Here is a 273,686-nt window from a genome sequence, read left to right on the forward strand (position 1 = left end):
CAACCTCTCCTCCCTTCATACCACTCCTGCTTCCCAAGTTTAGAAGTAAATGAGTAATTTAAAACAACCTCCCTGGCATGATGCTTCAACATTAGGCCAGGGCATTGCAAAAAACATGCTCCAAGTAATTTTCAAAAGCAGAGTCTGTTCAAAAGCACACTCTGCTCCTCCCTCAGACAACTAAACAGGGTGCAGATTGGTTTACAACCTGATTCCCTGCAAATGGAATAAAAATGGAGTAGCATCCCTTAAAACAGAATTCTGGAGAAAGCCACATGAAAATATTGAACCCACTTTAAATGCCCAAGGGGAGAACAAGATTCCCACGAAGGCAAACACTATGAACAATTTCTAACCAGCAAACAAAGAGGCACTTCATTGCTGAGCCCGTCCCAAGCAAAGCAGCCAGGAGCCACCCTGGTTCTTTTGGTGGCGGTAGGCAAAGGTCCAGGTTCCCTTAGTTTATCCAAAGTGGTTCATCATCCACTTAAATATGCAGAGTTTGTTTTCAAAAGTCATTGCCAAAGGCTTCTCTCACAGTCTGACTGACTCAATAGATCCATGGAGTGAACCAGGGCTGCTTAGTAAGTTTGGTGGTCAGAAGCTGAAGAATTTCCATCTGACAGCTTCTATTTTCTCTATGAAAATAATGACAAGTTTATTTCCTGTAAATTCAGTTCAAGTGGTGTGAGTTTGTGTGGGTGGTGGTGGTGGTGGTGGTGATGGTGGTGGTGGAATGTCTAGGAAAATGAAGAGGGCTAGAAATAACCCCTGCAGAAAATGGGAGAAGGGAAGCTAAGGACATAAAAGATAGCTGTTTCAAAAACACCACAGAACTGACCCAATAAAGGTTGTTAATTTTGTTCATCTTTTCGAATACTCAGATGTTTGTTTCATTGATATTTCTCTATTGTTTTTATATTTTCTATTTCATTAATTTCCATTCTAATCTGTGTTCTTTCCTTTCTTCTGCTTTCTTTGGGTTTTAATTTTCTGTCGTTTTTTCTAATTTTCTAAAGGTGGAAAATTAGGTTATTGACTGGGGATCTTTCTTCTTTTTAATATAGGTATGTACAGCTATAGATTTATCTGTAAGCCCTGCTTTAGCTGCATTTCATAAGTATTGTCTATTTCTTGCTTCAATTCTGACAGCTTTTGCTTCATGTATTTTAGGACTCTGTTGTTAGGTGAACATATGTTTATGATTGTTATATCTTCCTGATGAATTGACTCTTTTATCATCATAAAATGTCCTTCTTTGTCACCAGTAACAATTTCTGTCTTAAAGTCTATTTTGTCTGATATTAGAATAGCCATTCTATCTCTTTTTGATTACTGTTTCATGATATATCTTTTTCTGTCCTTTTGCTTTCAACTTATTTGTGTCTTTGAATCTAAAGTATATATCTTGTAGACTATGTATTATTGGATCATGCTTTCTGTAATCTATTCTGTCAATCTCTGCCTTTTGATCGGAGTGTTTAACTCATTTATACTTAATGTAATTATTAATACTGTGAGATCTACATCTACCATTTTGCTATATTTTTGAGTCATTTTCTTAGTGATTGCCCTGGGTATTGGAACTTACATTTTAACATATAAAATTTGTATCTTAACATATAAAAAATCTAGTTTCACAACTTATTTTCAATAATATACAATAACTTTTCTCCTACATAGTTCCATTCCTTCCTGCCTCTTTTGTGCTGTTATTTTTCTATAAATTACATCTTTATACATTATATGTTCATCAACAGATTTATAATTATTGGTTTATGTAGTTGTCTTATAAATCAGAGAGAAGAAAAGAAAGAGTTACAAAGAAATATACTGTTTTTTATCTTTACCTATGTAGTTACCTTTACTGGTGTTCTTTATTTCTTGATGTGGAGTCAACTTACTATCTAGTGTTCTTTCATTTCAGTATTTAGTATGTCTTGTAGGACAGGTCTGCTTGTGACAAATTCTTTCCATTTTTGTTTATTTGAGAATGACTTCATTTCTAAAGAACAGTTTTGCTGAACATCAAATTCTCGGTTGATAATTGTTCTTTCAGCACTTTGAATATGTCATCCCACTATTTTCTGGCTTCAGTGGTTTCTGGTGAAAAATCAGCTCTTAATCTTATAGAGGATCCCTTGTATGTGATGAGTTGCTTCTTTTTTGCTACTTTCAAGATTCTTTCTTTACCTTTGATTTTCAACAGTTTGATTACAAGATGTCTTAGTGTGATGCTCTGAGTTTTTCCAACTTGGAGTTCACTGAGCTTCTTGGATTTGTAGATTCATGTTTGTCATCAAATTTGGGAAGGTTTCATCCATTATTTCTGCCCCTTTATCTGTCTTCTCTCTTTCTGGGACTCCCACTATACAACTAATGATATGCTTGACAGTGTCCCACAGGCCTCTGAGGCTCTGTTCATTTTTCTTCATTTTTTAATTTCTTTCCTAAGATTGAACAATCTCAATTCACCTATCTTCAAGTTCACTGATTCTTTCTTCAGCCTAAAGAAATTTGCTGTTTTTCCCCTCTAGTACTTTTCAACCCTGAATTTTTATTTGTCTGCTTTTATAATTTCTATCTCTTCATTGGTATTCTCTATTTGGTGAGACAACATTCTCATGCTTTCCTTTAGTTTTTAAGATACCGTTTCCCTCCACTGTTGAATCTACTTAAAATAACTAATTTAAATTATGTATTTGTCTAATAAGCCCAGATCTGGGCCTCCTCAAGAACAGTTTCTATTGATTGCTTTTACTCCCATATTTGGGGCATATTTTCTTGTTTCTTTTTATGTCCTATAATTTGTCATTACAAACTGGACATTTTGTATAATGTGATGTGGCAACTCTGAAAATCAGATCATTCCTCCTCCCCATGGTTTGTGGTTGTTACTGTTTGGTGTTGTTGCTCTTTGTTCAGTGACATTTCTGAACTAATTCTGTAAAATCTGTATTCTTTGTCTCTACTCAGCTTAGTAGTTAATAATTGTACTGTCATTTCCTTAAATGCCTTGAACCAATAAATCTGAGTCTTTGCTGAGGGACTCTGTGCATGTTAGGACACACCTTTAACACTCAGCCAGTATGAATGGTCTTACAGTTCTTGTCTAGATTCAGCCATTTTCTTTAATTGTTATAAGCCATTGGTTAATTTACAGAACTAGTTTAGAACTCTGTCTTAGCCTTCCCTTTCTGCTTATGCAGAAGCCTAAGGTCAGTCAGAAGTGAGGACTTAGGACCTTCTCAGTTATTTCTTGAGCATGTATGCAGCCCTGAGTATGCACACAAACCTGTACATGTGAACATGTGTGTAGTCTTCTAAATTTCCAAGAATATGTGACAGCTTTTCAAGGCCATCTATGAACATCTCATTCCCTAGTTTTTCCATTTATGTTTTTTAGTTAGCTTGTTATTTGACTCAACTTTTACCACTGCCTCCAGCAGCCATAATATTAAACAATTGTTGCCGATTATTTTTGACAAATGCCCTTGAGAAGGCAGTTCACACTGAATGAGCTCCGAGTCAGGTCAAATACAGACAAGCATTGTGGGTGAGCTTTTCCAGGGAACTATAAAATAGGTCAAATTATGACAGTTCTCTAAGAATGGGGCTTTGAAAGAGCTCCAACTCTCTTCTGACTCACCCAGTGGCTACCAGGTTGCTGGTTCTCACTGCAGTTGCATAGATCAAGCACACCCAAGCCAGTCTTTACTTCTGCAGGCTATTAGCTTTCAAGGCTATTGCAGAACTGAGGAGAAGAAGATGGGAACTAAACAAGTTAAAATACCAGAAAACTCACTGTTCTTACTGAGGGACACCCTATTTAAAAATTTAAATGCTTCCCAGATTGCTACAAGCTTTGGGTTAATTTCCAGAGTTCTGAAAAAGTTGATTTTGACCTCATTTGCCAGTGTTCTTGTTACTTTTATGCAGCAGAGGATTTTCAGAGGTCCCTGCTCCAACACTCCCAGTAAAATTATTCCCAGGCAGTTCGCTTTTAAAGAATGCCTATGGTCTTGGGCAGGAGTAAGATGGATTAGCTAAAAGTGTGGAAGTAAAGACGGCTGTTGCTTCTTCTCAGTAGGTATTGCATTATTGTTTCCAATTATCCACCCTTCCCTGTATCCATGCCCTTTGCTCTGTGATGTTGCATTTCTTTGATCTACAGGTGGAGTATATTTCTCTTCTCCATTAATGATGTTTCTTGGCCACGTGGAACACAGACAAAAGTGAGCAAGTCAGTTCTGAGCTTACACCTTAAAGCACTTGATGTTCCCCCTTACCCCTTTTATGCTTCTGCCATTGCTACAAGAACATATTCAACTAAAACATTCTGGTCAAGAAGGAAGAGAGACACCTGGAGCTAGTCTGGACCCAACCTTCAACTTGCAGCCAAGTTTAGCCAAGCTCAGTCTATATCATCCAAATGCCAGTCAACTCACAGGTGCATGAGCAAGAACAAATTATTTAAGCCACTGAGATTTAGAATGGCTTTTAATGCAGCATTATTGTGGTGATAGCTGAGTTACTGTGGTGATAGCTGAGTGATACAAAACATATTTTTTGGTTACACCCTTAGACTCTGCCTATTCTAAGAGCTGGATCTCAAATGTATCTGTCAGTTATTTGTGCCACCACCACTTTCCCTTTTTCCCTCTAAACAAATGGAAGAGTTTGCTCCTCCTTCTCTGGACTAAGATAAGGAGCCATTGAAAATTTTTGTCAGTTATAGAATGAACATCTGATATAAAAGGCAACAAGTATAACAGATCCAGCACACCCAAGCCAGTCTTTACGTCTCAGGAAAGCAACCAGCAAATCACTCTCCAGATAGCAGAAACCCAAAGTCAAAAGATCAGGTATTTTTCCAAAAGAGAAATGGTCAGTTCTTCCCTGAGGAACGGTTTGCAACATGGAAAGCTATAATGGAAACTCCAGTTTTCATTCCAGGCATTTTTTTTTCCTCCAGAAAACTAGGTATTTGCTTTAAAGCAGTTTGAGATCATTCTTTTGTGATTGCATGACATCATTTGTAGGGAAAAATGTTTTTTGCCTCAGTACCTTTCTGGTCAAAATTTGCCCTGAGAAATGGTAGGCCGTGTGGAAGATATATGAGAAAATGGGTGGGAAGGTACATGGTAAACTTTATAGGTGTTTTTAAAAGTATTCGTACTTTCTCTATTGACTACTGTCTTTTGCTCAGTTAAGTTTTTAGTCTTTAATAGGTAAGCAAGTGCTAACTTACCAATGATAATGTTAATCATGAATGATGATCAGTTATCATTAGAATAATATTAGAGATTGAAGTAAATATGTAAGAATTGGTTAATCCTTTTCTGGATATAGGAAAGAGTGTGTTGGTGAATAAATATACATGGGTGAAAGTTGAAGCCCAGTAGTTCACTGTTTGATGCCTCTGTCCTCAATCTTAAGACATGTTTTATTTAAGTAACCCCCTTTCAAAAGGGGCCTGTGCACATCAAAGAAGTGTTGATTTTCTAAATGAAAGAGAAACATATTTCCTTGAGAACCAAAAAGTAAACCAAGCACAACTGCTTGTTTAGGGATTTACAATATATGGTAGATTCACATTTTTCTTGAGTTTGTGATAGCCACTCTTTTTTGCCTATCATGACTCTCATCATACTCTTCTTTTAAGTAATGGAACCCTAATTTTATTCAATATAACTATAGTATAGCTTAAAGGTTACATTTTCCCAGTCTCTTGTAATTAGATGTAATCGAATGACTAAACATTGGTCAATGAAATGTAAAAGAATATATACACACCCACACACACATACACACATATATGTATACGTATATATAGTACATATATGTATATAGTATATATGTATATGTGTGTGTATATATATATATATATGCAGTTTACAGAAAGTCTCTTTGAAAGGGTGGTAATTCCCTCCTCCTTCCTACTGTCTGAATATGGATGTGATGGCTGCAGATCCAAGCTAACCATATTGGACCACGATGTAACTTAGAGGAAAAAAACCCCATATGCTAAGGATTATAAAGCAAAATGATACTCAACAGGCTTCCTGACACAACATGAAGCCACCATACTGGCCCTGGCCTATTACCTCCAGATTTCTTTTACCTTAGATAAAAATAAAATTCTGCCCCTTAAAATCAGGTCCACTGTATAATGTACATGTGGTAAAATTCCACCTATTTTAGCTATACAGTTTGATGAATTTTGACAAGTTTACCCAGTCATGTAACCACCACCACATTCAAGATGTAGAACATTTCCATCCTACCCCCAAAAATTCTCTCATGTTCCCTTGCATTCAGTCCCTTCCCTCATCCCAGCCCCTAGCAATCTCTGATTTGATTTGTCCAATTTACTTTGTCCAGAATGTCACATAATCGGAAACATACTATGTAGCCTTTTGTATCTAGCTTTTCTCACTTAGCATAATGCTTTTGAGATCTGTTTATGTCATTGCATGTATGAATAGTTTGTGCCTTTTGTGGCTCAGTCACCCCAATTTGTTTATCCATTTATCAGTTAATGGATATTTAGGTTGTGTCCAGCTGCTATCACTATTTGTGTACAAGATCTTGTGTGGACATTGTTGTTCCTTTTTTTTTTTTTTTTTTTTTTGAGACAGGGTCTCACTCTGTCATCCAGGCTGGAGTGCAGTGGTGCGATCATGGCTCACTGCAGCCTCCATCTCCTAGGCTCAAGCAATCCTCCCACCTCAGCCTTCCAAGCAGCTGGGACTACAGGCATGGCCACTGATATGGTTTGTCACTGTGTCCCCACCCAAATCTCATCTTCAATTGTAATCCCCACGTGTCGAGGGAGGGACCTGTAATCCCCACATGTTGATGGAGGGAAGTGATTGGATCATGGGGGCCATTTCCCCCATGCTGTTCTTGTGACAGTGAAATCTCATGTGATCTGATGGTTTTATAAGTGTTTGACAGTTCCTCCTTCACACTCTTTCTTGTCACCTTGTGAAGAAGGTCCCTACTTCCCCTTCCACCATGACTGTAATTTCCTGAGGCCTCCCCAGCCATGCAGAACTGTGAGTCAATTAAACCTCTTTCCTTTATAAATTACCCAGTATCAGGTATTTCTTTACAGCAGTGGGAAAATGGACTAACACAGCCACAATGCCTGGCAGGTTTTTTTTTTTTTTTTTTTTAGTAGAGATGAGGTCTCACTATGTTGCCCAGGCTGGTGTCAAACTCCTGGTCTCAAGCAATCCTACCTGCCTTGGCCTCCCACAGTGCTGGGATTACAGGCATGAGCCACTACATCTAACCTGTTCAGTTCTCTTTAATGGGATTGATGAGTAGTATGATAGGTATATGTTTAATTTTATAAGAATTTGCTAAATCTGTTTCACTCACCACCAATGTATAAGAGTTCCAATTGCTCTACATTTTTGTCAGCACTTTACAGTGTCAGAATTTTTCATTTTACCTATTTTAGTAGACATGCAGTGGTACCTCTTTGTGATTTTAATCTGCATTTCTCTTAATGATTAATAATGTTGAGCATCTTTTAAGGGGTTTATATGCCATCCATATTTCTTCTTTTATGAAATGTGTTCAAATCTTTTGCCCATATTTTTAATTGTCTTATTAGTGAGTTGTATTTAGAATATAAATCCTCATAATACAGTGTATTTTGTAAATACTTTCTTCCAGAGTGCAACTGATCCTTTCATTTTCTTAAAATTGTCTTCAAAGAGCAGAAGTTTTCATTTTGATGACGTCTAATTAACCAATTCTTTCTTTTATGGTTTGTGCTTTTTGTGCTCTTTTAAAGAATACTTTGCCGACCCAAGACCCTAAAGATTTCCCCTTACGTTTTTTTCCAGATTTTTTCCAGTTTTAGGTAAGGGTTGAAATTCACTTTATTTGCATATGGTTATGGTTGTTTCAGCACCATTTGTTGAAAGACTATCCTTTCTACATTGAATGATCTTAGCACTTTGTCAAAAAAAAAATAGTTAACCATGTATATAGTGAACTATTTATGGACTTTTATTTTGTCCCACTGATGTTATGTCTGTCCTTATGCCAATGCCATCCTGTCTTGATTATTATAGCTTTATAGTAAGTCTTCTAATCAGATAGTGAAAGCCCACTGACTTTGTCTTTGTTGTTGTTTTTTTTTTTTTTTTAATTTTCTTGGGTGTTTTAGTTCCTTGAATTTTCCATACAAATTTTAGAGTCAGCCTGCCAGTTTCTACCAAAAAAATAATTCTTGGATTTTTGACTGGATGGCTTGGAATCTATAATTTGGAAAGAACTGACAATCTGACAATATTGAGTATTCTAATTTATGAACATGATATATCAAAAGAGAAAAAGGCTGGGCATGGTGGTTCATGCTTATAATCCCAGCACTTAGGGAAGCCAAGGTGGGAGGATTGCATGAACCAAGAAGTTCCAAGACCAGCCTAGGCAACATAGCAAGACCTCTTCTCTATAAAAAAAAATTTTAAATTAACCAGGCATGGTGGTGCACACCTGCATTTCCAGTGACGTGGGAGGCTGAGGTGGGAGGATCACTTGAGCCTGGAAATTAAGGCTGCAATGAGCAATGATCACACCACTGCACCCCAGCCTGAGTGACAGAGCGAGATCCTGTCTCAAACAAAAAGAGAGAGAGAGAGAGAAAAAGAAATAAAATGCAATCTTGTTTCAAACACTATTACCTAAAGTTTTTTGCTACATGCAGCCAAACCTAATGCTAACCAATGTAGAAGTAGTCAAAACTCTTCATGAATGCAGCAGACACTGTATTAAAATATAGAGATGCTTAAAAAAGGGGTGGAGCATGTCAAAAGGACACAGGAGCCAACCTGAAAGAGCTTCTGATTGGCAAAGGTGAAACAATTTTAGCAACAAACTAAATAACTCGAAGTATTACAATATATTAGATTAGATTAGATTAGATTATGAGATTACAACTCAAAGATTACAATAAATAGTTATGAATCCACATGATGTAAATAAATAATTGAATGAATAAATGGGAAAGAAGAGACAATATTCCTTACAGAATTCCAATTAACACATGTAGAAAGAATGAGGGAAATCGAAAAGTCACTCTGAGAACACTGCAGCAAAAATTGCTTCAGGCAAGATTCACTGAAGTGTATGCATATGTCAAAATTAATCCAAATGTACACTTTACATATGTACAGTTTGTTGTACATCGATTATGTCCTAATACAGCTGAAAAGTGTATAAATTTTATTGCATTTTATTCTCCAGTGAAAAGTTAACAATTTGGTGCTTCACTCAAATAGGGCAGGTGAACTTTCTGTAGACTGAAAAACTGTTCTAATACCTATACTTAAGGTCTCAAAGCATATCCAAGGGAATCCTAGCAGGCTCTGTTGGTGGTCTGCTCTTACACCCTCTCCCTTACTACTTCAGATGCTGGCCTGACTTCCTATAGCCAGCACTGCATTGGCCTGAGGGATTTCTGTGGCTACTGAAGCCCACTTTGCCTGCCCACTTGTCAGGCCAGAAGTGCCAGGGAATTGATGCCCCCAGAGGAACTGCCCTCAACCAGTGAGTGCTAGGAGTTGACTGATGTTCAAATACTCCAGCTTCCTCATGTCTTAGGTGGAGTAACTATGAAATGCATGTTCTACGTGGTTTCCCAGAGTACCACAACAGAATTGTGCTCTCCGGTTACCCACAGAGCTAAATCATTGACTGCCTTCCCATCCTTATCCCACTTCCTTACTGGTATTTCCTTTACTTCCATATAAACTACTTGAACTTGAATCCTTCACTGAGGTCTAGCTTCTGGGGAACCTTAACAAAGACAAATACATAGTGGGCATCTTTGCTGAATAGATGAGCATCTCTTAGAAAAATTGCTAAGGAACATACTCCCCCCAAATAGAAAAACTACCAAGAATTTAAAGAATGTAAACACTTGGTTTTTTAATTCTACAAATAGGCTACAAATTACATTATAGATAATATAATTATCTATAAAACCAGTACAATTAAAAATAAGCAATAATATTTGCAACTGGCTTACAGTTGATCTGCTTCTGTTTCTGATGAATAACTCATGCAACTGCAGCCATGACTCAGTTTATTCTTAGCCTAGCAGTATGTATTTGTCTATTTGTCACTTTTCAGCAACTCTTCGCCCCTGGAGTTTTTGTTTTTGCTACCCTTTACTTGTTTGTTTTCTTATCTGAGAAGAAAAGGGGAGGGCAAGCTCATTGAACAAAGCTGCACTTTTATAAGGCAATTATTTATCCCAATGAGAGGGGGTGCTGAGCTCAAGACTTGAACACAATGGGCTGACAATGAACAATTTGTGTCACACATTAACATGACAATTTAAAAACCATAAGAAATAAATATTGGAAATGAAATCATTCTGAAAATAGCAGCAACTGACATGATTACTTGTTACCTCTGTGAAGACAGTGTTGCTAAGTATGATAGATTGCAAAAACTGCCCCATATTCTTTACTTTTCCCTTTAACCACGTCCCCTTTGCCATGTAACTTTGCAGTGTCCTTCTCCTGTGCCTCTCTAGGCTGTCATGTGGCTTGCTTTAGGATAACAGGATGTAGGGGAACATAACATAAGCAGAGGCTTGAAAGGAGCTTCCATGACTGGACTGGCCTGCTCTTGCCCTCTGCCATCACCATGAGGACATGCTCAGGATGGCCTGCTGGAGGGTGAGACAGGCTTGTGGAGCACAGTGAAGCCACCCTACTCATTTTAGCCAAGGCTATCTTGGACCAGCTGACAGTCAATCACCAGATATGTGAGTGATCCCAGGCAAGACCAGATGTGATGCCCAGCTGAGCCCAGCTTAAATCACTAACCCACAGACACATTAGCTACATTTGTACTTAATATTTTAAGCCACTGAGTTTTGCAGTGGTTTGTTACATAGCATTTTGGTGGAGATAAATAATCAAATACAGTAAAGTTGGAGTTTAAAAAATATAGCCTTTCTTGGGGCAATGTGGCCCAAAATTCACATGAAAATAAATAAATTCAGCAAGTCATCTGAGTACTTATAAATATCTAGATTAGTGATGGATTCTAAAACACCAAGATCAGAGTTTGCAAGCTGTTGGCCCACCACTCACATCCAGTCTAGGGATGTGCCCCTACAGAATGGTGAAAGCACAATTTATTGTCTTTTTTAAGTCAGAAAGAGTACATGAGTCCATATTAGACAGCTTATCTCTATTCATTTAAACTTCTTTCCCTACTATAAATTGGATGTAAAATCTAAAGCTAAGCCCTAGGTTCAGGAAAACTTGACTCTATATATAGCAGCCAGGGTTCAGAGAAACAAAACTACTAGGAGCTATGCAGAATAGGAATTTATTATAGGGATTTGACCTGTATTAATCCATTCTCACACTGCCATAAATAACTGCCTGAGACTGGGTGATATATAAAGAAAATAGGTTTAATTGACTCATAGTTCCACATGGCTGGGAGGCCTCAGGAAACATACAATCATGGTGGAAGACAAAGGGGAAGCAAGGCATGTTTTACATGGTGGCAGGAGAGAGAGACAGTGAAGGGGGAAGTGCCTTTTTTAAACCATCAGATCTCCTGAGAACTCACTCACTCTCATGAGAACAGCATGGGGGAAACTGCCCCCATGATCCAATCACCTCCCACCAGGTCCCTCCCTCAACATGTGGGGATTACAACTGGATATGAAATTTGGGTGGGGACACAGGGCCAAATCATATCATGACTTAAGCAATTATGGGAACTGGTAAAACAGCTTCAGTTTGGTTGTTTCATCTGTGTCCAGTGCTGAGCCTGAAGTTGGGTACACATGAAGTAGGTGAGAAGGAGGGCAACTGAGACCTGTGAGAAACTAGCTGAAACTTATGTTAGCCTTTCTCCATCTCCAAGCCTCCACCTTTACTGCCTTGGGTGACCTGCAGGAGACATTGGCACTCTTGCCATAAAGCCACTCTCATACCTGGCCTGGGATATGGAGACACTGAAGGAAGAGATCCTCTGAGAACTGAAACTGCAAACCTGGCTGCTGACTTACCAACAAGATGTCCCAGCTGATCCATGAAAATGTGCACAAGCTGCAACAGGGCCTGACCTACTCCTGAGAGCAAACTGGCTATTTCCACCTTCCAAATTTCCTGCAAACTTATCCTGTGGCTGACCCTAACTAGAAATATGCAGGGAAAGGAACTCTGGGAAATGTAGTACCAGCTTAATCAAGCTGACACATTATAGAGCCACCACATATTGACACTTATTTGAACAACTGAAAACTTGGGTGGACATCAGAAGTCAGCTATTATATCCTAAGCTTTAAGTTTCTGGATGAAAACTAGAGATGAGCCATCAAGTTCCTGCCGTGTGTCTCAGAAAGCTTTTGACTGCGAGTCAGACTGACTTAATATAGGGAAACTTTATTGTCTCACATAATAAGACGTTCAAAGGTAGTATGGTTTCAGAGAAGAGTAATTAATGGCTGAAGAACTCCATATAGGATCCACGTTCTTTCTATCTTTTTGCCCATCATCCTTAGCATGTTAGATTTGTCCTTAGGCTTATCTCTTCCTGGTCACAGGGTGACTGAAGCAGTTCCAATCATCACACCGTAACATCCAAAGCTGTCTAGCAGTGAAGCATGACGAAGCTTTTTCCAGAAGTCTCCCTAGCAGATCTCTCTTGACACTCCATTGGCCAGAACTGATCACATGTCCACCCTAAACCAATCATTGGCCAGGAAAATGGGATTACAAAAATTTTGCTTCATAAGCTATGTTCTCCACACAACATATAACATATGCTCCAAAGTGCAGCTATTAGGTCAAAAGGCATGAATAGCACTTTTTTTTTAAATGTTAAACTAAACTGGTCCTGTCATTGACATCACTTTTCCCTTCTGTCACTAGAGTCTATCACTGGAATGTTTATATACTGATAACCAGTGTATGAATGGTGTGGGCTGCCCTGAATCACCTGGTTACCCATCACCTGGATCAAACCAGGTTTCTATCAGCAAGGAATAACAGGACAGAGGGATGGGCAGTGGCTTTTTTGTGTGTCTATGCATTCACCTGGCATTTACTTTGCACCTGCGACCATATCAAGAGCACAAGATATGAAAGCCTCACAAATAACATGTATGGAGTGGGGAAGAATTTCTCCTTGGCCCAGAGAAATAAAATGTGACCATCTTGTGAATTCAATAGGGAAGCTTAAAAATAGATGTATAAAATGGCCAACAAGCATGTAAGAAGATGTCCAACATCATTAGTCATTAGGGAAATGCAAATCAAAACCCAATGAGGTACTACTTCACACCCACCAGGATTTTCCAAAAACATGGAAAATAACCAGTGTTGGTGAGGATGCAGAGCAATCAGAACCCTTGTGCAGTACTGGTGGGAATGTAAAATGATGCAGCTGCTGTGGAAAACAGTTTGGCCATTCCTCAAAAAGCTAAATGTGGAGTTGCCATATGACTCAGTAATTCCACTGCTAGGTATATACCCAAGAAAAAATACAAACGTTTGTCCATATAAAAATCTGCATACAAATGTTCATATCAGCAGTATTTATAATAGCCAAAAGGTGGGCAGAATACAAATGTCCATCAATGAAAGATTAAACAAGTTATGGTATATACATATAATGAGATATTATGCAGCCATAAAAAGAAATGAGGCACTGATACGTGCTACAATACAGATGGACCTTGAAATATTATGCTAAGTAAAAGAAGTCTAATATAAAAGGTCACAAATTGTATGATTTCAGTTATATGAAATGGCCAGAAAAGACAAATGTATAGAGACAGAAAGCAGATTCATGGTTCCCAGGGACTAGGGGAAACTAAATGGAAAGTTACTGCTCAGTGGGTATGTGGTTTCCTTTGGGGGTGATGGAAATGTGGCAGTTGCACAACACTGCAAATGAACTAAATGCCACTGAATTGTTCCCTTTAAAACACAGTTAATTTTATGTTAGGTGACTTTCACTGCAATAAAAAAAAATCATTTTAAAAAATAGAAACATGAGAAAAAACAGCTTTTCCCACCTTTAAATGTCATTGTTAAGACTAAAATGGTTGAAACTGCTACAGCCACCTTGTGATCATGAGAAAACAAGTCTGCTAGGATGGCAGAGCAAAAAGATGGAAGGAACCTGGGTTCTAGATGGGTTGCCAAGTCATTTAATTAAACCTGCCACAGATCACTCTTCCTTAGGACTTTTTATTTTGTGAGATAATAAATTCCCTTGTCAAGTAGTCCTAGGGATTAGCTGTTTTGCCAAATGTTTTTACTTTTTTCCCTTTTACTATATTTGCTTCTTGGAAGCTGCTAGATTTCTGGAAACTTAATGATTCCAGGTACTCCCATGATCATTTTCAGGCACCACAGCTTTTGAAAACGCCCCTATTTACCTGAAGAAAACAGACATGCACCATTCCTGCTGTTATGAAAGCCACCCCTGTGAACCTAACCATTCCAGGCCTTCCAGAAATGGGGACTGAAACAGGATAGCTCCCTTCTGTTCAGATTTTACCTACAGTCCATAGGCACTTGAGGTTCTACAGTCAGAAGGAACCTGATCTGCAACAGGATGAACCTCCTTCTTTCAGTCCCAATCTTTCTTCGATTAATTTTAATGTTTCCATATATGCTATTGGGGCCTCTTTCCATTCCCACCACCACATATAGGTGCATGTGAACATATGTGTACACACTTGCACAAGCCCCACAGTATACTCCCAGATAAAATACTTTTTATAATCTTGAAAATCACTCAGAAATCACAATACCACAAATCCCCCAATATAATTCTACCTCAGCCTTCCCAACCTCATCTCCAAAGGAAGCCACCTTGGTGGAAAGAGAAAGGCACCTTGCCACCTCCTGCCCCATCCTCTGGGATACTTGAGCCATGGTTGTGGAGTCCATGTTGGAAGCCACACCTGCCATTCATCAGGAGCCCAGGCAGGGTCTCCTTTGTATTATCCAGGATATTTTGTATGAAGCACTCAATCAATGTCTATTAAGTTTGATGTCAGGTATAACAAATCCCAACTATGACTTTGTGACACTGAATAGCTCACAAAATGCTTCTACATGCATCATGTTATTTTATTTGGACTCCAGTTCCTCAAGGTGGGTCTTCTTCTTATCCATACTTTATGAAGGGAAGCCAAGAAGTTAGGAGGGGTGATTTTCACAGACCCATGGCCTGAAAAGACCATCTAGGACTCTAGCCTAGATCTTCTCACCCCAGATGTCTTGCTCTTTTTCTTTCTGTTCTCTGTTGTGGACATCTGAGAACCAGCTGCCAGTACCGAGTACTCAGGATCCTCCTCTAGAAGACTCAAGAGTCTCCAGGGACTCCCTACCATCCTACCCTCACCCCCACCCCTATCCCCACCATCCAGGCTGTCGGATGCTCCTTTTCCTAACCTCATTGTTACAGCATTTATCTGCAACTGTGCTAAGAAAAGGCTGCTTTCATGGTCAGGTTCATGAACTGGGGAGGAAATAGTAGCACTGCAGGAGTGATGTAGACAAAAACAGAATCACCTCTAGAAATCCACCAGCAGCAGCCACTAAGCCACTATACCTCTAGGATCTTTTTCATTTTCCAAAAGACAGTCTTTCATAAAAACCATGAATGCTTGGCGAGATCAGAAAGGGCCTTTTATCTTTTGGTCTCCCCCAGTCCCATCCTACTCCAACTCCAAGGAATACCTGGTGGACACCATAATGTTGGAAACTGAATACAGACTTTGTGTTAGTTTCCTATTGATGCTGTAGCAAATTGTCATAAACTTAGTGGCTTAACACAATACTGATTATCTTAGGTCAAAAACCTGAGTACAGTGTGGCTCAGCTGAATCCTCTGCTTAGAGTTTCTCAAAAAAGAAAAAGACAGGAGATCAGCAGGTTATGATACTTTCTGGAGGCTCTGGGGATGAATCTGCTTCCACGCACATTCAAGTTGTTGGCAGAACTCAGTTCCTTGTGACTATAGGGTTAAGGTCCCTGTCTCCTCACTTGTTGCTAGCTAGTTCCTTATGGTTGCCTTGCATTCCTCATTACATTGCCACTCCATCCACAAATCTTTTTCATGCTTCAAATTTCTCTGACTTCCTCTTCTGCATTTAAGGGCTACTGTGATTACATTGAGTCTGCTGGATAATCCCAGATAATCTCCCTATTTTAAGGTCAACTGATTAGTAACCTTAACTGCATGTGTGAAATCCCCTTTGCCAGGTAACATACTATAACCACAGGAGTGGCATCAGAGGGTGGAGATCATGACAGCCAAAATTCTGCTTATCACAGTCTGCCCTCTGGTGGCCCCTATAATTCCCATCCATTCCATGTGCAAACCCATCCCAAGGTCCCCAAAGGTCTCATTCCATTACAGCATCAACTCAAAGTCCAAAAATCTCATCTGAATCTCACTAGTTCAAAAGTTCCACATCTTGTCATTTACATCATCTAAACTAAGTACAGATACAGCTCTGGGTATAATCCCTACAACTTCTGGGGCACAATTCCTCTCCATCTGTGGATGTATGAAACTAAAGAAACAAGTTATCTGCTCTCAACATACAATGGTGGGACAGGCATAAGGTAACAGTTACAGATATTATGTTTTAAAAAAAGAGGAAATGGAAGGTAAAAAGGAATCATTGACCCAAGGCAATTTTTAACTCCAGCCAAACTCCATTAGGTTTCCAGGACTAGAAATAATCCTCTATTTCTCAACTTTACCTTCTGGGTTCTCAGCTTCACCCTCTGGACTCTTGGTCCCACCCTTTGAGTCATCCTCCCTTTTTATGAAAGCTGGTATTTGTTTGTACCTAAGTATTTATATCAGCTTGCTGCCTGCCAGTAGAGTTTGGGGGCTATAACAGCCTTCTTCCATTTAACATACTCTCTGTTCCTTTTGGTGCAAGCCAACAGTGTTTCTAGTGGTATACAATTCTTAAGAATTTTGGGAATCTCCCATGGATGTCATGGAATGAAAGCCAGGTCCACAAAATTTTTGAAATAACTTCCATCTGTTTTGGACTTCTGCTAAGATGGCTGAGGGATAATGCTCTTAACCTTTCTAAAGACCCCCTGATTTGATTGTGAGAATCTGTGAGTCACACATTTAACCTCTTTAGAGAGGCTTTGCGTGACTGAATACTTTGACCTTTGCAATTCCAACAGACTAAAGATTTCCCAAATCATCAAGTACTGGTTCCCTTTTGTTTAATGGTTCTTCCCTCAACTTACCTCTTTCCTCTCATGTTTAGCTAAAAAGAAAAAGAACAAACCAATGTGCACCTTCAACATTTTGCTTGGAAATCTCAGTGAAATTAATAAGTTCATCATTCACAAGTTCTGCTTTCCACATTATTGCAGGACACAATTCTGGTAAGCTCTCTGCCACCATAACAAGGATCCTGGGTAAGTCACTTCACTTCTCAAGGTTAAAGTTTTCCTCATCTGCATAATAATTGTAGTTTCAATTTTTAGGAGAGAGAATTCCACAGAATGATCTAAACCATCTTCTGAGTAGCTTTGGATTTTAGACATTACTGGATTTCACAAAAAGAAGGATGTCATCAAATCATTCAGTGGTCACATTTTGACCAGTTTAAGGAAAGGAGGAGGGTCAATTTGGCCAAGTTGTTTGCCCATCTTTAAATCAAGAGTGGGCTGGTGGTCTCTGAGATACTCTCTGGGACATGGGTCACATCTTCTATTTCCCAATGTTCATCACAATGCTAAGGCCTCATAGGTAACCAGGCAATGGTCAATTTTTATTTAACAAACACATGTCTAGCACGTACTAGGCACTATTTTAAGTGATGTGCATGGGGGTGGCACTATTATCAGTAATGTGTAGATGACGGAGTGAGGCACAGAGAAGCAAATAACTTGCCCAAGATTACAAAGTTATTAAGGAATAGAGCCAGGATTTGAATCCAGGCAGTCTAACTCCAGACCCCATGCTTTTATCAACTATGTTATGCTTCCAGAGTGCCACCCTTCAGGCCACCTACTCTTATTCATCCTAACAGTGGGATTACAAGAGGTAACAAGAGGAAATTTTCTCCAACCTCACCCTATTGCCTCCAACTTAAGTAAGAGTGGTGCTTGGAAGAAGGAAACAGACTAGAACCAGAGTTTGGGAAGGCAGTAGAAAGTAAGGAAGTTGGATATTAATGAGCTTGAAACGTAAAAAGTTCAACCTCAGTCTGTTTCTGCATGACTTCTGCCTCACTGAAGCTTGAAGCTGACTTCCCAGGTCTCTAAAGTATCATCGGAGGAGGCTGAGAAATTCTAGAGTCAGAGAGCAAACAAAGTGAAAAGGGGATCAGTTGTAGTCTTCACAGAGTCAAGCCAAGCTGAATACACAGTGGGAACCAATGAAAAAAATGTGATGGAATCATATTTTGAAACATTCTTTACTTATTGCATCTATCAGAGAGGAAGAAACTGTTATTTAAGACTTAAACTCACTATAACCAGCCGTTCTGCCATCTAAGGGAAATTATTATTATTTGGAAACAAATGTCTACATGTTGCTTCCCCTCACTGAGGCTGGTCAAGTAAAGAATGAGAAAATATGGAAATGTTAAAGCCTCTTTCATTCTTCTGTGCTGCTAAAGGTGAGGTCACAAACAGGCAATGCGTGGGCCCAACCTGGCTTGCAGACCTGTTTTGTTTGGCCTGTGTATTGTCAGCCTGCACAGTGGTTTCTTTCCCCTCAGTGTTTTAAATGAGAAATAGCTGATAGCTGCCAACATAGAAAAATCATGCAAGTATCCTTGACAGATGTATTGCAAATAAGTTCTACTGTTCTTCAGCTTGCCAAAACTCTCTTAAGTCCTGAATTCTGATAAAAAGTTCTTAACTTTAATGAAATTCAATGTATCAATTTTTTTTCTAAAGTTAGTGCTTTATATGCCCTGTTTAAAAAACTTTTTACGAGACACATGAATATATTATCCTACGCATTCTTCTAGAAGCTTTATTGTTTTATCTTTCACATTCAGATCTATGATACATATTGAATTAATTTTTCTGCAAGGTAGGTATTCCAGGTTCATTCTTTTTTCCATGTGGATATCCAATTACTCCAGCATCATTCATTGGAAAGACCATCTTTTCCACCACTGAATTATGATGGCTTTTAAAAAAATGTTAAGTCAAGGGATCACATATGTGTGGCTATGTGTCTGGGCTCTCTATTCTATACCATTAACCTATCATTTGCAACAATATTACACTGTCTTAATTACTGTAGCTGTATGAGTCTTGGAACCTGGTAGTCTAAATCCAAGTTCGTTCTTCAAGATTATCTTGATGATTCATTGTGCTGCACACTTAAATTTGGTGCATGTGTGTATGTAACAACCCAACTAAAAAAATAAATAACACAAAAGGGGGTTACTGTGGGGTGAGGGAGACGAGATACTGAGTCTCTGTCAAGGAATCTGACATTTATCAACACAGGTGCTTGCATGGCAATAATTTAGGGCTGCCTTTATACAAAGGGTATGCAGTCTCCAATTTGCCACAATCCCCTCCATTCCCCCATTGTTCCCTACCACTGAAGCAGATGGGCCAGTGCTCACTTCTCATGTTACTCCTGACTCACTTCCCTCAATTTATATTGCTGCCTGAATCCTGGTGATATTTGAATTAATGGACTAATTTAGCAGAGCCTGTTGATATAGCTTCGACCATGTGAAGGGTTACTCCTGATAACAGTAAGAAAGCTAAATTGCTCTGGGTAATTGAGAGAAATGGAGAGAAGGCTGAGAGGCTCTTCTGTAACAGTTTCTCAGTCTTAGCACTATTGACATTTAGGGCCAGATCATTCTTTGTTGTGGGGGATTGTCCTGTGCATTGTAGGATGTTTGGCAACATCCTTGGCCTCCACCCACGAGATGCCAATAGCATCCTCCAGTTGTGACAACCAAACCTATCTCTAGGCATTGCCAAGTTGCAGACATTGCCAGACACTGCAGAGGCAGAATTGCACTCAGTTGAGAACAACTGGCCTAAACCCATCGTGGAAGCAGTAAGGGTAGAAGAGATCTGATGTGGGGATAGAATAACTGGATTAGAAATGGTTACAGGACCCCTAAAGTTCCCACCTCCCCACCTTCCTTCAGCCAGCAGAAGCAGAACAATAGATCTATAAAAAGCAAAAGGAGGAACACTTTGAGAGAGAGTGGCCTACGCAACATGGAGCCGTAAAGAGCACAGCTGCATCACAAACTCCAAGGGGTGTCTTCTCATATAAAATACAAGGTCATGTCCTTGCCATGGTCAGAAATTTAAAAAATAATAAATTTTAAAATATAACATGAACAATGTCCCCTGGAGCTGTGCAATGTGATGGTTCTGGATACAAACTATTTAAAAGCTCTCATCTCTCTAAATATTCTACAAATTCTGCCCCATATCCATTCCACCCCATCCTCCATACACATACACACAAATGCCTCATGTAAATGATATTTTGGGGGAAAATAGATGGCCAATCTATCAAACTAATTCCTAGGAAGCATACCAGAGCCAGAAGTGACTAGGATAAAAACATCAGTCCCTCCACCATTACCTCTGCCTCTCAGAACTTACAGAAAGATTGGGATGCAGGCTCCCAGCACACATGGGTTGAAGTTCAAGCCAATTTCATTTGAATTTCAAAGGACCTGCATCACAATTCTCTGTATCTGTGTTTGTTTTGGTTTCCTTTATTCTGTTCCCTATGTATTATCTTTCTTCCCCCTGGCTTTCCTTCAGCCTTGTAGATTTTATTAACTCTAACACAGGGATAGAGGCACTCGCTTTTTTCTGTAGTGCTATGCCCAGAATAGAAATGGTCCACCCCAGGTACAAGAATAAGGGGTGTATTCTCTGTAGAAAATGTTAAAACAATAAAATTGACTAAAAGTTACTTGGCTTTTATCATCACCATGAACCCATTAAGTCTAAACAATGTCAATGATAAAATACTCATCCTCCTAAAAATATTCTGTGCACTCTAACATCACAATTAAAAGAACTAGAGAGGCAAGAGCAAACACATTCAAAAGCTAGCAGAAGGCAAGAAGTAACTAAGATCAGAGCAGAACTGAAGGAGATAGAGACACAAAAAACCCTCCAAAAAATCAATGAATACAGGAGTTGGTTTTTTGAAAAGATCAACAAAATTGACAGACCGCTAGCAAGACTAATAAAGAAGAAAAGAGAGAGGAATCAAATAGACGCAATAAAAATGATAAAGGGGATATCACCACCGACCCCACAGAAATACAAACTACCATCAGAGAATACTATAAACACCTCTACACAAATCAACTAGAAAATCTAGAAGAAATGGATAATTTCCTGGACACTTACACTCTTCCAAGACTAAACCAGGAAGAAGCTGAATCCCTGAATAGACCAATAGCAGGCTGAAATTGAGGCAATAATAATAGCCTACCCACCAAAAGAAGTCCAGGACCAGATGGATTCACAGCTGAATTCTACCAGAGGTACAAGGAGAGCTGGTACCATTCCTTCGGAAACGATTCCAATCAATAAAAAAGAGGGAATCCTCCCTAACTCATTTTATGAGGCCAACATCATCCTGATACCAAAGCCTGGCAGAGACACAACAAAAAAAGAGAATTTTAGACCAATATCCCTGATGAACATCGATGCAAAAATTCTCAATAAAATACTGGCAAACCGGATTCAGCAGCACATCAAAAAGCTTATCCACCATGATCAAGTGGGCTTCATCCCTGGGATGCAAGGCTGGTTCAACATATGCAAATCAATAAACGTAATCCAGCATATAAACAGAACCAAAGACAAGAACCACATGATTATCTCAATAGATGCAGAAAAGGCTTTTGACAAAATTCAACAGCCCTTCATGCTAAAAACGCTCAATAAATTCGGTATTGATGGAACATACCTCAAAATAATAAGAGCTATTTATGACAAACCCATAGCTAATATCATACTGAATGGGCAAAAACTGCAAAAATTCCCTTTGAAAACTGGCACAAGACAGGGATGCCCTCTCTCACCACTCCTATTCAACACAGTGTTGGAAGTTCTGGCCAGGGCAATCAGGCAAGAGAAAGAAATCAAGGGTATTCAGTTGGGAAAAGAAGAAGTCAAATTGTCCCTGTTTGGAGATGACATGATTGTATATTTAGAAAACCCCATCGTCTCAGCCTCAAATCTCCTTAAGCGGATAAGCAACTTCAGCAAAGTCTCAGGATACAAAATCAATGTGCAAAAATCACAAGCATTCTTATACACCAGTAACAGACAAACAGAGAGCCAAATCAGGAATGAACTTCCATTCACAATTGCTTCAAAGAGAATAAAATACCTAGGAATCCAACTTACAAGGGATGTAAAGGACCTCTTCAAGGAGAATTACAAACCTCTGCTCAGTGAAATAAAAGAGGACACAAACAAATGGAAAAACATACCATGCTCATGGATAGGAAGAATCAATATCGTGAAAATGGCCATACTGCCCAGGTCATTTATAGATTCAATGCCATCCCCATCAAGCTACCAATGAGTTTCTTCACAGAATTGGAAAAAACGGCTTTAAAGTTCATATGGAACCAAAAAAGAGCCCGCATTGCCAAGACAATCCTAAGTCAAAAGGACAAAGCTGGAGGCGTCACGCTACCTGACTTCAAACTATACTACAAGGCTACAGTAACCAAAACAGCATGCTACTGGTACCAAAACAGAGATATAGACCAATGGAACAGAACAGAGTCCTCAGAAATAATACCACACATCTACAGCCATCTGATCTTTGACAAACCTGAGAGAAACAAGAAATGGGGAAAGGATTCCCTATTTAATAAGTGGTGCTGGGAAAATTGGCTAGCCATAAGTAGAAAGCTGAGACTGGATCCTTTCCTTACTCCTTATACGAAGATTAATTCAAGGTGGATTAGAGACTTAAATGTTAGACCTAATACCATAAAAACCCTAGAAGAAAATCTAGGTAGTACCATTCAGGACATAGGCATGGGCAAGGACTTCATGTCTAAAACACCAAAAGCAACGGCAGCAAAAGCAAAAATTGACACATGGGATCTAATTAAACTAAAGAGCTTCTGCACAGCAAAAGAAACTACCACAGAGTGAACAGGCAACCTACAGAATGGGAGAAAATTTTTGCAATCTACTCATCTGACAAAGGCTAATATCCAGAATCTACAAAGAACTCAAACAAATATACAAGAAAAAAACAAACAACCCCATCAGAAAGTGGGCAAAGGATATGAACAGACATTTCTCAAAAGAAGACATTCATACAGCCAACAGACACATGAAAAAATGCTCATCATCACTGGCCATCAGAGAAATGCAAATCAAAACCACAATGAGATACCATCTCACACCAGTTAGAATGGCAATCATTCAAAAGTCAGGAAACAACAGGTGTTGGAGAGGATGTGGAGAAATAGGAACACTTTTACACTGTTGGTGGGATTGTAAACTAGTTCAACCATTATGGAAAACAGTATGGCGATTCCTCAAGGATCTAGAACTAGAAGTACCATATGACCAGCCATCCCACTACTGGGTATATACCCAAAGGATTATAAATTATTCTACTACAAAGACACATGCACACGTATGTTTATTGCGGCACTATTCACAATAGCAAAGACTTGGAATCAACCAAATGTCCATCTGTGACAGACTGGATTAAGAAAATGTGGCACATATACACCATGGAATACTATGCAGCCATCAAAAAGGATGAGTTTGCGTCCTTTGTAGGGACATGGATGCAGCTGGAAACCATCATTCTTAGCAAACTATCACAAGAAGAGAAAACCAAACACTGCATGTTCTCACTCATAGGTGGGAACTGAACAATGAGATCTCTTGGACTCGGGAAGGGGAACATCACACACTGGGGCCTATCATGGGGAGGGGGGAGGGGGGAGGGATTGCATTGGGAGTTATATACATGATATAAATGATGAATTGATGGGTGCTGATGAGTTGATGGGTGCAGCACACCAACATGGCACAAGTATACATATGTAATAAACCTGCACGTTATGCACATGTACCCTAGAACTTAAATAAAAAAAAAAAAAAAATTTTGTGGTCTACATTCTAAACAATTACTGTGGCTATTGTTGAGTTTAAAATACACACACACACACATATATATATGCATATGGGTGTATCTATATATATATACACACACACACACATATGTGTATATGGGTATATACACAGACACATGTGTATATATACACATATATGTGTATATGGGTATATACACACATATACACACGTGTGTATATATATACACACACACACATATATAATGTCTTCTGCTGATGATGCTAGAGGATTTTCACAGGTGAATCTTGAAATTTTTACAGTTTCTGTGTCAATTCCTTCTTTCTGCCAAATCTGCTAAGAGGATTTCAGGGCAAATAAAGGAAAATATATCTGGGTTATAATTTAATACCCAAAGATAAAGATCCTTTTCCCTCTGTTTGAAAGAAAAATGCAATGAGGTAAACACCACTCAGAGCCTGGAAATACTTTTGTTCATACTTCCAGAACACTTCACATTTGAAAAACAATACAGCAGAGTTCTTTGAAGTTACAGTTTGCCATGGAGATGCTTTACTTGAAGCATTTTCTCCTGCAGGCTTGGTAATTTTTCAAAAGTGTTAAATAAACTCATAGAGCACTCTTGTTCAAAAGGAATTGTATATTTCAGCTTCATTTCCACACTCTATTTCTGCCCTTTGATAGACTGCTTGATAAAAAGGGAGTCCTGCACCCCTCAGTCATCTCAGGGCCCCTGACATCTCCCCCAAAAAGAGCTGAAGACGGAAAAAGTCTCACATCATTCACTAGGACTCCTGCTTACCAGGGCTTAGTCACTTGTGTTCTGGGCTTTGGTCCTTTGCCCAAACACATGCCAGAAGATACATAACAAATTAAACTAGCAGGTTTGGTCCATGTTAAAACATTAGTTTACAGTCTTCCAGTAAAGCATTTTCTTTCTAGGGAGTAGGAAAATTTGGGGAGAACACACATCATTCCTTGAATACTCATGAAGTAGGCAACTTCATGCACTTCTTAAATCTTGAAAAGAGCTGTAATCTCAGGGTGGTTTATGCCTTCTCATGCAAGGCCTTCCCATTTGGCCTTGTGCCCTACCTTTGCATCCTTCTCTGCTCCATATTCCATATCCATCTGCTGTAATTTGAATGTTTGTCCCCAGCAAAACTCAACAGTGAAACTTAATCCCCAAAGTGGCAGTGTTGAGAGGTGGGGCCTTTGAGAGTTAATTAGGTCATGATGGCTGCCCTTATGAATGAATTAATCCATTCATGAATTAATGGGTTATCATGGGATTGGGACTGTGGCTTTATAAGCAGCAGCAGCTGAGAGACCTGAGCTAGCATACTCAGCCCCCTCACCATGTGATATCACCCACTACCTTGAGACTCTACAGAGAGTCCCATCAGCAAGAATGCCCTCACCAGATATGACCCCTCCACCTTGGACTTCTTAATCTCTATAATTGTAAGAAATAAATTGCATTTCTTTATAATTATCCAGTTTTGGGTATTCTGTTATAAGCAACAGAAAACAAATTAAGACACCATCTATTCCATCCACAGGAGAATTTCTTTGCAGTTCCAGAATATATCATGTTCTTATCCTATCCCACCTTAGCACATGCAGCTCTCTCTGCCTGGAATATCCTCTTCCTAGTAAACGCCTATCCCTCTTTTAAGACTTTTCCATGAAGCCTTCCTGAATCCTCATAATCTGAGTTAAATATCCCTCCTGTGTGTTTTCAGAGCAACCTGGTCTTGTGTCTTCTGGTACATACTGTGTTCACCGAAACTTTTTCCTCTGGAGCTCGCAGCTAGACTAAATTTCCTGGTCTCCCTTGTGGTTAACTTTTGTCAGATGACTGAATTCCAGGAAATGAAGAAAAGTGATGTGTGTTACTTCTGTGAAAGGTAATTGTATGTTCTCCACCATCTCTCTTTTCTCAAACTATTGGCTAATGGGAGGAAACTCCCCAGCCCTAGGGAACCATGGCGCCACACATGTAAGGAGTCTGGGTCCCTGAACAACCACAAGGAAAACAGGACAACTGTAAGCATCCACCCTGGATGGTGAGGTGAATGAGATTCATTGAATTCCCAGGGTTGTCACAGCAGTTGATCCTACCCTTATACAACATAGCACCTATCCCACTCTGCACTGCAATTCATTTGTAGGTCTCTGTCCCACCGGACTGTGGGCTCCTTGGGGAAGGAGGTGTGTCTTGTTAGTCTCATCTCCAGCCCCTAATGTAGTGCTCAGTTAAACAGGAGGAACACATAAAATAAATATCGATGGAAGGAGGGTCATGGGAAGGAACAAACTCATGGATAGAAAATGTAGCACAGCGAAAACTATGCCCTGGAAACACAATTAGCCTTTGCTCTGAATCAGCTGAGACTCTGGATGAGTCAGTTTTGCCTTTCTGCACCACAGTTTCTTTGACTGTAAAATCAGATTGGCTAGTCAGTAGTTCAAGCTTTAGCGTACATCAGCATTGCCCAGAGGGCTTATTAACACACGGATTGCTGGGTTCCACTACCAGAGTTCCTGATTTAGTTGGTGCAGGGGAGGGGTGGCAAGAATTTGCATTTCTAATAAGTCCCTGATGATGCTGATATTGCTGGCCTGGGGACCACACTTTGAGAACTGCTTGCATAGATTATCTCAGATCCCTTTTATCTCTAAAGTAAATGACCCAGTCATCCACATCAATGCTTAGGAATGGTCAGAGCCTGGTGACCTCCAGCATCCTAGCTTATGGGCCAAATGATAGATGATTCTTCCAGAGTCAGTTTGTCCTTTGGGACTAGTAGATTGGAAATATCCTATGTGTAGCCCACCATTTGCATTCACAATATGGAATAAAACCCCTCACCCAATAGGAGAGGTGCCTCCCCAAATTATTCAAATTTTAAAAGTAAGAAACTATAACTAGGGTGCCAGATTACTTGGTTGAGATTTCAAGCGAACTCTTCCTGATCCTTCCCCATCACCTCAACTCCAGCTAAGGACATCATGATGGGAATATTTTTGAACAAAAGAACACTGATTTTGAACAAAAGATAAAGCAAATAACCTGGCCACACATTAAGCCAAGTTTTCAATTTAGCAGATCTTTAAAATGCACTGTGAGTCAGCCATGATATCCCATGACTGCCAAGTATTTACTGTGTGCAGGTATTTAAGAACCTGTCTCAGATCACCAGGAGGTAAAAATAACCAAATCTCAGACTTTGACTTAACTGGAAAGATTCCCAACTCCTTTTCCCATTACTTTCATTAAATGCATGAGACCAAATGCAAACCACAATATACTGACACCAAGACTTCATAAAACCCACACTTAGTTATCATACATTTATTTTTAACACAGCACCCCAGTTTCACATCATGTATATTTTCCAAAGTTGGAGATCTTTACGTTCTTCACAGACTTTTCAACAAGTGTGAAAAAGAGGCAGTAAGGTTAGCTTGAGTCTACAAGTCACAATCCAAATATAGGACACCTATGTTTAAGGTCAATATACATAATGTTCCCAAATGCTTAGCAAATGAATGAGACTCTGGCTGAGTAAAATATTAACACGACTTGTTAGCACATTATCATGAAAAGACAGAAGGCATCAAATATATACTTTGCTGTTACACTTTTTACTGTTCAATGTACCTGTAGTGAAAAAATATACATTTTTCTTTCAAGGTTAAAATAGACCATCAGCTCATTATCTCTCTTAGCCAACAGATATGAAGACTAAAATGGCTCTTCTTGCTTCTGGCTCACTTGAACATCTTATTTGTGCTAAAGACAAAAAGGATGGCAGTGCTAAAGAAAAGGGTATACTTGGTTCCCAAGATAGGTGCAGTTGAGGTTCTCGCACAAGGTGACTTAAAACAAAAATAACACAACTCAGTTGATCCAATCTCCACACAATGGGGTTGTTGCATCAACTGTTCCAGCCCCAGGGAAGAGTTCCCTGAAAGAGCTTTAGGACCTAGCCCTGTTGTTCAACAGAGTGCTTCAGGATGGAACTGGTACCTGAAGGTTTCTTCACTGTAGTTCCCAAATTCCAACTTAAGCCCTTTTAAAGTCTGGTGTCTTCTGGTCTTCAGAGTCATAAACCACTTCTCTAATCTCCCACAGCCATGACATTAGCTTACAGCAAGACCAGAGTATTCACAAAACATGAAAAAATAAGCATTCCCCAATTGTTGACAGCAGAGCAAGGCTTCTATAACTAGAACATGTCCTGTGTATTGAAACCCTGCAATGCCTCCTAGAAAAGGTCCCTTTATCATCATGTGTGTTAGCATGTATAGAAAATAACTATACAAGCCTAAAAGCAACTGTGTACTTCGGATATCTTGCTCATACTAACAGACTGACTGCTTTAGGGCATGCATGTAAGGCAGCCTCCAAAAGCCTCTTTTAGGGGAGGGCAACAGCTCTTTGAATCTGCTTGCATTGCTTTTAAAGTCTGGCCCTCCATGTCTGCTGCTCTTGGGAAATTCACATAACCAGATGCATTTCTCCTTACAAACAAGCGAAGCAGGGTATCACAGAGTAATACCCACATTCAAATTGCCATCAATGACTGATCTATCGGTGTGGGTGGGATCTCCCTTAGCTTGTGCTGAAGGAGGAGTGAGATACGTGAGCTGAGGTGAGGACTCCAAAAACACAAATCCCCACTTCTTACTAGGAAACTGAACCATACTGAGTCATGATACAAAAAAAAAGTAACAAAATACCCATAACTAAAGTATAAATTCAACTGATCCTTGAAATCAGAGTTTTAAAAGAATACACTTGAAACAGTAAAGCAGTTAGAAAGAAAAACCAAAATTACTAGTGTTCTCTTTAAATAGAGGGGGAAAACACCTCTTAACTACTACATTTTGTTCACATTCAGAATGTTCAAACCAGAATCTAATGATCCCTACTTGTCAATAATATGGGAAGATCTGGTTGCTATGATATGTTATATTCTTTTCTTTTTATTTTTAAAACCACATTCCCTTGGTGATATCTAGTGAGAAGGTGTGATTCTAGTTTGTGTTGAACAAATGTTTTTAGCTCTAAGGTGTTATACTGTAATTGAGATCTTTCCAACTACTGCTTAAAAGAAGATATTGGCAAATGGCTGCCTTAACTGCAAAAAACACGTGAATTCCAATATTACCTTATTGATCTTCTGAGTACACATCTATTATTACCATGGCTGTGAGATCATTTAAGAAACAGACAAATGTCATTTAGAAACAGACTATAGAATCAAATCACAACTAAAGAGAATGCTTTATGATAGCTCAGACAGTGGTAAGAAATCAAGGCAAATTCACATTTTTGATTACTCACCCTAAAATATGCTGAAATTGAACATTTGTGACCCAAGTAACTAAAAATACACTGAAGAAAACTGTAACTTAACTACATATTGAGTTCATTTCAATCACAGTAGTCTATTTTAAAAACAAACTCCCATAAGGAATATAGGAATGGAATCCACTGAAAGCAACAGCTGTCAAAAACTCTGCCAAGAAACTCAGAGTACCTTATTGCATCATAAAAGGTGAGGTGTTCAGGAAAACAAATAGCTCAATCATATTCTTTTCTTTCAGATTTTGTCACTTCAATCCAAGAGAAATTTCCAGAACTAAACTCCCTAAAACATGTTTTCAAATTTAAAGACTAACTAAGTCAATGAAATTCAACATGATAAACAGAAAAAAAACCCTCCTAATCTATTTTTAGTATTGGTAGAGGGTAGAGAATCTAACTCAAAATCCATAAAATCAGGTTGGCATCCCAAATCTGCCACTAGTTACCTCTTTCTATGGATTTTTTGAGCCAGGTACTGTTGTTTCTTAGGGCTTTGGTTTCCCCACAGGCAAACTGCAAGTGATGGGTACCAGTCCTGCCCAGCTCTGACATCCTATTCTCCAGTGACAGTAAGATGGGCACAGCTTCCAGCTAAGCTGCCTCCTCTCCCAATCATGCCCAAGCACTTGTTTAATATTTGCAAAGCAGTTAGATCCTTCCAATTAAGGTAAATATCTGCCCAATTACAACATATACATTCATTCCAGATATCTACTTTTAGTTTTGCTTTGATGTCTGCCGGATAGGAAAGTGGCGAAAGCAATATGCCACATACGAGAGATGCCGAGGGACCCAATAAACCAGCTGTCAGCTACTACTGTGCTTTCATCTGTGGGACTGTAGGATCCCAATGGGGGAAGACCACTTAACAGCAAGGTGATTCAACCCCTATAGATGGGGGCAACATTGACCTTCTGTCTATAGAATTCTCCCCAATAGGCAGGTCTAATTTTGGAGTCGTTTTATAGAAGATGTATAATGGTGATTTCAGTAACTCAGCCATCCTATAAATCACATTAAAGGCTCACAGAAATATTTATCAGGTGTTATAATCCTAAATTAAAGTACACATCCTAAGAAAACACAGAGAGGATGAGCACTACTTAGGTAATAGTAAAAGTAGTGTGTCATTACTTGTGTGTTATGTACATTTAACTGTTTTTTTTAAAAAAATCCACTTCTAAGCAACTAATAAACTGTGGTTACAATTAAGTCCACCCAAGAAGGTAGGCATACATATTATTAGTGTGTGCTTGCCTATCTTAAAATAATGATGACATTACAAAACTTGGAGGAATTTGATTGTCCAATGCAAGTTTTTTCCCTTAATGAAAACCAAGCCAACCAGACAAAACCCCAACCTCCTAATTTGGCTCACTCTGGCACTGCCATCATGGAGGGAAGGGGAAAAGCATGTCAATATTTTTAAAATGAATACTGCAGACTAACATTCCTTAGTTTATACGTCTGCCTAATAGAAATGAAGTGCTATCCCAAGTGAGAGCATATGTACTGGAAGCTTATGAGATAAAGTGCACATGCTAGTCTTTCCTGGATTGAATTTACCAAAAGCCAAACATGCTGTGAAATGTCTGCAATAAGAACAGTGCCGATAGCCGGGCGGGTGGCTCACACCTGTAATCCCAGCACTTTGAGAGGCCAAGACGGGCAGATCACTTGAGGTCAGGAGTTTGATAACAGCCTGGCCAACATGGCAAAACCCCATCTCTACTAAAAATACAAAAATTAGCCAGGCGTGGTGGTGGGCATCTGTAATCCCAGCTACTCAGGAGGCTGAGGCACAAGAATTGCTTGAACCCGGGAGGTGGAGGTTGCAGTGAGCCGAGATTGCACCACTCTGCTCCAGCCTGGGCGACAGAGCAAGTCTCCATCTCAAAAAAAAAAAAAAAAAAAAAAAAAAAAAGAACACTGTTGATAAAATCTGTTGTAGCCCCTAGATCTCAGAACATGGAAAAAGCAGTTGCCTAAAATTTACGCTGACCCATTCATAATCTTCGGAAGAGTTTAAACTTACTCCCCATCCTTCCCCCATAAAAACAAAAAAGGCAGCAAATGGGGAAGAAAAAAAGGGAATAGAGAAATAGTTCAAGTTTCCTGATTTTCAAAATCAATTCAAAAATCCTTAAATATGCACGGACTAGATTCAACAATTTGTTTTTCTGTGGAAAAACATCATCTGTTTGAGCCTTTATCCTCTGCCATTAAGCTATTGATAAAGCTTGCCAATGGACTAAGGAAACATTAAATAAATGCCTACTTGTTCTAAAAGCTCTCAGCTCTATTGAAATCAAAGGCTGAATCCCATATATTGCATACCTATCCAAAACTGCTTCAAAAAGACCCTGTACATTCCCACCCTGCTACCCTAAGAATGGGGAAATTAGTAAAATGCACAGGAGACAGCATTTCTTGCCATTAGTCTCTCAAAGTGGTGTTAATGCTGGCATGCCCTGTGAGGGTCAGTAGCCCTGTGCCCCTGTAGTCCCATTTTCAACTTGGGCTTTCAGGAGAAGCAGCAGCTACTTAAATTTCTGTAGGATACTTGCTTCTGCAATTTGAGCTTACTGTTTTACTTCACCTACACTGGAGTTACTGGGCTCCTCTGAATCTGATATAAACCAATCACTTCCCAAGAATACACTTTACAGAGAACAAAACAGTCATACATCTAGCATGAGGACCACTTTCTTTCATTATCTGTTCATACGCAATACATTTGCAATCCAGGTTAAAATAAAGAATAAAATAACTACTAGAGATTGTTGGTAACAACCATTTCCCCTTCTTCCCCAGTTTGGATACCTGGGTTCAAACAACAAATGTTTATCAATCCTAACAGTCTCATCAGCCTTTCGTATTGATGGGTGGTTTCCAAACTCATGCATTTACAGATATATTATCCCATGCAGGATAAAAGTAGAGATCTGGTAACTATTTATTTAATTTGGTCAGGCAAGGCAGTCAAAGCAGACTTCTCTTGCCCAAAAATTTACATGAAAGGACTGAGTTGTCTGGGTTGACAGCCTAGCTTGGCCAAGTTAAATAGCTCATTGCCAAAACTTCCACTTTACAGAGGTGTAAAGACCCAGTAAGTCTTTGACAGTCAATAGAAAACAATAGTCATGTATTATTTATAGCTAGATATAATATCAAAATGGCACTAGAGAAGCAATTTTTTTTGGCATATAGTGGTAGAGGGCACAGCGCCAGTCTAAATCTGATGCTTTTATTGTTGTTTTTATTATGGTCACACCAATGACTATCTAGTTGGAATTCCCAATTACTCAGGAAACCAACCTACTGTATGTGATATACATACAAAAAGCATCCTGAAAGTACTTGGTTACAAGCATCCTGAAGGTACTTGGTTATAAGGTTTTATAGAAAACATAAATTCTTTAAATAAATAATTCTCTAAGTTATTTTTATTTGCTAGAAGACTGATTTTTGGTAAGGAGCAGCATCTAATACCTTGCAGAAGTACTTAAGAATAGGAGACAAATTCCACTGATAATTACCATTTCAAGTGTGATAATCAGTTGAAGTATTTTTTCCACCACAGTAAAACATACAAGTGAAGTGCAAGAGAAAAGGTCATATGGATTATATTTTGCTGCTCACAGCTTTTCACACAGTCAAACATCTATGAAAAGTAGTTGGGTTCAAAACATTCAAAAGAAAGATCTTGGCAGACAAGGTCACCCACTGTCACTTGAACCATGGGGGGTCACAACACAGTGACTGGACGAAGTTGTTCCAATTGGTTTTCCAATGCAATTCGTTCTTGATGAACCTCCTGAGTTGTACAAAACAGAAGAAAAACAAAAAAGCAAAGGGGTCATTTCTTGAATTCATTCCTACTTCATCAGATATTAAAAGGAAACTTATAACTGGACCCACAAATACAAGTGCTGTATAACTCAAGAACAGGAAGACTGGGAGGTACCAGATTTAATGCTGGTGACCAGACAAAAGGGGCTTCACAATTTGTAATCTCTCAACTCCTTTCTGAAGACAATGAAATGAAACTGACCTACTCCCCTCTACCACCCTGCCCTAGTTTTAGCTTGTTTTAACAAGATCAGTAGCTGGTAGAGAGTGTCATTAAAAATTAAAAGACTAGGAGAGAGCAGAAAGCAAAAACAGACTCCTAATACTGAGCAGTGAGCCAACAGGACTTAAATTTCTAGTTGCAATCTCTGGCTTATAATTCAGCACCATACTCAGTCAGGTCTGAGGGCCAAAAAGGTATGCTAGTGGCCCCTCCACCAAAGTCTCATCCAGGTCTCTGCACAACGTATGGTGTAAGGTACGACATCTGGGTGAAAGGCAGAAAAGAGCTGAGCAATCTGCTATTTTGGAATTCAAACTTTCGGGCCTAAAAGGGATATTCTGGCAGGAAGAGAGGGGACACACAAAAGTATTCAAGTAGAATTAGTCAAGGTGGGAAAGAATTCTGTATAAAGGCTGAATTGTGAGATTCAGAAGAATCAGCATACTAATAGTCAGTATACAACTTCACAAGTATTTATTCACATGCTCTCGTAGCCACCCAGTCAGAAGTCTTTTGGTTTCTATCTCCTACAGGTGAGGTAATGCTCTAGCTGTGATGGTATCAGCAAAGAATATGCCAGATCAAAGCAATAGGGCTTACATTCAAATGACTTGAGAAAGATAATAAAGTTAACGAACAAGATACTCCCAGAAGGAAATAAGATAACATAATAGAGAGTAACAGAGGGGGATCTGGGAAAAAGGAGAGAGAGTGGCCTGGGAAGCCTTCTCAGAGTTAGCACTACTTGAGCAAAGACTTGAATGAAATGAGGAGTGAGCCATATGAAGATATGGGGGGAAGGATATTTACAGACAAAATGGCAACTGCAAAGGCCCTGAGGAACGAGTGAGTTTGGTGAATTTGATGAACAAAAAGCCTGTGTGACCAGAGTAGAGGGAACAAGGAAGACATTGGCAGGAAATGAAGTCAGAGACTTAAGCAAGGAGTCAGATCATACAGGGCCTTGTGGGCAGAGGAAAGAGTATGGAAGTGTAGGCGGGGTGGTATGAGGGTTTCTAATCAGGGAAGGAACACGACCCAACTTAAAATTCAAAATTTTCATTCTGGCTACTGTGTAGACAGTGGATTACAGCAGGGTGAGAATGGAAGCAGGGGAGCAACTGGGAGGTTACTGCAGGGACCCAGGTGAGAAATGAAAATGGCTTCCATCAGGGTAGAAGCCATAAAGATGAGGAGAAGTGGATGAATTCTAGATAAATCTTGAATCTAGAACTGGTAGGACTTGCTGATGAAGTTGATGGAGGAGAGAAGGAAAATCTGAGGATGACTCCTGGGAATTTTGTATGATAAAGTAGCTGGCTGGTAGTCATATTGAGAACGAGAAGATTAGATAAGAAATGAGTATTTCAAGGATAGGGTTGACAATTAATTATCTGAGATGTGTATTGAATATCTAAGGAGAAAACATTGAGTAAGAAGTTATATATGCAAGTCTAGAGCACAGAGGAAAAGAGAAGTAGGGCTTGAGACATAAATTAGGTTTCACTAGTTTATGGATGGTCTTCAAAGCCATGAGACCATACAACATCATCCAGCAAAACAGTATAGATAGCGGTTTCAGGTAAAGATGGAAGACTGACCAGGGGTACCATACTGTCTCCCTCCTGGAGCACCACTAAAACAATAAAGTACTTTTCAAAGTCACGGACCCACAAGACAGGGAAAACAAAAGGGACAAGATGATAGCAATAAATTTTGAAAGCTGAGTGGCAAACTGGTGAATGGTAAATGACTTAGGAAACCCAGGAAAACAAATGTGTGCATTCTGCCAGCTTCTGAGTATGTCTATTCCAAGCATGCATTCCAGAGCTAGGGAAATAACCACAGGGTGAGTTTGGGAGTCCACTGGGTCCACTGTGAGATGAACGTAAGCTAAAACTCCATTGATCACCTGATCTCCCTAAGCCCCAACTCTGATGGGCCACAGTGACACTTTGCATCTCCTGGAATTAGTGTCAGTTCAGAGCCAGGGTCTAGTAATTCCCCAAAAGTCTAATTATTTCCCTTCCTCTAATGCACAGTCACCCTGGTAAATGGCAGCAGGGTCCCTTTGGGAAAGGCTAGGAGAAAGATTTACAGTATAAATTTTTGGCTGCACAGTGGGGTCCTTCCTTAAGGAGACATAGATGCCCCTTCATCATTCAAGAGGCTCTGGATCTATAAACTGGCTTAGCCTGGGAATTAATTGAGGGGCTATGACTATAGTTCTGTTTCAATGATTCTTCAGACTTCTGTTCACTAGACTGAACTTTTCCATTCATACAGATCAAGTAAAGAAAGCTGAGTCCCATGCTAACATGAAGAAAAATAAGAACCAATTTGATATTACATAGGAGAATTCCTGAAAGACTCAAATTGGCAACACCAGATACCTATGAAAGTGGGAGTACATAAGGGAGATGGGGGCTGGCAAAAACAAGCGCTGGCTGAAAATCTGTTTCAGAAGCAATTAGGTCCCCAGACCATTCCTGCCACCAGGGCAGAATGCTGAAGGTTTATTTCTTGAAAAGGTACAACAGAGAGCATCTGAATTAGCAAGAAACAAGCACAGTTGAGGACAAGATACTGGGTCAGAAATAGGGAGAGTGAATGAATATCCTGGAATGCTGAGACCTACAGCCCTCTTGCTCCACTGAACCAACTCTTTCCCTACATGCAGGTGACCAAAACAGTCTCCACTCTGGAGACTTCAACCAGACCAAGAGGAAAGAGCTAATCATACTCCCTTTAGGGGTTCCCCAACTATAGAGCCGAGCCAAACTGCCAGACAGTGAAGCTCAAAGTTGACAAGCCTCACAACATGCAATGAACTTCCAATCAGTGTTTTCGTCTTCCTTTTAAATATGAGCAAAGAAGGGTCATCAGATATCGAAGGAAAGCATCTAAGATAAAGTACATACAACACAACCCAACACAACACAACACACACAAACAAACTATTCAGGAAGAAGAAAGAAAAATGACCATAAAAAAAAGATCACAACGAGTTCTGCACATGTATCCCAGAACTTAAAGTATAATTAAAAAAAAAAAAAGATCACGACAATGAAACAAGAATAGGATATCATCAAAAATAAACAGAAAACAAAAAATTATTGATTATTAAACAACAGAAGATTTAGAATATATAATTAAGTTTCCGGAAATAGACAAAAATCAAGAAGAAAAGGTAGGAAGAAAGAGAAACAGAAAACAGAAAAGAAATATGAGAAAATTCGAGAACTAAGCTAAGAAGTCCAATGTCTGAATATCAGTAAGGAGAATGAGAAAAAATGGGAGTGAAGGCAGGGGGGAGGAAATAATCAACGACAAGAAAAATAAAAATAAAAAACCCTCCAGAACTGGAGAATATTGGTTTCCAAATTAAAAGGGCCCACCAAATATAGAGAACAATGGATGAAACTGGCCTACCCCAAAGCAGAGGGAGAGAGGAGAAAACCCAAAACCAAACAAAATGCAAAACAAAACAAGTTCACATACAAAGCTTTATAAAACAGAATGAACTTTGACATTTAAAAAACAATTTTTTAAAATTATCATAGGGTAAAACAATTTTTTTCTTTTAGTGTACAGATTTGTGTAACCACCACCACAAAGAAGATACATTACAGTTCTACCAAACCCAAAAGTTCCCTGGGACTACTCATACAAACTCTCATCTCATGATAGCCACTGATTTGTTTCACATCACTATAGTTTTACCTTTTCAAGAATGTCAAATAAAAGGAATCATACAGTACATAACCTCTTGATACTGGCTTGTCCACTCTGCATAATGTCTGAGTTTCATCCAAGTTGTATATCATTTCTTTCCTCTGTTGAGTACTATTCCATTGTATGAATGTATCCCAATTTATTCATTCATCTTTTGAAGAACATTTGTGTTGTTTCCAGGTTTGGGCTATCATGAATAAAACTGCTATGTACATTCATATATAGATCTTTGAGTGAACATAAATTTTCATTTCACTAAGGTAGAGAGACTGCTGGGTCACACGGTGAGTGTATGTATAACTTCATAGGAAACTGAATGATTTTTCAGAGTGGAGGTACCATTCTGGATTCCCACCACCAGTAAATGAGAGTTCTAATTGCCAGTACTTGGTGATGCCACATTTTTTTGTTTTAGCAATTCTAGTATGTGTATAGTGGTATGTAATTGTGGTTTAAATTTGCATTTCTCGAATGGCTAATGATGTTGAATATCTTCTCGTGTACTTATTTGCCATCTTTATATATTATTTAGTGAAGTGTCTGTTCAAATCCTTTGCCCATTTTTAAACTGAGATGTTTTGGAGAGTTCTTATTATTGAATTTTAAGAGCTCTTTATATAATTGAGACATAAGTCTTTTATCAAATATGTGGTTTGCAAATACTTTCTCCCACCCAGCAGCTTGTCTCTTAACTTTCTTAACTATGCTTGGCAAAATAAAAGGTTTTAATTTGATGAAGTCCAATTTTTTTAGTTTTTCTCTGTTATAGATCGTGCTTTTGGTGTTATTTCTAACTCAGATCATGAAGATTTTTCTGTTTTCTTCTAAAAATTTTATAGCTTTATGTTTTACATTTATATCTATGACTCATTTCAAGTTAATCTCTGTATAGATGTGAAGCTTAGATCAAGGCTCTTTTTTTAAATGCAAATGACAAATTGTTATAAAACAATTGTTGAAAACTATTCTTTCTCACTGAATTGATTTTGCACCTTTGTCAAAGATCAAATGGCTGTTTTCATGTGGTCTATTTCAGGACTCTGTATCCGATTCCATTGATCTATGCATCAGCATATTGATTACTGGAGCTTGATAGTAAAGTTATTCCTCCAACTTTGTTCTTCCTTTTCAAATTTGTTTAGGCAATTCCAGCTCCTTGGTCCTTACATATAAGTTTTGGGATTAGCTTGTCTAATCACAAAAAATCCTGCTGGGATTTTTATTGGTTTTATAATAAATCTATAGACTACTTTGGAGAAAAATAACATCTGAAAAGATATTTCATAAAGTAACATATGAAAGGTAAATAATCACAAAGAAAAGCGGTCAACATAATTAGTCAGCAAGGAGAAGATAAAAACTATATCACTACAGGGCTGGCTAAAATTAATAATCATAACACCAATGTTGGCAAAGATGTGGAACAACTGGAACTCTCATACATTAGTGTAGGAGTACAAATTGCTACAACCACTTTGGAAAACAATCTAGCAGTTTCTCAGAAACTACCCACATACACTTACCATGTTACCTATGAATCCCAATCCTAGGTATTTATCCAAGAGAAATGAGAACATATGTCCATACAGAGATTATTCAAAAATGCAGTTTTATTCCAAATTGCCAAAAACTGGAAACAGCTCAGGTGTCTGTCAACAGAACTGATAACCAAACTGTAACATATTCAACCAATGGAATACTACTCATCAATAAAAATGGATGAATTACTGATACACACAACAATATAAATGAATCTCAAAAACATAATACTAAGTGAAAGAAGCTTTATATGAAAGTATAAGTTGCAAGACATCGCTTATATAAAGTTATAGAGCAGGCAAAACTATGGTATAAAAATTAGAATACTGATTGCCTCTGTGTGGGTAGGGCAGGAATTGACTAGGAAAGAGCATGAGGGAGCTTCCTGGGGTGATGCTAATACTCTCTATCTTTATGGGTGTTTGGATTCAGTAAGTACATGTACTTGTTACAAACTCAGCAAATGTACACTTAGGATTTGTGCGTGTGCTGAGCGCGGTGGCTCACACCTGTGATCCCAGCACTTTGGGAGGCCAAGGCAGGCAGATCAGGAGGTCAGGAGATCGAGACCATCCTGGCTAGCACGGTGAAACTCCGTCTCTACTAAAAATACAAAAAATTGGCCGGGCGTGGTGGCAGGCGCCTGTAGTCCCAGCTACTCGGGAGGCTGAGGCGGGAGAATGGTGTGAACCCGGGAGACGGAGCTTGCAGCGAGCTGAGATCACGCCACTGCACTCCAGCCTGGGTGACAGAGCAAGGCTCCGTCTCAAAAATAATAATAATAACAATAATAATAATAATATTTGTGCATGCATTTTGTGTAAACATTTTACATCATAAGAAAAAACTGTAAAAATATATTGAACTCCAGCTAATTATACATATGCTAAAATATTTAGGGGAAGTATATAGATATTTGCAATTTACTTGAAAATATGTCAAAAATAAGATGAACTGATGGACACAAGGATAAATGGGTAGGTATGTGATTAAAAACAACTATAGCAAAATGTTATTGTAGAACTGAAGTGATGTCTACACAAGCACTCACTTATTATTCTTTCAACTTTCCTGTACGTTTGAAAATTTTCATACTAAAGTATTGGGGCAAATGGGGTTGGGGTATAAAAGTGAGGTCAGGGAAGGAAGAGACAGCAGAAAATGAAAACGGGAAGCACCAGTGAAGCATAAGGAAAACCAGGAGAGTATGGTATATCAAAAACCAGTTATAAAAGCAATTTCAGAGGAGGAAATGATCAATTGTGTAGAATTCTTCTGAAAAAATTAATAATATTGGCTGGGCGTGGTGGCTCAAGTCTGTAATCCCAGCACTTGGGGAGGCCAAGACGGGCGGATCATGAGGTCAGGAGATCGAGACCATCCTGGCTAACACAGTGAAACCCCATCTCTACTAAAAAATACAAAAAACTAGCCGGGCGAGGTGGCGGGCGCCTGTAGTCCCAGCCACTCGGGAGGCTGAGGCAGGAGAATGGCGTGAACCCGGGAGGCGGAGCTTGCAGTGAGCTGAGATCTGGCCACTGCACTCCAGCCTGGGTGACAGAGCGAGACTCCGTCTCAAAAAAAAAAAAAAAAAATTAATAATATTAAAGCAGCCCCATTGGATTTAGCCCCAAGACGGGTGTGAGTGGAGGAGGACAAAGCCAACTGAAATGGAAGGAGGAGAAAATCACTGGTTCGAAAGTAAAGACAATGAATAAAAACCACTCCTAAGAAACTTTGCTGTAAAGGGAACCAAAGAAATGGGACAGTAATTGGCCAAGTGTAATGGACAATACTGGAGCACATTTACGTGTGGATGGTGAATGATCCAGTAGAGAACTGGGGGATATAGTGGGTAGAATCATGTCCCCTCAAAATATATGTTCAAGTCCTAACCCCAGTACCTGTAAATGTGACTTTATATGCAAATAGGTTCTTTGCAGATGTAATCAAATTAAGATGAGGTCATGCTAGATTAGGGTGGGTCCTAATCCAATGATTGGTGTCCTTATAAGAAGATACAATAGAAGAGAAATTTGGACACAGACACAGAGAGATACAGGAAGAAGGCCATGTGACAACAGAGGCAGAGATTGGAGTGATGCAGCTATAAGCCAAGGAACACCCAGGACTGCCAGCAACACCAGAAGCTGGGAAGAGGTAAGGAAGGATTATCTTCTAGAGCCTTTGAAGAGAGCATGGCTCTGCCAATATCTTGATTTCAGAGTTCTAGCCTCCAGAGCTGTGAGAGAATCATTTTTGGTTATCTTAAGCCACCGTATTTGTAGTATTTTGTTATAGCAGCCCTGAGAAACTAATACAGGGGAGAGTAATGATGAAGAGAAACAGGGGTGATGTCCTTGAGAAGGTGAAATAGAACCATTTGCAAGGTACCAGAGGAGGAGCCAGCCTTTGATAGTACCAGGGCCACTTCCTTCTACTGAAATAAGAATTTACGTCCTCTCTCTCAGAGAGGATGTAAATAATTAAGGGCTTATCCAGAAGCTTTGGATAACAGAGAATGCTTCAAACAGCCTTCGTAACAGATTGTCTTTCCTTTTAACTCACACACAATATGAAGCCTACATACTAAAGTCACTAGTCTTCCTCTGGCTATGCAAGAACCAACCCGTGAAACTTAAATATAGTAATTCTCTACCTTCCAAAAAGGGTTTGAGAACAAAGAGGCAAGTCTTATCAACAGGGATGGAATTAAATGGTCAGCCAATTGTCACATCAGATCACTGTACACGATAGATATGGAGACATCACTACGCACCCCACCCCATAAATATGTACAATTATTATATGTCTATTAAATAAAAAAAAACTTTTTAAAAGCCAGGGAAAAGCCTGGTCATCCAAATCTGGGACTCATTCCTTACCTTGAGCTGCTGCTGGAGCTCACTGTTCAGCCGAGCCAGCACTGCATTTGCCTCTTTATTTTTGCGGATAGCAGTTTGAATGGCCTTCTTCTGTTTGGAAGACTGCCTACAGAAAAGCACAAACACTTCAGTGAAAAAGGACTTAGAGGTCTGAACCCTTGAGGGTCAGAATCTGGTTCATGAGAGGTGTTAAACTAACAAGTGGTTAACAACACAGGGCTCCAAAAATAAAATCTCATATTCACAGGCGGTCAGGCAGATAGATAGCAAATGAAACAAATTTGTTGGGATGAATTATTTACACCTGAAGTAATTCCCATTTTATAACTTGAATAAAAGCTGTGAAGTGGGCCTTTTCAAACATTTGTGTTCCATTTATTCCAAGACATTTTAATAAGTATTTCTTCCTGACAAACCATATTAACTGGAATGCCCTTTTTGTGTAAGAATTAATAGCACTTAAAAGACCTGCAGGTGTCCCCTGTGGACAAGTCTGAAGGAAAATAATAGAAGAACATTCTTTTTCCCAAAAATTCTACATTAACTTAGCCAGACTACTACCTCTACCTTATTTATTATTAGGCATGAATGCCTAAGTATAAGTGTGTGTGTGCATAAATGTGCACTCATGTGTATGTGCATAGACCAGCATATATCTGTGGCACTTGAGAAAAATACAGAACGTTTTAATACCAGTATGTCCCAATTAACAGCAAATTCACAGAACAGGCATAACTAGAGTGACCACGCATCCTACTATGCCCATTACAATCTCCATTTGAACTGTCTGTTCAGTATAAGTACCTTAACACTCTCTTTACTTTTCAAAACCGTTCATGGTTGGGATGATAAATCAGTGTAGTTACCACAGGGATAATCTACAACCTTTCATCCCACAGCAAGAAACACCGAATTCTTAGAGCAAAAGAGCAACTGATGTTCTCCTAGAAAAACAGCCATATGTGCCATCACTGGGAGATGGGTTCTAGACAAGGGCAACTGAACTAGAATGGACTGTGACCACTTTACAGATCTGATTGGCATTGACAATTGGCTGAGTGCAGTGGCTCAGGCCTGTAATCCCAGCACTCTGAGAGGTCGAGGCAGGATGGTCCCTTGAGGCCAGGAGTTTGAGACCAGACTGGGCAACATAGTAAGACTCCATCACTACAAAAAATAAAATGAAATTGGCTGGGTATGGTGGCTCATGCCTGCAGTTCCAGCTACTCAGGAGGCTGAGGCGGAAAGGATCACTTGAGCCAGGAATTCGAGGCTTCAATGAGCCATGATCATGCTACTGCACCCCAGCCTGGGTGAGAAAGAGAGAGTGAGACTTTGTCTCTAAAAATAAAAATAAAAATAAATAGACATTGAAAAGACAACCCACAGAATGAGAGAAAATATTTACAAAGATGGCTCAATTTTCTCATATATCTGACAAGGGAGTTGTATCCAGAATATATAAAGAACTCATAACTCAAAAATAAAAAGATTAATAATCCAATTAAAAGTGGGCAAAGGGTGTGAATAGACATTTCTATGTCTATTCACATAGAAGATAAACAAATGGCCAATAGGCACATGAAAAGATGATCAATGTCATTAGCCACGAAAGAAATGCAAATCAAACCATGAGATAACACTTCACACTCACTAGGATGGCTGTAATAAAAAAAAAAAAAAAAGGTAAGTGTTGACAAAATGGAGAAATTGGAACTCGCATACATTGCCAACAGGAACATACAATGGTACAGCCACTATGAAAAAGTGTGGTAGTTCTCTGAAATATTAAAGATGGAGTTACCACATGACCTAGCAATTTCACTTCCAGGTACAGACCCAAGAGAAATGAAAACGTAAGTCCACACAAAAACATGTACACAAATAGTGGCACTACTCTTAAGAGCCAAAAGCAGAAATAACCAAAATGTCCATCAACTGATGAATGGATGAATAAAATGTGGTCTATCAATACAGTGGAATATTATTCAGCCATAAAAAAAAGTCCAGATTTATGCTACAACTTGGATGAACCTTGAAAACATTATGCTAAGTGAAAGAAGCCAGTCACAAAAGACCACCTTTCATTATTCCATTTATGTGAAATGACAAGAATATGCAAAGCCATGGAGACAGAAAGGAGATTCGTGGTTGCCAGGGGCTGAGGGGGAAGGAGAGAATGGGGAGGGATTGCTAATGGGCATTGATACTATTTTAGGCATGACAAAAGTTAGATTGTGGTGATGGTTGCATGACTTTGTGAATAAACTAAGAACTACTGAATTGTACATTTAAAAACATGAACTGTATGCTATGTGAATTACATTGCAATAAAGCTGTTATAAAAAAGAGAAAAAGAAAAGATCTCTGTATGAACTCCACCAGATGCCCTGACAACTACTCTGGAGAATGTTAAGCCACTGATGACTAAAATTAACATGAAGCTGAAATTAAAGTGGAGTGCTGGGGTAGAACATGGAAGAAAACTGAGCCATCTCTGTTCCTGATAGGGATTCACCTTCCAGGCTTAACAGGGGCTAGAAGATGGTCAAAGCTCTCGGTGAATGTGATGAACAAAATATACTTCCTCTATGGACTTATACCACCAGGGACCTGTCCATTTGAAAAAAAAGAAAATCGCCTGAAGGAGAGGCTGCAGAGATTCAGAACGGGACTTTGGCTTCAAAGACAAGTTGCTAACATCTCCACAGAACCTGCTGCTTTTTGTTCTACAACAGTGTAAGCAGAAGAAAATCTGCAGCAGCATCTGAGACCTGCAAGACCCCAAGAGCAGGGTCATGATGGGTCTTGAGCATTTATGTTAGTGACCAGTCAGGCTCACTTGCAGTCAAGTGACAGGAGCAGGTTTCTGTCCTCAACACCTACCTCAATTTCACTACAAAGAAATTGAAGCAAGTGATGGCTCTTCTCAAAGCCAAAGTTTTACAGAGAATAGTTTGTCCAGAGCATCATTGTCTCAGTCCCTGGCCATGTCCACAGATGACTCCACCCTCCCTCCAATACCTGTTCCAGCTGGTTAGATAAATATAATGGAAGTTCTGTATGTATCCATTCTGTGCTGAGGCGACCAACAACAGAAACCATCACATACCACACCTACTGAAAGTGTGTCTGTGGGTGAAGGAGCTAGCCATTTGCCCTGAGGGAAAAGGAGATAACATGGGCAGAGGGGCAAAACTGCCATTTACAATACTGTCGTCTTGCCAGGAAAGTCTGGGCCCTCACAAGGAAGAGGGGTAGGAAACAACAGAAGGTGAGAGGAAGGGAAAGAAATCAAACCAAAGCAAACACCACAGCCTAGGACTCGCCTGCCCCTTTAGGTCAGGTTAAGTCCTACAGCTCATAAAGCCTTCTGTGTGACTGGGAGGCTTGAATCCCATCACAGAGATGAGCAAGATAAAATCTAGAACCATGAAAAAAAAAAAAAAAAAAACTTAAAACCATGAAATCCTTCTGTTGGTGTGCATGTAAATGTCAACACATTTACATATCTGTGTACATCTCAGAGAGAGATTCCTACCTTGCTCTTGTTTATGTGGTCTACTTACTTTTGGACTGTTGGGTGCGGTTTCATGGTTGCTGCAGAAGCTGGCCCACTTGCAGCGGTGGAAGGCTCTTGGTTTTCTGTAGCTTGATTTTCTGGTCTGAATTTCCTACGAATGGGCTTTGATGGTGGCTGAGAATACGGTACATCCTGCGGATTTAAAACAAAATAAAAATTAAAAGTTAAACATTTAAATATTCCCTCCACTCTTCCTGCCAGTGTCCCACATTCCTTTAGCCCCAGCCCCAAGATCAGGAGGGTACTCTATTTACTGACCCATGGCTCAGCAAGAACTGGGGGGACACAGGCATCAGAGTCCAGTGGTCTTCCCTTTTTTTTTTTATTTTTAAATGTTTCAAGAAGGCTATTACTTCTTGTCACCTGAAACTCACACAGACCCTGTGTGCATCTCACACCATGGGGCCTTATCTAACTGAAGACAAGATAGGCTCCTGCCTCACTCTGAAGCCTTTTAAAACCTAAGCTTTGGAAGTTTTTAAAGGTCTTAATCATATGTTCATCATTCTCCTATCCCCAATTCCTACATAAAGTCAAGAAAAAGAGCCACAGTGTATTATGGAAGGACACAGTTGGCCTGCTTCCTTGGAGGACTCTACCTCACCTGTGCTCCTGAGTCCAAGGCCCACGCTCTCTGAAGGGAGAAGAGCCTTGGAGGACAAGAAGAGGGTGAGGAGATGAATGGAGAGCATGATGAGTGAGGGGACTTACTGAGTAAATGACAGGTGACCCAATGGCATGGCTGGGCAGATGCCAGCTGAAAATGCCACGATGCAAGAGGAAACCATGGTACAAAGACCAAGAAGGAGAGAATACCCCACTCCAAGAGGCACTCATAGAGGCTTAGCAGGTGGATGGGGTTTTGTTCGAGACATCTGTCCCCCTCCACAGCCCTTTTTGCTCTTGCCATAAAGAAGGCCACCATGTTTAGCTGCGGGGCTAAGGAGGTTGAGTATGTACTGTCATGTACAAAATGACATCAAGGGTCAAGCCCAGGAATCTTCAGGACCCCAATCTTCACAAAGAACCCACAGTCTAGGAAATCTGGATCACTGACATTCATTTCAGGACAGAGAAACCTTAAAACAATAGATTAGCTAATAAAGATAAGAAGCTCATGGGTGGGACTCGCAATGCCATCTGACAGCATCCTCAGGCTGACCTTACCTTCTTGCTGGACTACTTTCTGCAGCCTGGGATGGGGCTCTGCTCAGCTGTGGGAGTAACTCGGCCTCTGACACTTGTTCAGACTGTAGAAAAAGATCAGAGAGAGGACAGAAATGCAAAAACACAATCACCTAATATATAATAAAGAGCACTTAGGAAGATAGTCACCAAGGGAAAACTGATTTAGGCCAAGTTGCAGCCAAGAATGCTTACGTCTGCTGATCCTTGGGAAAAACCTCCTATAGATGCTGCTATTAACTAACCCTCCTTCTCAGATTGTTCAACCTTAGGAAAAGGAATCATGGGAATTTCTTCTGTAATTGAACGTATGTATTGCTAAAAAACTAATGCTTTGCAACAACAAACTCTAAAAATAACAAGGCTTATCAGAAAAACAGGGTTGAAAAAAAGATTTTAACTTGAGCACCAACAAAAACAATCATCATCATTAAAAACTCTGATTTTTTTAAATGTTAAATTTCTAATAAAGAAATACTCTATGAGCAGTGTGAAGAAGAAGTAAGAACTATCCCCCAGGCCGACCAAAGCCCACGTGCTGTTGCATCCCCGGATCCAGCAACTACATTCCACTGCAGCGGCCGCCACCATGCCCAAGACAAAGGCTGAAGGGGACGCTAACGGAGACAAAACCAAAGTGAGGACAAACCACAGAGAAGATCTGCAAGGTTGTCTGCCAAACCTGCTCCTCCAAAGCCCAAGCCTAAAGAGGCCCCTGCGAAGAAGGGAAAGAAGGTAAAGGGGGAAAAGGGAAAAGCCCATGCTGGCAAGGAGGGGAATAACTCTGCAGAAAATGCAGAGGCCAAAACAGAGCAGGCACAGAAAGCTGAAGGCGCCGGGGATGCCAAGGGAAGTGTGTGCATTTTGGTAACTGTGTATTTGTGGTGACTGTGCAGTCTGAAGTATTATTTTTTATTAAGTTTTATAAAAATGCAGAAATTTTTTTTTAAGCCATGTTGTTAGCACACCGAACACATCATTGTTGTTTTATGGAGAAGGGGCATACGTCACTAATAGAATGTCTCTGAGGCCAGGCATGGTGGCTCACGCCTCTAATCCCAGCACTTTGGGAGGCCAAGGCGGGTGGATCACCTGAGGTCAGGAGTTCGAGACCAGCCTGGCCAACATGGCGAAACTCCGTCTCTAATAAAAGTACAAAAATTAGCTAGGCGTGATGGTGGGTTCCTGTAATCCCAGCTACTCAGGAGGCTGAGACAGGAGACTCACTTGAACCTGGGAGGCGGAGGTTGCAGTGAGCCGAGATGGTGCCACTGCACTCCAGCCTGGGCGACAAGAGCAAGACTTCATCTCGGGAAAGAAAAAAAAAAAAATGTCTCTGAAGCTGGACTGATGTGGAGAAAACACCTTTCCCTTTTAGTTTTGAAAGACATCTTCTTGGCTCCCAGAAAGAGGGACTGTCTGACGGTGACACACACAGTCACCTTGGCACAAAGGCCTTGCGGTGTGGAGAAACAAATTCCTTTTTATGTCCCCCTCTCCCTCTCTGCCTTCAATATACACTTAACTCCCTCAAACCCAGATACCTGTTGGGGCCTGGCCCCCAATAACTGGTTACCAGTCAGGCTGGCAATCTGGACTTCCCAGTGAGAACCCTTGAAAGACCCGTGCTCTGTTTCTAGATTGTGGATCTTCAGATAAATTCTGCCATTTTCATTTCATTTCCTGAAAGTCAGGGTCAGCTCATGAAAAGTTGTTAAACAGCACGTTGAATGTGAAACGTCAACCCTCACTCTGAACTTTCCCTCTTCGGGGCACCAAATGAAGACTTCATTGGCTTTTACCACGGCTTTCTGATTTTGGAAGTCCATTGAAGGAGGGAATCTTAAAGTTGTATACTGTTAATGATTTTCGCTCATGTCCTGCCTGAAATACCATGATTGTTCACAAAAAGTATCTTTAATAAAGCTGGACACAGTTTGGGGAAAAAAACCACTCTAGCAATTATGGCCCTTTACCTTAAAAAAGGAAGGGGGCTGTAGTAGAAGGAGTTATCAGAAGGGTCGAAGGTGCTGAGTGGGATGGAATCAGTGACTAAACTCACCAAGATTGGCAAGGAATGTCCCCAAAGCACTTCAAGACAGAGTGGATGTGAATCCGTCAAGTGGAAGAACACAGGGTGACTGGGCCTCATGAGCAGCTCTCTATGTTCCCCATTTCCCCCAGTCTTCTGCCTTCAGCTATGTTAGTCTGCTTTCAGCCACTAGTAGCCAGTGATGCCAAAACATTCATGTGCTGAGAACGAACCCTACATATGAACCAATGTGACTTCTACATCATACTGACAACAGTCATCTATTGACCCACAGATAATACTCATTACAGAAACACTGTAGCACAACAAACTGACTTCATCCCTAACCTGGCCTTCTCCAACCTCCTTCAGAGCATGGCTTCTTCCTCTGACTCCACTGAAATGGCTAGTTCCCAAGGGCGCTAACATACTCCCGTTTAACACGTTATGGCTGCCTCTTCTCGTCTTCTCCTCATTGATCTTCTGCCCAGTATAGCGCCTCTGACTATCTTTTTTAAACTCCTGACCCTCGCATCTGAGAAGCTGCAATCTCCTAATTGTAGTCATCTGCTCTTTTTCCTGTTTTGACTCCTTTTATCCCTCAAACGTAGGATTTCTTAAGGTTCTGTCTTTAGTTCCTCCACCCATTTTTCCCTCCCTGTTCATTCTCTCCCAGGGTAATCCCATCTGTTCCTACATTTTATCCCAAGCAATTCCCCATCTCCTCTAAATCCACTATGCAAGCACTCAACGTTCCTGATTTCTAGTTCCAACTAGTTCTTATAGCTTTCTCTCTTCCATTAAAGATAACTATATTGTTGTTGTTGTTGCCAATAGGTACTATGATGCACACAACACTTACTATGTGTCATACATTGATCAAAGGGCTTTGCATGTATCATTGCAATTCATCATCACAGCCCTAGGAAGTAGTTATTATCCCCATCTTATTGGTGAAGAAACTGAAGATCAAGAAGTTAAGGAACTCACCCAAAATCACACAAATAGCAGAGTCCGAACACAGGCCTTGATTTCCAAAGCTGAGCTTATAACCACTATGCTATACAATCTCAGGTACTCTCAGGCCTGAGTGTTACTCATTCAAGACATATTTATTAAGCAGTCACTACAGGCAGGCCCTGTGCTAGCACTGGCACTCAAGGATGAACAAGATACAGATCCTGCTTAAGAGAAGCTTAAAGCCTAGTGGGAGCAACAGGGAAGTAATAAAGCCAACTTGCTTCAGTGGACTGTGGAGGGCAAGTATGGGGACTACGGAAGTACCCAGTTCCATGGGTCGGCAAAGACTCAGGAGCAGGTGATGTCTCAGCTGAGGCCTGGGCTAAAAGAGCAATGTGTGGGAATGGTGAGAAAGACCCAAAAGTAAGCTCACAAAGGGCCTCTCATGCTCCAACATCCATAATTTCAGCTGGAGCTACCACAAGAACACTAAGGTCAATCCCCAAGATGGGAAACACAGGAGAAACAGAAGTGAGGGGGAACTCATCTTTAGGCAGACTGAGTTAGAAGTACCTGGGAAACAACCAAGCAAAGCTGTCCAGGAGTCATTCACTGTCAGGAGTCCAGGGAACACAAGCCCTCACCCTGCTTTCCCTGGAGGTTCATACAAATGGAGGCATACTCCAAGCTCTATGAGCCAAAAGTCAGCTTTATTAACAGCTGAGTGAGGGCCCAGTAACCACCTGAATGCAGGGCCTCCTGTGAACCACGCTGAAGAATGCAACTGAACCTGAGGCCCCTGCTTGCCTTTTATCTAGAAATCTACTGCTTGGAAGATAATATATGTTCTGGCCCAAGTCTACACATGCAGCCTCCTGCAGGGACCACAGGTATGCAGCAATATCTTGCAGCAGGCAGGCAGAGAGACGATAATAGTTTCAGGCTCTCTGCCCTTCAGTTAGTTGGTTCTCCTCCATCATCAGGTGGACAGAGAAGTGTTTGCTCTACCACTCCATTCCCTGGTGAGATGAGCAAAGTCTCCTCATGGAAATATTGAAGGAGATGATAAATGAACCCTTTTTCAACATAAATGAGGATTCCAAAGCACAGCACAGTGTCATTGTTATTGCCTCTTTTTCTCTTAAACATCTCTAAAAACACAAACAATGGGGTGGGGGATGAGGAAGCAGCTGTGGGATGTGTCTTAAAATGTTTTCCATTTGCAAATTTACCTTCCTGAACTTGTATGCCATGGCCTGGGTTTTCCAGGTCTATGTCTGGTAACAGACCACTGCATGGTGTTACGTCAGGCTAAATCTGACCATCAATCCCCTAAATTGATCCATCTATCAAGCATTCGGAGGAGCAAATCTCGGGAGGGACCTGGAACACAGGCATCAGGAAGGTTCCAGAATAAGGCACAGCCTTGACAGAGTCAGACATTATCTCAGGAAAAGAGATGGGCAAAGATAACCAGCTTTGTGATAAGAAAAACTAAAGATGAGATTTAGGCACGCAAAAGACCTTCTTCACAATAAGCTTTCCTTCATAAAAGTAGTTTGAGGCTTATGTTAAGCTTGGGATGTGGAAAGCAGAATAAGGTGGGGAGATTTCTTTGCTATTTCTTGAGACTTTTCTAAGTTACCAACTTTGGAAGAATGATAATCCAAGAAAACAGGGGGCCTCAGTGGTTCTCTTCCTCCTCTGTGTATTTGGGGTCGGGGAACAACTCTGCCAACACGATAATATGGCTTTGTCCAAAAGTTTTGGTTTTCTGAACTGAAATCCAGTGACTGATTCTTGTGGGAAAAAACCAGATATATGGATTACAATTAATATTACAAATGGCAGTTCTGCCCTCATGGTTCCATGTGTAACAACATGTACCCAGTCAGGATGTGACAAACCAGAAAAATGTACTTTTAGCAAAGAGCTCACTGAAATGTGAGCTAAAGCTCCTTTTAAAAATATATATCTAATATTGTAATATTAATACTTCCTTATTTACAAATGGCAAATATACTTTCATTCTAATTTTGCAGTGAAACTCCTGGACTTAGACAGTGCTGCCACTCACGATGTGGCAAACTGTCCTGGGTCTTTGACCATTCCCATGGTTGATGGGACAATATGATTCCTGCTGAGCTGGCTTCCCAGAAATGGACACAGGTTCAGAGAGGCTAAGCATTTCTATGCATTCATTTATTCAATTACATAGATATTTCTTTTGTACCTATGCATTCATTTATTCAATTACATAGATATTTCTTTTGTACCTCTGCTATGTCAGGGACCATGGTAGGTGCTTGGGACATGGGTAGGGGGAGGCCCACTGTAGTAGGTGCTGTGTTGGCCCCACCTGGGTCACCTTTCCCTGGCTGGCACACCATCCCCCAGTTGCTCTGTTAGCTATTGAGGACTCACAGCTGCTCTCTTCTCTAGAGACTTATTCTCAACCAATGGGAGCCTACCTCCCACCCCAACTTCCAGCAGCCTATAACGACTGACTTAGAGAAGGATATAAAAGGCCAGTCCCCTGTCTCAAACAGGGTTAACTCTATTATGCAACTATGTACCAGAATCCTGCCCGTGTGGATGAGGTCAAGGTCAGATTTTATCTGAGACTACATCATTGCTTGGCTCCTTCCCCTTCCCTACTTTTCTTCCTTCTCCTCCTCCTAGGTTTTTTCCTAAAGCGCACTCCTTCAATAAATCACTTTTCAAGAATCCTCATCTCAGGTTCTGCTTCTAGGGAAGCTGACCTGAGATACTATGCAACATACTCCCAGGAGAGGGGACTGAAAGCACTCTAGTATGCTCCTCCTTGTTGTCTCTGTTTCTATCTCTATCTCTCACTCTCATCGCTTGTTCTGGAGACAGTCAGCTGCCACACTGTGAGGACACCCAAGCAGTCCTAGCAAGGGGTCCATACAGCAAAGAAGTGAGGCCTCCTGCCAACAGCCTTATGAGTGAGCCATCTTAGAAGTGGATCATCAGCTCCAGTAAAGCCTTCAGATGACTGCAGCCCTGGAAGACATCTTGACAGAAGCCTCATGAGAGAATGTGACCCAGAACCACCCAGCTAAGTCACTCCCAAGTTCCTGACCCAAAGAGACTGTGAGCTCGTAAATGTCAGTTGTTTTAAGTTTCTAGGGGGACAAAAAGGCATCCTGATGTATCTAGAATTTGGGGACTTGCAGGGTGGAGGAAGGGTGAGGAGTCAGGAGAAAAATGGGACAGCTGAAGCTGGAGAAGGACAGCAGCGGGTAACACATGGTCTCCCAGACCTGGTTTGTTCCGGGTCATTTGCTAGACACTCAACACCACCCCTCATTTCCATGCCCTTCTCTACGCTGCAGCAGGCAGAAGCCTGGAAATATTTACTCCTTTTCTTAGTTTCTTAAGTTTCTTAGTTTCTTAAGTAACTAATTCCTTAAATTAAATCTCTTCCAGCAGGAAATACCAAGAGTGGTTTCTGTTTGCCCAACCAGACTGACACACATCCATCCTAAGGATCAGAGCTTATCCTGAGGGCCAGAGGGTCCACTGAAGGATTTTAAGTAAGGAATCAATCTGACTAGATTTGTATTTTATAAAGGTTATTCTAGATCCAGGACTAGAGGCAACTCGTACCTGGGTAAAAGGAACCCAATTCGAATGCTGAAAAAGAAAAGATTATGGTTATCTAGGCCAGGTTGGTAGGAATGGGTTCGGGCTGACTTAAGAGCTACTCAGACTGGAAACTGAAGACACCCTTGGCCATTTTTGGAACGTTGTAAGTAAAGAAAAGATAAGGACACATGGAACCCAGGTTTGGATCCTGGATAATGGGTAAATGGTTGAGAGATAAAGTAGTTTAAAGCAAGAGGCAGGAATGATGGCAGTATGGAAATGGAATAAAATTAGGCAGATTTATCATAAAGCAGTGCTGGAATAACAACTAGAAGAATGTATATCTTCTAGTAACATCTCTGAAAGGGGGTACCAGGAAGCACCAGTTCCATGAATTGTCTAGAGCAGGGATTAGCAAACCTTTCTGTAATGGGCAGACAGTAAATATCTTAGGGTTTGAGGGCCAGACTACCTCTGTAGCCACTCTGCAACTCTGCTGTTGTGCTAAAGCAGCTACAGACAATATGATGAATGGGCACAACTGTGTTCCAATAAACTTTATTTACAAAAAAAAAGTGATGGGATAGATGAGGCCTATGAGCCATAATTTGTCAGCCCCTGGCCTAGGGGGAAGAAGAATCTACAGATAAGCTTAGGAAACACTGCCTGGTCTATCTCCCCCTTGGAGATTCACTGAGCACATAGCACATTACACACTCTGAAATTCTGAAAGGAAGTCACTTGCCTTTGCATAGCCCATCAGTTCCCAAAGTTATTTGGTTTCATCTCCTTATTCTCATGTAACTCCTATTAACATCCTGAAGAACTAATGTTCTGTGGAACATATTTTCAGAAACACTGACTACAGACTGGATTTTAGAGGAACAAAAGGAAGAACATTCTATTTGACTTGAATGTCAAATGCCATGTTCCACACCTAACCCTTGGGGAGGTGCATTCTCCACTGTAGTTGGCAGATCCAACAGTTGGCCCCTGTTGCACTCCTCTCCCTTCTTGCTTTGGCTTAAGAATACGATGAAGGTAGGGTTAGAATGAGGTTGCTGCCTCGCCAGAAGGGGGTCCCTTCTCCCTGCAGTAGCAGCTGTTGCTGCTGCCAACTACTTCTCTGCATGAATTTATTTACAGGGCTCCTTTAAAACCTTCTGGACAAAAACACAATAAAAATAGTTAATTATAATAGTTTAGGCAGATGAACATGACATTAATAAATTATGCATTTTTAAGGAGTTTAAAACAGTATGTCTCAGATTCCAGTTCCACTGAGGCAGGTTAGCTTTACAAAGGTCCCACTGGTACCATCTGAGTCCACGCACTCGTCACACTTGTCACCTGGGCCACTGCAAAGACTTCAATGGGTCTTTTTCCAGCCTTCAGTTCTAGCCCAGTCTGATCCACCCTGCACACCACTGAGAAATTAATCTTGTAAAGCACCATCTAATCAAAATGCTTTTTCTCAGTCTTTCACTGGCTCCCCAAGGCCTATGGCACACAACACAATCCCTTGGCCAGTTAAAGCTCTTCCATCCTCTGGCTCCAATTTACCTCTGCATCATAACTGGGTTAGTTTGTCCATATGGAACCTGCTCCAGGCATATAGTTATTCCCCAAATCTTCAAGCACATTGGAAGTTTCTCCCCAACTCAATTATGTTTGTTCTAGACCCTCTAGCCCAGTGGCTCCCAAATATAACTGGAGCAGGATAATTATCTGGGGAACTTTTTATAAATTCAGACTTGTAGATGCTATTCCAGACTTCTCTCATCAGAATCCCTTAGGGATGGGGCATTAGAAACTCATATTTTAACAAGCTCCCTAGGTGATTTTTATGTAGCCAGCCCAGATCAACCGGGAACCACTGATGGCGCAAACTCTTCATTTAAGAGATGAGAAAACCTAGTCTCCAAGGCCCTAGTCTGGGCAAGGCCACAGGTGCTCTTGCAATACTAACTAGGCTTCTTAATTGTTTTCTCATCCATTCATCATGGAGGGAATGGGGGCATATGCCACATGGTTCTATAGATAAATATTTGCAGCTGGGCAAAATCTTTAGCAGTAAAATTTTGTTTAAAAGTCAAATTTGCAACAACAAAAAAAAGTCAAATCCCACTTAAAAAATAAATAGTCTGGCTGGGCATGGTGGCTCACGCCTGTAATCCCAGCACTTTGGGAGGTGGATCACTTGACACCAGGAGTTTCAGACCAACCTGGCCAACATGACAAAACCCCGTCTCTACTAAAGATACAAAAATTAGCTGGGTGTGGTGACGCACTCCTGTAATCCCAGCTACTCAGGAGGCTGAGGCATGAGAATTACTCGAACCCGGGAGGCGGAGGTTGTAGTGAACCGAAATCTCGCTACTGCACTCCCACGTTCCAGCCTGGGTGACAGAGCAAGACTCTGTCTCAAAAAAAAAAAAAAAAAAAGTCTATCTGTAGAACTTTGCCAAGGTGTGGATAATACAGGTAACTTCTTTTTTAGGTTTGCAATACTGGCAGGTCAGAACAAGAAACTCAGGCTTTATCATCCACGGATCCAGGTGGATTCCAAGAATGGGGATCACAAGGGCAGCAGCTAAATTTTAGGCAGATGAGAAGACAATCCTGCTCCTGCCTCCAGGGCCTTTCCAGCATCCTGTCAGTATTCTAAATGTCATTTGGTGCCTAGTTTTCACCTGTCCACCATCTCTGCTGGGCAAGAACACAACAGAAAGCCATTTGCTAAACCCAGTCATAGAAGATGTAGAACCAATGGCCTAGCACACCACTGTTCCACCCTATCATTCCCCAACCAGGCTCAGAGAGAGGGGTAAACAGAGCCTCAAGAAGGTCCAAAAGACTGAATTCTCAGCAAGAATGATTACCAAAAATCCATGACTCAAGTCACCTGTGAGAGACAGAACATGATAAATGAATGGTAAGCACCTGGAGGGCAGGATCTGCCTTGTTTCCCTATCATTTTCCTGATACCTAAGCTGAATGCCCACAAACAACAGGTCCTCTAATCAATGTGTGGAATAACCCAGCAATGAACCCAATACTGTTTCGTGTTCCACTGGAGAAGAAGTCAGTAATTCATCCCTTGGTAACTGCACCCACAGAGCACAGAACAGTTACAGGGTATAGGCTCTGGAGTCAAACCCAGGTTTTGCACTTGCTCATTGTGTGAGCTGGTCACATGCTTAGTCTCTCTGAGCTGCAATTTCTTCATCTGCAAAGTGGAATAATTCACCTAACTCACAATATTGTGAAGATTAAGCAAAATGTCTGTCTAGTGTGCTAAGCACAATTACATAGTAACTGTTCGACAATAGCAGCTACTATCATCATTAGGATTAAAATTATGATGGGTTTCCCAGGCATAGTTCCTCCTATTGCAAGCAGCAGCCAATCCAACATAAGGGCATTTTCCTCCTTGCCAAACAGATGAAAACCTAGGCTGATAAAATGCTGGCTCCAATTTAGAATATAAGCAGATCCCACAAAGCAGGCTATCCACAGTCTAAATCTGTGCGATTGGATATTACTGCTACTAATATTGGAGGGGAGAAAAATTTAAAAATAAAATCCCTTTCAGACTTTCATGTTTCACTGCTGCTTTAGCATAGATATCTCAGGCAGTGTGCAGTGAACATCTCTGGTGGGCACCCCCCTCAGTAGACCAATCCAACATTGGAGACACTCACTGACAGAGGGGCTCAGGAACAACTTTGTTGAGAGTGGGTACCAGTGACTATAATGGGCAACTAGTTGCTGGATTCAGCAGTCACATGGCAGAATGTCTTGGGGATTCCTGGAACCCATTAGATTATGGACAACATCCATGAGACAGACTTACTGTTACAACTAAAGGACTATGAGCACTTTATTTTGGTCTAAAGACAAATATTTTGACCATGACCTGGGTTTTGTTCTATCTATGTCCAATTTCTAGTAGTGGAACAGAAATCTGAGTCAAGTCTGAACTGCACTCTCTATATCACATACCTAAAGCCATATTAAAACACCATCTGCAGAGACAACAACATGAGCCTCACAGGTAAGGTGATCTAAAGCAGGATTCTCTAGGGACTCACGCTCCTCAGGGATGAGGTTGAAGAAAGATGCCCCATGCATGCCTCTTGCCAACCAAAGAGACCCTTACTAAACAGGCACCCACCAGCAGCACAATTGAAAGGCACCTCATTATGAGGCCTTTAGAAATCCTTTCTGTTGGGCCCCAATCCCTGACATATATAGGCCTGGCAATAATAACAAATGTATATACAAACTTCAAAATGCCTCAGAGCCCCGGCCTATGAACTGATATTTTATCACACTTACAATCTGAATTACTTTCCTGGTTCCTTTGCTCTGTGTATTGGTGTGATGGAGTGTTAGAGTAACACCCTTTCTGATTTACTGATAGTTCACACTTAGGCTGTGATAAATGTCCCCTTTTGGGTTGACATAGCCCTTCCTGCATGAGCCATGTCCATCAGAATAATGTGGCTTTAAAAAATTTCAATTAGAAATAGCTGGCCAGAAAGGGAGCTATAAAAATTATGTTAAGAGTTAGGAACCAGCCATAAAATAAATTCAGCATTGATAAGGACGTGGAACTGGAGTGGGAACACCATTAATGGAGTGTAAATCAGTACAAACGTTTCGTAAAACTGTTTGGCAGTACCTATTAAAGCTGAACATATGCCTACACTATGACCCAGAAATCCTACTCTTAGGTATATATCCAAGAGAAATGAAAACACTCATCCACTCAACAACTTGGATACGAGTGTTCACAGCAGCACTATTCATAATTTCCCAAATCTGAAAAGTACAAAAATGTGCATCAATAGTAGAAAACAGTGTTATATTTGCACATACAATGGAATACTATACAGCAATGATCTCAATTACACACAACAGTATGAATAAATCACACAAACATCATTTAATAAAAAGCCAGACACAGAGTATACACCGCATGATTCCACTTACATAAAGTAGAACACAGGTCAAACTAATTTATGCTGTTAGAAGTCAGAATAGTGGTAACCCTAAGAATAAGAGATAGCAACTGGAAAACAGCACAAGGAGGGCTTCTGGGGTACTAGTAATATCCTGTTTCTTGATTTGGATGCTGATTATATGCATGTGCTCTGCTTGCGAAAATTGAGTTGCACATTAAATGTGCAACTTGCTTTTCTACATGCATATTATACTTCAATAAAAAGTGTTTTGGGCCGGGCACGGTGGCTCATGCCTGTAATCCTCACACTTTGGGAGGCCGAGGTGGGCAGATCAACTCAGGTCACGGGTTTGAGACCAGCCTGGCCAACATGGCAAAACCCCATCTTTACTAAAAATATAAAAATTATCTGGGTGTGGTGGCACATGCCTATAGTCCCAGCTACTCGGGAGACTGAGGCAGGAAAATTGCTTGAACCCGGGAGGCGGAGGTTGCAGTGAGCTGAGATCGCGCCACTGCACTCCAGCCTGGGCGACAGAGTGAGACTCCGTCTCAAAAAAAAAAAAAAAGTTTTAAAAATCCAGTAGAGCCAATTTCCTGTAATGTCCTTAAAGTGCCACCTAGTGGCACAAGTTAAACATAAACAAGAGGGAAGTTTTGCCTCTAGCAATTTCAAAAATATGGCCCCATTTTTAATAGCACATTCTGGGATTGGGCTGAAACAGTGCCCTAGACTAAAATCACTGGCATGATACATAAAGAAAAGAAGCTCTTGTTGCCTGGCATGTAGAATCCTGACACAAGGATTCAGGGGCAAGGGAAGCTGTCTACCACAGAGCATGCTAGTGTTAGTGAGCCAATGATACACATCTCTTCCCAGCTCCACTTGCAGTCAGCATGGTGGGAGCATTCACAACACAGACAGCAACAATGGCTGCAAACTGGGGCTTTCCCCCAACCCTTGGGGGAGAAGGTTTACCAATATATCACTGGGTGACACCTACAAAATTTGCTGGGCAGAGAAGGGTATTTAGGAGGAAGGTAGGAAGAAAAATTCCTTTACCCTGTTTTCTCTGGACAGGCTTGTTTCCTTCTTCCTCTCCTTCAAGATACTATACTGTGATGAGGCCTGGTCTGCCTTCTTTTAATTATGCTTGTGAAACAGAGTTAGGGAGTCCTATCCACTGCAAGCTTTTGAAGCTGCCAGTTGTATCAAAGATACTGCTCAGAGTTTTGTGAGTAAAGTCCGAAAGACAGATCATCTCGGTCAAACGTCCTCAAAGAAAAATCAGAAACTATAAACACAGGCATGTGATCCTTGAGATAAGAGCAGGAGGGTTAAAGGCTGATGGGGAGGCCTATCCATCTGTCCACCGGTTCTTCTCATTGCCATTCTTTTGATCTATGGCAGGATTCTCGAGACTCATGTTTCCCAATGGAAAAGGTTGAAGATGCCCTATGCGTGCCTCTTGCCAACTGATTCTCCTTCATATTTCCATTATTTACAGAAACAGGTGACCATGTGGATTTGGCCTGTAGGCTATAGTTTGCCAACCCCTGACGTAGGCAGAGAGACAGCCCCTGAAAGGTCACAGATGAGGGTAACAACGTGCTTCGACTACAAGTGCTTTAGCGAGCCAGTTCAGCACTCATTCTGGGCTGGTGGCAACTAATTTCTAGCTATCTGGAATCTGTTCTGTGTCTGCCAACTAGACCCCACCTCTGTTTCACTAGGCCTGTGGTGATAATTATAACAGCTAAATGTTGTTGAGGGTTGACCATGGCACCAGGCATCATTCTAAGTGCTTTAGAGATCTTCACTCATTTAATCATCAGACCCCTGTGAAAATGGTATCATGATCCCCATTTTACAGATGATGAAATTGAGGCACAGAGAGATGAACTTGCCCAAGTCACAAAGCCAGTAAGAGGCAGAGACAGGATTTGAAACCCCAAGCCCATGCTCTTAAATCCTCTGTCAGGCTGCCTCCCTGAGCCCAACCCCTGGTTGTCCTCCACTGTCCTTTCCCACGAGCATGGTAGCACATTCGGGCATCCTCCCAATCCACATCTGCTCCTCCTCTGACCCCCTCAGGAGTGCTTCCTTAAAGTCACAGTGTAGGCCACGTACAGTGGCTCACGCCTGAAATCCCAGCACTTTGGGAGGCTGAGGCAGGGGGATCACAAGGTCAGGAGTTCGAGACTGGCCTGGCCAACATGGTGAAACCCCATCTCTACTAAAAATACAAAAATTAGCCAGATGTGGTGGTATGTGCCTGTAATCCCAGCTACTCAGGAAGCTGAGGCAGGAGAATTGCTTGAACCCGGGAGGCAGAGGTTGCAGTGAGCCAAGATCATGCCACTGCACTCCAGCCTGGGAGACAGAGCAAGACTCTCTCTCAAAAAAAAAAAAAAAAAAAAAAAAAAAAGTCACAGTGCGATAGGGGGCAGCAGAGAAGAGAAATGAGGATTCCATTGCTCAGAAACCCAGAAAACAACCATAACTGAGCCCCCGCCAGGGGAAAACTGGGCTATATTGTTAGTTATTAGAAACACGGTGACCAGTTTATTGTCTACAACCTACGTCAATAAAGCATGAAGAAATGGGTTTAAATGAGACACACAGAAAATGACTCAGTTGTAAGAACCATGAGAGACTATAGAATAGATAGTGTTGGGCACGACTGCTGTGAGAGGGTGACGCAGGATAAAGGAGCTACAGGATAAAGATCACATCACAATCTTTGTGCTCCCATAGTTCTCAGCAAAGTGTGGGCCTACAGTGAGCATATTCCATTAACATCTGATGAAATGATTAGATGAACTTATGGCATCTTCCAGAAGAATGATAACCAGCAAAGTGAGCTTTATATAATACAACAATATCATGGGCATAATATAATGAGGAAGAACCTAAGAAAGAAACAAGTCACCAGAAGTGAAGTAAAGCTAATTTTTAACTAGTTCCATAAAATAAAATGTATCCCTGACAAATATAGTGTGTCAGTTTGATTGTTAAGAAAGTAATTGTGGGAGGGCGGAGCAAGATGGCCGAATAGGAACAGCTCCAGTCTCCAACTCCCAGCGCGAGTAACACAGAAGACCGGTGATTTCTGCATTTTCAACTGAGGTACTGGGGTCATCTCTCTAGGGAGTGCCGGACAATCGGTGCTGGTCAGCTGCTGCAGCCTGACCAGCGTGAGCTGAAGCAGGGCGAGGCATCGCCTCACCTGGAAGCGCAAGGGGGAAGGAAATCCGTTTTCCTAGCCAGGGGAACTGAGACACATAACACCTGGAAAATCGGTAACTCCCACCCCAATACTGCGCTTTAAGGAAACAGGCACACCAGGAGAATATATCCCACACCTGGCCGGGAGGGTCCCACGGCCACGGAGCCTCCCTCACTGCTAACACAGCCGTCTGCGGCGATCTATCCGCAAGGCAGCAGCGAGGCTGGGGGAGGGGCGCCCGCCATTGCTGAGGCTTAAGTAGGTAAACAAAGCTGCTGGGAAGCTCGAACTGGGTGGAGCTCACAGCAGCTCAAGGAAACCTGCCTGTCTCTGTAGACTCCACCTCTGGGGACAGCCCACAGCCGAGGTCCAATAGGGAAAGCAGCGGGGGCGGTGCAGAGGCGAACGACTCTGTCTGACAGCTTTGGGGAGAGCCGTGGATCTCCCAACGCGGAGGTTGAGATCGAGAACGGACAGACTGCCTGCTCAGGTGGGTCCCTGACCCCTGAGTAGCCTAGCTGGGAGACATCCCCCACTAGGGGCAGTCTGACACCCCACACCTCACAGGGTGGAGTCATCCCTGAGAGGAAACTTCCAAAGGAAGAATCAGACAGGTACACTCGCTGCTCAGCAATATTCTATCTTCGGCAACCTCTGCTGCTGATACCCAGGCAAACAGGGTCTGGAGTGGACCTCAAGCAATCTCCAACAGACCAACAGACAGTCCTTCTGACTGTCAGACGGAAAACTATCAAACAGAAGGACACCTATACCAAAACCCCATCAGTACGTCACCATCATCAAAGACCAGAGACAGATAAAACCACAAAGATGGGGAAAAAGCAGGGCAGAAAAGCTGGAAATTCAAAAAATAAGAGCGCATCTCCCCCTGCAAAGGAGCGCAGCCCATCGCCAGCAACGGATCAAAGCTGGTCAGAGAATGACTTTGACGAGATGAGAGAAGAAGGCTTCAGTCCATCAAACTCTCAGAGCTAAAGGAGGAATTACGTACCCAGCGCAAAGAAACTAAAAATCTTGAAAAAAAAGTGGAAGAATTGACAGCTAGACTAATTAATGCAGAGAAGATCATAAACGAAATGACAGAGATGAAAACCATGACACGAGAAATACATGACAAATGCACAAGCTTCAGTAACCGACTCGATCAACTGGAAGAAAGAGTATCAGCGATTGAGGATCAAATGAATGAAATGAAGCGAGAAGAGAAACCAAAAGAAAAAAGAAGAAAAAGAAATGAACAAAGCCTGCAAGAAGTATGGGATTATGTAAAAAGACCAAATCTACGTCTGATTGGGGTGCCTGAAAGTGAGGGGGAAAATGGAACCAAGTTGGAAAACACTCTTCAGGATATCATCCAGGAGAACTTCCCCAACCTAGTAGGGCAGGCCAACATTCAAATTCAGGAAATACAGAGAACGCCACAAAGATACTCCTCCAGAAGAGCAACTCCAAGACACATAATTGCCAGATTCACCAAAGTTGAAATGAAGGAAAAAATCTTAAGGGCAGCCAGAGAGAAAGGTCGGGTTACCCACAAAGGGAAGCCCATCAGACTAACAGCAGATCTCTCGGCAGAAACTCTACAAGCCAGAAGAGAGTGGGGGCCAATATTCAACGTTCTTAAAGAAAAGAATTTTCAACCTAGAATTTCATATCCAGCCAACTAAGTTTCATCAGTGAAGGAGAAATAAAATCCTTTACAGATAAGCAAATGCTTAGAGATTTTGTCACCACCAGGCCTGCCTTACAAGAGACCCTGAAGGAAGCCCTAAACATGGAAAGGAACAACCGGTACCAGCCATTGCAAAAACATGCCAAAATGTAAAGACCATCGAGGCTAGGAAGAAACTGCATCAACTAATGAGCAAAATAACCAGTTAATATCATAATGACAGGATCAAGTTCACACATAACAATATTAACCTTAAATGTCAATGGACTAAATGCTCCAATTAAAAGACACAGACTGGCAAACTGGATCAAGAGTCAAGACCCATCAGTCTGCTGTATTCAGGAGACCCATCTCACATGCAGAGACATACATAGGCTCAAAATAAAGGGATGGAGGAAGATCTACCAAGCAAATGGAGAACAAAAAAAAGCAGGGGTTGCAATCCTAGTCTCTGATAAAACAGACTTTAAACCATCAAAGATCAAAAGAGACAAAGAAGGCCATTACATAATGGTAAAGGGATCAATTCAACAGGAAGAGCTAACTCTCCTAAATATATATGCACCCAATACAGGAGCACCCAGATTCATAAAGCAAGTCCTTAGAGACCTACAAAGAGACTTAGACTCCCATACAATAATAATGGGAGATTTCAACACTCCACTGTCAACATTAGACAGATCAACGAGACAGAAAGTTAACAAGGATATCCAGGAATTGAACTCATCTCTGCACCAAGCGGACCTAATAGACATCTATAGAACTCTCCACCCCAAATCAACAGAATATACATTCTTCTCAGCACCACATCGCACTTATTCCAAAATTGACCACATAATTGGAAGTAAAGCACTCCTCAGCAAATGTACAAGAACAGAAATTATAACAAACTGTCTCTCAGACCACAGTGCAATCAAACTAGAACTCAGGACTAAGAAACTCAATCAAAACGCTCAACTACATGGAAACTGAATAACCTGCTCCTGAATGACTACTGGGTACATAACGAAATGAAAGCAGAAATAAAGATGTTCTTTGAAACCAATGAGAACAAAGATACAACATACCAGAATCTCTGGGACACATTTAAAGCAGTGTGTAGAGGGAAATTTATAGCACTAAATGCCCACAAGAGAAAGCAGGAAAGATCTAAAATTGACACTTTAACATCACAATTAAAAGAACTAGAGAGGCAAGAGCAAACACATTCAAAAGCTAGCAGAAGGCAAGAAATAACTAAGATCAGAGCAGAACTGAAGGAGATAGAGTCACAAAAAACCCTCCAAAAAATCAATGAATCCAGGAGTTGGTTTTTTGAAAAGATCAACAAAATTGACAGACCGCTAGCAAGACTAATAAAGAAGAAAAGAGAGAGGAATCAAATAGACGCAATAAAAAATGATAAAGGGGATATCACCACCGACCACACAGAAATACAAACAACCATCAGAGAATACTATAAATGCCTCTACGCAAATCGACTAGAAAATCTAGAAGAATGGATAATTTCCTGGACACTTACACTCTCCCAAGACTGAACCAGGAAGAAGTTGAATCCCTGAATAGACCAATAACAGGCTCTGAAATTGAGGCAACAATTAATAGCCTACCCACGAAAAAAAGTCCAGGACCAGATGGATTCACAGCTGAATTCTACCAGAGGTACAAGGAGGAGCTGGTACCATTCCTTCTGAAACTATTCCAATCAATAGAAAAAGAGGGAATCCTCCCTAACTCATTTTATGAGGCCAACATCATCCTGATACCAAAGCCTGGCAGAGACACAACAAAAAAAGAGAATTTTAGACCAATATCCCTGATGAACATCGATGCAAAAATCTCAATAAAATACTGGCAAACCGGATTCAGCAGCACATCAAAAAGCTTATCCACCATGATCAAGTGGGCTTCATCCCTGGGATGCAAGGCTGGTTCAACATTCGCAAATCAATAAACGTAATCCAGCATATAAACACAACCAAAGACAAGAACCACATGATTATCTCAATAGATGCAGAAAAGGCTTTTGACAAAATTCAACAGCCCTTTATGCTAAAAACGCTCAATAAATTCGGTATTGATGGAACGTACCTCAAAATAATAAGAGCTATTTACGACAAACCCACAGCTAATATCATACTGAATGGGCAAAAACTGGAAAAATTCCCTTTGAAAACTGGCACAAGACAGGGATGCCCTCTCTCACCACTCCTATTCAACATAGTGTTGGAAGTTCTGGCTAGGGCAATCAGGCAAGAGAAAGAAATCAAGGGTATCCAGTTAGGAAAAGAAGAAGTCAAATTGTCCCTGTTTGCAGATGACATGATTGTATATTTAGAAAAACCCATCGTCTCAGCCCAAAATCTCCTTAAGCTGATAAGCAACTTCAGCAAAGTCTCAGGATACAAAATTAATGTGCAAAAATCACAAGCATTCTTATACACCAGTAACAGACAAGCAGAGAGCCAAGTCAGGAATGAACTTCCATTCACAATTGCTTCAAAGAGAATAAAATACCTAGGAATCCAGCTTACAAGGGATGTAAAGGACCTCTTCAAGGAGAACTACAAGCCACTGCTCAGTGAAATCAAAGAGGACACAAACAAATGGAAGAACATACCATGCTCATGGATAGGAAGAATCAATATCGTGAAAATGGCCATACTGCCCAAGGTTATTTATAGATTCAATGCCATCCCCATCAAGCTACCAATGAGTTTCTTCACAGAATTGGAAAAAACGGCTTTAAAGTTCATATGGAACCAAAAAAGAGCCCGCATTGCCAAGACAATCCTAGGTCAAAAGGACAAAGCTGGAGGCGTCACGCTACCTGACTTCAAACTATACTACAAGGCTACAGTAACCAAAACAGCATGGTACTGGTACCACAACAGAGAATAGACCAGTGGAACAGAACAGAGTCCTCAGAAATAATACCACACATCTACAGCCATCTGATCTTTGACAAACCTGACAAAAACAAGAAATGGGGAAAGGATTCCCTATTTAATAAATGGTGCTGGGAAAATTGGCTAGCCACAAGTAGAAAGCTGAAACTGGATCCTTTCCTTACCCCTTATACGAAAATTAATTCAAGATGGATTAGAGACTTAAATGTTAGACCTAATACCATAAAAACCCTAGAAGAAAATCTAGGTAGTACCATTCAGGACATAGGCATGGGCAAGGACTTCATGTCTAAAACACCAAAAGCAACGGCAGCAAAAGCCAAAATGACAAATGGGATCTCATTAAACTAAAGAGCTTTTGCACAGCTAAAGAAACTACCATCAGAGTGAACAGGCAACCTACAGAATGGGAGAACATTTTTGCAACCTACTCATCTGACAAAGGGCTAATATCCAGAATCTACAAGAACTCAAACAAATATACAAGAAAAAAACAAACAACCCCATCAAAAAGTGGGGAAAGGATATGAACAGACATTTCTCAAAAGAAGACATCCATACAGCCAACAGACACATGAAAAAATGCTCGTCATCACTCGCCATCAGAGAAATGCAAATCAAAACCACAATGAGATACCATCTCACACCAGTTAGAATGGCAATCATTAAGAAGTCAGGAAACAATAGATGTTGGAGAGGGTGTGGAGAAATAGGAACACTTTTACACTGTTGGTGGGATTGTAAACTAGTTCAACCATTATGGAAAACAGTATGGCGATTCCTCAAGGATCTAGAACTAGATGTACCATATGACCCAGCCATCCCACTACTGGGTATATACCCAAAGGATTATAAATTACTCTACTACAAAGACACATGCACACGTATGTTTATTGCGGCACTATTCACAATAGCAAAGACTTGGAATCAACCCAAATGTCCATCTGTGACAGACTGGATTAAGAAAATGTGGCACATATACACCATGGAATACTATGCAGCCATCAAAAAGGATGAGTTTGCGTCCTTTGTAGGGACATGGATGCAGCTGGAAACCATCATTCTTAGCAAACTATCACAAGAAGAGAAACCAAACACCGCATGTTCTCACTCATAGGTGGGAACTGAACAATGAGATCACTTGGACTCGGGAAGGGGAACATCACACACTGGGGCCTATCATGGGGAGGGGGAGGAGGGAGGGATTGCATTGGGGAGTTATACATGATATAAACGTTATGCACATGTACCCTAGAACTAAAGTATAATAAAAAAAAAAAAAAAAAAGAAAAAAAAAAAAAAAAAAAGAAAGTAATTGTGAGACTTGGTTTCACAGCACAGCATAGTAGTATAGTAGGAGCTGGCACACTGGGGCTAAATAGCCAAGGTAGGAATCATAGCCTTAACTCTTTCTTGCTGTCAGTGATCTCGAGCAAGTTGCTGAGGTTCTCTGTGCCTTGTTTACTTATCTGCAATGTGAGGATAGCAACAGAACCCACTGTACATGGTTGCTGTGAGGCTTAAATGAGTTAATATTTGTAAAGCATCTAGAAGAGCATCGGGCACTCTGTTGAAGTGCTTGATAAATTAATAAAATACATGACGAATCGGAAAGCCTCTATGGTTTGTGTACTCTTAAAATCAATTTTGAAATGCATAAATAATTATTTATTATGCAAAAGTTCTCTTTCTGTTCCCTTTTAGGGGGCAGAATAAGGGTTACCCTTGGCCTTTTGCTACATCAAATATGGCCCACACACCAATGTGAAGGCCATTTTGGTTAAGATGAATGTAAGTCTGCACTGGGGAAGGCACTTTAAAAATAAGCATTCGAGATTAATGTAGGAAAGAGTTCACATTTAGAAAATTATTGGTAGGCACAGAGTGTAGAAATTTAATCAACTTTTACTTAGCAGATCTACAGTTAATTTTTGTGATGTACAGTGAATGATTTTTCTCTCTCTCTACATGCTTATTAAATTTCTAGCACTTCCCCAGAAACCTTTTCCAGCCCTTTCCTTCTACAGCAGGCAGGCTTACTTACCAAATGCGAGGTCCAAGTAGTTAACTTCTGCTCTTTGAATCTCAACTCCCCCTTCCATAAAATGATATGCAATGACAGATATGAGAGTGTCAGCATGAAGAGTTAAAATTTAAAAGACTCAGTCCCACTCAGAAGCAAGATACAGATCCCTGTGGGGCCAAATCACAAAGTGGTAGGTCAGGCAGAGGGTGCAGAAGCAGACAGAGGCAGCTGAGAGCTCCTAATAACAGGGATTTAAATGTCCCACATGAGGCAGGGGACTGGTACCAAGCTCATTCCCTGATGCCAGAGGCTAAAGTATCACTTTGCTACCTGTGAAGCTGCAAAATCAAGATGAAACCTGTGGAGACGCTCTGGGTTGCCTACTTAGGAAAGGAACTGAAGCAGATATAATACTGAAGCCTGGTTCTGGGCTAAGCACCATTGGGTGCCATCTATAAGACCCCTGACACCTGCACCAGATGGAAGTGCTGTATTTCAAGTATAAGAATCAGCTCTTGACTGGAGGCCATGGATGCCAGGAGTAGTTGGTAGAGACAGCCACTGAACTGGTAGAAAGGGAGGAGCTCAGAGAACTGAGAATGAGATTGAACTCCAACTCAAAATAAGCCTACAAAACAAAATTCCAAAAAGCATGGTAGAACAGCCAAATAAAAAAGGCAAATTTGCTCCTGACAAAAATGAAAATAGAACAAGTTAAAAATAAAATAAGTATTTAGAATCCTCAAAGTTAAAAGTGGAGAATAGATCTTAAAAAAGAATAGATGGGTATAAAACAAAAATAGGGAAAAGTAAAACAAGAACAGGTTGTTATAAAAAAGAAGGATTATAAAACCTAGAATCAAAGAATAGTGATAGAGGCTTAATAACAGAATAGGAAAAATTCTAGGCTATATAGTTATGCACAGGATTTTTAATTTGGAAGATGAAGATTTCATCCAGAGCAAACCCAGAAAGATCACAACATAAATAGATGAAAGTGACAAGGTGCAGTGCTCACATCTGTACATCCCAGCACTTTGGGAGGTCGAAATGGGAAGACTGCCTGAGCCCAGGAGTTTAAGACCAGCTTGGGCAACATGAAAAAACCCCATCTCTACAAAAAATACAAAAAACTAGCCAGGTGTGGTGGCATGCACCTGTAATCCCAGCTACTTGGGAGGCTGAAATGGGAGGACGGCGTCAGTCCCGGAGGTTGAGGCTGCAGTGAGCCATGGATTGTCCCATCACACAGCCTGGGTGACAGAGCAAGACCCTGTCTCAAAAAAGAAAAAAAAAAAAAGATGAAAGACTCATTACTAGAATTTTTTTTAAAATGTGTTGACAGAAATATAGTTAGTTTGAGTTCAAGAAGAAAACAGAAGAAATAAGTAGAGAAGCAAAACCCACAGAGATATCACTAAATGTTCTAAAATTAAAGATGATTTTCCAGAAGGAACATGCATGCCAAGTGTCACCTGGAATAAACAAATTTAAATCTATGCTTAGACCCATCACAGCGCCATCAAAACAGAACACTGGAAGTAAAAATAAACTTTTAAAAGCCACCCCAGAGGAAAGACAAAGCTGCACCAAAGGAATAAAAAATAGATTGACAGTACAATCCGGAGCAGTGGCAGCAATAAATGGTAGACGAGGAGGTAATGCATTCAAAATACTGAGGAAAAATTACTTTCAGTCTAAAATTCGGTACACAGCAAAATTACTATTTAAGAGTGAGGGCAATAAGAGTTTACTATCCAAAGAACATAGATTTAAAAAATGACTAGATGATAATACCTCAGTACACTATTTCTTTGAACCTCACAATTGCTAGAGTCATCATAACACTATAATTATGCAATATGTCTTATCACTATTTCTGACAGCTGGTCTCTAAAAGTAGTTTCCAAAGGTCATTTTATTCTGGTAAATCTTCAAATGATGTTTTATTCTAGTTGTCATGTCAGAGGACTTTTTTTTTCTTTTCCCCAATCCTTAATTGTAAGACAAAATTTTTAAAAGAAAAACTGCATAACTTCCCCACCAAAACAGCCATTTAAACTTCTACCACTTACTCAGCAGTCTTCTCCAAGTATTTTAGCATTAGGCACTTGACATTTAGTATTGAACTGTCTGGAGACCTTCACAGATACCCCAATTCAAATAAAAACTACACATACAGAATCTCGCAAAATACAGAAACTTATAAAAACAAGTTACAAGACAAAATAGGTAAATTATAAATGAGTTATCTAAGCGATCCCTTTAGACCCCTAAAAAAGAGTTAGTAGAAACTCACTAAGGAGCTAAGAATCTCAAAACCCTACTGGGAAGGGAATAGTGGCTAATCTAAAAGTAATTCGAAATCTGACCGCTGGAAAGGGGCCAATTACCATGCACCATGGACCTTCAAGGTCACCCCTCAGAGATGAGAAAAACTTACCATCAAAGGTGTACCATATACTTATGTGGTACAATCAGAAAACACTTCTGTATTCAGTTGTTACCCCTCTTTTCTACTGTTTGTCATGTAATCATTTTAATAGATGCCTAATATTCAAATTAGGCAGATATACATTACCCTTGACCAGTGCCTTCTTCCTAGACATTAAGGTTGTCTGTATTGTTCTTATTTTTATTTATAATACTAAAATAAAGGTCATCATAGAACTTTTCCTTTCTTGTGAATTAGTTACTAGGATTAATTCTAAAGACATGTGTTGATAAAGAACAAAATGCTGAGTGCTTCTTTCAAAAAGAAGGAAGGGGGACAGGCTTATGCCTTTCTCCTCTATTCCAATGCTGGTATTTCATTACTAATTCTCACCCTCTCTTCTCCTTGCACTTATCACTATGGCCATTTCCCTTGCCTTTTGAATTTGTCATTCAGTGCCAACTGTTTGAGAATAGTTTTCAAATTTAAGAAATCCTCGGCCAGGCGCGGTGGCTCAAGCCTGTAATCCAGCACTTTGGGAGGCCGAGACGGACGGATCACGAGGTCAGGAGATCGAGACCATCCTGGCTAACACGGTGAAACCCCGTCTCTACTAAAAAATACAAAAAACTAGCCGGGCGAGGTGGCGGGTGCCTGTAGTCCCAGCTACTCAGGAGGCTGAGGCAGGAGAATGGCGTAAACCCAGGAGGCGGAGCTTGCAGTGAGCTGAGATCCGGCCACTGCACTCCAGCCCGGGCGACAGAGCGAGACTCTGTCTCAAAAAAAAAAAAAAAAGAAATCCTCATAAGAGAACTTCCAAAACTCTTGAGATTCAATCAACACAGGTTGGTCTGAAACAGAATTGTTTCTTCATGATACATAAATCCAGAGATATGAGTAGCTCTGAGCAATCTATGAACCAATTCTACAACTAGGGAACATATAGTAAAAGGTACTGCCAAAGTTAACAAAGGAAAAATACATTACACAAAGCAAGCATTCTACTTGAATATTCAACCTTGATAAATTTAAAACAATGTTATCGAGGGCAAATGACAAATTTATCAGAACCTGATTTGACTTTAAAACAGAGCCCTTTATTTTGACCAGAGGTTAACACATGCTTAATTATACTCTTGGTCAGTCTAGCTAAAGGTTTGCCAGTTTCATTGATCTTTGCAAAAAATCAACTTTTCAACTATTTTCTCTGTTGTTTATCTGTTCTCTATTTTGTTTATCTCCACTCTACTCTTTATTATTTCTGTCCTGCTAGCTTTGGATTTAGTGTGCTCTTTTTCTTCCAGTTTCTTAAGGTGTAAAGTTAACTGTTGATTTTGGATCTCTTCTTTTTTAATGTTAAGGTTTATAGCTAAAACTTTCCCTCCAAGTACTGCTCTCACTGCATCCCATAGGTTTTGGTATGATTTTGTTTTCACTCATCTCAAGGTATTTTCTAATTTCACTTATAATTTCTTCTTTGTGTTTTTAAGAGTATGTTAATTTCTACATATTAGTGAATCTTCCATTTTACTTCTATTATTGATTTCTAGTTTCATTCCATTGACATCAGAGAAGATGTTTAATATAATTTCAATCTTTTTAATTTTTTGAGACTTGTTTTTGTGGCCTAACACATGGTCTATCCTGAAGAATATTCCAAGTGCACTTGAGAAAAATGTCTATTGTGCTCATGCTGGGTGTTCTATAGTTACCTGTTACATCAAGTTGAAGCATGGTATTGTTCAAGCTTTCTATTTCCTTATTGGTCTTCCGTCTACTTGAAGTCTCTAGTTCACTGTCACGCCAGTCCTCTTTCCTCTTTAAACCTTTCAAAGTCTTTGTTCTGGCCAGGCATGGTGGCTCACACCTGTAATCCCAAGACTTTGGGAGGCTGAGGTGGGAGGATTGCTTGAGGTCAGGAATTTGAGACCAGCCTAGGCAATACAGGAAGACCGTGTTTCTACAAAAAATAAAAACATTAGCTTGGTGTGGTGGCATGGACCTGTAGTCCCAGCTACTCAGGAGGCTGAATCCCTTCAGCCCAGGAGGTCGAGGGTGCAGTGGGCTATGATCGCACCACTGCACTCCAGCCTGGATAACAGAGCAAAACCCTGTCTCAAAAAAAAAAAAAAAAAAAATCCTCTTTCCATTATAGTATGTCTGGGGGTTGTACTCAGTAGGGAGGAGCAGGGAAAATTAGTCCAACCTATCTTGTCCCTCAACTGTGTTTCATGATGTTTTATCTATATTACAAAAAAAATTCTTGAACAGAGAATACAAAATAGAATCAGACATCTTAGCACTAGTAGGATCCCTCTAGTCCAATCTTATTTTATAGAAGGGGCAATAGGTCCATGAGACTAACTTAATTAATTCCCACAAAGCCATAGAGCTACACAGTAGCAGGGCTAAGGACAAGACCACAGACAGACACATTCATATTACTACATTCAGCACAGTGTAGTACAGCTTTCTGTATGTTCTTTCATCATCACAGATGAAGGTACATTCTTGGTTTATATCTTCTTTCCTTAATCACTGAAATACTCATTAACATGTTGTGATTTTCAGCTAATCTACAGCATAGGACAGAACAAAGTAACACTTTGGAAGAAAATGAAGGTGGCATCTTAGGTGACATATGTTTATAAATTCACTTGGAATAATTTCTGATTTTCTAATACATGCATAAATAGAAACTATCTTGATACATATTAAATTCATATTTTGATGAGTAAAAATTAGGATGTTGCATATACCTTTGGAAGTTCATAAATATGCTTTAACAGGCAGTATATTAAGGTGATTCAATAACTTATACATTACATGAGGTCATTTGAATATATTATAGCAAGAGATTTACTGATGTTTGGTGTTTATTCACGGAATTTTAATTTGATAAAGAAAAAACAAACATGCAGTTTTAAAAGCAGTGACATTTTTCTATTGTTTACATTAATGTTTCTTGCTATTTTCTTATAGATATTTGAAAGTTGACAATACAACACAGGTTAAGTATCCAAAATTCAAAAATGCAAAATCCAAAATGATCCAAAACCCAAAACTTTTGTTATTGCTGTTGTTGAGACAGAGTCTCGCTATGTCACCCAGGCTGGAGTGCAGTGGCTCGATCTCGGCTCACTACAACCTCCACCTCCTGGGTTCAAGCAATTCTCCTGCCTCAGCCTCCCGAGTAGCTGGGCACGTACCATCACGCCAGGCATGTACCATCATGCCAGGCTAATTTTTGTATTTTTAGTAGAGATGGGGTTTCACCATGTTGGTCAGGCTGGTCTTGAACTTCTGACCTTAGGTGATCTGCCCGCTTCAGCCTCCCAAAGTACTGGGATTAGAGGCATGAGCCACTGAAAGTGGCCTCCTTCTTTTTTTTTTTTTTGAGACAGAGTTTTGCTCTTGTTGCCCAGGCTGGAGTGCAATGTTGCGGTCTCGGCTCACTGCAACCTCCGCCTTGCAGGTTCAAGAGATTCTCCCGCCTCAGCCTCCTGAGTAGCTGAGACTACAGGCACCTGCCACCCTGCCTGGCTAATTTTTGTATTTTTTTTTTTTTTAGTAGAGACAGGGTTTCACCATGTTGGCCAGGCTGGTCTCAAACTCCTGACTTCAGGTGATCCACCTGCCTCAGCCTCCCAAAACTTTTTGAATACCAACATGACACTCAAAGGAAACGCTCACTGGAGCATTTAGGATTTTGGATTTTCAGATCTGAGATGGTCAACTAGGTAAGTGTAATGCAGATATTCCAAAATAAAAAAAAAAATCTGAAATCTAAGCCACTTCTGGTCCCAAGCATTTCAGACAAGGAGTACTCAACCTGTACTTCACTTTACTATCTTAAAAATTTATTTAGTATGTGTTAAAATAGATTCAGTATATATGTTATGCTTTAATAACACTTACATTTAAAAATGGATTAGATAGCCCTGTAAGAGACTTACATAATCAGCAGAAATTCCCCCGCCCCACCAAAAAGAGTGTGTGTGGTCTAAAACTCTTAATTTCTCCCAGAAGAATTTACTATTTCAAATCATCAACTGTGTATTAACTTGCGGAAAGAATAATTTAAATGACAGGATATTAATTAAAAGGATAGAGTATTAAAAATGGTATTGAATATTTCACAAATTCAGGGCCTACCAACTGCCATTTGAGTTTAAGTGAGCTGCAGTTTTTACTTCCAAATAAAACAAATGTAGTATTTTACAAAAAGTTGTATCTTAAAAATTTGTCTTTGAAAAAAGTAGCATGATTGCCATATTCCTATTTGGTTCGATATCACTTTCAGGACCTGATTCTAGCCAGATGACGAAGTTAGATGAGGAATTAACTGAATGGACCACAGTTGTTCTGGTTTCCTCTCGAGGCCATCTGTGTTCATGGCTAGCCTCTTACAGCAGTATACACAGTACCTGAGGCACACAGTGACTAGTTCTTCCAGCAGGACCTTCCTGTCACATCCTCTAGCCCTGTTCACAACAGTCACCACAAGAATCCCTTGACTCCCAGGCCATCCCATGATCTGAGTTCTTGTCCCCATAGGGTCTGAGTACATCCCCTAAGCTGATCTCATGCCTCCCCAACTCCAGAACCCCTTTCATTGTGCCCTATAAGAACTCATCAATAAAATTCCCTACATTCTCAACCTCTTCTCTATTCCTTCCTCTTGCCCTAATTCAGTGCTTCTCAACTCTGGCTGCACTTCAGAATCACCTGGGGAGGTTTTTAAAACTCCCAGTGGCCGGACCTCAGCACTCCATACCAAAATCTCTGGGAGGGGCTCCAGGCCTCAGCAGGTTTAAAGCTCCCCCAGATGATTCCACTGTGCAGCCACAGGTGAGAACCACTGGGCTAACTAAAACCCTGTCCTCTCTTCAGTTTCTGTTCCCCAGACAGAACTCCGTTGGAAGGGGCTGTTTCTCTCCCACAGCCCTACCGGAAATGGAACTAGAGGTGAGTAGGAGGCTTGCTCCCCGTGGCCACTTCCAGAACACTACAGCCATTTTCCCTACAATCTGACTTTCTAAATCTCAGGCAGCTTCTCAAACATGCCAGGACCTCTTGCATGCCTGTTTCTCTGCATTTGGGTTTTTTTTTTGTTTGTTTTGTTTTGTTTTTTTCCTGCAGTAAAGCTCTGTATCTTTTAGCCAGCTAAAAAAAAAAAGTTCTCGTTTCTTTAAAACTAATTTTATTGGTCATCTCACCCCTTCCATGAGTCTTCTTGGTCTCTCTAAGCTTAAAGGTATTCATCAAATGCTTCTCCCACAGCGCTTTCACCTTCCAGTGCTATTTTTAGTACTCATTACATTGCTAGTGAGGAATACTTTGTTACATACAAGGTGAGAAATTAGTGGCAGAAATAGGAAAATTCTGAGCACGTTAGTCTGCAGGGAACCCCAGTTCATCAAATGTGGTGCTAATAGAAAACTTAAAAGATAATGTTTTACACCCCCAAAATCTTTTCTTTTTTTTTTTATTTTTTTATTTATTTATTTATTTATTTATTTTTTTTATTATACTTTAAGTTCTAGGGTACATGTGCATAACGTTTATATCATGTATAACTCCCCAATGCAATCCCTCCCTCCTCCCCCCCCCATGATAGGCCCCAGTGTGTGATGTTCCCCTTCCCAAGTCCAAGTGATCTCATTGTTCAGTTCCCACCTATGAGTGAGAACATGCGGTGTTTGGTTTTCTCTTCTTGTGATAGTTTGCTAAGAATGATGGTTTCCAGCTGCATCCATGTCCCTACAAAGGATGCAAACTCATCCTTTTTGATGGCTGCATAGTATTCCATGGTGTATATGTGCCACATTTTCTTAATCCAGTCTGTCACAGATGGACATTTGGGTTGATTCCAAGTCTTTGCTATTGTGAATAGTGCCGCAATAAACATACGTGTGCATGTGTCTTTGTAGTAGAGTAATTTATAATCCTTTGGGTATATACCCAGTAGTGGGATGGCTGGGTCATATGGTACATCTAGTTCTAGATCCTTGAGGAATCGCCATACTGTTTTCCATAATGGTTGAACTAGTTTACAATCCCACCAACAGTGTAAAAGTGTTCCTATTTCTCCACATCCTCTCCAACATCTATTGTTTCCTGACTTCTTAATGATTGCCATTCTAACTGGTGTGAGATGGTATCTCATTGTGGTTTTGATTTGCATTTCTCTGATGGCCAGTGATGACGAGCATTTTTTCATGTGTCTGTTGGCTGTATGGATGTCTTCTTTTGAGAAATGTCTGTTCATATCCTTTCCCCACTTTTTGATGGGGTTGTTTTTTTCTTGTATATTTGTTTGAGTTCTTTGTAGATTCTGGATATTAGCCCTTTGTCAGATGAGTAGATTGCAAAAAGTTTCTCCCATTCTGTAGGTTGCCTGTTCACTCTGATGGTAGTTTCTTTTGCTGTGCAAAAGCTCTTTAGTTTAATGAGATCCCATTTGTCAATTTTGGCTTTTGTTGCCGTTGCTTTTGGTGTTTTAGACATGAAGTCCTTGCCCATGCCTATGTCCTGAATGGTACTACCTAGATTTTCTTCTAGGGTTTTTATGGTATTAGGTCTAACATTTAAGTCTCTAATCCATCTTGAATTAATTTTCGTATAAGGGGTAAGGAAAGGATCCAGTTTCAGCTTTCTACTTATGGCTAGCCAATTTTCCCAGCACCATTTATTAAATAGGGAATCCTTTCCCCATTTCTTGTTTTTGTCAGGTTTGTCAAACATCAGATGGCTGTAGATGTGTGGTATTATTTCTGAGGACTCTGTTCTATTCCATTGGTCTATTTCTCTGTTGTGGTACCAGTACCATGCTGTTTTGGTTACTGTAGCCTTGTAGTATAGTTTGAAGTCAGGTAGCGTGACGCCTCCAGCTTTGTCCTTTTGACCTAGGATTGTCTTGGCAATGCGGGCTCTTTTTTGGTTCCATATGAACTTTAAAGCAGTTTTTTCCAATTCTGTGAAAAAAGTCATTGGTAGCTTGATGGGGATGGCATTGAATCTATAAATAACCTTGGGCAGTATGGCCATTTTCACGATATTGATTCTTCCTATCCATGAGCATGGTATGTTCTTCCATTTGTTAGTGTCCTCTTTGATTTCACTGAGCAGTGGTTTGTAGTTCTCCTTGAAGAGGTCCTTTACATCCCTTGTAAGCTGGATTCCTAGGTATTTTATTCTCTTTGAAGCAATTGTGAATGGAAGTTCATTCCTGATTTGGCTCTCTGCTTGTCTGTTACTGGTGTATAAGAATGCTTGTGATTTTTGCACATTAATTTTGTATCCTGAGACTTTGCTGAAGTTGCTTATCAGCTTAAGGAGATTTTGGGCTGAGACAATGGGGTTTTCTAAAATACAATCATGTCATCTGCAAACAGGGACAATTGACTTCTTCTTTTCCTAACTGGATACCCTTGATTTCTTTCTCTTGCCTGATTGCCCTAGCCAGAACTTCCAACACTATGTTGAATAGGAGTGGTGAGAGAGGGCATCCCTGTCTTGTGCCAGTTTTCAAAGGGAATTTTTGCAGTTTTTGCCCATTCAGTATGATATTAGCTGTGGGTTTGTCGTAAATAGCTCTTATTATTTTGAGGTACGTTCCATCAATACCGAATTTATTGAGCGTTTTTAGCATAAATGGCTGTTGAATTTTGTCAAAAGCCTTTTCTGCATCTATTGAGATAATCATGTGGTTCTTGTCTTTGGTTCTGTTTATATGCTGGATTACGTTTATTGATTTGCGAATGTTGAACCAGCCTTGCATCCCAGGGATGAAGCCCACTTGATCATGGTGGATAAGCTTTTTGATGTGCTGCTGAATCCGGTTTGCCAGTATTTTATTGAGAATTTTTGCATCGATGTTCATCAGGGATATTGGTCTAAAATTCTCTTTTTTTGTTGTGTCTCTGCCAGGCTTTGGTATCAGGATGATGTTGGCCTCATAAAAGAGTTAGGGAGGATTCCCTCTTTTTCTATTGATTGGAATAGTTTCAGAAGGAATGGTACCAGCTCCTCCTTGTACCTCTGGTAGAATTCAGCTGTGAATCCATCTGGTCCTGGACTTTTTTTCGTGGGTAGGCTATTAATTGTTGCCTCAATTTCAGAGCCTGTTATTGGTCTATTCAGGGATTCAACTTCTTCCTGGTTCAGTCTTGGGAGAGTGTAAGTGTCCAGGAAATTATCCATTTCTTCTAGATTTTCTAGTTGATTTGCATAGAGGCATTTATAGTATTCTCTGATGGTTGTTTGTATTTCTGTGGGGTCGGTGGTGATATCCCCTTTATCATTTTTTATTGCGTCTATTTGATTCCTCTCTCTTTTCTTCTTTATTAGTCTTGCTAGCGGTCTGTCAATTTTGTTGATCTTTTCAAAAAACCAACTCCTGGATTCATTGATTTTTTGGAGGGTTTTTTGTGACTCTATCTCCTTCAGTTCTGCTCTGATCTTAGTTATTTCTTGCCTTCTGCTAGCTTTTGAATGTGTTTGCTCTTGCCTCTCTAGTTCTTTTAATTGTGATGTTAGAGTGTCCATTTTAGATCTTTCCTGCTTTCTCTTGTGGGCATTTAGTGCTATACATTTCCCTCTACACACTGCTTTAAATGTGTCCCAGAGATTCTGGTATGTTGTATCTTTGTTCTCATTGGTTTCAAAGAACATCTTTATTTCTGCTTTCATTTCGTTATGTACCCAGTAGTCATTCAGGAGCAGGTTGTTCAGTTTCCATGTAGTTGAGCGGTTTTGATTGAGTTTCTTAGTCCTGAGTTCTAGTTTGATTGCACTGTGGTCTGAGAGACAGTTTGTTATAATTTCTGTTCTTGTACATTTGCTGAGGAGTGCTTTACTTCCAATTATGTGGTCAATTTTGGAATAAGTGCGATGTGGTGCTGAGAAGAATGTATATTCTGTTGATTTGGGGTGGAGAGTTCTATAGATGTCTATTAGGTCCGCTTGGTGCAGAGATGAGTTCAATTCCTGGATATCCTTGTTAACTTTCTGTCTCGTTGATCTGTCTAATGTTGACAGTGGAGTGTTGAAATCTCCCATTATTATTGTATGGGAGTCTAAGTCTCTTTGTAGGTCTCTAAGGACTTGCTTTATGAATCTGGGTGCTCCTGTATTGGGTGCATATATATTTAGGAGAGTTAGCTCTTCCTGTTGAATTGATCCCTTTACCATTATGTAATGGCCTTCTTGTCTCTTTTGATCTTTGATGGTTTAAAGTCTGTTTTATCAGAGACTAGGATTGCAACCCCTGCTTTTTTTTGTTCTCCATTTGCTTGGTAGATCTTCCTCCATCCCTTTATTTTGAGCCTCTGTATGTCTCTGCATGTGAGATGGGTCTCCTGAATACAGCAGACTGATGGGTCTTGACTCTTTATCCCGTTTGCCAGTCTGTGTCTTTTAATTGGAGCATTTAGTCCATTTACATTTAAGGTTAATATTGTTATGTGTGAACTTGATCCTGTCATTATGATATTAACTGGTTATTTTGCTCATAGTTGATGCAGTTTCTTCCTAGCCTCGATGGTCTTTACATTTTGGCATGTTTTTGCAATGGCTGGTACCGGTTGTTCCTTTCCATGTTTAGGGCTTCCTTCAGGGTCTCTTGTAAGGCAGGCCTGGTGGTGACAAAATCTCTAAGCATTTGCTTATCTGTAAAGGATTTTATTTCTCCTTCACTGATGAAACTTAGTTTGGCTGGATATGAAATTCTGGGTTGAAAATTCTTTTCTTTAAGAACGTTGAATATTGGCCCCCACTCTCTTCTGGCTTGTAGAGTTTCTGCCGAGAGATCTGCTGTTAGTCTGATGGGCTTCCCTTTGTGGGTAACCCGACCTTTCTGTCTGGCTGCCCTTAAGATTTTTTCCTTCATTTCAACTTTGGTGAATCTGGCAATTATGTGTCTTGGAGTTGCTCTTCTGGAGGAGTATCTTTGTGGCGTTCTCTGTATTTCCTGAATTTGAATGTTGGCCTGCCCTACTAGGTTGGGGAAGTTCTCCTGGATGATATCCTGAAGAGTGTTTTCCAACTTGGTTCCATTTTCCCCCTCACTTTCAGGCACCCCAATCAGACGTAGATTTGGTGTTTTTACATAATCCCATACTTCTTGCAGGCTTTGTTCATTTCTTTTTCTTCTTTTTCTTTTGGTTTCTCTCTCGCTTCATTTCATTCATTTGATCCTCAATCGCTGATACTCTTTCTTCCAGTTGATCGAGTCGGTTACTGAAGCTTGTGCATTTGTCACGTATTTCTCGTGTCATGGTTTTCATCTCTGTCATTTCGTTTATGATCTTCTCTGCATTAATTAGTCTAGCTGTCAATTCTTCCACTCTTTTTTCAAGATTTTTAGTTTCTTTGCGCTGGGTACGTAATTCCTCCTTTAGCTCTGAGAAGTTTGATGGGCTGAAGCCTTCTTCTCTCATCTCGTCAAAGTCATTCTCTGACCAGCTTTGATCCGTTGCTGGCGATGGGCTGCGCTCCTTTGCAGGGGGAGATGCGCTCTTATTTTTGAATTTCCAGCTTTTCTGCCCTGCTTCTTCCCCATCTTTGTGGTTTTATCTGTCTCTGGTCTTTGATGACGGTGACGTACTGATGGGGTTTTGGTGTAGGTGTCCTTCCTGTTTGATAGTTTTCCGTCTGACAGAAGGACTGTCTGTTGGTCTGTTGGAGATTGCTTGAGGTCCACTCCAGACCCTGTTTGCCTGGGTATCAGCAGCAGAGGTTGCCGAAGATAGAATATTGCTGAACAGCGAGTGTACCTGTCTGATTCTTCCTTTGGAAGTTTCCTCTCAGGGATGACTCCACCCTGTGAGGTGTGGGGTGTCAGACTGCCCCTAGTGGGGGATGTCTCCAGCTAGGCTACTCAGGGGTCAGGGACCCACCTGAGCAGGCAGTCTGTCCGTTCTCCGATCTCAACCTCCGCGTTGGGAGATCCACGGCTCTCCCCAAAGCTGTCAGACAGAGTCGTTCGCCTCTGCACCGGCCCCCGCTGTTTTCCCTATTGGACCTCAGCTGTGGGCTGTCCCCAGAGGTGGAGTCTACAGAGACAGGCAAGTTTCCTTGAGCTGCTGTGAGCTCCACCCAGTTCGAGCTTCCCAGCGGCTTTGTTTACCTACTTAAGCCTCAGCAATGGCGGGCGCCCCTCCCCCAGCCTCGCTGCTACCTTGCGGATAGATCGCCGCAGACGGCTGTGTTAGCAGTGAGGGAGGCTCCGCGGGCGTGGGACCCTCCCGGCCAGGTGTGGGATATATTCTCCTGGTGTGCCTGTTTCCTTAAAGCGCAGTATTGGGGTGGGAGTTACCCGATTTTCCAGGTGTTATGTGTCTCAGTTCCCCTGGCTAGGAAAACGAATTTCCTTCCCCCTTGTGCTTCCAGGTGAGGCGATGCCTCGCCCTGCTTCAGCTCACGCTGGTCAGGCTGCAGCAGCTGACCAGCACCGATTGTCCGGCACTCCCTAGAGAGATGACCCCAGTACCTCAGTTGAAAATGCAGAAATCACCGGTCTTCTGTGTCACTCGCGCTGGGAGTTGGAGACTGGAGCTGTTCCTATTCGGCCATCTTGCTCCGCCCCTCCCAAAATCTTTTCTTTATTAAAGATAGTTACACTGTAGCTGTGGCTCTATCACAATTGCCATAAGAAAACTGTCATGAGATCAACACTATTAAAAGGACTTAGCTACTGAAGTACCAAATAGTCCCTTAGCAGATAACGGACCTACAGAATAAACACAAACTCGTGGGGCACAGTGGCTCATGCCAGTATCCCAGCACTTTGAGAGGCTGAAGTGAGCAGATCATAAGATCAGGAGTTCGAGGCCAGCCTGGCCAACATGGTGAAACCCCCATCTCTACTAAAAATACAGAATTAGGCTGGGCATAGTGGCTCACACCTGTAATCCCAGCACTTTAGGAGGCCAAGGCGGGGGGGGCGAGGATCACAAGGTCAGGAGTTCGAGACCAGCCTGGCTAACATGGTGAAACCCCATCTCTACTAAACAAAATACAAAAAATTAGCCAGGTGTGGTGCCGGGCGCCTGTAGTCCCAGCTACTCGGGAGGCTGAAGCAGGAGAATGGCGTGAACCCAGGAGGCGGAGCTTGCAGTAAGCCGAGATCATGCCACTGCACTCCAGCCTGGGCGACAGAGCGAAACTCCATCTCAAAAAAAAAAAAAAAGAAGAATAAACACAAACTCTACATATGGCAATTTACTGGATTTATTAAAATGACACAAACAGTGGGCTAATACATTTAACTCTAACTTTAACATTGCTCTAGGCTGGGCACAGTAGCATATGCCTGTAATCCCCAATACTTTAGGCTGAGGTGGGAAGAGCACTTGAGCCTGGGAGGTCAAGGCTGCAGTAAGCCCTGAACACGCCACTGCACTCCAGCCTGGGTGACACAGCGAGACCCGTCTTAAGAAAACAAAAACAAACAAACAAAAACACAAAAGAACACACTGCTCTATATGAAATAGTTTACTTTAATTGGTTTTTGGTTATTTATGCTATAAATAAGTCTTTTTTAAGAAAAAAATGTCACCTCTTCAGAGCTGAGCCAAAAGACCATGCCCTAGTCTCTAGTCTCGCCACAGGAAAATGTGAAACACAAACTACTTAATTGTGTATATAGTCACTAGGTTCTTCTTGATCTTACCTATAGTATGAAAAATAAAAAGATGTTTCTTTTAACTTATTCCTTTTCCTAACTCCAGGGCCCCATCTGTATAACTTAATCCAGATGTTCATATCACTGGCTTGGATAAGTATGAGCCAGCTAAACTGCATGTTATGCTGAAAACCTATACTTCATCTCTCTCACTTGATAAAAGAATAATATGCTTTTGGTGTACGTAGAAACGATCTTTATATATCTCTGTATGCATATTGCAAATATACAAATTCATTTTTCTTACCTACTTAAAACCTGGAAAGCCAGGTTTGGTAGTGTCTGCCTATGATCCCTAACTACTTGAGAATAGTAGTTTTCAAATTTAAGAAATCCTCATAAAAGAACTTCCAAAACTCTTGAGATTCAACCAACACAAGTTGGTCTGAAACAGAATTGTTTCTTCATGACACATGAATCCAGAGATATGAGTAGCTCTGAGCAATTTATGAACCAATTCTACAACTAGGGAACATATAGTAAAAGGTACTGCCAAAGCTAACAAAGGAAAAATATATTACACAAAACAAGCATTCCACTTGAATATTCAACCTTGATAAATTTAAAACAGTGTTATCTAGGCCAAATGATAAATTTATCAGAACCTGATTTTACTTTAAAATAGAGCCCTTTATTTTGACCTTTGATCCTTTCCCCATTGCTTGTTTTTGTCAGGTTTGTCAAAGATCAAATGGTTGTAGATGTGTGGTGTTATTTCTGAGGTCTCTGTTCTGCTCCACTGGTCTATATGTCTGTTTTGATACCAGTACCATGCTCTTTTGGTTACTGTAGCCTTGTAGTATAGTTTGAAGTCAGGTAGCATGATGCCTCTAGCTTTGTTCTTTTTGCTTAGGATTGTCTTGGCTATATGGGGTCTTCTTTGATTCCATATGAAATGTCAAATAGTTTTTTCTAACTCTGTGAAGAGTGTCAATGGTAGTTTGATGGGAATATCATTGAATCTATAAAGTACTTTGGGCAGCCAGGCATAGTGGCTCACGCCTGTAATCTCAGCACTTTGGGAGGCTGAGGTGGGTGGATCACGAGGTCAGGAGATCGAGATCATCCTGGCTAACACAGTTAAATCCTGTCTCTACTAAAAAATACAAAAAATTAGCTGGGCGTGGTGGCGGGCACCTGTAATCCCAGCTATTTGGGAGGCTGAGGCAGGAGAATGGCGTGAACCCAGGAGGCGGAGCTTGCGGTGAGCCGAGATCACACCACTGCACTCGGGGGTGACAGTGCGAGACTCCGTCTCAAAAAAAAAAAATTACTTCCGGCAATAAGGCCATTTTCACGATATTGATTCTTCCTATCCATAAGGATGGAATGTTTTTCCGTTTGTGTCCTCTCTAATTTTCTTGAGCAGTGGTTTGTAGTTCTCCCTGAAGAGGTCCTTCACATCCCTTGTTGGCTGTATTCCTAGGTATTTTAATCTCTTTGTAGTGATTGTGAATGGGAGTTCATTCATAATTTGGCTCTCTGCTTGCCTGTTCTTGGTGTAAAGGAATGCTTGTGCTTTTTGCACAATGATTTTGTATCCTAACAGGTATTTTATAAATAAAGATATCAATGGTCAAAGAAGCTAGGAAATTGCTGGCTTTAACAAAATTTACCAGCTTTACTTAACTGTGGGCCTCCAAAGCCTTTAGTGAGCTCACTTGCACAGCGACTCTCCCAGAGGGGTAGAGGGGCAGCAGTCTGCAAATCTGTACCACAGAGCCCTATTAATATCTCCCAGAGACTGTTTTATGACAAGCAGTTAGGGAAAGACTAGAATATATAGGTATCCCATACAAGTGGTTAGTAACACTCTCCTAGGGTCAATATCAACTTGACATGGCACAAAAACTAGATATAACCATGTGTTTATTGCCCAGGACTTCATATATTTGAATATGTGTGTCCCACTTACAGTGGGTGAAAGGAGGGAATAGGGGAGAGAAATAGAATGTGAATCTTCTGCCTCCGTTTCTTACACAACTGTTCCTAAAATCTGAAATCTCCATAGTTAGGCAGCTGAGCCGGAGACTTAGGCTGAGTACTGGGCTCACTGTTTATACTGTGATGGGAAATCTAGTAGACAAAGAAGCAGACTCATTCATTAACAGTGACTAGAGAATTCCCAGTTCCCCTACTCAGATCTTTGGTGACTAAGCTCCAAAAGCAGGCAAGAAGCTGACCTCAAGCAGCTCAGATGAAGACTGCCGATAGCAGCAGCATATTTTGGGACCAGGAAGTAACTACTGGCATTTGTACAGCAAGAGAAAGCTAGGAGGTTGGTTACAAAAGCCCTTTCAGACAGGTCTTCCACGCATTCAACCAGGTGACTCTCAAGCCCCAGGCGTGAACTAGCAGCTAGCAAATGCCTGCTCATTTTGTAGTGACAAAGTCCAGGTTTGCTGTTGGTGTGGAGCAGGAGCCTCATCTCATCAAGGTCCTCCTTAGGGGCCTGTGATGAAAGCCTCCATTGCAAGTGCAATGGATCTGCCGTCTGGCTATATACATAGACACTTAGACTCCAGTGGTGGTAACAGGAGGGGCCTTTAGGAGACAGACAGCAATTTGGGAGCTGGCTCTACTATTTACTAGCTATGCCACCTTGGTAACTTGCTTAGCCCCCGTATACTTCAACTTCCTTATCTGTAAAAAAGGGATAGTATTAGTACTGTATCTACCTCAGAGGGCTTTTGTGAGGATTAAACAGTGCACTGAAAGCACTTAGCACAAAGCCTGAATTATTGGAGATGCTCAGCAGACATAGCTAATAATTTGAATGAGAAGAAATTACAGCCAAGGAAAGGCTTAGGGCAAAACTAAGGTTTGGCATTAGATATACAGCAGGGACTCAATAAATACTTGTTGACGGTTCAACCAATATCTCTTAAGGCCAATGTTAGATCCTGGAAAGGAGTTCTCGCTGGTTTATATGCAGATCAGGAAGAAATGGGCTTTTTATTACCCTTCACACTAAAGCAGGAAGCCATACCTCATAGTATTTGCATCTCAAGTTGAGTGGATGCTAAAAACCATTTCATTCACTGAAAGAAGGACAAGCATGTGTTAAAAGTGGTTTCAGTGACTCATGAGTCCTGAGATGTCCCCATATGGCAGAATAGCTCTGAACCACCCAGAACAATGAAGTAGAAACAGGGACTGTCTACTGAGAAATTTCCCAACATTTTCTGCCAAAGATCAGAAAGGGTCTTAAAGATAGAAAGTTTCTTCAGCAGCAATTAACAAAAGGAAAGATCTGTAGCACCATATACCACACTCCATGGATTTACTGTTTCCTTCTCATTTTCAGCTCTGCAAAGTATTGATGAGTAAGGCCATAGTGGCACATGTAAATAAGGCAGAATTAATTTAGGGGTAAAACAGATCTTGGTGACATGCTCTCCCACTCCTGCTATTTCAGCTTTTTGTTCTGAGGAAAAGTACCATCCTAAAGAAAGTACCATAGTCCAAAACCATGGCACTAACCCCATGTTGATAACCATTTATTTTTCATTTATGTAGAATTAACACAGCTCCTGAAGTGCTGATGAAAATATAGGCACTCAGATTGCACATACTATACAGAAAAACCATGTCCTACCTCCAATCAGAGAGAGGCCCCTTCTTCTACTCTTCTCTGGGGATGAAAACAGATGTACCCCTGGACAACCAGAGTGAACTAGTATATGTATGCTTGGTGGCTTATTGAGAAAACTTCTTTTTCCACGTGAGGCTGGGGAGCTGGCTGGATGAGAATAATTAAACCACTCTCTGCTCTCTTCACAGGGTATCAGCTTGGGAATCTCATGAACCTGATCTGTGGCGATCAAACCCTTGCAAAGAAGCACAGCGATAGGACAACTTCCCTATCACCGAACAGTTTACATAAATCAAATATGTCTCCTACCTGTGATGGACAAGGTCTCGGAGGGAGCGCAGGTGGTGGGGGTAACAATCCTGACTTGGTAGCTAAAAAGAAAAACACATACTGTTAAGGATCACCCCTAAAAACAAACAACAAAAAACTCTTACGCTTGTTAACTTGGAATGGCAATGGCATTTGCATTTAACATCTTTAAGTTTTTACAATCCTTCTGAAGGCTTAAGAAAAAAGAGTACATGTTATTTCTAATCCCTTTTTCATTTTCATCCTAACCCAAACTCAAGTATTTATGTAGGCTGTTATGATTAAGATGACATAATAAAACTACAGAAAAGACACCTAAAACGCAGCATGGGAAAGGTGGTCAATTCCTCATTATTCTAATGTTATTTAGTTTCAAACAATCTAGGACAAAAGTCAGAAAGGGTCTTCTTTGATTTCTCTCCTATTTCTCCCCAGCTCTCAGCCACTACACTGCTCATTAGCTCAGTGAGTAGGCTACAGAAACTAAGGGAGCTGGAACCCAAATGAGGAAGCTTGGCCACCCTGTAAATGCTCCTGGGAATGGATCTGACAGCAGTGAGGGAAGCTGACAGTGATGGACTGAAATGATATTTAGAGATTCTTCAAAGACCTCAATTTCTTTTTCTCTCCCTAATATTTATTATCAGGGATATCTAAAGCTGTTTCCAAAATAATCTGGCCACATCTGAAGAATCTTTACAAAGTACCAGTCTAACTTGAAATTTTGTGAGATACAGAGAATACTGGGTTAAGCCAAGAACATCTGAATTGTACCTTAGCAGTGAAAATAAACAGCTGCTATGAAATTATAAATAAAGTTCATAATAGCACACAAGAAATAAGTTTAGCATTACACACTGGCAAGTTAAACCACATTCTTTACAAACTCCTTAGAAAAACACCATCATCCAAATAACTATATGTAGTTTATTTGCAAATTTGTACTATGCATTTGGACAATCTTCTGTGCCTTAAAAAATAAATCAGAACAATGTACCAAGAATATAAAAGATTTTGCAAATTACTTTTGATTTCCCTTAGCTAGCTGGATCAGACAAGCTAGAAGACGGAGTTTGGTATGTTCTACAAATGTAACTCAGGGTAATATCACAGAGATTTTCATTTTGAGCCAGTGCATGGATACGGTACAATCATGTGGGCCTATCTATGATTTCTCTCAATCTGTCTTTCATTAAAATTTATGAAACACATTGGTGGGTCAAAACTCCAGAGATGGTGAGACCCTGAACAGCTGTCAATAACAAAGCACACAGCAGGAGCGAATGCTGAAAGTCTTCAGGAATTATTCATCTCAGGGTTCCTACTCTTTAGATCCTCACAGATTGGACCTTTAAAATTAATTTACTTTCAAAATAAACGAAACAGGCCAGGCATGGTGGCTCATGCTGTAGTCCTAGCACTTTGGGAAGCCAAGGTAGGCGGATCCCTTGAGCTCAGGAGTTTGAGACTGGCATGGGCAACATGGAGAAACCCCTTATCTACAAAAAATACAAAAATTAGCCAGGCTTGGCAATGCACACCTGTAGTCCCAGCTACTTGGGAGGCTGAGACAGAAGGATCACTTGAACCCAGGAGTCGAAGCTTCAGTGAGCCATGATTGTGCCACTGCACTCCAGCCTGGGCAACAGAGTGAGAACCTGTCTCATTCATAAATAAATAAAATAAAATAAAATAAAATAAATCTATGCAAGCTTCTAAGGGAAAGGCGAAGCAATTGTATTAATGTGTGTTAAAACAACTCTTTATTAACAAAAAAGAGGACTATACAAGATATGATGAGCCATTTAATTAAATTGACTTCTGCTTCCAGCCAAGATGAAGTAACAAAAAGCAGATTTACCCACCCATTTAAAACAACCAAAGACACATAGAAAAAAAAAAAAAAAACATGAAACAACAGTTTTCAAGGCACTAGAAAACCAGGCAACAAAAGACAGTGACTCCTGAGAGAGAGAGAAACCAACCAGGTAAGCCCTGTGGCTGACTGTCCCTACTCACTGCCTTGAGAGTTATTAGAAACAGTATTTAGATCCTGATTCGAATCTCATTAAGTTCTTTTGTATGATTTAATTGTTTTAAAAGACAAACACCATGCTCTTGTAAAAGATGATGTGTGGGTCTATTTCTGAATATACTTTTAGATAAAAGCATGTCACCTACAACACCATTTATTAGGGTTTATCAGAAGCTGCCCCAAATATGAAGAAGAAACGGGGTAAAAGACTGAAGCCATTTAATATGGAATCCTGTTTTAGTTTCTCACAACTGAGCTTCAAGCAACAAAATAGTATCACAAGTATGTGTCCATTGTTCATTGTGAATCTCTCATTGTAAGAGTTGGCATAGGTTATTTTCCTCATTAAATTCTGAGAGCATTTTGGGGGGGGGAAGCCCCTACACTTCTATAAAAAATATTATACTTGACAGGATATCACTCTGTTGCCCAGGCTGGAGTGCAGTGGCATGATCATTAACACTGCAGTCTCAAACTCCTGGGCTCAAGAAATCCTCCCACCTCGGCCTCCTAAAGTGTTGGGATTACAGGTATCAGCTACTGTGCCCAACCATATTAAATAAATATTAAGAGCAGCTATGTTTCATCTTTTCAGTACCTTTGCCACATTTTTTATTTTTCCAGTCTTACCTAATTAGAATTATCTATTGTAAAAGTTGAATTTCAATGGTGATAATGGACATTCTTGTCTTTTCTTGATCTCAAAGGGGAGCATTTACTAGCTCACCATAAGGTACAGTGTGGTGTTTGCTGTAGGTATGTTGTAGATACCCTTTAACAGATTATGAAGGAGGTGCGGGCAGCGGGTAGTGGGCAGCACAGAGTGCAAGGCTCTTTTGTTCGGCTGAGGGGAGGGCCGTTGGCTGAGGCCTGTGGTACGCCATTTCAGTGAGGGGCTCCACTGCGGCTACCCTTGCTGCTTTTCTGAGCGCCACTCCCGCGGCTGACCCGACACACCAGTAGTGCAGCACCGATTCTTCTCTGGCTCTTGGGTGCTGCTCTGAGCAGTGTCACCCTTTACACCAGAAAGCTGGCGCACACTATGGGGAAAAAACAAAACAAGAAGAAAGTGGAGGAGGTGCTAGAAGAGGAGGAGCAGGAATATGTGGTGGAAAAAGTTCTCCACCGAGTGGTAAAGGGCAAAGTGGAGTACCTTCTAAAGTGGAAGGGGTTCTCAGATGAGGACAACACATGGGAGCCAGAAGAGAACCTGGACTGCCCCGACCTCATGAGTTTCTGCCATCACAGAAAAACAGCACATGAGACAGATAAATCAGAGGGAGGCGAGCACAAAGCTGATTATGATTCTGAAGATAAGGGAGAGGAGAGCAAACCAAAGAAGAAGAAAGAACAGTCAGAAAAGTCACGAGTCTTTGCTTGGGGTTTGGAGCCGGAGCAGATTATTGGAGCTACAGACTCCACTGGAGAGTTCATGTTCCTGATGAAAGGGAAAAACTCTGATGAGGCTGACCTGGTCCCTGCCAAGGAAGTCAATGTCACATGCCCACGGGTTGTCATATCCTTCTATGAGGAAAGGCTGATGTGGCGTTCCTACCCCAAAGAGGATGATGACAAAAAAGATGACAAGAATTAACTCTCCTGAGTACCAGCCCCTGTCACATCTGACTGTGGGTTTCAAGTGGGAAGGAAAGAAGTTCTACTTGTCTTGACACCACAGAGGTGGCTTGAGAAGATGCCCTTTGAAGAGCCAGTATTGTTTCTGTGCCCTGCAGCAGCCCAAGTGTTTTAAAGCCATTCCAAGCTGTATAGTTTGCACATCCATCTCAGTGGAAGGGAAGGGGGATAAGTGCTTCAAAGCAACCTTTTCTGCACTTTGGTGAGAAAAAGCAAAGGATCCTCTATGAAGGACAAAACTTGTAGAACTGGGTGTGTGGGAGAGCAAAAACATACCGTAGATAATCAAAGAGCATCTCCGCAATGCACAACTTTCTTCCCAATAGTGTTAACTCTGCATTTTTACAGCGTAGCACATGTGTAGTTTTTGGCTATTACTGGTGTATTATGTGGGACAGGGAGTAATGGGGAGGGGGGAAAGGAAGATGCATAGCATCATTTTGATTAAAATTTGGGGCCTGATAGGGGAAATGGTGAAGCAATGCAAAGAACAGAAAACTAATGATTTGCTTCTATGTCCAGAATATTTTACCTTTGAAAAAATGTCACTGGCACCATAAATACGGACTGAGAGATTGTTTAAAAGCTGTGAATGTCTGAAATCTATAAGCCAAGTGTTTCCTGCCTAAACTTAATGCACTTAGTCCCACAAAGGACTAAGCCAGTTAATAAGTTACCAGAGTTGCCATTTTGGAGATGGAAATTGACTGAGGAAGGAAGGTCTTTTATTGGAGAGTATATAGTACAAGCAGATCCTTCTGCTCAGAGGTACTAATTCCTGAAATTAGAAGACAATTTCTTTTCCAATAAGGAAGTTATGAATATCAGCTTGTTCACCCTAGCCACTGGCTGAGGTGTTGGGGTGGTAGAGGAGATGGTAAGACAGGAGGGAAAGTAAAGGGCCCATGCTCTTAGTTAGGAGAACTTTTGCAGCCATTCTCTTTTTTGAGCTTTGAACACTGAAACCACTGGTGGCAGGGTTCAGTCACTGATAGCACAAGTCTCACTGAATTGATTCAAGAGTTGAATGATTTCAAAACTCTTGGTCTCAGGAGAAGACTAAACTTTCATACTGGGCAGTGGTTCACTTTAAAACACACACACAAAAAAAACAAATAAAACCATTTTTTAAGAAATCCTAAGAAGTAACTGATACCCAAAATGCTCTGTCTTGAGTCGTGAGATCCATCAGTTCTTGATATCATGTAGACTTGAATCTAGAGCTACATTGTAAAATCTTTTTAGGCATGTGTTAGATTTCTTTGAAAACTTTGTTTGAATGTAAACTTCATACCACACCGTCAGTTTTTATCTTAATAAAACTACAGATTTATAATCCCTGAAAAGAAATAGATTATTATGAAAATTCCTATCCTTATTTTGAGACTTCTTTTCAGGATAATTTGTTGTTGGATTTTAATCGGAGCTATAACTCCAGCCACCAAGATGATAGTATGATTTTTTCCTTATAATTTGTTAATGTGGTAAATTACATTCCAGATTGTCTAATATTAAAACACCCTTGCAGACCTGGATAATCTCAACTTGGTCAGGTTTTTATATCTGCTAGATTTGGTTAGCTGATACTTTGTTTAGGATTTTTGCAACTATCTTCATGAGTGAGACTGGCAAGTGATGTCCTTTCTCATATGGTCCTCTGTTATGCTTCATTCAGGTGGACAGCACCAGCACCACCCACCCTACCATGCCCTGTTTATACTCTTAAATAGGTTGTATAAGATTGGAATTTTTTTCTTGAATATCAAGTAAAAATTTTCCCAGGAGAGCCACCTGAGCCTGGAGTTTTCTTTAAACAAGATTTTAAACTAATGATTCTACTTCTTGAATTGTCATAGGACTCTTCAGACTTTCTAATTCTTAAGTCGATTCTGATAAATGATATTTTTCTAGGCATTTATTCATTGTCTAAAATTTCAAATTTATTAGCATAAGGGTGTCCATACCCCTCTCTTATTATTTATTTTAATCTCTGCATGTGTAATTGTCTTTTTCCGTTTCTCATACTCAAGTTTTCCTTCACTAATCTCAGCTGGCATTTTGTCAGTTTTGTTACTCTTTTCAAAAAACCAACTTTTAACTTTTTTGAGCCTCTGTATTGTATGCTTGCTTTCTGTATTATTAATGCTGCTTATCTTCTTCCATTTACTTTCTTTGGGCATATCTTGTTCTTTTTCTACGTTAAATTGTTTGCTTAGTTCACTAATTTGTAGCTTTTATTTTCTAATATAAGCATTTAGGGTTATAAATTTTTTCCAAGTACCTCCTTAGTAGAATATCATAGGTTTTTATTTGTGATATTATCACTCAGTGCCAAAAGCTTCCTAATTTCCATTACAGTTTATTTTATGATGTCTAAAGTACGTCTTTTAGAATTTCCTTGAGAAGTCTATTAGTAGCAAACTTAGTTTATTTGACTGAAAAGTCATTTTTCCTCTCTTGAAAGAGGATTTAATTGGGTATAGAATTCTAAATTGACAGGTATTTTTTCCCAGCACATTGATGGCAACATTCCACTGCCTTCTGGTTTCCACTATTGCTATTAAGAAGCCAGCTCTCAGTCGAATCACTCTTTTGTTAGATAGACCATCTTCTCTCTGGTTGCTTTTAAGATCTCCTCTTTGTTTTTGGTACACTGAAATATCAAACTTTATCCTATGTCTGCACATGTATTTCTCTATCATCATTTTATTTTATCACTTTGCTTGAGCTTCACTAGAATTTCTGAACCATGTAGCAACCCATTAATTTTGGTCAACTCTCAGTGATTCTTTAAATGTTGTCTTTTTACCATTTTTCCCTCCCCTCTCCTTCAAGAGCTCTCTAACTGTACTGTGTTCTAGATAGTTTTCTACGATCTACTGTCCAAGTAACCCATTCCCTCTTTAGCTGTTCTTAATGTCTAACAAAATCCAGTCTTCAAGTTTATTTTATGGAATTGTTCTTTTCTAGAAGTTCTATTTGGTCTTTTTGAAAATGCTTTTTCATTTTTATAATTTCTTGGCCACTCATTTTCTTCCTCTTTTCTTTCAACATATTTATATAATTTCAATATCTGAGGGCTTTGTATTTCCTGTTTGTTCTTGCTCATTGTGCTTCATGTCCTACTGTGTTTAGCAACCTGTGACTCTGAATTCATATTCCTTGAAACTTTATCTATAGGAAAACTTTGAGGCATGTGGAAAGTGAATTCCTCTTCCCTCTATTGCTTCTGCCAGAAACCTGAGGGTACTATCAACCTGGGACCACTTTAAACTAAAATCTTGGCTTGATACTGTGTAAAATTCCTCATTTCTGCTATATGACCCAACGTTTTATTAAATGTCCTATCCAAAGACTTTTGAGTATAGATAGCAGTTCAAATACATGCAACTAACCTCACTCTTAACTCATTAACACAAAAATGAAGAGAACTGTTTAAGCGCTCTTGTTTAAGTTTGGAACTGGGAAAACAGATGAGCAAGTGATAGCTGACTAGACAGATCTGAGAAAGCAGGGAGCAACCAATTTGTACCACAGAAGCTCCCAAGTTCTCAGGAATTGGTGGCATCAAACTCCTTTGAATGTAGGGGTAAAACGAGGAAAGCAATAAAAACCTAAAGCCTTGAACTAATAGTGGATTTATTTCCTATCCTTCAGGAAAAGGGTATACTTTGACAAGACCCTTCAGGATCTGGTTCTAGCTATTCTTTATGCTGTTTTTGGCTTCAGGGGCCCTACTCTTATAGTCCCCTCTGCTGTAGTATCTATGCCTTATATCTGTCTCACCTGATAACTCAAAATACAGTATAAGTGATCAACAAATATTTCTTTAAACTATCTTAAGATCTATAGGATTATGTTCCATCCTCACAAAAACAAAAAGAAAAAAAAAAATGACTGATCGAAGCAGTTTAGGAGCAGTTAGATCCTGAGATTTTCTCCCACATTCTGCACAGTTTCAGCATGTTTCTCACTCCAGCAAAATGCTAGATATAGTTTTCTTTTCAGGGAAGGCACCAGGCCCAGATGAAGGCATGAGGGCCGTGCTGAAAACAGACAGATTCAGTAAAAATATGCACTTTGGATGCTGAGATTCTTCCAGCCTTCTTCCCTTCTGCTCCCGGACTGCTGCTTCCTTCCAAAGACTAGCAGAATGTGTTCCAGAGAATCAGATCAGCCAGGAAGAGACATCTAAAGAATTGATATCAAGGGATCTCCAACAGGATGGCCTGGCCAGACCATTCTACCATGAAGCCAATAGCTGGCAACTTCCATCAATTTGCTCATATATTCCAACCAACTTTTTATCCTTCATTATTAAATATAAGTGGATGACTTAAGTATTACCAGATATCTGCAGAAAATGTTCTAACCTAAGGTAGGGATCAATAAAAACAGGAAGAAGTGACCCCAAAGAAATAGACTAGACCTTTACTAGGAGAAAATGTTAAAATATATATTATTAATATCATCAGAATGATCATTAAGTTTATTCCAGAAACATTTAAACACTAACTATGTGGGAGGTATTGTTCAAGGTATTGGGAAAATATCCATGAGAAAAGCAGGGAAAAAAAGCTACACCCTTATGAAGCTCATATTCTACTGAGAAAAGAGACAATGGGGTAGGGAGTGACAGATAAAATTTTAACTAGAGTCATCAGAGAAAGTCTCAATAAGACATAAGATATGCTATTTGCTAAGATGAAATAATGGGATGGTATTTAAAAAGAACATTCAGAAAACAAAACAAAAAAAGAATACTTGGAAATTAAAAGTAAGATAGCAGAAAGAGAATAGAAAGGTCAAAAATAATCTGAGGAAATCTTCCAGAAAGTAGGGTAGTAGCCAAATAAAAGATCCACAAAGAGAAACAGAGAAAACGGCAGGAAAAATAATCAATTAAATGGTTCAATAAAATTTCCCAGAAATGAAGAATATGAGTTTCTAAATTTAAAGGACCCACTGAATACCCAGGACAATGGAAGAAAACAGACTCATGACAAGGTATATCATGAAATTGCAAAGTACTAGAGTCAAAATAATTTACAAGTTTTCAGCAGGGCATGGGAGAAAAGAGCAAGTCATATACAAAGGATCAGATGTCCAAACGGTTTTAGACTTCTTCATATATCATTAGAAGCTAGAATCCATTGGCACAATTCCATCAAAATTCTAAAGAAAACTTATTTCCAACTGATGACTGTATATCCAAAACTAGCAGCCTGCATGATGATACAATTAAATACATTTTTAGACATTCAGGGTCTCAAATTGAGCTCCATGCACCCTTTCTAAGGAAGCTACTAAAGGATATGTTTCACCAAAACAAGAGAGTAAACCAAGAAAGAGAAAGACACAAGATACAGTATAAAAGTAATCCAACATGGGAAAAAGAGGAAGGGAATCCTTGGATGACAGTGTAGGGAGATCCCATGATGAAAACTATGTACCAGGCATTGAAGACAATCAGTTTATATTTCTTCAAAAAGCTGAAATTGACAGAACACCTGAGGTGTGAGAATTTCGTAAGAGGAACTCTGGAAAATTGAAGATGTCTGTGGTTGAATCAAGGGCAAGTTGATTATTCACTCCAAGGCAAACAAAAACCTGTGCAAGTAAAAAAAGTAACTAATTTACTATATGGCTTACATGACCATAACAATAATACGAACACTAAATATTAAGCTAACCAAAATTATAATACAGCTATCGGAAGGGTGGAGAAAGATACTGGGGGAGGGAAGATGATGGCAGAAATTGAAGTCTACAAGAAGTTACACAAATGTGTTATTTAGAACTACGAAGGAAATACCAAAATAATCAACATTTTAAAACCCTGCAGCAGAGTGCATTCTCCTAAGTCTTGGAGTTCTATCAATGGCCTTGGAGGAACTTCTCAGACTTCAGTTTGTCCCCTCAGTTCAGCATGGAGCCCTGGGCCTTCCCTTTACAATATCAGGATATCAGCTATGATTATTTACTTTTCCAGCTCTCTTTCCCGAAGTCATTTCCACTGACCCTCAGTCAAGAAAAAGGAAAATTAAGAGTACTCATTCATTTCACTTTGCTCTAGATCTAGGGTCTCGATGAGAAATCTCAAGATTTGCCTACTCACACACACGGCTTCTGCAGGGAAGCAGGCAGAGTCGGAAGTGCACCCAAAGCCTTAGGACTTCCCTCAGTTGCCACTTTTTCCAAAAAAAAAAAAAAAAAAAGCATTAGCTCATGCATTTTTCCTTGTTCAGTCACTGCTGAGAAATCTCTTCCTTGTATTTATAATTTTGTGTTCCTTTCCTTTAATGGTGGGATACATTAATCTAGCTGCATTCTATCAATTTTGTCTAATTTATCTTTTTGTCTCCCACAGCACCTAAACACACTACCTTATGTTTAGTAGGCACTCGCACAGTGGTTGAAAATTGGAATTAAATTTAATTTAAAAATCTTCTCTTACAATATTTTCAGTCCACTCTTGACTTAAAATTGGATCCAAATATTTTATCCAGTATGCCCTAATCAGTCAAAAGAAAAAGCACACCTTCATGCAAAGTGAAATTTTAAAAATATTTTGATCACATGGTGGAAGGCAAAGGAAAAAAAAGAAAAAAAAAAAGCTGAATAGTGTACATTTGCAAAAGATGACAATGTACTTGTTAATAGTAAAGAGTTGCCTTCCTGGGAGGGAAAAGAAGGCAAGAAGACGGGAGGAGAATGTTGTTCCCACATACTTTAACAAGTGACCATACTTGTCAAGCAATTGCAGGTTTATTCATGAAGTGTTATAGTTAATAAAGTGGGATACTAGTTATTAGCAAGGCTTTGTCCAGGCAAAAGTTTTTATAAGTGTAATCCAAAGGAAAATAATAAATACCCCAATCCTGAAAACCACATTAAAAACTTCAGGAAAAGAAACTGTCATTTAATCCTAAAATCAGAAGACAGACTAATAATTTCTAGTGTTTAAAACAATTTCTTAAGTTTACTGAAAGACATGCAGATTCTGATACTGATCTATTGGATCTCTCCTTCCTGGTATCTTCATCCAAAACTCTAACCTCTAACAATTTTTATCCTCTTATTTAATTATGCTTAGAAATTTCTAGGTAAAACATTATTCATAAACATTACTATTCACTAATTTCCTTCAGATTTTTACATAGCCCCTAATCAATAACTAAATGAAAACACATTCCAACTTATTGAGTGGAAATAAAGCAGCAGATGTGGCCACTGAAAGCTTCAGGAACAGAAACTCGGTTCTTCAGGGGAACAAAACTTGGAATAACTTCAGCTGTGGAAAGGGGCTCCCATCCCCCCTAACTAGGAATATTTTATGTGAAGAAAATAAAAGCATTCAAATACCAAAGGGGGGAAAAACACTCAAGGAATGGAAAACGTTGAAAGAAGCCTCCCAGTGGGACCTATACTTTTAAATATCAATCAAGTAAAGAGCCACATGCAAAGCTTTAAGGATTTCATCAGTAAGGACCATTCCTCTTCTTGGCAAGTTCATAAAAATGGCTGTTTCTCTGTAACAGAAATTGTTCATTCTTTCTCTCCTTTCTAATCATAAAAGCATGTATGACCTCATACATATCTCTTGATCACCAGCATACACAGTGATGGGCATGTACATCATATACACCTGTGTATGTAACAAAATGTTTGCCAAGAACACCTTTCCAGAAATACCTGCCTCTATCCCCTGATGACCACACATCACCCCCCAAAATATAAGTTCATTTAATTCTCTATGGAACAGAATATACTTTTTCACCAGTTAAAAGAGATTAACTTACACATGCCTTGTAACTGTTCAACAAGGAAAATATTAATGACTGAGTTTAGAAAAGTAGTGAGATCAAATCTGATTCTTTCACTTTACAGATGAGAAAATTAAGACCTGAAGAAATAAAATGACCTTGCCAAGGACACAAGGCTACTATCGAGCAGTAATCAGGATCACATTTTGAACCTACAGGGCAGGTAGAGCGGAAAAATGCAGAGATGGAGAATAAACAGCTAGACAGAGGGTATTCTACATTCAGGGAGTAAGCATGACAGAAGGCTTCAAAGCAAAAAAGTATTGCAACCTCAAGGAGCTCAAAGGATCCTACTGAACATGCTACAAACCACAAATGAAGTAAATAAGATAATATATACTATCTAAAAAACATGCCATTATAGCAAATACTTAGACTTCTGAGTCATGGGATTACCTCTTTGCAAGATTATGTATGACTCCCCTGTGTTTAAAAACATCTAGTACTAGCATAAAAATAAACATAAACCAACAGAACAGAATGTAGCATCCAAAAATAAGGCCTTACATTTAACAGACAAGTGATTCTCAGCAAAGGTGCCAAGGCAACAGGAAAAGGAGAGTATTTTTTGACAAATAGTGCTGGGAAAACTGGATATTCATATACGAAGAGATGAACTTAGATCTTTACCTCACACCTTATACAAAAATTAAATCAAAATTGATTCAAGATCTTAATGTAAGAGCTAAAACTATAAAAATTTTAGAAGAAAACAATAGAAAATCTTCAAGACCTTGGGTTAGGCAGACTTCTTAGATATGACACCAAAAGCACAATCCAAAAAGGAAAAAATTTAACATTACACTTTGTAAAAACTCAAAACTTCTGCACTTCAAAACGTATCATTAAGAAAACAAAAAGACCTCAGCCCAAAATCTCCTTAAGCTGATAAGAAACTTCACCAAAGTCTCAGGATACAAAATTAATGCGCAAAAATCCCAAGCATTCTTATACACCAGTAACAGACAAACAGAAAGCCAAATCATGAATGAACTTCCATTCACAATTGCTTCAAAGAGAATCAAATACCTAGGAATCCAACTTACAAGGGATGTAAAGGACCTCTTCAAGGAGAACTACAAACCACTGCTCAGTGAAATCAAAGAGGACACAAACAAATGGAAGAGCATACCATGCTCATGGATAGGAAGAATCAATATCGTGAAAATGGCCATACTGCCCAAGGTCATTTATAGATTCAATGCCATCCCCATTAAGCTACCAATGAGTTTCTTCACAGAATTGGAAAAAACTGCTTTAAAGTTCATATGGAACCAAAAAAGAGCCCGCATTGCCAAGACAATCCTAAGTCAAAAGAACAAAGCTGGAGGCATCACGCTACCTAACTTCAAACTATATTACAATGCTACAGTAACAAAAACAGCATGGTACTGGTACCAAAACAGAGATATAGACCAATGGAATAGAACAGAGTCCTCAGAAATAATACCACACATCTACAACCATCTGATCTTTGACAAACCTGACAAAAACAAGAAATGGGGAAAGGATTCCCTATTAATAAATGGTGCTGGGAAAATTGGCTAGCCATAAGTAGAAAGCTGAAACTGGATCCTTTCCTTACTCCTTATACGAAAATTAATTCAAGATGGATTAGAGACTTAAATGTTAGACCTAATACCATAAAATCCCTAGAAGAAAACCTAGGTAATACCATTCAGGACACAGGCATGGGCAAGGACTTCATGTCTAAAACACCAAAAGCAACGGCAACAAAAGCCAAAATTGACAAATGGGATCTCATTAAACTAAAGAGCTTCTGCACAGCAAAAGAGACTACCATCAGAGTGAACAGGCAACCTACAGAATGGGAGAAACTTTTTGCAATCTACTCATCTGACAAAGGGCTAATATCCAGAACCTACAAAGAACTCAAACAAATTTACAAGAAAAAAACAAACTACCCCATCAAAAAGTGGGCAAAGGATATGAACAGACATTTCTCAAAAGAAGACATTCATACAGCCAACAGACACATGAAAAAATGCTCATCATCACTGGCCATCAGAGAAATGCAAATCAAAACCACAATGAGATACCATCTCACACCAGTTAGAATGGCAGTCATTCAAAAGTCAGGAAACAACAGGTGCTGGAGAGGATGTGGAGAAACAGGAACACTTTTACACTGTTGGTGGGATTGTAAACTAGTTCAACCATTATGGAAAACAGTATGGCGATTCCTCAAGGATCTAGAACTAGATGTACCATATGACCCAGCCATCCCATTACTGGGTATATACCCAAAGGATTCTAAATCATGCTGCTATAAAGACACATGCACACGTATGTTTATTGCGGCACTATTCACAATAGCAAAGACTTGGAATCAACCCAAATGTCCATCAGTGACAGACTGGATTAAGAAAATGTGGCACATACACACCATGGAATACTATGCAGCCATAAAAAAGGATGAGTTTGTGTCCTTTGTAGGGACATGGATGCAGCTGGAAACCATCATTCTCAGCAAACTATCACAAGAACAGAAAACCAAACACCGCATGTTCTCACTCACAGGTGGGAACTGAACAATGACATCACTTGGACTCGGGAAGGGGAACATCACACACCGGGGCCTATCATGGGGAGGGGGGAGGGGGGAGGGATTGCATTGGGAGTTATACCTGATGTAAATGACGAGTTGATGGGTGCTGACGAGTTGATGGGTGCAGCACACCAACATGGCACAAGTATACATATGTAACAAACCTGCACGTTATGCATATGTACCCTAGAACTTAAAGTATAATAATAATAATAATAATAATAATAATTGAGTATATATGAGATAAATGCTTATAAGTAAACTTTGTATATAATTAAAAATCTTAAAATCACACAAAAAAAAGAAAACAAAAAGACAAGTCACAGACTGGGAAAATATTTGCAAATCATCTATCCGATAAAGGATTTGTATCCAGAATATATAAAGAATTACAGAATATACAACTCAACAATAAGACAAACACTCAATTTTTTAATGAGCATGATTTGAGTAGACATCTGATATGGTTTGGCTCTGTGTCCCCACCCAAATCTCATCTTGTATCTCCCATAATTCCCATGTGTTGTGGGAAGTCGCTGGTGGGAGATGACTGAATCATGGGGGCAGGTCTTTCCCATGCTGTTCTCGTGATAGTGAATGGGTCTCACGAGATCTGATGATTTTCAAAATAGGAATTTCCCTGTACAAGCTCTCTTCTCCTGTCTGCCACCATGTGAGACGTGCCTTTAGCCTTCTGCCATGATTGTGAGCCTTCCCCAGCCATGTGTAACTGTAAGTCCAACTAAATCTTTCTTTTGTAAATTGCCCGGTTTTGGGTATGTCTTTATCAGCAGCGTGAAAACGGACTAATACAACATCTCATCAAATAAAATACAGGAATAACTAATAAGCACATGAAAAGATGCTCAACATCATTAATCATCGGGGAATACAAATCAAAACCACAATGAGATGTCACTTCACACACACTAGGATGTAGGATAATCAAAAAGATAATAAGTGTGGGTGAGGATATAAAGAGTAACCCTCATACATTTCTGATGTGAAGGTAAAATGGTGCAGATACTTTAGAAAACACTTTGTCCATTTCTTAAAAAGTTAAACATAAATTTACCACATACCCAGCAATTCCACCCTTACATATCTAGCTAAGAGAAATGAAAACATATGTTCACACAAAGACTTGTATTCAAATATTAATGGCAGCATTATTCATAACAGGCAAAAAGCAGAAACAATTCAAATGTCAAACTGAAGACTGGATAAACAAAATGTGATATAGCTATATAATGGAATACTATTCAGCAATAAAAAGGAATTAAGTACTGATACATGATACAACATGAATGAACCTCAAAAGCATCATGCCAAGTAAACAAAGTCAGACAAGAAAGACCCCATATTATAGATTGGGTTTATATAAAGTGTTCGGAAAAGGAAAATCTGCAGAAACACAAAATAAGTTAGTGGTTGCCTGGGGCTGGGCATGGGGATTAACTGTAAACAGGTATGTGGAGTATTATTGGGTGCTGAAAATGATCTAAAACTGGGTTATGGTGAAAGTTGCACTATTTGATAAATTTACTAGAAATCATTAAATTTTACACTTAAAATGGATAAACTTTATGATCTACATACCTCAATAAAGTTTTTGTTGAGCTAAGGGTAGAAAAAAGTATAATTAATAATGTGGGGGAAGACAGATATGAAACAAGATGGGACACAGTCGATAACTGTTGAAGTCGGATGTTCAGTATACTATTTGTCCTATATTCTTGCTATATTTAGAGTTTTTAATAATAACTTCATTTTTGAAATTTAAAAAAGCAAATAGATATATTCCTAGGATTTCCAAGTATCTATGAAGGCAAAACCTCCTATTCTATCTCCCTGAAGTACCTCAGAGAAATCTACTAACATTTTAAATCACATAAAAGGAAACACAGGAAAAAAAAACACATTAGAGTGCCTTGCAAAGGTTGCCATATTCATTCTTTAATACATCCTTTAACTTTAGATATTTAGTGTTTCTGCCCATAGAAAAGTAGTAGGGTGTGCCCCCCAAATTAATTTAATGTAGATTGCTTTCTTTGATACCAAATCTGCTGCAACAAAGATTTGAACAAAGATTTCCCATCTTCGAAAGATTCTGGGCAGGATGCGGGGGCTCACACCTGTAATCCCAGCACTTTGGGAGGCCGAGGCAGGTGGATCACGAGGTCAAGAGATCGAGACCATCCTGGCTAACACAGTGAAATCCCGTCTCTACTAAAAATACAAAAAAATTAGCTGGGCGTGGTGGTGGGTACCTGTAGTCCCAGCTCGGGAGGCTGAGGCAGGAGAATGGTGTGAACCTGGAAGGCGGAGCTTGCTGTGAGCAGAGATCATGCCACTACACTCCAGCCTAGGAGACAGAGTGAGACTCCATCTCAAAAAAAAAAAAAAAACTAAACTAAAAACTAAAAACAAAAAGATTCTGATGGAAAACAAAGCTATTATATTGCCTGGCTCTTAGTCTCCTCATCAGTAATATGTGAGAGTTGGCCAAGATGACATTCAAGTTCTCTTTTAGCATTGACACTTTATGATTCTAAAATTTATCCATGTTTACTAATGATTTGCTCCAGACGACCACCAGAGTAAATGCCAGAGAATAGGCAAGTAGGCAAAGTAAAAGAAAACTTTATTTACAAGCCAATGTGAAGGAGGGGCGAGGTTCACCGGTCTCTGGCGGTGAAGGCCGATGAAGTTGCTCCGCGGTTCTCGGAGGAGGTTCCTGGGTCCCGCCTACGACGAGGGGCCGAGGAAGTTCGCACCGCGCCCCGGTGGGGAGCGGCTTTTATGTCCTGGGCCCGGGAGTGGGCGGGACATAGGCGGGTCGGGGGCTGGGCGGTAGGCGTGGCTAGGCGGCTTCCGGTTTTTCTCCGTCGGAGGTCGGGTTGCGCCTGCCCAGTCGACCCGTGTCTTTCCCGGGCGCGGGAAAGTTAACAATGAAGAACCCGGAAATGCGCCATTTTAGTCCCTTTGTTCTTTTTGTTCCCTCCCTCCCTCCCTCCGTCCAGACAACTAATAACTCCTTTTTCCTGCACCATAGGATACGCAATAAGGGTTAACTAGGTCCTGGAAGGACACATGGGCAGACTTAAGTGACAAAAATGCATGAGATTCAATCTTGGTCAAAGATGGGTCTCTGGTTTCTTCTCTCATATTACATTTACATAAATGCAATCCTAAGTATTTTACTATAAAACTCTTAGGTTGGGTGAAATCACTAATTGTGTGTCTGTATACGTTTTCAGGTAAATCAAACTAAAATTTCAATAAGTACACAGCTTTTTTCCAGAATTAGTTAGTACTCATTCACTAGCAGCTGTTTCCATCACACTTTCATTAGAGTTGAATAATGTGGTGTGGGGGGGAGAGAGAGAATATGAATATGTGTTAGGAGGAAGGCAATCTACAAAAAGAGTCTATCATCTTGGAAATGGCTCTTTCCTACATCTATCTATCTATCTATCTATCTATCTATCTATCTAATCTATCTATCTATTGACAAAGTCTCACTCTGTCGTTGCCCAGGCTGCAGTGCAGTGGCATGATCTCGGCTCACTGAAACTTCCACCTCTCAGGCTCAAGCCTCAGCCTCCCGAGTAGCTGGGATTAGAGGCACGCATCACCACATCTGGTTAATTTGTGTATTTTTAGTCGAGACGGGGTTCTCCATGTTGGCCAGGCTGGTTTTGAACTCCTGACCTCAGGTGATCCACCCGCCTTGGCCTCCCAGGGTACTGAGATTACAGGCATGAGCCACTGCGCCTGGCCACTACCATTATTTTTTAAAATGTGACATACTGTCAGACCAACTGCTAAGCCTTCGACATTTCAAAATGACTTTGTAATGACAACTTCTCCACACCAAAGTTCCTTGCTTATGCCACAACCTTTTGCAATCTGGCTTAACCCTACCACCCTAATAATGGGACTGTTCTCCTAAGATTTCCCAAAGACACTGTCTACAAACTCCTTCTCCACCAGTCTCCATTTTTCTTGGCCAGCCAGCCAACTTGAATCTTCCAGTCTCTACTTCCTTCCTGTAACACACTCCTTCCTCCCCAGGCACTCCAGGCCACGGTACTGTGTCCCTTACTGAGCTAATATAATCACATGGCTTCGGGTTCAGTTCCACCAGAAATTTGGTGTTTACATAGCAGGTCCTGAAGAGTTTTGAGTAGGGAGGTGATCACAGCTGTGCTTGCAGAAAATAATCCTGTTGCCTCATGAAGGAAAGAACAAAGCAAGCAAGCCAAATTTGAGGCTACTATAGTTGACTCCCAGGAAGCTAGTAATAAGAAGTAAATCAAGACAGATGTCCAAAAAGAATCAATAGAATTTGACTGAAAAGTCGTATCCTTCAAAGTTTAGCTCACCAGCACTGTGCACCCCCTGCCCACAAATCCACTGATCATTCTAGTTATCAAACTCAAAACCGTTCTAACAATCACACACAACTGAGACACTGATTGGCAGAGTTTGGGGGCATATCCATATTCCTCTTGGGATTCTCCAAAGTGCCAAGTACCCAGTAAATGCTCATTAAATACTGGTTGAATAAGACACTATTCTGGTCACCATTACTGAGGTCTATTTCAGTTTTCATATAATTCTATAAATTCAGATGCATATAAAGAATTTACTGATGTACTGAAAATTATATTGTTTATGATCTCCTTCAGCTCACAAGCTTCATGATAGTCACAAACTAAATGTCCAACAATAGGAAAATGCTTAAATAAACCATAGTCCCAATCAATAAAGGTAGAAAAAATAAAATAAAGTATCACTATTTTGCAACTACTGATGAAATAATGGATCTAAGCAGTGGTTTGCTGGAAAAAACTCATGCCAGCTTGTGAGAGCCAACTGTGTGCATCTGTTCCAACCTCCACATTCAGTAACACATCAGTAGGAATGAAATTAGCCGTGGCAGGAGTGTTTACACCATAAAAATTGGCAAGTGGCCGGTTGTTAAACATCTGCTGACACACCACTGGATGTAGGCAATGATGATCAATAGCTGATAAAACCATTATTTGAAAGGTTGCTGGGATCTTTATCATAACACATGAATCAGGCTAATACTAGGTAAATCCACTAATCAATCAAACATCACAAAAATAAAGGCATTAGATACTAGAGATCTCTTAATGTGGTGCAGTAAGAAGTACACAGCATCTCTAGGTAGTATTCTTGTCAAAAATCTAAACTAACTCTAATCAAGCCTAGACCTACCTATCATTTTCTAGGAAATACAGGGGATGGAAGAACAAACAATCAGCAAAATACAGAATGTGGAAAAAGTCTACAGGGTAGATGATTTTTTATGAATAAATGAATAGCAAAGAGAAAAAAAAAGACTGAGAGAAGAACCTATTGGTTAAGAGACTTAAGATATACCAAAACAAGTGCAATGTGCATGTAGCCCTTGTTTGAATTCTGATTGGAACAAGCTAAGTATAAAAAGACATACTTGAGACAATTCAGGAAATATGAACACTGGCCAAATATTAAATGATATTAAAGAATTATTGTTACCTGACAAAGGTATTGTGCTCAAGTATTTTAAGACCTTATCTCCTAGAGAGATATATAAAGAGTTTATATATAAAATTATATGATATTTGGGATTTGCTTCAAAATAATCTGGAGTGGAGGTTCTCAACTTTTACATAAATTTGAAGTTTTTCATAATAGTTTTAATAGAGTAGCCAGCATATAGATGATATATAAAAGAAATATAAAATTATCAGTACTGACATGGTTATCTCCAAGAAATAATGTATAATATATATAAAAAAGGCATGAAGAAAACATGCATAATGTGATGAAAATTATTTTAAAGACGATTTAGAATTGTATCAAAAAGAATAAAACTTTTAGGAATACATGTAACAAAAGAAGTGCAAGACTTACATACTGAAACATCGTTGAAAGACACTTAAAGACCTAAATAAATACAAAAACATCCTGTATTCATGCACTGGACAACTTAATGTTATTAAAACAGCAATACTAACCAAACTGATAGACAAATTCAATGCAAGCCCTACCAAAATCCCAGCTGACTTTTTTGTTTTTGCAGAAATTGACAAGCTGATCATAAATTTCACGTGGAAATGCAAGGGACTCAGAATAACCAAAACAATCTTGAAAAAGAATAAAGCAGGACTCATGCTTCCCAATTTCAAAACTTACTATAAATCTACAATTATCAAGACACTGTGGTACTGGCATGAGGACAGACCTATAGACCAACGGAACAGAACTGAGAGTCCAGAAATAAATCCTTATATTTATGGTTAATTGATTTTCAACAAAGGTGCCAGGAAAATTAAATGGAGAATTAATAGTCTTTTCAACAAATGGTACTGGGACAACTGTATATCCACATGCAGAAAAATGAATTTGGACTCCTATCTCAGGCCATATAAAAAAATTAACTCAAAACAGAACAAAGACCTAAAGGTAAGACCTAAAACTGTAAGACTTTTAGAAGAAAAGAGGAGTGTTTGTGACCTAGAGTTAAGCAATCGTTTTTAAGATATGACAGCACAAGCACGAGCAACAAAAGAAAAATACATAAATTAGACCTCATCAAAATTAAAAACTTTTATGATTCAAAGGACATCATCAAAAAAATGAAAGGACAACCACAGAATGAAGGAAAATATTTGTAAATCAAGTATCTGTAAAGGAAATTTTATGCAAAATATATAAAGAACATTTACAAATCAACAATAAAAAGACAACTCAATTTTTAAATGAGCAAAGATTCTGAACATTCTCCAAAGACAACATAAATATGACCAATAAGTGCATGAAAAGATGTATAACATCATTAGCCATTAGAAAATGCAAACCAAAATCACAATACCACTTCATGCGCACTAGGATGGCCAAAATTAAAAAGGCAATAACAAGTGTTTTGAGGATGTGAAGAAACACAGTTGGAATCCTCATAAATTGCTAATGAAATAGTAAATTGGTTCGGCTGCTTTGGAAAATACTTCAGTAGATCCTCAAAATGTTCAACATAGAGTCACCATATGAACCAGAAATTCCAGCCCTACCTATATACTCAAGAGAAAGAAAAAATATGTTTACACAAAAACTTAGACATGAATGTCTATAGCAGAATTATTCACAATAGTCAAAAAGTGGAAACAACCCAAATATCAAAAAATATGGTTTATCCATACAATGAAAGATTATTCAGCCATAAAAGGAATGAAGTATTGATTCATGCTACAACATGAATGAACCTTGAGAACATTATACTAAGTGAAAGAAGCCAGTCACAAAAGACTACATATTGTATGATTCCATTAATACAGAATTCCGGAATGGGCAACTCCATAGAAACAGAAAGTAAGTTAGTGGTTGCCAAGGGATAGGGGAAGAAAAGGGAGGAATGGGAATGATTGCTCATAGGTATGGGGTTTCTTTTGGGGGCAATGAAAATATTCTGAAATTACATAGTGCTGATGGTTATATAACACTATGAATAAACTAAATATCACTGAATTGTGCACTTTAAAAAGGTGAATTTTATAGTATATGGGTTACATCTCAATAAAGCTTTCATTTAAAAAAAACTGCCCAGACTGCCAAATTGAACCCTTGGCTAGCTGTGCACTGTGGACCCAAAAGTTTGGGATGGGTCAGAAATCCCATAGTCCTACTAGATTTTAAAAGAAACAAGTAGCACTCACAGGAAAAACACAATAAGGAAATCTATAAGGTCAGAGCTGCTTGTATGGCCAAATTCATCTTTCAGAGAACCTGAAAGGTAAGTTTGGTATTAGGAACATCTCTTACTCCCAAGCAGTTTACCTACTTCTTAAGTTACAGAAACAAATACTCATTCATAGAAAACCCAGGAAAGACTTCTCAATTCGCCACTCAATAAACACAGCCACTTCCAAGTTAAGACAGAGCCCTTACCACGACGTTTTACCCAACTATACATCTCACAATGTAACCTTTGGGAGGTCGTCCAGAACTACTCCTCAGTGTTGGAAGGGCACTGAAATGGAATCTGAAGAACACATGACAGCTTAAAAGGCTGCTCAGAGCCGGGTGCAGTGGCTCATGCCTGTAATCCCAGCACTTTGGGAGGCCGAGGTGGGTGGATCATGAGGTCAGGAGATCGAGACCATCCTGGCTAACATGGTGAAACCCCATCTCTACTAAAAATACAAAAAATTAGCCAGACATGGTGGCAGGTGCCTGTAGTCCCCAGCTACTCGGGAGGCCGAGGCAGAAGAATGGCATGAACTCGGGAGGCAGAGCTTGCAGTGAGCTGAGATCACGCCACTGCACTCCAGCCTGGGTGACAGAGCGAGACTTCGTCTCAAAAAAAAAAAAAAAAAAAAGTACTCAGAACACTTCTGTTATTTCAGCTGCATTCCAGGAGGTGGTAGCAGATGGTCATAAAGATACCCTGATACAGAGTCGCAGGGAAGTCTGAGATAGGTAAACTCAGTCAGGAAAGACATCTCTGGTACTCTCAGATACCATCATTGCAGCTAAAGAGTGAAAAGCAAATTTCTTAAAATAGGTGACATCTGTACATGAGCCAAAATTAAAAAGACACAAATAGGCATTCAACAGAAAGTCAGCTTGTTTCCAGTCCTGTCCTCAGTCATACTGTTCCCCTTCCCCAGAGGCAACTATCATTGCCAGTTTCTTTAGCATCATCCTGAAATTGTCTGTACATTTATAAACATACACGTTCTGCACCATGCTTTGTCACTTAATTTATCTGAGGTAGCTCTCCACGTAGTATACGTACCTGTTCTTTTTAACAGCTTCATACAGTTCCATAGGATGATGTACCATAGTTTCTTAACCATGGAATGAGTTGTTACTATCAGTATATCTAAAGCAGAGACAGGAAATTAGCTACCCATGGACAGACACTAGCCCCGGATGTGTTCTGTTTAGCCATCACAATCGTTTTAATGTGTGGATCTCAATGTATTTGGCCATATGGGGTGTGGTTAAAAAAAAAAAAAACTGACCATCAACATCCCCTTCTCCTTTTTTGCAGTAAGAAGGGTATTTCTGGGAAATGGCTGCCCTGCCAAGGACTACATTTCCCAGCTGCCTGGCAACTAGGTCTATCCATGGGCCTATGTCTCCCCAGCTAGATTTGAGTGGAAATGATGAAAATGCCCAGTCTGAAACTTTAAAGGAAGGCTGTGTCTCCTCCACACCATATCTGCCCCTTCTGCCAGGCAGATTCTCAATGACTGGAACAAGGCAGAGCTAAGGTTTTTTACTGTCACCATGGAAACCTCAGGCTACAAACCTCAGGCATGGCTTTGAGAAGAGGCAGGTCTGAATCAAGAGTGGAAGAGAGGGGTAGTTCTTACTGACTCCGTGGACAGAAAAAAACCCTTTTTTATGAAAAAAAATCACCTCATGAAAATAACTGTTTCATTGAGGAAAAGGAGGTTAGGTACCGGCTTAGTGTGATTTTTCTTACAGGAATCTCAGTAATAAAAGATGTTTCATAGCTATAAATACAGAGCTATAAAATCCAAACATCACTAAGCAAATTCCGGGTCTGGCTGCCTCTACGTTTTGCATACTTGCATTGTCACTGACTTAAGACTTTCTTGCACATTTTTGCTCTCTCTCAAACACAGCAGTTGTGTGGGACTGTGAGGCAATGGCTCCAAGAACTGGGTCAGCTATTACAAATGGTTATCTCCCTGTTACACACAGCAATCATAGTGTATCCACTTCTCCTTATGAAAACACATGCCTTGGGTTTGACGCCAGTACCTAGAGCCCTGGAATCATCTAGGCTACTATAAATCACACATTCACACTCTCTTTACAGATACCAAGTTGAAGCCAACTGTTCTATATTTCCAAAGTTGGCCTTGTTCATTTTTATAGACTTACATTCTAAATCAGCCCTTTGTTCTTTTTCCCCATATCATGTTACCTATTTTCATAAATGTAAAGGCATTAATGTCACCTACTTCTAAGCTATTCCTTTAAATGCTACTTGAATCCTATACCAAGAGTCTGTGGACTCTCCTTCCATTGGTCCTACAATTTTTTATTCTATTTCCTGCTTTTTCCTTTGGATAAACATCATCACTCCTACATAACAACCATCCCATCTTTCTCTTCATTTTCCTCTTTCATTTTTCTTTGCATCTTCTCTCCATCCTATTTCCTCTCCACACTATCACTCCACTTTAAGCCACCGTCTCAGCACTTTAGCTTCAATCACTCTGTTTTCACAATCCTGCAAGTCTCATTTTATTAAACAAGTGCTTAATTTTATCTTTCCCTTTCTACTCAAGTCCACATCTTGCTTCATCTCACATTATTTTCCCTTCTTTTCTTTACCTTTCCTTATTCTTCTATTGTCATAAACAGGGTGACCCAGGCAGTCTGTCTTAAGTGATAAAGTTGGCAGAAGGAGGAGATATGGGGGCGCAGGGGCTGGAGGGACAAGGAAGAGCAGAGCAGCAGATGAGGCAGGCTTCCCCATGACCACCCTCACATTCCCAAGTGCCTGACAGGAGGGAGGTCCAGAACTCAGGCAAAATGGAGAAGAAACAAGTGGTCCCCGTGGTTAGGCAAAGGGAGATGTAGCAACAGAAACTGGCCGAGCCTTCTGAGCAGGCAAATGATAAGAGAAGAAATATTCATGGCCAATAACAATACAAAAAGATTCTCAGCCTCACTAGGAATCAGGGACATGAAACTGCCTATTATATAGGTAATGATTAAAAAGATGAACATTAAGCAGTGTTGGCCAGATTGTGAGGAAACACTTTCAGACAGCATTAATGATGGAGCAAGTTGACAGGTTTTCCACCTCACCCTTTGGCAACATATAGCTACACTTTAAACATCTACAGCCTTTGACCCTGCAACTCCAACCAGCAGGATTTAACCCAAGAAAATAATTAGATGATGAAACAAAGATATGCACATGAAATTATTAATAATCTCTGCCTTGTTTATATCATAAGAACAAGGTGGTGGTATGGGGGAGCTTGGCAAGGGGTGGCTGAGGGGAGGCTCATACCTGTGGAAGAGTAAAGGGGGAGAAGGACAAAAAGAGAAACAGAGGGGTATAAAGAGGACACAGGGGTCAGGGTGGAGAGAAAGGTTTGTCTGCAAGGGTGAGAAAGGAACGGGGGCTGGGGTCATGGGGTGGTGGGTGAGCTTAAGAGGAAAGTATGGAGAAGAGAAAAGGCAGAGAGAAGGAGGGAGAGATCTCTCCATCAAAGCACAGTCTACCATGGTATATCCATATCATGCAGACCTTAAAGGGAATGGTGCAATCCTCTATATGAAATAGAAAGATGGTTAATTGGAAAGATCAGGATACAGAACAGCAAGCATAGTGTGATCCCCTTTCTCTAAAGTGATACATAAAGATAAGTGTAGCAAAGGGATGCCTACATGTATACCATGATTCTCAGTGAGTAGACTCTTCTGGTGGGTTTAAGCTCTACTTCATGCATTTCTAGTTTGTCAGCATTTCGATAATTAATTTCTGGCAATATGCAATACACTAAAATTCTATATAATTTAGACAGACCCTTATGCTTTCCTGTGAGAATTAACTAACATGAAAATAAAGTAGATGCAATTATACCACCTGCTTTTCGTACTGCAGAAATGTTCTATTCTTCACGTGATAAATTTAAACTGCTCATTAAAATTCCATCTGTATAATTTGTACTGAAAAGACAACGGAATTAGGCTATGAACACAGACACCACCCACCTAGCTATTCTTTGTCTAAATATTACATTTATCAGGCCCTACCACAAAGGGCCTCGCCAGGCCATTATCAAACCAAAGTACTTTTCATTTTGAAGTCACATCACACAGAGATATCAAAGAAAGCTGTCTTAATTCAGGTTTTCCCTAAAGAAGCCCCTGACATATGAACTTGAGAACAGGTATATTATTTGAGTGAGGGGAAAGTGAGACAGGGCAGGAGGGAAGCAAAACAAGAAAAAGTAAATCAATGAATTGGGCTACTAAGGCAGGCAACTGGGGTTCAGTCCTTTTGTGAGCCTTCTGAGAAACTGGGTAGGAGGAATCACAGAATTGTCCACTAGCCATCAAAGAAGTCGGTGTGTTACCCTCATTGGTGGAGGCTTGCCATTTCAGGCATTAAATTCTTGATACTTGCAGGCCACAGGAATATGGGCCTTACATGCTTACTAAGGCCTGTGGGTCAAACATAGTACTACAGGTTGAGTATCCTTAATCCCAAAAATCCAAAATCCGAAATGCTGTAAAACCCTAAACTTTTTAGTGTCGACATGACACTCAAAGGAAATGGTCATTGAAGCATTTCAGATTTTTTAATTATACGCTCAATTGGTAAGCACATAATACAAATATTCCAAAATCCAAAAACATCCAAAGCCTGAAACACATCTGATCCCAAGCCTTTTGGATAAGGAATACTCAACTCGTATTTGGATTATGTTTATTATCTCACCAAAACCTTACAACTCCATGGAGTATTGGCTCTACTGTACAGATTAGAAATCTGAGATGCACACACATTAAGCCACTTGCTGAAAATCAAACAGTGAATAAGCAGCTGAGCTGAGGTCCAAACCCAGTTTTGTCTCTTCCACTATGTGATACAGTGTCATAAAAACCACAGCATGTGAATTCTCCAGTATAGCTGGCATCTCCTTACTGGGTCACACAACCTGAGAGAGACATGTGAGCATTTCCAGCCTCCCTCCTTGCAAGGTAACGGTATTGAGATAGCTTCCCAGATTGCTTTAATCTTCTTGCATCCATAGGAAAATCTTCCAGGTCATAATCCGCCAGCCATGTGAAATTTTTACAGCATCATCACCCGTGGTTACTCCTACCCTAAATACCAGTCACTATGAAATTGATGCCAGAATTCAGATCAAAGTATGACAGGAAATTCAAGGCAAATTTTTGTCTGATGAACTCATGGCAGAGAATTAAATTTGATAGAGAGTTCCAGGTTCTAGTATATTAAAAAGCAATCTATAACTTTACTGTGAGGAGAACACTTTATTAGAACAAATAAAACATGCTGAGCTCTGCCCAGACACAGAGGTCATGCTAATGTGTGAGCCAAGGAAAGTCTTTTCTTGCTTTAGTAGAAAAGATAATAATCTGCAAATCACTAGCATCTGAGGCTGGCCTGATTTAAAATGCACATAGATGGAGAAAAAGTTCCAGGAAATCATTGTATTTATAGCTTGTCTGCATGAGTCAGTGGAAAGGCCCTTGCTGCTCCCAAAATAATACTTGGGACAGCACTGTACCCTATCACCTTCACTAAAGCAAAGGCATGCCTCTCATCTTCTATTCCTTAGGTTCCTTAGGAGGATATCTTCCATCTCACAGGAAGCCAGGGGAGCAGATAGGGCCCCTCTGGGCCTCCCCCACCTCTGCTACACAACGGCTGGCTCAAGAACATCCCATCCCCAGAAGCCCAGAGCAGCCCACCTGAAGGAGCCCTTGCCCTAGGACCCTCCACCAACCACCCAACCAACAGTCAGATTCAGAGTCCCCACAGCATTAAATCCTACAGGACACAGGATCTTCCCACAAGTGTAAAACGCAAGAGAAGGTTCTGGCTAGGCCTTAATCTCCAAGATCTTTCATAGAAGACCACACAGGCATCTGAGGAAATGACAGACAGCGATCTATCTTGTTCACAAATTACCAACGATGCAGAGAGTAAGACCCCAGCCACACACTCAGCAGGCTGCATGGAAGTGAAGCATTTTTATCCTCTTGGTAGAGACTTTCCTAATTCTTGATCCATAACAAGTGTGGGCAAGGCTCCAGACACATGTGCTACATATGTGTCTACAATTGTTTTCTCTCCCAAGAATACCATAGCCACGTGAAGACCTTCACGGGATGCGAAACTGCCAGGTCTGCTCTTTCTCCGGACTCACAGAGGCCTCTGTGGCAGACACACATCTGCTGGCTCCAACAGGAAACAGAAGGGTTTGGGGGCAAGGGACACTTCACCTGGCACACTGGGCTGGAAGACTTTATTCAGATCCAAGGAGGAGGCTCTGGAATGGGTTTTCTGTGGCCGAGGTGGCGGGGTGGGAGGGTCCTCACCCCTTTTCATGGCCTCTTCTATGGAGGTGCTAGAGTAAGATCTGTAGCAAAATAAGGGAAGGTCAGAAGGGAAATAGCAAAGCTTTACTCTCTGAAGTTGGGGTGAAATGGAAAATAACCATAAAGTCAAAGTGACTACAGAGAACCGATCAGCTACCAAAGCAGCCATAAATTCTATTACCCATTAAATGCCACTATGTACAATAATTGTCCAAATCCAACTATGAATTGGGATCTTTTAACCTCTTTGTTCTCAGATCTAAATCGACCCCCCCCCCAAAAAAAAAAACCTTTGTGTAAATTCAAATCCATTTCTACGGGAACTGTTAATAAGAAAACACGGAGCCCTTCAGTTTAGGCATTTCCATGTTCTAACAGAAGGGCTTCATGGTATAAACTGATCAGAGAACTTTTCTCCTGTTCACTTGCAAATGTGATGACAGGTTCACGTGGAATTGGGACAGATAAGCTGAGGGTAAGAATCCAATGTTCAGGGGAATATGCCACAAATGAAGCTAGGAAAGGAAAACACACATCAATCAGATTGAGGGGTCTAGCTTGTCTTTCCCTGAGAAAGCAAAAGTCTCATTTTTAACCTTCTTCCTCAATCTACAGCAAGGCATAATTAACTAGGCAACTTCTGAGATTGTAACTCCAGTAATATCATCTTTTAAAAAGGAACTAAATAACTTGCAAAAGGTCAGACAGAAAGTTACACAGTTCGATTCAAACTCCAATCTCTGTTTCTATATCCCATTTTAAAAATGTTTTCATACTGCCTATGAGTCAGGGGGGAAATACTTTGGTGATAGCAACTAGAATGTTTATTGAAGACCTACTTACTTTCCAAATAAAATTCAACTCATACACTGCTTAGAAATAGGGGTTTAAGGATGGGTTCCCAATATGATGATTGCGAAAAGGCCCTAAGATGTAGATGTATACATTTATTGTATTTAGCTTCTCAACTAGCTTCATGTCAAAGCAGAAAATGACCTTTGAGTCAGAGGTACATCCTAGAGACAAATTAACCTCTGAAAACCACTCTTCATACTTAGCTATTAGAGTAGCATTTAGGAAATTAGAATATATCAGTTACTATTAAACCCCTTCAGTTCTTGACAGAGCTGTTTTTGACATGATGAGTTTTAATTTTCCTGAATAAGTTTCTCAAGGATTCTTTCTGGTAGTTGAGGGTTCTGTCTGTCTTAAAGATTGCAACTTTAATTAAGCCACCATAATGGCATGTGAAGTGTTCTGGGGGGGTCCCTGTAACATAACTAGCAAGAGAGACAAGGCAACAGCAGGCAGAAACTAGCAGGGAAGAATGCTCTGACTCTTTCAACAAGAATCAAAGGGAACTGATACGGAAGGACAAGGTTCTTAAACGGGAACGCTTCACTTAAAAAAGACAATTAGAGACCCTAGCTAGAAATGAAAAGAACTTTCTATGCCACATATAGCTTTTGTGACATCTTTCACTCAAAAAAGAAATAATGTGTGTGCAAATAATGTGTATGCATGCACATAGTTAAGCATACAATCCCATAGCGCACATTCCTCGTCTTCATTTTATTTTCATATATAACCTGTATGTTTATATCTTCATATGGAAAGTTACTGAATATAAAATAAGTGAGATCGTATAACCATGACTGCTGCAACTAATTAAAACATAAATGTGTAGGGAGTTAACAAAATGATGAATGCAGTGGTGTTAAAATGGTGATTTTTCCCTCTTTTCCTTATATTTCTACAAAACTTCAATATTTCAAAAAAGAGGATAAAAATTATTCAATTCTCTTCTTCCCAGTGAGAAGTAATGAAAATAAAATCCTCCAAATTAGACCAAAAGCGCAATCCCTGAAAGGATAATATGTAAAATTTAGCCAGACACATTAATAATAGAATATGTGGCTATGAGATTTTATAATTTCACTGGCTTTCAGGGAGAGAGGAAGTCAGCAGAAGCTAAAACTTTGAGGTTCGATTTATGGTTAACATAGTACACATAACAGATTTCTGCAATTCAATGGCAATTCCTACTATGAAAGCATATCCCAAAACTAGTACAGACTAGTTTGTAAAAGATCCATTCATCCTTTTAAAAAGGATGAGTAAATGTGTTGACCACAGAAAGAATGCCTATACCTTTTCTTCCTACCTAAAAGAATTACTCTATTGTTTTTAAATATAGATAAATATAAAAATATAGATATCTGTACCTTACATAAACAAGGAAACAAAAACCCAATTTGGAAAATGCAGATAGAAACCAAAGGATAACTCTTTGACTTACAAAGAGATGAGGTTCCTTAATATCAGAATTTCAAGCATATTAAATATGATCAGACTTAAATTTACTTTTTCAGGATTGTGTCTAGTAGGCAAAGGAGGGGAAAATGTCTCTAAGAGCCAAAGCAAAACAGAAAACACACACATGGTATCCTTGGTATCCTATCTTACACTGCAGTTCTACCAGTGAAATACAGTACCAATACCATTTCCCTTCCTTAATGGATTAATTCTATTAGTGTCTCTGTATTTCCCCTCTGCGCCTCTTTTCTGAGTCTCACATCAACCACAGCTCTGCCTTACTGGCTTTCTCTCTTTTAATAGCCTCTTAAAAAATGTGAAGCCGAGAGGGGCACTAAGATAGGCTCAAACAGACCATAAACATTGCTTACCTGAAGCTGCAAGCTTCACTGAAGTTATCACAAGCATTTTCTTTCCCTACTCTAGATTTTATTACCCAGACTTTTTACTTTTTGGTGTTCACCTTGTCATGAGAGCAAATTTTCGTGTTTGTTACCTTACCCATATTTTCCTCTTTCCAAAGCTACTTCCCCCTATTAGTTATCATCTTGCAACAACTGGGTCGTCTCACACAATCCACTTCATGTTGAGGGGCCATAGGGCACTAGTGACCACCTTCTAGCACTAGTGACCACAGAAACCAAGGCTCCCAGCATTACTGCATGTTCCCATCAGGCCATGCATGAGTGAAATGGATCATACCCTAAGCTTTACATCTAAAGGAAGAGGAAATCGTGGGTTGGGTTTTTGGTTTGTGGTTCTTATTTCTAGGCAGGGGGCAGGGTACAAAGGGCATTAAAGCAGAAATTAAACGAACACTACCTGGATCTTGGTCTTGCTTTGAGACTGTTGGAATCCTTGGAAGTTGCTGAAACAAAGATTATTTGTTGTTTGCTTGGGTTTCATTTCTGCAGTTAAACAAGTTTATATGCAGCACCTGGGCTAGTACAGAACACATCAACAGGTAAATGTGAGGTAAAAATGCCCATGTGGAGAACTGGACATCTCCCACATTTTCATGATTTCCTTGTTTTATTTCAAAATCTAAAGGAACGATTAAAAGGAAAGAAAACCCAGCATATTTTTCCTTTGGTCAGAGCACTATTTGAGAGGCCATTCTCAAATTCAAGTTGATTAATGAAGACATTCCAGTATAAAAAGACAACCCCCTTTCAAGGGGGTTGTCTTTTTATATAATGATGGATTCACACTTGAGGGTTTCTTAGTGTATCATGATAGTCTAGTAATAGATTTTGAACCAGTCTACCCTGAAGGATAGGAAGAAGTCTATCTAACTACATTAAAAAAAAAAAAAAACACTACCAGAGCAGCATGGCCACAAAAAAACAAAGCTCTCACAAGTAAGTGGAAATGAGCTATACAGCTTCTCCTGTAAGAAAATATCCTTGTGTCCCACATCTCTGTGACCAAATCATACAGAGAATTATGGAAAAAAATTGCTGAATCTTTTCCCAGCCATATGACTTTTCCTCATCAAATTTAAATCATAAACTAACTTGCTCACTGCCAACACCCATAGAGCCTTCTTCCCCATCACAAGTTGTGAGGCGTAATTAGAAACATTTACAAAAACGTTGATCCTCTTTTTATGCTTTCAATCCTCTATGGAAGACAACTTTAGGAGCCAGTAGCTATGCTCAGGTGTTGCAAACATTGCAAATTTTTCATCATAAAATGTCATTAAAAATCATAGAAAAGGTGCTAGTAACACAGAACAAGAAGAATGTAATTTCTTTGTTTGCATGAATTCTTCCAAAAAGAAAATGTCTCACTGCATTATCTCATCCTCTTTTACATTGCTCCAAAGATAAAAACCCTCCTTGGTATGAAGCAGCCTGACTTTATGATGATCATTAAAATCCTTGGGTTAGGTAACAGGGCAGAGAGGGGAGGCGAAAATCCTCATAAATGCTAACAAGGCACAAAGCAAACTACTGGTCAGCTGCATAAGAGATGCACTTCTCCCAACCCAAGCATTTTGGCTTGTTGTAGTGAGAACACAGGGATCTTCCAGCTTCAAACAGCTGAAATGCTGCCAGAGTGCAGGAAAGCCTGGAAAACCCAAGAAGTTTGAGTCCCCTTTTGCCCATTATCGTGCGCCTGCACCTGGATATGGACAGAAAAAGATCTCCCTCCCTCCTACAAACCCCAGGCAGCAAAGAAAGTGGCCTCAGGAAGCCTCTCTCCCAGCCCAGGAGGCTGCCTTGGGGCTGGGTGGACAGAGTGGACCAGACTCACCGCAGAGCTAGGGAAGCCCTCTGCGCAGGCTGCCTGCAGCTGGCTCCGTGGCCCTCTTCTCCCTCAGGCCCCACTGCTTTCAAGAAATACGTGGGTAGGAGAGGTCCCGGACATGATAAAATACTGTTCCCCAAACCAGACCATGGTGACTGTTAATTTCTTTGTCAACTGCCATTATCTTTGTCTTTTTGCTGGTAGGGATGGGTGTGGAAGGAGGGGTGAACCCTGCTGGTGAGAGATAGACAGACAGACAGACAGATGGGGTAAGGGTGTGGATGAGTAGTGGAGAGACAGGACTAGAGACCAGGCCAGGAGTCCTGAAACTAAGGCCCTCTTCCTGGCCATGACACTAACTAGCTGTTACTTCCCTGAACCTCAGTCTCCTCACCTAGAAAACAAAGGCAATAAAAATGCAGTCTCTTCTCACAGGGACAGATATGGTGAAAGTACTTTAAAAACTGAATGTACTTTAGAATTGCAAAACACTACTATTGTAGAGTGCATAAATAAAGGTTCCTAATTTTTCAAGCCTGGAAATGTGGTTTCTAAATTTAGTTCCTTCTAGGACAGCAAAGGAGGTGCAGGTGGGAGCAGGTAACAGAAGGACAGAACTGCTCTACCCCAATAAAAACATGGGGTGATAGTTGGCAATGGAGCAGCTGCTAGAATCACCAACAGCAGTCTAAAGACAGCACTGTGAGGGTGAACCAGCTGAAAACACCTCAACATGGGCCAGAGACATCCAGAAAAAGACCATCATTGTACATGGTGCTCTGTTGAATTAGGTTGGAATGGGATATTGGTTAAAAAATCTCTTAAGACTCCACTAATATAGACATTCTCAGCAATGACAACAAATGGATCATAGCTTCTCGTGTAGCTGGAAAGAGGAATGCCAACTTCCTAGAACACTCAAGGCATGTCATCTTTCCAGGAAATGGGAACGGAAAGAGGAGCAGGCCTAGAGATTCACCCTCCAAAAGGCAGCAACTGAACTGAGGTCCGCATGGCAAGGACAGCCATCCAGAATTCTAAATCACCACCTTGAAACTCTTGTGTCTCCCATTGGGAATCCAAACATTTCCCAGAAAAGGGGGGATTAACTATGTTTAACATGAGGAACTCCCTCATACCCAGAGAGGGGCAGCAGTGGGAAAAACAAATCAGAAAACACATGGCATGCTCCCAGGCACAATGTGAAATCAATTCCCACATACTTCCCATGCTGTGGCACACCTGTCGAGTTTTATTTGGTGATGCCATGTCCTAGTCAATGAAGGAATGTTTAAAATGAGATCTAAAGCTCATGCCCCAGAGGACACTTGATCTTGTGCTAAAATCCCTTAAAAAAAAAAAAAAAAGTAGGAAGAGTTATGATACTCAAAGGCTGTTGGAGAAGCACCAATTTAACACTCCAAATTTAAACAGCTTTTACTAATACGACATGAAGTTTATGAAACTGGAATGCACCCATTTTAGCTCCAGAAATAAGAGCTAGAAAGAACTGCCCCAGGTGTTGGCCTACATTAACAGAACATTTCACCCAATAAGGAATGAATTCAAATCTGTTTCAAAAGTCAAAATTAAGCTTCAGAATTCCCATCATTTTTGGAGTCATGTTGATCTATAACCTTAATTTTCTATTTTGTAGCATCACCTTCCACAGCTGGTGGTTCCCAAAACAGGCTATGTACCAGAACCAACTGGGGAGCTGCCAAAAAATACAGTTTCTCAGGCCTCCATAATTGAAATCCATCATCCACATTCATTCATATTTATTCTCATTCTCATATTCTCTCTTTCTCCTTCCCCCTACCGTATTTTTCTCCCACTCCTCCAATTCCTTCCTCTCCCTCCACCCATCTCTCTTTGAAACTCTGAATGAACTTGACATTTGGGAAATATTGTACCACAGCATAAGCCTCAACATTATATTGATTCCTCTGTTCCAGTGTTCAACAAATAAGCCCAGGATGATAGCTAGCTTATCACAACAAACATGATTGACTTATTTAAAATATGCAAGAAACGTAACAGCAAAAGCGAAAGCAACAACTTCTTTCATGTCCTTATAACTAGAGCTCCAAATAGTAATGTCTTCTGTAGTCACTTTGTTTTTAACTAGATTCAACTTGGTTCAATGATGGCTCCATCAACAGAGAGCTGAGGACACAGGGGCAGTCATTCTCCATGACTCCACAGACACAGGTCTGACTCCCCAAAAAACTGGACAACTTTTATTTTTCTTCTTGGAATTCACTCCATATATAAGCACATATAGTTGCCTTCCTGGTGGTGAAGCATAATAAAAATATTTGAGATTTCTGCTTTGGAAATGGAAAATACAACTCTGGGCCTCCAATTGATCTACCCCATAAGTTTCTTACTCTACACAAAACCCAAAATGCCTTGTTGAAATTATCTCAACCTCAAGCCTTCTGAAGTTTGCACTTAGTAACATGACCCTATATTGACACGGAGTGATCCTTTCAGTGAAACTTAAAAACTTGAAAAGATATCACCCTGTTCTCATACCTGAAAAGAGAGAAAGGGTAAAAAGCCAAAAGGTTTCCTTGTAATAAAATACAAGACAAATAAATAGAGAGAAACAGACACACTATCACAGAGGTATCAATCTTCTACTCACTGACTTGCTGTTTTTTATTTTAAAATACTTATATAGAAAGTATACAAAAATGGTTTTCTCCTACCTGGATCCTCAGACACGTCCTTTGATAAGGCTTCATTGATAGTACTTTTCAAAGCTAGTCGTGTTTTGTTTTTTTAAGCAACGAGAAAGGGAAAAGAGGGAAAAAAATTGAAACTATAAAATGTCATTTCTGAGGCAAATTGGATTAAAACAAAGAATTGCTAGTCATCACTTACAAAAACAGGTCTCACAAACCTCTAAAAGTTGCTATAGCATTTACTAAAACAATAAAGACCTCCTGGAGTAAGGAAATAGGTTCTCCTTCTACAAAGAGCAAAGATGTATTTTCAACTTCCCAGAGACAGCACCTCAAGCAGATAGGAGGAGTATTACCAGGAAGTATTGGGAGTTTCTCCCTCTTTCATTCCTGACACCCAGACTGATGACATGAGAACCCCTGGTTGTGAAATCCAGGTTTCAATATTTTTATAGTTTGCCCAGTTATTCCACTGTACAGTTAGGAGAATGATCAGAATACATGCTACCACAGACAATGTCCACTTCTAGCTGTCTCTCCCAAACAAGTATTTAAATAGAGAACATGCAATTACTGTCGCTTAATGGAAAACTTATTTTTCATGTTTAGCCCCCATACAATGCCTAATCAATGGCAGGCCTCAACAATAAAACCTGAAATAGCTTCACTGATTTTTAGTCCCTTCAAATAAGCCTCTCATTCATGGGTAGTAAATCAATATCAAATAACAGGCAGAATACTGGCTTGAGGCTTAGAAAAAATCTTGGTTCTTGTCCCAAATCTTTGTCTTAATAACTAGGCAAATGATTCATAGTGTCTGAATTTTAGTTTACTCATCTCTAAATTTCAGGTGATAAAACTTACCAGCCTCCATTCAGTTTTGTGAGGACTGAATAAGACAGTATATGAGGAAGGACCCGGTAGATTATTAAAGCACTATACAAAGTATAGGAGGTGGGAGAGAGGGTCCCTCCCACACTTCTAGATATTCCCAGGCCAACTCATCCCTGGGAGTAGCTCTAACACGGAATACTGTGCTGCACTGCTTCTCAGCTGCCCAGTAAGATAGGAAAATTATAGCTGGGTTCCATGTCACACTCCCACACTCACAAAGACAAGAACAGATAAATGCTAAGGACAAAAGCTCTGTCCAGAAGAGAACTTCCTCATGGATTAGAACTGCGTGCAAATGTGCATTTACACTGATGTCTGGGATCACATCCACAAACACAACATGTTAAGCACTCAATTCATTCAGCTTCCAGTCATTTCCTAATTGCCACGATCAGATTCCAGTGTAAGGTGTTAAGAGTAGCCTGAGGGTCAGCAAAGACTAAAGGGCCAATGACTTGGAAGACTCTGGACACTCAAGCTCTTGCTACCACCACTTTGTGAACTACTGTTTTATGACAATGATTTGAACTACTTAATCTATCCAAATGTGTTTACATGCTGAGAACCGTCCTCATATGCTCTAGAAGCCACCATTCCAAGAGGAGTAGATAAGATAACAGAGGTAGAACGTTGGTTAAGGAAGAAAACTGATTCTTTTCCTACCTTGTTTGTCATCACTAGTCACATCCTGGGTAGGGACAGGGAGGTCAGCCATGTCTTTAACAGATGTCTTCTTTGAAAAAGAAAAGTAAATGAATTAAACTGGTTGGAACAGAAATTAAGTGATGCACAATATGATGAAAAAAAATTTTTGTTTTTTTTTTTGAGACGAAGTCTCGCACTGTCACTCAGGCTGGAGTGCAGTGGCGCGATCTCGACTCACTGCAACCTCCGTCTCCCGGGTTCACGCCATTCTCCTGCCTCAGCCTCCCGAGTAGCTGGGACTACAGGCACCCACCACCACGCCCAGCTAATTTTTTGTATTTTTAGTAGAGATGGGCTTTCACTGTGTTAGCCAGGATGGTCTCGATTTCCTGACCTTGTGATCCGCCCACCTCAGCCTCCCAAAGTGCTAGATTACAGGCGTGAGCCACCACGCCCAGCCGAAAATGTCTTAAAAGCTATTATTTCTTGCCAACATTTCTGCCTGCAGTAAACCCTGCATTTAATACTGTCTTATTTTTTTTAGGTTCCAAGTGAGGTGTATGTTAATTTGTATTGAAATTTTACATACACAGAGGAAAAATATGATTCAGATTAAGGGACATGTATTAAATCTGAATTCAGACTGGGATTCAGCCACAGAATTGCATAGCAACTCTTGTCCATTGGCCAAGAACAAACCTGTCCTTTATGTATTTTTTCACAAACACAAAGAAGTTCTGACAAGTGGCCCCACAATGTGGGTGTTTGCCAAAATCTGTCATGCAGATGGTGTCTAAACCTGATTAAAACAGCGTTCTTGTTATGGGAGAAAAGAATTTTACGATAAGCACATTAACATTTTCTCCTAATGCAAACGGGGGGAAGTCCTCACTTACACTAATGTGAATACCCAAATCTATTAAGTATGAATTAGTTTTAAACCATTTAAAATCTACTTACTATAAATTATTTCTTATAAATTCTCAATTAACACACACTCTAACTATAGTTAATAACAATGTATGGTGCTAAGGGAGTTGATCTTAAATGTTCTCACTACACCAAAAAAAAGGTAACTATGTGAGAGGTGACAGATATGTTAATTAGTTGATTGCAGTAATCATTTCATACACATAGATGAAAACATCGTAAATATATATTTTTGTCAATTATACCTCAAAGCTGGAAAGAAATATGCACTCTAAGGCCTATAAGATTAAAGAATAATATATATTCACATTTGCTTTATTTATATACACAAACTCTGGAAAGATATGTAAGAATTCAAAGGTGACTTGGTAGATGGAAGACTTGTCATCATATGCCTTTTGATACTGTTTATATTTAAAACATAGTCACAAATCAAATAAAGATAAATTGTAACATTTATCTTGAAGGAAAGAGCAAATTCTGGAGTCATCTGGTGTTCCAAAAAGTTAATTGGTTTACCTCTCAGAACCTAAACAATCCCAGAGAGATAAGCAACACTTTTGTTTTAAACTGTTGTTTTAAACTATTCCCAAGAAAGAGACCGAAGTATTACTTAGTAGAAAACTGGTCTAGGATTTAACAGTCTTCACTCAAGTAATTTTTTTTTTTTTGAGACAGAATCCTGCTCTATCCCCCAGGCTGGAGTGCAGTGGCACAATCTTGGCTCACTGCAACCTCCGCCTCCCAGGTTCAAGTGATTCTCCTGCCTCAGCCTCCTGAGTATCTGGGACTGGAGGCATGTGCCACCACGCCCGGCTAATTTTTTGTATTTTTAGCAGAGACAGGGTTTCACTGCATTAGCCAGGATGGTCTCGATCTCCTAACCTCGTGATCTGCCCACCTCGGCCTCACATAGTGCTGAGATTTACTCATTAAAATGAAGTATCCATATATAATTTCCTATTCAAAGTCTACTATCTCCAATAGAACAGACAATGTATCATAACAGTACATTTCCTTCATTGTCTTTTGCCACCGCATTATAAATCAGACCCCTTTGGAGAATAACATAATTTAGAAGTAGGCCATGTAGATAAAAAGAAATCTCAAAAAACTGTTCAAAGAAATTAAATAAATGGAAAGACATCTCATGCTGATGAGTTAGAAGACTTAATATTGGTAAGGTGGCCATACTCTCCAAACTGATCTACAAATTCAATGCAATCTTTTTTTGTCAGAATTTGGCAAGTTTGTCCTAAATTTCATATGAAAATGCAAGGAAGTCAGAATAGCAAAATATTCTTGAAAAAGAGGAACAAAGTTAAAGGATTCACACTTCCTGATTTCAAAACTTACTACAAATCTAAAATTATCAAGACACTGTGGTACTGGCATAATCACAAACATATAGATCAATAGAATAGAACTGAAAACCCAGAAATAAACCCTTACATTTACGGTCAGTTGATTTCTAAAAAGGGTGCAAGACAATTCAATGGGGAAAAAAGCGTCTTTTCAATAAATGGTGCTGGGATGACTAGAAATCCACATACAAAAAAACAAAGTTGGACCTCTTCCTCAGAACATACACAAAAATTAACTCAAAATTAATCACACGCCTAAATGTAAAGGTCTAAAACTATAAAACTCTTAGAAGAGGCCAGACTCAGTGGTTCATGCCTGTAATCCCAGCACTATGGGAGGCCGAGGTGGGCGGATCACAAGGTCAAGAGATCGAGACCATCCTGGCCAACATGGTGAAATCCCATCTCTACTAAAAATAGAAAAATTATCTGGGCTTGGTGGTGCACACCTGTAGTCCCAGCTACTCAGGAGGCTGAGGCAGGAGAATCGTTTGAACCCGGGAGGCAGAGGATGCAATGAGCTGAGATCATGCCACTCTGCACTCCAGCCTGGCAGGAGAGTGAGATTGCATCTCAAAAAACAAAACAAAAAAAGACAAAAACAAAACAAAAAAAACTCTTAGAAGAAAACACGGGAGTAAATCTTCATGATTTAATATTAGGCAATGGTTCTTAGATATGATGCCAAAAGCACAAGAACACTTACAATTCAATAGTAGACAAGTAATTCAATTTTAAAATGGACAAAGGACTTAGACACTTCACCAAAGAAGATATACAAATGGCCAATAAGCACACAAAAAGATGCTCAATGTCATTAATCATTAGGAAACTCAAATCAAAACCACAATGAGACACCACTTCATTCCACTAGGGTGTCTAAAATCAAAAAGTCAGACAATAAGTGTTAACAAGGATGTGGGAAAATTGGAACCCTCATACACTGCTAGTGGAAGAATGTAAAATAGTATAGTTGCTTTGGAAACCAGTTTGGTGATTCCTCAAAAAGTTAAGTTATGATACAATCCAACAACTCCACTCCTAGGTATATACTCAAGAGAACTGAAAACACACATCCACACAAAAACCTGTACATCTATGTTCATAGTAGCATTATTTATAATAGCTAAAAGTGGAAGCAATGCAAACGTCCATCAACTGATGAATGGACAAACAAAATGTAGCATATCCATACAATGCAATATTATTCAGCATTAAAAAGGAATGAAGCACTGATACATGTTATGATCTGAGTGAACCCTGAAAACATTATACTAAGTGAAAGAATATGGTCACAAAACACTACATACTATATGCTTCCATTTATAGGAAATGTCCAGAATAGGCAAATCTAGAGACAGAAAATAGATGAGTGATTATCAGAGGCTGGCAGAGACAGGGGAATAGGAAGTGACTGCTCATGAGTATTGGGTTTCTCTTTGGGCTGATGATGTTCTAAAATTAAACTGTAGTGATGGTGGAACAACTGTTAATATAATAAAAATTACTGAATTACATACTTTAAATGGTATGGTATGTAAAGTCTCTATCAGTAAAGCTGTTTAGAAAAAGAAAGAAATCCAGTAATCTAAGAGACACTCATAAAGAGAAATACACCTGAAATCATCATCTGTAACTCTTAATGGAAATAAGTACATGGCTACAGCTCTGCTGTCTTTAGAAAAAGATGTATCACTAAGCCAATTTCTCACGACCTGGGACCTAAATCAGCTGCAGCTTTGTTCAGAACACAACCACCTATACTGGAGTCATTGATCACAGGGCTAGTTCCAAAATCTAATTAAACTCCATGCATTCATGATATATTAAAAGACTGGTAGAAAGAAAAATCAGTAATAGTTTAGAAGAACATGAAATATTGAATCATTATTGCAATCTGACCCATACTTCTTAAATGAACAAACCATCAATTAACCTATTACTTTGTCCTTGAATTCTGTTTACTGCATTCATTGTCTAAAACCATAGCATCCTCAAAAATAACAATTTGGCTGGAAAAGAGGGATTTTTTTGTTGTTGTTTTGCTTTCTTCTTTGGATAGGGCCAAAAAAAAAAAAAAAAAGACTAGGTAGTTTTTAATCTCCCCTCCCCAAGGAGGTCACTTAAAGTATACAAAAGTATATAAAACTAGCTGCATATAACATCCAGAAAGGTGAATATAGTAATGTCATCCAGGACATTAGAGAGAGAGAGAGAGACAAAGAGACAGCGAGAGAGACTGTGTGTGTGTGTGTGTGTGTGTGTGTGTGTGTGTGTGTGTATAACAGAGTATAAAAGACATCAGGGTGTGTGTGTGTGTGTGTGTGTAACAGATTTTATGGCCATTTTAAAAGAAGATCAACTAATAACTTCATCATTTTATGCAAGCAGGGGGGCCATCATACACACATACATACACACAGAGTCAGAGAGCCATAGAAGTATCCATCCTGGCTTGATAAACAAAGCTCTTTAAACACTGCTAGAATCTCCAAAGTAAACCAAGGGCCATGAAAAGTGGCAAACAATTTTATTTGTCTCTGTCATATGCATTCTGCAGAAAAAAAAAAATTTTAACCAAAATTCTTCAAATGCACATCTGTCATTCCTTCTGAAGTGACTTTTCTTTATGTCTTTTTCCCATGAGTAGAAATCTGAGGCAAGTATCATGGAGGATGCAACTCAAAGAAAGAAAAGCAAAGTGGCAAAGAGAGATGTTAGTCAGAGGAGCACTGGAAAGGCAGGCTTGACTGGCTCACAGGGGAGCAGACGATGCCATCCATAACACACGCTACAGGCATGAGGGCCTCATGTGAGAGAATAAATCATCATGCACAGTCACAAGAAATTAAAGAAATGTCCCTGTTCCCTGCCTTTGACTTCTATCATCTTGCAATGGTTTCAACTAGGGTCAGAGGACACTAATAGGAGTCTGTGAATAAAGCTCCATCTATTAAACATTTCCAAATTTTTTAAGGAAGGGAACAGCAGGTATCCTAAGTTGTCATCATAGTAATCATAATGGTGATAATGATGATAATGACAGTGGTGATGACAACAATAACTATAACAACTCCTATTTATTGATCCATAGCTAAGGCTCCCTAAGCACTTGGCTAAGTCCTTCCATCCATGGCCAACACTGGGGGAATTCTCCAAGTTCCTTTTGGGGATCATCCAAATCAGTCCTCATTTGGTCCGAAAGCTAAAAACCCTGAAGGAGTTCCGAATGTGATTTGGGGCCCTCATATAAAGTCCTCAAACCTCTTCTCAAAGCAGTTCTGGTTCAGTATAGCTTATTAATGCCCAACTGATAAAAATACAATTAAAATTGTTTACTAGGGAATTAAAGTTTGGTTAAAGTAAATAACTTGGCTAGAATTTTCTGGCTTAGTTTGGCTATATCTACATTTCGCATCTAGAAGGTCCAGAGATTATGTTACTTACTTTAGCACATCCAGTTTTAGGGAGAAAAGGGGGAAAATTATAGATACATCTGGTGTCTAGATCTGAAAGGCTGAGCATCAAAGTATTAATAATTACCAAGTACGAAAAGGAAATGTCATTTTCAAGCAAAAAAAAAAAGTTCATTTTCCAGAGTTCATAAAGAACATAGGCTAATGGATTTAACTCCATACACATCCTTATTTATCAGCATACGAAAATCTTTACCTCCATCCGATTCAAGTCACGAGGTTGTTGATTTGCCGGCAGTGACTCAGAATAAGAATCAAATAATTGACAGTCCCACTTGGGCTTAGGAAAAGCTAGGAAGAAACAAAAGAATATAAGAATATTTCCTAGAGCCATAGTAACCAGTGTTTCCCATCAGCTTTTCTGTGCTCGTTAAATATAACAACAAAATCAGCTAGCTCTGATAGACCACTTATGGCATTCATCATGCTAGGGTAGTATTTTCAGTTCTTTACACGGACAACCCAGTACTTCTATTATCCCCATTTCACATGTGATGAAACTGAGAACAGGGAAGTTAAGCAACTTACTCAAGGTCATACAGCTGATAAATAGAAGAGCAGGGACTTTAACTCTCAGCAGTCTGGCTGAAGAGTATGTGCTCTGAACACTTCATGTTATAGCATAGTAATTTTCCACATTACCATCACTATCACAATATGTAAGTCTTAACTATGTTACTAGTGTAGTTTCTAATGTATAGGGACATTCACTAAGGAAATACATCATTTAACTATTGTTGGATATAGGCAAGATCTTACAATGATGTGCACCCAAGGTAATTTTATGAAATATTTATCTCCTTGGTTGGCAGGAATGATAAAAATTAGAGCGTAAATTCTTGCTGATTTACAACAAAGAAAAAAGAATCACATGAAGGGTTTCTTTCAATATGCAACAGTGACACTGGCTGTTATTTCAGTAGTTAAGTGAATTCACATGAGGAAAGATCCGTCTACTTGGTAAGCTAATTACTTCACACCAGGCTATGTCTTAGAAGCAGATTATGCTGCACTACTTTGTCACAAAGTAATTAGGAAAGAAATATCTCAACAGCTAGAAAATTTGTCAATATTCCAAAGAGGAAAAGCAGACTGTAGCAGGTAATAAACAGAAGCTACAAATCAAATTTGTGAAACCCCGTCTCTACTAAAAATACAAAAAGCTAGCCGGGTGAGGTGGCGGGCGCCTGTAGTCCCAGCTACTCCGGAGGCTGAGGCAGGAGAATGGCGTAAACCCAGGAGGCGGAGCTTGCAGTGAGCTGAGATCCTGCCACTACACTCCAGCCTGGGAGACAGAGCCAGACTCCGTCTCAAAAAAAAAAAAAAAAAAAAACCAGTTTGTCAAGACAAGCTATTAGGAAATAAAATTGTAATGCAAGGTTAAAAAAAAACTTGAATCAAATGTGAAAAGTGGATTGGCATTGTTTTAAATCCTTCCCCACCCTCCCACTCCCATCAGGAACTGAAATGCCAATATCCTTCCGCAGTAAAGTACTGGCCATTGGCCAGGCATGGTGGCTCACACCTGTAATGCCAGCACTTTGGGAGGCCAAGGCAGGAGGACTGCTTGAGTCTAGGAGTTTGAGACCAGCCTGGGCAACATAGTGAGACCCTGTCTCATCTGTCTATGTATCTACCTACCTTCCTACCTATGTGTCTAATTTAAATAAATACATACATGCATACATACATACAGTAAGTAAGGAAGTAAGTACTGGTCTGAGTATCAGCACCACATGGAATTAAGAACAAGCACCTTAATTTGTTCATTTGCTTACTCTGGTCTGAATTTCACTGGTATCAGATGGGGCAAACTGTGGGCCCTGGTGATTTTTCTGACCATACCTCATAATCTGTTTCCTTGGTAAAAACTCAGTAAAAGCACCACTCCTCAGTCCAGCCCCAAGAGTGGTGTGAACCATTATTAAGATTTCTCTTTCTGGTCTACCAATCAAGGCTCTGACTAGTATTATATGACTGATGCTTTATCATGAGGGGATCTTCCTGTGAAGAAAGCTAACACTTTCCAAAACTATAAATGTTGTCAATTACCTGCTAAATCTCTCTCAAAGGTGTCCACATCTCTCCATCTCACTGTCGCCTCCCCAGTGCAAGCGCCCTACTGCTCCTGACTGGCCAGCTACCACAACTTAGTCTTCTGGTTTCTACCCGTGCCCCTCAAAACCTGTTCTCTGGACAGTAACCTGCATGATCATTTCACATAGCAAATCTGATTGTGTCACTTATCCGCCTAAAATAAGGTGACATTATTGCCCGTCTTCTTCCTCAGCTTCAACCCTGCCCCTCTACCCTGGTTCCGTGCACGCCAGTCACTGTGGCCTGAAATTCTCACTCCTCCTATGTTCCAAGTCCCCTCTCAGAGCCTCCCCAGCATACCTGCTGTTCCCCCTTCTCAGAACCTAAGCTTCTCCCTTCTTCACCTATGTAGTTCCTAGCTCAGTCTTCACATCTCAGCCCAAACATTTAAGGAAATCTTCCCTAAGGTCATGCACCCTCTTGCTGCATCTGTGCTTCCCCTTGATGGCACGTATTAACTGCCCACTACTTCATGGGAGTAGGAGCTCTGCTTCATACAGCATTCTGACCACAGTGAATGATGTGGTACCTCTCACACAGTAAGTACTTCATAGATATTTTTTAACAAACTCTATGGCAAAAATTTCTACCAGAACCCACCAAATCACCTATCAAAAGGTGACTTTTTTTTCATTTTTTATTTTATTTTATTTTATTTATTTATTTATTTATTTTTTGAGACAGAGTCTCACTCTGTCAGCCAGGCTGGAGTGCAGTGACGCTATCTTGGCTCACTGCAACCTCTGCCTCCCAGCTTCAAGCGATTCTCCTGCCTCAGCCATCCGAGTAGCTGGGGACCACAGGTGCGCACCACCACACCTCGCTAATTTTTGTATTTTTTGGTGGAGACGGGGTTTCACCACGCTGCCCAGGCTGGTCTTGAAATCCTGACCTCAACTGATCCTCCTGCTTCAGCCTCCCAGAGTGCTGGGATTACACGTCTCAGCCACCTCACCCAGCTGAAACTATCAAAAGGCTAGAGGGTAAGCCACCAACTAATACAACTCTGTCATTGAAGTTTTACTATTAGGGAAAAGAGACTATTTCCATAACTGCAAGTAAAATGGCATCAGATGGAATTCCTGTTCCATTATTTTACAAAACAGGCCAGGTGTGGTGGGTGGCTCATGCCTGTAATCCCAGCACTTTGGGACGTCAAGGTGGGTGGATCACTTGAGGCTAGGAGTTTGGGACCAGCCTGGTTAACATGGTAAAACCCCGTCTCTACTAAAAATACAAAAATCTGTCAGGCATGGTGGCAGGTGCCTGTAGCTTCAGCTACTCAAGAGGCTGAGGCAGGAGAATTGCTTGAACCCAGGAGGCAGAGATTGCAGTGAGCCAAGATCATGCCACTGCACTCAAGCCTGGGTGACAGAGCAAGACTCCATCTCAAAAAAAAATTATTTTAGAAAACAAGCCTGTCTAGTTATGAATGCATGAAGATATCAACCCAATTTATCCTCTTCACCAATCTTATCAAAAACTGGATTAGATTTTTTAAAGACTGAATATAGATCAATTAGAAAAAAGTTGGAAAAAGGTGAGAGTTAAGCTTTAAAAAAAAGAAAAAAAAGAAAAGAAAAAAAGCACTAGGCCAGGCGCGGTGGCTCACGCCTGTAATCCCAGCACTTTGGGAGGCCGAGGCAGGCAGATCACGAGGTCAGGAGATCGAGCCTATCTTGACTAACATGGTGAAGCCCCATCTCTACTAAAAATACAAAAAATTAGCCGGGTGTGGTGGCGTGTGCCTGTAGTCCCAGTTACTCGGGAGGCTGAGGCAGGAGAATGGTGTGAACCCGGGAGGCAGAACTTGCAGTGAGCCGAGATTGCACCACTGCACTCCAGCCTGGGCAACAGAGCGAGACTCCATCTCAAAAAAAAAAAAAAAAACACTAAATGAGATACCATTAAAATGAACAAAAAAATGAATAGGATCACTCATATTTTGCAAAGAAAAGCAAAAAAAAAAGCACAGAGGAGACCTAGGTGGTTCTGGACATTCTCTTAAGCTTCATACAATGATAAACATGGGTGATAAAGCATTTTAAAATATACTGTCACTGAGTTTGATAGAGTTTTATGGGTTCTTTTCATGTTTTCTGTTAGAACTATATAATTATTATTTAAGATTAATCCCACAAGCCCTGGAAATGATGTGCAATTTTTGTTTAATTGAAATGTATATGACAGATTCTTGCCTTGTTCCTGTATAAATGCATTCTGACAGTCTCCATAAAAGACCAGGAAGAAACATGAGGCTCATTGGCATTCTTTTTTATAGATTCCCCTTTACTGAATAAGCAGGTCAAAAGAAGCCATTGGTAGTAGGAAAGGAATCAAGAGATTACTTCTTTCCTGTTAACATTTCAGATATCTAAAAATTACGTCAGTGATTTTTTTTTTTTTTTTTTTGAGATGGAGTCTAGCTCTACCACCCAGGCTGGAGTGCAGTGGTACAATCTTGGCTCACTGCAACCTCTGCCTCCCAGGTTCAAGTGATTCTCCTGCCTTGGCCTCCATAATAGCTGGTACTACAGGTGTGTGCCACCACACCTGTCTAATTTTTGTATTTTTAGTGCATGGGGTTTCACCATGTTGGCCAGGCTGGTCTTAAACGCCTGACCTCCAGTGATCCACCTGCCTTGGCCTCCCAAAGTGCTGAGATTACAAGCGTGAGCCACCCCACCCAGCCATTATGTCAGTGACTTTTGAAAGAGTCTGTGAAACACTTGGACACCTACAAAAGTGACTTCTCAAATAAGGAGTCATGGCATGTCCCACAGGTTCCATGGCCATACACCATCAAAATAATAAAACAGCACTAGTTATGACCCCCAAACAGAAAACTCAGTAGGGGCATGGGAGATGAGGTTACCCAGGACTCTCTCCAGGGCTTGAAAGAGGACACAGTGAAGGTATTAAATATAACTAACCCTAGAACAGAACTTGGCCCTTTGCCAGCTGTTAATTCCCTTTAGAGAGAGACAAAAGTCCCATGTGTCTCCAATCCCAAGAAAAGAGGTTCTTCTATGGCCCTGCACTGCCTTGGCAATGAGAGCCATGTAGGTGTCAAGATAGCCCCCAAAATGCTAGTGCTTCTTTGCCCTCATTCAGGAGAAACAGAAAGGAGAGGAGGGGAGGGGAGGGGAGGGGAGAGGAAGGGAGGGGAGGGGAGGGGAGAGGGAGAGAATGAGATGGAGAGAGAAAGACACCAAAGAGAAAACAGGAGTTTCCCATGCTCCTCAATTGCAAGCTAATTCCTGGGACCCATGAGGGTCTTCCAAGGATCTAAGGAAGGGCAGCAGGCTGGAGTTACAGCCTGCAGTAGGGAGAAAGCAGGTATTGTTAGCAAAATCCAAGTCCACAAATTAGTAGGTTTTGCTCTCTGAACTCTCCCCTTCGTATATTTTATGGGGACATTTGAAGAAGATCCCAGAATGGGTCACTCTTCCCCCAACATGTTTACCTGTCACTTAGCAGCAGCCACAAACTTGGCCTCTTCCCTTTGGCTGAGTTCCTATCCTCTCACTATTTAACACAGAAAATGACAGATTCTTTATTTAAGAGAGTCAGAGGCACCGAGACTGACATTTGCCACTTTGAATCTGGTGTCATCATGAGGAAGGGACTAGACAAGATAGTCTAAGGCCTTTTGCAGATCTAATCACAACATTTATACTCTACTAATAAGTAATTAAAGTTTCTTTAGACACTGCTCTCTCTTGCTAATAATCACCCATGACTAAGCTCTCATTTCTTTAACAGCCGTTCCCTAAAAATTGAGAAAGGTTGTTGAAAGCACCAGCTGTTTCTGGGGCCTCTCAATGAGCACTATACTTCCATGAATAATAGAAATCAGACCAGTGCCCACTTGCCTTTGAATAGGGCAAGACACACTATTAACTTTTCCACTCTCCCAAAGGAATTAATACATATGTTATACTCACCATGACTCTTTCCTATCTAAAGGGTCCAAAACAATAATTTGAGCGAGACTGTTTTATTAAGGAGAAACATAACAGTTCTATTCTAACTTTCTGATATGCTAGAATATTCTATATCTGATTGCAGTTACATGGGTGTATACATATATAAAAATTAATCAAGCATACATTTAAGGTGACAACACTTTGCACATTTCACTGCATGTAATTTTTTGACTTTTAAATTAGGTATAAGAGCTCTATTCCACTCCATTGCCCAGGGCCACCTGGAAACACTGGGGTGTGCCTAAAAACACCAAGTTAACACTTGGCTCTACAGGATCTTCCTCTTCATTTTATACCAGCTGGGAATTTCAGTACTTGCCTATTTCACAACTGTCATGAAAGGGTACCTTTGGTTCAAATCCATCCAGAGGGTATAGAACGAGAAAAACAGGTAATACACACTTACCTAGACCAGCCCTATTCCTCACATTATGAGATGTAAAAGTCTAATAGCAGTTAAAGAACAATAACTGTAAATATCAAGGACTCCCCAAAGTATCTGGACATCATTTTAAGAAACAAAAGTTTTTTACACAGCCTGGAGGAAAAGTACTTAAGGTTTACAATTGATGGTGAGGCCTTACCCGCCTGCAGGTACTCTGGCTGCAGAGTTGGAGGCAGGCCCTCAGGCAATGGGTAGCCGTTCTTCCGAGCCACAATGAGATGAAACGCAGCACAGAACTCAGGCAGGGTCAGGGCTCCATCACAGTCAGCATCACTAAGCTCCCTAAATGAAACAAATGTCATGAGTACCTACCATGGGGCTTACAGAACAAGTTGCTTGGCACAAACGTGCCAATAAAACTCCCAGACTCTATGGTGATGGCCCTACCAGTACCCAAACCCTCCTAGCCAAATCCATTTGAAATCTCTGGGGGCCACTTCAAGGAAGAAAAATGTTGACTGATGGGATCAGCATCAGTAGCATTTTATAAATAAAAATTTCAGTTCTTCAGGTTCCACTGTTGGTGTGTCTTACAACGCTGAGGACACAGGACAAGAAACTAAGGCACAGAAATAAAAACGATACCCAGAAGTCCACAGTCATTCAGTAAATGCAGGCTGCATGGGGTGAAAAGCCCTGGACATGGTGTTCAAAACAGGCAGAGGAAGGGTGGCCCCAGCCATTTTATAGTTGTCCCAGCCACTATGCAGTTTACCTGGGGCACAGAAATAAGCTCTTTGTTTTTCAGCTTTAAGGGAAAATCTTGAACTTTTCAAGTCACGTAAATTTTTGTACCAAACTGTTCTTTGCTTGAGAACTCCCTACTGGGAAAATACAAGTAAGCTCAATAAAAAATGGCATGAATGATGTTTTAGGATAAAACTAGTAACTAAAGAAGACTGGAACCAGATAAGACAAAAAGGAAGAAAGGGGAGTCTTAAACAGGCTTAACTTCAGTCATTATTTCCCACTAGAAGGCACAGACCTATTTACTCAGCACAAAAGAGACTGATTTGCCAAAGTATTATATCTAAGACCCCATAAGCTTAACCATCTCTAAGGTAGACAGAGACAAGTATACTTGTGTTAGGACAAGCATAGAGATAAGACATAAACAAAATTATTCTAGAAAGGTATTACTATCTGAAAGAAAATATATTTCTAAGGTAAGCTCCATAACCTTCCTTTAGACCATTCACATCCTCCTCCTCCAATTTCGAATGCACTGGGGCCCTGAAATAGCTGTTCCCAGAGTGAGGGGTCAGGAAACTGCTTCATATGCTGCATAGAGAGAATACCACTCAGCTTTCATGGGCATGTCTCAACAAAAAGATAGGAGGCCTCATGCCAATAACGTTTAGACTGGGAATTCTGCCAAAACAAATGGTATTCTTTTCAAAATGGTAATTTCTTTTTTCTTCCCTAGCCAGAAAATCTAATATAAGGGCCGGGCATGGTGGCTTATGCCTGCAATCCCAGCGCTTTCAGAAGCCAAGGCGGGAGGATCGCCTGAGGCAAGGAGTTCAAGACCAGCCTGGTCAACATAGCAAGATTCTGTCTCTAGAAAAAACTGAAAAGCTAGCTGGGGGCTGAGGTAGGAGGATCGCTTGAACTTAGGAGTCAGAGGCTGCAATGAGCTATAACCATGTCACTGCACTCCAGCCTGGGTGACAGAGTGAGCCCTTGTCTCCAAAAAAACAAACAGACAAACAAACAACAAAAAACTAATATAAGACTTGTAAAAACAAAAAAATTATGTCAGAGTATATATTGTTGAAGAACCTAAATCCAGCTCAGAATCCCAGATACATTGGCACGCACGAGTATTATTGGAGTAGTTTTCCAATAAGATGCACAAAACATGACAAGCAATTTTAAATCCCATCATAATTCTGTAAATCCTCACGCAAAAGGCTTTATATAAACATTCCAGTGTTTTTAATTATATATTTATAGCAGTGTGATCGCCTGCCCAGTTTTGGGAAGAACTAGCCCACACACAGCCGAGAGTTTACAGCAGCACCGAGCATTTTCATGAATGCAAATAGAGCCATCTGGACCATCCCAGCACAGCCCTTCTGGAGCCAGAGTGCATAAAGGTTCAGTGGATACCACAGCTGCAAGTCTGAATTAGGGCCCAGCTGATAAACACCAGCCAAATTTATAAAGCTCAGAGGCAGCTAGAATAGTCAAACCTAACCTAACTCCAAAATATTCCTCAACCTGTTCACTCAGCCTTATAAAATATAAAAACTAGTTTGTCAATCTCCTCTGGTTACTTGTATCACATCTAGTAGAAAAGTCTGAAAATGAAATCTACAGGATGGTAAGTTTCATATGCCCACAATTGCCTAGACTGAAAAGGGATTGAGATGGGGATAATAATTAGGAAATTACTTTTAAATAATAGTTAACGCTTATAGTGCTTAATATGTGCCAGACATTGTTCATTGTACGTTTCATATAACATTTAATTTTCACAGCAACAAAAATTTGAGTTGTATTCACTCTTGTAGTCTGCTAAAAACATCATTAAAAACATAAGACTTTTAAAAATGCAAAGGTAGGAACTAAAAGATGGGTTATGGATGATGGTATGAATGCCATATGGCATTAATTGTACTTACCATATATAGGAGAGTTCTGGAATGGAAAGCTTTGATTTGGTGAAGAAGTTCTTGGCCACAGAACCTGTCAAGTGCCATTGTTTAAATAAACCATTAATTACTCAGCTAGAGTAGCTTTTACATTTATATACAAATGAATCACAATTTTTTCATTCAGCAATCTCTTCTGTATAACAACAAACATATTTATTGCTCAAAGCAATTATGAATCATGGGACCAAAAGCAACACATGAAAAGCTTTTTTAAAAATATGTAAATTACAATAGGGCAAAAGAAGCAATAACATAATGCTCATGAAAGATGCAAATCACATAAATTAATTTCTGCTTCATTTTTACCAAAATCTGCAAAATTTTGCCACAAATTTAAAAGACGAATTTCAAAACTTTGAACAAATTTGGCAGATTTCAAATAGAAATTTCAAATAGAAAAGTAATAGAAAACTGACCAAAAAGAAGAAAATTAATACCATTGATCCCACCACACAGAGATAAGACAGACATCTTGTGAAAGATTTTTGGTGAGATTTAAGAACTCCTAGTGGCGTTTTGAGAAACTTATCCAGGAATCTTTCTTCCTTCATTTTTGATTTACCTGTATCAATTGAAATTAGGCAATCATTCTCCTTTACATGTTACATAACTGCAAGACCCAGCTGTACTTGAAATGTTAGACCTTACTGAGATTGAATTTGAATGCTTTCAGCTCCCAATACAATTTGATCTAGCAAGTCCACTCCTAGGTATTTATTCAAGAGAAATAAAAATATATGTTCACATAAAAACTGGTACACAAATATTCAAATCAGCATTATTCTTAATACTCCAAAAGTAGAAGAACCCCATATGCCTATCAACTGATGAACAGATAAATAAAATGGGATGTACTGATATAATGGAATTATTCAGCCATAAAAAGGAATGAAATTCTGGTACATACAACATGAATGAGCCTTTAAACATTATGTTAACTGTTGGTGGGAATGTGAATTAGTACAACCACTATGGAGAACAGTTTGGAAGTTCCTCAGAAAACTACAATTAGAGCTAACATATGACCCAGCAATCCCACTACTGGGTATATACCTAAAAGAAAGGAAATCAGTATATCAAAGAAATATGTGCACTCCTATGTTTGTTGCAGCACTGTTTACAATAGCTGAGATTTGGAGGCAACCTATGTGTCCATCAACAGATGAATAAAGAAAATGTGGTATGTATGCACAGTGGAGTACTAGTCAGCCATAAAAAAATGAGATCCAATCATTTGCAACAACGTGGATGGAACTGGAGATCATTATGTGAAGTGAAATAAACCAGTCACAGAAAGACAAACATCGCATGTTCTCACCTATTTGTGGGATCTAAAAATCAAAACAATTGAACTCATGGACATAAAGAGTAGAAGGAAGGTTACCAGAGGCTGTGAGGGGTAGTGGCAGGGAGCAAGTAGGGGGGAGGTAAGGACTGTTAATGGGTACAAAAAACTAGTTAGAAAGAATGAATAAGACCTACTACTTGATAGCACAATAGGGTGACTATAGTCAATAACTTAATCGTATATTTTAAATAACTTAAGGAATGTAATTGGATTGTTTGTAACTCAAAGGATAAATGCTTGAGGGGATGGATACCCCATTCAACATGATGTGATTATTATGCATTGGATGCCTGTATCAAAACATGTCGCATACCCCATAAATATATACACCTACTATGTATCCACAAAAATGTTTTAATTAAAAAAAAAACTAAAACATTGTGCTAAATGAAAGAGACACAAAAGGCCACATATTATGAGATTTCATTTCTAGAAAAAAAGGATACGTTCTGAGAAATGCATCATTAGGTAATTTTCTCATTGTGCGAACAGCACAGGGTGTACTTACACAAACCTAGATGGTATAGCCTACTATACACCTAGGCTAGATGGTAGAACCTATTGCTCCTAGGCTACAAACCTGTACAGCATGTTCCTGCACTGAATACTATAGGCAGTTGGGACACAATAGTAACTATTTGTGTATGTAAACACAACTAAATATAGAAAACAGCCTGGGCAACATAGTGAGACCTCCTCTCTATCAAAAAAAAAAAAAAAAAAAAAAAACCTACAAAAAAAATTAGCCAGGCATAGTGATATGCACCTGTAGTCCCAGCTACTGGGGAGGCTGAGGTGGAGGATCACTTGAGCCCAGGAGGTCAAGGTTGCAGTGAGCCGAGATCACATCACTGCACTCCAGCCTAGGCAACAGAGTAAGACCTGTCTCAAAAAAAAAAAAAAAAAAGAAAGAAAAGAAAAGAAAAGAAAAAAACATAGAAAAGGAAGAGTAAAAATACAGTATAAAAGATGAAAAATGGTTCACCTTTATAGGCCCTTACCATGAATGGAGCTTGCAGGACTGGAAGTTGCTCTGGGTAAGTCAGAGAGTAAGTGGTGAGTGAATGTGAAGGCCTAGGACATTACTGTACACTACTGTAGACTTTATAAATACTGCACACTGAGACTACATTAAATTTACCAAATACAAATTCCTTTCATCAATAATAAACTAACCTTAGAGTGCAAGTTTTTTACTTTATAAACTTTAAAATTTATTTTAACCTTCTTGACTCCTTTGTAACAACACTTGGCTTAAAACAAAAACACACTGTACAATTTTAAAATAGAGTGTGGTCGAATTGTTTGCAACTTAATAGATAAATGCTTGAGGAAATGGATACCCCATTCTTCATGATGTGCTTATTTCACATTGTGTGCCTATATCAAAACATCTCATGTACCCCATAAATATATACACTTATGTACTCACAAAAAGTTAAAAATTTAAAAAATTTGCACAGCTGTACAAAAATATTTTCTTTCTTTATAACTTTATTCTATTATTCTATCTTTTAAATTTTTAATTTTTTTTACCTTTTAAACTTTTTTGTTAAAAACTGAAACACAAACACTTATCAGCCTAGACCTTCCCAAGGTCAGAATCCTCAATAACACTGTCTTCCACCTTTATACTGTGGAGGTGACTAGAAGGGGACAATAACCCATAGGGAGCGGCCATCTCCTAGTATGACAATGCCTTCTTCTGGAACACCTCCTGAAGTTCCTGCCTGAGGCTGTTTTACAGTTAACTTTTTTTATATAAGTAAGAGTATACTCTAAAATAATAATAAAAGTATAGCATAATAAAAGGCCAGGTGCGGTGGCTCACGCCTGCAATCCCAGCACTTTGGGAGGCTGAGGCGGGCGGATCACGAGGTCAGCGGTTTGAGACCAGCCTGGCCAACATGGTGAAACCCCATCTCTACTAAAAATACAAAAATTAGCCAGGTGTGGGGCACATGCCTGTAGTCCCGGCTACTTGGAAGGCTGAGGCAGAGGAATCACTTGAACCTGGGAGGCGGAGGCTGCAGTGAGCCGAGATCGCGCTATTGCACGCCAGCCCGGGCAAAACAGCGAGACTCCATCTCAAAAAAAAAAAAGAAGAAGCCTGTAATCCCAGCACTTTGGGAGGCCGAGACGGGCGGATCACGAGGTCAGGAGATCGAGACCATCCTGGCGAACACGGTGAAACCCCGTCTCTACTAAAAAATGCAAAAAAACTAGCCGGGTGAGGTGGCGGGCGCCTGTAGTCCCAGCTACTCGGGAGGCTGAGGCAGGAGAATGGCGTGAACCCGGGAGGCGGAGCTTGCAGTGAGCTGAGATCCGGCCACTGCACTCCAGCCTGGGCGACAGAGCGAGACTCCGCCTCAAAAAAAAAAAAAAAAAAGAAAAGAAAAGAAAAGTATAGCATAATAAATACATAATAAGCTAATAATAGCCATTTATTATTAAGTATTATATACCATACATAATCATATGTGCTAGGCTTTTACACAACTGGTAGCACAGATTTTTTACCAGCATCATCACAAAAACGTGAGCACTGCCTTGTGCTACAACATCATGATGGCTACAGCATCACTAGGTGATGAATGGAGCTGGAATTTTTCAGCTCCGTGATACTGTTATGGGACCTCCATCATTGACTGACTGAAACATCCTTATGTGGTAAGTGTAGGTAAGAGAAAATCATTGGGACTATGTGATAGGTACACAGAGGTTTGTTATACCAGCCAGTCTAGTTGTGTCTACATCTGAAATTCTGCAAGATACAAAAGTTAAAAGAAAACAAAAACATTTCTAACAAGTACCTGTTTGAATTTGGCTAAATATCTGCATATGTCGTGAAGAAACTCACTTGAGCGCGGGGTAAGGTTAGCAAGTAGTCAAATTGTGCAATATGGGTTTCTGTTTATTTTCCTTAATCATGATGTCAACATTAATTTGTTGTATCTGTACTATTCTGCCATCAATAAAGCCATCACCACCAATCAGTAAATGATGTTTGCAATTACTTATACAAGTATACTTCAATTATGTGCCTCATTTCACAAGATAAAACTAACCTTTACCCACATGTCAATATGGCAGGTTATGATTATTAAGGACATACTGTTATTCTTCAAATTTCAACGTCTAAAAAGAAAGCTTTATGAATTTTTCTTCTAGACTCTACTATTTCACTGTTAGCTTAGTCCTTCAGCCTAGTAAAATGTAGCCACACTGGCATTAAACCAATTCCTCTCAGCTTGAATTTTACATGAGAACTCAACAGGCATCTATATATCTGAAGACAACCCAGAAGAACTGACAAGTGGGAAAGCGCTGGCCAATTTTCCTCCCCCATTTTAATTTCTCTCAGAAAAACTGGAGGAGAACATTTGAGCCAAAGAAAACGAGCCTGAGTTTGGAGTTTGAAGGCACATATAACATAAAAAGACTTGTGACACCAACTCCTTAGGAGGCCACATTCTGTCCTTGCCAAGCTCTAATATAATGAGGAAGCAATGAGAGGTGGCCCCTTGGAGCGACATGTTAGCATTTCAAGAACTGCCTCAGCTGATAAGGTGCGGGGTCTCGGCCAAGTTCCCCCCAAATTCCCATTTAAGCCCACTGAAATGGAAATATAATTTTCCAAACGTCATTGGCAACTTTTTTTCTGCATGGTTTACATCTGATAAGGAATTCGACTTTAGAGGAAAAACAAACTGAAATCACAGAAGGCTGCCATACTCATTTTGTGTGAATGATTTCTCAAGATGGTGGCTGTGATTCTGGTGAGAGTGATGCCTGGGGAGCCCACATTCTTACCTGAAATGAAAGAGCTTGGGTCTGGCTGAAGGGATCGGAACTGATTGACATAGTACTCGCGCTGTTCTTCTGTTATCCTCCAGGGTTCATCCGGGTAACTGCTGTTATCCTGTAGTTCTCTCTCCACTGAAAAGGACTTTAAGAATAAATTTAAAAGTAAATGCTCAGAGAACCTGTCTTTAGTGAGAAGTAGAAAAATTAAGCACCAATAAAAGTTATTATGTGCTATGCTTAATTTTTTCCTCAGGTGAAGAAATTTAACTGCCTCATAACTAGAATCTAACTAGAACACAAACTTAAGGGCAGACATCATGCTTTATATATTTTTTGTATTCTTCAAAGTTAACAGGACTGAGGGATAAAATACTGAATACTCAGTAAGTGACAAAAAATTTCTAATTGTAATGAAGGAAGGGTTAAAAAAAGATGATCATTCTTATTTTCCACTATTCCTCACATTTTTATCCTTTAAGATTAGCTGAGTAGATAGTAAAATAATCTGGATTCTTTTTAAACAATGAAAAGGAAACTAAAACAGCTATAACCACATCTTTTTCACTGTTCCAGTTACACTGAAACTCTGTATAAATCCGGGAATTAAAAGCTCCAATTCAAATCCCACATTTCCAGCTCCTACTTGAGTGGCAAGTCAGGACCACTGAACCTCTCATTCGGCATTTGTGAATTACAGAAAATATTTAGTAACAGCTGGGTGGTGAGAACAGCTGTTAGGGTACCACAATAAACAGGGTAACGGGGGGGGGGGGGGGGGGTGCATCAGACCTGCCACTAGAGGGCGTGCAAGTCAAATTTGAGGATTTAAGAGCCTAGAAAACCAGGGAAGTAGTGCAGGAGAAAACAAAGCTAGGGTAGGCATTGGGGGAAGAAGGGAAATGTCGATGCTAGGAGGAGGCGTGGGCCTTCGTTCTATCCCTTCCATGAACCCTAAGACTAAAGTGGTACTTGCCAAGGGCCACCTTCAAGGGACCAAGAGGTGAACACAAGAAGGATGAGGCTTGGCTGGGCGCAGTGGCTCACGCAAGTAATCCCAGCACTTTGGGAGGCCCAGGCAGGCAGATCATGAGGTCAGGAGTTCAAGACCAGCCTGACCAATATGATGAAACCCTGTCTCTACTAAAAATATAAAAATTAGCCAGGCATGGTGGTACATGCCTGTAATCCCAGCTACTCAGGAGGCTAAGGCAAGACAATCACTTGAACCTGGGAGGCGGAGGTTGAACCTGGGAGCGGAGGTCGCACCATTGCACTCCAGCCCGGGCAACAGAGTGAGACTCTGTCTCAAAAAAAAAAAAAAAAAAAGATGGGGCTTTATGATAAAAGGAGGCTAGGAAAGAAGGGGAGGGGTACTGTTGCTAAAGAGCCATCAAGGTGCCTGCTTCTGAACACACTATCAAGGAGGGAATTAATCACTGGGTGGGCAATTCCACCCACTAACCTTACAAAAGACAGCCGGCCATCTCCTCCCCTTCCCCACACCCACACACACACCATTCCAGGAATTAATTCTTCCCAGGAACGCCTGTCTCCCCTCTGACAATGTTCAGAGAAGAAAGGAGACTAGAAAATGTTGAGCTACTATAGAACCTTGAGATGTCATCTCTGAAGTAAAATATGTATTACTTTGATATCTCACACCTCGGGTTAAGGGTGCTTCGGGAAGGCAAGGACAATGGATGAAATACTACCTGTAGAATGGATATTTCCAGAAGTGCTAAGTGAGAATTCACCCAGCAAACAGGCTATTCCTCAAAGTCATCTGGGGCCTTTAGTCAGAAGGAAGGTACATAAAGAGATTGAGAGCTGTAGGGTTGTTAGTCATTTGTAATAAACATATCATTTTCATACTAGATGAGTTTCTACTAAATGTAAATCAAACCACTCTTAAATGTTCAAGAAGTCATTATCCATTAGTTAATACCTTAAATTTCACAGAGTGCTTTGAAATTTACAAAGCATTTCACACACTCCTACTTGTTTGAGCACCTCAAGACTTTGGAGATGTAAGCAGGTATTAATTATTATCCTTTTTCCGAGCTCAGGGAACTTACCCATATCCCTTAGTGAACCCCTGCAGGCAGCAAATAATGACCATCCTTTTTACAATCTCTTGTTCAAAGGCAGGATTTTGCATATCAGGATTTTTTTTAACTGGGTTGCAGCTACCTGAATTTTTTTTCAAAAACCTCTTATTATTATAAAAATAAACAGGCCCAGAGCAGTGGCTCACACGTGTAATCCCAGAACTTTGGGAGGCTGAGGTGGGTGGATCACCTGAGGTCAGGAGTTCAAGAGCAACCTGGCCAACATGGTAAAACCCTGTCTCTACTAAAAAAAAAAAAAAAAAAAAAATACAAAAAATTAGCCAGGTGTGGTGGCAGGTGCCTGCAATCCCAGCTACTCGGGAGGCTGAGGTAGGAGAATCACTTCAACCTGGAGGCAGAGGTTGCAGTGAGCCAAGATTGTACCATTGCACTCCAGCCTGGGCAACAAGAGTGAAACTCCATCTCATAAAAATAAATAAAGCAAAAAAGATGAAAATCCAGTCCAAGCACCAAACAACCAAACAGACCACACAACCTTCCAAAATGCTCCCACCAAATTCCAAAGCCATGCCCTAGCAGCACTTACTGAATAAGCCCAGATGTCTGACCAGGTTCCGCTGGTAGAACACAAGGTGGAGGATGTCAGCTTGAATTGCATTCGATTACTGGCCATGATATAATGTGGAGAACTCATAGGAGCACTGCCCTCCAGGTCAGCCCTGACAGAAATAGCCACAGCAAAGGAAACTAAAAGCTAGGCATGGGCAGGAGCGACAAGAACAGACACCTATGAGTCAACGATTTGGTGGCAAAGATGATTCGTGAAGAAGGTGGGATGTGGGTTGGAAGCTCTGTCCCACCACTTCCCAGTGAATGAAGACACAGAAATCTCCATGCTGGGCGGCCCTTATCGCAGCTGCAGCTGCTTCCACATAGCTGCTGTGGTCAAAAAGAAGCCCAGAGTCAGTTCCCTTGACCATCACCATTCTGTTTGCTATAACTGATCTGTAACATTTTGGGAAAATACAGTTCCATTGAAAAGAAAAAGAGAAAAAATCTCCAAGCTGGATGTTGGGTCTGCTGCATTCCTGGGTCTGACATGGAAGCTGCTGCTCCCCTAGAACACGCCCTTTCCCTCCTGCTCATGAAGCTGCTGTGTAGCTGTCCCTGTCAGCCCACTTGTGCTCTTTCCTCAATACCATAACCATCTGCTTTCTAGCTCCTCTCCTACATCACCTCACTCCAGTGTGGTGTTAGTGGCCTCTTAGTAGGTCTCAGGTCTACTCTGACAACAGAAATCAGAATGAACAGAAGGGGGTGATTAACTCCTCTGCTTAAAAGCCTGCAGAGATGACCTGCTGCCTAACAAAAAAAGTCCACCTTCTCCACCTGGCCTTCAGAAGCCTCGCACCCCAGCTTCCTCTCAGCAGGCTTTCTGACTGCACATGCTCACTCCTCAGGGGTAAGATGGTGTCTTCTTCCAGAACATTCTTCCCTGCTCAAATCCTCCAATGTACCTGCCATACCCACAGCCATGACAGAGGCCACCACCCATTCCCATGCTCTGCTGCAAAGGTGGGCCTGGCAGCCTTGTGTGGGCACCATGACCCACCTCACACCTGGTGTCACCTGAGTGGGAGTAAGGGTTGGTGGGCACACAGTATACTGGCCTTTGGGATGCTCTGACAAGGGCTTAGGTCAGATGCTCATTCTTGGGAATGTGGATGAGAAATATCAAGGCCAATAAGCAGAGAAAGTAGACCCTAAACAGATGCTCAGCGGGGTTGTGGTATAGAGAAAGGGTAGGCGGGGCTTAAAGCTATGAGGGCACCAGAACCAAGCATCAGCAGAAGTTGGGAGGTAGGTACACAAAGGACACAAGGCCGGCAGGACAAGAAAGGCTGCGGAAGCCTAAAGACAAGCGGACAGTGGAGCAAACTTAACGCAACCAGGGCAAGGCCTGTTAACAGCAGAACAAGCATGAACAGTCAATAATTCCCACCCCTACAGACCTGTGGGCCACTCCTTCGCTCTCATTTCTTAGATTCCCATGAGAACCCCAACCCTTCCTCCTTTTCAAGAAAACTTAGGTGGGCAAGGATAATTCCTACTCCCTAAACCTAAAAAGGCCTTAGGACAAGGGAGAGGGCACATGAGCTCTGTGTAACCCACAGAGTGGCCTTCTACTAGTTTGCACTAAGTGTGCTAACCTACCCCCCATCTCTTTCCCCTTGCTTCTCGCTGTATGCTTGAAACTGATTTAATAAACCAAGTTATTTGAGCATCTTAAAAATATGAATCTTGGCTGGGCATGTTGGCTCAAATCCCAGCACTCTGGGAGGCCAAGGCAGGCAGACCACTTGACTCTAGGAGTTTGAGACCAGCCTGGGCAACATGGCGAATCCCCATCTCTACAAAAAAATGTTTAAAAACTGCCAGGCATGGTGGCATGCACTTATAATTCCAGCTACTCAGGAAGCTGAGGTGGGAGAGTCACCTAAGCCCAGAAGGTAAAGGCTGCAGTGAGCCATGATCGCACCACTGAACCCCAGCCTGGGCAACAGAGCAAGACCCTGTCTCAAAAAAATATATATGAATCTTTATGATAGTCATGGTAAGTACCACAGTTTGAACATTTAAAGTGTTCCTAAACATCTTCACCCAGGTTTCAATCTGAAGGACAAGAGCCGTATCAGATACTCCTTTATCCCATCTATAGTCCCTGGCAGGTACATCACAGATACTAAAAGGTAGTGTGAGCTCTACTTATTGACAGGCTTGAGGAAGTTCAGAAGTATGTCTTGTACTGCAAGAGATGTGGAAACACTGCCCTATGATGTTCTTTGTGAAAGAAAACCTATGAGTCTGTTTGGTAGCTCAGCACCTCTTTGTCAGCAGCTAGGGGCCATCTCACCGCAGGACCCAGATGCGTGAACCCATCTCTTCTGAACCAACCCAACAATCAACCGCAACAATCTTCTCAAAGATCTGAAGTCAGTCACCTAAGAATGGTTCATTGTGAAGCCTAAAGGCACTGAGAAATGAGGGTGAATAAGCTGTGGAGCCTTAGCTTTCCAAGTAGAAGCGAGGACCAGGAAAAGCTCCACTTCTGCATGCACCCTAAAGAGGCCTCCCCCGGTCAACTCCAGCTCCACTGGTTTTGTTGGCTGAGCAGAGATATTTGCTACTTGGTGCCAATTTTGAGCTCTGCCAGTGTTTTGTTTTTTAAATAAAAGGAGAGACTGAGAAATCTTTCACATCTGTCTGCTTAAGCCACATACATATGGTTCATTATACAGTTTCTCTAGACACAGGAGAATTAGATTTGCTTATATTTAAAACATTCAACCCCTTGGTTTTGTTTCAAGTGAAATGCAAATATTTGGCACGGCAAGTTATTATCTCTGAAGAAAGCAGGTTGTTTATAATGAAAGACTTCAAAAGACTCATTAAAAAGTAATACCATTAATAAAATCCCAAAAGGTGACATTTACCCCTACTAACTATCAAACTATCTTAAAAATCAAACAAAGCTAAAGAACATGAATTGCAAGGAAGCACTGTTGGAGAGAACTTAAGAAGGGTGTGTGTACTGTTTCAGTCATAGAACATTTCTGTTAAAATATAAGCCCACCCTGAAGGCATCCTGTAAATGCTGTTTTAGAGTCCAGCCATTTCACCTATGAGAGGGTAATGATCTTTAAACAGTGTCCTGTTAGTGCCTTAGTAAACAAACTATCTAGAGTAGCAAAAACTCATACTAAGCCCACAGTGAATATCTGAGGATGCCTCCTCTGCCAAAAATATTTTGGAAATAAGATTACCATAAGGCAATCACTGATCAAAACATGATCTCATTAGCAAAGATGTGAGAAGACTCGATTACTGTAAACAAAAGGATAGCTAATGGGCTGGTGAGACTACACTATAGCCCAAGTGAATATTAATTTGCCTAAAGAAAGATCATGGGAATTAGTCAGTCATGGGGCTGAGAAAAAAAAGTCACAGAGGCAAGTGGTGGCAGTGCTGATAGGTGGGATGACAGCAGACTCCTCAATAATTCATGCTCTACTATGCCTGGTGTAGAGGTGTCACTAAGTGGCTGCCCAACCAGAAATGACTTTTTTCCAGCCTCCCTTGAAGTTACATGCAGCCATGTGACTGAGTTGTAGCCACTGCAATGTGAGCACCAGCAGCCTGCCCTACTTCCAGGCAGGACTAGTACCCTGTGGCACTGCTCTACTCTCTTTCCCATGTGCCCACTGAACAGATGATGGCAGAGTGACAGGACAGAAGGAGCTCTGATGCATGAATCACCATGCTGAGGACAGCGGCCTGCCAAACTGTTATATTAGTGAGAAATATACCTACTGTGCAAAGTCATTAAAATGTGAGGCCTATTTGTTATAGCAGCTGTTCCCCCAAAGAATGTATCCTTCAAGCAAGGCCCAAAGGAAAGGAAGATCTGCCCTTTACAAACACACAACCCATCCTGAAGATGGAAACCTGAGGCTATCATGGTTTTGCAATCTGACCAATGACATTAGACCATTACGAGCCCAAACAACTTTCTAATTCTAATTTGATTATCTATGCAGACTATCTATAGGACCAGAATGCTGATTCATTTTTACAACAGTCTTTATGTGTTTGAGTAATATAGGTTAATCTTCCATGGATTTGAAGGAGATTCCCAGTTAAAAAGAAAAGAGAGCTCAAGTGAAATTGTGGAGAAAGTATTCAATGAGGAATGAAGAAAAAGGACCTAGAAAAGGAGACAGAGCTCAGCAATTTTGTTTCAACATGAAACCATTCCATATTATGCTTGATCAATCTTATTTATGCTCTGCCTCTCACCCTACCGCATACTATCCCATAAAGCCCATGAGGACAGAAAATTTTGTCTATCCTGATCATTGCTATATCCCAAATGTCTGGAAAAGTGACTAGCACATACAAAACACTCAATAAGTATTTGCTGAATGAGTAAACATTCAAAAAATTCTCAATCCTAGTCTAGAGACAGAGAACAGTTAACCTGAGTTATCTTAAACTGACTGAAGCTGAACTTTATATGCATTTATCACATAATGTCATCCAACATTATAAAGACTGAGCCCTCTCCCTTACCTCTGAAGTCAAAGAACTTTTTAAAAAAATTCCTTCTTTCTAGTCTTTATTTCAAAATAATTATAGATTCACAGGAAGTTGTGATAAATAATTTGGTTTTGTCTGTAGAAAAATTAGTTAAAATTAAGTCCCAACGGAAAAATTTAACCTTATCTGTTTCTTCAGGGAAATAAACCCACAAAGATGCCTTTAATCACATATTACCAAACTTACTTAGGGATCTAATTTCAATAGTTCAGAAGGTTGACTGCCAAACTGTAGGACTCTCTCTGAGCCTAATGTGCAACACAGTTTCTGCTTATTACAATAAGCTATACTTTTTTAAACTATCACTTAGACATAGAAGAATGTCAGGTAACAAGTATTCATTGCTTTGCTAAGTGCCAGGCACTGTAAGTACCTAAATGCACACAATCAATTTTCATCTTCACAACCCTGAGAGGTAAATCTGGTAATTCCCATTTTGCAGAATAGGAAACTGAGGATTAGGTAAGGGAAGTAATTTACCAAGACCACACACCTATGGCAAATGGCACAGCCAGAATACAAACTGGGTCCAAAGTATGTACTCTTGATCATCAAGCTCTATAGTTATCTCTATCTGTTCATCCATCCTGTAAAAATAGAACATTTTTTACAAAAAGAACCTCACTGCAATGCCTAAATCATTGCTGCAATTTTGCAGATTGAGGATCTGTGCTTGAGCTATGACTATGCTGTATTACACCCTCCTCCCCATCATCTAGTTTAGATTTTGGCTGGCGAACTATTAAATCATACTGACAGAGCACCATTTTATTTCTCACATAATTTTTGCAAGTAAGCATCTGGCACATCATCACAGAAGAATCCTAGAGATAGCCATACATTCCAGGTATTTAATCATTTTACTGTGATTGCAGTATGGGGCACTAACCGTATTTTGATTAACATAAGAAATGCTCATTAGTAACCACTGCCTCCAATTCTTCCCTCAGGGGCCAAGATCTGCTGTTCCAGAAGGGCATTTTTCCTTCACTGTATCAGGATTTTGTGCTCTGCTTAGAGGAGAAAGCCAAGAAAAATGAGAAATCAGCAGTAAGAGGAGACTCTGACAAGGCTGCAGACTTCCATTAACGAAGCAATGACGTTCCCACCCTCGTCTTTGCTGGTCAGGCCAAGGCTGCCTGTCTCTTCACTACGTTCTCCCCTTCACACTCAAGGCAGCCTGAGTTCAGATGGGAAACAGACGCATCCACAACTCGGACAGAATTCGAGAATGCTTTGGAGAATGAGGCTACTGACTGGAGGTACAAAAAGAGTACAGGTTCCAGAGGCAGATAGACTTGGGTTCCAATCTGGCATGGTCACATTTTAACCAGTAAATTAACTTCTGAGCCATCAGCTCCCACCTGCAAGGCAGTCACATAGCACACAGGGCCCTGCCTCCCTCTCCGACCTCATCTCCCTCCCACTCCAGGCTCTAGCCATAGTTGCCTTCTTTCAGTTCTTCAAACGTATCTGCTCTCCACGAGAAATATGGTAGAGACTGGGTCACTCAACGTCCATTCCACCCCTCAGCGTAAGTCCCAGCACTGCACAAGCTGGCTAGCTAGAAACTCCACTGTTGAAACACCTTTGCTGCTACAATTCCAGATAGGACTTAGGTTCCACTCAACAAATACACCCACAGAAGACTGATGCAGACCCAAGTTATAGGCAGGGAACAAAGCTTTCGTTTGGCTGCCAAGGTTGTGTGTAGTGTGGATCTGGTTGGAGCTGACACTAGGGCAGCAGTTCCCAATGCTGTTGCTTTCTGATTGTGGCAGAGGCAAAGCTCTCTCACAGCCCAGCTCTGCTGTGAGGTTTTGGAGATTGTTCTTGCAAACTCAGAATAGGGTCTGTATCTTCAGCCCTTCCAAAGAGTTAGCAGGCTGTCCAAATCCCTTATTAAAAACCACTATTTGCTTCAACTAGCCAAAGGAGATTCTGGTGTCCATAATTAAGAACCTTGATCAAGGTGTGCCCTTTGTCCAGGCTTACCTCTACAGAAAATGCTCCACTCATCTCCTCACCTCCCAGTACCATCCTTCCTTTGCCTGGTTAACTCCTATTCATCCTTCACAGCTCAGTTCAACAGATACTTTGTTAAAGGAGCCTTATCTCACTTTCTAGCTATAGGCTGGATTCCTTTGCTACGTGGTACCATGCTTCAAGGCCTTTAGGGCAATTGTCAGTTTTTAATTCCACATGCATAGGTGGGATCGTTTGATTCAAATCTACCTCCCCTTTTTGACTGCAAGCACCTAGAGAGCAAGAGGCTGTATGTGTAGTTCTCAATGTTCCCCTGGCATGGTGGCTGACTCATGGAAGCCACTTAAGTATTTCCAAATGGACAAATGGAAGATGTAATACCTACCTTGTGAGATTGTTGGGAGGACTGAAAAGGGCCAGCACAGCACTGGGACCAAAGAAGCATCTCAGTCAGTAGTGATTATTGTTGGGATAGGCAACTGGGAGCATGACACCCCCTGCTCGCCTGAGATCAAGGGAAAGACTGATGGGCCCAGGGGCTAAAATGGTGCCAGTTGTAAAGAAGTCTTCCATATCCATAGCCTGGCATATAACTGAGACCAAAAGGTCCTGGGGAATAAGCTACTATCCTTTCCAGATTTACAAAGTACTGCCTGGAATCAGGGGTTCAACCCAGTGTTTTCAGCTACATCTGGGAGGCTAAATTGACTACACATCTCTTTTATTGTCAAGAAGTGTGGGTACACAGTGAGCACCTGAGGAATACACTAAGAAACAGGTAGAGGCCAGGCATGGTGGCTCATGCCTGTAATCCTAGTACTTTGGGAGGCTGAGGTGGGTGAATCACCTGAGATCAGGAGTTCAAGACCACCCTGGCCAACACGGTGAAACCCCGTCTCTACTAAAAGAAATATATACAAAAAAATAGCTGGGTGCAGTGGCGCATGCCTGTAGTCCCAGCTACTCGGGAAGCTGAGGCAGAAGAATTGCTTGAACCTGGGAGGCAGAAGTTGTAGTCAGCCGAGATCGCACCACTGCACTGCAGCCTGGGTGACAGAGCAAGACCCCATCTCAGTAAATAAATAAATAAATAAATAGAAAAGGAAAAAAGAAACAAGTAGAAAAGATCTGCACTGAGAAAATAAACTTCAGTATCAGTTAAGATTAAATGGTTCCTTCCTCAAAAGTTAAGGGCTAGAAAATCAGAAGAGAACTACAAGCAGGTGAAGAAAATAAGTAAGCAGGCGACTGGAGGCTATGAAAAAATAGGACCTCCTCGTGGCAATAGTGTCCATTCAGGTATATGTGGGTTCTACAGGAGACTCAGTGAAGTAGGACACCTGGAGGACATGTTAACCTTTGACCCCTTAGGAGATGGTGTAAAAGTCCAGCTGGGGTCTCAAATAAAATGGGGAATGAATTTGGTGAAAGAAGATCTCAAGAATAAGGCACATACATACCTAGAAAATGCATCAAACTCACTCTTCCTAACACACACTCACACTCTCTCCCTCTATCTATATCTCTACCTCTATCTCCTCCTCCCTCCCATTTCAGTGAAAGGAACAGAATTTAGCTGTCTAAGCAATGCTGAGAGGTCAACACATACACACAGTGTTGACATTTACCATCTCTAACAACAGAGGACTTTTTTTAGCCCTAATCTCTACCCATAAACTAAGTAATTCAACTTTATTGTCATGACCTTATAAACAAGAAATCCCCATTGCAGGCAGGCCTGGGGTTCTCCAGAACTAGGAAGCAGCTGGGGTCCATAACTCCTTCAAGAGCCTCAGGTGCCAGCATCTCCTCTCACCAGTCAGGGAGCAATCTTCCACACACACTCCAGTATATCTCTGATCCAAAGGAAAAGACAGATCAGTTTCTGGTTTCATGCCATTAAGAATGACAAACCAATACTCAAAAGAAAAAGGGGCACTGGATATGAATCAATAGTTCACAGAAAAGGAAATACAAGCGACTCATAAACTTAAGATATTTCACTTCACTAATAAAGAGATATGCTAATTAAACTACAGTGAGCTATCATTTTTCACCTATCACATTGGCAAAGACCCATAAATTTGTTAGCACATTGTGTTCACAAAGGTACGAGAAAATAGACGTTTTCATATATTGTTGGCAAGTACACAAGCTGCTATACTTCCAATTTGAAAGTCGTTATCAAAAATTACAAATATATAGGCATTTTCACCCAATATTTCAATTTCTAGGAATTGGTCCCCCATATATCTGCAAACAATGCAGTGATTGCAAGTACGAGATGTCAATCAAAAGGGGTGGCTAAAGGATTACGCAAGAGCAGGCAAGGAAATACTATGCATTTGTAAAAAACAAAAAGATGAGGAAGTACTTTATGTGCTGCTATAGAACGTTAATAAAGCTTATTGTTAGTGCTAAATGCATGTTAGACGTATAGTGTGCCACCATATGTGTAAAAAAGTATAACTGTGTTTTGCATATATTACATAATTATAATATGTATAATACCTATTTTCACTTGTATATAAATAACATATTCATATACAATATTATATAAATGCTTTGTATAGAACTATACAAAATAAATGGGTCCATATCAGTTGCCCCTGGGATGAGTGGCTGAGGGGGGAAATGGTGGGGATACTTTTCACTGTGCTCTTTTGTATCTGTTGAATGTTTGACAAATTTTTAAAATGTGTAATTGCTCTGAAGAACAAGTTTGTTTGAGAGCTCACACACATTCATATGAACACTTACTTACCAAGTAATGCCTTGGTAAATAATTCTTGAACCCCAAAAGAACCCGGGTGGTCCTGACCTGCTTCATGGGTCAATTCCCTGGACTGAGTATTAGGTTAGACAACCAGAGTGGCCAAGACCGTACCCAGTATGCCCCGCCTGTTTACCTGCTTCATTCTTCTTCCAAACTCAGATGACCAACTCTCATGACTCGACTCTAACCCATCTCATTCAAGCCCATCCCAACCCATCAGTCATTCTCACTCCTCCGCTCTCCTTATCCTCCTTGCATCCTGGTTCAGTCTACCCGTAAAATATCTTTCATGCCACAAGAAGATCTCTCGGTGCGATGTCAGCCTCTCCAAAAGACTATTTCCTGCTGTTTTCATTAAAGCTCTCAGAATGAACAATTTATTTGTGGTGACTATCAATTATCTTCTGACTCAGGCCAACACCACTCCAACAGAGCCTCAGGAATATTCATTTCTTTAATCATCTTTCACATACTTGCCTTTTCTCTTGGGTTCCAAGAGGACCCAAGGAGTGGAGATCACCTGCTTCTAGCCATAAATACCTGCAGTTATATCTAGGGGAGGAGGTACAGCAAGAAACTGAGATGAAGAGAAAGTGAGGGAGGAAAGGAGATAACTAAGTTAAATAAACATGTTTCAAGTTATGCACTTTGAGATGAATATGGTGCTGGCTAACAATGCCTAACATCCCCTCCCCTACCTGATCATTAGAAAACTTATACCAAAAATATAGATAAGCCCCCTGAGGAATGGCAGAGTAACAGAGGTCTCTAAACTCTATTGGTCGTTTTTTCATCTCTGAAGAAGAGTAGTGAGTGTCGAGAATATGTTCTAGAAAACTGTTACTTTTCATCCCTCCAAAAAGCAAAGAAAATATCACAACAGTATCCTGAGGGTTTGAAGAGTGAGTGTGTTTTGGTTTTAAATAAAAGATAATTTTTTCTAGTGCAATCTAGCTGGAAGGATATTTCATTTGCCAAACCTGTCTCCCTAAAGTCAGGTAAAAATATATTGCACCACTTTGGGAGGCTGAGGCGGGCAGATCACCTGAGGTCAGGAGTTCCAGACCAGCCTGACCAACATGGAGAAACCCCGTCTCTACTAAAACACAAAATTAGCTGGGAGTGGTGGAGAATGCCTGTAATCCCAGCTACTTGGGAGGCTGAGGCAGGAGAATCACTTGAACCCGGGAGGTGGAGGTTGCAGTGAGCTGAGATGGTGCCATTGCACTCCAGCCTGGGCAACAAGAACAAAACTTCGTCTAAAAAATATATATATATGTAGCCGGGCGTGGTGGCTCACGCCTGTAATCCCAGCACTTTGGGAGGCCGAGGCGAGTGGATCACGAGGTCAGGAGATCCAGACCATCCTGGCTAACATGGTGAAACCCCGTCTCTACTAAAAATACAAAAAAATTAGCTGGGGGTGGTGGCAGGCGCCTGTAGTCCCAGTTACTCGGGAGGCTGAGGCAGGAGAATGGCATGAACCTGGGAGGCAGAGCTTGCAGTGAGCGAGATTGCGCCACTGCACCCCAGCCTGGGCAACAGAGCAAGACTCCGTCTCAAAAAATACAGATTAGATAGATAGATAGATAGATAGATAGATAGACAGACAGTGCATGCACACACACACACATATTAATATATATGAATACCTATATTTGCATGTACATGCGTAAAATGTTCCTAGAATGATACAAAAGAAACAGGCAACCCTGGTTGGCTCTGAGATGGGAAACCAATAATGATCAGACACCCATCCCTCTGGCTGAGTTTCACACATAAATGAGCTGACGAGCAATGGACCTTTTTCTTTTTAAGAATGAAAAAAAAGGAAACATCACATATACAAGAAAATATCAGAAAACACTTACGTTTCACGTTCTCAATGGAGAAAAAAGCATAGATGAATTGAGACAAACGAAAAAACAAAGAAGGCAAAAGTGAGGGTGAAGAGTAAGGCTCCCACGCAGAGAACACTGACCATCCTGGAAATGGCCAGAGAGTGGAGAGAGAGTGGCAGTGAGCTGCTGTGGCTGAAGAGGTAGGTGAGGGCCAGAGAGCAACATGGATGACATGTTAAGAGCCATGAGCAGAGAGGGACAGGCTTCAATCAAGTCAGCAAGATGATCAGATTTGTGTTTTTAAGATTGTTTATGTGTGCAACGAGAATAATGAATTGGGAGAAGGCAAAAGTGGAAGTAAGAAGAGAGAGAGGATGATACAATACAGTCAGTGAAAAGGATAATGACCTGAACAAAGAAGCACAGAGGGATGGACAGACACAAGCTATTTGAAAAGTGGTATGGTCAGGACTTGGGGACTGAGCAGGCATAAGGAAAGAGAGAAGTCAAAGACAATGACCAGCATTCTGGCCTGTGCTGATGGGTGGGTAGAGCTAGGAGTGGAAGGGTGAAAGCTGATTTTATGAGAAAGACATGTCAGCTGAAAGTGACAGGAACATTAGAGTGAAGATGTCTGGCAGATGGTGCTATGTGGTCAACAGCATCCACAGAGCTAAAGAGTAAGTAGAGTGAGAAGTGGGCCCAGGGTTCTCCAGCATAACAAGCAGAGGGCAGAGGAAGGAGGATTGAAAAAAATGAGGCAGGGGCAGCAATAGAAGCAGGAGGAAAACCAGGAGAGCAGGCATAATGGACACCAAATGATGAGAGCATATCGAGAAGGTGGTCAGTGTCCACAGCTGCCAAGGAAACAATAAAGACAAGGGCTTAACATAAGTTTCTCACAACCCTTGCAGAAACAGAGGCAGTCGAGAACAGAAGGAGTAAAGGGTGCAATTCTAAATCTTTTGCCAGCAAAATTAAAAACGACTACACTATCTAGATGTTGAGGGTAATTTGTGAAAAACAAACCACAAAACAGCCTCTAAACATGTGATAACAGACGAAGCAGAAAATAAGTCTTATAATTTCTTTACAAAGCACTATCAACCATCCACCAACATAGGATATGCTTACTGTCTGAAATTTCAAAGGGAAAAAAATCCAACACCCGAACAAAAGTGAAATTCCTAAAAATAGTAAGCAAAAAGACAAATCATGCCAATGTTTAGGCACTGGATTGGCATAAGCACCTCTAAAATGCCAACACCATGGGTTGCAACAGCACTGGCTGGGAGTCCCTAAAGGCTTCCCCTAGGACCCAAAGGACATGCCCCCTTGTAATCAGCAGGAAGAACTGGGATACAAGGCCAGAGAACTAGTTAGAAGAGAAAGAAGGTTGCCATCGGCACATTAACGTGGCAACATGAGGGGAATTAGTCACCCCAGCCTAGGCCTACCACTATGCCCAGTAAACACTAATCCCTTATCACCAAGAACCTTCACTTCAAATCCCCTCATCTACATGACTAATTCAGGTTGGCATTTTGCTTTCTGGAACATGGAGTCCAGCCAAACCAAGTTAACAGGCATAAGAAGGAAACCTAAGAACAGAGGAAAGAAAAACACATCAGCCATGCAAACCACAGACACATTAAGAGAATCGGTCTGTTGCTGATTGTTAAAATGGGCTGTTAAATCCATTCAAAGTCATTTGTATTACAGAAAAGAGAAGTAACTTGCCCAAGGTCACACAGAGTTTTGTTGGACTTGGGCGAGCACCTGCCTGGTTTTTTCTGCACTATACCATGAGACCTTCTGATAGCCAATTGCTGCCAAATACCTATGTCCAGCCTAAGCTCGCTCCCAAGCTCCAGACCCATGTAATCTACCAGTTCTTCAACAACTTCTCTGGACTGTCTCAAAACCTCAGTTCCTGACATCAAACACTGAACTTGTGATCTTTCCCCAGTGCCAGCGTTTCATCTAGGGCTTCCTAACTCAACAGGTGACACGACCATCCATCTGGTTCCTGAGCCAGGGACTGAGGAATCGTGTCGTGTTTGAACTCCAGCCCTGCCACTTCCTAGCTGTGAACGTGGGCAAATCAAATAAGGTCTCTAAATCTCAGGTTTTGTCATCTGAAAAATGGGATAACAACACTAATTACTTCATAAGCTAGCTGTGGGCGCTGAAAGAGATAATGTCCATAAAATGCCAAACCCATAGGAAATGTCTTTGTATATGTGGTTCCCTCCATCTTCTCACCTGCTCCCGCACTCCCACCCCATCACCTGGGTAACACCTATGTACCCTTCTCATAACTCAAATGTTGCCCCCCCACCAGAAGCCTTCTTTGATCAGCCCCTGCCCCTCAAGGCTAGGTCATACCCCACGCCCATTTTCATCCTCAAAGTATAGTGTAATTCCTACTGATAACCCATATCATAATTATATATTTACTTGGTGGTGGTTTGGTTAATGACCATCTCTCCAGTAGCTCCATGAGGGCAGAAACTGTTAGTGTTATGCATCATTTCTGTATTCTCAACACAGTGCCTGGCACTTAATAGGTGTTCACTAAATACCAGTTGAGTGAAGGGCTCCCAAAGTCTGTTTGTCAGCAGAAAAGGGAACGTGGAGACTAGAAGAGAAGCCACAGGGTGCCAATTCAAATGAGCATCCATGCCCATGCCATCCAGGGGGCTAGGTAGAAAGGGTTTAGTTAGCCCAGTCACACTGCTGTAAAGCTCAGTATGCACTGGTAGTTTGACTATCATCCTAACCATTCAGGATCTGGCCTCTGTAGACCCAGGACACACTCTGTAGGAACCTGCACAGCCACATTTTGGAGAGCTTAGGGATAAATCCCAGTCCTACTGATACCTTTTCTAACGTAAACCTCACTCCACAGTGGGTGTGATTCTCGTGTTTAAAGGCACATATTTTTGTACCACAGGATCTCTAAACACAGCCAACTACTACATCTGGAGCTCAGCTGAAGAAACAAGTGTCTTTTCCAAATTGGGGATAAAACTGAGCTGTACTGGCCCTGGGAGCAAATGGCATATTGGTTCTCCAATGTGGTACCAATAAGGGATTTTTCAGGAGTAGTTTTTTACTACACCCAATGTTTCTTTATGTACCAACTCTAGAACCTAGCCTTCTTGTAATATGGGACTCTAATGTAGGCCAAAGTAATGAAAGGAGCAGGTTTTGACATTGGACAGGCCTGGATTCAAATTCTGGCTCTGCCACTGACTAGTTATGAATGAAACCTTGGACCAGCTATTCGACCTCTCTCAACCACAGTCAACTCACTTGCACTATTAGAAGCAGCAGTAACTAGATCTTATGGTTGTGGGAAGCATTACATATAAAAAATAGCCTATGGCTAAATTATTATCTTTAAGAAATGACTTGTACACAGAGCCCCACCTTAGAAGATCAAGCTCTGCGCCTGTCTAGCACAGTGCCCCATCCCCAGGAGACATTCCATGGACTCCTGGATCTTCTTAAGACTCGGTTTATTCTGTTCCAAACTAGCAGCCCACATCTGTATGGGAGTGTCTGACACCACCCTTCTATTCTGAGTAGAAGTGCCTGTGCAAAAATGTTGCTTCTTCCCGAGTTAGATGACTGAAATGTTATACAAACCACCCCACTTCCTCTTGTCTTTAGTGTCAAATAGTAAACCTGCACACCCGCGTGCATGTACACACACACACACACACACACACACACACACAGACACCCTTCTTTGAGAATATAACTTCCCAGCACAGGACCCAGAGACACTACACAAGGCAACAGCTGCAGACAGAGAACAAAATAAGAGCTCTTTATCCAAAGGAAAACACTGCAGAAAGGGAAGCTGAAATTGTCTAAGCTGTGGTATAGCCAGAAGCTTTTGCCATAATATTTCTTTTGTATTTATTACATAAGGAAACAGTAGCTGCTGCCACTTGCACAATAACTGTTCTCTTGGTCTAGGCACTGAGAGAGAATACAGAACTACCTCTGCCTTCCAAAAGTTTACCATGTAATTAGAGGCACAAAACAAATGGAAAACAGTTAACCATGCATTAAATGAGTAATAATAAAAAATAAGGCAGAGACAAGACGGGCTGCTTTAGAAAAGGTGAAGCTCTCCTGAAGGCAGTGGCTAATGACTAGACAGGTAAAGGCAGAGGGACATTTTAGATATACTAAAGATCAAGAAGCAGCCTAATTTATTCTAGAGACACTGAGAAGGCATAGAAACATACACAGTAGAAAAGAATTAGGAATTTATACAAGCAACCAAACAAGACATGCAATATTTGCATGAAGGAGCAGTTTCATATCTTCCTTTCAGTGAAAAAAAAAGGTCCATCAAAAAGCCATGTCTCTGAAGTCCAAAGCTTGACTCTACTGTCCCATTGGCATAACCCTGCATCATCACTTACCCGGATAAGGGAAGCCTGATGCCGAAGGGGCTTGGTTCCTGGGCCCCCTGATGAGGATCCCTCTGGCTGGACAAGCGGCTGCCTAGCTTCATAAGGAGCTGAAACAGCAGAAAGGAAAGTCAGCATGGTATGCAAAGATTCCATCCAAAAATTACGACTTCACATTCAAACTGATACAGCCTCTGCTTTTCAAGAAAGAACTGGTAACAGAATCATGAGTATATACTCATAGGGCCATCTAGGACTGACAACCCCTGATTCTCTTTGGCACAATTTCACTAAACAATCTAAAGACATTCAACCAATTCATGATAAGCAGAAAAATACTTACATTGGGTTAAGATTAGGAATAAATTGTGAAGGTGGAACAGTGAGAACTTCAATTGGGATAGAAAGCAACAATAGCTAGAAAAGTGTTGTAAGTGTTCAAATTCTAAATATGAGGTAAATTCTACATATCCCCCTATGTAAATGTCTTCCATTGATCATCTACTTCTCCAAGAAGAAAACTAATGTGCATTTTGAACACTAAGAATCAACATTATTTTTGAAAAATAAATCAAACAGAATGTAAAATCATGTAGAGAAAACTACAAAAATGAATATATTTTATATTTATTATTCTACTATTCAATAACCAAACTTTAAAAAAACAATTTTGCTGCCTTTAAAATAACTTTTTAAGCCACAAAAACGAATGCATGTTTTCCCTCCTTTTATTTCCAGAAGACTTAATGACCTTACCAATATGGCAGGGAGACAGTTAAACATAACCAGGTAGTATGCAGCTCCAACAGAAAGCAGAAATGATCACCCAAGTTGAAATTATTTCTCATCTCTATAGGTTAATAGTTCAAGTTTTTGAAAATATATAAATAAGTAAAATGTTTTATTTCTGTAGCTTACTCACAAATAAAATTAGGTAGAGAGCAGAGCAGCCTGTTATGACCTCATGTTAACATAGTTTGCTCTTTTTAAAATAAAGAAGGTACAACAATAGCACATCAAGAATGATACATCACTCTTGGGCTCACATCTGCTTTTTGTATTTCTTCCTAGTAACTGGAACACAAACGTTACAATGTATTAACACACATTAAAATAGCAAAACAATTGCCTGGCAACCCATTAAGTAGATTTTCAGAACCTGCTAAGAATGAATGCAAATATAAAAACTGCAAAATAAACAAACATAGAGAGCACACAATCCAAATCTTAAAAAGTAAGTCTCAGCAGGTAGGCTGCCATTGTCTTCTGAGAAGTAGGACTTTTAAAATCATTCCGTGTTGATGGAGCACTGAATTAAACCACTAATACCAATTGCGCTCTGCCAAAAGGTTTGAAACACAGTGAACTGTGGCATGGTTGGGGTGATAGTGGTCATGAGCTTTCCTTAGGAAGTGAATCCCACGTGCCTCTGCTTCCCATAAGAGCTTCTACTTCTACTTCCAGGGGAGACACATGGGGGAACAAGCCACCATCTGGCCCTTGGCTTCCATCCCTCACCTACAAGAGCCTTCTCTTGGAAGAGACAGAACTGTCTCACCAGTAGGGCTTGGATGAAGACTCAGCTGCATGGGGGCCATTTTTGGAGAGGCAGATTTTCTCTTCCTACTGTGTGGGAAACCTGGGATGGCCAAGCCTGCCTGTGACTGGAAAGGTGAGTGTCTAAAGCCCATCTGGTCACAAATCTAAGACATGTGCTCTGATCAGCTATATCAGTAATAAAGCTGATATTCAGGCCGTCAATTGTCTGACTTCTGGCTCCTTCCTCAATTGGATCTGAATTCAGGAGGTTAAAAAGTAGCTATTACTCAACTCTCTTTCTTCCCAAATGAAACCCCAAGCATGCAATACAATGCAAAACAAATAATTCTTTGATCCCCTTACAAGAGGTTTAATAAGAACTGGAAGTACCATCTTTCTCCAAGGAGAGGTGTGAAAAAAAAAAAAAAAAAACCTAAAGATTTCATCACTCTGAAGTTCAGTGTCAAACCAGAACTCTTTGGCAGTTTCACATACAACTACCCTAAAACTGAGCAACTCTATTCCTAGGAGCCAGGGAAATGACAGCATATGTCACAGAAGGACTCATACACGAATGTTCATAGTATCCTTATTCATAATAGCCAAACACTGGAAACAACTCAAATGTCCAGCAACAGGAGAATAGATCATCGAACTGTGATGCATTCACACAATAGATCCCACTACTAAATAATAAAAAGGAATGAACTACTGATACAGCAATACAGATAAATTTCAACCATTACGCTGAAGGAAAGATGGCAAACATTTATGAGTACAGTCAGTCATTCTGTGTGTTTTCATTCGTATGAAGTTCTGGAAGAAGCAAAACTAATGATAGTGATGAAAATCAGAACAGTGACTGCATTAGGGGGCAGAGAGTGACTGGAGAGGGTCATCTCTGGCATAATGGATATGTTCAATTATTGATCGAAGTGGTAGCTACATGGGCCTATCCATTTGCTAAAACTCAAGTTGAAGATTTAAAACATGTGCATGGCCAGGCACTGTGGCTCACACCTGTAATCCCAGTACTTTGGGAGGACAAGAGAGCAGATCGCTTGAGTCCAGGGGTTCGAGACCAGCCTGGGCAACATGGCGAAACATTATCTCTACAAAAAATACAAAAAGAAAATTAGCCCGGTGTGGTGGCACATGTCTGTAATCCCAACAACTCAGGAGGCTGAGGAGGGAGGATCATCCAAACCTAGGAGATCAAGGCTACAGTGTGCCGTGATCGCACCAGTGCACTCCAGCCTGAGTGACAAAGTGAGACCCTGTCTCAAAATAAACAAGTAAAATGTGTACATTTTATCATATGTATACTTTACCTCACTTTTTAAAAAGTATGAAAAGAAATGAAGGCATGGACAGCTTTGGCACAGGCTGCTGAGAGTCAAGAAAGATGGAGAGAAGCAAGCTGCTTCATTACCACTGGGCGAATGGAAGCCCAATTTGTATGGATTAGGAGGGAATGGGACATTAAGTAGGAGGTACAGAAACGTTTTATAACGATACCAAAGCAGAACTGCTGACAGGCTGACTCAGTAGAACAAAAACAGTTTGACCTGTGAATTAAAAACTAACTTCCAAACCCAAATAAGATTAGAAATAGAAAAAAAAAAAAAAAAAAAAAACCACTCCTGAAAATAGGGAAATCAGACAGGGGAAACTATAAGAGGAAAATGAAGAATTCTCAATTCCATTTAGCTTCTAACCCCACTGCGATATTCAAGCTACAGGACAGTGATTTTTTTGTTACCATCCATTATCAACATCATCTTGCACATGCACAGGACTTTACTCACATTCTCACTTGATCCTCTAATACCCCTCTAGAATACTGTTACTCCATTATAAGAGAGAAAAGGTAATCATGGTTCAGAGATGTTCAATGGCCTGCCCAAAGTCCTACAGCTAGTCATAGAAACCCATAAACCTTCTGCTTCCAATCAAAAGCTATTGCCACTATGTCACGCCTGCTTCTCTATGCAAGATTACAGCCTCTCTTTATTCAGCCTAGCACGCAGTTTTATTTCCGTGTCCCTCTAAAAGTCACCACTATTTTTAATGCAGTAAAAAACCTGCAGAAACTGGGTCATTTGGGGCCACCGCCCACAAAATAAAATGGGGGGGGGGCAGTTTCAGATATCCAATTCTAGAATATCTTTAAATTGGTCATATCTTAAACTAGGAGTCTGAACCCCAGGAGGACAAGATGCTGCAGTGAATTTCCAGAGCTTTAGGTACTGCAATCTGAGCAGCCAACTCTGCAAGTCATCCTCAGAACTAACGTTTTTTTACTACCTAACGAGGCCAGCAGAGCATAAATGTGAGCAAGGAGGCAACTCCACAACTGTGCATGCTACATACCCCTCAGCAAAATGCTACCCCTAGCATTTCCTTTATCCTTATTCCAAAGCACAGGACCTATATATTTTCATTTATGTGCTCAGTCTTCAAAGGCTGGATCAACTCTTTTGCTTTTGCGGTTATATTTCTTAAGAAATTTCATTAAAGCAGTTACTATATAAATATCTTCGGTGTGTTTGCAGAAAGGAATAACATTTCCAAAAAAATACAAGCCCTTAACATGGTATGTTCTATTCAATAAAATCTGTGTATGAAAGATTAAATCATCTAGTTGTTTAAAAGTCTAAAGATGAACTAATTTCTAGGACAGGAGATGAAACATTACTCAAATATGTTTAAATCTATTTTTTAAAAAAACCTTGCTTGAGAATATAAAATTAAATTGAGCCATGTTTCCAAAGACAGGGGTAATTAAATCAGGAAATTAAGCAGCTTGAAGCATCACTGACCGGTAAATTAAGGAGCCTCTAAGACACTGCCTGGGACAGCTGGCCCCCAGGTCGCCTCTTACCTGGATGCATCTGTTCTGCGCTGCTCCGCAGTTTGCTGTAGCCATGGCTCAAGGGCACCCTCTGGTAATGAGGCGGGGAAGAAGGAGGGGAGGCGAGGGGTGACATCGTGGGAGACTGTGTTTCCTGCTTCAAAGAACCAGATCAGAGTTCAGAGGTGATCACTCAAGCCTGGCGTTCTGAGCTGCAGTCAGGAAGCATAACGCAACTCTACTGCTGGTGACCCAGCTGGTTTAACAAATGGGGGGAAATGTTTTCTCAAAAATGCAGCATGGTTAAACAGCAGTGTCTGAGGATTCAAAAAGTCTCCCAGAGAATAAAATCTCATCAGTGCTGAGTTACCTAAATTACTAAAAGCAGCCTGAAACACTTTTGGTTATTCCAATAATATTTTCCTTTGGAAAATGAAAGACACTGATCACACGAAATAACACTCATACCTACTCCCAACTGTGATCTCTCTGTGGCTAGATTTCATTTTCGTTCATTAATAAATTATTTCCTGGATTTATACAAGTCTTCCAGCAAATGTGAATATTAAAATATATATTTCTAAATGATTCATACTTAATATTCTTGGAGCTTACTATGTCAAAGTAAAATGCTAGCTTTTTTTTTTAAACAGTGAGAGACTGCAAAACAATTCATTATAGGTAAACCATTCCAACCAGCTTACTCCCAAACACTAAGATGAAATCTTAACAAGCTACAATTTGAATCTCAATTCAAATATGAACCTGATGTAGAACCCTAGGCAAAGTAAGCAACTTTATCTGCTGCTGGGTTTCCTCTTTTTTTAAAAAAAAAAAAAAACTTTATTAGTAGACTGGTAACTTTGGAGTATTCAAGTAACAAGAAAACAGTGCTTTTTGAGACAGGGTCTTGCTCTGTCACCCAGCCTGCGGCACAGTGGCGTGATCATAGCTCACTGCAGCCTTGACTTCCTGGGCTCAAGCAATCCTCCCACTTCAGCCTCCCCAGTAGCTGAGACTACAGGCATGCACCACCATGCACAGCTAATTTTTTTTTTTTTTTTTTTTTAAAGAAATGAGATCTTGCTATGTTGTCCAAGCTGGTCTTGAATTCCTGGGCTCAAGCAATCCCCTGCTTCGGCCTCCCAAAGTGCTGGGATTACAGGCGTGAGCCACTGCACCCAGCCAAAACAATGCTTTTTACCAACACACAGACTATATATATAGGCTCCCTTAGTCTAAAGAAAAACATGTAATCTGAAATACTGATCAAATACTCTTCTTCAAGAAAAAGCAACATGTTTGCTCTAAAGCACGAGCTCACACCATAGACTGGGTGGGGCATGCATAACTCAGCCTGAAGTGAAAGGATATATTCTCATTCACAAAGTCAGGGACTGGGCCTGGAAATTTCCCAGGCCATCAACCACCGTGGGACAGTGGACCCTCATTCCTCTCCAAATGCTGTGGGAAAATATGCCAAAGAATATTGACTGAAATTCCTATACCTCCTCCTTTTTAAATATATCCCTGAAGAACTGGTTTAAAATGTGCCAGAATTATGAAAGTGACAGTACATGGAATTGTTTAACAGGATATGCTACACTTCCCCTAACTATCCATATAAAACTTCTGTAGCAACACCTTATCTATACAACATCACAGGTTAAGTCACAGAAGTTAGTTTTCCAACATAATCGTTTAATATTCATTGCATTTTAAAAACATTTTCATTTTCATTCTAGTCTTCCTTTTTTTTTTTTTTTTAGACACAGTCTTGCTCTGTGGCCCAGGCTAGAGAGTGCAGCAATGTGATCTCGGCTCACTGCAACCTCCGCCTCCCGGATTCAAGCCATTCTCCTGCAACAGGCGCATGCCACCACGCCCGGCTAATTTTTGTATTTTTAATAGAGACAGGGTTTCGCCACGTTGGCCAGGCTGGTCTTGAACTCCTGACCTCTTGTGATAAACCCACCTTGGCCTCTCAAGTGCTGGGATTACAGGCGTGAGACACCGTGCCCAGCCTCAAGTGTTCCTATGATATAATAAATTTATTTACCTATAGAAGACACTATGTTGAATATAATTTGACTTCTCTGCATGATTCAGTATCTTTGCTGGAAGTATGAGCTGTAGCTTGATGCCTGCAGGTACACTAATGTGTAGACTACTTCTTCTGGATAGGCCGACTCTTCTGAGATTTTATACTGTTGTCTCCACCAATCATCATCTGACTATTGCAATTAGTAGTCTAATTTTAAAAGCCTATCCTCCCTATTCTGGTTCCAAACCTGCTAAATGCGTAATGGCAGCATTTCCCAAGATAGTATTCCAAATATGTTCCCCAAGAAAGAATTTCCTGGTGAAAAAAGTTTAGTAAACACAGATTTCCAGGTCTCTTCACTGCAGAACTTCTCAGGACCTTTACCGTGCTAACGTGCACTACAAATTTCCAAGACTGAGGATTTAGTTCTTCCCTCAACAAGGGAATATGAAGCAGCATTCTCCAAACACATTTATTATAATAGGAGAAATCTTTTCCACAGACTTCTTTTTGTAGAAGAGAACCCATTAAAAACTCCTGGAAGTTACATTTCCAAGAATCCATTTAGAAAACCACTGACCTAGTGAAATCAATAAATGTATTAAATTGGTAGCCTTATTTTAGACACAATTCTACTTTAAAGGAGGCTCTAAAGGGCTCTTAAGTGGCTAGTGGTGATTCATATGTGTCAGTCTCTCCTTTTGCTAAGAGAAAACTTTACTGGCTCATTTCCAAGTCTGTAATTGGGTTCCAGATGGTGAGATTTGCTGGAAGCTGAACAGTAGATACGAGGCCCTGTTACATGCGGTTTCATGGTCAGAATCAAATGAACATGTCTGATTAAAATGTTTACCTGTTTATCCTCATCGTCCATTCTTTTGAAGGAATTTTTTTCTGTAGTTAAATATGGAATCTGAACCTTAGTTCCATGCAGCTCAGCTGGGTTCCCAAATCGTATCTCACCATCATTCTTTGACATCATAAAGCGAGGCAGAGGCAATTCTTTAGGACCAGAAATCAGAGAAGCTCCAGTCAGACTTTATTTAAAAACTGCAAAAAAGGGGAACTCGATGGCCAAAAGATGAATCATTTTTGAGGAAAAATTCCAGAGCACTAAATATAAATTTAGATTTAGAAACAATGAGTACCCCTATAATAATGTCATGATTTTTAAAATGCTATGGTTTAACCAAAGTATTCTGGTTTAACAGTTTTCAATGTTGCCAAATCGCAGAATAAATTCAGATTTGGGACTGATCTCCCATTTCATCCTTCAACAACCAAGAAAAAGGATATGACATTATATAATACAATAATAAGTGACAAATGGTGGCAGGTAAAATTCACATAGTGCTTAAATATGCCAGGCACAGTATGAAAGATTTCCAAATATTAACTCACTTAATCCTCGCAACAACTCTGTGCGATGAAACTATCATTGCCACCCCCACCATTACAAAAGTGGAAACAGTCATAAAGGAGCTAAGTCATGTCCCCAAGGTCACACAACTCATCTGTGGCAGAGCCAACGTTTGAATGCAGGCAAGCTGGTTCTTAACCAGTGCTCTACAGAAAAGTCTCTTGTTTCTAGGGCAAACGTAGTGGGTAGAACAGTTTCTCACCCTATGTAATTTTTTAAGGAATTTTCACATCCAATCTCTGGTTGTCTTTTCATAATGGAATAAGGAAAACAATATCAAGACAGAGCAATCAATCTATCATTCAGCCACAATATCAAGTCAGAGCAATCAATCTATCATTCAGCCACATTCTACTGTCAAAACCATTAGCCATTCAAAATGCTACAAAGAGTTGAAATGCAACGGTCTGGTATATTTACTTATCTTTCAAAATTCTAACAAAACTATTCTGAAAGCGGAAATGATACTTTGGCACACTTCTAGTTCTCAGCACATCAAATCACACACAATCACGTAGCACAAAACCCTACAAAAATGGGGACACTATGGATTATGCATAATGATTTGCATCTGTATCCATTGTTCAGGATAATACTCATCAGTGTGCCTTTGCACTTCCATCATCACTCTATTCCAAAAACACAGCTGTACTTTCAATGATTGATGCTGTGCTAAGGCCAGAAAACATCTTAGCAACAGCAAGCAAGTATCCTAGAGCTCCCCAGGCAAAGAAGGCCCCTGGTTCTCTAACATCCACATGATGTTTATTTTTAGTTGCTATGTCCACATTTGATTCAAAGAAGCAGGTGGCCGGGCACAGTATAGGCTCACTCACGCCTATAATCCCAGCACTTCGGGAGGCGAAGGTGGGTGGATCTCCTGAGGTCAGGAGTTCGAAACTAACCTGGCCAACCTGGTAAAACCCAGTCTCTACTAAAAATACCAAAAATTAGCCAGGCATGGCGGCAGGCGCCTGTAATCCCAGCTACTTGGGAGGCTGAGGCAGGAGAATTGCTTAAACCCAGGAGGTAGAGGTTGCAGTGAGCCAAGATCATGCCACTACACTCCAGCCTGGGCAACAACAGCAAAATTCTGTCCCAGAAAAAAAAGAAAAAAAGAAACAGGCAATATGACAAATCCCTGTGTGATCAATCAGCCAAGAGCCCAAGAGACATAAATAGAGTAACCAATCTTAATGATTCCCAACCTCAGGCAGCTCTCCGGCACTCAAAGCAGGAATGGGCTTCAAAAGCAAGAGAAAAGAAACTCTAGATTCTTAGTAAATCAAATATAAGCTAATCCTATGGTTTAGGTCTCAGGTATGTGCTCCAGCTCGGTCTGGAAAAAGGATCTAAAAAGATGAAACAAGATCACATAAAATAATTTGCAGCCTGATCTGCCCATAAGAGGATGACTCTACTTCCAAGTACTTCTTGAGGGAGAAAAGAATAAATGCTCAGTATTTATAAGCTCCCTGACCAGTGTCTTACTGGCATTCAACAGATACCTCCAAGGAGCAATGGAATACACTAACTGAATTATGAATATCAATTAATAGGACTTAAGTAGGGCTCTCAGATATCGTCTAGGATACTGTCCACTTCACACATTCTTCCACCCTGTCTATGGCACTTATTTAGAACTATGTGCCTAGAAAACCACCTCTCTACGCCAGACAGCCACCAAACAGCAAAAGACAAAATACAGCTGAATTTATCTCATACTTTCTTTGGTCATGTGGTTCTAAGCAACTCTCACTTAACAGAATTGTAACCATACATAATAATATTCTTATCACGGAAAACTTTCATGAAGGTGCCATTTTCCTTAAACTGATACAAGCTTTTAAGAAGTGAAAGGTAAAAGCAGTTTGTAAATTTTCAGTCTGAATTTTTTTTTTGGTTTTTGTTTTTTTGAGACAAAGTCTGTCTCTCAGACTAAAGTGCAGTGGCACTAACATAGTTCATTGCAGCCTTGAACTCCCAGACTCAACTGATCCTCCTGCCTCAGCCTCCCGAGTAGCTGGGACTACAGGTGCTTGCCACCATGCCGACTAATTTCTTTTTTTATTTTTTCATAGAGATGGGGTCTTGCTATATTGCCCAGACAGGTCTCAAATTCCTGAGCTCAAGCAATCCTCCCCCGCCTTGGCCTCCTAAAGTGCTGGGATTACAACCATGAGTCACCATACTCAGCTGAGTGTTCTTCCTAGTCACAAAATTTGATAGTGAAACACTGAAAAAAAATCAATAAAGTATCTGCTATACAATGATTCTGTCAAGAAGAAGATCTATTTATAGTCATTGGTTAGAATCTTGTCTCCCAAACTGAATTGAATTAACACACAGCAAACAAAGTAAGAGTTCAAACTAAATGTTCAGAGGGTCTGAAGAGACAATGAGAGTGGCCATCCAAGATGACAATTTGTTTCATAATGGTATCTTAGGTTACATTCTTTGAACATAGAAATGCTTTGTATATTAAATATAAATGACTATTTTTCCCTTCCATAAAGAAAACTATGCCTGCTCCTTTTTAAACACTTGACCCTCTACAAAACAGAAAAATCCTTTGTTTTCCCATATTTGATAGAGATACAGATATATTAGGAATACTTTAGGCTGGGAGTGGTGGCTCATGCCTGTAATCCCAGCACTTTGGGAGACCGAGGTGGGAGGATCACTTGACCCTAGCAGTTAGAGACCAGCCTGGACAACACAGTAAGACCCCATCTGTTAAAAAAAAAAATTAAAAAATCAGCTGGGCATGGTGGCATATGCCTGTAGTCCCAGCTACTCAGGAGCCTGAGGCAGGAAGATCCCTTGAGTCCAAGAGTTCAAGGCTGCATCATGTCACTGCACTCCAGCCTGGGTGATCCTGTCACTCAAAAAAGAAAAGAAAAAAAGAAATACCTCAATTTCCTCAATCCATTAGAAAAAATGTAAACAGCATAAACGCAATAATAAATGGCAAGTGACATTAAGCCTCTTTAGCTAGACGATACGGAGTGGAGGGTACTGGGAAGAGAACTCATGTTCCATCAAAATGGCAGCAGTTGTTCACAGTGTTTCAACATTATCTGCCAAAAAAGAATGAGCCACATTTTTTTAAAAAAAGGAAGTGAAATAAGCTGGTCACGAAAAGACAGGTACTGTGTGGTTTCACTTATATGAGGCATCAAGAGTAGTCAAACTCGTGGAAGCAGAAAGTAGATGGGCAGGCCAGGTGCAGTGGTTCATGCTTGTAATCCCAGCACTTTGGGAGGCTGAGGTGGGCGGATCACTTGAGGCCAGGAGTTCAAGACCAGCCTGGCCAACATGACAAAACCCCATCTCTACTAAAAATACAAAAATTAGCTAGTGTAGTGGTGCATGCGCCTGTAATCCCAGCTACTCGGGAGGCTGAGGCACGAGAATCTCTTGAGCCTGGGAGGCGGAGGTAGCAGTAAGCCATGATCGCGTTACTGCACTCACAAAAAAAAAAAAAGGGGGGTCAGTTGCCAGGAACTGGTAGAAAAAAGAAAATGGGAAGGTGTTCAATGAATATTAATGAATACAGAGTTTCCATTTTGTAAGGTGAGGTGAAAAGGTTCTAGAAACTAGTTACACAACAATGTGATTATATTTACATATTACTGAATTATACATTTAAAATAGTTAGGATGGGAAATTTTATTTGTATTTTATCACAATTAAAAAATTTCTATGTCAAAACATTTTTAATGGCAAAATTTTAATAATCTATTTTAACCCAGTATTATCATTTCAACATGCAATCAACATTAAAAACTATTAATGAAATATTTTACATTATTTTTTCATATTAAGCCTTCAAACTCCATGTATATTTTACCCTCCTTGCATACCTCAATTCATACTTGTCACATTTTATGTGCTCAACAGCCACATGCAGCTACTGGCTACCATACTGAAACAGCACAGCTCTAGTTGATAGTTGCTACATCAGAATGTGAGCCATTGTGGCCAGAAATCTGTATTTTATTCTTATTATAATGTTAAATGTAAGCAACTAATTGATTTCTTTTTAATTATGTAAAGAGTATTCTGTATGGTGGGATGATTTATAGGGAACTGTAAGTGTTCCACTTGAAGAATTTGACAAATATATATATATATATATATACACACAAACATACATATATATATATATATATCTCCCTGTAACCAACACTCAAATTCCCAAATTAAGATACAGAATTTTCCTTCATGTTCCTTTCCATAAATCACCTCCCTTTGCTCCACCCAGCAACCTCTGTACTAATTTCTATACTTGCAGATTATCTTTGCCATTATGGAACTTCATAAATTGAATCATACAGTATTTGTTCCTGTGACTAGCTTCTTTTACAACCTTTTTATCTGTGATAATCACCCAATGCATTGCACACATAGTTCATTCTTTTTCATTGCTATGGAGCAATCCACTTTTAAGAATATATTGAGCCGAGAGCAACAGCTCACACCAGTAAACTCAGCACTTTGGGAGGCCGAGGTAGGCAGATTGCTTGAGCTCAGAAGTTCAAGACCAGTGTGGGCAACATGGCAAAACCCCATCTCTACAAAAAAATATAAAAATTAGCCAGGTGTGGTGGTGCACACCTATAGTCCCAGCTAGTCAGGAGGCTGAGGTGGGAGGATGGTTTGAGCCTGGAAGGTGGAGGTTGCAGTGAATCGAAATGGTGCCACTACACTCCAGTCTAGGTGACAGAGCAAGACCCTGTTTCAAGAAAAAAAAAAAGAATATATTGAAAATTTTAATCCATTATCCTGTGATAAACATTTGGGTTGTTTCCAGTGTGGGGCCATTGTAAATAAAGCTGCTGTGAAATTCTTATAAATGTTTTTTGATGAACATGAATTTATTTACCTTGGGTGTATACCTAAGAACCAAATCTAGTCTGCTGCCTATTTCTGTACATCCCGTAAGTACAATGTTTGAATATTTGCCAAAAAAAATCAAAAGAAAAATATTTCATGATGTAAACATTATATGAAATTCAAATGTCAGTCCAGGCGCAGTGGCTCACCCCTGTAATCCCAGCACTTTGGGAGATCAAGGCGGGCAGATCATTTGAGGTCAGGAGTTTGAGACTAACCTGATCAACCTGGTGAAACCCCATCTCTACTAAAATACAAAAATTAGCCAGGCATGGTGGCACAGGCCTGTAGTCCCAGCTACTTTGGGAGGCTGAGGCAGGAAAATAGCTTGAACACGGAAGGCGGAGGTGGCAGCGAGCTGAGATCATGCCTCTGCAGCACTTCAGCCTGGGTGACAAGAGTGAGACTCTGTCTCAAAAATAAAAAATAAAAAAAATTTAAAAATTCAAATTTCATGTTTATAAATAAAGTTTTATTAGCACACAGCCATGCTCCTCTGTTTACACGTTGTCCATGGCTACTTTCATACTACAACAACAGAGTTGAGTAGTTGTAACCAAAATCATACTGCCCACAAAATCTATCTGACCCTTTAAAGAAAAAGGTTGCTGACCCTCATCTTACAGAATTCAAGGTTGAAGTGAAATGTGGTTCTACTAAATCAATAAGGTTGCATTTAACAGAAAATATTTTACAGTGTTTGAAGCCTTTTATTTAAATCATTTAATTAAAAATTCAGTTTCTCAGTCACACTAGCCACACTGCCACACTTCAAGTGCTCAATAGCCACACATGGCAAGTGGCTACCATATTAAATAACATAGTTGTAGATGCTTTTCTACAATGTTTGATAAGGGATTCCCTGATTTTGTGCTAACAACAACTCTATAAGGCAGGTGTTATTGGTATATCTTTTCTTCCAGTGAGTCATTTGAAACAGAGAAATTAAGAAACTTGCCTGAGGCCACACAAATAAAAGGTAATGAAGGAAAGATTCATAATGAGGTAGCCTATTGCTAGGACCTACATTCCCAGACACAAGGCTATATTGCCATCCTGAACATTAAAATTCTTTCTAGTACAGATTTGAACATTTAGCATGAAACTGTGGCATTTCAGAAAATAATCTAGAGAAAACCTGCTCAAATGTCTGCATTTTGCAGGTAAGGAAATAAGCCCAGGAAAGGGAGAGCAAGACTTGTCTTAGTCATGTAGCAATATAGTGGCAGAGCCATGACCATAACAAAAATTCTTGACTCCTGACTCCTGGCTCCCTTCTCTCCCACTACATTTTCTTACCTATTCACTTATACCAGCTACTTATAGTTAACAAAGAATCATGACAATAATGTTCTACAATTCCAAAGTGAAACCATCCCTGCACATTTTCCTGACGTTACTTTGGGGGAAAACAAAAAACAAAAAAACATCAGGCCAGTCTTATCAACCCAGGCCTGAGTAATCAAAGCCATCTAGTCTCCTATTATCTTCCTATCTACCCATTGATCTGAAATACCTCTTGTCAATTAGGAAATAGGTAGGTAATAGCTAGATGGTGGGGTGGAGGTTACAATGGGAAGGGTGATCCTGTAAATTTGTGGCAGAGGAGGATGGTGGATAAGTTAAATTTCCTGGCCATACCACGGGTAGAACCCCAGGAGTGAGTTAGGAGGTCCACAATCCACTGGGCTCTGCTGCTAGCAAGCAGCATCCCCTTTATTTTGCCTCTTTGGGCTTCAATTTCTCCACTATGTCTCTTCCAACTTACATCCTCTATATCCATCCCATACATTACATTACTCTAGAAGAAGGGCTCTTCACTGCGCTCCATGAACCAGCTCTAGGGGTCCAGAAACTCCTGACATTGAAGGCAACATTTTTTACAATGTTTTATTTTAATGTCAATGTGTATTTTCCTGCTAAGATCCAGAGCTTTTACTAGATTGTCAAAGAATCCCACAACAAAGATTTTTACAAATAAGGTGGGAATCCACAGCTCAGAAGGTTGGGGAGAACCTTTGGAAAGGAGCAACAATAGAGCTAACGACAGGGGTATGGGGTAGAGGGACAGACCCCTAGAAAACACAAGTGCCCAGCCATACAGTCAGTGAACCTGCATAGGCGAACTTTGTCCAAAGCAGCTGTGTCCCTGTAGCAGGGCTGAGAGAGGGTGTAAAGGAAATTGACAAAGGAACACTGAGGGAAAAAAAGGAAAGGGGGATTGGGTTGGACATTAGTCAGAAAAGATGAGCTGACCTTAGCTTGAGACATCCCAAGATAGTATTTAGTGCTCAAAATACAGAGACACTGTGTGGATGCACACACACACCACACACACATCACACACACACACATACACACACACACACACACACACACACACACACAGAGCCAGCTACAACCTTACCTCCTGGGCTTCTTTCTTTACCCTTGGGCTTCCTATCCTGTCTTTTCTATGAATTACCAAACTGGCTGTCACACTCAAAAGATTTCTCTCCTAGCCCTAAGAGATAGGGAGGGTTTGTCAAATAGGCAAAGCACAGGGACCCCCACCCTCAATTCAACCAGAGAATATCTGCTTTTATTTTTCCTTGAATAAAATAATTCTCATTTGAAAACAAAAGCCACAGAAATAGGACTCAATTCTACAAAATCCTTCTACCTTTCTTGTATGATAAAAAAAAAAACTAGAGCACAGCAGGATTAGAGTTCCTAAGTCTTGATACTTATTTTACAGTAGGCTTTCTCAGTCTCAACATTACTGGCATTTTAGACTAGATAAGTTTGTTGTTGTTGGAAGAGAGGGTCCTGTCCTCTGCAGTGTAGGGTGTTGAACAGCATCCCTAGCCTCTACCGGCTAAATGCCAGGCAGTCCCCCTCCACAGCTGGGACAACCAAAAATGTCTCCTCACATTGCCAAAAGTCCCTAAAGGGATAAAATCACCTAGGTTGAGAACAACTGTTTTGCAGGTAAGGGAGGAGTCAAAGGGAATTCAATTATTTGCCTCAGTATCTTCTTGGCAGTAGAATCGTGACCACAATAGTGGCTCACAAATTTTGGGATTTCACAAAATAGGAAAAATCTCTCCCCCAGCAACAACAAAAAAAGAAATGAAGAAAGTCAACATACAGTTGCCAACATTCTATCTCGTCAACAATTTTACCCCAAACTATTACCCATTATCAATTTCACAAAGGACATTTAACAAGAGGAACCAAAAAAACCCATCTTAGATTTGAATACATTTAAGTTTTATAAATAACTCATTCTTTTGTCCTAATTCTCTCTCCTTTCACTGCAAACTGTACCAGACTGCAACCAGACCATAAGCCAGTTTGGGGAACACAGCCCCAAAGACTACATGAATCATGTCACTGCACCATCAGAGTTCACAAGCTAGTGAACTAGTGAAAAGAAATCACGGGTTCTGTCACCTTGACTAGGAAAAAAAAATTACATCTTTATTTTCCCTACTGTAACTGAAATTTAGCATTTCTTTCCATTATGAATGTAAGCAACAAGCCACTATAGCATCACTAGCAATATCCATAACTTTGTCACCTATCAGATTAGGGTTTTGGGTTTTTTGTTTGTTTGTTTTTTTGAGACAGAGTCTCTCCGTCACCTAGGCTGGAGTGCAATGGTGCGATCTTGGCTCACTGAAAGCTCTGACTCCCGGGTTCATGCCATTCTCCTGCCTCAGCCTCCCAAGTAGCTGGGACTACAGGTGTGTGTCACCACGCCCAGCTAATTTTTTTCTATTTTAGTAGAGACGGGGTTTCACCATGTTGGCCAGGATGGTCTCAATCTTTTGACGACGTGATTGGCCCACCTCGGCCTCCCAAAGTGCTGGGATTACCGGCGAGAGCCACCATGCCAGGCAGACATCTTTAAGTACTGTTTATGCATATCACTACTTTGAAAAAGTAGTGGTTATTTCAAACACTGTTAGATGTTTTATTTAATGCATTAATAAAGAAGCATATATGCTTTGGGGGTTGGGTTTTTGTCTGTCTGTTTGTTTGTTTTGAGATGTAGTCTCACTCTGTTGCCCAGGGTGGAGTACAGTGGCACAATCTTGACTCACTGCAACCTCCACCTCCTGGGTTCAAGCTAGTCTCCTGCATAGCAGGAGATTAAAGGCATGTGCCAATACACCTGGCTAATTTTTGCATTTTTAGTAGAGACAAGGTTTCACCATGTTGGCCGGGCTGGTCTCAAACTCCTGGCCTCAAGTGATCCGCCCACCTCAGCCTCCCAAAGTGCTGGGATTACAGGCATGAGTCACCGTGCCAGGCCTAGAAGCATGTATGTTGTTATATAACAATTTCTTTTAACTGTTTTAGTGATTATTTCAGTATAATTGGTTTCCATTATAATCCTGTCTTTGTGGCATTTAAAACATAATTCTGAGAAGGGGCCCACAGGCTTCAGACTGCCAAAGGGGCTCCTGGCACAAAAATGATGAGAAACGCTACTCTAGGTTCTGCCTAATCTTCCCTCAGTCCTCACACGTGCTCAAGTTCAGACCCTGGAAAGAAACGTAACAGCAGGTCCCAGGGCAAATGTTCACCACATGCTTTCCTCATCAGAAATTCTCTACCACTCCTTAATTTTCACCTTCTTTCCTTCTGCCCTAGCTGTTTTGCCATCTGTTTAACCCCAACTCAGACTAGGGTGGGGCTAGACATATACCTAGTGCCAATATTTGAGGAGGCACTCACTCTCAGGGTGGTGTAAATGCAGAGACGGCACTTGCCCTGAGAATAAGTGTCCCCTTAAATCATGTGCCCTGTGTCGTGCAGCACCCTAGTTCAGATGCAGCTACTATAACTACACACACACACACAGAGAGAGAGAGAAAGAGAGAGAGAGAGAGAGTTTAAGCAAAGCTCTTGAAAATGCTTGATACAGCTTTTATTCTTAAACCTGTCTCCATATAAGAATCATCTGGAGAGCTGTTAAAAATCCTGATGCTCAGACTGGACGGCAGATATATGAAATTAGAATTTCTGGAGATGGACCCAGGCATCTGTATTTTTTATTTTATATTTAAAGCTCTCCAGGTGGTTCTCAAGTGCAGACAAGGTTGAGAATCAGTGCCTAAGAAAGATGATATGCAGACTGAGACGACTTCTGTAAAAACTCCTCTGGAGTTCCAGGAGAATCTGAATTCCAATCGTTTTAGTTTAAAGAGTGGCAGATGATTAAGATACCCTCCTCACGTGTAGACATGCACATCTTCACTCATTCATTCAACCAATACACACTGAGTGCCTATAATGCCCCACAGTGCAAAGGGTGTCAGATCCTCTTCCCTCCCCCTTACACAAGCTGGACAAGTGAGGAAGACAGACAAAAAAAAATAGTGAAACCTGTAAGGAATATTTGCAAACTCGGGTAAGTGCTATCAGGAAACAGATGCTGCAAAAGAACAAAGTGGGGAGGAGATTGCCCTGCAGAAGCATTACCCAGCAGGCCCACCCAAGGATCACCTCACTTCCTAGGGATATGGACTTCTGCTCTGACTTACTGTTTACTCTAGGTTGGGCATTTGATAATCCTGAACAGGTAGATATTAACTTGGAAAAAACTGTTAGCTAAGAAGTAATTCTTGTCTTATGGCAATACAAATACCTTCATCTTAGAAAAAAGTACAATAGCCAGGTTGCACTTATATTACCCCATAGGGCATTAATTAGCTTTATACCTAATTTAGCAATTCTGTTCCAGCATCTTTTCTTTCTATGACTATAAATAAATCTGACTATACTTTCTTGAGCCAGTTTTACCATATGCTGGTTCCTTCATGAATTAATGAAACTGACAGAACTATTTTAGGCAGGATAACAGGGACAGACTCTGAATCCTGAAGGTTGGGAAGGAGCCAGCCAGGGGAAGCAGAAAGGAAAAACAGATCCCTGGGAACCCAAGACCGCAAGATAAAATGGGCATATGGCCTGCAGCAGGAAAGAGGTCACCCAGAAATGGGTAGAAGGCCACTGAGACTGGGGAACATGTAGTGAGCAAGCGGTTGAGGTTTGAGATGAGGATGGAAAAGCCGGCAAGAACTAGATTGTGTAGGGTGTTACAGATCAGTGTAGGGACTTTGAATGTTTTACAAAGCACAACAAGCAAACTACTGGAGGGTTTAAAGGAAGAAGATGGAATAATCTGCTGTGTATTTTGAAAAGATAACACTTTCAAAAGTAGGAAAAGAGGCTGGGTATGGTGGCTCATGCCTATAATCCCAGCACTTTGGGAGGCTGACGCAGGAGAGTCACTTGAGTTCAGCAGTTCGAGACCAGCCTGGGAAACATAACGAGACCCCCATCTCTACAAAAAGACATATATACTAGCCAGGCATAGTAATGTACGCCTGCAGTCTCAGCCACTCAGGAGGCTGAGGCAGGAGGATCATTTGAGCCTGGGAAGCAGAGGCTGTGATAAGCCGTGATCACACCAGTGCACTCTAGCCTGGGTGACAGAGTGAGGCCCAGTCTCCAAAAAAAAAAAAAAAAAAAAGTTGGGAGGCTGAGGCGGGCCGATCACTTGAGCTCAGGAGTTCAAGACCAGCCTGGGCAACATGGCAAAACCCCATCTCTACAAAAATACAAAAATTAGTAGGATTAGTAGGGAGCGGTGGCGCATGCCTGTAGTCACAGCTACTCGGGGGGTTGAGGTGGGAGGATCCCTTGCACCCAGGAGGTCAAGGCTGCAGTGAGCTGTGATTGTGCCACTGCACTCCAGCCTGGGTGACAGAGCGAGTCTCTGTCAAAAAACAAACAAACGAACAACCAGTGGGAAAAGAGACAGCACAGTAGAGAAGAGAGGAGGGGCTAGGATGCCAATCCATTGTGGTGTCCAGGTAAGTAGTTGAAGGTTACTTGGTCTAGTAGGGGCAAAGAGATAAAGGCAACAGGGAGTGAGATTGGAGCCACACTGCTAGGACTTTTGATGGATTCTATTAAGGAGTGAGGGAAAAGGAGGAATCCAGGATGACTGCTGGGTTTCTGGCTTGTGCAGCTGTGGATGGTGGTGGCATTTACCAAAACGGGAAGGACCAGGGATTAGAGGGTCATGCACGTACACACAGGCGCATGTTATTCATGACATAAGGGTATCCATCCACAGCTCCCTGGGTATGATGCCCTGGGTGTGACAGGGCTAGCATAATCTTTCAGATTAGGTTCTCACAGAGTGATCTCTTTGGCCTTCAAGATTTGTGTCATCAAGCATTAAGCTAATAGATTTCAAGCAACAAACTGGAAAATTCTAAGTGGCAGCTCAAAGTTTGGCCCAATCTTGCCCTAATTCTTATTCAACATATGTTAAATGCAAATAATTTTTATTCAATCAATCCTTAAATGAAGGAAGATAATTCAGAATTAACTCTGGGTTAATTAAACCCTCAGAGGTTAAAAGGCAGCAACTGAGTTTATAAAATAAAACTGAGAAAGTCTTATATTTGTGATAAACTGTTAATCCTTTACACAAGTGATAACTTCAACAATCATGCTCCCTGACCTCAGGAAATTAAACTGTCAATCTGGGCACAAATCAGGTAAAAGACTTAGGTCTAACTTAAAATCAGTAACAAAAGTATCAAAAGTTTATTTTGTATATAATAAAGCAGCTCTAACTTTCCCAGAAGATAAAATTGGAAGATACTATAATAAAGCTTAATGATCATTTACAATGGAATAAAAACTATCAGTGCCTACCACAAATCCAAATTCAATGTGATGCAACTTTCAACTAATCAAAGTAAATGACCGCTATGTCTTGCAACAACGAATACTAAGCCTGCCTGTCAAATGACACTCCATCAAGAAACCTATTTCAAAGAACCAAATTCTGTCATACCAAGGGATGCCTTTCAAGTCCGATATTTTTCCCATTCAGAAAGTATTCCATAACAGATTACCGTCAGCATCTTACTAAATAGAAAAAAATGAGACAAGGCTATTTTGCACAGAAATTAAGAGCATGGGGACTGGAAGTAGATCCTGGCTCCAAATTCTACTAACCTTATGTTCTTAGGTAAGTTACTCAACCTCCCTAAAGTTCAAATTTCCATATTTGTAAGATATGAACAATGGCAGCACCATAGTAGAGACCCGCAGTGTGCAGCCATAGTAGAGACTCGCAGTTGTCCTCTCCTTGCAGGCACAGGAGAGAATTGTGTTCTCCCATCTGCTCTGCATTGAAACGGATTAATGTGACAAGTTCTGGCCAACACAGTGTGGGCAGCAATAACTTCAGTCATGTCTGGGCCAAAGCATTTAACCACTAGGGTGAGATACTCTTTCCCTGGTGTGGCGATTATGGGAACAGGTGTTGCGTTGTCGATGCCACAAGATAAAGCAGCCACGATCACATGGTCACCCCATAGAGGGCAGCTGCCCTGGAGGGTCACCCTGACCCACTGCAAAGTGGAGAATGACCCTCCATCTTGTTGAGGCACTGAGGTTGTCACATTTGTTACGGCAGCTTACCCTCAGCAATGCAAACCGACACAAGTCCCTCATTAGTAGGGTGTCACGAGAGTTACATGACACAGTGTCTGGCCCACGCTAGCCCCTGATACAGATTAGCATGATGGGTGCCACCTCCTCATGGTTAGTGTGAAGGGCTTGATCTTCCATAACCAGCCATCTATGGCAATCCTCTCAGCTATTTGGATTGTCCTACAAGGTTTCCATGGGCTCACCATAAATCCTGATCCACTTGTATGTCTAGCAAAGACTTCTCAGTACAGGTGTGAACAGTTAAGAGGTTTTTAATCTCAGAATGAGAAAAAGAAAAAAAGTTCCTGCATACCTCTATGGACATATGAAAGTAATCTGTATCAAAGTGAATTATCAGAGGACCTTGGTGCCTTGAATAATCACCTTTTTCATACATATTTTTAAAATCAATCCTGAGGCAGTAGAAATACTGCTAATAGTTGGGGGCTTTGCTTTTTGTTTAAATTGTAGAAAGTGCTCAAGCATACAGTGGGCTGAGGGCAGGGATGGCAAGATGAGAAAATATTAAATCAGAACCTTAAGAAGATACATTCATTCTGCCAAAATTTTGGTAGCACCCAAGTACTTACCAGCATCAGAATAGTGCTTTGGAAACAGAATTAAAGGCTGAGCACTGGCAGGGATGGGAAAGAGAAAAGGCATAGTTCCATTCAAACTCCCTTATTACTCCTCCCCTAATCCCTAACAGAGCCTTCAATAACATTATAGATACCTCAAGTGGAAAATTAAACTCAATGTGATTCGCCACAGGCTCTAGAATTCCTGGCCCAATCTCATCCTGCTAAAGAATAAAATCTATTTTAACTGCAAATCAGTTAAAATGCACTAATCTCAGGTTACGCTCGGAATTTTTCCCCATTTACAAAAGAAAGAAACTAAGCTACCTACCTGCTAAGTTTTCTTATTTCATTTTGCAGAAGAGTTGGAGGAAGCAATGAGAAATTCCACAAAAGTTTAAATCCATTAAAAATGGTTCTCATAAATAAGCAACTCGCCGTGGACAATAAACCATACAAATGTGAGATACTCACCACATTTAATACTCTCTATCCGCACCGGGAGGCCAGATTGTGCTGCAGCAATTAATTTCAGGGCAATGTAAAACTGTGTTGCACCAAAATAACCAACCCGCTTTGCACCACACAGTTCTGTGATCTGAGAACAGACAAGAAAAACAATGCTGAACACCCAATTTCACAACAGGAAAATGAGACAAGATAAATGATGAAATCTCAAGGATTTCACCTAGTGGCTAACCAAAAAAGTCCCTTGAGAACCTATGTGTGCCCGCTGGTCAATTTCCTCTTCTTCCTTCAGTTTACAGGGAGGTTTTAAATTCAGACACTAAATTCTACCTACTCATGATGTTGCAGAAGTGAGCCACTGATTATTCCTCCTCTTCCAAAGAGAAAAATAAGGTGACAAAGGACAGCTGTTGCTCTACTTACAAAGGAGAGTGACTTTTTCAAGGAGTGAATTCTAATGTTCAAAGTCTAGAAAGTCACTGGGGTGAAAAGAGAACAGATTAGTCATTACCACTACTCATGGATTATTCTAGTTTATCTAAATTAAAAGTGAATTAATTATTTTTATAAAGTCCTCACGCAAAACAATTTCCTAATCTTGGAAATTACACCTTGGGTGCTCAGTTCAGAGGAACAAAAAATATACACATTTTTCAAGACATTGCAATAATTGTCGGTTTCCATCCCATCACCTGGAACAATGACATCCTCCTCCCCACCTAGATTGAACTCAAATGTTACTTTGCTGTAGCTCCTTTCCACCTCCCTGATACAGTATATTTTCCCAGTGTATTCTCAGAATACTCTATCCAAGTATCTATTAATGTCCATCACATGATACACTGTCTTAGACTTGCTTCAAAATAAAAGGGGGAAGGTGAGGAGGTGGGGCACATGGGTGAAACAAGCATAACCAAGAGTTAGTCATTGTTGAAGTTTGGTAATGGGTTCATGAGGGTTCAATATCCTAGTCTCTGTACTTTTGAAAATCTCCATATTCAAGTTTTTTGTGACTATTTCCAAATGTATCACATTATAATTAATTATCTGTTTATCTCTGCCTCCCATAAAATGTCTTGTCTTCAAGGGCAGGGGGCAACTTCCATTCATCTCCTAGCATAAGGATAGGCACCCAAGATACAGTCAACAAATTCTCAATCAAGTGAATGAAACCTACCCTCAAAAATAAAATGTCTCTGAATTTTATAATGTAGCCCTTATTGTGAATATATACATTACACATCTTAAGATACAGACTATCCCACACAAGGAAAAAAACACACCAACAACATTAGTGTAGTTCCAACACTGAGACAGTCGTCTTGCAGAATAACTCCTAATATTAAGAAATTGTAGGCCGGGCACAATGGCTCACACCTGTAACCTCAGCACTTTGGGAGGCCTCAAGGAAGATCGCTTGAGGCCAGGAGTTCAAGACTAGTCTGGGCAATATAGCAAGACCCCATCTCTACTTTAAAAATAGGAAAAAAAGAAATTGTAATCCTTGGTATGTGAAAAAATTAACAACTATATTTTCATTGAGTGTTAATCTACTATCAGGTTAACTTTCAGTTGCTCCTTTACCATAACTACCACATCAAACTGGAAAGCTCTTACTACAGGTAACTGAAATTGCTGGTAAAACATTTATGGTACTTGAAGACTAATATCTTAATCTGACATTAGTAAACAGCCTTATTTACCTGAAATCTGTCCCTTGGTCCCATATCACCACTAGAATCATTGCTTTGGAGCCAAAGTAGAATATATACACATAAGTGAGTTAAGCCCATAGGTTACTTTCCTTGCTCTTTGTACACCAAACCTCCAAGAGATATACCAAGAACATTCTGAAATATTCAAGCCTCAAGGAAGAGAAAAGAATTATAAGCCTTTGGAACTTACACATGGACTTCTGAATCAAAACAAAAAAGGTTAGTTCTGAAAGGTTTTTTTCATTCATCAAGGTTCAAAGTTTTCTAAGTTTAAAATCTCCATGGAAAAGCTCTAAGTTGTGGGTAGAAATGTTTAATGGTATCTAAAGAAAATAAGGTGAAAAAAAGTTTATCCCAGATACTCAATTAGTGGAGATATTTTATATAATTGCTCCTTCAAACAGTACAAATCACTGGGCTTTCCTCAAAATAAAGGGGGAAAAAATGAAAAGATTCCACTTCTCTTCTTTAGTCTAAACTCCAAACCTGTAACACTCCCAGTTGGATCCAACTCCCAGCTGGATCCATCTTAGGTTACACATTGTGCAAATTCCTAATACAGAATAAGAACCTATGGACTAGTGTTTTCTCAGGTGGAAGGCAAGAGATGAAAAAAAGGAATAGATTAAATCAACTTCCTTACAGCTTACAGATGTACACTAAATGTCTGGGATGCTAGATACAAATCAGAAAAATTCACCGATCATTTGGGAGAAATCTGAACAAAGTTCTGAAAGAAGGTTGAAGGCCACTAACATAGCTTCCCTCCTACCTAATTCTATAAGATTAGGCGACTGTGCTGAGTAACCAGTCCACACATGTTCCAGTTTGCCTGAAATAATACTTTCTTTCCTGGCTGAAATGTAATACATTTTCAGAACTGTTCAAAGGTTTAAATAAGCTTCTCTCAAGTATTATTAAAGGTTTCCTTAGAAAGATTTTAAAATGTAAAAACTCTTAGTGGGAAGGGCTGGAAGAATTCTCCAAGAGCACCCCTATTTTCTACTCTCCCTCTGCTGCAGCTAGCAAAATCCAGATTCTATGCTCTCGCCTCAACTGTTTCAAGTCCTGTCTCAAGACGTGCACCTTCACATACCAGCTTCCATATTTCCTCCGTGATCTCTTATCAAAACCACATCACCCTCCAACTTCAAAGGGCTTCCAGGACTCTTCATGCCTTTCCTGTGAAACCAAGCATGGCTTCTGAGGTCCTCCTGTCTGGCCCAAACTACCTTTCCAACATCGTCATGTCTCTCTCCTCCCCACCCTGCAGCTAATGAAGACTTTAGTCATACCAGATGCCCATTTCTTTGCCTGTCAGGCTCATTCTTCAAGTCACCTCAAGACCAACCTTATCTTTGTAGTCAATTCCACATGGCATGTTCTCTGCATTCTCATAACACTTTTTACTAGCTTTCTATCACATCCCTAGCCTTGCAACACAGCACAATTGGCATTTTGATAATTATCTCCACTGTAGCCCATCTCCTTTCCCTATGCCCCAAGTGCCCAGCAGAAGACAAGAGTATATTCTTATTATTTACATCCCCCGGGGACTCATATTTTACTATGCCTGCTGTATGCTCAGTAGCTCAATAAATGAATGTTGAATTAGTCTTCACAGCCTGTTGCAGCAGAATCTTTCTTCTTCCCCTCCTCTTGTATTACTTTTACAAGTAGCTGCTAAATGGGCTTTAGTCATCTCACACCACATAGCCATAAGAGTTCCTGCAGGAATATAAGAGAATATTAATTTCTCTGTTCCCTTCCTGCTCAGCTAAGAGGATACTGATTAGGGTCAAGGCATAAGGAAAGGCAACTGCCATTCTTTATCCTGGCCCTAGCCCTCATAGCCCAGGAAAATACTTCAGTGATGCCCCAGCCAGTCAGAACTCCAGAGATACACCTTTGTCTACTCAGCACAGCCCCAGGGGGTGTCAACCCTCCCCAAGTGGGCAAACTCAGCAACAGAAATACAGAAGAGAATCTGAAGTACATGCTTACAAATCGTACCTCAGTCTCTCAGGGAACAGCTGAAAACGCAGGTCAACCTCTATGCTGGGTTTTCCCTTCCCATTCAATTATACTTTAACATTCAAGAGAGACTTTCAGTCCAGAGGGACATGGGTGAGCTACTCAAGAAAACATGAACCCCCATATCTGATTATCCAACATTAGGCATTATAGTACATGCCTAAGCCAAACGACACTGCCAAAGAGAGGGCAGACAGGCAGTGCTGAGGTGTGCTTTCAGAGAATCCTACTAAAACCTTAAAGTACTTGTTAGTTTAACAAGTTTTGATTGGGCACCTCCCCATCAAAAGCAATGTGCTGAGTGCTATGCTAAGAACTGAGCAGCAATGCACAGAATCACCTATTCTACATACACACACACTCACACACATTCTCTCTCTCCCTCCCTTCTTCCCTCCCATTTTGCCAAACCATCTGAAAAGTGGGTTACAGACACACCTCATGACACACCCCCAAGTACTTTACTATTCACCTTCTAAGAACAGGGATATTTTCGTATACCACTGCACCATCATCACCACACCCAAGGAAACCAACTTTAACACAATATTATCATACAACATGATACAGTTTGGCTGTGTCCCCACCCAAATCTCAACTTGAATTGTATCTCCCAGAATTCCCATGTGTTGTGGGAGGGACTCAGGGGGAGGTAATTGATTCACGGGGATTGGTCTTTCCCATGCTATTCCTGTGATGGTGAACAAGTCTCACGAGATCTGGTGGGTTTATCAGGCATTTCTGCCTTTGCTTCTTCCTCATTTTTCTCTTGCCACCACCATGTAAGAAGTGCCTTTTGCCTCCCACCATGATTCTGAGGCCTCCCCAGGCATGTGGAACTGTAAGTCCAATTAAACCTCTTTTTCTTCCCAGTCTCGGATATGCCTTTATCAGCAGTGTGAAAACAGACTAGCATCCGACACATGGTCCACATTCACATTTCCTCGATTATCCAAAAAATGCCTACAGAGCTGAATTTTCTTTTCCTCATCCAGGATTTAATCAATGTTCATGCACTGCATTTCTATCTTATTTTCCCTCAGTCTCCCCCTAATCTAGAACAATCCCCCTTGGTTCTTAATGACACTGAATCATTTAAGAATCCAGGCCAGTTGTCCTCAGAATGTCCCATGTTTGGGATTTGTCTGTTTTCTTGTGATTACATTAAAGTCAAACGTTTCTGGCAAGAACACCACACAGGTGACACTGTGATACAGTGAGAGGTACACAGCAGTGAGGGGCACACAATGTCAGAACATCCCACCATTGGTACTGATTGCAAAGCTTGGCCATTTGATTAAGGTGGTGACTGCCAGATCTCTTCATTGCAAAGTTATGTTTTTACATTGTACTTTAAGACCACGTGAGCATTCTATCCCTTGAAAAGCCAGTTTTAAAATCTGTTAAATGCTAATTTTCTAGGTAAGTGTAGCTAAATTATATCAGCATCTACAGAACTAGAATACTAATATAAAATCACAAGGATGGGGGTAATATTTATTCCATGAGATAGGTGTCATTACACCCAGTTTATACACAAATAACCTTCCCAACTCAGAAAGTTAAGTGATATGTTCAAGGTCACAAATTCAGAGCCAGTACTCAACCTACATGCATCCAGGTCCAAAGCTCATGGTCTTTCCATTACATCAGTGGTTGGAAAACTACTGCTCATGGGTCAAATCCAGCCCACTGCTTGGTTTTGTATGGCCCACAAGGAGAAAATAAATGGTATTTACAGACGAACATTTGCAATCGATTTGATGAAAGGGAACACTATTCTTTGAATCCCATTAAGCAAAATGTTATCCCCAAAATAAGAATGTTGTTCTTCTTATGAGTAGACATGTATTACCAAAAAAAAAAAAATGTACTCAGTTATTATATTTTGAATTTTGTCAATAAAAAGCTTGTGGACATTTATTTTTTCTCTTGTTATAGAATTACCTATGTAATATCTTTGATTCTGCTTCTTGGCCTGCAAAGCCTAAACTACCAACTGACCCTTTCCAGAAAGAATTACTAACCCCTGCCTAACAACGTGCTACTTCCCTGGGCTATACTTTATATCCTTTCAGATACCCTCAGTAGCCATGCAGAAAGTGTATTTTCTTGAAATAATCAACTGCACTAGGTAAATGCCAACTTAAAAGACTGAAAACACAGCCAGATGTGGAGGCCCGTGCCTGTAGTCCCAGCTACTTGGAAGGCTGAGACAAGAGGATCACTTGGGCCCAGGAGTCCGAGGCCAGCCTGAGAAACACAGTGAGACCCTGTCTCTAAAAAAATTTTTTAATAAAAAATAGTGAACACTTCCATGAGAAGAAAACACATGTATTCACCTTCTTCCTCAGCCCCCATTTTTCACCCATTTATATACATTTGTTTAAATTTTTCAGGAGCTTTCAAACAGGAGCTTCCTATGTTACTATAAACTTTCACGGCAACCAACCAGAGCAATTGGATGCCATAGTTCAGATACTGGCAAAATCTATGCAATAATTCACACACTAGAAATAAGATTTTGCTTTTTTAAAGAGAAAAGGTGTTATAATTCTTTAGAACCATTCTTTGAAAACATCTTTATGCATTTGTGAACACATAACAATTCAAGATGTAAGCTACTCCCACATTGCAAATCAATTTTGGAAGCGACGTTATCTTTTAGATACCCCAAGATGCCATTTAATTTAGGGCTAGAAGGACTACAATAAACTATAAGCTAAATCCAGTCCAGATGCTAAATATAGTCTCTATTAGCACAGGTTATGGCCCAGATCTGATTTGTCAGTATTCTTGGCCCAAGGCCCAAAACTCACCCCAGTAGCAGGGAAGACTCAGCCTGCCACTCTGGCTCAGATTGGAATCTAAAAAAGGAAAAGACTCTAGGCAAAAATAAAAAATAAAAAATCAGGAACATCACTACTGGAAACAAGGATCAGTATAGCATCCAGAAATCATTTGGCAATATCCATAAGAATTACAATGTACCTTTTGATCTAGCAATTCCACTGCTAGAAATTTATATTCCATTTTACATTAGCAAAATGACACATGCATATGGTCATTAATACAGTATTGCCTAAGTCACAGACTAGAAAACTAGAAAATACTTAGAGGTCTACCATCTAAGATATTAGTTTAATCAATTGTGGTTGATCCATACAATGGAATTCTAGGCAGCTCTAGCGGACTTTGCCATATCTGTGATTGTCCATCATATTTTGAAAAGTATTTCTCTATTTGCTGAAATTTCACCTATTACAAGTCCCACCTCCAGGTTTAAAAGTTGAGAATAAAATTCCTAGACTCTATTGAAGCTAAGATGCAAATGTGTCACCCAGTCACCACTAATCAGACACATCCACACCAGACTTTGCTTTAGAAGTGAGAAATGTAAGGAAAGAGGCTCTGCTCAGAGCTACTTTTGCAGGTGTCACTGCTAGGTTGCCTTCCTGGTGCAGAGTGGAGGTAGAAGCAGTTGCAGTCAAGTCAAATACCTAGCATCCGCTGTTCAGTGGAGGCAGCAGCACAGGTGGCTTCCACTTAATGCTAGTACTATGTATGTCTTGGGGCTTTGTTTCTGGGCACCCAGATGCTAGCCTGTTCCTCCAGCCCTCCAAAGGATTTCATGAGTTACCTAAAATCCTAATCCCTTTTTGGCTTAACCATCTAGGGTGGACTCAGTTGTTTGCCATAAAAACGACCAACTAACAAAGAGGAAGCTCTTTATGTGCCAATACAGAAAAATCATCATGCTAAAGTGTGAAAAAGAAAAAAAGCAAGGTGCACAAAAAGCAGTTGGTATAGTAGGTATCATTTCTTCTAAAAGGGGGTTGAATATAGATGCATTTATTTATATTTTCATAAGCCGCCTCCAGAAGTTGAAACTAACAAAATTGGTTTCTGGATGTCTCCAGGGAAGAAAACAACGTAGCTAGGACACAGTGGGGAGAAAGATTTTATTGTATATTATTTTGTACCTCTTCAATTCTGGATCGTGTGGATATATTATCCTTTTTTTTTTTTTTTTAGGCAGGGTCTCATGCTGTCATCCAGGCTAGAGAGCAGTGGCACAATCACAGCTCACTGCAGCTTCAACCTCCCAGGCTCAAGTGATCCTCCCGCCTCAGCCCTCTGCAAATAACTGGGACTACAGGCACGTGCCATCACACCTGGCTACTTTTTTATTTTTTGTAGAGATGAGGGTCTCCCTATGTTGCCCAGGCTGGTCTTGAACTCCTGAACTTAAGCAATCTGCCCACCTTGGCCTCCCAAAGTGCTGGGATTATGGAAATGAGCCACCACACCTGGCCATTATTATCTATTAAAAATAAAATTAGAAAAGTTGTAAAGAATACAACCTAACCGAAAGTCAGCAAGAAACACTATAAATATAACCCAGAACCATTCCCCTTCCATCTGATATAATTTCAAAACAAAGTATCCAAGTGGGTTTGAGTCTCATTTGGGTCACCAGGATTTTGTTACCCACACAATAGGTGGGTTTGATCACTTGGCAGGTTACAGTCCAATGACCCCAACCAAGGAGGATATAATGACGGGGTTTTATTACTTGCAACAAGGAAGGTGCCTCCCCAAACAAAGGTGAAAACAAGGCTTTTATTGGGCTGGTTAGCTGAGTCATTGTACACAGAGGTGGAGTAAAGGGAGTGCAGGCACCAATCATGCTTCTACATACACGTATAGAAAATGGCAAATAAGCTCCTTCCTGGGTGGGATTTTTAGTATGGTAATGAGAATTCGCCAAAATTCATCTCCAACTCAGGCATCTCTGGATCCAGCTGGGCTTTTGCTTTTCCAAGACTGTGCTTCTACATGGAACTTTTTGAAACAAGAACTCAAGGTGCAACAGTTAAGCACATTGCAGCCTTGAACTCCTGGGCTTAAACTACCCTCCTGCCTCAGCCTCCTGAGTAGCTGGGACAAGAGGCATGTGCCACTGCACCCAGTTAATTTTTTAAAAAATTTTGTAGAGACAAGGTAGGTCTTTTTTCACAGTACATACCCAAAACACTGGGGAACCCTGGGTTACAGCTGAACAAAGCTTCAAAAGTCTCCACTCACCAAACCCAGATTTAACTCACAAATGCAGTACTCTTTCTTCTAAGCAACAGAACAAAGCAGTAGTTTGCTTTACTAAAACTAGCTATCTTTACTGAAGGTGGCACTGTCTGGTGCGACTGGGCAACCGTGGAGAAGACACCTGACCTCCCTTGGTCTCATGTACTGGAATTAGCAGTCAGACTGAAACTAACCCAACAGTCCCATAGACAGTTGTTTTGGATAAACATAGAAACTGACCCTTCTGCTCTTAAAGCTTGAAACTTGTTTGTTTTATCTAAGTTCCTTCCTCAGGAAAGGACCTTCAGGCCTCTCAAAAAAAAGTATCAAAGATCTGAAACTCATCAGATCACTGCACCATATGCCTCCTTGCCCCTCCTTAGTTCATGTTTTCTTACACATTGTTACATTTCTTCCCTGCTATATAAATCCCTAGTTTTAATCAGTCAGAGAGATGGATTTTAGACTGAGTTCCCATCTCCTCAGCTGCAGCACCAGATTGAAGCCTTCTTTCTTGGCAATACTTGTTGTCTCAGTGATTGGCTTTCTGTGTGGCAAGCAGCAGGACCTAGACCAAACCCCTGGTGTTTCAGTAACAAGACTAGATAGAATACAATGCTTTTTTGAGATGCACGGATTCTATATAAAGGAATTCCATGGGTGAAATCTAAAATTATGGTTTCAACCTCTCCTTTCGGTATATACCACTTCTACTTTTACTATGACTCTCAGTATACCTGCTACATTCCCCTACAAGACTATAAGTTTCTTGAGGGCAAGTCCTGCATTTTAAAAATCATATTTGCATTCCCCACAACACCCATCCCATTGATTTCCAACTAGGAAGGCTCATGAAATAAAACACATATGCATCCTGTGTTTTAACTCTCATGGCAGGATGAGAACCCCTACATATGGTGTTCTGTATCTTTGAATATTGAATTATGTGACTCTATCAATCTATTCAAACAAATCAATTGTTTAAAGTTTTAAAGGATCAGAGACTCCACCCGATCATAGGATATCAAGAAACAGAACATCAGGTAAGTCATTTTGTAATTACCTGACTCCACAAAGGAAAGCCAAAGAGAAATACAACACATCCTCCCAGAAATTTACTCAGCTTGGTTGGGGGTGTTATATTAAAATCCAGAGGTATGTTAAGAAATCAAATAAGAATTAGCATGGTTCTTTAAAGAAAAAAAAAATAGAGATGGAGTCTCACTATGTTGCCCAGGCTAGCCTCAAGCTCCTGGACTTGAATGTTCCTCCCACCTTGGCCTCCCGAAGTGCTAGGATTACAATCATGAACCACTGTGCCCAGCTGAGCATGGTTCTTAAAGATGAGAATTCAAAGAAATTCTATACTCAGACTAGCTGCTTTGGTTACTCCTGACTCCCACAGTGTATTCTCTCCTCTGCTATTAGGGGGCCAGCAGAAAGGTCTGGGATAGTCAGTATAAAATTCATTAGAAGTAGGAACTGAGGTTCTTGCACAACTGATTGCACAACTATATGATGGGCATACATAGGCTTGACAGAGTAATTCTACAGATTGTTTTATTATGCACCTAAATTGTTTTTTGGAAAGAGAAAGGATAATAGGTAGTGAGAGCAGTTGATGACAATGATCTCTTATGACTTTTGTAAACTAGCCCTTCTTTGGCAAGTCAATACTATGGCTTTCCAAGCTGCCCAGCTGGCTGCACACATGCAGGCATGCATCACCACAGGGTCAGGAATTCCTCGGGGTTGGCACCTGCCTGGGGCAAAATCAGGATCTAACAACTCAAGGGTGAGGAGAGGGAAAGAGGGCAAGGGAATGAACCACTGAGGCACAAAGGAAGCATATACCCCACTGGTTTAGAAGAAAAGAACAATAGACTCGGCAGTAAGAATTAACATTTACTGAGGGGAGACTATGTGCCAGGCACTAACTTAAATGCCAGAAATTAATGACATGAAGTAAACACATACACATACAAAAGCAGTCTTCACACTAGAACCGAGTTAAAATGCAATTACGGCTCAGATTACAAAAGAAAATTAGTTTTAGCATTCTGGCCCAGGTTTCGAGGCTCTGCATATCACAGAATTTTTGTACAGCTGGAGGCAGAGAAATCTCAGGTGAACGCAAATGTACTGCCAAATTATATAAAGCTTTAACTGGTTCTGGCAACTCAGACTTATCTCACCAGCCAAAGGATTAGTTTTTCAGACAATTCATTTATTGATATTTTAGTGCTTTTCAAAAATAAAATTACAGACTGAGGTTATTTGGTATTTTTATAAGTTTGTTGATTTCAGTCTATTCTATATTTTATGCACACTTACACGTGCATGTGCACACACATGCACACACACATATACACATTTATTTTTTAGAGAAGTGAGTGCCTAAGTGAGAGGAATCGAGCAAGCCAGGATATTTCAACTAAATGGAACACCAGTATATTACACACAGATCCTCGACATGCTTCCTCAGGGAATGAATGTGAATGGAAGTTCAGTCTCAGATCACACTGAAGTTCTCTCTCTCAAGCCCAAATCTAAATATATTGAGATTCTCTAGCATAGAGCTAAACTCATACCATAAACATCCACTGTTGGCGGGACAGGCAATCTGACTTCATTAATTTGGTTTCTTTGTAAGCTCCCAGTGAAGACCCAATCCAATTGTTAAAATAACAAATGCACCTCTCGCCTCTCTGATATTCTGGCAGTTCTCTCTGAGGAAGCTGGCCCTATTCAAAGCTGCCGGCTCCAAGGCACACTAAAGCTGGGGAAGGGCCTTTCTACCCTGTTCATGACTGTTCTCCCCAAAACAAGATCTCATAACAACCAGCACACTCAGGTCCCCTGCATCACCATGGCAAATCCAAACAGCTCTAAGGGGCTCTGCCTCAACTAACCAGAACCAAGCCCCAAACCTGTCCTGCTGTTGGCCCTCCTGTGACCTGATAGCCACATTATATTGCAGACTGACCTCTTTCCATGACTGAATACCCTTTCTCTGTCCAAGCTATACCCATCCATCCTCTTTCCTACCTAGACATTCATCACTTTAAGGTTTGGTCTTCCTCTCATCTGTCTTTGTCCTGCACCTCATCCTCAGCTACCTGCTGACACTTCCCTGATATCCAAATTCCTAAACCTTCCCCACTCTTACAACTCCTGCCACTAAGCAATGCTTGCCAGGACGTACATCCTTAGGAGCCAGGTAGATCTCCTCCTTCCTGGATACCTCCTCCTCCTACTGGATACTACCTCCTCCTACCTGTAGATACTATTCCATCTTCCTAAACTTTCCACTGACAGATCTGATAAAATCTACCCATCCCCCTAAACTGACAGTCCCACCACAATGCATGAGCTTGGATCTAGGTCCTTATTGTTCCCAAGATGCTCTATCCCAAGTACAGTTCACTGTTCACAGTTACGAACAGGGTAGAAGGGCCCTTCTCCAGCTTTAGTGCCCTGGAGCAGCCAGCTTTGAACCAGCCCAGCCTCCTCAGAGTGAGCTTGCCAGAATGTCAGGGAGGCAAGAGGTACATTTATTATTTTAACAATTGGATTGGGTCTTCACTTAACCACCGAGAGAAATTCAACAAGAAAAGGGCAAGCTGAGTCCTCAAAGAGTTTCTAATCTGGTTGGGGTGTGTGCATCGAACAAGTCTGAGGGAAATGATCAACATTTATTGAACATCTATCACACACCCTCTAGGAATTGTGCTTTTCTCTTTATGAGTATTATTTCTAATATTGAAACGAATCCTATATGGATGATTTTGCAAATAAGAATTTCAAAGTTCAGAGAAGTTATCAGAGAAATTCTGAAAAACTAGAACCATCTGGATTGAATGATCTTGCTGCTCAACAATTTGTATTATAAATGTTACATGAACCAAATTCACCGAGCAATTAGCCAACCCCTTAGATTCACACAGATACCATTCATTCAGTTCTCTTATGTGGCACACTATGCCAGTGAATGGAGTCTCTGGGCCCACCAACTGAAAGACACATACTCTTTGTACCTTAGCAGCCAGGGACAGATACAAGTTAGGTCCCACTATTTCCTGGCCCTACAAATGGCTATCAGCACACATCTGTGAAAGAGGGAGCAGGTGTAAGGGGGATAACCTCAGAACTATTTTCTTTCAATAAAACAAGAACAAACCACAATGTTGGCTTCATCACAACTGTGCTGTAACTAACTGAGCTAACCAGAGTATACAATAGAAACTAATGAACATTTGCCATTTTTCTTTTGGCTGCCTTTTATCCGAACCCCTTGCCAGTGTTTATGAAATTTTCCACCTGCTTTCAGCTAAATAAGCTAAAAGTGTCAGATTCTCACTTTCCTGATTTATTTTCCATCAGGGTATGGGCACAAGACCTATGCTCTGCCAGACACCACCCACACAGGCATTTGTTTATGTTTTTATTATTATTTCAGTAGCTTTGGGGGAACAGATGGTATTTGATTACATGGATAAGTTCTTTGGTGATATTTCTGAGATTTTGATGTGCCCATCACCCGAGCAGTGTACACTGTACCCAATGTGTAGTCTTTTATCCCTCACCTCCTCCCACCCTTCCCTCTGAGGCCCCAAAGTCCATCGTTTCATTCTTATGCCTTTGCATCCTCATAGCTTAGCTCCCACTTATAAGTGAGAAAATACAATGTTCGGTTTTCCATTCCTGAGTCACTTCACTTAGAATAAAGGTCTCCAACTCCATCCACGTTGCTGAAAATGCTATTATTTAATTCCTTTTTATGGCTGAGTAGTATTCCATGGTGTATGTATGTATGTGTGTATATATGTGTGTGATGTATATGTGGGTACATATACATCACACACATATATAAAATATATTTTTGATATATTTTCTTTACCCACTCAATTGATGGGCATTTGGGCTGGTTCCATATTTTTGCAATTACGAATTGTACTGCTATAAATACGCGGCACACGGGCATCTGAATCAGTAATGAGTGCTGTGAAACAGCAAGAACAGTAGATGATTGTTTTCTAGTGACAGGAGCAACATCCAGTTCCAGAAGCAGCCCCACACCCAACGTCCAGTGCAGGCAATGGTAGTGGTGTAGGTGGAGGCATCCAATATTCAGTAGCTACCAATTCTGTGAGGTTATCTGGCTGTAGTTCCGGCAGTACTGCCCCCTAGTTGTGCAGTTTTCAAGCCTTGTCCCCAGTCTTCCTAAAGAAAGATGTAGCTACCCAATATCCTGCCAATAAACTGTTTTTCTGCTTAGATTAGCCATAGGCAAGTTCTGTTATTAACAGGACTGTGTTACTAAGAATCCTGGGTTTTACAGAGGACAGGTCAAAGGTGAGCCCTGATCATTCCAGAGCTTTCAAACTTGGCTGTATCAATTATCTACTGCTGCATAACACACTACCCCAAAACTTAAGTGCCTTAAAGCAACAGCATTTATTTAATTCATAATTCTGGGGGTCAGTAATTTGGGCTGAGTTCAGCTGGACAATTATACTGATCCGAGGCAGGCACCACTCATCTCAGATAAGGGTCACTTATGCTTCTGCAGTCGACTATTGGGTTGGCTGGGTACCTTCATTTTCCTCCACATAGTCTCTCTTCCTCCAGGAAGCCAGCCAGGGCTTTTTTACAAGGTGGCAGAGTTCCCAAAGCAGCAAGAAACTGAAGCTCTACCTCACACCTAGGATCAAAATCCACACAAGGTCTTTTCTACTGTATTCCAGGGTCAGACCAAATCAACAGGACAGCCAAGATCCTAAGGATAGGGAAACAGACTCTACCTCTTGATGGGAAGAGTTGCAAAATATTGTGAGCATTTTGCAATATACCATACCTGACTGTTTGATAAAGAGCACAATGGGGAGGCTGTCACAACAGAGATAACACTAGGAAAGTATCATTTATTAGAACTGCATATACCTAGAATCTGTACTCTCACCACTATTTCCATGAACCATTACCAACTCAGCCACTGATACAACAATAGCTAACTAGAAGCAATAAACACACAGTGCTGAGCCAGCAAACTCCATAGCCTGTAAGTGGTTTGTACAGGTCAGGCCCCTTGGATCTCTTATCCTGCAGGACATACTAAAGAGCATGGACCATAGTCATGTGCCATGTAATACCAGCTCCCTGGCTTTGGCCTCTCTTTCTTTGAGCCTCAGTTTTCCTCCCCACAAGACTCAAAAATAACATTTTCTGCATATGAATAAATAGTCTGATCATTTCAGACAGAGGACTAGTTAACATCCCTAAGTTACAGAAAAACCTAATATAACTGGAAGGGAACCTAAAAAGGCTCTGCTCTGGATTTGTATATCACGATCTTTAAGAAGTTAAACCAAATCCCCCTTGCAAGAGACACTCAAATTGGCAGACCCCACAAACATTTATTTAATTGAAACTAGATGTTTCCTTGACAACTGTTGAACTGAGAAAGTAAAGGCTCCTGCAAGAAGTCTCCATGGAAACCGCCCAGTCCTTGCATCTACCATTCACCTTATACTTTGGCTGGCATTCAAGCACATCAAACCAGCAATAAAAACATAAGGAAGTTGGAAGGACTCTGGGGCAATGAAGAATGCCTGTTTCATACAGTGAGATTTTTTTTCCCTGGAAAAAGAAGGCAGAGTCAGTCCAAATATCTAAGGACTCAGATTAAGAAGCCTCTGAACGTTCAACCCATTTTTTAAAATACTCCATGTCTTAGTTTGTTGGGGCTGCTACAACAAAATACCTTAGACTCAGTAATTTATAAACAACAGAAATTTCTTTCCATTCTGGAGGCTGGAAAGTATAAGATCAAAGTGCCAGAAGATTCAGTGTATAGTGAGGGCTCACTCTCTGCCTCATAGATGGCACTTTCTTGCTGTATCCTCACCTACTGGAAGGGGCAAACAAGCTCCCTCAAGTCTCTTTTCCAGGAACACTAATCCCATCATGAGGGCTCTGCCCTCATGTACCTCCTAAAGGCCCCACCTCTTAATACTATTGCGTCAGAGACTAGGTTTCAACATAGGAATTTGGGGGAGACATAAATATTCAAACCACAACATCCTAAAAATAATATCAAAGGCAGAGTATATTGGTTCCTAGGGCTGCTATAATAAAGTACCACAAATTGGGTGGCTTCAAACAACAGAAGTGTATTTATTATCCCACAGTTCTGGAGACTGGAAGTCCAAAACCAAGGTGTCAGCAGGGCGGGTTCCTTCTAAGGGCTGTGAGGGAGAATCAGCTCCATGTGTCTCACCTGGCTTCTTGCAGCCTCAGGCAGTCCCTGGCTTGTAGATGCACTGCTTCAATCTTCATCTTCATCTTCATAGGGGGTTCCCACTGTGTGTCTGTGTCTTCACCTGACTGCCTTCTTCTGAGGACACTCGTCATATTGGATTAGGAGCCCACTCTACTCCGGTATAACCTCACCTTAACTTAATTATATCTGCAAAGACCCTCCTTCCAATAAGGTCACATTCTGAGGTACTAGGGGTTAAGACTTTAATATATCTTTTTGTGGGGGACACAATTCAACCCAGAACACACAGCTTTTACATAAAGTATTTTATTTTACCTATTCACTAAATATTTGTTAAAGTCAATTGATAGCTCCACTTATTTTGTAGCTTAATCTAAATAGAAGGTTCATACTTGGTCACACAGGCTTACCTAGCTACAATGAAATGTGGGCAGTACAACCTTTACTCTGGGCATCCAGGTGCCCAGCTCAAAACTGGAGTTTCTACTTCAAAAGAGAAGAAGAGAATGAATATCTCCATCACACAGGCAAAGAGAAGAATCACTTGGGAAAAACAAGCCTAGTGTCTAGATACCATGGCCCTTAGTGAAAACCCACTGCATAAATGAAATCATAAAAGTTAACCGTGCTCAGAAAAGACCTTGGAACTGACATTTAAAAACTGGTTTTTTTGTCTAACAAAAAACCAGAGGCAAGAGACACTCAAAGGGCACACAGTGAAGAACATCCCAAATTAGAAGCACTTGAGGGAAAAAGTCAATCATACACCTATGCACAGGGTCTCACTCACATGGACCCACGTGGCTCCATTTCATAACAAAACTGAACCAGAATTTCAGAACATCACCAAATACAAAAGTGCTTCTTATTTAGCATTTGTGATTCTCTGACCCTGATCTTTTTAGATCCTGGAGTTCTTTCTCTTAAATACTTTTTTAATTAAACTTTTTGAGACAACTGTAGTTTTATATGCAGAAGAAATGATACACAGAGATCCTATGTACCCTTTGCCCACTTCCTCCCAATGGTAACATCTTGTAAAACTATAGTGCAATATCACGACCATAATCTCAACATTAATATAGTCAATAGAGAGCATTTCCATGCCACAAGGACCCCCCCCCATGATGCCTTTTTTTTTTTTTTTTTCCTAAGACAGAGTCTCGCTCTGTTGCACAGGGTGGAGTGCAGTGGTGCAATCTCAGTTCACTGTAACCTCTGTCTCCCAGGTTCAAGCAATTCTCCTGCCTCAGCCTCCTGAGTAGCTGGGATTACAGGCGCCTGCCACTACGCCCAGCTAATTTTTGTATTTTTAGTAAAAACAGGGTTTCACCATGTTGGTCAGGCTGATCTCAAACTCCTGACCTCAAGCAATTCACCTGCCTCAGCCTCCTAAAGTGCTGGGGTTACTTTAGGCATGAGCCACCACGCCCAGCCTCATCATGCCTTTTATAGCCATCCATTTTACTCCCGCCCTTGCCCCCTCAACCCCTGGCATGCACTAATCTGTTCTCCATTTCTACAATTTTGTCACTTCAAGAATGTTATATAAATGGAATCATTCAGGATTGGCTTTTCTCACTCAGCATAATTCTCTGGAGATCCATCCAGATCGTTGCATGTATCAGTACTTCACTCCTTTTTACTGCTGGGTAGTATTCCATGCTATGGATATACCAGTTTGTCTAACCAATCATCCACTGAAGAACATCTGTACTGTTTCCGGTTATGGGTTATTATGAATAAAACTCCTATAAAACATTCACATACTGGCATTTATATGAACATAAATCTTCACTTCTCTGGGATAAATGCCCAGGAGTGCAACTGCTGGGTCATATGGTAGTTGCATGTTTAGTGTCTTTAAGAAACTGCCAAACTGTTTTTCAGAGGGGCTGTATCATTTTACATCCCATCAGCAAAGTATGAATGATTCCATCATTTGATGCTGTCACTATTTTTTATTTTAGCCATTCTTATAGGAATGTAGTGATAGCTCACTTCGGTTGGAATTTACATTTCCCTAGTGGCTAATTATGTTGAACATCTTTTCATGTGCTTGTCATCTGTATATGCTCTTCAGTGAAATGTCCCTTCTTGTATTTTGTCCACTTTCTAACTGGGTTGTTTTCTACTGTTAAGTTTTGAAAGTTCTTCACATATTCTAGATGCCAGTCCTTTGTCAGATATATAGTTTGCAAGTATTTCCCCCGACTCTGTAGTCTTTTCATCCTCTTATGAGGTCTTTCTCAGAGTAAGTATTTTTTATTTTGATGAAATCCAATTTATCAATTCCTTTATGGCTTTGGTGTCAGGTCTAAGAACTCTTTGCCTAGCCTTAGATCCTGAATATTTTATCTAATTATTTTTATAGTTTTATGTTTTACATTTAAGTTTGTGATACATTTGGAGCTATTTTCTATAAAACGTGTACTATTTACGGCAAGGGTTTTTTGTTGGTTTTGTTTTCTTTGATATACTGATGTTTCATTGACCTAGCACCATTTGTCAAAAAGGCTCTTTCCTTCTCCATTTAATTGCTTTGCAATTTTGTCAAAGATCAATTGGGCATATTTCTGTTGGTCTCTTTCTAGGTCCTTTGTTCTGTTCTGTTGATCTATACATGTATCCCTCCACCAATATCACACAGTCTTGATTACTGTAGTTATATGTCTTAAAATCTTACAGACTGATTCCTCCTGCTTTATTATTCTTCTTTAAAATTGTTTCAGCTAGTCTAGTTCTTTTCCCTTTCCATATAAATTTTATATCTACAAAAAAATCTTACTAAGATTTTGACAGGAATTACATTAAACCTGTATATCAAGTTGGGGGAGAAATTATATCTTTATTATGTTGAGTCTTCCAATCCCAGAACATGGTATGTTTCCCCATCCATTAGACTTTGATTTCTTTCATCAGCATTGTGTAGTTTTCAGCATAGAAGTCCTGTGCATGCTTTGTTAGATTTATACCCAAGTATTTTTGAGTGAATATAAATGGTACTGTATTTTTAATTTCAGTGTCCATTTGTTTATGGCTAGTATGTAGAAATGCAACTTAGGTCTAGGAGCTATTTTGTAGATTTCTCAGGGTCTTCTATGTAGACAATCATGTCATCTGCAAATAGAGACAGGTTTTGTTTTGTTTTCTGAGACAGGGGGTGTCACTCTGCTGCCCAGGCTGGAATGCAGTGATACAATCACCATGGTTCACTTGACCTGCCAGGCCCAAGTGATCCTCCCACCTCAGCCTCCCAAGTAGCTGAGACCACAGGCATGCACCACAACACCCAGCAAATTTTTTTTTTTTTTTTTTTTTTTACTTTTGTAGAGATGGGGGTCACACTACATTGCCCAAGCTGGTCTGGAACTCTTGGGCTCAAGCAATCCTCCCGCCTGCCTCTCAAGTATGAGCAGCTGTACCTGGCCAGTTTCATTTTTTTTCCTTTCTGCTCTGTATGCCTTTTTTTCCCTTTTTCTTGCCTTATTGCACTAGTTGGAATTTCTAGCACAATGTTGAAAAAGAGTGATGAGAATAGATATCCTTGCCTTGAAAATGATCCCAGGTAGAACCTCAAAGATATAGCAAGAAATGAAGGGAAAATAAATACATATCTAGATAAATCTAAATTAGGAGTTGTCAAAGTAAGGCCTGCAGGCCAAATCTGGCCCACTGTCTGTTTCTGTAAACAAATTTTATTGGAACATGGGTACACACAATCATTTCCATATTGTCTATAGCCATTTTGGCACTATAAGAGTGGAGTTGAGTAGTTGTGACAGCAACTAAAAGGCCTGCAGGGGTTAAAATAGTTACCATCTGGCGTTTACAGAAAAAGTTTGCTGAACTCTGATTAAATAAACAATGCCTGCATAAAATAATGATGTCTCATAGAGTTTAACATATAGTATTAAAATACAAGGCAATAACAACATAAGTTAAAAGGAGGGATAAGTGGAGTTAAAGGTCTTTGCATTATCTATGAGAAAGATAAAGGTAAACATTAATCCTAATAACTTTTTACAAAACATCCCCTAAACACGTCCTCTTAGAAAGTTTAGGTAGAAAAACTTCCATCTCTCCTCTTTCCATTGTTTCTTCTGTCAAATCAAAGTAGAATCACTCATTCACTAGCATCACTGGGCAGCAAGGTGCTACATGTCTCTAATAATCCCTCCTTAAAATATTTATAAAATGGCCAGGCATGGTGGCTCACACCTGTAATCCCAGTGCTTTGAGAGGCTAAGGCAGGAGGATCACTTGAGCCCAGGAGTTCAAGACCAGCCTGGGCAACAAAGCGAGACCCTGTCCCTACAAAAATAAATAAATAAATAAATAAATATTAGCTGGGTGTGGTGGCTTGTCCCTATAGTTCCAGCTACTGGGGAGGCTGAAGTGGGAGTATCGTTTGGACCCGCGAGGTTGTGGCTGCAGTGAGCCATGATCATGCCACTGTATTCTAGCCTGGGCGACAGAGCAAGACCCTGTCTCAGAAAAAAAAAAAATCTCTAAGGGTACTAACCAGTTCCAAACCATCCATCCCCTTACTTTTCACTGCTAGGGTGACCAACCATCCCCCCTCCCCCCAGTTTGCTGGGGACTGAGTAAGTTCCTGGGATGTGGGACTTCTCAGTGCTAAAATGAGAAAAGTCCAAGTTGTCACTCTACTTCCAATATCCCACAATAGTGAAACAAACTGAGTGGAACTTAGGTAGTTCTTCTCTTTTCCATTCACTTCTAGTGAGGTCAATTCTAATGACCCAGTGAGCAGGTCACTTAATGAACTTGAACTCATTAAAATTAAGTGCACAGCCTCGCCTACGGGAGTCATTTACATTTGCTCCCCCAAATGATGCCTGAAAGCACACAAACTCCTTGATTCCTCAAAGGTGCAGTGTGTCAATAAGTTAACTGAAATAGAACTCATGGATATCTTGTCTGCCTCTGTTTTCTTGCTTTCTAGATCCCAGTGTCCTACTAACTAATACCAGTATATAGCACAGAAACAAAATCTATTTTAATCTAAGAGAATTGGGAAACTTCCAAAGAGCACTGACCTGAAAAATCTTGACAGAGCAGAGGAAATTGATTTTCTACCAAAGCCATGCAGAGGATTAGACTCAGATTTAGGCCAGTAAAAGATTTACATTCCACCCAGGTCCCAATATAACATGATGCACAGATAAAAACACACTCGTGAGCTGACATAGCTGACACATATTAGAAAGTCCAAAATAAAAGTCAGCTTTTAAGAATGCTAGTCCCAAAGGTAACAGCACAATATATAAGTTACATTAAAATTTCAGTGATGGAGCATAGCATAATGAGTCTTTGAAATGGATTTTCAAATTAATTTTTATCCTCATCCTGGCCTCTTTTCAAAAAGATTTCCCACAAAACCTGAGGATTGGAAAATAGCACCAGTCATGCATTTATAATGACCAAAATAAATTCTTAAGATTGATAATGAATAAAATTACAAAAACCTCCAGCTTCCTGACTTTCAGATCTTAGGCAACAACTCCACCTCCATGTCACTACCCACAGAGACAACTGTATGACCATACCTTGTTTTCATTATAACCTCTATTAATAATGCTAACAACCCCCATACACAGCTGTGTTTAAAACCAAAAGTTGTATTAATGACCAGACCAGCTTGACCTTGATTGATCTGGGTACCTACACTGGACAGAGTAAAATGAGAAAGCAAAGCAAGCCTGCCCATCAGGAGGCCTCCTATTCTGACTACAGTGAAAATTAAAATTAAAGCTGCCTCTTTCACAGTGCTTTGCGCTTTTGCAAGCTTTCTTCAAATCATGGATTTTTTTCAGTCATCTCTATATCTAAGAAAAGAAATATGATGCACAGGATGTCAAGTCAACAGATAAAGCCAGGAAAAGCTATCTCTGGTAAATGAGCATGACATTGGGACAGCAGGAGTCAAGAACATAAGTGAGTGAGCCAGTCTCTGTGTAAAATTGGTCACAACCAACTGAACACAATTTTGAAAGAAAAAGGGAAAATACTTGAAGGAAGCACAAAGCTCTAAGCCAATGCAAACAACAGCGGTTAAAAGTGATGGGCTGATTCCTGAAGTGGAAATGTTTATTTCATGGTTGCATGATTAGACACAGTAAATCCATATACCTCTGTACCTAGCCAGGGCCCTTCTTTTATTCCCAAAAGCTCAAAATCAAGTGTAATAAACAAAGTATAGTTAAACTGCTTCAGGAAGATTTCCAGTTAGCATCTTCAAGTTTCATGAAAACCTAATTTAACGTTGAAGATGCACAGGAAAAAAAAAAAAAAAAAAAAAAACCTCAATTCTAAATTTGTATAAACTGAATCCCTTTCTAAGAGCCACTCAAATTGATAGTGTACCACACATTAACTGGAAGAGGATGCCTCCTAGTAATAGCTGAATGAAAAATGAAGCGCTCCTGAAAGAAGTCTCCATGGAAACTGCACAGTCCTCGCATCTACGATTCACCTTATACTTTGGCTAGCATTCAAGCACATCAAACCAGCAATAAAAACATCAGAAAGTTGGGTGGACTTTGGCAATGAAGAATTCAGTGTTTGGTACAAGGAGATTTTCCAGGAAAAAAAAAAAAAAAAAAAAAGTACATCAGACCAACTTTTCAGGATTCAAGAAGCCTGTGCTAGTCAAACCTATTTAAAAAAAAAAAAAAAAAAAATTCCCCAATGAAGTAACGGTACCACGGCCTTCATTTTACCCATTCACTAAGCGCTTACAAAAGCCACTTTGTATTTTCACTCACATTCGAAACGATTTGAGTATCTTAAAGTACAAAACAGGTGTTTGGAATATTAGAATATGAAAAGGAAATATAATTCATAATTTTGTAACTATGGCAAATGAGGATCATTAACATGTAGTAACCAGCCTCCATGATGGCCTCCAATGATTTCCATCTCTTAGTATTCTTGATGCCCTTATATCATCCTCTCCCACACTATATCACGGTTGTGTATGTGACCAATAGGAAAGAGTAGAAGTGATCATCTGTGACTTCTAAGGCTAGGTTACAAAAGATATTGTGGCTTCTGCCTTGCTGTCTCTCTCAGATCCCTCACTCTGAAGGAGGCCAGTTGCCATGTATGACAATCAAGTAACCCTAAAAAGAGACCCACATAGTGAGGAACTGAGGCCTCCCGCCAACAGCCCTGTGAGTGCACCACCATGGAAGTGGATCTTCCTGCTCCAATCAGGCCTTCAGATGGCTGCAGCCCTGGAAAACAACTTGTTTGCAATCTCCACAGAGATCCTGAGCCAGAACGACCCAACTTAGCTTCTCCTAAATTACTGACTCTCAAAACTATGTCAGACAATAACTGTGTGTTGTGTTAAAGTGCTAAGTTTTGAGGTAACCTGTTATACAGCAATAGATAACTAATACAACACATAATTGTTAGAAATCAGGATTACCTTCATTTCTCTAAGTTAAAGCCACTGCTAAAGAGGTAGTACAGCAGTGCGGAAAGAACAGGGTTCTGGAGGCAAACAGATGTGCTTCGAATTCTAGGCCAACCACTTATAAGCCATGTGATCTTGGTCAAATTACTTAACTTCAGTGCTTCAATGTCTTCATCAAAAACAAAATGTAGGGCCGGGCATGGTGGCTCATGCCTGTAACCCCAGCACTTTGGGAGGCCAAGGCTGGGGGATCACAGGAGGCCAAGAGTTAAGAGACCAGCCTGGCCAACATAGCAAAATCCCGTCTCTACTGAAAATACAAAACATTAGCTGGGCATGGTGGCACATGCCTGTAATCCCAGCTACTCAAGAGGCTGAGGCAGGAGAATTGCTTGAATTCAGGAGGTGGAGGTTGCAGTGAGACAAGATCGCACCACTGCACTCCAGTCTGGGCAACACAGTGAGATCCTGTCTCAAAACAAAACAAAATGGAGGTAAGGAATATCCGTTTCAGAGAGTATTTGTAAAAATTCAAAACACAAAGAGCCTGGTGCCAAACAAGCATTTAATGTTAGTTCTCTCCCTTTTTAAAAGGGTACATGATTCTGCTAAATGAGCCTTGATTTACAAACACAACTACAATTAAACTGAATACTGAACCCTAGGGAAGTTGGAAAAGACCCACAAATGCAAGGGAAGACCTCAGAGCCATTGCCAAGCTCTGTCACATAATTACCAAAAAAAGATCACCCTGTTTGCTGTATTTTATATCTTTTTTTCCATTTAATCTTCTCAACCCCCTACCTTAATCAGGATAAACTAGGTTATACTAACGCAGGGTTTCTAAACTTCAGCACTATTGACATTTTGGATCGGATAAGTCTTTGTTGTGGGAGCTGTCCTGTGCAGTGTTGGATGCTTAGCAGCATCTGCCCACTAAATGCCAAGAGCACTTCCCCACCTGTGATAACCAAAAAATGTCTCCAGACATTGCCAGACATCTCAGGGTGAGAATTGCAAAACTGCCATTGCTTGAGGACCACTGTGCTAAAGTATCAAATAGTCACCAAATCTTGATGGCTTAAAATGACGCTTTTTCCATACCCATGCAACAAAATCTATGACGGTTCTGCCCCACATCATTTTCATTCTGATACACAAGCTGATGAAGCCTGTGTCCAACTGGAACATCAATGATCATCATGGCAAAAGGAAAAGAGATGAGGCAAACCACCAGCTTCTGCCTGGAAGAAGGCACACATCACTTCCCCTCACAGGCCACTGGCCAAAGCAAATCCGTGGCCAAAGCTGATGGTAAGAAATGGACAGTAAATTTTTTAAGCAATAATACAGTCTATCAACTCCTAAAACACCCAGAAGTACTAACATTCGATACTCAAGAAAAGAGGTTCACAGGTAACTTGACAAAATTCACACAGCCTATAAAATCAAGATTCAAACGATGTCTACCAAATACATGCACAAAAAATAAACACTCTCTCCACTTTAACACTGATTTGCAAACTGTTCTATGGAAGTGAACAGTTTCTAAAAGTGCTTCAGGGATTCTGCAACATTAAAATTTGATTTTGGTTTAAAATATATATATATATGATTCCACTCCTAGGTATATACTCAAGATAACTAAAAACATATGTCTACATTAAAATGTATTCATGATGTATACATGAATGTTCATAGCAGCATTATTTATAATAATAGCACAAAGTGGAAACAACTCAAATGTCCATCACAGATGAACAGATAAACAAAATCTGATATATCCAGAAAATGGAATATTTGGCCATAAAAAGGAATACAGTACTGATACATACTCTCATATAAGTAGACCTTAAAAACATTATGCTAAATGGAAGAAGCCAGTCACAAAAGGTTACATATTGTATAATTCCATTTATATGAAATGGCCAAAAGAGGCAAATTCATAGAGACAGAAAGTAGGTTAGTGGTTGTTAGGGCCTGGGGTTAGAAAACTGGGGGCCATAGTGGGGTGACTGCTAAAGCATATGAGATTTCTTGTTGGGAGTAGCAAGTGTTCTAAATTTGACTGTGATGATGGCACAATCCCATGAATATACTAAAAACCATTTAATTTGACACTTTAAATGTGTGACTTATATGGTGTATGACTTGTACGGTAATAAATTATTACCAAAAAAATGTTACCAGAATAGAAATAAAGTGTGTCTGGTTTTTGTTGTCATGCTTTTTTTTTCCAGATCACTGTAAAATAAATGTAATACAATTTTTGCCTACAGGTAAGGATAACCGATGCTGTCAGGTACAGTGCTTGATCACACTTGGAACAAGGTGGTGGATCCAGAGTCACAGACTTGCTGGTGAATAAAAATGCATTGAAGTTTCACAAAAATATGTATTTTTCTGTTATAAGATAGCACCTGTCACAGAACTAAATACCAACTCCCCACTCCTTAAGTGTGCTCATTCAGCATTCTGCTAGAGAATACTAAAAGGTGACGAAAACTGCTTTAAAGATAAAGTGGCTGCCCTTAATCAAGTAAAAGTCCAGAATGATGCTCTCATATCACAGCAAATTCACTCTGCCACTTTTTGCAAAATAATGTATTAAGGAAAAGCCACATATGAGATTTTATTTAAACCTTCCTGCAGTCATTTTGCTTGTGTTTTCTGCATTCCTACTCCCAGCCATGAATTGACACAGTTTCATGGATAAACCTCAGATCAGTCCCCACTAGGGTAAGGCAAAGCATGGGGTTAAAATTCCCATGGGGCATCCAAGTTCCCACATCTGCCCCATGGAGTACTGTGGAACAAGAAAGGAGGAAGCAAGAGGCACTGTCTAGGGAAATTTCTGCAAGAATACGACTGACTCCTACCACAAGCCACAAGACACTGAATGGAACTTTTCTCCGCTCCCATAGATTTAACAATGTTCTACAGAATGCAACCCATCATATACCTGAATGCCTTTTCTTCTTCCATTTCTGAAGACAAACTCTCAAACAAAAGTCAGATATGACTGCAAAGTACTTTGTAGGGCCCACACATGAGCCCACAAAAGAATTCCCTTTTAACCTTTAAGTTTAGATTTTCTGTGAAAAGCACTTAAGTAAGAAACTCTTTCTTAAACTGTGATCAGAAAATGAACATATGATAGTGCTTCTAATCTTTATTCCATTGGCACAGGTTCTTAATGTCCGTGCCATGGACGCTTTGGCAGTCTGGTGAAGCCTTATGGATCCCTTTTAGGAATTATATTTTTAAGTGCAAAATAAAACATATGATTACAAGTGAAGCCACTTATACTGAAATAGTTATTAAAATATTATAAAATGCTAATTCGTGATATAGTGATACATGTGCCTTTTGTTACGGCATTAAGTATCAAGAACTGGTGGTAATGTGGCCAGGCATGGTGGCTCACGCCTGTAATCCCAGCATTTTGGGAGGCCAAGGTGGGTGGATCACAAGGTCAAGAGATCGAGACCATCCTGGCCAACATGGTAAAACCCCGTCTCTACTAAAAATAAAAAAATTAGCTAGGCGTGGTGGCATGCTCCTATAGTCCCAGCTACTTAGGAGGGTGAGGCAGGAGAATCACTCGAACCTGGGAGGTGGAGGTTGCAGTGAGCCAATATCACACCACTGCATTCCAGCCTGGCGACAGAGTGAGACTCCATCTAAAAAAAAAAAAAAAAAAAAAAAAAATTAGCCAGGCCATGGTGGCGTGCGCCTGTAATCCCAGCTACTCAGGAAGCTGAGGCGGGAGAATCGCTTGAACCTGGAGGCAGAGGTCGCAGTGAGCCAAGATCTCACCACTGCACTCCAGCCTGGGGGTGCCAGAGAAAGACTGTCTCAAAAAAAAAAAAACTGGTGGAATGCCATAACTGCCCAAATTTTGAAGTAGTGATTAGAATAAACAATATTTCAAGATATCTGCAACAGCTGTGACACAATATGGAAATATCTGTGAGTTACTGAGGACAAACTCAAAGGTGGGGCCAATAGTACTATGATTTGTCACCTGCATTCATTAACTGATGAAAATGCTAAATATCCATGGTTGGTCAAAATAAAGATGTACTTTTTCTCCATCCAAGAAGTCACCTTGAATTCTATCCACCGATTTCTTGGAGATCTGAGAACCCAGGTAAAAAACACATGTATCAAAAAAGAAAAAAGTAATAACCTAAGGGATAAATCTTTCTCAGAGGAATGTGAATTTTAAGACGTCTGTAGACACTATTTAGGATGTTTTCCTCATAAACAACAAAGATACAAAGGGTTGTAATTCTAACGCTTTGTACTGAGTACATAAGAAAGCTAATGTTAATAAACAAATAATAAGTAACATTAAATAAATGTTACTAAATAAATATACCTGGGGAAAATGAAACAGCCCACGTTCACTTTTATTCTGGACATTCTCTTGACATAAATCCTGCTGTCAGACTTGGCTGACTGCCTAGAATTTTCCTGGACTAGGCCTTAACTATGGAAGAGAAAGCAAATTTTATACTATCCTCAAAATTTATCCTCCACCTACACCCTACACTTCTTGAGATTGTTCTCAGATTTCTTAATCAATATTGAAGTAAAAATCTCCTGTGGCTATGAATCTTGCACACTTAATAGTATCCATGGAAACATCCTAATTGAAACATTCAGTTCCCATTGGATCATCTCCTATCCCATGAAGCATTTAAGACAATTAGTTTAAATCCTCCCATATACTTGACACCCTATAAAGAATCTTGCAGTGATAGGTAATATCGTATATGGTATGGGGGCAAATCTATAATCTGAGCTCTCAAAATAATTCTAGAGAATTGCTTATGGGCACTCAAAACCCTGACCTAGGGCGTTTTACAACACTTGTTAACTTTAGCATTTTGTTTGTAATATAAACAGCAATGTGAAGTTAAGGTAAAGCCTATCAGAAATTTCCTTTTTTACTGAATTAAAAATGGATCATTCATTAACTTACACCATAGAAAATAAGGTGTTAGAAGCTAGGAGCCACTTGGTTTCTCACCTTTCCTCATAATTTTGCCTCATGTGTTATTAAATGCCCCATAATTTCTAGTTAGAATCGACATTTGCTTTTCCTAGTTTAGAGATCCATGCTACAAATAATAAATGCAGGATCATGAAAGATCCAGCTCTATTATTTGTCTCTTGCAAGGAACATCTGTTTATGTTAACATCGTTGCTAGGATGAAAGAGGGTAAAGAATCAGATGCTGACATTAAGAAAAGCCGTTTTATCTTTTCATACTTCTTCCTTACCTGCAAAATGGAGGCTGGGATTCTGTGCCCCTCTACTAACCAAGAACTTCTGAGGATTACTGTAATTGAATCCAAGCCTTACGTTCAACTTCTGCATCCCAGCAAAACTGCTCCTCCTTTTAGAGCTCAGAGCATCCTTTTGAAGTCGCAGGAGTGGCTCAACAAAAAAAAAAAAAAGAAAGAAGAAGAAGAAAAGAAAACACAAGGACAGAAGGAGCATGGAAACCAGCCAGGCTGACAGAATTTCAATAACCTGGGATTGAAAAGCTGTACAATATATTTATTATCAGATGTTTCAACTTATTATTATTAGCTTTCTTTTATTGAGTAAAAGGTCTTCTGTGCTCATGCCAGATGGCCGGGAAAGTATTAGGAAATCATTTCTGAAGGATGGTGCTCAGTAATCCACCAAGCCAAAAGTTGAACCTCCTGCTATTTGTACAACCCATCATCCACACAAAGAGCAAAGAAAATGAGTGTCCTTCTTTCTTTCAGTTTTCTACTCTGATGGGTTATTTTGTTTAATTATTATGTAAGAAAATGATCCCACAATCCCAGTACTAAATATTTTAGCAATATTTAACTGAACTTAGAATAGAGGCTTTTCATTTCATCCCTACTCTGTAAGAAGAGTAACTACGCAGGGACCACCATGATGTGGGAAGCCTAAGGCATGTGGAAAGGCCAGGGGGATGAGATACACATGGAGAGAGACTGGCCACAGACCTGAGGAAACTATTCACAAGAGTGAAGAAGCTATCTTAGAAGTAGAACCTCCAGTCCCAGTGCCCAACCATGCCACTGGAGCAGAATGAAGAGCTCAGCTGACATCTTCCCTAATTCCTCACTGACAAAACTATGAACGGTTATCCTAAGCCACTAAGTTCTGGGGTGGCTCTTAGGCAGCAGGATACAACCAAAAGAGGCAATCATCACATCTTTTTTTTTTGGGGGGGGGGGGACAGGGTCTTGCTCTGCTGCCCAGGCTGGAGTACAGTAGTGTGATCACGGCTCACTGCAGCCTCAATCTCCTAGGCTCAAGCAATCCTCCCACCTCAGCCTGCTGAGTAGCTGGGACTATAGGAGTGTACCAATATGCCCATCTGAAGAACATATTGGGGATAATTAATGAACTGGAATACGAACTGCATACTAAAGTACTGATATTAAATTTCCTAAATTTGAATAACAGTGTGCTTATGTACAGTTTTCAAACTTAATACTTCAGTGGGAAACTGGAAAATCATACCTTGACTGGATATTGCAAAACTAGAGAATAAAAGAACATATAAATGCTGTAATCTAGTTAGTGAAAGTGTTTCTCAAACAGATATGGGTTAGCAATTCTGAAAACTATGTGTGTACTAGATTTAAACAATAAATATATTAAGTTTAAACTATTAGGCATAGGAGAACATGATGTATGTGATCTAATCTCAAGTGATTAGTATGTGGCAATCAATATATAAATACAGATATATAAAATACATATACATATTGAATAGACAGAAAGAAAATAGGGCACATGTAGCAAATGTTAAGTAAATCTAGTAAAGGGTATACAGGATTTCCTGGTACTATTCTTGCATCCCTATTTTCTGTCAGCTTAAAGTTCTTCAGTATAAAAGTTTAGTCTGGATCCTTGAATTAACATGACAGAAAACTGCCTACACAACCAGAAATGCCCATATTGGGAAGAAAAGCATCTGCTGTGCTAAGCTCCTGAAAGTTGAGGAACACAGCTACTAGCGTTGTATTAACCAATACAATAGGATTTCCGTGTAATTGATATTTGCTTCTTGTAGGCCATAGCTTTATTTCTGTTAATCAATATTTGTCACAAATACTCTATGATATAGAGTGTTCCACCAAGAATGAAAAAAATCAATAGACAAAAATCTGAGGATAAATAGATATCTGCGTAGTCTCAAAGCATCTCCCCCAAGATATTTTAACCTCAAAGAGAAAAAGTAATATTTTACAGTACAAAAACCCTGCAGACAGCAACTTAAACGAGGAATCAAGGTAAATGCCACCAGTAACAAGACACATCAACATCATAACTCCTTGATATGATGCACTGAAAATATGCATCATTATATTCTTGCCAAAATGCACAACTTTATTCATAAGAAAACATCAGACAAATACAAATTGAGGAACATTCTACAAAATATTGATCTGTACTCTTCAAAGTGTCATTAAAGATTAAGAAACTATTACAAACTGGATGAGACTAAGGAGAAATAATAACTAAATGCAATATGGGATCCTGGATAGGATTCTAGGACAGAAATAGACCACCAGTGGAAAAACTGATGGAATTCAAATAAGCTCTGTAGTTTAGTTAATAATACTGTACCAAGATTAATTTCCTATTCTTGATCCCTTATATAAAATGCTAACATAAAGGGAGCAGGGTGAGGAATATAAGGGAATGCTACTACTTTTGTAACTTTTCCATAAGCTCATCCCTTGAGTGATTGAATGAATATTCCTACTAGATTGATGTACAGGTTACCTCCACTCCTACTGAAAACTCCACTATAAACAATAATACCTGGCTTGTTTTAAGACTTAAACCTACAAGCACAAGGGAAAGAAAAAGAGAAAAAATTAAAGTGGCTGGGAAAACAGATGGACATAGAGTGACTACAGGAAGAAGGTTAATTTATACAACAGACTCTGGGAAAGGACCCAGCTCCTTCTGAGGTGTAGATAGAGCTGGAGCAGGAGGATAAGAGCATTTCAAAGCTAAACACCAGTACTTTACGTGGCACTAAAGAAAATGCCAAATAAGATATGACACAGTACTCTACCCTTAGCATTTATCTTAGGCTTATTAAAGGAGTTCTTTTAGACTTTTCATTTATCATTCATATACACATAGAAAGGGAAACAAGCAAAATTAACCGCTCAAGGTTTTCCTAAAAATTCCTCACATTTAGAATTGAGTATTTGTCCATCTTTTTGACTTAGATTGGCCAATGGCCATATTTTTCCACAGTGTTGTCTTCTATGCCATCAACAGCATTTGGTGATACAGCACTTCTTAAAAGAATCCATAAAAAGAAACTGGAACCATCAGTACTCAACTCTGAAATTATGTAAAGCTAGCCTATTTTTGACTGCCACTTTGGGATGGCTGCTAAACACTTGGGAAGCATCCAACTTACTGCCTCTCTCACTCCCCCACCTTCTAACTATTTGGTTCCTATGAGTCTCCAACAGCCCCACTTTAGTCTCCAATATATTTTCTCAAGCCACTTACACCCAGTCTGCAAGTTTTGATGCATATAAACATAATCAATTGTGAAACATTTGAATTTTAGATCGGGGAGCAAAAGTCGGCTCAAAAATAGATTAAACAAATCAAGACAGTGTGGTACTGACACAGTCTAGACATAAACCCTTACGTTCCTTACATTTAAATATATAAGGTCAATTGATTTTGCACAAGGGTTCCAAAACAAGTCATTAGGAAAAGAACAGTTTGTTCAAAAAATGATGCTAAGACAAGTGGATATCCACATACAAAAGTATGAAGTTGAACTCCTACTTCACACCACATACAAAAATTAACTCAAAATGAATCAAAGACTGACATACAGGAGCTAAAACTATAACACTCTTAGAAGAAAACATAAGTGAAATCTCTGTGATCTTGGATTAGGCAACGGTTTCTTAAATATGACACCAAAAACACAAGTGACGATAGAAAACAATAAATAAACTGAACTTCATCAAAATTAAAAGCTTTCATCTTTCAAAGGACACCATCAAGAAAGTAAAAAGCCATCGAGGCTAGGAAGAAACTGCATCAACTAACGAGCAAAATAATCAGTTAATATCATAATGGCAGGATCAAGTTCACACATAACAATATTAACCTTAAATGTAAATGGACTAAATGCTCCAATTAAAAGACACAGACTGGCAAACGGGATAAAGAGTCAAGATTCATCAGTCTGCTGTATTCAGGAGACCCATCTCACATGCAGAGACATACATAGGCTCAAAATAAAGGGATGGAGGAGATCTACCAAGCAAATGGAGAACAAAAAAAAGCAGGGGTTGCAATCCTAGTCTCTGATAAAATAGACTTTAAACCATCAAAGATCAAAAGAGACAAAGAAGGTCATTACATAATGGTAAAGGGATCAATTCAACAGGAAGAGCTAACTCTCCTAAATATATATGCACCCATACAGGAGCACCCAGATTCATAAAGCAAGTCCTTAGAGACTTACAAGAGACTTAGACTCTCATACAATAATAAGGGGACTTCAACACTCCACTGTCAACATTAGACAGATCAACGAGACAGAAAGTTAACAAGGATATCCAGGAATTGAACTCATCTCTGCATCAAGCGGACCTAATAGACATCTATAGAACTCTCCACTCCAAATCAACAGAATATATTCTTCTCAGCACCACATCGCACTTATTCCAAAATTGACCACATAATTGGAAGTAAAGCACTCCTTAGCAAATGTAAAAGAACAGAAATTATAACAAACTGTCTCTCAGACCACAGTGCAATCAACTATAACTTAGGACTAAGAAACTCAATCAAAACCGCTCACTATATGGAAACTGAACAACCTGCTCCTGAATGACTACTGGGTACATAACGAAATGAAGGCAGAAATAAAGATGTTCTTTGAAACCAATGAGAACAAAGATACAACATACCAGAATCTCTGGGACACATTTAAAGCAGTGTGTAGAGGGAAATTTATAGCACTAAATGCCCACAAGAGAAAGCTGGAAGATCTAAAATGGACACTCTAACATCACATTAAAGAACTAGAGCAAGAGCAAACACATTCAAAAGCTAGCAGAAGGCAAGAAATAACTAAGATCAGAGCAGAACTGAGGAGATAGAGACACAAAAAACCCTCAAAAAATCAATGAATCCAGGAGTTGGTTTTTGAAAAAATGAACAAAATTGACAGACCGCTAGCAAGACTAATAAAGAAGAAAAGAGAGAAGATCAAATAGATGCAATAAAAAATGATAAAGGGGATATCACCACCGACCCCACAGAAATACAAACTACCATCAGAGAATACTATAAACACCTCTATGCAAATCAACTAGAAAATCTAGAAGAAATGGATAATTTCCTGGAAACTTACACTCTTCAAGACTAAACCAGGAAGAAGTTGAACCCCTGAAAAGACCAATAGCAGGCTCTGAATTGAGGCAATAATTAATAGCCTACCAACCAAAAAAGCCCAGGACCAGATGGATTCACAGCTGAATTCTACCAGAGGTACAAGGAGGAGCTGGTACCATTCCTTCTGAACTATTCCAATCAAGAGAAAAAGAGGAATCCTCCCTAACTCATTTTATGAGGCCAACATCATCCTGATACCAAAGCCTGGCAGAGACACAACAAAAAAAAGAAATTTTAGAACAATATCCCTGATCAACATCGATGCAAAAATCCTCAATAAAATACTGGCAATTGGATTCAGCAGCACATCAAAAAGCTTATCCACCATGATCAAGTGGGCTTCATCCCTGAGATGCAAGGCTGGTTCAACATTTGCAAATCAATAAACGTAATCCAGCATATAAACAGACCAAAGACAAGAACCACATGATTATCTCAATAGATGCAGAAAAGGCTTTTGACAAAATTCAACAGCCCTTCATGCTAAAAACGCTCAATAAATTCGGTATTGATGGAACGTACCTCAAAATAATAAGAGCTATTTATGACAACCCACAGCCAATATCATACTGAATGGGCAAAAACTGGAAAAATTCCCTTTGAAAACTGGCACAAGACAGGGATGCCCTCTCTCACCACTCCTATTCAACATAGTGTTGGAAGTTCTGGCTAGGCAATCAGGCAAGAGAAAGAAATCAAGGGTATTCAGTTAGGAAAAGAAGAAGTCAAATTGTCCCTGTTTGCAGATGACATGATTGTATATTTAGAAAACCCCATTGTCTCAGCCCAAAATCTCCTTAAGCTGACAAGCAACTTCAGCAAAGTCTCAGGATATTGTATCCTGAGATTAATGTGCAAAAATCACAAGCATTCTTATACACCAGTAACAGACAAACAGAGAGCCAAATCATGAATGAACTTCCATTCACAATTGCTTCAAAGAGAATCAAATACCTAGGAATCCAACTTACAACGGATGTAAAGGACCTCTTCAAGGAGAACTACAAACCACTGCTCAGTGAAATCAAAGAGGACACAAACAAATGGAAGAACATACCATGCTCATGGATAGGAAGAATCAATATCGTGAAAATGGCCATACTGCCCAAGGTTATTTATAGATTCAATGCCATCCCATCAAGCTACCAATGAGTTTCTTCACAGAATTGGAAAAAAACTGCTTTAAAGTTCATATGGAACCAAAAAAGAGCCCGCATTGCCAAGACAATCCTAAGTCAAAAGAACAAAGCTGGAGGCGTCACGCTACCTGACTTTAAACTATACTACAGGCTACAGTAACAAAAACAGCATGGTACTGGTACCAAAACAGAGATATAGACCAATGGAAAGACAGAGTCCTCAGAAATAATACCACACATCTACAGCCATCTGATCTTTGACAAACCTGAGAGAACAAGAAATGGGGAAAGGATTCCCTATTCAATAAATGGTGCTGGGAAAATTGGCTAGCCATAAGTAGAAAGCTGAAACTGGATCCTTTCCTTACTCCTTATACGAAAATTAATTCAAGATGGATTAGAGACTTAAATGTTAGACCTAATACCATAAAAAACCCTAGAAGAAAACCTAGGTAGTACCATTCAGGACATAGGCATGGGCAAGGACTTCATGTCTAAAACACCAAAAGCAACGGCAACAAAAGCCAAAATTGACAAATGGGATCTCATTAAACTAAAGAGCTTCTGCACAGCAAAAGAAACTACCATCAGAGTGAACAGGCAACCTACAGAATGGGAGAAACTTTTTGCAATCTACTCATCTGACAAGGGCTAATATCCAGAATCTACAAAGAACTCAAACAAATTTACAAGAAAAAACAAACAACCCCATCAAAAAGTGGGCAAAGGATATGAACAGACATTTCTCAAAAGAAGACATTCATACAGCCAACAGACACATGAAAAAATGCTCATCATCACTCGCCATCAGAGAAATGCAAATCAAAACCACAATGAGATACCATCTCACACCAGTTAGAATGGCAATCATTCAAAAGTCAGGAAACAACAGGTGCTGGAGAGGATGTGGAGAAATAGGAACACTTTACACTGTTGGTGGGATTGTAAACTAGTTCAAGCATTATGGAAAACAGTACGGCGATTCCTCAAGGATCTAGAACTAGATGTACCATATGACCAGCCATCCCATTACTGGGTATATACCCAAAGGATTATAAATCATGCTGCTATAAAGACACATGCACACATATGTTTATTGCGGCACTATTCACAATAGCAAAGACTTGGAATCAACCCAAATGTCCATCTGTGACAGACTGGATTAAGAAAATGTGGCACATATACACCATGGAATATTATGCAGCCATAAAAAAGGATGAGTTTGTGTCCTTTGTAGGGACATGGATGCAGCTGGAAACCATCATTCTTAGCAAACTATCACAAGAACAGAAACCAACACCGCATGTTCTCACTCATAGGTGGGAACTGAACAATGAGATCACTTGGACTCGGGAGGGGAACATCACACACTGGGCCTATCATGGGGAGGGGGAGGGGGAGGGATTGCATTGGAGTTATACCTGATATAAATGACGAATTGATGGAAAAAAAAAAAAAAAGAAAGAAAGAAAGTAAAAAGACAACCCACAAAATGGAAGAAAATTTTTGCAAATCATTTATCTGCGGACTAAAATATGTATTATATGTATTGTATCATATGTATTGAATCCAGAACATACAAAGAACTCTTACAATTCAATATTTTATAAAGACAAATAACCCAATTTAAAATGGACAAAGGATCTAAATACACATTTCTCTAAAGAACATACACAAATGGCCAATAAGCATATGAAAAGACATGCAACATTATTAGTCATCAGGGCAATTCCACTTAAAACCACAATAAGATACCATTACACACCACTAGGATAGCCATAATCAAAAAGACAGACAATAACAAATGTTGGTAAGGACGTGGAGAAATTGGAACCCTCATATATTGCTCACGAGAATGTCAAATAGTACAGCAGCTTTGCAAAAGAGCCTGGCAGTTCCTCAAAAGGTTAAACACAGAGTTACCATATGACACAACAATTCCACCTCTAGGTATATATTCAACAGAAATAAAAACATATGTCCACACAAAAACCTATACACAGATGTTCAGAGTAGCATTATACATAATAGGCAAAAAATGGAAATTACCCAAATGTCTGTCAACTGATGAACTGATAAATAAAATGTGGTATAGCCATACAATAGAACTGGCAATAAGAAGTGCTGATACATGCTACATTTAAAACATGCTAAGTGAAAGAAGACAATCACAAATGACCACACACTATATGATTTCATTTCTATAAAATGTCTGGAATAGACAAATCCATAGACAAAAAGTAGATCCATGGCTGCCTAGGAATGGTAGAACTGGAGGTGACTGCTAGTGAATATGGGGTTTCTTTTTCAGGTGTCAAAAATATTCTGGAAATAGTGGTGATGGTTGCACAATTCTGTGAATATACCAAACTCATTGAATTGTACACTTTAAACAGGTGACTATATGGTATGTGAATTACATCTCAGTAAGACTGTTACTTTAAAAAGTGGGAAAACAGGCCAGGCACGGTGGCTCATGCCTGTAATCCCAGCATTTTGGGAGGCCGAGGCAGGTGGATCACCTGAGGTTAGGAGTTTGAGACCAGCCTGGCCAACATGGTGAGACCCCATCTCTACTAAAAATACAAATAATTAGCTAGGTGTGGTGGCGCACGCCTGTAGTCCCAGCTACTCAGGAGGCTGAGACGGGAGAATCGCTTGAACCCAGGGGGCAGAGGTTGCGGTGAGACTAGATCACACCACTGCACTCCAGCCTGGGCGACAGAGGGAGATTCCGTCCCGGAAAGAAAAAAAAAAAAAAAGTGGGAAAACGAGACAAAGGCGAAAACCTTTTAAAAAATAATAATAATTGCAAGAATGTTCTAGATTTGATTATGGTGAGTGTATTTAAATCCAACCTGATGAATGTAGAAGATGTAATCTTAACCATATGCAAGATTTATTAAATTAAAATATTACAATCAGTCCAGGTGGCTTAGTTCAGATTATTAAACTGACAATATTTATATGTTGGCTGAAAGCCCAAAAGTAGAAAGGAACATAGTTAAAAATAAAGAGGGTTATAATTACTAGGAAATATAATTCCTGATCTAGCAAAGGAAGCACACTAACAAAATGATAAAATTCATTACTCTCCCTCATTTGGAAAGGGTTATGATTATTATGAAAACCAATATGGGTATGGGAAGAGCTGAAATCAAGTATATTTGCGATATGCCATAGTACATGAAACCAAGTTTATGATAAGAGAAACGTTTAGTGAAAGAAAGAAAAATATATTGCATACCAAAAGAAAATTCATATACATATGAACCTTTACATAAATCCAATCTGTTTATATATTTTTTGAGACAGGGTCTCACTCTGTCACCCAGGCTGGAGCACAATAGTGTGATCACGTCTCCCTCCAGTCTTTACCTCCCAGGCTCAAGCAATCCTCCCACTTTAGCCTCCCAAGTAGCTGGGACACCAGCGGGCACCATCACACCTCGCTAATTTTTGTAGAGCTAGGTCTCACTGTGTTGCCCAGGCTGATCTTGAACTCCGGCTCAAGTGATCATCCCACCTTGGCCTCTCAAAATGCTGGGATTACAGGCATAAGCTACAACACCTGACCAATCTGCTATTACTATTGAGGACCATCTGCCATTCTAGATATAGAAGAATATAGAGAAGGGATTGGCAAACTTTTTCTTAGGGTCTGGGGGCTATATGGTCTCTATTACAACTACTCGACTCCGCCACTCTAGTTCAAAAGCAGCCATACCAATATGTAAACAAATGAATGTGGCTGTGTTCCAATAAAACTGTTTATGGAAACCGAAATTTAAATTTCATGTAATTTTCACATCACAAATTATTCTTTTTATTTTTTCCCAATCATTTAAAACTGCAGAAACCATTCTTAGCTTATAAAACATAAAAAAATGGGTGGCAGGATGAATTTGGCCCACAGGCTGAATTGTGTCAACTCCTGATAGAAGAATGCTTTCAATATGAAGAACACTTCAACATACCACTAAGCAAGTCTTCCAATACAGAAGAATATTTACTCACCAGAAACAGAAAGGCATGCTAACAGTACGACTCATCTGGGAAATAGTCACAAAAACTGTCAAGAATGTTTACAGGAATAAATGAGTTAATACACAAAATGTTCTAAAAGTAATACTGGACACCCAGCAAACCACTCAACACTTTATTCTGATATTATTAGTAGCAAGATATCCATACTGACTCCACAAAAAAGACAAAGGCAATGGTTCCATTTCTGCAGTAGTACCATGCATATCAGAACTAGAGCTGCAGATTAAGCATCCCTAATCTGAAATCCAAAATGCTCCAAAATGTGAAAGTTTTTGAGTGCTGACATGAGGTCACAAAAGAAAAAATCCATACCTGACCTCATGTGACAGGTCATAGTCAAAACACAGTCGAAACTTTGTTTCATGCACAAACTTATTTAAAATATTGTATAAAATTACCTTTAGGCTATGTGTATAAGGTATATATAAAACACAAATGAATTTCGTGTTTAGATTTGGGTCCCATCCCCAAGATATCTCATTATGTAAATGCAAATATTCCAAAGTCTGAAAAAATCCAAAATCCAAAACACTTCTGGTACCAAGCATTTCAGATATGGGATACTCAAGCTGTATTACTTTTAGGTCTCAAATTTCCAGCTGTGGTATTTTCTTAAGAGGGTCTCTCAAATTCTCAAAGCTAGAATAAATTTCATTTCAGTAGCAGGAAGCTGTTATTTACTCATTACAATTAAATCATACTCATTTTGATAAGTAGAAGAAAGGTGAGACAATGATGACAAAACGTTTGAGAGTTACTGCTCTAAGAAATTGCCCAAAGGATTTTTCAAAGGAAAAATTAAGATTTGCGTCAGATTCTATCCTTGGCTACATGTGTGAATTCAATACTAAAAGCAACATGGAAATCTGACCTTTCCCAAGGAACTGTTCCACCTAAGAACCTACAAGAAATTCAGATTTGATTAACAGCTCAGAGCTCATCTCTTCCACCTGACCACTTCCTACTTCTTGGTTTATAAGTAAGAGGTGCTTAGGAAGAACCACGTGTTCAAGAATGGGAAAATTATCCCTACCAGCCCCCCAGCACAACCTTGTGCTGCACACCCTGACACAAAGAGTAGAGAAGTCGTTTACTTATTACAGTGAGAGGTGGCTTCAATCATCATATTGACCTGACCTGCAAAGGAAGGCTTGTAATTCATAATTAAACAGAACACCACTGCCTGCCTTTTCCAGATAAAATTACATTTTGAGAGAGAAAAAAATTAATACTCATTTTGATTTCACAACTTTAAACAAAGGAATGTTGGGAAACTATTCTTGACAAGGCAGCCTACTATACATTCACCCAACCACCTGTCACTAACATCATTCTCAAACACAAAGGGCTATTTTTATGTAGTACATTACCGAGGTAGATAATATCCCATTGCCATAGCAACAAGTTTTTAGAAGATATGTTAACCCATGAAGAATGCAAAACAGAACAAAGCTATTTCTTTGCATTTGCCTTTAAAATATATGAAGAGGATTGTAAGATTTTTAAGGCATGGTTTGCTCAATAGAGCCTTAGTGGATTTGAGCAATGTATAAAGAAATCCCAGGCCAGGCGCGGTGGCTCAAGCCTGTAATTCCAGCACTTTGGGAGGCTGAGACAGGTGGATCACGAGGTCAGGAGATCCAGACCATCCTGGCTAACACGGTGAAACCCCATCTCTACTAAAAAATATGAAAAACTAGCCGGGCGAGGTGGCGGGTGCCTATAGTCCCAGCTACTCGGGAGGCTGAGGCAGGAGAATGGCGTAAACCCGGGAGGCGGAGCTTGCAGTGAGCCAAGATGGCACCACTGCACTCCAGCCTGGGCGACAGAGCAAGACTCTGTCTCAAAAAAAAAAAAAAAAAAAATCCTTAGGCCATTGACCACTGCCTATGAAAAAAGAAAAAAAGAAAAACAAATAGAACAAATCCTGAATGTATACATATACACATACAGCTATTTTTTAATCTTTTTTTATTTAAGAGACAGGGTCTCACTCTGTCACCCAGGCTGGAGTACAGTGGTGCAACTACAGCTCACTGCAGCCTCGACCTCCCGGGCTCAAGCAATCCTCTTGCCTCAGCCTCCCGAGTAGCTGGAATCACAGTCATGCACCACCACACACCGCTAATTTTCAAACACATTTTTGGAGAGGCAGGTTTCTCACTATGTTGCCCAGGCTGGTCTTAAACTCCTGGCCTCAAGCAACCCTCCTACCTCAGTCTCCCAAAATGTTGGGATTACAGGCATGAACCACCATGCCTGGCCTGGCCCACATATAGCTATTTTTATGGCATAACTTTAACGTGTATGACATGATGTTCTGATATACATGTCCATAGTGAAATGATTACTACCAGTTAGCAATCTGACATACTCATCATCTTCCATAGTTACCTTTGTAGGGAGAAGAGATAAGAGCACCTAAAATCTACTCTTAGCACATTTTCCATATACAATACAATATTATTAACTACAGTCCTCCTGCTGTACATCTCTAGACTTATTAGGCCTACATCACTGCAAGTTTGTTCACTTTGACCTACATCGCCCCATTTCCTCCCCATTCCCACCCTTGATAACCATGGTTCTATTCTGTTTCTATATATTTGACTCTTTTTTTCAGGTTCTAGATAAAAAAGATTATGCAGTATTTTTCCTTCTGTGTCTCACTTATTTTACTTAGCATAAGTTCATCCATGTTGTCACAAATAGCAGGATATGCTTTTTTAAGGTTAAATAATATTCTGTCATCTGTGCATGTGCGTGTGTATGCCATGATATTTTTAGCCACTCATCCATCAACAGTCACTTAAATGTTTCCATATCTTGGCTATTGTGAATAATGCTGCAATGAACACAGGAGTGTAGACATCTCTTTGACACACTGACTTCATTTCCTTTAGGTACATACCCAGCAGAGGAACTGCTGGATCATATGGTAATTCTACTTATAATTTTTTCAGGAACTTCTATACCGTTTTTCCATAATGGTTGTACCAATCTACGAAAGTATAAAAGGGTTCTCTTTTCTCCACACCCTAACATTTGTTATCTGTTGTCTTTCTAATAGCCATTCTAAAAGGTATGAGCTGATATCTCATAGTGGTTCTGATTTCCATTTCCCTGATGATTAGTGACATTGAGTACCTTTTCATAACCTGTATGGCTTCTTTGGGAAAATGAATAATCAAGTCCTTTGCCTATTTTTCAGTCGGGTTATTTGTTTTCTTACCATTGAGTTCTGGGAGTTCCTTATACATTTTTGATATTAATTCCTTATATATGTTAATATCCTTTGATATTTACTTTAATATCCTTTGATATTAACATATATATAGATATATAGATATATATATCTGTGTGTCGCAAATATTTTCTCCTAATCCATAGGCTGCCCTTTTATTTGCGGATTGTTCCCTTTGTCATGCAGAAGCTTTTTAGTTTGATGTAGCACCACTTGTTTATTTTTGCTTTTGTTGCCTGTGCTTTTGGTGTGATGTCCAAAAAATCATTGCCAAGGCCAATATCAAGGAGCTTTTCCCCTATGTTTTCTTCTAGGAGTTCAATGGTTTGAGTTATTAACATTTAGGTCTTCTCTTCCATTTTGAGGTTTTGTTGTATATTTTAAAAACACATTTTGAGTTGATTTTTGTATATAAGCATCCAGCTTCATTCTTTTGCCTGTGAATAGCCAGTTTTCCCGATATCATTTATTGAAGAGACTATCCTTTCCCCCACTGTGTCTCCTCGGTGGCCTTGTCAAAAATTAGTTGACTGTATATACTTGGGTTTATTTCTCGGATCTCTGTTCTATTCTATTCATCTATATGTCTGTTTTTATGCCAGGATATACTATCTTGATTTCTACTGCTTCATACTGTATTATAATCTGAAATAAGGAAGTGTGATGCCTCCAACCTTGTTTTTCTTTCTCAAGATTGTTTTGGCTGGCCGGGCGCAGTGGCTCACGCCTATAATCCCAGCACTTTGGGAGGCCGAGGTAGGTGCATCACGAGGTCAGGAGATCGAGACCATCTTGGCTAACACAGTGAAACCCTGTCTCTACTAAAAATACAAAAAATTAGCCAGGCGTGGTGGCGGTCACCTGTAGTCCCAGCTACTCGGGAGGCTGAGGCAGGAGAATGGCATCAATCCAGGAGGCAGAGCTTGCAGTGAGCCAAAATTGCACCACTGCACTCCAGCCTGGGCGACAGAGCAAGACTCCGTCTCAACAACAACAACAAAAAAAAGATTGTTTTAGCTATTCTAGGTCTTTTGTCATACCATATGAATTTTAGAATTGTTTTTTCTATTTCTATGAAAAATGCCATTGGTATTTTGAAAGGGATTGCATTAAACCTGTATATTGTTTTGGGTAGTGTGGATAATTTAACACTATTAATTTTTCCAATGCATAAACATGGGATATCTTTCCAATTTTTTGTGTCTTCAATTTCTTTATCAATATTTTATAATGTTCAATGTACAGATCTTTCACTTCCTTCGTTACATGTATTCCTAAGTATTTGATCATTTTTATGCTATCATAAATGGGACAGTTTTCTTGATTTCTTTTTCAGATAGACTATTACTGGTGCAAAGAAATGTAACTGATTTTTGTATGCTGATTTTGTATCCTGCAAGTTTACTGAACTCATTTTTTAGTTTTAAGAGGACTTTTGTGGAGTCCAGGGTTTTCTACATATAGGATCATGACATTTACAAACAGGGATAATTTTACTTCTTCTTTTCCAATTTAGATGCCTTTTATCTCTTTTTATTGTCTGGTAGCTCATGTTAGTACTTCCAGTGCTGTGTTGAATAAAAGTGGCAAGAGTGGGCATCCTTGCTTTGCACCGGATCTTAGAAAAAAAGCTTTCAGTTTTCCCCCACTGATTATGGTATTAGCTGTGGACTCTACATAAATGGTCTTTAATGTGTTGAAGAAATTCCCTTTTAAACCTATTTTGTCGAAAATGTTTAACACAAAAGGCTGTTGAACTTTGTCAAATGCTATTTCTACATGTATTGAAATGATCATGGGTTGTTCTCTTTTTTTTTTTTTTTTCTTTAGAGACAGGGTCTCACTGTGCTGACAAGCCTGGAGTGCAGTGGCACAATCAGTGCTCACTGCAGCCTCAAACTCCTCGGCTCCAGTGATCCTCCTGCCTCAGCCTCCCAAGTAGCAGAGACTACAGGTACATGCCACTATACCCACCTCATTTTTTTTAATTTTTTGTAGAGACAGTATCTCACTATGTTGCCCAGGCTGGTCTTGAACTCCTGGCCTCAAGCAATCCTCCCACCTCAGCTTCTCAAAGTGTTGGGATTATAGGTGTGAGCCACCACACCTGGCTTGTTTTTTATCTCTTATTTCGGTAATGTGGCGTATTACAGTGATTGTTTTATATACATTAAACCAATCTTGCATCTCAGGGATAAGTGCCACTTTGGTTATGGTGTATAATCTTTGTGAGGTGTTGTTAAATTTGGTCTACTAGTATTTTATTTAGGATTTTTGCATATATGTTCATCAGACATACTGACCTGTGGTTTTCTTCTTTTATGGTATCTTGGTATCTTTTGTCTGGCTTTGAAATCAGGGTGATGCTGGCCTCAAAAAAAATGAGTTTGGAAGTATTCTCCCTAATTCTGTTTTTTGGAAGAATTTAAGAAAGATTAGTATTATCTCTTCTTTGAATGTTTGGTAGAATTCAGCCATGAAGCCATCTGGTCCCAGGCTTTTACTTTTCAGGAGCACATATAGCTATTTTTGGGTAAGGAAGAATTGCTACAGAAATCGTATCCTATTGGGAAAGAAAAAGCAAAACTAATGCTTAGCCATACCCCTAAACATTATAAAACACTCTCTACTGCCTTGAATTTATCTCCATTCCCATAGCAACCTTTCCCACCATATGTAGCTATTCCTAGCAGAATCTGTAAGAGGGTCACTCCATTGTTGTATGTTTTCCAGTGTCATGAATAAGGACAAACACTGCAACTCGTGGAAAGCCTCACTCTGACCAAAAAGCATACATACAGGCTGGGTGTAGTGGCTCACATATGTATTCCCAGCACTTCTGGAGGCCAAAGTGGGAGGATCACTTGAGCCCAGGAGTGAGGCCAACCAGGGGAATATAGTGAGACCCTGTCTCTACAAAAAAATTAAAAACCAGCCGAGCATGGTGGTACATGCCTGTGGTCCCAGCTACCTGGGGGGGCCTGGGTGGGAGGACCACTTAAGCCCAGGAGGTAGAGGTTGCAGTGAGCTGTGATGGTGCCACTGTGCTCCAGCCTGGGTGACAGAACAAGATCCTGTCTCAAAATAAATAAAAGTATACACACACACATACTTCCATATCCAAATGCAAACAGACAACCCACATTCCTCAAGGCTTCCTTGGAGAAATAGGAAGAATCTCAGATTAACCAGTCACTCCTATTCAACCCTCTCTTCTCCTTCATGGAGGTCTGTATCCCCAGGCTCTTTCTGGCACAAAAAGACTTCGATTGCTCCTATCACTGGCCATGGCCTATCCTCCCTAGGATCCAGGGTAGTGTTTCCCACTCCTGCTCATAGCCTGTGCTGGCTGTTGCTCTATTTGCCCCCTAGAACCACTCTCAGGCCTTTTCATCCACTCAGCCCAAGAGGCTAACCTCGATAAGCTTCAACACCCAGGCTCTGTTGCCTCTGGCTTCTAGTTGGGCTAGAACAATGAAAGGCATTGCAGCAAATCAGAGGGCAGGAAACAGAAATTGGTTACTTCTCCCCCATCCCCTCATCCCATTAGCCCCTCTCTGGCCATAGTTCTAGCAAAGGCTGTATTCTTTCATGACTATTGTTCCTATAGAGGGAGTACTTTTCACAGCTCCAGCAACGACATTCCCTCCCTTTGCCCCTCTAGGTCTAGGGATGGCAATAGCTTCCTGCTGCTAGTCCCTTCATGCCTCAACATTCCTGTTTTCACCAAAACCCTTTGAGCATGCCACTTCCTGTGGGCCCCTGAGTGATACACAGCCTTACTCCAATTTCCGATGGCTTCCTTGGTTTCAAAGTTTGATCAGTTATCTTTGACGCTAGACTGTCTATGTACTGCTTCACCATGCCACAGAAGCTTCTTAGAAATGATCCAAGTCCTTTACTCAGACACATGCCCATGGAATCACCTCGTTTAAGCAAGAATTCCAGCACTTACACAGAATCACTATGAAAGCAATAGCCTCTCAATTGAGATATCATCAGGAAACTCCCGTTTTTACATCCTTTTTCAGTCTGTCTCCTCAATTAAGACTGAGATTCAACCCATATATATTATGAAAAGTATTTCAAGAAGTCACTTTTATCTATGTGACCTTGGGCAAGTAAGTGAACCTCAGTGCCTCAGCTTTTGCTTTCTTCAAAATGGGGATGATACAATAACTATCTTATGGTTTAGTTGTGAGAATTAAATGACAAACATTTTACAAAGTATATGATAAAACCAAATACATGGTATTCAGTGAATAAATGTCGGTTGCTACCATGGTTGTTATCATCATATATGTAGAACTAAATTGTTCCCCCAGGAGATATCTGACAATGTCTGGAAACATTTTTTGTTGTCACAATCACAAGAATAGCTACTGGCATCTTGTGGGTGGAGACCAGGAATGTTACTTGACAACCTACAATGCACAGGACAGTCCTCCACAACAAAGAATGATACAGCCCCAAAGTGTCAGTCATGCTGAGACTAAAACATCTTGATCTAGAACAAAGAATAAAAGAGACTTGAACATCCACATGCTAAATTTTACATGCTTTACTCAGTATTGGGACTATAAGGGTACCAGAGAGTACGCAAAGGAGAGGAGTTAAAACATTTTAAAATAATTTTAAAGAAAGCCAAAAAAAAAAAAAAAACTCAAAAAGCAGAGCACACCAAACACCTCCAAGGGTAAAAAACTGTTGCTGTATCATCATCTGTTTTTTACAAGGCTGACTCTGAAGTAAGGGAGAGACAAAGAGATTACTGTATTAAATATGTTCTTTTGAAGGCATGGGGCAAGCACTACACATCTCAGAAGGTCTGCACTTAAGAAACAACCTTTCTTTTTTTTTTTTTGAGACAGAATCTCGCCTCTGTCGCCTAGGCTGGAGTACAGTGGCACAATCTTGGCTCACTGCAACCTCTACCTCCCAGATTCAAGCAATTCTCCTGCCTCGGCCTACCAAGTAGCTGGGACTACAAGCACATGCCACCAAGCCCGGCTAATTTTTGTATTTTTTGCAGAGACAAGGTCTCCCTATTTTACCTAGGTTGGCCTCAAACTCATGGCCTCAAGTGATTGGCCTACCTCAGCCTCCCAAAGTGCTGTAATTACAGGCGTGAGACATGCACTTGGCCAAAAACAACAATTCTTAATTGCTGGCATTTATGGGATTCACTTTAATTATTTGGAAAATTAACACAGGTGAAACATTTAATTACCTACCTCCAGGAGACTGAACCAAAGTATTTTTCTTATAAACCAGTGGCAAAGTGTTACAAATGAAATCAGTCAAAGTGAACATTTCCTACTAGCCTAGTGTTAATAATGGCCTCTCCTGGTTTTGAATGATATTATGAGGATGGCTGAGTTTCTCAAGTCTGTTAAAATGGCTTTTTTCTTCAGGTCTATGTTCTAGTCCAAGTCTCTGAAGTAGAGATAGCAGTAGTAAATAAAACAGGCCAAACAAGCAGCTGGCACTGGCCCCAGAGGGGCTTGTCCTTCCTCCTTTGCAGTGAAGCACAGCTGAGAGGGCCAGATAAAATGGTCAGGAGCAGCGCTCAGAGCCGGGACTGGAGAAACTGTCCCTGATGAGGTCTCAGAGGAAACAGCTGAGCATCCATTCACTCTGAGCTTCCTGCAGGACAGACTGGAGGAGGAGGGACTACAGCAGCCTGAGGGACTCTCACTCCTGACCATGGACTTGCCAGCAGCACTGCTGTCATTTGACCGAAAACAGTGAACCCTGTTGCCTAGGCAACATGGCAAAACCCCATTTCTACAAAAAATACAAAAATTAGCTGGGTGTGGTGGCATGCACCTGTAGTCCCAGCTACTCGAGAGGCTGAGATGGGAGGATCATTTGGGCCCAGGTGGCAGAGGCTGCAGTGAACCAAGATTGTGAAATTGCACTACAGCCTGGGTGACAGAGCAAGACCCTGTCTCAAAAAAAAAAAAAAAAAAAACTGCTGTGGTTTTTTGCTCACGTGCATAATAGAAGGAAGTGCTCAATCTCAGTTGGGGGAAGGGCAGTTAGTAAAAAAAAAAAAAAAAAAAAAAGATGTAGTTCTTTTCCACATCTAAATTCACAGACCCCTGAACTGACCCAGGCTGAGAAGGCCTGCTTTAGAGCACTGCGTGCAGGAGTAGCCAGGCAGGGCATTCGCATCTGCTTTTCCACTTTTTTTTTCCCTGCCTCCTACTAGTTAAGAGGAAAAACAATTGCCTAAAGACTAAAATTGAAAATACCTAAGAAGTTACATATTTTCCAGTTCTACTTAGGATGAATTATGCATGAAAATGTTTCTTAAAAAGATAAAGGAATTCTAAATTAGTGGCTGAGCAAAACATATGTATATTCTGGCCACAAAAAGGCTCAACAGAATAATTTTCTACTTCAGACAAATCCTGGAAAGCAAATGTGGTGAAAAGATCCCAAGGTGTCCCCCGCAAAATTCTCACCTCCTGGTATCTGTTCTTTTGTATAATCCCCTCCCCTTGAGAGCAGACAGAACCTGTGACTTGCTTCTAACTAATGGACTATGAAAAAGGTGATGGGATGCCACTTGTCTGAGCTGACTGGAGAGAGACACTCTCCTGCTGGCCTTGAAGAAGCCAACAGCCATGTTGTGAATTGACTATGGAGAAAGCCATGTGGAGGGAACTGCAGGAGGCCTCGAAGTTGAGAGCCTCAGTTCTAAAATCACAAGGAACTGAATTCTGCAACCAAGTGTTGGACCTCCACAGAGGTCTCCAAGCTCCAGACACCTTGATTGTGGCTTTATGAAACTCTGAGCTGAGGACCCAGCTGAGCCATGTCCAGACTCCCGAGCCACAGAATCTGGGAGATAATAACTGTGTGCTGCTTTAAGCTGCTAAGTTTGTGGTAATTCATTATAGAGCAATAGATAACGAATGCAGCAACCAAGAGAGGGGGTGACCATCCCAGTTTGCCTAGGACTGTCTGAAGACTGAAGTTCCATGCCCCAGGAAACCCTTCAGTCCTGAGCACCCCAGGTTGATTAGTTGCCCACCAATAGATAAGTATGAATAATAGAATGCCATAAATACAAAACATGAAAAACTTGCCTATACGAAACAAATAGAAAGTTTGAAAAACCCTGGAAAGGAACCAAACCCTCTTTTTAAAGTTATAAATAGGCCAGGCGCGGTGGCTCACAGCCACAGGCGTGGTGTAATCCCAGCACTTTGGGAGGCCACGGTGGGCAGATCACCTGAGGTCAGGAGTTCAAGACCAGCCTAGCCAACATAGCAAAACCCCGTCTCTACTAAAAAATATAAAAATTAGCCAGGCATGGTAGCGGGCGCCTGTAGTCCCAGCTACTCGGGAGGCTGAGGCAGGGAGTATTGCTTGAATCTGGGAGGCGGAGGTTGCAGTGAGCCGAGCTTGTGCCACTGTACTCCAGCCTGGGCAACAGAGTAAGACTCTGTCTCAAAAAAAAAAAAAAAGTTATAAATAATTAGCAAAACAACCCAAGATTTCCTCAAAACCAATTATCTACACCCTTAAAATAGACAGCCCCTACTTAGGGGTGTGAAACTAGAACAATGTTCAAATCCATCTTGTATTCCTGGTCTTCAGTTGGTTACTTTTTCAATCTCCCTACAGGTTTCCCAACTATTCTAAATCAGTTCTCAAGCATGTCTATCTCCATGACAGCCAAAGGCTTGACAGTATTGAACCATTATCAGTCTTGCCACTTGACCATAGGCCACAAGTACCTTTTCTGGCCAACCTAAACCCCTGCATGTTTCCATTTCCTTCTTCCCACCCTGGTTCCTTCCTTAAAGATAAGCCCTATGAACCATATGATATTTGAGACTTGCTTCCAGATAACAAAGGGGAGAGAGAACAAAGATAGAAATGTAGATGGAATGGAATTAACCATGCATTGATAGCTGTTGAGCCTAAGTGGCAAGTGCAGCAGGGTTTAATGCATTATTCTATCTACTTGCTTATTTAAGATGTTCCATTTTTAAAAAGATGAAAAATGGCAGGGTGTGGTGGCTCACACCTGTAACCTCAACACTCTGGGAGGCTGAGGCAGGAGATCACTTGAGCCCAAGAGTTTGATACCAGGCTGGGCAATATAATGAGACACCATCTCCACAACAAATTTTTAAAAAGAAAATTAGCCAGGCTTGGTGCTGCACACCTGTATTCCCAGCTACTCGGGACCTGAGGCAGGAAGATTGCTTGAGCCCAGGAGGTTGAGGCTACAGTGAGTCATGATCAGATTGCTGCATTCCAGTCTGGGTGACAGAGCAAGACCCTGTCTCAAAAAAAAAAAGAAAAAGAAAAAAAAGATAAGAAAAAAGAAAGCCCATGAAAGTCAATTAATTAGCTCAAACATCCCCTAGCACAATCAAGAATATAAGTGTGCATTCTGCTATCTATGAAGGTGTTCTTAATTTTCATACACGTTTCAAACAGTCCTCCAGTCATGTGACATTCTATATAAATAAGGAAAAATGCCACCTACTTCCCTTCGGCATAAGGGTCTCTACTGCACTGTAACAATGAGTCATTGTAAACATAAGTAGTAAAGATTTTTTAAAAGGAAACATAAATGAACTGAAGTTACATGTGTCAACAAGATGAATTCCAAAAACATAACAATGGGAGGAAAAGCAAGTTGCAGAAGGTTACACAGAATACAATATTCCTCAAGTTAAAAAGACATCCAAAATAATATATTTTTAGTGATTTATGTATACACAAATATATATATCCACATATACATACAATAAAAGTAGAAAGAAATCTTCAAATCATGCACACCAAGTTCAGGACTCTGGTAACCTCCAGGGTACGGAGGGAGGGGAATGGGACCAGAGAAGGGGACATAGGAAGCTTTCACTCTAGCTGGGCTGTTTTACTTATACGGAGTGGTGGATACACAGTTATTTCTTGGGTAACTCTCTAGTTTTACATGCTTGAAATATTTTATTACAAAAGAGTCAACAAGTAACTGTTATGCAGAGGTACTCCTTTTAACCTGGCAATGGTTTCGCTCTGGTACTTCCTACATCTGCTGGCATTCATTCTCTTTTAGAAAAAAGTAACACTGTCAATATAAAACAGCATATAGTTAATCCTAGTTACGTGTGTGTTTGTTTTGGTCTGTTTGTTTTTGAGATGGAGTTTCACTCTTGTCCCCCAGGCAGGAGTGCAATGGCGTGATCTCAGCTCACTGCAACCTTCGCCTCTCTGGTTCAAGCAATTCTCCTGCCTCAGCCTCCTGAGTAGCTGGGATTACAGGCATGTGCCACCACACTCAACTAATTTTTGTATTTTTAATAGAGATGGGGTTTCGCTATGTTGGCCAGGCTGGTTTCAAACTCCTGACCTCAGTTGATCCGCCCACCTCGGCCTCCCAAAGTGCTAGAATTACAGGCATGAGCCACCGTACCCAGCCCTTAGTTACTGTTTCAATATGCTGGCCTCTATTTCCCTAAAGTATAGTTATAAAATTATACGATCTAAAGATGTAAAAATATAAAGTTGTTTCATTTACATTTTTTAAAAATAGTTCTAGCTAATAATCTAGCAATGAGCGAAAGTTCACAAGAATTTGTCTTTTACCTACAATTTTCTTTAATGATTAAACAATTGCTTCAAAAAATCAGAAGACAGCCTTCAGAAGACTCCTCCCCAAAGGTGAGGGCATGTGCACAGATTTTTTAAATATTTCCTACTTCTCACAGCTTTGTTTTACTTATTTACCTCAATCAAAGCTGCTTAAACAATCAGACAACACTTACTGGGTTTTTTTTTTAACCATTCAGTGATTTCCCTTGATATGGAAGCAACAGTGTTTTATAATTATTCCCCTTAATGTCCAAGAATTAACTACCATAAAAATGAAAACCAACATGGATGAAGCTGGAAACCATCATTCTCAGCAAACTAACACAGGAACAGAAAACCAAACACCGCATGTTCTCCCTCATAAGTGGGAGTTGAACAATGAGAACACATGGACACAGGGAGGGGAGCATCACACATTGGGGCCTATTGGGGGGTGCAGGGCTAGGGGAGGGATAGCATTAGGAGAAATACCTAATGTAGATGATGGGTTGATGGGTGCAGCAATCACCATGGCACATGTATACCTATGTAACAAAACTGCACATTCTCCAAGTGTATCCCAGAACTAAAGTATAATAAAAAAATTAATACAGATGAGATCTGGAGCATATGTGTACAATTACATAAGTCATGTATGTTTTACATGAGCATAGAAAGAAATGTAAAAAGACATGCACAAAATTGACTTTTTTATATATTCTTCTGTTACTCGGCTTTGAAAAAATAATGTTCTCATTTTTGAATTTTAAAAGAAAACTCCAATAAGATGTGTATATGTTAAAAATATTTTAAATGAAAACCAATTTTAATGATGACTTCGAATATACACAGCATTCCAAGAGACTGACACTATCCTAAAAGATAGATATTATAAAGTGGTCTGTTAATTCATTACATCAAATACAAAAATTTCTGCTTTAAGGTAGATATTTTATTTATTTATTTATTTATTTATTTAATGAGACAGGGTCTGACTCTCTCACCCAGGCTGGGGTGCTGTGGTGTCATAATGGCTCATTGCAGCCTCAGACTCCTGGGCTCAAGGGATCCTCCCACCTCAGCCTCCAGAATAGCTGGGACTACAGGCATGCCCCAGAGAGAGGTAGGTAGAGGGTGTGTGTGTGTGTAGATGGGGTTTTGCCATCTTGCCCAGGCTAGTATTGAACTCCTGGGCTAAAGCAATCCTCCAGCCTCAGACTCCCAAAGTGCTGAGATTTACAGGTGTGAGCCACTGGGCCTGGCCATAGCCTATTTTAAAAGGTCTTTTGGTCTCTTTATAGAGTATTTATTTCCCTGTGCTGACTTATTTTAAGAGCAGGATTCTAGCTCTAGGTGGAAAATGGCAGAATGGAACACTTTTAAATTAGAAAAAGAAAATATGTCTATGAACAGGTAATGGTTTTGTTTAGTATTTCAAGACAGAGCAACAAATGTTACAGTAGTTGGTTTCCCAGGTTATGAAGTATTTTGTTGGTATTCAAAGGCCAGCATTTTACTAGAAGGCATAGTGTGTGGCGAGAATCAGGTCTCGGTTTGACAACGTATTTGGTTTGGGTTTGACAGGCTTATTTTACTTCATTTTGATACAGGGTTTTGCTCTGTCGCCTAGGCTGGAGAGCAATGGTGCGATCATAGCTCACTATAACCTTGAACTCCCAGACTCAAGCAATTCTCCTGCCTCAGCCTCCAGAGTAGCTAGGACTACAAGCGCATGCTACTGTGCCCGGCTATTTTATTTTGTGTAGAGACAGGGTCTCATTATGTTACCCAGGATGATCTCAAAGTCCTGGCCTCAAGCAATCCTCCCATCCTTGGCCTCCCAAAGCACTGGGACTACAGGCGTGTGCCACAGCACCAGGCTGACATTTTATTTTTGGATGTTATATTTCAAATCTTTTCTCAACCAAATAAAAACTCTGAAGTGTAAAAACATTTGCATGGGAACATAAACTCCATGAAGACAGAGATTGTGTTAGATTCACTATTATAACCTCAGCACCTAGGATAGTACCTGACATACATCAGAAACTCATATACGTTTTCCACCTAGTGCTAGAATCCTGCTGTTAAAATAAGTCAGCAAAGGAAAATAAATACTCTGTAAAGAGACCAATTCATTGCTGATGGGAATGCAAAATGGTACAACCATTTTGGAAGGCAGTTTGGCAGTTTCTTATAAAACTAAATACACTCTTACCATACAATCTAGCAATCATGCCCCCTTCCTATTTACCCAAATGAGTCAAAAGCTTATATCTTGCATGTAACAAAAAAGCCTACATACAGATGTTTATAACAGGTCTATCCATAATTGCCCAGACTTGGAAGCAACCAAGATATCCTTCAGTAAGTGAAATTGTAGTACATCCAGACAATGGAATATTATTCAGCACTATAAAGAAATGAGCCGGCCGGGCGCGGTGGCTCAAGCCTGTAATCCCAGCACTTTGGGAGGCCGAGACGGGCGGATCACGAGGTCAGGAGATCGAGACCATCCTGGCTAACATGGTGAAACCCCGTCTCTACTAAAAAATACAAAAAAAACTAGCCGGGCGACGTGGCGGGCGCCTGTAGTCCCAGCTGCTTGGGAGGCTGAGGCAGGAGAATGGCGTAAACCCGGGAGGCGGAGCTTGCAGTGAGCTGAGACCCGGCCACTGCACTCCAGCCTGGGCGGCAGAGCAAGACTCCGTCTCAAAAAAAAAAAAAAAAAAAAAAAAGAAATGAGCCACCAAACCATAAAAAGACATGGAGGAATCTTAAGTGCATATTACTACATGAAAGAAGCCATTGTGAAAAGTCTATATACTGTATGACTCCAACTATATGACATTCTTAAAAAGGCAAAACTATGGAGACAGTAAAAAAAAAAAATCAGTGATTGCCACATGTTAGTGGAGAGGGAGGGATGAATCGATAGAGCACAGATTTTTAGAGCAGTTAAACTATTCTGTATGATACTGCAATGGTAGATCCATGTCATTATACACAGAATGTACAACATCAAGAGTGAGGCCGGGCGCGGTGGCTCAAGCCTGTAATCCCAGCACTTTGGGAGGCCGAGACGGGCGGATCACGAGGTCAGGAGATCGAGACCATCCTGGCGAACACTGTGAAACCCCGTCTCTACTAAAAAATACAAAAAACTAGCCGGGCGAGTTGGCAGGCGTCTGTAGTCCCAGCTACTCGGGAGGCTGAGGCAGGAGAATGGCGGGAACCCGGGAGGCGGAGCTTGCAGTGAGCTGAGATCCGGCCACTGCACTCCAGCCCCGGGGACAGAGCAAGACTCCGTCTCAAAAAAAAAAAAAAAAAAAAAGAGTGAGCCCTAATATATAGACTCTGGGGAATAATGATGTGTCAATGTAGGTTCATTGATTGTAAAAACTCTATTATTCTGGTGTGGGATGTTGAGAGTAGGGAAGCTACTGGTGTGTCAGTGCAGGGGATATATGTGTACTCTGCTAAATTTTGCTGTGAACCTAAAACTGCTCTGAAAAAAAAAAAATAGCCTATTAAAAAATATGTTAAGGCCGGACACGATGGCTCACGCCTGTAATCCAAGCACTTTGGGAGGTCAAGGTGGATGGATCACCTAAAGTCAGGAGTTCGAGACCAGCCTGGCCAACACGGTAAAAGGCTGTCTCTACCAAAAATGCAAAAATTAGCTGGGCATGGTGGCATGCGCCTGTAGTCCCAGCTACTCGGGAGGCTGAGGCAGAAGAATCGCTCGAACAGGGGAGGCGGAGGTTGCAGTGAGCTGAGATCACACCACCGCACTCCAGCCTGGGCAACAGAATGAGACTCCATCTCAAAAAATAAATAAATAAATAATAAATATTTTTATAGACCATTTACTTGTGGTAAGACTGCAAGATTCTCATTCTTCCTGGACATTATTATGGTAATCTTAATTGTATGCTTATTAAGAGGAAAACCTGGTTGTTACCATAGAAAATACCAGGACTGGTTAGTGCCTCCAAGATTTGAGCAGTTATACCTGTCGGGGCACTTAAATCTCAACTTACAGGTTCCTGTTTAACAGGGAAAGGATAAAAACATCTGTTTGTTTTAAAGAATGGCTAATACACTGATAGGGTAATACAAATTAAAGTGGATGGAGCATACACACACCACCACCACCACCAAAGTAATGGGTGAAAATTAGGGGTCTGCTGGTTGCTGACTTTGTTTGACTCTCTTAGGATTACATGTCCGGGATGCCTTCAATGTTCATTTTCATCTGTACCAAGAATAATGAGTTATGGTAATTTTGTTGGATTGAAGGGGGATGATGTGTTTTGCTTTGCTAGGCTGAATAAAGGAGCTTCGAGCTCTGAGAGATTTACTCCAAGCAATATTGTAGGGATGTCCCCTTTTGCCAGTATCTGAAGCAGTCTTTTGCAAGCAGATTTCAACTGGACATCAAAAATATATTCTCATTCACGCACAGGAACTGTGCCTTGGGTCCTTTTAAAACCATATGTACCTCAAGAAAGCATGGGTTCTAACATCAGGAAATCCTTCTTCCCAATTCCTAAGGAGGCATCAACCAACATATTCAGATTTACTATACCCACCTCCTCTTATCTGATGCATTACTGACAACAAAATAAGCCTTAATAGGTACCCAGCTGTCACTTACTTGCTGCATAGCCTCAGTCAATTATTCCTCTTTCAGCTGGGAAGCAGTTACAGCATTGAATAAATGTATTATGCTCGGGAGTATTCTGAGGGCCTCAAGTAATAGTCACGGTTTGTGTTTTAAGACACTGACTTTCTCTTTACCTGATCCAGCTCAACTACTCATCAGCAATGGCAGAACTATCTGTATATCAAGGACTTTTTTAGGGACGAACAGCCATACTAAGTTCTGTGAATACTAATTATATTTTCAGAAATCCCAAATTCAAAAGGGTGAAAGATTACAAAGTGTTTAAAGTTACGCTCACAAACATAGAGCAGTACAAACACTCTAGCAATATAAAACGCAGTCTTAAGTAATTTCTTTAAAAATACGTATGAACACAATGACATTGCAAGTGAACCATAAAACCCTCAGCTCTCCTTTGAAACTAGATTTTAAAATACCACTTGCCACTCTAAATATTCCATTGGTGTTAATAACATTCATACTATTGCTTTTAGGGAAAGCTTCATTTCACGTTTTGAACCTGATATTAACAATCTTATCACCATGAAGTGCTGGTGACGTGAAATGACAGACAAAGGCTTATCAATTAGTCTTTCTCCAAGCTCCAAGGAAAGCACAAAACAAACACAGCGCCTGGTATGTATCATCCCCTAGTCCTTTTCCAAGTATAGAACAGCCAAAAGGTGGTAGCTATGACACCCCTTACCTTTCAATTCTATTTCAAGTCCAAGTAATGATAGATGGGAAACTACAGCTGTTTCCCATGGTGGACTTCTGAAGTCCACCTCTAGCCTCGAATGGGAAATTTGGTTTTGACTTGACAAATGTCCTCTTGCAGTCCCATGTCCCTGTTCTGCAACTTGTCATTAAGGTTTTCGATTTAATATTAATATTTAGAAATACGTTATGGGCAATTACATATCGTAGATACGTATATATCACAACTACATAGAGAGGACAACATTCAGCCCTGGGCCTCGAACCCTACAGACACACACACCCTTCAGGTTCAAATCCCAGCAAGGCACCCCGACAGCCCACTCAGGAGAGGGAGGGGCAGGAGCAGCGAGCAGAGGTTAAACCAGGCGGCAGCCAAAACAAACACCACTTCCAGAACAGGACAAACTTTGGGTCTGGGCGGCTGCAGAACCCCAGAAATGGCCGGGGGAGGGGAGGGAGTGTCAGACAGTCTCAGGGAAGGAAGATGGGGAGCGCGCACCCAGCACTGACTGGGCGAGGAGCTGAGCTGCGGAGGAGGCTGGTGTCCACCGGGGACAAGGGCGTCGCCGCCATCCCCGGCTGCAGAGTTCTCTGACAACTGGCCGAGGCCTCCGGGTCCCTGGGGGCAGCCCTGTCGCCCCACTCGCAACCTCCGCCCCCGCAGACACTGCCCTACAGACCCGCAGGGACAGGAGGCGGAGGGACCCACCTGGTGCAGCGTCTCGGATGGCAGCTGCGACGCCCGAAACAGGTCAGTCACGGGGCCGGCGGCTGCAGTGGCCGTGCCGGGGGCGACTCTGGCGGCCTCGGGAGGCCCAGACCCGGGGCCCCCGCCCGCGGCGCCGGCACAGCGCGCGAAGAGCTCGGAGTAGCACTGCTGCTCGCCCTCGCTCAGCAGCAGCGGTGGCTGCCCGGAGCCACAGCCCCCACCCGCCGCTGCCGCCGCCGCCGCCGCTGCCGCCTCCATGGGACCAGCAAGGGGGCGCGGCGGAGCCCTGTCACTAGCTGAGGTGCCGCTGCGTCCACCACAGCCACCGGCTCCTTGGCCTCAGCCGCCGCCGCCGCCGCCGCCACCCCCACGCCCCGCAGCTGCCGCGCGGCCGCTTCCTCCCGGCGGGCGCCGGCCCCGCCCCCGGGCTTGAATGTTGTGCCTCAGCTGCGCGGCACATGGAGACAGGCGCGGAGCGGCCCAATCACAGTCTGAGATCTCACCCCGGCTCCGCCCCCGCCTCCCGCCTGCCCCGCCCAGCGCCAGGTAACTAACCCAGCGCGCTGCCTGCCCTCCGCCGGTCACCTGCTCCGCTGCCCAGGAAGGCGGGCTCCGTGGCTTTCCAAGCCTACCCTGCAAGGGAGCGGAGTCTTTGGCCATCCGCCCTGGTTGGGAAGGGCGCATCTAGACCCAACTGGAGGAAAAGCTCTTTTCGGGGAGCGGGGAAGGTCGTGGTGTTTTTCGCCAGAAGGCTGGGGCAAGTGTGGTGCCCACACCACGCCATGCCCTTTCCAGAAAAGGGACAAGGCATGGGAAATTAGGTTTCCTTTCTTCCATAGCAGTAGTGCTTATGTCCTAAAGAGCTGGAAGACAGAGACGTCTGTACAAACAGGGTCCCACTGACCCCAAACTGTTCAGTGGGTATTGGAGTTAGGCCACCTCTTCAGACATGGCTCAAACCAGGAGTTGAGACCTCATAAGGAATAACATCGGTTACTCGTAAATACTAGAGTAGTAAAAGACCCATTTTGCAGATCATTTGGCCCAAACCCTGCTTTTACATAAAAGGAAACTGCCACGTTCACCTTCATTCCTTCAAAACTAGTTGAATATCTCGTAAGTAGCAGATTTATATGCTAGGGCCTGAAAATACAAACCTCAGTAACAGAGGATCCTCACTCTCCACGGGAAGCACTTATTTTGGTAGTAAAATAGGAATTTTTTTTTAAGTACAAAACTTTTTCAAGCTCACGCCAAAAATCAGTGTGAGAACTCACATCTTTCCATCCCTGTCCATGTCCTCCTCTCTCTCCATTCCTCCCTATCCTAAAGCATACACACATATTTTTCAAATGTGCTTGCTTCCCCCTGGCTAGTACTCTAGCCTTTTTTTTTTTTTGAGACGGAGTTTCAGTTGCCCAGGCTATAGTTCAATGGCACAGTCTTGGCTCACTGCAACCTCCACCTCCCGGATTCAAGCAATTATCCTGTCTCAGCCTCCTGAGTAGCTGGAATTACAGGCACCTGCCACCATGACTGGCTAATTTTTGTATTTTTAGTAGAGACGGGGTTTCACCATGTTTGTTAGGCTGGTCTCGAACTCGTGACCTCAGGTGAGCCACCACCCCCACCTCAGCCTCCCAAAGTGCTGGGATTACAGGCTTGAGCCACTTGAGCCCTCTAGCCACTTTTAAAAGAAAGTCCAGGCCGGGTGCGGTGGCTCATGCCTGTAATCCCAGCACTTTGGGAGGCCAAAGCAGGCAGATCACCTGAGTCCAGGAGTTTGAGACCAGCCTGGCCAACATGGTGAAATCCCACCTCTACTAAAAATACAAAAACTAGCTGGGCCATGGTAGTGAGTGTCTGCAGTCCCAGCTACTTAGGAGGCTGAGGCAGGAGAATCACTTGAACCTGAGAGACCGAGGTTGCAGTGAGCCAAGATCACACCACTGCACTCCAGCCTGGGCAACAGAGCGAGACTCTGTCTCAAAGAGAGAGAGAGAGAGACCAGAAAAGAAGCCACTGGAAAAAAAAAAAAAGTCTGTCCCACCATTGCACTGGAAGTTCCAGCATCAGGTCCACATATCTGCATCTCTTTTCCAAAAATTATCTTTTTAAATGTCGTTTTTCCTGGGAAGACCTGCAGAAATACATGCATGAAGCCTCACTGGGAAACACCCAAAAGAAAACATCAGTCTAGGGTTAAGCACTAATAAAAAATATATTTTACTACAAAGAAAGCTACAAAACATTGATTTAAAAAATTGAAGAGGACACAAAAAACATGGAAAGGCATCCATGCTCATGGATTGGAATAATTAATATTATTAAAATGACCATACTACCCAAAGAAATCTACATATCACTGTGATCCCTATCAAAATACCAATGACATTCTTCACAAAAATAGAAAAAAAAATCCTAAAAATTGTATAAAAACCACAAAAGACCCTGAATAGCCAAAGCAATCCTGAGCAAAAAGAACAAAGCTGGAGGCATCACACTACCTGACTTCAAAATATACTACAAAGCTATGATAACCAAAACAGCATGGTACTGACATAAAAAGAGACACATAAACCAATATAACAGACTGGAGAACCAGAAATAAACCCACACATTTACAGCCAACTGACTTCCAACAAACCACCAAGAAAATACATTGGGAAAGGACAGTCTTTACAATAAATGGTGCTGGGAAAACCAGATATCCATATGCAGAAGAATAAAACAAGATCTTTCTCTCTCTCTCTCAGCATATACAAAAATCAACTGAAGATGTATTAAAGACTTAATCATAAGACCTAAAACTGTAAAATACTGGAAGAAAACACTGGGGAAATGCTTCAGCACATGGTCTGGACAAGGATTTTATGGCTAAGACCTTGAAAGCACAGGCCAAAAAACAAAAATAAGCAAATGGAAATGTATTAAACTAAAAGGCTTCTGCACACCAAGGAAACATCAACAGAATGAAAAGACAACCTGCAGAGTGGGAGAAAATATGTGCAAACTATTCATCCAACAAGAGACTGATATCCAGAATATAGAAGGAACTCAACTCAACAGCAAAAGTAATAATAATACCATTAAAAAGTGGGCAAAGGATCTGCATAAACATTTCTCAAAATAATACATACAGATAGCCAACAGGTATATGAAAACATGCTCAACATCATTTATCATCAGGAAAGTACAAATCAAAACCACAGTGAGATATCATCTCAGTCCATATATAAGAGAAAAGGAAAGTCTTATACACTGTTGAGAATACAGATTAGTACTGCCCTTATAGAAAACAGTGTGGATGTTTCTCAAAAAACTAAAAACAACTACTATATGATCTAGCAATCTCACTACTGGGCATTTATTCAAAGGAAAGGAAATCAGTAATTAAAGAGATACCTGCACCCCCATGTTTATTTGCAGCACTATTCACAATAGCCAAGATATGGATCAACCTAAGTGTCCATCAACAGTGCATGGATAAAGAAAATGTGTTATATATACACAATGGAATACTATTCAGCCATAAAAAAGAATGAAATCCTGTCACTTGCAGCAACATGGATGGAACTGAAGGTCATTGTGTTAAGTGAAGTAAGCCAGACACAGAAAGACAAACATCACATGTTCTTATTCATATGTGAGAGCTGAAAAAGTTGATCTCATGGAAGTAGAGTGATAGTTATCAGAGCCTGTGAAGGGTGGGCTGGAGGATGAAGGGAGGTTAGCTAATGGATACAAAAATACAGTTAGAAGGAGTAAAATCTAGTGTTTGATAGCATAGTAGGGTGAGTATAATTAACAATTTATTGTATATTTCTTTTTTCTTGAGACAGGGTCTCAGTCTGTCACCCAGGCTGGAGTGCAGTGGTGCAATCACGGCTCACTGCAGCCTCGACCTCCTGGGCTCTAGCAATTCTCCTACCTCAGTCTCCTGAGTAACTAGGACTGTAGGCGTGCACCACCATGCCCAGCTAATTTTTGTATTTTTTATAGAGACAAGGTCTCGCTATGTTGTCCAGGCTAGCCCGCTCTTAGGGCTCATGTGATCCACCTGCCTCAGCCTCCTAAAGTGCTAGAATTACAGGCATGAGCCATCATGCGCAGCCTATTGTACATTTCAAAATACCTAGAAGATTTGAAATGTTCCCAACACAAAGAAATGATAAATGTTTGAGATGATGGATATGCCAGTTATTCTGGTTTGATCATTACACATTGTATACATGTATCAAAATATCACATATATCCCATAAATATGTACAATTAATATGTATCAATAAAAAATGCTCATACATTTTAGAATTTGCTTTAATAAAGGGATATATAAAACTTTCACCCCAAATAGTTTTATTTTTATTGAAAACAGAAGACAAAAAAATCTCAAGAAATACCACTGATGATAAATATACTTTGGTATTATGGTCAACTAAAGGACTAAGGTCAGGAAGAGAAACAAAGCGGAAAAATATCATGAAATTGTAAATACAAAAAGAAGGAAAGGAAAGGGGGAGACAGTGAAGAGAGATACTTAAGAAGAAGAAAAACAAAAAATGATGTCAACCTCAGTGATAGCCAGAGTAATATTTCCCTTCTGGAATCTAGAAAAATGGAACAGAGAAGAGGATCTTCTCCAGAAGGAAGAAGTTCTCACCTCTTCCCTAAGCTTTCTTTACACTACGTCTTGCATCCAACCTGCCAGGAGGGAACTAAAACAGCAGAAAGCTTCAGAACGGAACAAGAGTGCAGAAAGGATAGGTAAATTAGGAGCAATAAAGACTAACTTCAGTTGGGAATTTCCATTTCAAAATGTCACCACCTGGCTGGGCGTGGTAGCTCATGCATGCAATCCTAGCACTTTAGGAGGCTGAGGCAGGAGGATCACTTGAGCCCAGGAATTCCAGACCAGCCTGAGCAACATAATGAGACCCTGCTTCTATTTAAAATTTAAAAAGAAAAAAAGAATTTAAAAAAGGAAAGAAGACCAGGCACGGTGGCACATGCCTATAATCCCAGAACTTTGGGAGGCCAAGACGGGCAGATCACTTGAGGCCAAGAGTTCAAGACCAGCCTGGCCAACATGGCAAAACCCTGTCTCTACTAAAAATACAAAAATTAGCTGGGCTTGATGGCTCACACCTGTAATCCCAGCTACTCGGGAGGCTGAGGCACAAGAATTTCTTGGACCTGGGAGGCAGAAGTTGCAGTGAACTGAGTTTGTGCCACTGCACTCCTGCCTGGATGACAGAGTAAAACTGTCTTGAAAAGAAGAAGGAGGGGGGGGAGGAGGAGGAGGGGGAGGAGGAGGAGGAAGAAGAGGAAAAAGGAAGAAGAAGGAAGAAGAAGAAAAGAAATTTCACCACCTTTGTAGTTTCCATAGCTGTGATACCTTCTCAGGAAAACTGGAAGCCCGATGTTTATTCTCTTCCTACCTTTCTGGTTGTACTCGGGTTTCCCTGAGAATGGCCCACCATTCTAATAAAGGCTAGAAAGGGACATAACTCTGTGTGATAAACACCAAACCCTCCTTTACCCTGTGACTACTGTCAAAGGAAATGTGAGCTATAATAATCCCTAATATTCATGCAGTGGAGAAAAAAAGCTGCAAAGCTTTTTAAAGCACTTTTGTACCTATTATCTCATTTAAGCTTCATAGTAACTTTCTGAGGTAGGTTGGGAAGACATTTTTAATCTCCATTTTGCAGATGAGAAAATGGATGCAGAGACAGTGTGATTTGTCTCACTGAATACCAGATTCAGAACTGATCTTTATGACTCAACTAAGTATAATAAATTTGACATATTTATTAAGCACCAGATATGGCAGAGACAGGTAGAAAGTCTCACATCTGTGCCTATCAATCTATCAGCGAGACAATCAACATTTATTGATAGAACAGAGAGTATTTACTGTAACCCTACCAGAGTACTAAGAGGAATTTTTCTTTAATACAAGATGTGTTTCTTTCAAGGAGTTTGAAGCCTCACTGGAAGAGACAAGACTAACACAACAAATAAAAACAAACGAAACACAATATAATTAAGTGCTAAACTGTGTACTCTGGGTTAACTGCCGTGGGAGTTGAGAGAAGAGAGAAAATTCATGAGCCAGAGCTCAGCGAGGAAGGCTTGATGAGGGGGGCTGAGATAGCTGTTGACTGAGACTGGGTGGAACTGGGGAGGTAAAAGGACATGACAGAAAGGGAGGAGCCCCAGAGACTTGGCAACCAGGAAATAATGAGTGAGGGACGGCAGGCTGGGTCAGAAGAAAGGGCAGCTCTGAAGGTCTCCAGTATGTAAGAGAGAAGCTGCTCAACAAAAGATGTGGGGCACAGCCAAACGAGACCCAACAGCAGTAATACCCAGGGCACAGGAGGAAAAAAAATGGCATTTGTAAAAATGTGTTAATATCTAAGGAATGCCAAGTACTGTTCTTTATTTCTACAAGTTTTTTCAGTAGAAGAAATAGTCATCAAACTTCAAAATAACACAGATAAGAATTTAGAAACTAGAAGCACTCATGTCCCTTAAGGCTGACAGTAAACAAGAAATTCTTAGAAGGGAATATCTTTATACTTTTTTGTGGTTCAAAGCTTACACACTTGTTTTGGCTCCATGATGGCCGGAAAAGCCAGAGGGATCATATTTTCAGAAATAGTCAAGAGGTATCAAGAGATATTCTTTTTTATTCTTTCTCATGGAATCCAATTACTCCCATTGCAGAGCTGTTCTTTACGTTATGTTTTTCCCCCCCCCCAGAAAATTGGTACTGAGGAGTGGAGCATTGCTATAAAGATACCTGAAAATGTGGAAGTGACCTTGGAACTGAGTAATGGGCAGAGACTGGAAAAGTGTGGAAGGCTCAGAAGAAGACAGGAAGCTGTGGGAAAGTTTGGAACTTCCTAGAGACTGATTGAATGGTTATGACTAAAATGCTGATAGTGATATGGACAGTGAAGGCCAGGCTGATGAGGTCTCAGATGGAAATAAGGAACTTATTGGGAACTGAAGCAAAGGCTACTCTTGTTACATTTCAGCAAAGAGTTTGGTTGGATTGTGCCCCTGCCCTAGGGATCTGTGGAACTTTGAACTTGAGAGAGATAATTTAGGGTATCTGGCAGAAGGCATTTCTAAGCAACAAAGGGTTCAAGATATGGCCTGACTGCTTCTAACAGCCTGTGTTCATATATGTGAGCAAAGAAATGACCTAAAACTGGAACTTACATTTAAAAGGGAAGCAGAGTGTAAAAGTTTGAAAAATTTGCAGCCTGGCCATGTGGTAGAAAAGAAAAGCCCATTTTCAGGGGAGGAATTAAAGCAGGCTGCAGAAATTTGCATTAGTAAAAAGGAGCCAAGTGCTAATACCTAAGACAATGGGGAGAAGGCCTCAAAAGCATTTCAGAGACCCTAATCACAGCCTCTCCCATCACAGACCCAGAGGCCTAGGAGGGAAGAAAGGTTTCCCAGGCCAGGCCCAAGGGCCTGCCACCCTGTGCAGCCTTGGGCCATTGCTCCCTGCATCCAAGCTGCTCTTGCTCCAGCCCTGGCTCAAAGGGGTCCAGGTACAGCTCAGACTGCTGCTTCAGAGGGTGCAAGCCACAAGCCTTGTCTGCTTCCACGTGGTGTTAAGCAGGTGTGCAGAGTGCAAGAGTTGAGGCTTGGGAGCCTCCACCTAGATTTCAGAGGATGTATGGAAAAGCCTAGACTCCAGGCAGAAGACTGCCGCAGGGGCAGAGCCCTCATGGAGAACCTCTACTAGGGGAGTGCAGAGTGGGAAATGTGGAGGTGAAGCCCCCACACAGAATCCCCACTGGGGCACTGCTTAGTGGAGCTATAAGAAGGGGGTCACCATCCTCCAGACCCCAGAATGGTAGATCCACCAACAGCTTACACCCTGCACCTGGAAGAAGCACAAGCACTCAGTGCCAGCCCATGAAAGCAGCCATGGGGGCTGAACCTTGCAAAGCCACAGGGGTGGAGCTGCCCAAAGCCTTAGGAGCCCACTTGTTGCACCAGTGTGTCCTGGATACAAGACATGGTGTCAAAGGAGATTAGTTTGGAGCTTTAAGATTTAATGACTGCCCTGCTAGGTTTCAGACTTGCATGGGGCCTGTAGCCCCTTTCTTTTGTCCAATTTCTCTTTTTTTGAATGGGTGTATTTTCCCAATACCTATCTCTCCTTTGTATCTCAGAAGTAACTAACTTGTTTTTTATTTTATAGGCTCTTAGGTAGAAGAGACTAGCCTTGCTTCAAATGAGACTTTGAACATTGGACTTTTGAGTTAATACTGGAATGAATTAAGATTTTTCAGGGACTATTGGGAAGGCACGATGGGATTTTGCAAGGTGAGAAAGACATCAGATTTGGGAGGTGCTAGGGGCAAAATGATGTGGTTTGACTGTGTGTCCCCATCCAAATCTCATGCTTAATTACAATCCTCAGTGTTGGAAGTGGGGCCTGGTGGGAGATGATTGAATCATGGGGGTGGATCCTTCATGAATGGTTTAGCCCTTCCACTCATTGCTGTTCTCATGATGGTGAGTGAGTTCTCATGAGATCTGGTGGTTTAAAAGTGTGTGGCACCTCCCCGCAACCCCTCTCAGTCCTGCTTCTGCCATATAAGATGGCTGCTCCCACTTTGTCTTCCACCATGAGTAAAAGTTCCATGAGGCTTTCCCAGAAGCAGATGCTGCCTGTACAGCCTGCAAAACCATGAGCCTATTAAACCTCTTTTCTTTATAAATTACCCAGTCTCAGGCATTTCTTTATAGCAGTGTGAGAATGGACTAATACAATCATGCTGTGCTTGCAGGTTTGTAGTCTAGGATCAATAGGCTATACCATATAGCTGTCAACTTAAATATCAAAGAGAGGCTTTCTAAAAGAAAATGATGTTTATGGCCAGGCACAGTGGCTCATGCCTGTAATGCTAGTGCTTTGGGAGGCCAAGGTGGGTGGATCATTTGAGCCCAGGAGTTGAAGACCAGCCTGGGCAGAATGGCAAAACCCTGTCTCTACAAAAAAAAAAAAAAAATACAAAAATTAGCTGGGTGTGGGGCATTGTGTCATGCACCTGTAGTCCTAGCTACTTGGGAACCTGAGGTAGGAGGATCGCTTGAGCCCAGGATGCTGAGGCTGCAGTAAACCGTGTTGTGCCACTGCACTCAGGCTGAGCAACAGAGGGAGACTCTGTCTCAAAAAAAAAAAAAAAAGAAAAAAGAAAGAAAAGAAAATGTTGTTCATTTGGGAATAGGGCATTGCAATGGGAATATGTATGCCACAGTAAACTTGTGCATATTCGTGGAGGTAAAGGAAGACAAAAATTTTTCAAGGAAAAATGAAGGTTACATAATTTTTTTGAAATGGTTATTTTTGGCGACAAGGATCAATAACAAGGGTGGCACCAGTTCAAGGTTAGACAAGCAGTTGCTGGGCAGATGCCTTCACAGAAGGTTGTGATGATATTTGTGCAAGTTTGCAGTTTTTGTAGTCTTTTGTTGTAATTTTGTTGTCAGGCATGAAGGTGTGAGAACCCTCTCTTCATAGTCTTCCTCAGCTCTATGTATCAGATTTTTTTTTTTTTAACGCAAGTGACTCCATTTTGATTCTGACAACTTTCACGTAGCCTAGGTGTGTAGTAGACTGTACCATCTAGATTTGTGTAAGTACACTCTGTGATGTTCACACAACAATGAAGACACCCAACAATGCGTTTCTCAGAACGGACCTGTCAGGCTGGTCTTGGACTCCTGACCTCATGATCCACCCGCCTCAGCCTCCCAAAGTGCTGGGATTACAGGTGTGAGCCACCGCACCCAGCCAACAATTAAATCTTACAAGTTACTGTCTCGGCCAGGCATGGTGGCCTGTAATCCCAGCACTTTGGGAGGCCAAGGTTGGTGGATTGCTTGAGCCCAGGAGTTCGAGACCAGCCTGGGAAACATAGCGAGTTCTCATCTTTACAAAAACTACAAAAATTAGCCAGGCATGGTGGTGTGCTCCTGTAGTCTCAGCTGCTTGGGAGGCTGAGGTGGGAAGATCACTTGAGCCTGGGAGGTCAAGGCTACAGTGAGCTGAGATGGCACCACTGCACTCCAGCCTGGGTGACAGAGCAGACCCTGACTAAAACAAACAAACGAACAAATGACTGCCTACCATAAAACTAGTTTGGAATTTTGGTGAAGTTATATCTTACACCCACCCTTGTGTGCGTGTGTGTGTGCGTGTGTGTATGCATGTGCACCCATGCAGATGTGTGATTATGTGCCTTCTTTCTTCCTATACCAACTGTGTCCTCTGAAGTCCAACAAACTGAGAAAGTGGCTGCTCTCAAGTAACAAAGAATTGTTCCCAGCAGCCCTGCTGCCCTCTTATGTAAAGTATCAGACAGTTCACTCCTCTCCGTGGAATTAAGCCTTTGGTATCCCTGGGAATGGCTGAGCAGAAATGTTAAAAACTTTCTGTGCACTGGTAAAGCCCAATAGTTAAGTGAGACAAACTGGAACCAAGAGTTCTCACTACTTGTTAACCTTGGGAAAGCAGCTTCCTGCTTTGTTTCCCAGAACAGGGATTTGGATAATTATTATCACGACCACATCTTTTTATAGTGCTTTAAAAAATTGTCCATAATACTCAAATGTATCATTAGAGCTTTATTTTTAGAGCTTTTTTATTTTTTAAAAGACTAAGAAAGAATTTTTCAGTTATTCAGCATTTTACTCATCATAGAGTTGAAAGCAAGGATTATAATTGATGAAATTGATAGAATTCTGAAAATCAAATTTTCCAAAGCTGGTTATGTTTCTGAAAAATGGAATGTCCAGCAAATGAGTCAGGGTAGGCTAACTGCTGTAACAATCCCCAAATGTCAGTGGGTTAACATAATTCCGGTTTATTTCCTGCTCATGTCACCCCTGTAGAAAGAGTAGTTTTAGTCATATTCATTCAGCGACACTATCTGCTGGCTCCTCCATCCCCTAGGTCCTCAAAGTCCTCCACTAGATCTTCTGCATCTAGTGGTTAGAAAAAGAAAGTAAGTAGGAACTCAGAAGAGCTGGAAAGATGAGGGTTTATGGGGGGGGTTAGGCTCAGAGGTGGCACAGACCACCTCTCTGCTTTCCATTGGTTGGAAACCAGTCATATGGCAAATAAGGCTAGGAAATATCATCAAGCTGTGTACCCAAGAAGAAGGAAGAAGTTTAGGGAATATCTGGCCAGACTCTGCCATAATGACCATGAGAAAATTTCAGACCTAGGGTAGGCACTGTTGTTTTACTGCCAACATTCCCTTCACCAGATGATGGACATACCAGTGAGTGCTGTCTGCTAATGGTTCACAGCTGCTCCCTTCTTTGGACACTACCCTCAGCCAAACTAGTCACTTCAGGGAGGTTACACCTCCATCACCTCCCATGAAACAGCCCACAGGCAAGGACTGACTGACTCCCATACAAGGCCAGCTCCTTGACTCAAAGTGGGACCGACTCTGGTTCTGATCATGCTCCAGAGTGGCCCGTGGGTTCAGGCTAAGGGAAGTCTCCAGCAGAGACCACTTCCTTGCCTAGCTCCCTCTCCAGCCCCGTCCTGCTTCCCTCACACCTCTTCTTCTGAGAGCACTTACCCATCAAAGCACCAACACAAAAAATCCCCATCTCAGTTTCTGTTCCCAAATAATCCAACCTGAGCCAGGATTTTATGTCAGAAAGTAATACGATCCATATCTCACAAAAAAACATGTGCAGCACAAGCCAACCTGCAAATACTTAAGTGCTTTCAGTACAGTCTATATAACATTATGCTTAATAAACAAAGACTGCTACCCCAGCACTGCAAACAGGATCCTTTTACAGTGCATATAGATTGTGGTCTCATTCTTCATTTTTGTTTCCTACCCTATTCTACTTTGACCAAGTTGATGTGGCTACTGAGTCATCTGGGATTCGATTCTCTGCCTTGCAAGGCCACAAATGCATTTATCACTTCCTTGGGGGTGACACAACCCACAGGACAGTGCAGGTACATAAATCACAATTCCAGTTAACTGATTTACATCGACAGTGATGCCTGCTCTGTGAACTATAACTCTTGTACACATAGCATTCCTCTTCTTGCTACATAAGTTCTCTCTGGAGATAAATTTTAAATAAGAAAATTGCTTTGGCAAGTGACACTGATGTAAAGAAAAAATAAAAAACTGCTTCTTAATACAGAACCATAGAAACAAACAAAGGAACTAAATGAGGACGATGAGGCCAGTACACCCTTTTTCACGGTTAAGGATATCTCCAAGTAGCATCTTGAAGACAAAGAGCATATCTTACTCATCCGATACTTAATAAATAATTGTTGATTTACTTTCTACCAAGAAGATGTATGCACTCACATGTTCATCGCAGCACTACTCACAGTAGCAAAGATGTGGAATCAACCTCAGTGCCCATCAATGGTGGATTGGGTAAAGAAAAAGTGGTACATATATACCATGAAATACTATGCAGCCATTAAAAAGGATGAAATCATGTCCTTTGCAGCAACATGGATGAAGCTGGAGGCCATCATCCTGAGTGAATTAACATGGAATCAGAAAATCAAATGTCACATGTTCTCACTTATAAGTGGGAGCTAAATCTTGGTACACATGAACATAAAGATGGGAACAATAGACACTAGGGACTCCAAAAGGAGGGGGAACCAGGGGTTGAAAAACTATCTATTGGGTACTATGTTCACTATCTGGGCGATGGGATCAATAGAAGCCCAAACCTCAGCTTCATGCAGCATACCCTTGCAACAAACCTGCACATGTATCCCCTGAAATTAAAATAGAAACTTAAATTTTTTTTAATGATGTCAATTTAAATCAAGTGAGGAATCAGAATTACCTGGAAAGTACTAGAAACACAGTGGTAAAGTATCCTTCCGAGATTTCCCCTCATAAAACGTTTATGTTTTCCTTTGCAACTAAATCCCCTCCTAGTTTAAACCTACTTTCATGACATGATTTCATTCCCAATTTCACGTCTTATTTCACATTTTTACTCTCATTTATTTAATTCTCTTCTCTAGGAGTTCCAGTCACTGAAAACTTAAATTTTAGTTTAGCTGCTTCCTGGTGACTTCTGAGCAAATACTATAATCTCACGAATAACAGTTTCCAAAGTGACAATGTAGATTTGGTTGTGTCTTGGAAATGTCTGCCTCTTCGTCTACTCTAATTTACATATTATAGCAGAATCTGGTGGAAAAGATTAATTTCATATTCAGGCAGCTGTCCAAGGAGTGTGAGTTCAAGGTGCCCAAGATGTGGAATTGTATTAGTTGTCTCTTGCTGCACAACAGCAGCTTGAACAACAAACATTGATTATCTGTTTCTGAGGGTCAGAAATTCAGGAGTGACTTAGCTGGGTGGCTCTGTTACTGGAAAGGGGTCCCTACCAGACCCCAAGAGAGGGTTCTTGGATCTTGTGCAAAAAAGCATTTGGGGCACATCTATAGAGTCAAGTGAAAGCAGGTTTATTAGAGAAGTAAAGAGACAAAAGAATGGCTACTTCATAGGCAGAGCAGTGGCATGCGCTGCTTGACTGAGTATACTTATGGTTATTTCTTGATATATGCTAAATAAAGGGTAGATTATTCATAAGTTTTCCAAGAAAGAAGTGGGGAGTTCCCACTCCTGCTCCCCTCCCCCACCACTGCAACTAAGGGTTCCTCCCCCTTTTAGACCATATAGGGTAGCTTCCGCATGTTGCCATGGCATTTATGAACTGTCATGGCACTGGTGGGAGTGTCTTTTAGCATGTTAATGTATTATAATTAACATATAATGAGCAGTGAGGATGACCAGAGGTCACTTTCATCACCATCTTAGTTTTGGCAGGTTTTGACCGGCTTCTTTACTGCATCCTGTTTTATCAGCAGGGTCTTTGTGACCTGTATCTTGTGCCAACCTCCTATCTCATCCTGTGACTAAGAATGCCTAACCTCCTGTGAATGCAGCCCAACAGGTCTCAACCTTATTTTACCCAGCCCGTATTCAAGATGGAGTCTCTCTGGCTCAAATGCCTCTGACAGCTTTGGCTCAGGGTATCTCAGGAGTCTGCAATCAAGCTGTTGACCAGGGATGTAGTTATCTAAAGTACTGATTGAGGCTGAAGGAGCTATTTCCAAGACAGTTAACTCACATGGCTATTGGCAGGAGGCCTCAGTTCCTTCTTATGTGGGCCTCTCCACAGGATGCCTGAGTGGCCTCATGACATGGCAGCTGGCTTCCAAACCCAGAGCTAGTGATCTAAGAGAAAATGCTTCTGCAACCATATTGCTTTTTACGACCTAGTCTCAGAAGTGACACATGAAGAAATTTTATGGGTACATTTTAAACCATAACACTGATTCCTAACCTCTCTTGTTCTTCAGAGTTTCTCTCATATTTGCAAAGTGCTTTTTAATATTATTTTGGGGTCAAATTAATGTCAATCTATTCATAAACTTAGAACAGACAGGATTTTTACAAATTCATGAGCATTTTTATTTTATTAACTTTTTGCAGTAATTTGAGATTCACAGAAAATTGCATGAGTCTCAATCATCTAGGTTTATTAAGCCACTTTAGAGCGCTTCTGGGAAAAACACCAGCCACAGACACATTGGCTGCTGTTTTTCTGAAGTTTCCAGGTTTTGTGCTTTTACATTTCCTTAAAGGGAGGACAGGTGTGTAGGAACAGGGGCAGGTAGGCAGTTAGGCAAATACCATATTTCATATAAGATGAAGTGAATGTCTGAAAAGAGAAAGGGAGTAAAGGAAGAGTCAATTATGCAGACGTCTCTGGGTAGGCGGAGGAATGAGCCTTGTCTTTGTTCTGCACCTGGGAAGATAAGCTTGTGATGACATTATCAGTGCAGAATGGACCAGACTAGTTTTATGAGGTAGACCTAAAGTTACCATTGGCATGTCCTTCTTTCTGGGAGGTCAGCAAAGAATTTACTTATGAATAATCTGTGGAGGCCATCCTTCACAGATACGTGAGGCCTTTTACCTCTCCATGGGGATCTGACTGCTGCGTTAATGTTAGTAACAGCTATTCATTTGGGAGAGGATGTTGCAATAACCTTTCCTGTTGCATAAGGAGGATCCTGAGATTTTTTAATTTTCCTTTCCACTTTCCATCTATTTTCTTTTTCTGAGTCATTTGAGAATAAGTTGCAGACATAATACCCTTTTACCCCTGAGTACTTCAGTGTACATTTCCTAAACACAAGGATATTCTCTGCATCTTCATTCCTCTGTAAGCTTTGTAAATCTTCCTGAGACTCATAAAAATAAGCAGTCCTAAATATTTTTAAAGAATTGTTTTTGGCTGAGTGCAGCGGCTCACACCTGTAATCCCAGCACTTGGGGAGGCTGAGGTGAGTAGATCACGAGGTCAGGGGATCAACACCATCCTGGCTAACACAGTGAAACTCTGTCTATACTAAAAAAAAAAAAAAAAAAAATTAGCCGGGCGAGGTGGCCGGGCCCCTATATACAGTCCCAGCTACTCCGGAGGCTGAGGCAGGAAAATGGCATCAACCGGGAGGCAGAGCTTGCAGTGAGCAGAGATGGCGCCACTGCACTCCAGCCTGGGCGACAGAGCGAGACTCCGTCTCAAAAAAAAAAAAAAAAAAAAGAATTGTTTTTTGAGACAGGGTCTCACTGTATCACCCAGGCTGGAGTGCAGTGGCACGACGTTGGCTCACTGCAACCTCCATCTCCCAGGTTCAGGTGATCCTCCCACCTCAGCCTCCCTAGTAGCTGGGACTACAGGCATGTGCCACCACACTTGGCTAATTTTTTTATTTTTGGTAGGGACAGGGTTTCGCCATCTTGCCCAGGCTGCTGAGCTCAAGCGATCCTCCCACCTCAGCCTCCCAAAGTCCTGGGATTACAGGCATGTGCCACTGCGCCCAGCCTAAATAATTTTAGTCTATCAATGGCTTGTGAACTGATAATTTTGAGAATTGGTAAATAAAAGGAAATAATCAAACACTGACCTTGCCTTCCATATCAATCTTTACCACTGGAGAACCAAATATAGATGAGGTAGGTGAGTGGGGTTTCTCTTTTTTTTAATTTTTTTTTTTAGAGACAAGGTTTTGCTCTGTTGCCCAGGCTGGAGTGCAGAGTCGTGATCATAGGTCCTTGTAATCGAAATCCTGGACTCAAGCATCCTCCAGCCTCAGCCCATGTAGCTGGGACTCCAGGTGGATGCCACCTGGCCCCTAAATTTAATTTTAATTTTAAATTTTTATTTTAATTTTAAATTTTTTCATAGATGCAGAAGCTCCGTATATTGCCTAGGTTGGTCTCGAATTCCTGGCCTCAAGCAATTCTTCCACATTGGTCTCCCAAAGCACTGCGATTACAGGCAGGTTTGTCTTTATGTGTTTTAGCAACTAAGTACCAAAGGAATGACAGAATTAAAATATCACCATTTTGCAATTCCTAATGAATAAATAGATCCAAACATTGATCATCAATGGCTGCTAACATCTCAAAAGGAGTCAGACATGTGCTTCTGGCCAGACACACCCAAAACTACTTATGCAAAAACTACAACTGCCAAAAAAGCAAATCTGAATTTTAACGAGTCTCTCTAAATCAGCACTGTCCAATGGAAATATGATGCAAGCCACATATGTAATTTTAAATCTTCTAGTGGCAACCATTTAAGGCAACTAAAAAGAAATATGTGAAATTAACTTTGATAATTATCTAACTCAAAATATCATCATATCAACATGAAATCAACATGAATAAATCAGATAGTTTACATTCCGTTGAAACCTGATGTGTATTTTACACTTATAGTCATCTCAATTTGGACTGGTCACATTTCAAGTGTTCAATAAACACATGGCGCCAGTGGCCACTGCATAAGACAGTGCAACTCTAGACAAAACCATCAAAGTGCAGGAAATACAGAAGGCAGAGAAACATGTTAGACACTGCCACAGAGAAGCAAACAGCCAAAGCAAACTGTGGGATTCTCTACAAGACAATTTTATTTCTTTAACAAATAAATCACAAGTGGGGGAAAAGGAAATGGATGGGGAAATTCCACATGAGAAGAGATTTAAGATGCATATAATCCAATCATGATCTGTGGATCTTGTTTGGACCCGGATTCAAACAAACTAACTTAAACAAATGTATGGCATTTATAACACAAATGGAAATGTGAACACTGACTGGATATTTTGTGATAGTAAGTAATTATTATTTAATTATTCAGGTGTGATCATAGTCTTGTGGTTATGTTTTTAAAAATGAGTTCTTTTAAAGATATGTTCTGAAGTATTATGGATGAAATTATACAGTGTTTCGGATTCATTTCAAAATTATTAGGGGCTTTCCATTTCTATTAAATATCCAGAAGAGGCATATCCATAGAGAAAGAAAGCAGATTGGATGTTTGTGTTTCTTTGTTTGAAGACAGGATCTCACTCTAATGCCTGGGCTGGAGTGCACTGGTAAGATCATGGCTTACTGCAGCCTCGAACTCCTGGGTTCAAGCGATCCTCCCACCTCAGCTTTCCAAGTAGCTGGGACTATAGGCGTGCACCAGCATGCCTGTTTAATTTTTGTAAAACAAAAATTTTGTAGAGACAGGGTCTTGCTATGTTGCCCAGGTGGGTCTCAAGTGCTCTTCCTGCCTTGGCCTCCCAAAGTACTGGGATTACAGGTGCGAGCCAGCATGCTGGGCCTGAAAGCAGATTGTTACCAGGTCTGGGAGGAGTGGGGAATGGAGAGTGATTGCTCAGTAGGTATGTAGTTTCCTTTCAGAGTAATGAAAATGTTCTAGAATTAGATAGTGGTGATGGTTGCACAAGATTGTGAATTACTAAATGTCACTTAATGTACACTGGTGAAATGCTGAAAATGGTTAATTTTACGTTAGGTGAATGTTACCACAATAGAAAATTGTTTAAATTATATGATTGAAAGATAAAAACTATAAGGGGCAGAGGAGAAGAACATGTGGGTTATGGACGAAACATTGAGTTTGAGCTGATAATTGTTGAAGGTGGGTGATAGGTACCTGGGGGTTCATTCTACTATTCTCTTCATTTCTGTATATATCTAAAATTTCCAATAGTAAAAAAATTAAAAATAAAATCTGTTAACCATGAGGGACACTTGAATATGAACTGAGTATTCAATTATGTTAAAGAACATTGTTTATTTTAAAGTGTAATAATGTCATAGTGTTTATGAAAAAGAAACCCTTGGCCGGGCCTGGTGGCTCACGCCTGTAATCCCAGCACTGTGGGAGGCTGAGGCGGGCTGATCACAAGGTCAGGAGATCAAGCTCATCCTGGCCAACATGGTGACACCCCGTCTCTACTGAAAATACAAAAAAATTAGCCGGGCGTGGTGGCGGCACGCCTGTAGTCCCAGCTACTCGGGAAGCTGAGGCAGGAGAATTGCTTGAACCTGGGAGACAGAGGCTGCAGTGAGCCGAGATCGCGCCACTGCACTCCAGCCTGGGTGACAGAGCGAGGCTCTGTCTCAAAAAAAGAAAAAGAAACCCTTACCATTTGCCAATGCATTCTGTATTATTTATGGGTGAAATGACATGATATCTTGAATTTGCATTAAAATACTCAAGCACAAAAGAAAAAAGCAGGAAGGGGATAGTTCGAAAGACAATTTTGAGAGTACTGACCACTGTTTTAGCTGAGTGATAGGTACAAGGAGGAGTATTATATCAATCTCTCAATTTTTTTCTGTTTGAAATTTTTTGTAACAAAATATTTCAAAAATATATCAACCCCTTCTTCACAATAGCAAAGACGTGGAACCAACCCAAATGCCCATCAATGATAGACTGGATAAAGAAAATGTGGCACATATACACCATGGAATACTATGCAGCCATAAAAAAGGATGAGTTCATGTCCTTTTCGGGGACATGGATGACGCTGGAAACCATCATTCTCAGGACACAAGAACAGAAGACCAAACACTGCATGTTCTCACTCATAAGTGGGAGTTGAACAATGAGAACACATGGACACAGGGAGGGGAACATCACACACCAGGCCTTTTGGGGGGTGGGGGGGCTAGGGGAGGGATAGCATTAGGAGAAATACCTAATGTAGATGACAGGTTGTTGGGTGCAGCAAACCACCATGGCACGTGTATAGCTATGCACGTGCACCTGCATGTTCTGCACATGTATCCCAGAACTTAAAGTATGATATATACTCTTATCAGCAATCCTTTGCATCCCCATTTGTTCATTCCAATATGTAAGCCCTCAATGCAACTCTGGTATCTAAGTGCTTTTGAATGTTAACATTAAACAGAAATTTGAAACAAAAGAACAATATTAAGGCATGTCTTTCTCTTTAAAAATAGTGAAATACCTGGCAACTAGTCCAATTTTTTTGTTGTTTTAGAATGAGGCTTCATGAGAAAGTTCAGCACATCTGGATGACAATGGCTGCTTTCCTTTCACACGGGAAGAAATAGAAGTGTATGTTCATTTTGAAGAGGATGTTATTTCACATGTGATGTATTATCTTCGTGAGACTCCACCCTTTAACTAAAATGGGAGTTACGAACAAGAGCACTGCAAATAAACTGGATTTTTTTTAAGCTTCAGAACCTCTTGGAAGAATATGTGTTTGTAAACAGTTTCCATATTATTACACATGCCAGTCAGGTAACTATGAAAATAGTAACACTGGATTAAAACACTAAAAAGTTGATCACCTCTGTAATTATTTCCATTTTAGAACTAGAGTACTGTACTTGCATTGACAGAAAAAGGCTTTAATGCACAATGAGGCTTTAATCCAAGGCCTATGCCACAGAAAACTTGGAAATATTTTGTAGTTCATAAAACTCATCCTCAATTTTGACTGAAACCAGCTGTTTCATTTAAGCCAACAGAGATTTTTTTAAAAAAACAACTATGGTTTCTGGAGCCAGATCCCACATAGCAATACCTCAACAGACTTCTGATCCTTTAGGAAATCACTATTAGAAACATTTTACAAGCATGTTATGTCTCCAGGGATTGTTTTAAAGAATTGGCTTAAACTGCATATTTAGCCAAGTATATAAGAGTTCATCAAATATATAACATGATTCACTGGGACAGTTATAATCAAAAAGAGGGACAATAACAAGTGTTGGTGATGACGCAGGGAAACTGGAACTCTCATACACTGCTGGTGGGAATATAAAATCGTGCAACCACTTTGAAAAACAGTCTGGCAATTCCTCAAAAATTTAAACACAGAGTTACTGTATCACCCCGCAGTTCCACTTCCAGGTATACACCCAAGAGAAATGAAAACATGCATCCACATAAAACTTGTCCACAGATGTTCATAGCAGCATGACTCATAATAACCATAAAGTAGAAAAACCCAAATGTTCAACAACTGATGAGTGGATAAACAAAATGTGATATAGGCACATAATGGAATATTATTCAGTGAAGTGCTCACACATGCTACAGCACAGATAAGCGTTGAAAACATACCAAGCAAAAGAAGCCAGACACAAAGGACACATATTGCATGAATCTATATTAATATAAATAGACTTGTTTATGAACTGCCCAGAATAGGCCAATCTAGAGAGACAGAGTGATTGCCTGGGCCTGGGTGGGGGTAAGTTGAGGAAAAATGGGGGCTTCTTTTTGAGGTGATGAAAGTGTTCTAGAATTATTAGTGATGGCTGCACAACTTTGTAAATATACTAAAAACTACTGAATTTTACACTTTACAATGGTGAATTGTATGGGATGTGAATTACGTCTCAATTTTTTAAAAAGTGTTTTTAAATACAAAGCATGCCACTACCACATCCCTATTTATTTTCTTGTATAAGCAAATGAAGAGCACTGTGTAGTGGGTAAGAGAACAATCTAGTTCCTCTCTTTTGCCTAAGTCATGCTTGGAATTTAACTCTCCAGACACATCAGTCTACACTGATCCAAAGAGGTAACACTTCACACGAGGTGTTGCCATCCTTTCACCACTTCATTGCATTGTGAAAATGCCATGATCATATTGGACTTTGTCATTAAAAGCAAACACGAAGACTCTGCAGTGAGAGCAGTAGGAGTAAACCTTCTCAAATGGTGACCTTTCTCAATCTTGTCTTTCTCTGCCTCTCTCTTAGCCTGGATCAGGGCCCCCAAAAGAATTCTTTGTCTCCAGAGAGTAGACCCATAGGAGGTATCTTCATCTGAATATCCAGTTGTGGAGGGCAGTTCTCCACCTTTTTCCCAGGCTCCCTGACAGCCATTTCTCTTTCCCACCCTGTGTTGGGAGTTGTGTTTCACTTGATAACCCTGTGGTGGGATATGTTTCAGATACATCTCTGAAATTTTCTGTATAAACCTGATTTTTATAAAAATAAGGGAAATTTAACAAATTCAGGACAAGATTTAAAATAAATCTTATTATGAATCATTTTAGCAATGACTAATCACCTCTATTTCTTTGTTGGGTCATATATCTAGTTTACTTAAAGAACAGGAGGCATTCTATATTACAGATACATATATAAGTGTGTGTGTCTATATGTAAACATATATTATACAGTTATATATAATATATATCTATATAACTGCATAATATATTATATATAACTGTAAAATATATTATTAATATGTATAATATATTATATATTATATATTATATAAATATATGTATGTATATATATTATATATATATATAATTCATTAGAGAAAAGCTTCCTGAGCCCAGAAAATAGTTAGGTTCAGATCTTAAACAGTGAAGTTAATGTAAAGCTTTCTTTTTAGCAAGTTTCAAAACCACACATCCAAAACTTAGTACAACTAAGTCTAGGTAGGTTTTATTTATTTATTTATTATTTATTTATTTATTTATATTTTTTAACTAAATGAAACTTCTGTCTCATATCAGCTTATATACGAATTAAGCAGGGTATATATACATGTAAAATAATAACTACATTTAAAAAATAATAATTGTGTTGCACAAATACCATCAACAGAGACGGGTAAATAAATGTGATATACACGTACAGTGGAAGAATATTCAGCCTAGAAAAAAGAGAAAATTCTGACACATGCTACAACATGGATGAGCCTTGAGGACATTCTGCTAAGTGAAAAAAGCCCATCACAAAAAGACAAATACTGTATGATTCCACTTATGAAGTACCTAGAGTAGTCAAATTCATAGACACAGAAAGTAGAATGACGGTTGCCAGGGACTGGGAGGAAATGGGGAGTTACTGTTTAATGGGTACAGAGTTTTAATTTTGCAAAATGAAAAAGTTCTGGAGAACTTTTTTAAGTAAATATACTTAACACTACTGAACTACATTTAAAAATAGTTAAGATAGTAAATTTTATATTATGTATGTTTTACCACAATTAAAACATTTTTAATTAAATAATAAATGTCTCGAAACACACCAATTCTTACTTAATAAAATCTTTTCAAAAACATACTTCCCACCCAACTTGTGGGCTGCTGATATTTTGGCAAATCATAATGTTGATGGCAATGGTTCTTCCTCCTATTGTCAAGGCTTTCCTGTCCCCAATCATTTTTTAAAATTGATACATAATAGTTGTACACATTTATGGGACACATGATATTTTGACAGCTGTATACAATGTGTAATGATCAAATCAGGGTATTTAGGATATCCATCACCTCAAACACTTATCATTTCTTTGTTAGGAATATTGCAATTCTTCTCTTCTGGCTATTTTGAAATATATAACATATTATTGTTAACTATAGTCATCCTACTGTGTCATCAAGCACCAGAACTTATTCCTTCTATGTAACTGTATGTTGTGTACCCATTAACTGATGTCTCTTCATCCCCTACTCCCGTCTTCCCTTCCCAGCCTCTGGTAACCACCATTCTACTCTCTACCTCCATGCAACCATCTTTTTTTTAGCTCCCACGTATGAGTGAAAACATGCGATGTTTATCTTTCTGTGTCTGGATTATTTCACCTAACGTAATGACCTCCAGGTTCATCCATGTTGCTGCAATGACAGGATTTCACTCTTTTTTATGGCTGAATAGCATTGTATTATATGTACCATATTTTCTTTATCCATTTATCCATTGATGGACAGTAACGGTGATTTTGTATCTTGGCTATTGTGAATACTGCTGCAATAAATATGGGAGTGCAGATATCTCTATGACATACTGATTTCCTTTCTTTTAAATATATATCCAGCAGTGGGATTGCTGTATTGTATGATATTTCTATTTGTAGTTTTTTGAGGAACCACCACACTGTTTTCCATAATGGCTATACTAATTTACATTCCCACCAACAGTATGAGAGTTTTCTTTTTTCCACATTCTTGTTAGTGTTTGTTACTTTTTGTCTTTTTTATAATAGCCATTTTAACCTGGGTAAGACAATATCTCATTGTGGTTTTGATTTACATTTTCCTGATGATTAATCCATTTGAGTTGATTTTTGTATATGATGGAGTGGGTTTAGTTTTTTTCTTCTGCACATGGATATCAATTTTCCCAGCACCATTTATTGAAGAGACTGTCCTTTCCCCACTGTATGTTCTTGATGCCTTGTCAAGAATCAGTTGATGTAAATGTGTGGATTTATTTCTGGACGCTTTTGTTCGATTCCTTTGGTCTATGTGTCTGTTTGTATGCCCCTACTATACTGTTTCGATTACTATAACTTTGTAGAATATTTTGAAGTCAGATAGTGTGATGACTCCAGTTTTGTTCTTTTTGCTCAGAATTGTTTTGGCTATTTGGGGTTTTTTGTGATTCTATACAAATTTTAGAGCTTTTTTTTCTATTTCTGTGAAGAATGTCATTGGTATTTTGATAGAGATTACATTGAATCTATAGATTGCTTAAGGTAGTATGGGCATTTTAACAATATTAATTCTTCCAATCCATGAGCATGGGATGCCTTAATGTGTTTTTAGTTTGTTTGTTGTTTGTTTTTTGTGTTTTTGAGACAGAGTCTTGCTCTGTTGTCCAGGCTGGAGTGCAGTTGCATGATCTCAGTTCACTGCAACCTCCGCCTGCTGGGTTCAAATGATTCTTCTGCCTCCACCTCTTGAATAGCTGGGTCCACAAGCACATACCACCACACCTGACTAATTTTCATATTTTTACTAGAGATGGGGTTTCACTATGTTGGCCAGGCTGGTCTCGAACTCCTGATGTCAAGTGATCTGCCTACCATAGCCTCTTAGAGTGCTGGGATTACAGGCGTAAGGCAACACATCTGGCCTAAATTATGATTTTCACAGAAACTTCATTATGTTTTCAATTATCATCACAATCCTAAAGTTTATGCATTCACTATAAAGACTCTATTAGTCAGCTCCTTTTGCTAATATTTAGTTTCTAGAGTACATTTGATGTCAGCTAATATATTTTTGTCATTGACATACTGTTACTTACATTTGCCCAATTTGGATTTTTTGTTGTAACCATAGTGCCCCATTATATTCCCAGTTTTTAAAAATGGATCAAGAGTTCATTGTAGTATAAAAGCGGTTAAGAAAAAGTTATCTAAATACTGCAGTGTGGGATAATTCATAAATATAAATAATACATAAGAAGAAGTCAGTGTGAATATAGAGTATGACTATTACTGGGACAAAAGAATATGTAATAGTGATAGCAGAGAAAAAAGGAATAGGAATGAGAAATACAATAATTATATGAGAATTAGATGCTATCTATAGATGCCTGTGCTTCACCTATTATGAAACTGTCAAATAGTGGCAGGAAGCCACCACAGCCTTTTTATGCTTTTCAAAAACAATGCACAATGACCTCTCTGGTGAACCCAATGAGATTTTCCAGAATAAGCTAAAAATTGTGCTTTCCAGGATGCTAAAGGTTCAAGTTGTACTGCTGCCAAGAACTTTGTAAAACCACTCACAAAGTTAATAGAAATGTTGGGCAAGAAGGAAAATTGAATGGTCTGTTGGCAAAACTCTCCTACCAAATGATGGTGTTGTACATCATCTAATATCAATGGCATTCTGCAAAAACAAGTACTTATTATGGTGTTTATGTGAGCAGATATTTTACATTACAGCTAAATTTTGTTTGCTTTTGGCATATGTAATGAGCATACGTGAGTGAGATGTGCTCAGTGTTTTCTTCTGTTGATCTCTGAAGACCCAGGTTACAAAAGTGATTTTTTATTTAGGTAAAAATTATTCTGGGAGCCCGTACTGGGGTAGCACCCGCTATGCAAGCAGCAATGCCAAGCTTTGCTAGGTAAGTCAGATTGATGGGAAGTGATAGAAAAATAATTGCAACTGCCTTAAGCCATCGAGTGTTTATTCGCTCACACAATTGAATTCAGATACTCAAGCAATATCATCACATTGGTTTTGTCTCCATCTTTCCTCTCTACCTTCTGCCATGTTAGCTTCAATTTCAGGCTCTGCAGAGTGTCTTCCAGCTATTCCAGTCACATATGCTCTCATGTTGAAGTCCAACGTGCCACATTTCCAATAGCCCCAACTAAAGTTTATGAGAATTTATTGGCTAAGTCCAATTGGGTCACATGCCCATCCATGAATCAGTTTCTATGGCCAAGGAAAGGCAATGCTTTGACTGGTCACACCTGAGTCATCATCCACCCCAGGAGAAGAGGTTGAATTCAACTCTCCCCAAAGCAGAGTCTGACAAGCAGGGAGGGCTGGTATCCCAAAGGAAGATCAAAGAATTATACCAAGAAAAAATTGAATGGATGATGGAGAAGGGCCAATAATAGATGTCAACTATAGTGTCTTAGTAAAATGACAGTTTTTTCACATTCCTTTATTCACTTAGGACAGCTGGATGTTAGCAATATGCTTCTTGAATCAGTATGGAAGTAATCTGACTAAATTGCCACTACTCAGAGCATGTTTCTTCAACATACTGTGAAAAGTCATAGGAGCATGCATAAGATGGCTTTTCCACACCAGAGTGCATTAACCATCAAGAAAAAGATGCTGACACTGCGTACAAGTGTGACACTGATAATGCCAGCAAGGACCATTTCCGCATGTCCCGGTGCTTGCTACTTTCCAAAGTGCAATTCAGTGGTGCATTTATTAATGTATTTGATACACTATATATGTATATATTTCTGAGGCACATGTGATATTTTGTTACATCCATAGAATGTATACTGATCAAGTCAGGACATTTAGGGTATCCATCACCTGAGTATTTATTATTTCTGTGTGTTAGGTACATTTCAAGTCTTCTCTTCAAGTTATCTTGAGCTATCCAATACATTGTTGTTAACCACAGTCACCCTACTGTGCTATCCAGCATTAGAAGTTATTCCTTCTATCTAACTGTATAGTTGTACCTATTAACTAATCTTTCTTCATCACCCCCCACCCCATACACCCTTCCTACTCTCTGGTTTCTATCATTCGACTCTCTATCTCCATGAGATCAACTTTTTCAGCTCCCACATATGAGTGACAACATGCGATATTTGTCTTTCTGTGCCTATTTCACTCAACATAAGGACCTCCAGTTCCATGCATGTTGCTGCAAATGACAGGATTTCATTCTTTTTCATAACTGAATAGTATCCCATTTATATATATATCACATTTTTTCATCCATTCATCTGTTGATGAACAATTAGGTTGATTTCATATCTTGGCTATTGTGAATAGTGCTTCAATAAACATGGGGGTGCAGGTATCCCTTTGATATATTGATTTCTTATTATATTTATTTTCTTATTTATTTATTTTAGAGAAAGAGTTTCACTCTGTTGCCCAGGCTGGAGTGCAAAGGCAAAATCATAGCAGTTGCAGTCTCCAACTCCTGGCCTCAAGCAGTCTTCCCACATCAGCCTCCTGAATAGCTGGGACTACAGGCACATGCCACCACACTTGGCCAATTTTTAAATATTTTTGTAGAGACAGGACTTCAGTATGTTGCCCAGGTTGGTCTTGAACTCCTGGCCTCAAGCGCTTCTCCTGCCTTGGCCTCCCAAAGTGCTGGAATTACAGGTGAGAGTTACTGCACCCAGCGTGATTTCTTTTCCTTTGGAAAAATACCCAATAGTGGTCTTGTGTTTAACACATTGAATAGTCTGAATTTATCACTTGAGAGCCAAAATACTGTGATTTATAACGTTCAGCATACAATATTGGACATAAAATTTCTAAAAATATTTTTAAAGAAATCAGACCAAGATCCAAACAGCTCAATCACAAGGAGTTTGGCCCTCTTTCAACCTTTGATGAATTTCTTCATTTGTGGAGAAAGAAACCACTGCTGTATTTTGGGGCTACATTTTGAAATCACATTCGGTTCTAGTTAAGCAAGGCAGATTGATCTCATATAGTATACATCTTAGGCACCTCTTCAAACCCCACTAGAAAGACTGAAAGGAAATTTTTAAGGCATAAACTCACAAGGAAGCAAAAAAAACATCAAAATGACAGCAGATGAGATATGACAACAAAATTTTGAAAGCTGGAAAGTAGATGGCCAAGTGGCAAATAACACAATAAAGCAGAAAAAAGCTAAGTACCTGCAAGGTGGGAAGCCAAGAAGAAGCAAGGTGATTCGCGTCACAGAACCCCAGAAAAGCTTAGGAATTAGAAGGAGAGAACCTGCTGAAGGTGAGCTGCAGGGTGGAGCCAAAAACAGAAGTGGTGAAAATTCTTTAAAGGAACAGCTAGACCTCAAATCTTCGTCCCACCCCAACATAGTCCTAAACACAGGTGAATGTGTGTAAAAAATTTACTTGACTTATTAGTGAAGAAACCTGCAGCATAGTAAAGCTGTTTCAAAGATCATCTGAGAAACTGAAATTATATATTCAAACAAGAAAAACGTGCTGATATAAGCGTGTTAGCATCAAAACCCTTAATACCCTACAGGGCAATAAAGCCATAACCTTTGGGGTTATCCTTTCTACTACTCTTGGTCAAAAATCTACACGTTACTTGTAAGTTTACAGAGTATGAATCCTAATTAAAAGTGTCAAACAAAGATACGTTCTCCTAGAGAATTAATAAACCTTGGGCAGGCCTGTTGGATAGTGCTGTCGTATGACACTTGGAAGACTTTCAGTCACCCTTTTGCCTTGTTATATGTTTCACATTATTTTTTCTTGATAAGAGAAATAAACATCTCTTTGAAAAGCCGTTCTTACTTAGCTTTTTTTTTAGCTTGCAGCTGAACACAACCACAACAAATAAGCCCTCTTTGTCGCAGGGAACTTGGCTACTGAGAGAGAGAGCTCCTGAATTTCAAATCGTACAATTCCCACCACAATGAGGGATTGATTTAGGCTCTTTCTAATCGTGAATTGGGATAGTAAAGGCATGTTGTTACAAGCAGTAAGCTGTGTGGAAATAGTTTTCACTCTCAACCACAGCCCCTGAAATGGGTTTCAGAGCCTATTTTGGTGATTAAAAGTTAGATATTTACTTTGTTTTTGCATTCCTGCTGTAACAGTCTTTAAAATCTTCAAGACAGTGAATGCCTCTGGCTTAATGTGGTAAAGTTCACTTTTAGAAAGTACCAACATGAATTCACATTAACAATCCTCTAGATTTTATCTTCCTACCTAAATATGCTCAAGTCTCTTCAATTTTTAAAAACAAATCTCTCCAGGTAACCTGGGGGCTTGTCTCAGTCCATTCCAGTGACTATTACAAAATAGTATAGACGGGTGGCTTGCAAACAACATTTATTTCTTACGGTTCTGGAGGCTGGAAGTCCAAGATCAAGACAGGCAGATTTTGTGTCTGGTGAGGGCCTCCTTCCTGATTCATAGATGATGCCTTCTCACTGTGTCCTCACATAATAGAAGCGGCAAGTGAGCTCTCTGGGGTCCCTTTGATAAAGACACTAATCCTGTTCATGAGGGTTCCACCCGCATGATCTCATCACCTCCCAAAGGCCCCACCTCCTAATACCATCACCTTGAGAGTTAGGATTTCAAGTTAGGAATTTGGGAGGGACACATATATTCAGTCTATAGCAGGGCTCATGGGGCATTCATCATCTTCAGTGATGCCCATTGTGCTTGGCTTCTCTTTTTCTTCATCCTCAGATATCTGTTCCTGGAGGACGGGGAGGAGCCTTGCCACCTCTGCATCCCAGCAGCCCCAGGAAGAGCTCCTGTGCATGGCAGATACACATTAACTGCTTGAAAACTAGCACCGGCCGGGCGCGGTGGCTCAAGCCTGTAATCCCAGCACTTTGGGAGGCCGAGTCGGGTGGATCACGAGGTCAGGAGATCGAGACCATCCTGGCGAACACGGTGAAACCCCGTCTCTACTAAAAAATACAAAAAACTAGCCGGGCGAGGTGGTGGGCGCCTGTAGTCCCAGCTGCTCGGGAGGCTGAGTCAGGAGAATGGCGTGAACCCGGGAGGCGGAGCTTGCAGTGAGCCGAGATCCGGCCACAGCACTCCAGCCTGGGCGACAGAGCGAGACTCCGTCTCAAAAAAAAAAAAAAAAAAAAAAAAAAAAAAAAAAAGAAAACTAGCACCAATAAAGCGGACAGGGAAGAGCAAAAATCAAAGAAAGAAAAACCCAAAGTAAACAAAAGCAACAACAATCTCCAAATTTTAGAAACAGAGGCCCACACGCACTGTTGCTACCCTTCCTTCTATTCCTTACAATCTGTCTACTGTCTACTCTGCTCTATGACCTTTGCTAACAGCATGGATGGCATCATAACCATTACTCAATGGTCACTTCTTATTTTTTATCCTGTTTGATCTCTCTCTGCCCATTTAGAATTGAGAAGGAATTATTAGAGAGGATGAAAGATAATCTGGAAAGCACAGTGTCATGAAAGTCTACAGGAGAATTTTGAGAAAGAAGTGATAAACATCATCAAATATTGTAGAGAGGTAAGGACTAAAAATCATCCCATAGATTTTGGCAGGTAGGGGGTCATTTGTCTGAAGAGAGAATGTAGCCACTTGGTATTCAACACTTCCCTAATGTTCTTCTACAGTAGTTTTTCACCATTCAACCATAGTTTGTCACTGTCTGCAAATGCAGAGGCCTGCTCTCCTCAAATCAAGGACGATGGCTAATTTTATTGGTTGATTACTAATTCCAAGAAGTTTATACCTAATAAAACCTTGCTTCAAGTTGTATTTAGGGTTGTTCCTGTTTTGTCTTTTTTGCCCACTCTTCACTTTTCTTTCTTTCTTCTTCTTCTTTTTTTTTTTTTTTTTTTTTTTACAGGGCCTTGCTCTGTTGCCCAGCTGTGGTTAGATTGCAATGATGCAATCTCAGCTCACTGCAGCCTCTGTCTCCTGGGCTCAAGCAATCCTCCCACCTCAGTCTCCCAAGTAGCTAGGACTACAGGTATACATCACCATGCTCAGCTAATTTTTTAACTTTTTGTAGAGACGAGGTCTCACTATATTGCTCAGGCTGGTCTCCAACTCCTCAACTCCAGCAGTCCTCCTGCCTTGGCCACCCAAAGTGTTGGGATTATAGGCATGAGCCACCAACGCCCGACCTCACTCTTCATTTTCTATACAGCAATGCACCCATTGACTTTTACAAAGCACCTCACAAAGACCACCAGAGCCACCCTTGATGACACAAAGCTAAATTTATTCAACTTGCTGAGTAAGGGAGAGCCCTGAGTTTACAACATCTCAGTAGCAACTCAAAAGAAGGAAGTTAGATGACTGGGCTCAGATGGTTCTAAGGCTGGCTGGGTAGAGAATGAACATATGTCAGATTTTGTAAACCACACAAGTTGCTGAATCTTGGAACACATGAGTTGGATGG

The 273,686-nt window shown here is 40.4% G+C and overlaps 2 protein-coding genes and 1 non-coding gene across 3 annotated transcripts; 2 read left to right on the plus strand and 1 right to left on the minus strand.

Moving 5' to 3' along the window:
- Positions 1–27,501: 27,501 nt before the first annotated feature.
- REPS2 (RALBP1 associated Eps domain containing 2) lies at positions 27,502–243,260 on the minus strand. Its single transcript, XM_033201417.1, has 19 exons — positions 242,864–243,260; positions 184,706–184,829; positions 169,677–169,825; positions 166,810–166,933; positions 162,399–162,496; positions 144,131–144,266; positions 138,937–139,000; positions 136,449–136,591; positions 129,975–130,069; positions 124,027–124,096; positions 122,494–122,547; positions 118,346–118,391; positions 115,112–115,248; positions 86,998–87,059; positions 46,523–46,605; positions 45,960–46,005; positions 45,342–45,487; positions 41,773–41,878; positions 27,502–33,355 (listed from the first exon to the last, which is right to left on the minus strand). Exons 1-19 carry the CDS (start codon positions 243,119–243,121, stop codon positions 33,287–33,289), a joined length of 2,010 nt encoding a protein of 669 aa, XP_033057308.1. The 5' UTR covers positions 243,122–243,260; the 3' UTR covers positions 27,502–33,286.
- On the plus strand, positions 90,075–90,694 carry LOC117078365 (chromobox protein homolog 1-like). The gene has a single exon (XM_033201933.1). It carries the CDS (start codon positions 90,075–90,077, stop codon positions 90,624–90,626), a length of 552 nt encoding a protein of 183 aa, XP_033057824.1. The 3' UTR covers positions 90,627–90,694.
- LOC117078645 lies at positions 147,093–147,224 on the plus strand. The gene has a single exon (XR_004435083.1). It is a non-coding gene; the product is annotated as a small nucleolar RNA SNORA16B/SNORA16A family (small nucleolar RNA).
- Positions 243,261–273,686: the final 30,426 nt, after the last annotated feature.

Source organism: Trachypithecus francoisi, unplaced genomic scaffold (genome assembly GCF_009764315.1).
Source record: "Trachypithecus francoisi isolate TF-2019V2 unplaced genomic scaffold, Tfra_2.0 Lachesis_group6, whole genome shotgun sequence".
Lineage (NCBI taxonomy): Eukaryota > Metazoa > Chordata > Mammalia > Primates > Cercopithecidae > Trachypithecus > Trachypithecus francoisi.

Coding starts and splice junctions, on each gene's coding strand:
- LOC117078365 (XM_033201933.1), top strand. CDS start 90,075: ATGGGGAAAAAACAAAACAAGAAGAAAGTGGAGGAGGTGCTAGAAGAG.
- REPS2 (XM_033201417.1), bottom strand. CDS start 243,121: ATGGAGGCGGCAGCGGCGGCGGCGGCGGCAGCGGCGGGTGGGGGCTGT. Junction 169,826..184,705: donor GATAGAGAGTATTAAATGTG/GTGAGTATCTCA, acceptor CTGGTCCTAAAG/AATTGCCTCTGCCTCGCTTT. Junction 33,356..41,772: donor AGCTCCAGCAGCAGCTCAAG/GTAAGGAATGAG, acceptor TGTACAACTCAG/GAGGTTCATCAAGAACGAAT.